Source organism: Bombina bombina, chromosome 3 (assembly GCF_027579735.1).
Source record: "Bombina bombina isolate aBomBom1 chromosome 3, aBomBom1.pri, whole genome shotgun sequence".
Lineage (NCBI taxonomy): Eukaryota > Metazoa > Chordata > Amphibia > Anura > Bombinatoridae > Bombina > Bombina bombina.
The window spans coordinates 1,085,284,982-1,085,569,002 of record NC_069501.1 but is presented as its reverse complement, the minus strand read 5'-3'; the positions used below and the strand labels follow the sequence as shown (position 1 = coordinate 1,085,569,002).

The 284,021-nt window shown below is 37.5% G+C and overlaps 2 protein-coding genes across 5 annotated transcripts; one reads left to right on the top strand and one right to left on the bottom strand.

Annotated features, from left to right (window-relative positions):
* Positions 1 to 40,763: 40,763 nt before the first annotated feature.
* NEK5 (NIMA related kinase 5) lies at positions 40,764 to 162,307 on the top strand. 4 transcript variants are annotated; one of them, XM_053708383.1, is made up of 24 exons: positions 40,764 to 40,852; positions 63,551 to 63,690; positions 78,448 to 78,544; positions 85,283 to 85,380; positions 86,158 to 86,241; positions 86,322 to 86,392; positions 88,259 to 88,345; positions 95,162 to 95,216; positions 96,897 to 97,097; positions 97,172 to 97,250; positions 98,807 to 98,946; positions 114,396 to 114,586; positions 129,531 to 129,597; positions 132,630 to 132,740; positions 141,449 to 141,532; positions 142,224 to 142,322; positions 144,196 to 144,282; positions 145,525 to 145,605; positions 147,757 to 147,825; positions 148,806 to 148,920; positions 149,724 to 149,858; positions 155,761 to 155,874; positions 157,219 to 157,333; positions 159,975 to 162,307. In XM_053708383.1, exons 2-24 carry the CDS (start codon positions 63,574 to 63,576, stop codon positions 160,156 to 160,158), a joined length of 2,481 nt encoding a protein of 826 aa, XP_053564358.1. In that variant the 5' UTR covers positions 40,764 to 40,852; positions 63,551 to 63,573; the 3' UTR covers positions 160,159 to 162,307. The 4 variants fall into 4 exon arrangements, with proteins under 4 accessions (XP_053564358.1, XP_053564360.1, XP_053564357.1 ...); XM_053708385.1 differs by lacking the exon at positions 40,764 to 40,852 and adding an exon at positions 41,260 to 41,368 and having other exon boundaries at positions 114,399 to 114,586; XM_053708382.1 differs by lacking the exon at positions 40,764 to 40,852 and adding an exon at positions 41,260 to 41,368.
* Positions 162,308 to 186,789: 24,482 nt separating this feature from the next.
* Positions 186,790 to 194,207, bottom strand: ALG11 (ALG11 alpha-1,2-mannosyltransferase). The gene is made up of 4 exons (XM_053705032.1): positions 194,105 to 194,207; positions 193,118 to 193,351; positions 188,764 to 189,689; positions 186,790 to 187,313 (listed from the first exon to the last, which is right to left on the bottom strand). Exons 1-4 carry the CDS (start codon positions 194,137 to 194,139, stop codon positions 187,042 to 187,044), a joined length of 1,467 nt encoding a protein of 488 aa, XP_053561007.1. The 5' UTR covers positions 194,140 to 194,207; the 3' UTR covers positions 186,790 to 187,041.
* Between the last annotated feature and the right edge of the window lie 89,814 nt (positions 194,208 to 284,021).

Below are 284,021 nucleotides of genomic sequence, written 5' to 3'. Positions count from 1 at the left end.
TGCTCCGCCCACTAAGTTCTGCAATCAAAACACACCCATTTGAAAGTAATAGTATAATTTAGATTTATCCATAGTTTATTATACAGATTACAGCACCAAACTCTTACACCTACCCAGTCTCTGGAACACATTCTGGGCATATGGTTATTTTTACAACACAGCATCATAATTAGAAAGACAAATATGTGAACCCATTCAATAATAATAACAATATTCCATTAGGAATGAATTATATTTAAATAATACACTATATCTATTTATCATCTATCTGTATATGTGTATATATATATATATATATATATATATATATATATATATATATATATATATATATATATATATATATATATATGTGTATCCAGAGAGGTATAAGCACTCACAGTAACACCCTTTGTAAAAATCAATCCAGTTTGCCCGGGGTGCTTTTAAAGGTATAGCATATTCATCCAGAAGTAAAAAGCACTCACCTGGTCTTTGTGCAAACAAACAAGTTTAATGTCATTAAACTTGTTTGTTTGCACAAAGACCCGGTGAGTGCTTTTTACTTCTGGATGAATATATATATATATATATATATATATATATATATATATATATATATATATATATATATATATATATATATATATATATATATACACACAAATTAGATATGCAAATTGGGTAAGATATGCAAATTAGATATGCAAATTCTTAGTTTTTTCCCATATCTAATTTGCATATCTTACCCACAATTCTCTCGTGCATTGGTAACATTGTATATTAAGAATTTCTGGGGGAAAGCAAGCGGGGATACTTGCCTAGATGTGCTAATTTCCTATGCAAATATTTACATTGATTTAATTTTGAGACATGGAGGATTTTAATTTCAGTTTTTTATCTCCCCCCCATAATTTTAATGAATTTTGGTTTTTTTTTTTATCTATATATATATATATATATATATATATATATATATATATATATATATATATATATATATATATATATATACACATATACACACACACAACAAATGTTGTGCAAAAGAGATTTTCAGGGACATTTCCAGGGACAAAAAAATCCAGGGACCTACAACAAAATCCAGGGACTGTCCCTGGAAATCAGGGACTGTTAGCAACGAGTGTCTGCCTTGATGGGAAGTGAAGAAGTTACAAGCAGGCTCAGAAAAGGGAGGCACAGAGTGGCTGCCTGGCCTACACTGCACTGTCTTCTGCGCACAATGTAGTGCAGCAATACCGCCGCTTCCCACAATTGTAAGGGTTGGGGGGTGGGGGCCGCCCCCTGAAACTGTAATCTGGATGGGGACCAGCGGCAATGTAAAAAGCAGAGGGAGGCATCAGAGCAGCAGGCCACGGAGCTATAAATTATGATAATGTGAGTATAGAAGTAACTAACACTACTTACATGTACAATCTACACACATACACACACACACATATATGGGGTTGAATGTGGCCCCATCTCTTGCCAACTTGTTTATGGCACAACATGAGTCACTGTTGATGAAGGTCTTTGATGATAACCGTATCAGATATTATTGTCGTTACATCGATGACCTGTTCCTAATATGGAGTGAGGGTGAAAACAGTTTATTGGAATGGATTAACCAACTGAACTCACTAGCAAGCCCTATCAAATTCACACATACAGCCAGTAATAACAGTGTGGATTACCTAGATGTTAGAGTGTTCAAAGTAGAAGGTAAATTGGGAACGACCTTATTCCGCAAAGAAACTGACCGCAATTCATTATTACATGCGAAAAGTTGTCATCAACCAAGCCTCATTCGTAACATCCCCAAGGCTCAATATCAACGTGTAATCAGGAACAATACCGATGAAGTTGCATGTGAAGAACAGCTACAGGAGATGTCACAACGGTTTGTCCAAAGGGGATACAAACCAAGAGCGTTACGGGACATGAAAACACAGGCATTACAATCGGTCGCTACACCAACTACTACGCCTTTGAATACCACTAACCAACTCAGTTTCGTGACCACATACTCCCCTGAAATAGTACCATTAACCCGGATGGTTAAAGAAGAATGGAAATTAATAGAAGCTGACCACACTTTACCATTCAAAGATTGGAAACCACCTAGAATTGGCTACAGACGTGGCAGAAATCTCAGGGATTATCTAGTAAAAGCTGATATTAACCCCGAAGGTGGCTTACAAACATGGTTTGTAAACAAAAAAGAAAGGATGTTATCGCTGCATCAGCTGCATGACCTGCAGTGGGATGTTGACAGGCCCTCAGTTTCATCATCCAGAGAGCAACAAAATCTATGACATCAGGTATTTCCTTACCTGCACTACTAAATTTGTAGTGTACCTCTTGAATTGCCCGTGTGGTAAATTTTACGTTGGCAAGACAACGGATGATGCCAAAACCAGGATGGCCAATCATAGATCAAGCATTCGATTGGCAATACGAAACAACAAAGCGGACCAACCAGTGGCGAGGCACTTCCTCGAGGCGGGACATTCAGTTAATGACTTGAGGTTCAGACTTATTGACCATGTGCCAGTTCCTAGAAGAGGAGGCGACAGAAGTAATTTGCTATTACGCAAAGAATCAAGGTGGATTTATGAACTAGGGACTTTATATCCCAGAGGCCTCAACACTCACACCGGATGGCAATGTTTTTTATGATCAGTTTTTGTGATCAATTTTTGATCAATTTTTATGATCACTACAGTTCTTCATGATTCTTATCAGAATCGACATTGAAATGAGAGTCCATGACAGTTCATGAATAACGTGTGAGAGTCCATGAATCCATATGGAGACTAGTGTCCTGATATTCATTTTTTTATTTTTTTATTTTTTATTTTTATTTTTATTTTTTATTTTTAATTTTAATTTTTTCACTAGTGACAGCCATATTAGGTGTCCAATTCCTGGAGATGAATGCACATTTTTTCTCTACTTTTTTTTTTTTCTCTACCTTTTTTCTCTCCATTTTTCTCTACTTTTTTCATTTTTTCATTTTTTATAGTTATTGACATTTGTTATAGTTCTTGACATTTTTATTTCTATTTTTTGTATTTTTTTAATTTTTATTGATTCTACCATTGACAACTTCCTTGGGAGAGATATTTTTTCTGAAGCAGATTCTTCTGAAGCCGTTTCTGAAACCGAGTAGTCTAGTAACACACTAATATATTATATTATATCATTGTATAGTGTTTAGTTCATACTAGAGATAACAAAGATACATTACTATATTTTGAAACATACATTTGTTGTCATGTCCTGAAGGTCTCTGGACATTTAGATATTATTATATTTTTGTCAGCTCCCTATGTGCCAATCATTGTTTTTAATGTATTTATTTTTAATGTATTTGTGAGTACTTTTTGCTTTGTTTATTTCCTTTATGCACTACTCTTATGAGTGCTTAAACAATTTTTGCTGGTTCCTTTTGCTGGTTAGTCATGTCCAACATTGTATATTTTTTAGTTACATATTGTCATTGAATTGAAGCGTAAACGATACTCCAGATCCAGCCTTTAGACCATTCAATATATGGTTGTTTTAGGGATTTTTAGGTTCAAGTGTTTACCGGAATTTGGGTCAGATTGGGCATTGGTGTTTACTGTTTGAAGACAGGATCTATATCTAGTTATTTATTTATTTTATTTTTATTTTATTTTTATGTTATTGTAAACACCGTAGAGTTATAACATAAGGCAGTGATACGAGTTTGTATACATGCCTTTAAATACACGCCTACTCTGACAAGGCTGCTGGCGATTGGAGGGTTTTGGTTTCTTTGTTTTTCTTCGTTTTCCACTTTTTTTGTTTATATTTTACTATGCCGATATTGACAGGGATCATAAGGCAATTTGATTAACATTGGCTATTATGATGTTGTACACACATAGCTAGATTCATGCTATGTCAGTTATATAATAATGGTTTATGATGTATAGGTGTCATGAATAAATACATTGTTTGTTCATTCAAGCCAGTAGAGGTGGGTAACACACGCCTCCACATATACGCCTACAATGACGTGGTACTCTGAGATTGGATGATTTTGGTTTCCTTTGTTTACATTGATATTTGTTAAGGAGTGATCTGATATATATATTATGGCTATGTATGAGTTTTCAAGTGACTGGCAGAGTTTGGCACTTATAGGGTATTTAGGCAACACTATTTGTTTGTTCGTTTGCTGCTATATATATTTTCTGACATTAGACATTTGTATACAGCTGGGATCGAGTGCGGTCCGATGACTGTATTGTGATTGAGCAGTGATGGCGGCATGTAAGCCGACGCTTCTCTGCATTAATAGCTGTTAGCTGTTTGTGGTTTTACAATATGATTAACCCTAGCTTCCAGCTTTGGATGATGTCCGCGTCCTTAGTGACAGGAGGCTGGACTTCAGTGTTGAGGTGGTGACGTATCAGAGTCTGATACAAGTCGGTTGCTGATTGGTTATAAACTTTGGATCAAATTTCAGCTATGTTTTTCCATTTCATCAGTATACTCGACTCAGATATCTCTTAAGGGACATGGCGACCAGCAATAGGATTCCACCTGGGTTTGTTTGTTTGTTTTTAACGATCTTTTTTGACTAATTATATCACTACATTCACTTGCACAATATGTATCATTAATTCTCATTGGCTATCACAGGGGTGTGTTTAATTATTCAGCCGGGATTGGCTGATCTTGAGGGGAGTGTGTTTGGGAGCCTATTTAAAGGCTGATTTTGCTTAGTACTAACTTGTCAGAGGAAGGGACTGTTGCTGTCCCGAAACGTCACATACTGCAATAAAATCACTTTGTCACATTTTGAAGAAAAATCAGTGAGTGCTTCTTTTCTATATCTACAATTCACTGCATAGCACCCTGAGAGCTGTGGAACGTTGGTGAGAGTGCACATACACCTATTTTTGTCTATATATATATATATATATATATATATACACAAAGTGTATTATATATAAAATATATAAACATACATACATACACACATACAAATACCTCACAATTTACAAAATGCAATGCAATGACTGATGGTGTTATTGCATTTTGTAAATTGTCATTGCAAAGTACCTTCTAAAGCCTAAGGAGTCGGCCCTGCCCCTGAAGGGTTCACACATACTGTATGAGGCAGTCATCATCATAAGTTATGTATCAAATAACTAGGGCTGCAACTAACGATTATTTTCACAATCGATTAGTTGGCCGATTATTTTTTCGATTAATCAGATAAAAAAAATTTTTTTAAAGGGACACTCAATCAAAATTAAACTTTCATTATTCAGATAGAGCATGCAATTTTAAACTTTCCAATTTACTTCCATTAACTAAATGTGCACAATATTTTTATATTAAAACTTTTTAAGTCACCAGCTCCTACTGAGCATGTGCAAGAATAAGTGTGTGTCAGTATATTGCCGGGTTATAATACAATATATTTAATAATAATTCTTTAAAATAATCCCCCAATAAAAATGCACATACAAAACAATAAAATTAATGTAAATTCCTAAATTCTTTATATTAGGAATTTACATTAATTTTATTGTTTTGTATATGCATTTTTATTGGGGGATTATTTTAAAGAATAATTATTAAATATATTGTATTATAACCCGGCCATATACTGACATATTATTTGGATGCTGGCTGAACGTTTTGCTGAAACCCTGGACTGATAACTGCTGCGTGGGGACACAGTTATTATAAGCAAGATTGGGCTACTCTTTCTTATCCACATTGCAAATACCATTATTTTCATATGAGGTGAAACAAGTTTTGGAAGGTGAATTATCGATTTGGTCATTTTGGGTGAAGTATACGTGATTGATAAATATATATATATAATATTTAAATCAAGGTTATTTAGTAACTATAACTAAACTGCAGTCAATATATTTAAAAGAACAATTTGTATTTTAAAACTTGTGTTTCATACCCCTGTGTATTTTACAACTAATCATTAATGCTAAGTAATTTATCTTTGCAAACATACAAATATATTTTAGAATTGGTCTTAATTGTAGGTAATTAAGAATTTATTTCAGCTTAGATAAATTGGCATTTAAACTGACTATTTACATTAAGAATATATATACTTCTGGTGTTCTAATTAGAATTGTTTGTGGGTTAAATAACGTAATTGTACCAGTCTGAATGTTAGTGGCTCATATCTTGGTATCTCATTGTGGTATTTTAATGAAATTCAATTGTGAATAAGGTTAATAAATAAGGTAACTTTTATGATCTTTGCATAGCATATTATAATAGTTTAAACGTGTATAGTTTGATTCAGGTCTGGCTTTCTACAAATATATTTCAATGTGTCTATGAATTTTACCTAATATAAAGAATTTAGGAATTTACATTAATTTTATTGTTTTGTATATGCATTTTACTGGGGGTTTATTTTAAAGCATAATTATTAAATACATTGTATTGTAACCTGGTCATATACTGACATGTGTATGCATTTGTGAATGGCTGATGGCTGTCACATGGTACTGTATGCATTTGTGATTGGCTGATGGCTGCCACGTGGTATAGGGGGAGTGGAAAAAGACATAACTTTTAAAATTGTCAGAAAAAAAAATCTACTACTCATTTGAAGTTCAGACTAAGTGCTATTGCATTGTCTTGTTATCTTGCATTTGTTGATTATGTAAATCTACTATGTTGACTGGTCCTTTAAGATTACTTAAGGGATGGTCTACACCAATATTTATTGTTTAAAACGATAGATAATCCCTTACTTAGCTAATGTTAAAAAAATTGTAAAAATAGTTTTAAAATCCCCCCTGAACTTAATAAAACTTGCTGGCTTAGTACGCTATTTCAGTAATTCTCTGGGCTAAGGCTGAATAAGTTCTGTTCACAGACTGGACTTCCTCATTAGTGTGAACATGCATGTTCAAGTCTAAAACAGATTGTGTAATAAAATTGTATATTTCAAAATATCAGTTTTCTTACATTTGTGCAACAGATCAAAATTCCTAAGCACCCCTAACCACTAAATGTGTGAATTGTGATTAAAAACTCACTGTAAAAGCATATATCCCTGGTCTCTGAATCAGAAGGAAATAGGAGTTTTCTACCTTATAATTTATTTTGTCCACTCTTCCTGTAGTTTAACTTTTGTATTATTCTGCTGTCCCCAAAGAGAGACTGAAGTCAAGTGCAAATGCAGACTTAGAGGCACAACTGTAGTCTTATACCAAGTCCCAGATCCTTTAATACAGATTAATTTAGTGTATGTAAAAGGCTCCCATAAGGCAACAGAATTTATGTTAATAAAAAAGCAGCCCTCCACCATACTCGCCAGTGCTTGCTTATTTTATTTTTGCAAAATAACCCCCCAGAAAATAGGACAGAATCTTTATTATACAAGCAGGGACTCTTGTTTTACTTTAATGTGTTACTTTGTGTTACTGTAGTTCCTCGAGCAGTGGCATATCTCATTTTAATCAAGGGATATAAGATAAAATTAAAATAATTTAACAGTGGAGTTTGCTAACAAACTGAAAGTTTATAAATGTTTTTAAAGTTGTATTTTTGCAGTGCAGTGGTGATGTTTTTCCTGATGTAGCTGTGCAGGACTGGATACTAGGAACTATTAGGCTGAACTGTCCAGGGGCGCGATTACATATACTGCGCAGGCTTTGGCGCAAGCGTTGAAACCCACACCGCCCGTAATTTCACCTCGCACATCGGGGTATTACATATACTGCGCCGTTAGATGCTAGACTGGCCTAAGTAGGACAAACTGGCGATTTTCTGAAAGGTGCACAAATACACATTTTAAGCATCGCAAGTAACTTACGCCAGTCTTGTGTCCACGGAAAGTGTCAATAAAGAGTAGTTATATGCAAATTAGATTAACACATGTAAAAACAAACCCGGAATTCAAATAAAAATGCGACACGTAATTATGGTATTCAAATTCATTTATAAACCCATACGCAGCCGCCATTTTCTTCAGTGTGTTTGGATTGTTCGTTGAGCTACAACACACTACACTGGAGTGGAGGATTAGTGAGAGTAGAGAGAGAGGCGCAAACAGAGGAGTTAGTTAGGTCGCATTGTAGTTGAGTACGCTTGTACACTTACACATATTCTTACATATTGCACACATTGCATACATACATATACAAATACACCACACTTTTTTTTCTAACACCTCACACATATTTTATTTGAGTTTTCCAGTGTGATAGGCTGAGTGTTTGGTTGTGATTGTGTGTGATTGAACTGGGAGTGTGAGTGTGTGATTTAGTGTGAGGATGGCGAGTGGGGAGAGGGAGAGCCAGCAGGGATGATGGGAGGGGATGCCCGAAAGCCCCAGAGAGCAGGCACATCCAGGAGAGTGTTAAAGGGTGCACATGGAGACCGAAGGGGGGAGGAGGGAGAGGATAGGGAGGAAATCACACTAGGGACAACACAGGGAAGAAGCCAAGTGGACATGGAGGATGAGAGGCTGAGGTGTCCCAACGTCTCAGTTGCGGAAAATGTTGCCCTTGTCCAGGCCATCATGGACAATAACAGTGAGCTCTTCGGGCAGGAGAAGGGCAAAGGCATTGCCAAAAAGATAAAAACTGCATGGTTGGCGGTAGAGAATGCCGTCAACAGTGTGGCCACGCAGTGGAGGACTGTTGAGCACCTGAAAAAGCTCTGGAATGACTGCAAGAGGCGGGTCAAAGAAAAGAAAAGATGGGGCAGGAAGCTATGCACCAGAAGGGAACAAGTGGTGGTCCGTCCCTGGATATAGAGTATAATATCTGACAGGAGATGATGCGCAGGTCCCTGAGTATCACAGCAGTCCGTGTGACTCAGGGGCTGCAACCACAGCACAGCATGCTGGTAACATCCCACACAACAGTATTACATGTATTTGAGATATAATATCCTTTAATATCACACATTCATGTACACGATGAGGAGCATGGTATTTGGCGTACTAACAAAAACATCTACAATTATACTTGACATTACTGCTACTTAACACAATGCAATTCATGATATGAGGTGGAATAGTGCAATACTAACATGTCTCAGAGTAACACAGGCCACAAGCCACATGTAATTGTATGCCCACATGGACATATATCTGACTGTACTAATCCCTCTCACCCTTTGACTCCTCCACAGAACCTCCTGTCACGAGGATGCAAACATCCATGCCACCACCACCACTACCAGTCTTCAGGCAACCGCAAGAACAGTATGCTCTCAGGCATGAGCATTGTTGGATGGCTTCAGTTGAGGACCCAGGAGTGATTCCACCGCCATTGACATATGACCCCTGGCAAGATTCCTGGCCAGAGGAATATCTTTCCTTTGGCTTTGAGGGGGAGCCAAGACAGCCACAAAGGGTCTATGTATTTATCCCCCCTATTTTACCCACAGACTATCTCACAAGAAGTGCCAATTGGAGAGGCTGAGTGGTCAAACACTGCTCATCAGTGGGACTATCAATCAACCATGAGACCTCCCCCATCCTCATCCATGGGACGAGCTCCACCATCCTCATCCATGGGACGACCTCCCCCATCCTCATCCATCGGGCGAGCTCCACCATCCTCATCCATGGGACAACCTCCCCCATCCTCATCCATTGGACGAGCTCCACCATCTGCAGATGTAAATATATCCGAAACTACAGCTGCACCTCAAGTACCAGTAGATACAGCTGAACCTGCCCCACAAGCACAAGCAGATCATCTGAACCTGCCCCACAAGCACAAGCAGATGCAGCTGAACATGCCCCACAAGCAACTAGAAGCCCTGTTGCTCAAGAGCCTGTGGATGCATTGTATTCTCCCCTGGGTGAGGAATACATTGCACTCCAGAGAAGGCTCATAACAAGCACTGAGAGTATACAAAGAATCCAAGAGAGGTTCTTCAGGAGGCAAGAGAGGATACAACAACGTAGCATAGAGCTGCAGAGGGACATGGCAGCATTGTTAAGTGCAAGTGTTCAGAACCAGTCACAGATGATGCAAATTCTGTCTGATATGCAGATGCAGATGGACAATAGATGGAGAGAACAAAATCAACTCTTGGGTGTGTTGGTTAAGCACTTTACACACCAGCAGGACATTGCCTCCGGTCTATCATCTGTGGCCCGCACCTCAGCAGGAACACCAGAATCTTCTAAAACTAGGAAAACAAGGAAATCCACTACAGGCACCTCAGCTTCCTCATCCAAGAGGCCCAAAAAAGAAATAAATATTATTATAGTTCACCATAAACCTTGTCCTCTGTTATTTACCATGTCATTGTCATACACATTCATGTAAGGTGTGTTTTATTACACTAATATTGTTAAAACATATAATATGACCTGTGTGGAAATGGCATTAACAACAGGTAATATTATTATGTTTATGACATATTCTTGTACTATAACTCACATCCACAATAGTTGTTTATGAAGGGTACATATAGTAATATTCACTTCTAAGATGTAAATCAATGTATCTCACATCCAATATAAATTGACACATTGGTATATAAAATACTGATGTTACTGATAGGTGTGCATTATCAGGTGTTTTAAGGCTACAGGTGAGAGGTTGTGTTGTTTGTGATTTGTTTGACACAATTGCAAAGAGGCGGCCTTCAAGGTCTTAGACATTTTCATATGAGCCATCCTAGGTTTATCTTTCAACTAAAAATACCAAGAGAAAAAAGCAAAATTGGTGTTAGAATTAAATTGGAAAGTTATTTGAAATGACATACCCTATTTGAAACAAGAAGGTTTTCTTTGGCCTTGACTGTCCCATTATATATTGTAGCATCAATGCCAAGCTGTGTTAACAGTAGAATAAATTACACTCCCAATGGGTTCTAAAGAGATAAAGGTAATACAATAATGATTGCCCATTGTTCTCTCCAAGTATTGGTGATTGTTTTAAGAAGAAATATAAAGAAAATAAGCAAGTATATGTACACAATGTGATAAAATAATGAGATATGATTATACCTACAAGCTCCAAGCATTTGATTAGGTTGTGGATTCAAAATACAAAATAAGCTATTTCAAATACACAAATAAAGCTTTAAAAAACAAATCTCATAGTATACTGTCCCTTTAACTATTTGAGATGCTGCTTAAATGTATGTGTTTGTTAAGGCTTCCAGGGAGTTACATTGCTTTTTTAGTCAGTGCAAGGGTTGCTGCACCTGCAATATGTCGCGAGATGAGAATGGAGTAGATTTTCTGAATTCTGCGCATATAAGTCCTTACGCTGTATATTGGATACCAAATTACGCAGCTGTTCTATGTTAATCTATGGGAGAAAAAATACGGCCAACGGGTGAAATATACGCTCGTAACTTGTATGCTACGCCGCATATGTAATACCAAAATCACGTAAAAACCGGCGGCGCAAGCTTTTGCGGGCGACGCTGCATATGTAATGGAGCCCCAGGTAATTAAAGTAAACTTTTTGACTGGTCTGGTGTTACTTTGTCCTGCCTAACAGTGCCTATAGTACCCAGTCCTGCACCATTACATATACCAATCAACCAATAGGATGAGAGTAGATTAATGCATCTAGTTCTGTAAACAGCCTACACGTTGTGGGAGGGGGGAGGAGTAAGGTGGCGCCATTATGCAAAGCAGTCTGCATGCCGTGTGAGAGGGGAGGAGTAAGATGGCCCTGCAGCGCTGAACAGTGTATGAGGCTCAGCATAACAACTATTCGATAACCAACTAATCGATAATGAAAATCGTTGACAACGATTTTTATCGATTTTATTGATTAGTTGTTTCAGTCCTACAAATAACCATTATGTTTTACACAATCTGTTGGTGCTTTATAAATAAAGAATAATAACAATAATAATAAAAAGCGCTATGTGTGTCCAGTAAATATGAATTAAAACATCATGAAACCCCCAATTTTTCTTTGTGATTCAGACAGAGCAATAATTTTAAAAACAAAAAGGTTTGCAAATGACTTCTATTATCAAATTTGCGTCATTGGTATTCTTTTTCTCCACTACCTTCCCACTTGACCCTATTCCTTCACATCTAATACCTTCTCTGTCTCCCACCCTCACTCCGGCTCTTACTCACATATTCAAACTATCCCTTTCTACCGGCTCATTCCCTGCCTCCTTCAAACATGCAAAGGTCACCCCCATTCTCAAAAAAACCCTCCCTTGACCCTAACTCTCCTACAAACTCCTGCCCAATATCACTGCTCCCGCTAGCTTAAAAAATCCCTGAAAAACTAACTCATTGCCAGACCCCCTGTAATCTGGCTTCCGTTCCTAACACTCAACTGAGACTGCTCTCAACAAGGTTACTACTAACGATCTACTTTCTGATAAAAACAAAGGCTACTACTCTATACTCATCTTACTTGACCTCTCTGCTACCTTTGATACTGTTGACCATCCCCTTCTCCTACGGACTCTCAGCTCTCTTGGGCACCGTGACACTGTCCTCTCCTGGATTCACTCTTATCTCTCTAACAGATCCTTCTCCGCTTCTTTTGCTGGTGACTCCTCCTCTCTATTGCCTCTGTCTGTTGGAGTACCTTAAGGCTCTATCCTGGGTCCTCTACTCTTCTCTATTTACACTTCATCACTGGGTAAACTGAGCAACAGCTATGGCTTCAACTATCACCTCTATGCTGATGATACCCAGATCTACATTTCCACCCCTGCACTCTCTCCTTCTGTCAATTCTCACATCAGCGACTGCTTATCTGGCATATCCTCCTGGATGGCCTCTCACCACCTAAAAATAAACATGGCCAAGACCAAACTACTTCTAATCCCCCCCTCAAACTCTACTCCAGCTTCACTTACCTAACAGAGCATACCTAGGTAGATATCAAACACATGTTTGGAGCATTACATGACAGTAGTAGCATTGATAAAAATTATTCTTGAAAACTCCTGCCAATGCCATATGGTTTTCCAAACAGCGACACACTCCCAAACCTAGCTACCTACTTTTCTGCAAAGAATAGCAGAAGAACAAAGAACATTTGATAACAGAAGTGAATTGGAAATTTTTTTAAATGTATATGAATCACAAAAGAAAAAGTTTAGGTTTCAAGTCCCTTTAAAGGGACAGTAGTGTACTATAAATTTCATTATATGCATTATTGCAAAAATAAACATACTGGTAGAAACCCCTTTATCCAACTGCTTGGGAAATGTAAAGGTTTGGTTTTCAGAAAAGTTTGGATTTGGGAATATTTGTATCTTTAATATGGGACAGTTTGGAGAGGGGATGGAACCAAGTATAAACAATATATTATGTAATTTAGGCAATATTTACATGTCATGGTACAACTTATAGATGTAACCTAAAGGTAGTTTTATATCATATATAATACTTTTGAATACATAGTAACATAAGAAACTGTTTTGTTTGTTGATCACTTTATCTTTTAAAAATATTGTGACGAACCAAGGTTATCCAACCCTGCGCCAGTCACTTATTTGGTACAGAAAGGGTTATCAGCCCCCTTTTTCTGTCACCAATAGGTCACAATCTAGCCACACCAGGCAAGCTTGTGATTCAGTTTAGTGGGTGCAAGGGTTAACCACACTCCCTAGTCTGTACTAGACATAAGAGAAATGCCCTAAACTCCCTTTTAATGCCACCCACACTAAACCAACAAACCTATAGCTCCAATACTGTCACCACTTAAAATTTATTAAAGGGAAAATCCTAAGAAAAAACCCAGACTTTACACATTAACCCTCTAAATACAATTTAGCAGAAAATAACCTAAATTATACAGTTCTAATATTCCAGTCTCTTTCAGTAACGTGGTTCAAAGGCCAAACTTAATAAAATAATTATTTATTATGCCAAAAATATTATGCACAATGCATTATTAATAAAAAGTTGTTACAAATAAAATTACACACGCAAACAGTGTTTTAAAATAAAAAGGAGAAAAACAGAATTGAATACTTTCCTAGTCTTCAAGATCTGCGCCAGGGGCTGGCGTGAAAATGATGGCTCCTTACTTCTGTAAAGCAGCTCCCCTTGTAAGAATGAACACCTTATTGTTAAAAACATAAGATTCTTATACCATTTTCCAGAGATTAGGTTGCCTGACCACACCCTCCTGGGCGGGCTAAGAAATCCCCCTGTCTTTATGCCCTTCAATAGAGTAAGTTCTTGCCTGAAATTATATAATCCATTATAATTTCTGCTAGGTAACTATTTCTATATTTACATATCGAGAACCTCTTAGTTTCATTGGGAGAATCGGTTTGATATCAAATATGCCATAGGTGGTCATAATTACCTTCATTTAAGGCTATAACAGTTTTAACACACATAAGTACATAATATACCAATGTCCTTTCAGTGACCTGGTCAGTTTTTGTGATGGAGGCCCTGTTTTGCATCATGCATTCTATTGACAACCTAAGCCATAAACCCTTTCCTGTGTATTTTCTGAAACTAAGAGCTTGAGTGGCTTTATGACTCAATGCATACACAATAACACTTGGTGGGGCTATTTAGGAGGCTCCTGGCACTTCAAAGAAAACACACAATTCTTCTTGAAAAACAAATAACTGTTTTGAGTTCAAGCTACGCAGAATTAACCCCTTCTTAGTTAAAGCCTGAGGTTTTCGTGACTCCTCCCCCAATAAGCCACTCCCAATGCGTATCAAAGGGAGCTTCCCCTTGCGGTGATAACGCCATTGCCAGACAAATTGCACATAGCAGTTTTGCCAGCAGGATGCCCTCCTTTTAAAAGTGACACACTAGTTGCTCTACCCAACTGATTTAATATATTACAGGGCCCCTCCCATGCAGCCTGTAGCTGGTTCTGCCTCATGGGTGTTAGTACCAGAACATTTTGCCCCATCTCATATACTCCCTCTCTGGCAGTAAAATCCTGCAACTGTTTTTGTGGGAATATGGCATCTCTGGGTTTTGCAGGTACCTCCCCCAATAAGGCTTGCATCTTATCCCTGAATAACACATCATCCCCTTGTACAGAGGTGCCTGTGAAACCTAGGGTCTTGCTACCTATGGTGTGCTCTCTGAACATATTGTGTGCTGTCAGTTGCTGCTTAACTACCATGGGCTCTTGCCCTCCCACTGGAGTAGAATTCCTGTACTCCTGCACTCTGTTATGGTTGGTAGGGGGTTGACTAACTGCCCTCCTCCTCTTAACTGTGGGTCCCAGCTGCTGAGCCTGCTGGGGACTTTGAGGCTGCACGCCTGGCACTGTATTTGCTGACTGGCACTGTGGGGCTGTGTAAATACACTTCTCTGTACTCCCCCCCCCCTTGTGCCTGCAGTCTGGGTCAGTCTCTGTCCCCTAGTCTGTGCAGTCTGTTTATAGGTCACAGCTGAGGTTACTGGGGTCTCTGTCATCCACAATCCTTCACACTCACTCTGGGGGTCCCTCAAAGAGTATCCTGTACCCTCCTCACTCACACACTCTGAAATCTGTGGCTCTGCTGCTTCTGTCATAGAGTGGGCTAGCTTGCCCCCCTGCTCTCTCTCACAGTCAGTCTGCCACTTTGCATCCTCACACAGAATCTGGGATCCTTCTGATACTGGTGCAGACAAGCACACAGCTTCCTTCTGCCATTTATCCCAACTATTGTGTCTTCTCACAGGGAATGGAATTGGCCCTGGCACAGACTGGCACACATCATCCAGTGACCCAGTCATCCAGTCATTCTCTCCCCCATCAATCTCACCTCCTTCTATAGAATCCACTGATTCAATCACAGACAGACACACACCCCTCATCTGCCTCCTCTCACAGACAGTTTCTCCCCGTACAGCTAAACTTGGTTCAGGCACAAACAGACCCACACAGTCTATCTGCCTTTCTCCCCCATCAGTCTCACCCTGTACAGCTAACTGTAATTCTGCCGATACTGCTGGTTTAAGTACAGGAAGACACACACCGTCTGTCTGTTGTTCTCCCAAGTCAGTCGCTCCTCTTACAGATTCACCTCTCAGCACAGACACCCCCAGTTCAGGCACAGCCCTGCGCACACATGCACTCTGTCCTCCCTCCTGGTCATAATGTCTCTGAGCATTTTTACACACAGCCCTTTCCACATAAGGGTCTGCAACTAATGTCACTAGGTCACATGTAGCATTGTCAGGCACATAAAGAGATAACAATCTACCCAAATCAGTACCCAGTAAAACATCATTAGGAATATTTTCAGATACCCCCACATTTCTTAAACCTCTCCCCGCTCCCCAATCAAGATATACATGTGCCATAGGCACTGCAAGTTTCATTCCCCCAATCCCTTTAACTGCTAGAGTCTTTCCAGGGATAATGTTCTCAGAGTTCACTAGCTTTGGACGCACAATAGTCACTTCTGCACCCATGTCCCTCAGCCCCAAGGTTACCTTGTCTCCAACAGTCACAGGTTACAAGTTCTCATGGTTGTTTTCCTCTGGACAGGTAACAAACAAAACAGATGCTGGTACTTCTGAGGGATTACCCCCTCAGCTGATTGCTCCAAGTTAATCCTCTCTGGGCAAGTGGAGCTGATGTGGCCCACTTTGCTGCAAGCAAAACATCTGCGGGTATCCCCCTGCCTAGATGCAGCACTCGCCCCTCCTTTCCCAGAGGGAGCAGACACACTAGATAAAGGAACATGCAGATTTTGTGAAGGGGGGTCGTGCAGCAGCTCCCTTAGAAAAGGATTTCCTCCCATCCCCTGGTGACCTGTTGGCTGTGTAAAAATCAGCCAACTCGCCAGCTTCCAATGCTGTTATGGGCTTCCGATCCAAAACCCATTCTTGAACTTCGGCTGGGCACAGCTGCATCAATTGCTCCTTCACAATCAAATCTTCCAGCTCCTCCATAGTGGCAACTTTTAATCCTCTGACCCACTGTTTAAAGGCTGTCATCAAGTTCCCAACAGCTGCAGTATAGCTCTCTGACAAACCTTTCTGCAGAGAACGGAATTTATTTCTGTACACCTCAGGAGTAAGATTATATCTCCTCTGCAGTGCAGCTTTAATGGAATCATAGTCCTGATCAAACTCTGGGGGTAGTTCAGCAAACGCCTCCAGTGCAGGACCTTTCAGGCCAGGAGTAAGGTACTTGGCCCACTGCTCCCTTGGCAACTGGAACTGTCTGCAAACTTTCTCAAAGCTACGCAGGAATACATCCACATCTTCATCTTTCTCCAGAGTGGGAAAATACTCTGCACGCACTCTGGGAGCAGGTGGGTCTCTAGGTTCACTAACAACAGGTGAGACCATCCCTCTCTCCAACCGTGCAAGCTGTAGCTGATACTTTATCTCAGTCTGTCGTTCAGCAGCCTGTCTTTCAGCTGCCAGAGCCTCTCTCTCAGCTTCCCTAGCCGCCTGTCTCTCAGCTGCTTCCGTGGCTGCCTCTCAGCTGCTTCCTCAGGAGTAAGATTATATCTCCTCTGCAGTGCAGCTTTAATGGAATCATAGTCCTGATCAAACTCTGGGGGTAGTTCAGCAAACGCCTCCAGTGCAGGACCTTTCAGGCCAGGAGTAAGGTACTTGGCCCACTGCTCCCTTGGCAACTGGAACTGTCTGCAAACTTTCTCAAAGCTACGCAGGAATACATCCACATCTTCATCTTTCTCCAGAGTGGGAAAATACTCTGCACGCACTCTGGGAGCAGGTGGGTCTCTAGGTTCACTAACAACAGGTGAGACCATCCCTCTCTCCAACCGTGCAAGCTGTAGCTGATACTTTATCTCAGTCTGTCGTTCAGCAGCCTGTCTTTCAGCTGCCAGAGCCTCTCTCTCAGCTTCCCTAGCCGCCTGTCTCTCAGCTGCTTCCGTGACTGCCTCTCAGCTGCTTCCACAGCAGCCTGTCTCTCATAAAATTTTGTAATCAGTTCCATGCGCAAACTTGCATCTACTAAGCCCATATGTTTAAGAACAGTTTGCAAATAACAGTCCAATGGATCCCCAGATCCTGATGAATCACTGCCCATAGCTGCAGAAATCTCTCCTGAGACTTCAACTGGTGTGATTTGGCTGTTATCATATTCAACAATAGCTTGTATTAGTAAATCTTTGTTTTTTGAACGTGTTGGAATATCACGTTCCTGGCATAGAAGCGTCAGTGTCTCTTTAGATTGCTGCTCGTATGATTGCATAGCAAAAATAAAATAGAAAAGAAAAACAGAGAATAGGGAAGGGGACTGTTTGCAATGTGTGACTATATAATGCACTGAGTTTTAGCCTTTGGAAATTGTAAGAAACTATTTATTTTAGTACCGGGATTTTCACACTAGCAAATCCACACGCACTAAAATCTAATAATAAAAAAATTATCTACACCGCTGCCCACCAATTTGTGACGAACCAAGGTTATCCAACCCTGCGCCAGTCACTTATTTGGTACAGAAAGGGTTATCAGCCCCCTTTTTCTGTCACCAATAGGTCACAATCTAGCCACACCAGGCAAGCTTGTGATTCAGTTTAGTGGGTGCAAGGGTTAACCACACTCCCTAGTCTGTACTAGACGTAAGAGAATTGCCCTAAACTCCCTTTTAATGCCACCCACACTAAACCAACAATCCTATAGCTCAAATACTGTCACCACTTAAAATTTATTAAAGGGAAAATCCTAAGAAAAAACCCAGACTTTACACATTAACCCTCTAAATACAATTTAGCAGAAAATAACCTAAATTATACAGTTCTAATATTCCAGTCTCTTTCAGTAACGTGGTTCAAAGGCCAAACTTAATAAAATAATTATTTATTATGCCAAAAATATTATGCACAATGCATTATTAATAAAAAGTTGTTACAAATAAAATTACACACGCAAACAGTGTTTTAAAATAAAAAGGAGAAAAACAGAATTGAATACTTTCCTAGTCTTCAAGATCTGCGCCAGGGGCTGGCATGAAAATGATGGCTCCTTACTTCTGTAAAGCAGCTCCCCTTGTAAGAATGAACACCTTATTGTTAAAAACATAAGATTCTTATACCATTTTCCAGAGATTAGGTTGCCTGACCACACCCTCCTGGGCGGGCTAAGAAATCCCCCTGTCTTTATGCCCTTCAATAGAGTAAGTTCTTGCCTGAAATGATATAATCCATTATAATTTCTGCTAGGTAACTATTTCTATATTTACATATCGAGAACCTCTTAGTTTCATTGGGAGAATCGGTTTGATATCAAATATGCCATAGGTGGTCATAATTACCTTCATTTAAGGCTATAACAGTTTTAACACACATAAGTACATAATATACCAATGTCCTTTCAGTGACCTGGTCAGTTTTTGTGATGGAGGCCCTGTTTTGCATCATGCATTCTATTGACAACCTAAGCCATAAACCCTTTCCTGTGTATTTTCTGAAACTAAGAGCTTGAGTGGCTTTATGACTCAATGCATACACAATAACACTTGATGGGGCTATTTAGGAGGCTCCTGGCACTTCAAAGAAAACACACAATTCTTCTTGGAAAACAAATAACTGTTTTGAGTTCAAGCTACACAGAATTTACCCCTTCTTAGTTAAAGCCTGAGGTTTTCGTGACAAATATTAATTAAAAGTTTGGATTTCAGAATAAGTTTGGATTTTGGAATTCCGGATTTGGGAATATGTAAAAGATTGTAACTGCTGCACAATTCAAAATAAATTTTATGTCCCTTAAAAAATACTTTTTTGATTTTAGAAATTAGATTAAAGGAAACTGAGAAATAAATGTGTGGGGTGGCTGGGGGGGGGGCAGATATGATATGAGGATTTAAATTACTTGGACAGTGATTAAGGAAATTAAGTACAAATTGTATGTACATTGTTAAAGGGACACTGAACCCAATTTTTTTCTTTTGTGAGCATGCAATCTATAGCAACTTTCTAATTTACTCCTATTATCAAATTTTCTTCATTCTCTTGGTATCTTTATTTGAAAAGCAAGAATCTAAGTTTAGATGCCGGCCCATTTTTGGTGAACAACCTGGGTTGTTCTTGTTGATTGGTGGATAAATTCACCCACCAATAAACAAGTGCTGTCCAGAGTTCTGAACCAAAAATTGGCTGGCTCCTTAGCTTAGATGCCTTCTTTTTCAAATAAAGATGGCAGGAGAATGAAGGAAAATTGATAATAGGAGTAAATTAGAAAGTTGCTTAAAATTGCATGCTTTATCTGAATCACAAAATAATAATAATAAAATAATAAACTTTGGGTTCAGTGTCCCTTTAAGGACTAGATCACATTCCGGATGTAAATAAATAGTAACAGCAACATACATCTTTGGTGTGCAGATTACCATTTGCAATTGGAATGAGATCTAGATAAAAACTAGCATTTTGGAATATGATTTTGCACTATGGTAAGTTGTAAGGAGCTGTTGTTCAGTGTTAAAGGTACAGGGAACTCCAACATTTTCTTTCATGATTTGGACAGAACATACAATTTTAAACAACTTTTCAATATTTACTTCTATTAATCAAATTTGCTTCACTATATTGTTATCCTTTGCCAAAGGAATAGTACTGGACTACTCGCAGCTAGCTAAACATATCTAGTTAGCCAATCACAAGACACAAATGTGTGCAACGCCAATCAGCAGCTAGCTCCCACTAGTATAGGATATGTGCGTATTTTTTTTTTTTACAAGGGTTACCTAGAGAATAAAGTACATTTGAAAATAAAAGTTAATTTAAAAGTGCCTTAAAATTCTGAATCATTGACTTTCCTATCGCTTTAAAGGGACAGTATACACCAATCCATTATAAAATCATTTAAAACTTACTTAGAAGCTCCCAGTATAGCTCTGTTTAAAAGGTTACTGGTTTAGCAAGTGGGAAAAACAGACCCCCCCCCCCTTTCCTTTGCATATGAAAAGATCAGAGCAATGTTATTTAAAAATAAGCAAAACTATCAATTTAAAAACAAAATTAAACATAAAAAAAAAGTATGGGCTATATAAGAAAAAATGCAAAGAAAAATCTAGTGTGTAATGTCCCTTTAAGTTGCAATGATAATGCTTTATTGAACAGTACAATGCTTCAAATAATCCAATGTATAGAGTTCCTCACACACATAAAGTGCAGGGGAGACTTTATAGTGCAGGTTACAGGTCCATATTTGTTTTAGGGATTTGTTACTAAACTGGTGGTGGATTTTCTAAAAGTTAAATATTTACTCATATTTGTTCTGTGGGTCAATGAGGCTAATGACACTGATGGACAGAGCTGGCTCATAGATTAATAGGGACTCATTTTCTGCACTACTGTGCTCACTCAAGTAGATGGTTTTACTCAAACATACATATTTTTAGTGATAGAAATGTTTCTAATCCCAATTATTCAGAAGGGGGGCGCAATAAATAACCAGCCATTACAAGTGGCTGGTTATTGCTACCGCAAGCTTGGTAGCAATTAGCGCTCAGAAAATTAACCAGTCCCCCAATTGCCCCCAAATTTAAAGGGATATGAAACCCACATTTTTTCTTTCATGATTCAGATACAGCATGCAATTTTAAGCAACTGTCTAATTTACTTCTATTATAATTTTGTTTTTTAAATCTAGCCACCAATCTGCAAGCGCTACCCAGGTGCTGAATCATGAAAGAAAAAGTTTGGGTTTCATATCTATTTAAGTGTTAGTTTAAAAAAAAAAAAAAAAAAAGTAGCATTAAAAAATAACAAAAAACAAAAAAAACCTGCACAGTTTTGGGAGCTAATTCAGCTAAAGTCGACGGGTGTGGGTTTAGAAAAAAAACGGCACTGAAAAGTGCCTTTACATTGTGGTCTATGGGAACTATATGTTCCCTGTAAATATATATGTATATGCTTATATATACATATACATATATACATTATATACATATTATACATTATATATACATATATATTTGTGTGTTAATTTGTATATATACACATATTAACACATAAACATATACAGTATGTATATTAGCATATATATTTACATTTGCTGCCCATCACTGCGCAGCTTTCCCCCTTCGTTGCGCTAGTTCTCATGCTGTGTCTCACAGGATTAGAACGAGGCCCCCATTTATAGTTTAAATACTCCTTTTTTCTTATTAGATTTATTGCCCTTCTCTAAACTTTTTCCAATTCTACAATGTCCCTTTTTAAAATTGGTCCCTAGAAGTGCACTCCATACTTAAAGGACCAGTAAATAAAGTAGATTTGCATAAACAACAAATGTGTTAAAATTAAAATGCTATAGCACTAAGGGGCCAATTTACCAAAGTGCGAGTGGACAAGATACAATGTAGCGTATGCTATAGCACTAAGGGGCCAATTTACCAAAGTGCGAGTGGACAAGATACAATGTAGCGTATCATGTCCGCTGCACATCGATAAATGCCGAAAAGCAGTTCTGGTGAACTGCTTGTGCAATTCCGCCCCCTGCAGATTCGCGCCCGCTACCAGGGAGTGTCAATCAGTCCGATCGTATAGGATCGGGCAGATTGAAGACCGCAGCCTCAGAGGCAGCGGACAAGTTATGGAGCAGCGGTCTTTAGACCGCTGCTTCATAACTACTCTTTCCAGCTGCTTCATAACTACTGTTTCCAGCGAGCCTGAAGGCTTGCGCAGAAACAGGGGCATCAAGCTCCATTCGGAGCTTGATAATTCGGCCCCTTATTCTGAACTTCAAATGAGTAGTACATTTTTTTCTGAGAGATTTCAAAGTCATGTCTATATCCATTTCTCCTGTATCATGTGACAGCCATCAGCCAATCACAAATGCATATACCTATATTCTGTGAATTGTTGAACATGCTCAGTAGGTGCTGGTTACTCAAAAATGTATATATATAAAGACTGTGCACATTTTAAATTGGAATGTTATTTAAAATCGCATGCTCTATCTGAATCATGAAAGTTTATTTTTGACTTTAGTGTCCCTTTAAAGTGAGGTCTTATTCCCTTGCGTGTCTTGAATTGCACACTAATCTTTAGCTTGTTATTTATAAGTACGCATAAATCCTTTTTTTCGATGTCTTTTATGCAGTTATTCATCCATGAGTTAACATTTTCAGCTATTCCCGGTCCCTTCATTTTGTACAATAATCTCACATGTGGCACTGAATCAAAAGTCTTTGCAAAATCCAGGTTTACCTTTATCTATATTTTTGCTTACCTCCTCATAGAATCGAATTAGAATTGTTTCACATGATCTATTACTCATAAAACCATGCTGATTTCAACTCATAATCTTCTTTTCCGAATCTTGAATATAGTCCCTTGTAATCCCTTACAGTATCTTCCCCACTATTGGTGTCAGGCTTACTGGTCTATAACTCCCTGGATAAACCCTGCTTCCCTTTTCAAAAGTGGCACCACATCAGCTTTATGCCAGTCATGGGGTACTATGCCTGAGAATAACAAGTCTTGAAAAATTAATAGCATAGGTTTGGCAATGACAGTGCTAAGTTCCCTTAGAATCCTTAGGTATATTCCATCTGGACCTGGAGCTTTTTTTACCTTAATATTATCCCGTTTTTTCATAATATCCTCTAGAGATAACCCATTTATTGGTATGGGCTTGTATGTTCTTGTTTGTTTTAATATCTCTACTACTGGTTCCTCTCTTGTTTATACTGGGGGAAAAAAATTGTTAGGACCTCAGTCTTCTCCCTGTCCCTGTTAATCATGCTACCCTTCACACAATTTAATGTACCTACCTTTAATGTATAAAAAGTCTACACACCCCTGTTAAAATGTCAGGTTTCTGTGATGTAAAAAAATGAGGCAAAGATAAATCATTTCAGAACTTTTTCCACCTTTAATGTGACCTATAAACTGTACAACTCAATTGAAAAACAAACTGAAATCTTTTAGGAAAAGGGAAATAAAAATAAAAAACTAAAATAATATGGTTGCATAAGTGTGAACACCCTTAAACTAATACTTTATTGAAGCACCTTTTTATTTTATTACAGCACTTAGTCTTTTTGGGTATGAGTTTTTCAGCATGGCACATCTTGACTTGGCAAGATTTGCCCACTCTTCTTTGCAAAAACACTCTAAATCTGTCAGAATGCGAGGGCATCTCCTATGCACAGCCCTCTTCAGATCACCCCACAGATTTTGAATTGGATTCAGGTCTGGGCTCTGGCTGGGCCATCCCAAAACTTTAATCTTCTTCTGGTGAAGCCATTCCTTTGTTGATTTGGATGTATGCTTTGGGTCATTGTCATGCTGAAAGATGAAGTTCCTCTTCATGTTCAGCTTTCTAGCAGAAGCCTGAAGGTTTTGTGCCAATATTGTCTATTTGGAACTGTTCATTATTCCCTCTACCTTGACTAAGGCCCCAGTTCCAGCTGAAGAAAAACAGCCCCAAAGCATGATGCTGACACCACCATGCTTCACTGTGGGTATGATGTTATTTTGGTGATATGCAGTGTTGTTTTTGCGCCAAACATATCTTTTGGAATTATGGCCAAAAAGTTCAACTTTGGTTTCAGCAGACCAGAACACCTTTTGCAACATGCTTTTGGGAAACTTCAGATGTGTTTTTGCAAAATTTAGCCAGGCTTGGATGTTTTTTTTCGTAAGAAAAGGCTTTCGTCTTGCCACTCTACCCCATAGCCCAGACATATGAAGAATACGGGCAATTGTTGTCACATCTACCACACAGCCAGTACTTGCCAGATATTCCTGCAGCTACTTTAATGTTGCTGTAGGCCTCTTGGCAGCCTCCCAGACCAGTTTTCTTCTCGTCTTTTCATCAATTTTGGAGGGACATCCAGTTCTTGGTAATGTCACTGTTGCACCATATTTTGTTTACTTGAGGATGACTGTCTTCACTGTGTTCCATGGTATATCTAATGCCTTGGAAATTATTTTGTACCATTCTCCTGACTGATACCTTTTAACAATGAGATCCCTCTGATGCTTTAGAAGCTCTCTGCGGACCATGGCTTTTGCTGTAGGATGCGACTAAAAAAATGTCAGGAAAGACCTACTAGAACAGCTGAACTTTATTTGGGGTTAATCAGAGGCACTTTAAATGATGACAGGTGTGTACTGACTCCTATTTAACATGATTTTGAATGTGATTGCTTAATTCCGATTATCCTAGTTATTTGAAGGTATAATCTAGATTTTATTAAAGACACAGAGACGAGTATTTTTGCATTACTCTTTCTTTACTACTCAATGCAGCCTTTTAAAGAACAATAACATTGATAAGATAAATATAACATAATACATAATATAAGAAGCTAACAGAGCTTATTATAGTAAAAGAAAAAACAGCCAATCAGCACAGAGAATAGCCTATAAACTGAGTACACAGCTAACACTCTTCCTCTTTCTAGTTGATGCTCAAAAGAAATAAAATATTAAGCATCATGATAAGTCCAAAAAGTCCGAAACAACAAAGGATAGCAAACGCCAACTTCCTGTAGAATTGATGGAAGGAACTCCATGAAATGTTGAACTTGATAGAAGGCAGACTAGATGTCCAGAATTCAAAGGATGGATGATGAAACCTCTGAGTTGTTGGAAAGAATCCAGAAGATGAAAACGGATTGGAATTACATGGATACTGTTAAAAAATAAAGAATATTAATAACATATAATAGTAAATACAAGGGTGGGAAAAACACAATTATCTATTTGAGGAGGGAAAATACTCGTCTCTGTGTCTTTAATAAAATCTAGATTATACCTTCAAATAACTAGGATAATCGGAATTTTATTACAAGACCAGAGACTCCTATTTTTGCAAGTTTAAAGCATATTAGGAAAATAAATTAAGCGAGGCATGTTGAATGGGTCTGAAATAAAATTGTTTAAAAATGGAATCAGAAGACCAGTCTGCAGCATTTAAAATCTGTTGAAGAGGAGCCGCTTTTAAAAAAGGCTTTTGTAGCAGCAGAGCCTCTGACAGAATGAGCTGTGAAAGAAATGTTGATACCAGCCTCTTTCATGACCCATTTAACCCACCTAGCAATAGAAGTAGAAGTGATAGGAGCATGAGGAGGGACAAAAGAAATTAGAAGTTGATTAAAGTTAGTTTTTCTAAAAATCAAGGTTCTAGATTCATATGACTTTAAGCATTCGACCACACACAGAGAAGGTTCGGAAGGAAAATAAGGATAGAAAATAGAAGTAGACAAAGTTTTAGTTCTGCGAGAAAGGAAAAAGGTAACTCCTTCAGGAGAGAAACGTTTAGAGTTCCAGTCTAAAGCTTTCACATCTGAAAGAAATTAGACAGAGAAGAGTAGCAAGTTTAGCGGAAAGTTGCTTCAGAGATAACAAATTATTGTCTGGCCAAGATTTGAAAAGGGAGAAAATTAAATCTACATCACAGAAAAATTCGTGTTTGGGAACAGGAGGCCGTTTTAATCTAATGGCTTTAAGAATTCTACAAATTAAAGGATGTTTGCCAACAGCTAAATTATTAATTAAATTTTTCTGGCTGAAATAGCTGACCTATGAACATTAATGGTTCTGTAAGCCAAGCCTGAATCAAAAAGATGGGACAGGTAGTTAATAATTTCGGTTAAATCAGAAGAAACGGGATCCAAATCCCTTTGCAAGCACCAGCCAGACCATTTTGACCATGCGGCAAAATAACATCTGCGAGTACCTGGGGCCCAGGAATCCTGAATGAGGGATCTAGCTCCCTCCGAAAGACCTCGGAGAGACCAGGGTCCCCTGATATTGTCCAAGCTATCAGAAGAAGAGAGCCTTGGAGAATTAGACTGTGATAATCGCCCTCCGGATTGACTAACAGGTGAGGAAGCGGAGGAAGAAGAATTGGAAGATTGATGGACATCTCCAGAAGGGAGGGATACCATCATTGGGTTGGCCAAAAGGGAGTCACAATAGTTAGGCATAGAAGATCCCTGTGAACTGTTGAAATTGTCCTCGGGATCATTGAGAATGGAGGGAAAGCATAAGCTTTCTGAGGGGGGCCATGGATGGAGAAAAGCATCTATAGCCGCTGCTTCTGGATCTGGGCGCCAACTGAAGTATGGGCAAATTTGAAAATTGGTCCTGGACGCAAAAAGGTCCAAACAAAAGGGACCTCTGAGAGATTGGAGGGATAGAAACATTTTCTTGTCTAGTCTCCAATCGCTGGAATCTGTCAAATGACGAGATCCCCAGTCTGCAGCTGCGTTCGATTGTCCTGGAATATATTCTGCTTTGATGGAAATATTCCTGTCCAAACAAAGATGAATAAACTCTTTGGTTATGTTGGACAAGTTCCTTGATTTGGTGCCTCCCAAACGATTGAGATATCGTACTGCTGAAATATTGTCCATGCGCAGGAGAATAGAAACTGGAGAAGAAAATTTGGCAAAACTTTTGACTGCAAACGAGCCAGCCAATAATTCCAAACAATTGATGTGGAAACGTTTCTCCTCCAATGTCCATTTGCCACCTGTGATGGAAGGACCACAACGCGCACCCCAGCCTGAAAGAATGGCGTTGGATTCTATAACGAAATCTGGAGTCCTGCCAAAAATGTCTCTCCCATTCCAGGCTTCCAAGTGAGAAAGCCACCAAGAGAGTTCTTCTTTGGCCTCTAGGGACAAAGGAATCAAGTGAGAGTAGGAAAACCCTTTTCTCAAATGAAGAATTTTTTAATCTCTGGAGTTCTCGATAATGTAAAGGGGCGGGAAAGACAGTCTGAATAGAGGATGATAGTAACCCTACTATTCTAGCTATAGTTCTGATAGGGACTGAATCTTTGGATAAAGTTTTGGCAATTTCTTTCTTGATGTTCTTCACTTTGTCTGGAGGAAGACTCAGAGTGGAGAGCACCGAATTGATTTTGAAACCTAAGAAAATTAAGGATTTTGTAGGGTAAAGGACCAACATCTGTTTGTTCACAATGAAACCTAAAGATTCTAGTAAGGAAATTGTGGTAGTTAGATGATTCTGAAGGGAATAAAAATCTTGGTCCATTATTAAAATGTCGTCTAAATAAATTATCAGACAAATCCCTCGGAGTCTCAACCAGGCCACTACAGGTTTGAGTAACTTGGTGAAAATCCAAGGGGCTGAAGACAGGCCGAAAGGAAGACACGTGAAATTCCAAAATTGGTCTTCCCAACGGAATGTAAGGAATTTCCAAAGTTCTTGAGCGATTGGGACAGTTAGATAGGCGTCTGTAAGGTCTAGACAAACCAACCAATCGTCTTCTCTTAAGCATTCTCTTAATAAGTGTATTCCTTCCATTTTGAAATGATGGTATACAACATAGGCATTTAAAGACTTTAGATTTATGACTGGCCTGAACTGGTTGTTTTTCTTTTTTACAAGAAAAAGATTGCTTAGGTAAAAATCTTGGGATTGAATGGCTGGAAGAATTGCTTTTTTGGAAAAGAGAGTAGAAATTTCTTTCTTGACCAAAAGAGAGTCCTCCTGAGAAAATTGAATGGGATGAGGAAGACAGATTTGGATTGGGGGAGATATGAATTCTATGAAAATACCTGACACTGCCTGTAAGACCCAGGGGTCTGAAGTAATTGTAGCCCAATTTTGAGCAAACAGGGCGAGTCTGCCACCAATTTTTTCTGGGAAAGAAGAGACATGGGGAGGAAATAATAAACTTACCTGGAGCTTGTCTAGCTCTGGCTCTGGTCCTAAAGCCTCTCTGAGTCCAGGGTCGACCTCTTGTCGGGAAGAAAGAGGAGGTAGATGGGTCTGAATAACCTTTTTGAAATTGTGTCTGAAATTGATGTTGGTATTGGGATTGTTGAGGATAGTAGTGAGACCTGGATAGAATGGATTGGCGGCCGGGAAAGCGGCCTCTGCCTCTCCCGGCCCTGTCAGAAAAACTCTGGTTAGGGTAGAAAATTTTCTTTACTGATGTCTTTACTTTGTTTAGGTTAGAGAAGGTATTGACATATTGGCTAAGTATGAATCTCCAAACAAAAGACCCTTGTTGTCGGAAGCGGTATTGCTTGAGGAAAAATCAGAAATTTTAGGATCTATTTTCTTTAAAATGTTACGTCGTCTTTCGCCAGACATTGCACAATTAGTATTTCCAATAAAGCAAAGAAGTCTTTGGACCCATTCTCTGACTACGTAGGGGTCCAAGGGACAATTTTCAGCTACACCTTGTTCGGACAGTTCAAACAGTTTAGTGAGGGGCCCGACAGAATCTAAAAGTTTATCCTGGCAAATTTTCCAGGATCTGTCTACTCCTTTTTTCAATTTATAGCCTGGGGTGCCAATAAATTTTAGAATTTTGGGATCAAGCTCTGGGGTGATAGAAGCATTTTTTTTGGTAAAAGGGGGTGAGGACATTCAGCCTTCATTTTGTTGCGGGTTTGTTTTTTCAGGGGTTTACGTAATTGATGATCAATGAATTTGGCTAAATCAATGGGGGGACACCACTCGGCGGACCGGGGATGGTGTAATTCGTCTGGTTTAAATCTAGGATTGCCTAATCAATCAATAAAATCCTCCTCGTCCTCACTGTAATCATAAGATTTTTTGGTTTTCTTTTTCTGTTTTTTGGCTGTCGGGGAGCCATCAGAATTATCAGATTAATTGAAACTATAAGAATTAATATCAGTATATTCGTCACCATCTGAAACCTCTGATTCTGAAGATGGGTTATCAGTAATGTTTTTAGTTTTAAATTTTATTTTTGGCATACGTAAGTATCCCCCGTTTGGTTACCCTCGGGGTGCAGGGTTCTACTGACAGCGGTTTTTCTTCCTTTGCTGTGAGGAAAATTAGGATCAGCTAAAAGCTGTCGAGATTTATCAATAAGTTTTTTACTTGCTTTATAGGCAATAGATGGGTTTTTTCTTTTTAAAGATATCTTTCTCTGTTTCTCTCCCATCAAAGAGGACATTTTGTTAAATAAATTATCCATGGAGGAATCTATCATAGACTGCACAGTTTGTAAAGTTAAGGGAGATGTATCTGCTTGCATTTCAGACATTGCTTATTTAAATATGTTTGAACAGATTGCAATGTATAAGTTAAAATCTTTAAATAACAAGTAATTCCCTTAAGACAATTAAATATATATATGTATATAAATATTAAACTTTCTAATATTTAATGAATTACCAAGAATTTTTTTCAAAACTGAGTAACAGTCATCAATTTTTAAGACTAACACTTAGCTAAAAAGCGTTTGACAAAATATTTTTTTTTAGAACATCTGACAGTATTATTTATATATGGGGCCAGAAGATGGCAATATTGAGCTATAACAGCAAAAAACTAATGGAGGATGTCAGTCGAGTGTAACACGGCAACAATGTTACCACCCGATATGCTTGAAAGGCTCCGGCTGACTGAGGTAAATTTCCGCGTCAGCGAAAATGGGCGGGAATGAAGGGGGGCGGCCCACAAGATGGCGACTGAGCGGCCGAAAGGGAAACAGGAAAAGAGAGAGGAGACCAAACAAAAGTAGGATGAAAAGGTAAGGCCAGGGAACAAAAGACTAAGTTAGATAGGAAACGAGCAAGCAGTGTAAACCAAGGCAGGGGAATAAAAACAACACAAAAGTGAATAAAACAAATAAATGTGAAAAAACGGAAAATAATAAACACACAAAAACGGACAAAAAATAAAATAAATTACTGTATAAGCTGAAAAAATAATAAAGGCTACAAATTAGAAATAAAGAATTATAAATATGCAACAAACAATGACCATGAATTTATTTTAAAACTGCACAACTTATCTGAATTTGAGCAGCAAAAGAAAGAGGAAGAGTGTTAGCTGTGTACTCAGTTTATAGGCTATTCTCTGTGCTGATTGGCTGTTTTTTCTCTTACTATAATAAGCTCTGTTAGCTTCTTATATTATGTATTATGTTATATTTATCTTATCAATGTTATTGTTCTTTAAAAGGCTGCATTGAGTAGTAAAGAAAGAGTAATGCAAAAATAGGAGTCTCTGGTCTTGTAATAAAATTCTGAACACAGCTACATCACCAGTTATAAAAGGGTGTTCACACTTATGCAACCATATTATTTTAGTTTTTTATTTTTATTTCCCTTTTCCTAAAAGATTTCAGTTTATTTTTCAATTGAGTTGTACAGTTTATAGGTCACATTAAAGGTGGAAAAAGTTCTGAAATGATTTATCTTTGTCTCATTTGTTTACATCACAGAAACCTGACATTTTAACAGGGGTGTGTAGACTTTTTATATCCACTGTATATTGTCCTTCTAAGATTTTTTTGCTATTTATGAGCTTAAAGAACCTTTTAGGGTTAGACTTAGAATACTTTGCAATTACTCATTTTTTCATTTTCAATTTTGGCTAATTAGATTGCTCTTTTGCATGCTTTGTTAAATGTCATATATTTGGACTGATTAGTCTGTACTCTTTTCTTTGAATAATTTAAATGCAATACTTTTTTCAAAATTTCTCATAACAAATTTGTATTGAATTGAATTATTTTACTTTTATAACTATGTGGTATGTGTTAATGTGTATAATTATTTAACAAAGTTTTAAATGTTCTCCATTTATTGTCTGTGTTTTTTTTATTATAAATGAATTGTCCCACTTTATGCTATTTAATGATTTTGTTTAATTTTGCTTTCTTAAGATTAAAAGTCTTGATTGAACCCTTGTAACACTGCTTATAGAAAGTTATCTATCCTCAAGATCATTATACAGAGCAGCAAGTATATTATTACTATTGCTTACTATTCGGTTACATGTGGGGTCCCAGAAAAACTTTGCAGTAGAGCCCTCTGTTGAATAGATCCACTAATGAATATAATATATATATTTACACAACATAGGAGAATCATATAACAAAATGGACATTACAATAATATTTTGTTACGTCAAAAAGACGCTAGTGGAGAAGTGTCCCTTCAACAATAGAATAATGGGAGTTAAATATACTTAATGAATTTGTTTTGGGGAAGATCAAAAACCGTGTTAATAGAGCAACAATGTATCAAAGTATTAAAGATGGAGGTTAGGGTAACCCAAGATAGAATTGTACTATAAATCTACTTGCCTGCAAAGAATATTTGACTGTCATTGAAATGGGGCCTCGAAATCTTGGGTCTCTATTGACTCCTATATACTTAGGTCCCCCTCTCCCAGGGTTTTGTGTTGGATCCCAAGAGCAAATTGACCTCTTTGGATAAACTACTTTACACTTTATCACAATGTATGTATTCTATGGGACAGTCTTTTGCAACAAGCCCAGAAAATCTCAATGTTGAGGTCTCCCCTATCCCCTATAAAAGGAAATGTGGAGCTGTTGGGAGGATTTGAAATGGTATAAGAATATAGCATTGCTTTTTGAAACAGGTATACTGTTTTCAATCAGTGTTGGCACATTTGTTTTTAATTGTATGTTATTATATGCATATATATTGTGGTGATTAAGGCGATAGATCAGACGTCTATGAGTATGACTCTGCTGAGCTGAAATGCGTCAGCCCTGATCTATTACCACTGTTTTTTCCATTTTGAGATTATTCATCTTGCTGCTTTTATGAGAAGATAATAAAGTTTCTGTTTTTATTGGAACTATGGCTGGATCCTTTTTACTTTACCTATGATTTGAAATGGTTGCTCACAGCTAAAGTGTTGGCAGCTCGTATATACTGTTTCTCTCACTAATCTACTTTTTAACAGGAAACTCCAAAATAGGCTGGACTTACAAGGAATACTAGGAGGAAATTTTACTAAGTGGCTGAAATACTGCCAGTTACAACATTTTTTAACTACTGTACCATAATTTATTAACCAGGTCTCTTACCCCCTTTTAGCAGATGTTTCTCCTGGAAACTCTGAGCTCTTCCTTTATATACAGATAAATGGCTTACAGAATTGGGAAAAGACCTTGGTGACTCAGATTGGAAACGGATCACTCATCAAGCTCAAAAAGCATCCACTGCAGTTAGGTTTCTGAAGAGGCTGTGGCCGTGTTGGATTAGCCCACGGGGGTACCGGGAGATTTCCTGGTGGGCAGGTAGGATGCTGGCACTGCCAGGCCATATCCCTTGTGCAGAGGGAGCCTCCAGCAAGGTCAAGGAGCGAGCATTGTGCGCCACTCCTGACAGCCACAAGGTAATGGGTCAGGTCGGGGGAGCTGTGCCTGGGCGGCTGAGCCGGTCTTAAAAAATGTGGCCTTAAAAAATGTGGCAGGTCTGGAACCATGATACATATCTGGTGGCATGGCGCCAACATATAGCACCTTTGGGCTCAGTTGGAAGGGTTTATTGATATTCTGTTAGCACCGGGCATAGAAATTCAACTGTATCTTACATTATGGTTTTATTAAACCTGCCACCGATATGCCTGTGCAAACTTTGTCTCCAAATCATAGAACTCTCCTTGAACTAGCAAGATCAATGATTGCACGTCATTGGAAATGACAGATAGTTCCTGCTAGCCTTAGAAGAAAATGATTATTATAGGCTTAAAAGGACAGTCAACACCAGGATTTTCGTTGTTTAAAAAGCTAGATAATCCCTTTATTACCCATTCCCCAGTCAGTTTTGCATAACAAACACAGTTATAATAATACACATTTTACCTCTATAATTACCTTGTATCTAAGCATCTGCAGACTGCCCCCTTATTTCAGTTCATTTGACAGACTTGCATTTTAGCCAATCAGTGCTTACTCCTCGGTAAATTAATGTGCATGAGCTCAATGTTATCTATGTGAAACACATGAACTAATGCAGGATTTACTGTTAATCCAATGAGGGAACATGGTGTAGAAATTGTAGGGACGCTAAGAGAGGTTGAATTGAAGAAGAATCATATTAAACAGTTCTTTCTGAGCTGACTCCCCCCCCCCACACACACCTTTTTTTCTGCCTGCAGCATTTATAAATAATATTGGTCTTTGCCATATGGAATGAGCCTTAGCCTTCAACTCCTACGAACTCAAATTGATAGACCAATTCTATCTCATATTATAGATGTACGGTATAGTTGTTTACTTTTACTTCCTCGTTACTAGTGTTCCGCTCTACTTATGTTGTTCAGATTGTTTATGGAGTACTTTGTAAGATTTTGGAAAGTAGATATGCTGCTGTCCTGAATATCCATTGTACTCTTTGATTTCTTATCAATAAATGCATTAAAAAAAAGAATGGCCCCTAAGGTTAAATTATGTGCAATATATATGCTAGACTTATTTTTTTTTCTAATATCTTTTAATGAGAGTGATGTCAGGATTGGTCATCTGCTGGCTGGATGAGAAAGGTTTTCAGGTGCTATTTTGCTTTTAGACTAAGGGGTCTATTTATCAAGCTGAGTCAGACAGGGGCGCACATACGCACCCCTGTCTGCCGCAGCTCGCCTCTGGCAGGCTGAATTCCGCTGCTGGAATTCAGCATTGCACACAAGCGCTATTTTGTGGACGAGACTGGGGAGATTGAAATTCGCCACCTAAGAGGTGGTGAAAGGGTAGGGAAGCAGCGGTCTGATAACTGTTGCTTGTTAAATATGGAGTGTAGGTTCTCTTGTGAGAACCTGCAGTCGTAGGCAGGCGAAGCCTCATGAAGGGGTTGATAAATTGACTGCTAAGTATGATTGGGCAGCTCAAGATAAGTGTTTAATGTATGAGAGGAATGGTTTAGCAGTGAAACAATTTTACCTCAGTTGAACTGAGTGCTTGGGCATTTTATATTTAGAAAATGGACAGAGATGAGGCAGCATTGTGAAGTGCCTTACTGATGAATGCAAGTAACATTATGTGCCAATATATACCCTAAAGTGAGAAATCTCTCCCCATGTAGGAAATGAACATCACTAAGGGCCAGACTACAAGTGGAGCGGTATTTACCACTTCCACTATAGTGCTAATTGCGCTAGAAGTAAATTTTTAACACACGTTGGATTGTGCTGGTATCATGAGTTGAAACTAAAAAGTTATCGTGCTCCCGCTAACCCGACGCGCACAAACAGGTTACTTCTAGTGCAGTTAGACTGTCATTCAAAAGATAATTTCTTCCCCCATAGAAATCAATGGGGAAAAAAAGTATAAAAAAAACCTAACACCCAACTTGCGCGATAACCCCAACTCGTATTCTCATATGCGCTAAACCCATTCCAATGTTCTGCACATAGCAGAATATGTTCTATTTATTTAAAAATACATATTTCTATATATCTTCTGGTATTTTGGTATAATATAAATATATATATATATATATATATATATATATATATAGTAAAACAGCAATGAATCCCACGGACGGGCTCCGTGTTGCAGCCAGGATCCAAATGAAGCAGGCACACAGGATTTTTCATAAACACTCTGGTTTATTGGCAGTATTTTAACCAAACGTTTCGGCTCAAACACGAGCCTTTGTCAATGGTGTACAAAACCAAATGTGAAGAACTGGACAAACCCACACCTTAAATACCCACACAGCCCAAGTGACAGACCAATCAGTATATGCATCCGTTACACACCCACTCGCACAAGGCAAAAAATTTTTGCCGGGTTCACCATAGGCGCGGCGTGACTTCATCACGCTACCTCCGTCCCAGGTGAATCCATAGTGGCCATACGTGACCATAGCAACCAAACATAAACAATTGTGTTGTGCAGATGCGCAATCGGATGTACCTCTGACAGGTAACAAACTAAATGTCGATCAGTGAGTGATCAGATCAACCCCACATAGAAATATAATAGCAAAAAAGGTATCTAACTATTTGTAATGCAGAACAAACCTTGTATATAACTTTTGGAAAATAAAAACGCTACGAAAACCCATAGTTTAATAACTAATAACACAGCCCTCTATACCCGCAGTATCAAGGCGTGTGGGAAGTAGCTAGGGGGGGGCGGTTAAGCCCCCCAATATGTTTAAATTGGTACAAGATGCATCACGTCTAAGGAGTAGGTAGAAACTAAGTACTGGATGACTCCCAGTTGTTTACAACTCATTTGTGTTTGTACCAACAGCCAAAGTCTATGTTGACATTCAGTCCCCAAGGGGCAACGGTGTCCAAAGTGAAGATCCAGCGGGATTCCATTCTTAATAGGGCTAATCCTCTATCTCCACCACGTCTGTTGTGAGGCACATGATCAATCAGCATCACCCGTAACGAGGAGACAGAATGTCCGGCAGTTGCAAAATGTCGTGCAACTGGTTGCTCTGATCGTCCCTTATCAATCGCCTGACGGATTGCCGTTTTGTGGTTTGCCAAGCGTTCTTTGAAAGGTGTCACCGTTTTGCCTATGTAGAATTTAGAACATGGGCAAATAATGGTGTAAACCACATATTCCGAGGTGCAAGAGAGTCTATGCTTTATTTTATACCTCTTGTTGTTGTGGGGATGTTGGAAGGATGTTCCATCGATAAGATTGTTGCAAGTGACACAATTGCCACACTTGTACGATCCTGGTTTCCCTCTCGTTAGCCATGTCTGTTTCTCATAACAGTGTGTAGGGTCACTGAGTACCAGTAGATCTCTAAGGTTGCTTGCTCATTTGTATACCACCCGGGGTACCGGAGCATCCTCAAAGGGTAGGCTAGTGTCCTTGGAGAGCATCATCCAGTGTTTCTTAATCACATTCTGGAGCATCCCAGATCCCGGAGTGTAAGTGGTTATGAAGTTCATCCGCTTGGGCTGTTAAGTCGTTATCCGTTTTGAGATTGTGCAGTTCTGGGTGAGTTTGCTTGCTTCACTTCTTTGTTGGTGTATTAGGGTCGGTGGATATCCTCTCCCCAGAAATTTTTGGGACATTTCTTCAAGTTGTCTCTCTTTTCTGGAGTCATCCTTGTTGTTCCGGACGACCCGCAGGAGTTGGGAGGAACTGACACCATCTTTCTGAAATCTAGGATGGAAACTCTGATAGTGAAGAATAGAGTTTTTATCTGTGGGTTTTTTAAACAAAGTGGTATGTAGTTTATCACCATTGGGTGTTTCTACCCTGAAGATTTCCAGGTCCAGAAAGTGAATCTGGTTATTGTTATGTTCCATTTTGAATCTGATGGTCGAATCAAGGTCATTCAACCCTTCAACCCATTCAATAAGATTTTCAGGGGTGCCACCCCAAATCAAAAAGACATTGTCTATGTATCTACGATACATTCTGATGGGGTTCTGTCTGGAGAAAATATTGTATTTTTCATACATAGCCATATAGATGTTGGCATACGATGGGGCCATGTTCGACCCCATCGCAGTGCGCATAATTTGTAAGAAGTACTCATTCTCAAATCGAAAGTAATTTTTCTCCAGGCAGAGCTCCATCAGATGCAACAGGAATTCTACAGGCGGACCAGTATATAGTGGATTGTCAATCAGGATTTGTCTCACCATATCTATACCATGACCATGGGGTATCACTGTGTATAAACTCACTACATCCATGGTAACTAGAATGTCAGTAGGAGCTAAGCTGTCAAAGTCCCTCAGTAATTTAATGAGTTCAGAGGAGTCTTTAAGGTGGGACTGAGTATTTTGTACCACCAGTTGTAGGTAAAAATCAATAAATTCTGCTAGAGGCTGCATGAGTGATCCCCTGGCAGATACAATAGGTCTGCCAGGGAGATCTTCAAGTGACTTATGGATCTTGGGCAGTAAATATAGTATTGGGCAGATTGGATAATCAACTGACAGAAACCCCAATACATCATCATCAATTACCCCAGCTTGGTATGCCATACCCAGGAATTCATCAATCTCTCTTTTAAAAGGTTTAGTCGGATTGGACTGTAATTGGCGATAAGTGTTTGGATCATGGAGTTGTTTATAAGCCTCACCTCTATATTGTACATAATCAAGTATTACCGTGGCCCCACCATTGTCCGCTGGCCTTATGACTATGTCTCTATCAGTAGACAAAGACTTAATTGCCCGTCTTTCAGCACTTGTAAGATTATCTCTTGGCAGGGGCATATCCTTGTATAGTTCAGTAAGGGTGGTTGTACAAATATGATGGAATGTTTTTATCGAAGAGTGTGTGTTAATCGGTTCAAAGGTGCTGCTTGCTTTAAATTGTTTTGGAGTCTGATCCCCTTTATCTTTAAAAAAATCTTTAAGCTTCAACTGCCTTTGAAACCTTCCCATATCAACCATCAGGTCAAACAATATACATATGATTATATATAGGTATAGATAGATAGATATACAGTTATATATAGGAATATCTCTTTAAAAAATACATAGAACATATTCTGCCAGGTGCAGAACATTGGAATGTGACATATTTACAGTAAATACAGAGTATTTCTATATATCTTATGGTATTTTGGTATAATATATATTTATAACTATATATATATATATATATATATATATATATATATATACATACATGATTATATATAGGTATAGATATACATAGAATATACATATATACATAGAACATATTTTGCCAGGTGCAGAACATTGGAATGTGAAATATTTATAGTAAATACATAGTATAACACTTTATTAAAAAATGAATATTGCATAAATAATATATGTCTGTAAATACATATATACACATATAAATACATAAATTATGTATACATGTATCTATTTATATATATATATATATATATATATATATATATATATATACTGTATATATATATATATATATATATATATATATATACTGTATATACATACATACATATACATCTTTAAACATCTATATCTGTATGTATCTCTATGTCAGAACCCTTTGCCTGCCTGTTTTTTTTCTAACACCTGAGATCTCATATTTTTGAGCCCTTATAACTTTTTTGCGCAATATTTTATTTTTGTATAATTTTTATTAGACAGTGTTATTATGAGTGTAAGTGTACTGTGTAATGTATTTTTTATGTTTTGTGTAACTTTTTAATTTTGCGAAACAGTTAAAGTGAATGTCAATTTTGATGCTAAAGTGCCCGGTTTTTAAAAATTTGATTAAAAACAGGGGCACTTTAATTAATCAAAATTTACATTTCACTCCTGTTGTGAAAAAAAACTTACCTTTTAAACTTGACAGCCGCTCCAGCTTCCTCCACCCGTCGCAAAGCCTCGTCCCGGGTCTAAAATGAGGAATCCAGCTTCCTCCAATCACAGCGTTGAATCAGACACTGATTCCTCTGGTGGGGAGCAGTGATTGGAGGATGACCTATCCATCATTTCTGACGTCAGAAACGGCTTGCAACGACCGGAGGAAGCTGGAGCTGCTGTCAAGATTAAAAGGTAAGTTTTTTTTCACAACAGGAGTGAAATGTAAATTTTGATGAATTAAAGTGCCCCTGTTTTTAATAAAAAATTTAAAAACCGGGAACTTTAGCATCAAAATTGACATTCACTTTAACCACAGCGCTGAGATCATGGTAATGATTCTAGAGTAAATCGCAATTGCGCTCAACTTGTAATATGAGTGCAATTTAATCGTAAATACACGCGTGAAAACGTTTGCACACCACTTGTAATCCAGCCCTAAATAAGGTACATTCTGGAGTAAAATTAGGTGAAAGCATTTCTCATCTCAGTAGATCTGTTTTAAATACTACGTGTGCTGGTCTCACATTTATTCTGCTCAGCTGTTCTGTACTCAACAAAATGATGTCTTCCTTATCAGTATAAAATGTACTGTTATGTTTATTATATTTCTAATAAATTAAGTTATTAATAGCGGACCTGAAGGGCACCTTAATGATGAAGCAAAGCAAAATACTAGGTGCAGAATACAATAATACAAATGAATATTAATTACATAGAAACTGTATATCTGCATTCACTCTTGATTTTCTTTAGCTATTTGCATAGTTAAAGAGACATTGTACACTAGATTTTTCTTTGCATAAATGTTTTGTAGATGATACATTTATTTGGCCCATCTGGGGTGTTTTTGTACAAATGTATAGTTTTGCTATTTTTAAATAACATTGTGCTGATTTTCAGACTCCTAACCAAGCCCCAAAGATTTAGATGTATACTGATGTATACAGACTTACGATTGCTTCTGTTTGTATAAGGGGTCTTTTTATATGCAGAGGAGGGGGGAGGTCTGCTCTCTGCCCCTCTCAGTGGGTGTCCAAGCCCAATCTCATCAACAGTGCTAAATTAGCATCTTAAATTAGGACATTAATGGTTCAAATAGAGAATACAATTTTAAACAACATTCCAATTTACGTCTATTAACTAATTTGCTTTATTCTTTAGATATCCTTTGTTGAAGAAATAGCAATGCACATGTGTGAGCCAATCACACGAGTCATCTATGTGCAGCCACCAATCAGCAGCTACTGAGCCTATCTAGATAGGCTTTTCAGCAAAGGATATAAAGAGAATTAAGCAAATTAGATAATATAAGTAAATTAGAGAGTTGTTTAAAAGTGCATGCTCTTTCTGAATCATAAAAGAAAAAAATTGGGATTCATGTCCTTTTAAGTAAGTTTTTAAAAGGTTTTATAATGGACTTTTATATCATTATCTGGGCATATTATTCTTTATAATAGTGTCTATTATATGCAGTTAAAGGGACAGTCTAGTCAAAATGAAACTTTCATGATTCAGATAGGGCATGCAATTTTAAACAACTTTCCAATTTACTTCTATTATCTAATTTGCTCAATTCTTTAGATATCCTTTATTGAAGAAATAGCAAGGCACATGTGTGAGCCAATCACACAAAGCCTCTAGGTGCAGCAACCAATCAGCAGCTACTGAGCATATCTAGATATGCTTTTCAGCAAGTGATACCAAGAGAATGAATCAAATTAGATAATAGAAGTAAATTAGAAAGTTGTTTAAAATGACATACTCTTTCTAAATCACGAAAGAAAAAAAAATTGGCTTTCATGTCCCTTTAAATTACAATTGGTGTATACTGTACCTTTAAGCTGCAGGACTACACCTCCCATAGTGCACCTGTCAAGGAGGGGCATCTCTCCTTTATTTACCTTTTCAGTATGTGCAATTACTCAATGCAGGCAGACAGGCAAGCTGGCAGGAGCTCTGAGTAAGTATTCATTGGGCTGTCTGTGCTGTTGTCCTGAGCCTGATATGTGGGGCGATGAGTGACTATAACTGATACAATATGGGGATTGGGGTGATAGAACACATAGGAGGGAAACAAGGGATTTTGACTGTGATGTTTGCGTTCTGTATCCATGGCAACCAGGAGGGGAGAAGCCAATATCTGTGAGTCTTCTTATCAGCAGCTCAGCCTCTTGCTCTGCAGGAGCTAAATATAGGGAGTGTTTGCTTCATTGCTGGAAGTGGGGAAATTGCTTTGAAAACAAATACATCTGTTTTTTACTGACTATATAGTATTACAATCAGATACAGTTACCATACTTTCTGTTTTACTGCCCTTCACTATAAGGTATTTGTTTACCTTACCCAATTTCATGTACTTCTTTTTAGTGGACAGACATTTGATATTTATAGGAGTACAGAGCTTTTCTAAACTGTATTGCAAGAAGAAATGTGTTAGCACATGATTGCTGGCCCAAAGACAGCGCTAGGATACTAAGTAAGTTTTGTGTGTATATTTTAGTCATTAAAACCATCTCTGTTTATCATCATCACAATAATAAGGACATTATGTGTCACGGTATTTCAGTCCTTTGTGTATGACCCTTATATGTATTACTTGTGCATTCCCTTTTAATACTTTGTTTTGTATTAAAAAGTACTTCTTTAAAAAATACACGGCTGTAGTTTTATTTTTTTTGAGAAAACTATTGTAAATGTCTTAAAAAAGTAATTTAACCAGAATAGTTGGATTTAGTGTAAACTTAAAGGGTTGATGTCTGACTTAGTAGAAATGGGCTTGGAGAAATTAAGCTAAAAAAAACACAATTTGTGTAAAAAGAAAGTTTTTAATAATTAAACCCTTAAACATTTTTGTTGTAATTTTAGAGGTGTTATGCTGTTCTAGGCTGGACCAGTTTCCAGTGTTGTAACTGTTACTGTGCCATTCTAATAATATATTAACTTTATTAAATGTGGTCTAGAAATTGAATGAATTATTGAATGCCAAGAAATGTAATGCTAGATTGTTTTAAAGGGGCAATGGCATTAAATTGCTGAGTACAACTACAGTAGAATAGTTACTACTCACAATGCTATTGTTTTCCTTCTGCGCCTGCAGCTCTCTTCAAAGTTATTCTATCATTTTAACCCCTTACAAGTATTAGTTAGTGAAGTTCCACATCTTCATACTAAGCGCAGCCATCTTGGAGTTTATATTCGTTATTTAACTTTTTAAACTGTGGGAAAAAAAACCCCTGCAGAAATGTACCACTTCTGTCCTTCTGTGAGCGAAACTAAAGTGAAAGTAACAGCTGTCAAAAAGCAGATCTGTGAAAGTGCACTGCTTCTGTCACAGTTGTACCCAGCAGTTTAATGTCCCTTTAAGTATTCCCTCAGACAGAATAAGCCATTTAGTTTTTATTTGTGTATGAACTGCTTTTAAAGAGACATCAAAATCAAAGTGAACCCATATATTTCAGTTAGAATGTACAAATAAATAAAATACTTCCAATAACAAATGTACTTTTTCTTGTTGATACAAAGCTCCTTTTCATGAGACCTAGGCACTGGAGTGTGTATGCTTCTATGTATAACATTGTTACAAACACAGCTGCTAATATAGTGGGTATGACACATGCAGGCTTCCTACATTTTTCAAGGTTTGCTGTTGAGTTTTGAAGGATTTTAATTTACATTGTATCTATCTGAATTCTGAAAGTTATTTTTTACTTTAATTAAAGGAACATAAAACTGCTTGGATACACCTTTATCACCCTGTTGTTTATTTCTCATGTGACTGTAGCTCTATTCAGATTTATATACTTATTTTGACCCATTACAGTTGCAAGTTAGTGAAGTGTTACATCTTCATACTGGGTGCCACCATCTTGGAGCGCACATATTCTTGTACCCTGTGACAGAAGATGTTGCTTTCCTTTTGTCTTTTTGTACCTTGTAATTCAGTTTAGCTCACACCAACAGAGTGGAAGCTAAAAGTTACATAACAAATATATAAAAAAGCCCACATGAACTATATAGATTATAGAGAAACTGCAATAATGTATAGCTCATACTCTGTATACACTAAAGTGCACTATATGGTTTGTCAAAAAGACAACAATGTCACTGATCTATAAATGCTCACCCTTTTTGTCACAAGAGAATATTTTAGTTCCACGATGGGAGGTGCCAGTGTGAAGATTTGGAGCCTCACTAAGTGGTACTTGTAAGTGGTTAAAATATGAGAACCACTTTAAAAGAGCTTAGGGTACAGGGAGAAAAACAATTGCTTTCTAACTCAAGAGCATTTTAAAGGGACAGTCTACACCAGAATTTTTATTGTTTAAAAAGATAGATAATCCCTTAATTACCCATTCCCCAGTTTTGCACAACCAACACAGTTATATTAATATACTTTTTACCTCTGTGATTACCTTGTATCTAAGCCTCTGTAGACTGCCCCCTTATCTCAGTGCGTTTGACAGACATGCAGTTTAGCCAATCAGCACAGACTCCTAAATAACTCCATGGAAGTGAGCACAATGTTTATCTATATGACACAAATGAACTAGTACTGTCTAACTGTGAAAACTTTCAAAATGCTCTAAGCTAAGAGGCAGTTTTCAACTGTATAGAAATCAGTTTGAGCCTGCCTAGGTTTAGCTTTTCAAAAATACCGCCAAGGGAACAAAGGAAATTTAATGATAAAAGTGAATTGGAAAGTTGTTTAAAATTGCATGCTCTATCTGAATCATGAAAGTTTAATTTTGACTTTACTGTCCCGTTAAGCTAACCCTAAAATCCACCCTTGTAACATCTAACACCCTGCTGCACCTCAGAACATCAAACATGATTTAAAAATAACCTTGTTCTCCTCATCTTAACCAGGTCTCTAAACTGGATAAATGGATTGTGCAATGCAGTCCTCATGGGAGTGGTCTAAGGATAGATCAGGGAACTCTATGAATAAAAACATTTGTGGGTAAAAATAGAACTTTGTTACATAGCCAAGACCGCTGCTCTATAACCTATCCGCCTGCTCTGAGGTGGCGGATAGAAACCAACCCGATCGAATACGATCGGGTTGGTTGACATCCCCTGCTAGCGGCCGATTGACAGCGAATCTGCAGGGGGCGGCATTGCACCAGCAGTCCACAAGAACTGCTTGTGCAATGATAAATGCCGACAGTGTATGCTGTCAGCATTTATCGATGTGCAGCGGACATGATCCGCAATATCGGATCATGTCCACTCGCACAATAATAAATAGGCCCCATTGTCTTAAACATACAGCAATGTGTTTTGTAGCAGTATTTGCAACAATGTTTGTAGCAATGTTATATATAGTGTATAAGAGACATGCATATTACTGAGCCTACCCCAGTATGCTCTCATGGAAAGAATTTAAGTTTCAACCAATTCCAACACAAATGAGGGGCACTAGCTCCCAAACATAATGTCTGGCCCCTCCATGTGCTCCCTTGCTTTCCTACCCCATCACTACCCACAGCACACCCACCCGCAAATTACTGGTGAGCCTTCTGGAAGTGCCCCCCCCCCCATTTAATTTCTAGAGACACCACTGGTTTCAACAATGGAAATCATGAGAAAGAAAGAATTACCGTATATTTGATAACAGAAGTAAATTAAAAAGTTTTATAAAATTGTATCTTCTCTTTTGAATTGTGAAAATTTAATTTTGAATTTCATGTCCTTTTATCTTCATTGCATCAGTTTTATTCCTGTAGTGTAAGTAGCAATTACTGAAATGTCCTACTAGAAACTCCGCCCTCCCCCCCCTGTTATCAGTGTTTAGACACAGGCATTGTATTTCAACTGAGCTCACATCTTCTAGGCAAGCTCCAGCAGATAATCCCTGTGAACTTTTGCATTCTACCAAAACAACAATAGATATAGATACAGCCATAGAAGGAAATGTGTGGGGGAGTTAGAGCTTTACAATTCGGAAACTTAAATGAAAGGGTTAATGGTGAGGCACTGCAGTATACATTTGCAGGTAAAGTTATTAAAGTACATATTATTATAATATTTTGTCTCTATCCCAACTTGTTTTATGTCCCTTTAAGTATTGCCCCTTTAAATGGGTTTAATCTATCGACATCTATAGAGCATCTGTCAAGTCTATAGAACATCAAAAACACCTGGCAGAAAACAGCTGTGTGCGATCAGACATCAAAGTAAAATGTTCAAACTGTTGTTTTAAAATACTTATACATGTCCCTTATGAACATGTTACACATATTACATGTCTCCAGCTATTGTGATTACAGTTACATTACATGGACATAACTGCCAGGGGCGCAAGTCTCAAATGTTGCCCATTGTAATGAATGCTGCCCTGCATTATGCATTTTTCAGCAGCTTTTTCATCTAAAAGGGATGTATGGTAATCCTAAACCTGCCACTTCTTGTTCTTCTCAGAGCCTCAGCCAGCTGAAGGCAGGAAATGTATATTCACAGCAGGGCCGGGCATTTTATTAAGGCAGTGCAGCCCACTCTCTTCCCTGCATTCTGTTGTTCAACCAACCCCAAAACTAACATGTATAATGTACTGGTTTCATTTACAAAAACATTTAAAGGGACAGTCTACCATAGAATTGTTATTGTTTTAAAAGATAGATAATCCCTTTATTACCCATTCCCCAGTTTTGCATAACCAACACAGTTATATTAATATACTTTTTACCTCTGTGATTACCTTGTATCTAGGAACCTTCTTCCAGCCCCCTGATCACATGACTGTGACTGTTTATTATCTATTGTCTTAAATTTAGCATTGTATTGTGCTAGATCTTAAATAACTTTCTGTGCCTGAACACAGTGTTATCTATATGGCCCACGTGTACTTTCTGTCTCTTTGTGTTGAAAAGAGATTTAAAAAGCATGTGATAAGAGGCAGCCCTCAAAGGCTTAGAAATTAGCATATGAGCCTACCTATGTTTAGTTTAAACTAAGAATACCAAGAGAAAAAAACAAATTTGATGATAAAAGTAAATTGGAAAGTTGATTACAATTAAAAGTCCTATCTGAATAATGAAAGTTTAATTTATGCTAGACTGTCCCTTTAAAGGGATATTAAACCAAAAATGTTCTTTAGTAATTCAGACAGAGCATAACATTTAAAAAAAAGTTTTCAATTTACATCTTTTATAAAATCTGCTTTGTTCCCATGATATTCTGTGTTGGAGAGATACCTAGGTAGGCATCTGGAGCACTACATGGCAGGAAATAGTGCTGTTGTCTAGTGCTCTTTCAAATGGATAACATTTTTGCAAAACTGCTGCCATATAATGCGCCAGAAATGGTCAGGCTCCTAAGCATGCATCCCTGCGTTTCAAAAGAAGATACCAAGGGAACAAAGAAAAATTAATAATAGCAGTAAATTAGAACATTGTTTGTAATCACATGCTCTATCTGAATCTTGAAAGAAACATTTGGAGTTTTATATACCTTTAAAGTTTGTAACAGCCTTCTGACACTGTATTTTGTTTATTGGTTGTCATTAAATTGTAAACTGAAGTGCAATAAAAAAGAAAACCCAAGAAACAGAAGTTATTGAATTTCACATTTAAAGGAATAATTGCTTAATGCTCTTCAGCCTGTGTAGTTACAGTCTCTCAAAAAAGGGATAGTTAGCTGGTTCACAGGCATAGCAAGTCAGTGAAACCAGGACAGGGCTGGCCCTACCTCTTTCACAAATAATAATGCTGGTGACTGGGTGAGGCAATACCAACTGGCCCACCGGGCAAATGCCCTGCATGCCCTATGTTCAGTCTGGGCCATTTTCACAGCAAAAACTGTGTAGAGTAGGGTTCATCAGAGGATAAGTCCAAAACAATTACTTATTCTGGCATTCATGGACTTCCAACATTTTTAATATGATTATTCAACAAGCCAATGCAAAGGTCATTTAGTCCTCAGTCTTTCATCCTATTCAGGTTCATACATTATACTACTACGGGTTAATACTTAAACATTTCATAATGTACTAGTATTGTTAAGTTGGTTAGTTATGAGAACTAGAATTTTTCAGACAATAAAGAGAAGCACCAAACAATTCCTCATTAGATATTTGCTTATATCTCTTTCCTGTGCGCATAAAGAAGATGGGAAAAAAAACAACAAAATCAAATTCCCAATATGATTCACAGTCCCTACAATTAGGAAGTCCATCACCAAACATTACAAAGAGAAGATGAGTAGCTAAATATTGTTATATGCAAATAAAAAAAGCAAAACAATTAATGATGCACAAATTGGCTGTAAATAAATGTGTATTTATTTGAACGTTATCTATTTCCGAAATGTGAGACTGCAAATAACAATAGATAAATATATTGCAGAAACTATTAAATCAAAACTGAAAATCCATTTATACTATAATAAGTGTTCTTGTTTTCTTTTTAATATTTATTGGCTATAACTAATCAGATAAATCTGTGCCGTGTGCTAAAAGCAATATAGTCCCTTTATGGGGAAAGACACTGCATTCTTTTATCTGATCGATAAGAAATTCAGGAAGGCTTCTGACATTTAGTCCTATGTCAGTACTGATTGGTTAATTATTAAACCCTTGTTAAAGTAGAGGCCTCTTCTTTGCTGTTAATGGAGGTTTTGAAGGTAGATAACACCGGAAATACTAGGATTACAGTACTCACTCATCAGGGGCAATAAGGTTGTATATTTGGATTGTGTCCCATAGCTGCCAGTGATGTGCAATAGTATTGGGGGATGTTTGCTTTGGGGATCATGTATAGACTCCCATAAGTTTAGTTTCACTTAATGGCGTCATGAAAAGGAGGCTCATGGATGTTAGTAGAGGTTGCATTGTAAGCGCAAGTAATGAGCTCACCCAGAAGTATTCATTATAATGGCTCATGTGTGTATCAGCGATTGTATTCTAACCCATAGAATATTCATCTGTTGCAGACTATTAGCAAGTAACTCAAATAAGCAAATATAAGAATATATGCAATTATTTTTGGAATAGTGATTGTCTTCTACACAGTAACTGGCATTCTTGACATCTAAAGCACAGTAGGCAAGGAGTTGATTTTTGGTTGCCACATCACCTATAGGAAGTCAGAATCCCCAATCGCCATATTAACCGCACAATAATAAAACTACATTCAAAGCAAAAACACTAAAGCCAAAACATTCATGATCCAGATAGATAATGTAATTAAAAAAAAATATATAAGTCTGTTATTCACTGATGGCTATATCTCCATTTGACTTAGGTCATAAAGGCTGATATGAAGGCCTGGGGTTAGCTGTTAATATACTTCTTTCAGATGAGAACTGACTGGTATTTTTGGTCTGGATTGTCTTCCTGCTTAAGAGGTGATTTAAAGGGACATGAAACACAAAAGTTTTCTTTCATGATTCAGATAGAACATACAATTTTTAACAACTTTATAGTTTACTTCTATTATCTAATTTGCTTGTTTCTCTCGATATCTTTTGTTGAAAACAATATCTAGGTAGATCTGGGAGCTATCAGCTGATTGGTGGCTGCACTTATATGCCACTTGTCATTGGCTTACAGATGTGTTGTTCAGCTAGCTCACAGGAGTCAATTGCCGCTCCTTCAATAAAGGATATCAAGAGAATGAAGCAAAATTGATAATATAAGTAAATTTGAAAGTTGATTAAAATGGAATGTTCTATCTGAATCATGAAAGATGAATTTTGGGTTTTAAGTCCCTTTAAAGGGATAGAAACGTCAAAATTTAAATGTGCATTTTTGCAATATACTTCCTTTAGCAAAAGAGTTTCTAGTAAAAGTTTTGTTTTTCAATGGCATACACACATATCCTGTGAGGGCTCATGCACCAGTATTCTAACATCACACCTTCTCAGGGAGTCAGCAGTGGCTTGTATAAGACAAATTAAGTCTTCACAGAGGCAATAAACTCCCCGCCAGCTTTTTTAGAAGGTGCAGTGTTGGAATACTTATGTACAGGCCCTTGCAGGATATGTGCATATGTCTCTGAAAAACAGTAATAACTTTTAATTGAAGCATTTTTGCTAATAGAAGTATGTTGCTAAAATGCTTCTACTTAAAATTTAAATGAATTAATGCACATTTAAATTTTGATCTTTCTATCACTTTAAAGGGACACTCAATCAAAATGAAACTTTAATTATTCAGATAGAGCATGCCATTTTAAACAACTTTCCAATTTACTCCCATTAACAAAATGTATACAGTCTTTTTATATTTAAACTTTTTGAGTCACCAGCTCCTACTGAGCATGTGCAAGAATAAGTGTGTATTAATTTGTGATTGGCTGATGGCTGTCACATGGTACAAGGGGAGTGGAAAAAGACAACTTTTAAAATTGTCAGAAATAAAATCTACTACTCATTTGAAGTTCAGAATAAGTGCTATTGCATTGTCTTGTTATCTTGCATTTGTTGATTATGCAAATCTACTGTGTTGACTGGTCCTTAATATGCTACAAAAATCTTCTACTCTATGGCCTAGATTTGGAGTTTGGCGTTAGCCGTGAAAACCAGCGTTAGAGGCTCCTAACGCTGGTTTTAGGCTACCTCCGGTATTTGGAGTCACTCAAAATAGGGTCTAACGCTCACTTTTCAGCCGCGACTTTTCCATACCGCAGATCCCCTTACGTCAATTGCGTATCCTATCTTTTCAATGGGATTTTTCTAACTCCGGTATTTAGAGTCGTGTCTGAAGTGAGCGTTAGACATCTAACGACAAAACTCCAGCCGCAGGAAAAAAGTCAGTAGTTAAGAGCTTTCTGGGCTAACGCCGGTTCATAAAGCTCTTAACTACTGTACTCTAAAGTACACTAACACCCATAAACTACCTATGTACCCCTAAACCGAGGTCCCCCCACATCGCCGCCACTCGATTAAATTTTTTTAACCCCTAATCTGCCGACCGCCACCTACATTATACTTATGTACCCCTAATCTGCTGCCCCTAACCCCGCCGACCCCTATATTATATTTATTAACCCCTAACCTGCCCCCCACAACGTCGCAGCCAGCTACCTACAATAATTAACCCCTAATCTGCCGACCGCAAAGCGCCGCCACCTACGTTATACTTATGTACCCCTAATCTGCTGCCCCTAACACCGCCGACCCCTATATTATATATATTAACCCCTAATCTGCCCCCCTCAACGTCGCCTCCACCTGCCTACACTTATTAACCCCTAATCTGCCGAGCGGACCGCACCGCTACTATAATAAAGTTATTAACCCCTAATCCGCCTCACTAACCCTATAATAAATAGTATTAACCCCTAATCTGCCCTCCCTAACATCGCCGACACCTAACTTCAATTATTAAGCCCTAATCTGCTAACCGGAGTTCACCGCTATTCTAATAAATGTATTAACCCCTAAAGCTAAGTCTAACCCTAACACTAACACCCCCCTAAATTAAATATAATTTTAATCTAACGAAATTAATTAACTCTTATTAAATAAATTATTCCTATTTAAAGCTAAATACTTACCTGTAAAATAAATCCTAATATAGCTACAATATAAATTATAATTACATTGTAGCTATTTTAGGATTAATATTTATTTTACAGGTAACTTTGTATTTATTTTAACCAGGTACAATAGCTATTTAATAGCTAAAATAGTTAAAATAATTACAAATTTACCTGTAAAATAAATCCTAACCTAAGTTACAATTAAACCTACCACTACACTATCAATAAATAAATTAAATACAATACCTACAAATAACTACAATGAAATAAACTATCTAAAGTACAAAAAATAAAAAAGAACTGTTACAAAAATAAAAAAATATTTACAAACATAAGAAAAATATTACAACAATTTTAAACTAATTACACCTACTCTAAGCCCCCTAATAAAATAACAAAGCCCCCAAAATAAAAAAAATGCCCTACCCTATTCTAAATTACTAAAGTTCAAAGCTCTTTTACCTTACCAGCCCTGAACAGGGCCCTTTGCGGGGCATGCCCCAAGAAGTTCAGCTCTTTTGCCTGTAAAAAAAAACATACAATACCCCCCCCCAACATTACAACCCACCACCCACATACCCCTAATCTAACCCAAACCCCCCTTAAATAAACCTAACACTAAGCCCCTGAAGATCTTCCTACCTTGTCTTCACCCTGCCAGGTTCAGCGATCGGTCCAGAAGAGCTCCTCCGATGTCCTGATCCAAGCCCAAGCGGGGGGCTGAAGAGGTCCATGATCCGGCTGAAGTCATCATCCAAGCGGGAGCTGAAGAGGTCCATGATCCGGCTGAAGTCTTCATCCAAGCGGGGCAGAAGAGGTCTTCCATCCGATTGAAGTCTTCATCCAAGCGGGATCTTCTATGGTCATCCATCCGGAGCGGAGCGGCAGGATCCTGAAGACCTCCGACGCGAAACATCCATCCTGGCCGACGACTGAACGACGAATGACGGTTCCTTTAAATGACGTCATCCAAGATGGCGTCCCTCGAATTCCGATTGGCTGATAGGATTCTATCAGCCAATCGGAATTAAGGTAGGAATATTCTGATTGGCTGATGGAATCAGCCAATCAGAATCAAGTTCAATCCGATTGGCTGATAACTTTATAATAATAGCGGTGCGGTCCGGTCGGCAGATTAGGGGTTAATAAATGTAGGCAGGTGGAGGCGACGTTGTGGGGGGCAGATTAGGGGTTAATAAATATAATATAGGGGTCGGCGGTGTTAGGGGCAGCAGATTAGGGGTACATAAGGATAATGTAAGTAGCGGCGGTTTACGGAGCGGCAGATTAGGGGTTAAAAATAAAATGCAGGTGTCAGCGATAGCGGGGATGACAGATTAGGGGTTAATAAGTGTAAGGTTAGGGGTGTTTAGACTCGGGGTACATGTTAGGGTGTTAGGTGCAGACTTAGGAGGTGTTTCCGCATAGCAAACAATGGGGCTGCGTTAAGAGCTGAACGCGGCTTTTTTGCAGGTGTTAGGTTTTTTTTCAGCTCAAACAGCCCCATTGTTTTCTATGGGGGAATCGTGCACGAGCACGTTTTTGAGGCTGGCCGCTTGCGTAAGCAACTCTGGTATTGAGTTGAAGCTGCGTTAAAAATGCTCTACGCTCCTTTTTTGGAGCCTAACGCAGCCTTTATGTGGACTCTCAATACCAGAGTTATTTTTATGGTGCAGCCAGAAAAAAGCCGGCGTTAGCTACGCGGGTCCTTACCGACAAAACTCCAAATCTAGGCCTAAGAAAGAAACAAGTGGGCTAAAAGAGGCTGCACCTTGAATGAGCACCGTCATCTATGACAAACCATTATATTCATTCAATGTTAAGTGCTTCTTTCTTATTGTTTTGTATGTATGCATCTCACCCAGGAGAATAAGTGTATTAAATAAGTTTGTTTGGTCCTTAAACTTTTATAGCAATCATCTACCTCAGATGATGAAAATCTTGTTTAAAGAGGAGAGGCCCCTATTTCAAATGAGGGTACCAGATGATCACCATGACAACACTAATTAAGCACATAACATTAATTATATGAAACAAAATCAAAGGGGGTAGAGTGACTGTTCTCTTGCACCCAAAAATATATAGAGACAATCCTTTTCTTGGAAATTTCCAATTTTGCAAAAGCGATATTAGCGATACACTGAGTAATACCAGTTAAGCGCAATGCGAACGCGACCTCACTTTCACATTGCTAGGGAGCCTTGTTGTCATGCTGTCAAATGGATGAGAAGTTTGTGCAGCGAAGGTGGTAAGTAGCGCAGCGTTGGCAGCAAATTGTAAATATATATATATGTATATGAGTATATACATATATATTTATGTGTTAATATGTGCATATAAGTATAGACATATGTATTTACAGGGAACACACAGATCATATAGACTGTAATGTAAAGGCACTTTTCAGTGACGTTTTTTTTCTAACATCCCACACCCGCTCCCTCTCCCTTTAGACCCCAAACGGCTTTTTGCCATTATTTTATTAAAAAATAAAGATGCTACTATCTTTGTTTTTGAATAAAGTATATTACAATTGATTTTGTGGGCATTTGGTGGACATTTATCAAATTAACCAGATATCTGATCTCTGGTTGATTATATAAGCGCTAATTGCTACCACGAGCTTGCAGTAGCAATAACCAGCCACTTGTAATGGCTGGTTATGTATTGCACGTCCGCAAACGGGCAAATGATAAATTAGCACTCCATTTGTAATCTAGCCCCATGTATGCTGGAAAATGACACAAACATGGGGTTGCCAGGTGTCCAGTATTCAACCGGACAGTCCAGTATTTTAGCAGGCTGCTAAGTAAAATCTTTTACATTTAGCTAACAATCATAAACTTAACAAAAATCTATTTTTGTTAAGTTTATGATTGTTAGCGAAATGTAAAAGGCCTTAAATACCTAAAAGAATTACAAATATGGAGCAGAAAGAATTGAGGGGCAATCAAGAGGATCAAATCACCTCTGTTTATGTTTGTTATTGTCAGCCAAAGAGGTAAAATGATTGATTTGAATGTTACTGGCAGCCAAGGGTTAAAATGACTGCTTAAGTAAGCACAACACTACACTTAGCTGTGAAAAATATCCATTGTTGGGGCTTAGGTAGAGGTTTTGGGTGGCAACTTGTGACCTCCATTTACCATTGTGCCCAGTCAGCGACAGGTTGTCCAGTATTTTTGTGTAGGTTAGCTGGCATTTGTCATTTTAGGGTGTTTCTGTAGTCTGAAGCTATTTTGTGAAAATATAGTATCTGTTAAAAACAAGGTATGGTTAACTCACAAAAACTCCACTGTGATTTATGTTTAAATGCAATGAGCACAGAAGACTAAAAATGCTTCAGCACAGAGGTCTGAAATAGCTCAGGAGTGAAAGTGTAAATTTATGTCACTTTTGGTTACTAATATTCATTATCCCCCACACAAACTCACACACACACACACGTATTTACACATACACACACACACATATACATACATACATAAATAAATACATACATACATACATACATACATACATACATACATACATACATGCGCACACACACATACATAAATACATACATACACGTGCGCACATACATACATACATACATACATGGGCACACACACACACATACATACATGTGCACACACATAAATACACAGTCATAGTCATTGAATTTCATAGTCATTGACATAACATTATGTCACTAGCGACAGCAGTGTTTATACCTAAGTAATTATCCTGTGTTGTTGATATAAACTAATATTCAGACTGAGTTTAAATATTATTATTATTATTATTATTCTCCTTTATTTATAAAGCGCCAGCAGATTCTGCAGCCCTGTCCATGGGTACAAACATAAAAGTATAACGGTGAGACATTACAATCTAAGACAAAATTTAACAGACAAATACAGAGGGAATTGAGGGCCCTATTCCCGTAGGAACTTACAATCTAGATGGGTAGGAGGATGGGAAACAGGAGGTGGGGACTGCAAAGGTGAGACTGATGTTAGTGAGGAGTTAGCTGAGGGCAATCCTTGGTTAAGTGAAATTAATTTGTTAGTGAGTTGGGTGATAAACTTCCTTGAACAAAAAGGTCTTTAGGGAGCGTTTAAAGGAGAACATTTTAGGGAAGAGTCTGACAGCTCTAGCAAGTGCGTTCCAGAGGATTGGTGGCGCACAAGAGAAGTCCTGTAGTCTAGCATGGGAGGAGGCGATGGTAGAGGACGCAAGGAGCAGGTCATTGTTGGATCTTAGGGGGCGGGCTGGAGTATATTTGTTGATGAATGAGGACAGGTAGGGTGGGGCAACATTAGTGAGGGCTTTGTAGGTCAGGGTGAGAATTTTGAATGTAACTCTGCTGTGAATGGGGAGCCAGTTAAGGGACTCGCAGAGAGGTACAGCAGATACAGAGTGTCGGGAGAGGTGGATTAGCCTGGTAGAGGCATTTAGGATGGATTGAAGGGGGGAGAGGCAGGAAAGAGGGAGGCCAGTTAGTAGGTAATTACAGTAGTCAAGTCGGGAAATTACCAGGGAGTGGATTAGCTGTTTAGTAGTTTCAGCGCTCAGATATAACTTATTTTTGGAAAAATATTACTCAACGTTTGTCTGTTAATTAAGCAAGGTTTATAGCAGTTCTAGTTTCAGTTTTATTTTCACATTTTAATAACCTTCTATAATAGTTTAATCAGTGGCCTAGTTACAAAATACATCAGTACATTAATGGTTTAGTGGGAAAAGTGATTTTGTCAGTGACTGAAAGGGACATTAAAGGGACACTGAACCCAAATTTTTTCTTTCGTGATTCAGATAGAGCATGCAATTTTAAGCAACTTTCTAATTTACTCCTATTATCAAATTTTATTCATTCTCTTGGTATCTTTATTTGAAATGCAAGAATGTAAGTTTAGATGCCGGCCCATTTTTGGTGAACAACCTGGGTTGTCCTTGCTGATTGGTGGATAAATTCATCCACCAATAAAAAATGCTGTCCAGAGTTCTGAATAAAAAAAAAGGCTTAGATGCCTTCTTTTTCAAATAAAGATAGCAAGAGAATGAAGAAAAATTGATAATAGGAGTAAATTAGAAAGTTACTTAAAATTGCATGCTCTATCTGAATCACGAAAAAAAAAAAAAAAAATGGGTTTAGTGTCCCTTTAACCTTAATTGTAATTCATAAGGTTTAGAGGGACACGGAAGTCAAAATTAAACATTTGTGATTCAGAAAGATCATGCAGTTTTAAGACATTTCAATTTACGTCAGTTATCAAATTTACTTTGTTTTCCAAAACTGAAAAAGCATACCTAGGTAGGCTCAGGAGCTTTACAAAGTTAACTGGTGATTGGTTGCTACACTCATATGCCTATTGTCAATGGCTCGCCAGATGTGTTTAGCTAGGTCCCAGTAGTGCATTTCTGCTCTGGAGTTGACTTTAACTATGTGTTTAACCTATTTTCAGTGGTTAAACACATAGGGGTCCATTACAATCCATTAGAAAACTTTTTTTTACCTACTTAAGTCCCCATAGACTAAAGGATTGTGATCAACCCCATAGTTATATGTAAAGTTCAATAATAAATGCTCTAACACATTATAGCGGGTATTTAGTAGGAGGAGCTACAACCAGAGGGGTGTGTCATGGGGGTGCCTAGGACTGCACATAGATGGGATTATGCATGATGTGGGCAGAACGGGGCAACCTTTGGAAATTAGAACATTTGCCCTGACAGACGAAGCTGCAGGAAGGACAGCAAGCAGACAACCCTGCACAGTCCGTTATGGCTGCAAGGTATCTTTTAACAATGGTAGTTTCAAATGACTTGAGTGGGTGGTTATACTAAGATAAACAGAATTAAATGCCAGGGGGGGGGGTATTTGCTCATCTTGCTTTGGACAACCATGAACATTTTAAAATAATTTTTTATAAAAATATTTTGTTTGTTGGAAAGCCGGTTTTCCTACACTGGAAAATAAACCCTTTTATATATGGGGGTTTGCTGCAGTCCAGCAGTAGAGCCATAGGAATCTTTCTTATCAGTCAGTGAGTTTCTATCCCATGGAACAGTACTGCACATAAATGAAATAAATGGCCATTTCAGCGTTAAAACAGTAACCCAGCCATTACGAGTCTTGTTGGTATAGCTGTACCATAACCATTTTAACCTGTAACGCAACGTTAGTCCCGCACTAAAAAAAAAATGACGTTTTTGCATGGGATTTCCATAGCGCTGACATTACAACTTTTGCGGTGAGGCTAAAAAGCTTGCGTTTCAGCCTATACTGACACGATCCGTTCCGCCATCTGAGAGCAGTAGTTATGAGTTTTACGCAACAAAACTGTCACACAATACTCATAACTAAAGTGTTACAAAGTACACTAACACCCATAAACTACCTATTAACCCCTAAACTGAGGCCCTCCTGCATCGCAAACACTATATTCAAGTTATTAACCCCTAATCTGCTGCCCACCCACATCGCCGCCACTAATAAAATTTATTAACCCCTATTCCCCTGCACCCCATCGCCCACACTATAATAAAGATATTAACCCCTATTCCAACGCTCCCCGACATCGCCACCACTAAATAAAGTTATTAACCCCTAAACCTCTGGCCTCCCACATTACCGCCACTAAATAAACCTATTAACCCCTAAACCGACAGCCACCCACATCGCAAAAAACAAAATTAAACTATTAACCCCTAAACCTAACAACTCCCTAACTTTAAATTAAAATTACAATTTCCCTATCTTAAAATAAATAAAACTTACCTGGAAAATTAAAAAAACCTAAGTTTAAACTAACATTACTATTATACTAAAATTAAAATAACTATCAATTAAATAAATTAAATTACACATTTTAAAAAAATCTTATATTACTAAAAAAATGTAAATCTACAATTACAAAAAATAAAAAATACTAAATTACAAAAAATAAAAAATATGAAATTATAAAAAATACTAAATTACAAAAAAATAACAAACACTAAATTACTAAAATAACAAACGAAATTATCCAAAATTAAAAACAATTACACCTAATCTAATGGCCATAAAAAAATAAAAAAGCACACCCAGGGCCTTTTGTAGGGCATTGCCCTAAAGAAATCAGATCCTTTACCTGAAAAAAAATACAAAGAAACCCCAACAGTAAAACCCACCATCCAACCAACCCCCCAAAATAAAAAAACCTAACTCTTTTCAGGGCATTCAGCTCTTTTTCTTGCCCTGAAAAGGGCATTTAGCTCTTTAAAAGGTTGCCCAACCCCTAATCTGAAAAAAAAACCCCACCCAAAAAATGTTTTAAAAACCTAACACTATCCCCCGACGATCCACTTACAGTTTCTGAAGTCCAGACATCTAGGCGGCGAAGTCTTCATCCAGGCGGCGTCTTCTATCTTCATCCAGGCGGCATCTTCTATCTTCATCCCAGCGTTGCGGAGCGGGTCCATCCTGAAGACTTCCGGCGCGGAGCATCCTCTTCATACGGTCGCTGCCGTATACTGAATCTTCAATGCAAGGGAGCCTTTTCAAAATAGCGTTCCTTGCATTCCTATTGGCCGATTTGATTTTTGAAATTCAAATCAGCCAATAGGATGAGAGCTACTGAAATCCTATTGGCTGTTCAAATCAGCCAATAGGATGTGAGCTACTGAAATTCTATTGGCTATTCAAATCAGCCAATAGGATGAGAGCTACTGAAATTCTATTGGCTATTCAAATAAGCCAATAGGATTTCAGTAGCTCTCATCCTATTGGCTGATTTGAATTTCAAAAATCAAATCAGCCAATAGGAATGCAAGGGATGCCATTTTGAAAAGGCTCCCTTGCATTGAAGATTCAGTATATGGTGGCGACCGTATGAAGAGGATGCTCCGCGCCAGATGTCTTCAGGATGGAACTGCTCCACGCCGCCTGGATGAAGACTTCGCCACCTGGATGTCCGGACTTCAGAAACTGTAAGTGGATCGTCAGGGGTTAGTGTTAAGTTTTTTTTTTTAAACTTTTTTTGGGTGGGTTTTTTTTTTTTAGATTATTGGTTGGGCGTTCTTAAAAGAGCTAAATGCCCTTTTGAGGGCAAGAAAAAGAGCTGAATGCCCTTTTAAGGGCAATGCCCAAACAAATGCCCTTTTCAGGGCAATAGGTAGCTTAGGTTTTTGTTAGAGTTTGCGGGGTTGGTTGGGTGGTGGGTTTTACTGTTGGGGGGTCTTTGTATTTTTTTCAGGTAAAAGAGTTGATTTCTTTAGGGCAATGCCCTACAAAAGGCCCCTTTAAGAGCTATTCAGGGCCGTCTTTAACACAGGGCAAAAGGGGCAGCTGCCCAGGGCCCAGTTTCTGTTGAGGGGCCCAAGAGTCCTAAAATATATATATATATATATATATATATATATATATTTTTTTTTTTTTTTTTAAATGGTTCATACCATGTGACATGGGGAACACACACATTCAGTCCTAATACTGTCACAGTCAAAAGTACTCTGTTTATATTTATTTTTTTTAAAAACTGTGCCAGACCGTGCCGGTGTCATGTGACATGCCAAGCTATTGCCATGTGCTGTTTTAGATGTGCACTGTGCAGCACTGAATGCAAAGCCCTAACTCGGCATCCAGCCATTCCCACTTCATCAGAAAAGGTCCTACTGGGGTTACCACTGTTACCAGGTCACTGCTCTGGTGGTGGGGATTTTTTCTGGGTAGGGCTGACTGTAGGCGCATTCAGCAGAAAGCTGGAGCGGCAAGGATGTGAGGATTTGAGCATCTGTGCAGCTGCATACACTGCTCTCTTCAGTCTTGAGGCTGTGTGACTCATCTCACACTGTATCCATGCAGCCTTGGACAGACAGCATCCAGTCTACTGGTCCCCTTAGCCCTGCTCTTTCCGCTGTGGCCCTAAGATCAACTAACTGAAGTTTGTTAGGGGAACAGTGCTTTGTAGAAAGGTGTCAGTGGGAAGAATAAGTGAGTGCACACACACCCCTCCCCATGCAGCATTGTCTAGTGCAGGGTGAGAGGGAACTTGTTCCTAGCAAAGAAGTGACATGTACTGCTGTGGCTGATGTATAGTGTCATGCTGATAGTTCACACATTAATGTAAGGTTTATTTTTATAGTTTTTGTTTTCTCTCTGTCTCAGATTTTACAGCTTCCCATAGTAGTTCTGCTGTTCCAGTCACTAAACTTATATTTGTCTGCACCTCTATGCTTCCTCCTCAGTCTTTACCTTGCTTTGCTCCTGTTGGCTGCCCTAAATCTCTTTAACCAGCTAACCTCACACCAGATTCACATTCAAAAGAATATTAAATTAATCCACAGTGGAGGAATTTATATATTTATTTACTTATTAGTACTGCTTAGGTCCAGTTTCACATATTGCAATTTATTTCAAAAATGATTAGCCCAGCAGTGGATGATCCACTGCTGGGCTAATAATTAAAAAAAAAAATAGATTTAGTTGTTTTTTTGGGATGTTGGGTTGGAGAGGCCAAGAAAATGTTTGCCCAGGGTCCAGTCAATATTAAAGACGGCTATTGGTAGTTTATTGTAGGCTAGGGTTTTTTTTTTTATTTTGGGGGGGCTTTTTTATTTTTAAAGGGCTATTAGATTAGGTGTAATTGTTTTTATTTTTGATAATTTCGTTTGTTATTTTTCTTAATTTAGTGTTTGCTATTTTTTGTAATTTAGTATTTTTTATTTTTTTTGTAATTGTAGATTTCAAATTTGTTTAGTAGTGTTAGGTTTTTTTTAATGTGTAATTTAATTTATTTAATTGATAGTTATTTTAATTTTAGTATAATAGTAATGTTAGTTTAATTTATAGTTTAAACTTTTTTTTTTTTTAAATTCCCAGGTAAGTTTTTATTTATTTTAAGATAGGGATCTTGTAATTTTAATTTAAAGTTAGAGGGTTGTTAGTTTTAGGGGTTAATAGTTTAATTTAGTTTTTTGTGATGTGGGGGGCTGTCGGTTTAGGGGTTAATAGGTTTATTTAGTGGCAGTGATGTGGGAGGCCAGAGGTTTAGGGGTTAATAACTTTAATTAATGGTGGTGATGTCGGGTAGCAGCGGAATAGGGGTTGATATCTTTATTATAGTGTGGGCGATGTTGGGGTGCAGGGAAATATGGGGTTAATAACTTTATTATAGCGGTGACGATGTTGGGGAGCGGCGAAATAGGGGTTAATAACTTTTATTAGTGGCGGCGATGTCGGGAGCGACAGATTAGGGGTGTTTAGACTTAGGGTTTATGTTTGGATGTTTTTTTTCCCCATAGACATCAATGGGGTTGCGTTACGGAGCTTTTCATTCCGCGATCGCAGGTGTTAGTTTTTTTTTTCTAACACTCTCTCCCCATTGATGTCTATGGGGCAAGCGTGCACGAGCACATCAAAGCAGCACTTGGATTTTGTGGGGTATGGAGCTCATCGCCACCATATCGCACACACAAGGCGACTTTTCAAAAGCTTGTAATGACAGCGCTATGGACGGTGAAATAACGCAACTTTTGGTGCATTCGTTTCGCACCCTCTATAGCGCAAAACTTGTAATCTAGGTGTTTGTTAGTTATCAAATATACAGCTTTAACTCAACCTTTTACATAGAAATACTTTTATCTTATTTAAATAATGTTTTTATATACAGGCGTACCTCGGAGATATTGCGGGTTTGGTTCCAGACCACCGCAATAAAGCGAATATAGCAATAAAGTGAGTCACACTATTTTGTTATCCAGTGCATATAAAAGTTATATTTACACTATACTATAGTCTATTAAGTGTGCAATAGCATTATGTCTAAAAACATGTACGTATCTTAGTTAAAAATTACTTTATTGCTAAAAAATGCTAATCATCATCTGAGTCTTTAGTGAGTCATAATCTTTTTGCTGTTGGCGTGTATATATGTGTAATGATGTGTATTCATGTGTTTATATGTGTATATATGTGTAATGATGTGTTTATATGTGTATATATGTGTAATGGTATGTTTATATGTGTATTTATGTGTATATGTGTGTATTTGTGTGTGTATATATGTGTATTTATGTGTTTATATGTGTATATATGTGTAATGATATGTTTATATGTGTATTTATGTGTACATGTGTGTGTATATATGTGTATTTATGTGTTTATATGTGTATATATGTGTAATGATATGTTTATATGTGTATTTATGTGTACATGTGTGTATATATGTGTATTTATGTGTTTATATGTGTATATATGTGTAATGATGTGTTTATATGTGTAATGGTATGTTTATATGTGTATATGTGTGTATTTGTGTATGTATATATGTTTATTCATGTGTATTTATGTGTTTATATGTGTATATATGTTGGAAAATTGTAGCAATAGACTTGCTCGACACAGGATTGATACAACCCTTTAATTTGTAAAAAGAGCAATATCTGCGAAGTGCAATAAAGCGAAGTGCAATAAAACGAGGTATACCTGTACATGATAGAAATGAGTCGAGTTTAACATTTCTTGAAGTTAAAGGGACAGGAAACCCCAAAAATGTATTTAATGATTTGGATAGAACATACAATCTCAAACAACTTTCCAATTTACTTTTGTTATCAAATTTGCTTCATCATCTTGTTATCCTTTGCTGAAGGAACAGTATTGTGCTACTAACAGCTAGCTCAACCCATTATAGTTAGCCAATCACAAGAGACAAATGTATGCAGGCACCAATCGGCAGCTAGCTCCCACTAGTGTAGGATATGTGCATATTCTTTTTCAACAAGGGATAACAAGAGAGCGAAACACATTTGAATATAGAAGTGAATTTAAAAGTGTCATAAAATGATATACTCTATCTGAATCATGCAAGCTTAATTTTGACTTTCCTATCCCTTTAAAGCATTTTATTCTGGTTTTGAAACAAACAGGAAATTAAAAACTCTGTGTGTGTTTGGGTATGTGTGTGTACAGTGTGTGTCTGTGTATATGTGTGCGTACAGTGTGTGTGTGTGTGTTTTTGCGTGTGTTTGTGCATGTCTGTGTGTATATGTGTGTTTGTTCATGTGTGTGTATGTACAGTGTGTGTATGTGTGTGTTTATGCGTGTATATGTGTGTGTTTGTGCGTGTACAGTATGTGTGTACAGTATGTGTGTGTTTGTGCATGTATGTGTGTGTTTGAGTGTCTCTGTGTGTGTACAGTATGTGTGAGTTTGTGCGTCTCTTTGTGTATATTTGTGTGTTTGTGTGTACAGTATGTGTGTTTTTGTGTCTGTGTTTATGTGTGTGTACAGTATGTGTGTGTGTATATGTGTGTGTTTGTGCGTGTCTGTGTGTATATGTGTATGTACAGTATGTGTGTGTTTGTGCGTGTCTGTGTGTATATTTGTGTTTACAGTGTGTTTGGGTGTATGTACAGTATGTGTGTGTTTGTGCGTGTCTGTGTGTATATTTGTGTTTACAGTGTGTTTGTTTGTGGGTGTATGTACAGTATGTGTGTGTTTGTGCGTGTCTGTGTGTATATTTGTGTTTACAGTGTGTTTGTGTGGGTGTATGTACAGTATGTGTGTGTTTGTGCGTGTCTGTGTGTATATTTGTGTTTACAGTGTGTTTGTGTGGGTGTATGTACAGTATGTGTGTGTTTGTGCGTGTCTGTGTGTATATTTGTGTTTACAGTGTGTTTGTTTGTGGGTGTATGTACAGTATGTGTGTGTTTGTGCGTGTCTGTGTGTATGTGAGTGTGTGTGTACAGTATATGTAATACAAACTGATTAGCTAATAAGGAAAACTTCAACAGCTATATTGGTGGACAATGAAACATCCCACAAGCATAAGAACAAACGACCTATTACTAGGACAGTGGTTTGTCTGTATTTGGAATATGATTAGGTATTAACATGACATGTTACATAGTTTTAGGTAAGTAGACAATTTTAGGCAATGTTTTATGTTAACTCCTTATAAGGAAGGATTGTTAATTTCATATGGACACTTTTAATAATTCTAATGGTTAGTATTTTCTTTGTTATATCTAATAGAGGGTATTTACATTGATTTTGGTATTTGAACAATGGATGTTCCTGTCTTGAATAAAAGAACATTGTATATGCTTTTGAAGGATTGTCCTAATTCACCAATAGAGTTATAGTAGATAAGTGGCAAGGTGTGTGCATTTTTTGTAATATCCTAATTGCTTTTTCTTCTTCTTTATAGACATTACTAAATAAGTATCTACAATGGACAAATATGAAATAATTCAGCAAATTGGAGCAGGAGCTTTTGGAAAAGCGCTTCTTGCAAGAGTAAAAACGGATAATATGAGATGTGTAATCAAAGAGATCAACTTAGCTAAGGTAAGGCTTATCTTCCTGTTATTACAGTAGAATATGCTACTTACCTTCTGGGGTATCCAGCTCATATTAAATGATATGTGGTATGCAAATAAAGTTTAGGGATAAGGCCCTATTAGCATAGGTTATGGGTTGCCAGACTACAGACCATCTGTGTTTTCTATTTACCTTGTTACATTTTAATATGTTAAATTATATTAGTCTGGTTGAAGTGAGCTGCAGGGCATAGTTTCTGCAACTAAGAGACTTGTAAATTCATCAGTCTGTGGGGAAGGAGGGTGTGGTCCAGAGAGTGCCTCATTTAATAAATAAACCCTTTGCCAATACCATGCCCATGGGAAGAGTACCTCTGTCAAGCGGCATGTTCTACAAAAATCCCAGAATGAATTTACAAGGTTTTTTGGGCTAATATTGATCTGCTAGGCTGGGGTGGTTCTAAACCTTACAAATTGTTTGACCTAACACAGGTTATCACAAAAATGGTTCGGGGGGGGGGGAGGGGAGGGTCATAATATTTTGCTAAGCGCAATAAGTAAATGTCTGTGCAAGGTATAACCATGAATGTGGTGATCACCATCAAGTTAAACATGTGATCCCTCATTCAAAAAGGAGAATTACGCTTTTTCAACTGAGTGGTCTCACACCTCTTGGAGAAGTGCAGAGAAGGCGTAGGGGCTCTGTCAAAATGTAAAACAACCTTTGTTCTCTAGTGTTGCTAAGATTCACATTAAATGGACTAGTAACTTTTTCCTCTGGGCTAGTAACATTTAATCCCTGACTAGTAAACTGTAGTGATATTTTTTCACCCCCCTTGCACACAGATGAAGTCTGCTCCAGTACAGCAGTGCACCACTGGGAGTTAGCTGAGCAGCTGCTCTGTCTATTGGTTTGTGCACTTGTCTGACGGAAGCTTAGCAGCTGAAGCAGAGCTTTGCATTGGTTACTTTTTATGGGGCAGGCAGCAGGCATCGGATTGTGCATATACTGTATGTGTACATGTAACCGCTCTCACCTCTTGGGGCTGGATCACATCCTCCTGGCTACCCATATTCTGAGGCAATTTTTTTCTAGATAGCGTCTGCAGGAAGCACAACCAATAAGATATCTTGCCATGGGGCAAAAAGCAGAGCACACTCATTGCTTTAGTAGCTTTGTAAAGGGAATGACTGGTGGCAGTGCATGTTCTCAACCTTACTGAATGAGCTGCACAACATCACAATTAATATGATAATCTGGCAACAGTAGGGAAATTTAAATGGATATGAAACCCAAAAAGTTTCTTTTAGCATTCAGATAGAGTATACCATTTTAAACAACTATTCCCAATTATCAAATGTGCTTTGTTTTCTTAGTATCCTTTGTTGAAGGAGCATCAATACATTACTGGGCTAAGTGAACACATTGAATTTCAGCTTTAGGAACCATATTCACTGAAATTTTGCATAAAGTGAAAGTGTTGTTTAAAATGGGCTGTGTTTCATTTTTTGGGAAAGCAGTGCAGTATTTAGTGATTTCTGTAAAAGGGACAGTCAAGTCCAAAAAAACTTTCATGATTCAAATAGGACATGAAATTTTAAACAACTTTCCAATTTACTTTTATTACCAATTTTGCTTTGTTCTTTTAGTATTCTTAGTTGAAAGCTAAACCTAGGAGGTTCATATGCTAATTTCTCAGACCTTGAAGGCCGCCTCTAATCTAAATGCATTTTGATAGTTTTTCACCACTAGAGGGCATTAGTTCACGTGTTTCATATAGATAACATTGAGCTCATGCTCGTGAATTTATCATGGAGACAGCTCTGATTGGCTAAAATGCAAGTCTGTCAAAAGAACTGAAATAAGGGGGCAGTCTGCTGAGGCTTAGATACAAGGTAATTACAGAGGTAAAACGTGTATAATTATAACTGTGTTGGTTATGCAAAACTGGGGAAATGGTAATTAAGGGATTATCTATCTTTTAAAACAACAACAATGGTGTTAACTGTCCCTTTAATGATGTGTTGTCTAATCCTTGTCTGTATATCATTATTAATTAATTATTTGTAAAGGTAGCTTTGCCTGAACATGAACATTTCCCAGAAATGACAGACAGTGAAGTTAATGAATAAACAGTGTATAGGACTGGTTCTCAGACTCTTCACTAGCAAATACCTGCACAACAGCTAATATCATTGAGTTCACACAAGTTTTTGTGCAGTGGAATTTGAGGATGTTCCCCTTCTTTGGACAGCAGACTGTTTTCAAGTAGCATTGTACCTTGTAAGCTTGACAGATACCTTCTATTAAATGTCCTCAGCAGCAGTGTTCCAAGTCAGCAGAAAATATCTAATTTCTATATTTATGTTTTAACAAACTTATAGGAACATACAAGTGAACAAATAAAATGATCTAATTTGATGCCACATGTTAAACACATAGTTAAAGTCCGCTCCAGGGCAGCAATGTAACACTGGGAACTAGCTGAACACTTTTGGTGAGCCAATGACAAGAGACATATGTGTGCAGCCACCAATCACCATATAACACTCTGTAGTTTATTGCTACTGTTGAGGAAAAATATATATGCTTTTCAACAAAGATTACCATGAGAACAATGTAATTTTAATAATGTAAATTTAATAACAGACATGAATTCAAAAGTGTGTTAAAATGAGTTTCTCTATCTGAATCATTAACGTTTTCCTTTCACTTCTTGAAAACTGGTTTTGGTAGAATTTCTTTATGCCTGCCCTTTATTTTAATGCTTGCTTTTTTCAAATATTAATAAACAAGATTGTTCCCTGGTATAATAAAAAGTTAAATGTTGCTGAAATCAAACTTTAAGACTATGAACATTATGCAAGACTGAAATACAATAATAAAAATGTTTTCATTTATGATTATGATAAAAGGAACATAAAAGTCAAATAAAAAGTTTGATTATTTAAATAACGAACAGCTTAAATCGGTTCCTTCCCAATCTAATACACAACTACCAAGTGGGCTTTGTCCCAGGCCGTGAGGCGAGGGACAATACGGTTCGTAATGTCCACCTCATTTGGCACATTACAAATAAACATATCCCATCAGTAATAATATCAACAGATGCCGAAAAGGCCTTCAACCGTGTCAACTGGTCATTCTTGAGGACATCCCTGGAGGCCTTCGGCTTCAGTTCAATCACCTTAAACCGCATATTCGCTTTATATACGTCCCCTAATGCCCGGATATTAGTAAACGGTTCTCTCTCTCCCTCCCTAGAAATTAAAAATGGTACTCGCCAGGGCTGCCCTCTTTCACCTTTGCTTTTTGCATTATTAATTGAAACATTAGCAACCAAGATCAGAAATAAAAGGCATCGCAATAGGGCAGGATATCTACAAGTTTTCCTTATTTGCGGACGATATCCTCCTCACTCTAACTGACCCTGACAAATCAATTCCTCCGCTATTAGCAGAATTTAACACCTTCCATAAACTATCTAATTTCCTGATAAACCAAAATAAATCTGAAATCCTAGGCTTTAATTTATCGGATGACACCAAAGAGTCAATTAGAAACAGCTGCCCATATAAGTGGAGCCAGGGAAAAATGAAATATTTGGGAATATATCTGCCTGACTCCTTTGATAAAATATACCAAGAAAACTATCTCCCAATTAAAAAAACAATTATGTGCGACTTATCTTCCTGGAGCTCTAAGAGATTATCCTGGTGGGGTCGCATAAATACCATAAAAATGAATATATTTCCCAGGCTCCTATACATTATGGAAACATTGCCAATCCCCTTGCTGCCCAAATACCTTCCCCAGGTTCAAAATTTGTTTACCACATTTGTGTGGCGAAAGAAGCCACCAAGAATTAATAAAATAACCATGTCCATGCCAAACACGCAGGGGGGCCTAGGCTTGCCCAACCTGGAAGCGTATAGAACATCTATATTTCTACAGAGGATCCTGGACTGGAGGGTAGGAGCGGTGCAAAGGAGATGGGTCCGTATGGAGGAGTATTTGTCCCCCAATCTCCCATTAGCTAACATGTGTTGGAGACCTGACTTCCATGATACGATTAAATCACTTGTTAACCCAATTACAAAAGAAACTGCTTTACAATGGGACTCAGCATCTAGACATCTTCCTCATCTATCTTCCAACCCAGGCCCGTTGACTTCTCTAATTCATAACATGGACTTCTCAATATCTTTCCTAGAGAACCCACACTCTTTAGATATCTCAGACAATGACATATTAGTGTATCATGTAACTGCGAATGACACAATAAACACTCAGGACCAATTAGTGGAGAGAGGGCATGAATGGGCTAAAAACTGGTATTCATATAGGAGACTACACCACTATATTTCTACCCATGACCATAGAAATAACTTGGTCAGAGGGCCCACAAATTTGGAGAAACTATACCTAACCAGATCCCCAACTAGACATTCCCTCTCCCTCATTCACAAAATTATTACCCAACCTCTACCAGGTAACCTACCACATTCAATTGAAATGTGGGAGAGAGAACTGGGAACAATCATTCTCCCACAAACAGCAGCCAATATCTTTATAAATACTAAAAAATCTTCCACCTCTGCCTCTGTCCTAGAAACTAATTACAAGGTGCTGCATTGCTGGTACCTCACCCCCAGAAGGCTACACCGCCTATATCCTAAGGTTAGTAACAAATGCTGGCGCTGTGGCCATGTTGGCAGCGGGGTGGGGCATATGTGGTGGTGGTGCTCTAGCATATGCCATTTCTGGCATGAAATAATGAATGAGGTAGAGAGCATATTACATGTCACATTGCCACACGACCCACAGATATGGTTACTAAATAAGTCTATCAAACTGCCCTCCAAGTACCTTGTCCCACTATTTCGAATCTTTACCAACAGTGCCAAACTGCTTATAGCAAAGGTATGGAAAATGAAAGAGGCTCCTTCTCTAGAAATGTGGAGGGACAAGGTTTCCGAACTACTTGAACTAGAGGAATACTCTGTATTTAAGAAAGGCAACACAGATTGTTTCACTTTGCTACAAGGGATATGGGATGATTATGTTAGAGATAATGTTTAACAAATATTGGTATAGGGAGAACCACTATGAATGAATGCAAATTACACTAAAAATGCACATTTGGTAAATAATAATCTAGATTTTATGCCATCGTACTCCGAAATAGGAGATTGAAAGGATATTCAGAGAATTTTTTTTTTTAATTGTTTATAAGCTAACATTCTTAGCTATACCCTGTTAATTTTCCATATAATGTTAGAGTCTGTAGCATTGCTTTACTGTTTTTAAGCTGATGTTGCAGCTTTGTACGCTGTGTAATGTATGCAGATTCTCTTCAATAAAATAATTCAACTAAAAAGTTTGATTATTTAGATAGAGCACCTCATTTGAATAAACTCTTTATATATTCACTTCATTCTGTTTGTATCTTTTTTTTAAAAGCATACCTAGGTAGGCTCAGGAGCTGCAATGCACTAGTGGGAGGTAGGTGGCGACTTATGACTGCACATATATGGCTCCTGTCAGTGGAGCACCAGATGTATTCAGCTAAATCCCAGTAGTACAATGCTGTACGGGTGCTGGCTTTATCTATGTGTTTAATCAATTTTAAGTTATTTGCAAGCAACAGTGCAATAATAAAATGCTGTAACATAATAGATCATTTTTTACTTTTATGTCAATTTGCTTTATAAAGTTGTTAATGTCAAACGTTATGAATTCATAATGCTTGTTTAGTGACAAAACCTACTTTTAAACCCACTAGGCAGTCATAGTAGTAAACCAATTAACCAGCACATTATACTTTTACATATGTTGCTGCTGTGTGTATTTCCAAAAAAAAAAAATAATTTTAAAGGGACAGTAAACCTCTTTATCAAGCTCCGTATGGAAATTGAGGCCCCTTGTTTCCAGCGAGCCTTCAGGCTCGTCGGAAACAGCAGTTATGAAGCAGCGGTCTAAAGACTGCTGCTCCATAACTTGTCCGCCTGCTCTGAGGCGGCGGACAGAAATCAACCCGATCGAAAACGATCGGATTGATTGACACCCCCTGCTAGTGGCCGATTGGCCACGAATCTGTAGGGGGCGGCATTGCATCAGCAGTTCACAAGAACTACTCGAGCAATGATAAATGCCGACACATTTATCAATCTGCAGCGGACATGATACGTTACTTCGTATCATGTCTGTTCGCACATTGATAAATATACCCCTATGTGTGACATCTCTGTTGTGTTGCTATATAATAACATATCAGCCAAGTCTAAACATTTTAAAAACAAATTAACATCATCTTTATTGCAATTGTTTTTCAATCCAATTAGGAAAATATATGTAGCATGGTTAGCCTTGAAGTCTTCCATTTTCAGAGCTAAATGACATGAAATGGGAACAAAATATACAAGGGACATATATTGCAAAGTTGTTTCATTATACATAAACAAACATTTTATATAAAAATTGCAGGGTGTCCCTTTAACCCCTTGTGCCAAATGGATGTAGGTACCACGTCACACAGTACTTTGCTCAGTGTTCTGTGCTGACGTAGAACCTACAACCAACCTTCGGGCGCATGTTGTGGTCCCCACTCTCAACTTTGACAGAGGGGGCTGCAGCTGGGGGCAGAACTCCACTGAAAGCTCTTTCTATGCAAACATAAATAAATATATATTTCTCATTAATAATTAAAAAAGGCTCTATTTCTGTTTAAATTGAGTGATAGCAAAAATGCTAAAAACAAATTCTGGTTTTTCTATGAAATTCCCGGTAGAGAAGGGAGTTAACTAAGAATAAAAAGGGATTTTCCGGTTATATCACATTCAGTATAAAGACAACACAACCTCTGATAGATTTGAGTGTTATAGAAAACATCAAAGCTGAATACAGAGGTTTCACTTTATAAACAAGAGGAATGGAACGAGGCCGTTAGTTTAAATATTATAAATTTAAAACAATCGGAAATTGTAACCAGTTAGATTTGGATCTTTGAGCAAAAGCAAAAATATGTAGGAGTCAGTGTTTTTAAAAAAAATATTAAATCTTTATAAATCTTAAACCATAAAATGGTGACTTTATAAATTTTTACGTATGCTGCGATTGATGACGATTCAAGACAGTAAAAGTTTAAAAGTATACAAGTTGAAACACTATACAGGCTGCCTACCTTTTGTATTTCTGTGTAATACAAGACAATAGTGCATTGTTTTTAGCTGTTCAAAGCTTTTTTTTTCTGGGAACAGCTCGTGTTCTTGGCAATATTGATGCGAATAAGCACCTGGCGGTCACATTTTCCTCCTGAATTCATCTAATTTGTAGTTGTATAAATCTGGGCTATAATATTTGCCTTAACAAAAATAACCCTTCAATTTGAATATATAAGGGAAATTATATTAATAATATTGTCTTTTTATGTCTGTTTTTATAGTTTTATCTGGCTTAAAGGAACAGTAAAGTAAAAATGAAACATTTTATGATTCAGGCAGAACATGCCATTTTAAACAACTGTCCAATTTACTTATATTATCAACTTTGCTGTGCTCTCTTGGGGGTCGATTTATGAAAGTGCGAGCGGACATGATACGTTGTAACGTATAATGTCCGCCGAACATCGATAAATGCCGACAGCATATGCTGTCGGCATTTATCATTGCACAAGCAGTATTGTGAACTGCTTGTGCAATGATATCCCCTGCAGATTCGGCTGTCAATCAGTGCGATCGTATAGATCGGGGGCGGATTAATGTGCGCAGCCTCAGAGCAGGCAGACAAGTTAATGAGCAGTGGTCTTTAGACCACTGCTTCATAACTGCTGTTTCCGGCGAGCTTGATAATTCGGCCCCTTGGTATCCTTTGTTGGAGAGAGAGGAACAATGTACTACTGGGAGCTAGCTGAACATGCCCCCAGTAGTTTAAAATTCAATGCTCTATCTAAAATCAGATAGCACAGTTTATGTTAAATTTCACAGTATGGTTACCTGTACATGCCAAATTTCATTAGGCTACTTTTTAACATATCTGTTGGTACTTTGTCATTGTTCACAATTTCACTTTTTTACAGTAATACTTCCCCTGTCACATTTCATTGTCCAATTATCTAATATTTTTCCTATTACAAATAAACTGAGATATGTTTCTATCTGGGATATACCAGATCTCCCACCCATCTCTGATCTGTGGGCGGGAATTGTCATGGGATATCTCACTTTCCACCCGAAGCTTCGCTGCATCAGAGTTTCAAGCGCTGCCCCAGCCTTGGACTGGACACACCATGTCCTGCCCACAACATGTCCAGCCACACCTATAACTCTCCTTGGCCCCATCCACAAAACTATGGTGGGTCACCTACCTCAAATTTTTCCCTGTCCCAGAAAGCATAAGGGAAATATTCGAATATATAATATAGCGATCATTTTACCTTAGCAAAATTCTCATTAGGGATATTTATTTTTAAACCATAGGGCAAGCCCCAGAGCAGGGGCATAACTAGATTTAATTGTGCCCCAGGGCAAAGGCTTTGATGGGGCCCCCCATTTCTAAAGTGGCCTTTATGTCTGTTTGCAATCAGCATAAGCTGAGCCAGCAGCTACATAAGAGCAAGACAAGCTGCTTCTCTGCGACTGTGAATCATCCTTCCCATTGAAGTCCGTATCAGAGGTTATGAACTTGCACAGCCTTCCTGTGCAAATATGGGGGCAAGTTTTTCCCTATATTGCCCTCCCTGTAGTGACGCCACTACTGACTGCAGGGCCAGATGGACCTCCTAGAGGTGTGTGCCCAGTCTCAATTGAGACATCTTAGACCCCTGTAGTTACGCACCTGTCCCAGAACATTTCTTGACTGCTGCCTGAAGACCCCCAGATTAAGAAACTAGGAATGGAAGAACATTACTTTGAGGAACTAGTAAGGGGAAATGTCTACTGAATATTATATATAACAAGCAACCTTATTTCTTGTTTGTCTGCTAGAACCTGTTTATTTTGAGCTAATAAGGATTTCCAGAATGTGTGTGTATATATAAGTAACCCTGTTCTCCTGGCTTGACTGGAAGGGAATCTGTTTTGGAAACATTTGTGTTGAGAATCCATAAAACAACATGCTAATTCTTGTTTTGAAACATTAACCCGAAACAAATATCTTGTATAAGTCAGCATTGTCTGAGCTTGTCCTTATCTATGCCCCTAGGCTCAGACAGTTATGGCATGAGTGTAGTGTGATAATTGTGAGGCTACATGCCCTCTTAGGACAGATATAGCATTATCCCTGTGCTTCAGTAGCAGCCAGACAGTATCTCCTTACAGATTCCAGCACTCCGCCAGCCAGCTCCAATACATCACAGTGATGGAAATCCCCTTATATTTCAGATTGCAACGCTACAAAAAATACCTGGTTGATGACAGGAAATACTGATCCTCCTGCTGTTAGCATGAGTCTTAAAGGGGTAGAAAGGTCAAAATGGAAATGTGCATTTCAATATGAAATATAACCATTTTTGCATCTTACTTACACTAGCAAATATGCTTCTATTTAAGTTAATAATGCAGCATATGCACATATCTTTCTCAGAGAGCCTGGCATTGGTGTGTATTGCTTCTGAAAATGTGGTTGTGTTATGCAAAATAATGCTGTCGGGAAAGGTGTTTTTTGTGTGTGTTTTTTTAAATACTAGTACACGGGCTCTCACAGGATATGTGTGTATGCTGCAGAAAGAAAGCATGCTATTGGAATTATATTGCAAAAATGCTTATAATTCAAAATGAAGTGCACCTTTTATTTTTTTAACTTTTTTTTAAAATAATTAAGCAAGTGTGACAAATTGTTATGGTGACATCATTTTAGAAGTTACAACCCAAATGTCAAAAGTAATTTACTATTATAGAATTTATTAAAATTGTACACATTTTTATTCCATATAAAATAAGAAGTCTAAAAATAGTATTGCTTGGTGCCAGCCATTGACTAAGAGTTGGAAACGTCATCTCACAGAAAAACAGCATTCTGCCGTGGGCTGCCTGAGGAGCTCAGTGAGGCGAACACTTCAAACAAATAAAGGAACTTTCAGCATGAAGTATTTTATACTTTATGACTAAAAGTCCCCTTTATTTGTTCCACTGGTAAATCCTAGTGTTTCACAAATCCTATGATTTACACTTTAATAATGAAAAATAGGTTTTATCTGAAAAAGTACTGGACTGGAAGTGTGTGTATGTGTCTATGTATGCTAGTGTATGTGTGAGTGTGTGCATCTGTCTATGTATTCTAGTGTGTGTGTCTATGAGTGTGTGTATGTGTTTATGTATATACTGTAAGTGTATGTGTGTCTATGTATGCAAGTGTTGGTGTATATGTATGCTGGTGTAGGTGTCCATGTATGCAAGTGTAAATGTCTATGTATGCAAGTGTATGAGTGTGTGTGTGTCTACAAAAATATGCTAGTGTATGAGAGTGTGTGTATGTGTCTATTTATGCTAGTGTATGAGTGTGTTTGTGTATGTGTCTATGTATGCTGGTGTATGAGTGTGTGTGTCTATGAATGAGAGTGTGTGTGTGTGTATGTGTCTATGTATGCTAGTGTATGTGTGAGTGTGTGCATCTGTCTATGTATTCTAGTGTGTGTGTCTATGTATGCAAGTGTATGAGTGTGTGTATGTGTGTATGTATGCTAGTGTATGAGTGTGTCTATGTATGCTAGTGTATGGCCCCAATTTATCAAGGCCTGTCGGACCTGATCCGACAGTGCGGATCAGGTCCGACAGACCTCGCTGAATACGGCGATCAATACGCTCACCTTATTCAGTATTGCACCAGCAGCTCACAAGAGCTGCTGGTGCAACGCCTCCCCCTGCAGACTCGCAGCCAATAGGCCGCCAGCAGGGGTTATCAATCAACCCGATTGTACTCAATCGGGTTGATTTATGGCAATGTCTTTCCGCCTGCTCAGAGCAGGCGGACAGGTTATGGAGCAGCGGTCTTTGTGACCGCTGCTTCATAACTGCTGTTTCTGGTGAGCCTGCAGGCTCGCCAGAAACACGGGGAATCAAGCTCCATACGGAGCTTGATAAATATGCGCCTATGGCCTCTATGTATGAAGCCGTCTACTTAGCTGCATTCGCCGGCCCAATACGCTCGCCTACCATCGCCGCCGCGGACCTGAATACGTTCACCAAAGTTATCAAAAAATCTGTCAAGAAGCCGCGCACCAAGTACGGAGCAATGAGCAGCGGACTGTTGTTAACTGACAGTCATCGATCTCGCTGCTCATCGGCTTCTTCGCAGCTTTTTTGATAGCCTGTCACTAAGCACCTACACTAAACTACACTGTTTTACCCCCTAAACCGCCGCTCCCGGAGCCCCCCACAACTAAATAAAGTTATTACCCCCTAAACCGCCGCTCCTGGACCCCGCTGCAACTATAATAAATGTATTAACCCCTAAACCGCCGCACCCGGAGCCCACCGCCACCTATATTAAAGTTATTACCCCTATCCTGCCCCCCACTACACCGCCGCAACCTATATTCAAGTTATTAACCCCTATCCTGCGGATCCCGGACCCCGCTGCAACTAAATAAATTGTTTAACCCCTAAACCACCGCTCCCGGACCCCGCTGCAACTAAATTAAATGTTTAACCCCTAAACCGCCGCTCCCAGACCCCGCCGCCACCTATATTAAACTTATTAACCCCTAAACCTAAGTCTAACACTAACACCCCCTAACTTTAATATTATTTTAATAAATCTAAATAAAACTTACTATTATTAACTAAATTATTCCTATTTAAAACTAAATACTTACCTGTAAAATAAACCCTAAGATAGCTACAATATAACTAATAATTATATTGTAGCTATTTTAGGATTTATATTTATTTTACAGGCAACTCTGTATTTATTTTAACTAGGTACAATAGCTATTAAATAATTAATAACTATTTAATAGCTACCTAGCTAAAATACTTACAAAATTATCTGTAAAATAAATCCTAACCTAAGTTACAATTAAACCTAACACTACACTATCATTAAATAAATTAAATAAATTACCTACAATTACCTAAAATTAAATAAAAAAAACTAAACTATAGTACAAAAAAACAAACACTAAATTACAGAAAATAAAAAAAGAATTACAAGAATTTTAAACTAATTACACCTAACCTAAGCCCCCTAATAAAATAATAAAGCCCCCCAAAATAAAAAAAATGCCCTACCCTATTCTAAATTACCAAGTAACCAGCTCTTTTAGCAGCCCTTAAAAGGGCTTTTTGTGGGGCATTGCCCCAAAGTAATCAGCTCTTTTACCTGTAAAAAAATTACAACCCCCCCAACATTAAAACCCACCACCCACATACCCCTACTCTAACTCACCCAAACCCCCCTTAAAAAAACCTAACGCTAACCCCCTGAAGATCACCCTACCTGGAGCCGTCTTCACCCAACCGGGCCGAAATCTTCATCCAAGGTGCGCAGAGGAGGTCCTCCAGCCGATTGAAGTCTTCATCCAGGCGGCGTCTTCAATCTTCATCCATGCAGAGCGGAGCCATCTTCAAAGGAGCCAACACGGAGCCATCCTCTTCAACTGACGACTGAACGACAAATGAAGGTTCCTTTAAGGGATGTCATCCAAGACGGCGTCCCTCGAATTCCGATTGGCTGATAGGTTTCTATCAGCCAATCGGAATTAAGGTAGGAAAAATCTGATTGGCTGATTGATTCAGCCAATCAGATTGAAGTTCAATCCGATTGGCTGATCCAATCAGCCAATCGGATTGAGCTCGCATTCTATTGGCTGTTCCGATCAGCCAATAGAATGCGAGCTCAATCCGATTGGCTGATTGTATGTGTTTATGTATCCAAGTGTATATGTTTATGTATGCAGATAACTACCAAAAGAAGTCGGATTTTGCCGAACTTGCGTTCGGAACATCTGTAGTGACGTAACCATCGATCTGTGTCGGACTGAGTCCGGCGGATCGTATGTTACGTCACTATATTCTACTTTTGCCGGGCAGTAGGGGTTGATAACTATGGCGAATCAGCCTCGCCACAAATACGCTGCGGAATTCCAGCGTATTTGTGGTTGACGGCTTGATAACTAGAGGCCTATGTGTCTATTTATGCTAGTGTATGTGTCTATGTATGCTTGTGTATCAGTGTGTGTATGTGTCTATGTATGCTTGTGTATCAGTGTGTGTATGTGTCTATGTATGCAAGTGTATGAGAGTATGTGTATGTGACTGTGTCTATGTAAGCTAGTGTATGAGTGTGTTTATTTGTCTATATATGCAAGTGTATGAGAGTATGTGTATGTGTCTATGTATGCAAGTGTATGAGTGTATGTGGATGGGTGTAGGTGTCCATGTATGCAAGTGTATATGTCTATGTATGCAAGTGTATGAGTGTCTGTGTATATGAATATGTATGCTAATGTATGTGTCTGGGTGTGTGTATGTGTCTATGTATGCTAGTGTATGAGTGTCTGTGTATATATCTATGTATGCTAATGTATGTGTCTGGGTGTGTGTATGTGTCTATGTATGCTAGTGTATGAGTGTATGTGTCCATGTATGCAAGTGTATGAGTGTATGTGTTTATGTATGCAAGTGTATGTGTTTATGTATGCAATTGTATGAGTATGTCTGTGTATGCTAATGTATGTGTCTATGTATGCAAGTGTATGAGTGTGTGTGTATGTGTCTATATATGCAAGTGTATGATTGTGTGTATGTTTCTATGTATGCAAGTGACTTTCTGCTCCATATTTGTAATGCATGTAGGTATACAATGTATTTTATATTTAAATAACATTCAGGGACTTTATAAAACAGAACATTTCAGGGACCAGTATTTTTGTGATGATTTTACTGTACATATTGGTAAAATACTGGACTGTCTGGGTGAATAATAAACAACTTGCAACAATATTTCCAAGAGGAATGGCTTAATCCATTTTGCAATGTATGTATGTTCCTATGCCTCTCCAAACTCGCCAAGCATAGCAAATTATAGTGGTTAATCATGTGAGAGTTATTATCAGTATGTGTGTTATATTCTGTCTTTAGGCCTTTGGAGCCACTGCCCCTATACATCAGTTATATTAGGTAGGTGATAGAGATTCTTACATAGCCCCCCACCCCCTAGAAATGACCTGGCTTCTAATGGTGCACTAATAACCATTTTTAGGTTATCAGCTGCATCTTAGGGAGACAAGTGACCTCTCATTTTAAATAGGATATCCTGTCACTTCTAATGATGGGTCACTGTTAAAGTACCGTAAACAGCATGTTTAGTCCTGCTACAGGTTAATGTCATATTTATGGCAATCACATGTATCTCACAGTGGCTCCTCAATTGAAAGGACTTCTCTTTCAAATAAGGAGTCTCATGTCTATGTAAGTGGTCTGGAGCTGTGATGGTTTTTAAAGCTTGAAAAATGGAATTCCAGGCTTCTGCAGGCACTTTCTTATTACCTGTGATGTCATCATACTTGTATATGATGACATCATGGGGACTTCTCACTGCAGCCTGCTGTGGAAAAGGAGAAGATTATAAAAATACTAAAGTATTGCATTTTTTCTTATCACACAGTGATACACGGTATGCTTAGAATGCAAGTTTCACAGTAAGGTTTAGTGTCCCTTTGTAACATCACTATCTACAACCAGTGTATTTTCCATTTGAATGTCTGTTAGTTTAGCCTGTCCTACACACAAGTGGAAATACAATTTACTACAATTAATTTGTATTTCTTAACTCTTTTTGCTTTAGATGCCCCTTAAAGAAAAAGAAGCCTCTCACAAGGAAGTGCTCTTGCTGGCCAAGATGAACCACCCAAACATTGTGAAATTTTTTGGATCAATAGAAGGTTTGTTGTTGACAAATTCAAAAAGTGCAATTTTAATATGTATATAGCACACCCACTTATTATTATTATTATTATCATCATTTATTTGTATAGTGCTGCAAAATTCTGTATGTTTTTCAACTTTGACAGCAACAGCTCACTAAATAATATTGGACTAGATTGCTTTGGAACTGTTAACAAATTAATCCATCCAATGCTACTACAAGCACATGGCAGCTCTCATCTGGCAGGCCGGTGGCCAGACAATGATGTCACCAGTGGTGATTGTGTGTATTGGCAAGGTGCGAAATCACAAAATTGGGCACCACCCTGTATAATCCATGGAGAAAAGTTTAAAAAAAAAATATTAATAAACAGACATGGGCATATAGTCTTACGTATTTCGCGCCTCCTAGTTGGGCTTAATCATATATATATATATATATATATATATATATATATATATATATATATATATATATATATATATATATATATATATATATATCTAAAGAATGAAGCAAATTAGGTAATAGAAGTAAATTGGAATGTTGTTTAAAATTGTATTCTCTATCTGAATCATGAAAGAAAATGTTTGGGTATAGTGTCCCTTTAATAGTGAAATTTGCAACATTTGTGAAATGAACATAATTGAAATGTCTTGCTACAGTAGAGTATTTTTTTTTACTTTTTTTAATGTTGGACATCATTAGTGTTTTCACGTGCTCGGGTATTGACCTCCCTATTCGTTTTGCAAACATATTAAATATGGCGTAATTTGCATTTCAATAGTAATACTGAAAATACCATTTTATATTTAGCATAAAAAGGGGATCTCATAAACCCTATAACCTGTGATCCTAGCTTTCAAGGTTTTCTTGATACAAACCTGCACTGGACAATGACACCTTTTAAGACATCTGGCGAGGAGCATCCTCTTCTGTCGACTGCTCTTCAAGAATGAAGGTTCCTTTAAGGGACGTTATCCAAGATGGCGTCCCTTTAATTCCAATTGGCTGATAGAATTCTATCAGCCAATCAGAATTCAAGGGACGCCATCTTGGATGACGTCCCTTAAAGGAACCTTCATTCTTGAGGAGCTGTCGACAGAGGATGCTCCGCGCTGGATGTCTTGAAGATGGAGCTGCTCCGCGTCGGAAGGATGAAGATAGAAGATGCCGTCTGGATGAAGACTTCTGCCCGTCTGGAGGACCACTTCTTGCCGTTTGGATGAAGACTTCTCCCGGCTTCGTTGAGGATGGATGTCCGGTCTTCAAAAACTGTAAGTGGATCTTCGGGGGTTAGTGTTAGGTTTTTTTAAGGGTTTATTGGGTGGATTTTATTTTTAGCTTAGGGTTTGGGCTGAAAAAGAGCTAAATGCCCTTTTAAGGGTAATGCCCATCCAAATTCCCTTTTCAGGGCAATGGGAAGTTTAGGATTTTAAATAGGATTTTATTTGGGGGGGTTTGGTTGTGTGGGTGGTGGGTTTTACTGTTGGGGGTTTGTTTGTAATTTTTTTTACAGGTAAAAGAGCTGATTTCTTTGGGGCAATGCCCCGCAAAAGGCCCTTTTAAGGACTATTGTCAGTTTAGTTTAGGCTAGGGTTTTTTTTATTTGGGGGGGGGGTCATTTTTATAGGACTATTAGATTAGGTGTAATTAGTTTAAATATTTGATTTCTTTTTATTTTGTGTAATTTAGTGTTGTTGTTTTTTTGCAATTTAGTTAATTGTATTTAATTAATTTAATTTATTTAATTGTAGTGTAAGGTTAGGTGTTAGTGTAAGACAGGTTAGGTTTTATTTCACTGGTAAGTTTGTATTTATTTTAACTAGGTAGCTAGTAAATAGTTAATAACTATTTAGTAACTAGTCTACCTAGTTAAAATAAATACAAACTTAGCTGTGAAATAAAAATAAAACCTAAGATATATACAATGTAACTATTAGTTATATTGTAGCTAGCTTAGGGTTTATTTGACAGGTAAGTATATAGTTTTAAATAGGAATTATTTAGGTATTGTAATTTTTTATTATGATTTATTTTAATTATGTTCAAGTTAGAGGGTGTTAGTGTTAGACTTAGGGTTAGGGGTTAATAACTTTAGTATAGTGGCGGCGACGTTGGCGGTGGAAGATTAGGGGTTAATAAGTGTAATGTAGGTTGCGGCGATGTTAGGGGCGGCAGATTAGGGGTTAATAAGTATAATGTAGGTGGCGGCGATGTCGGGGCGGCAGATTAGGGGTTAATAAGTGTAGGTAGGTGTCAGCGATGTCGGGGGCGGCAGATTAGGGGTTAATAAGTGTAGGTAGGTGTCAGCGATGTCGGGGGCAGCAGATTAGGGGTTAATAAGTGTAATGTAGGTGGCGGTGATGTCGGGGCGGCAGATTATGGGTTAATAAGTGTAGGTAGGAGTCGGCGATGTTGGGGGCGGTTAGGGGTGTTTAGACTCAGGGTTTATGTTAGGGTGTTAGGTGTAAACATACATTTTGTTTCCCCATAGGAATCAATGGGGCTGCGTTACAGAGCTTTACGTTCCTTTATTGCAGGTGTTAGGCTTTTTTTTTAGCCGGCTCTCCCCATTAATGTCTATGGGGAAATTGTGCACGAGCATGTAAAACCAGCTCAAAGCAGAGCTGGTATTTGAGTGCGGTATGGAGCTCAATTTAGTTCAACGCTGCAATATTGCCTGCTAATGCCGGGCTTATGAAAACCTGTAATAGCAGCGCTATAGGGAGGTGAGCGGTGGAAATAACTTGCAAGTTAGCACCGAGCCACTTATAACGCAAAACTCGTAATCTAGTTGTTATATAATACAATTTCATTGATGTATGGATTACAGGAGATTCTATAATGTATGTTTAATCTGTCGACAACCAATATACAAATTTGCAAATGATGGAGCATATTTCGCCCCCTATTGCCATTGCAAGTAATATTGACTGTCAAACATAAAAAAATATTTGATAACAAAAATCTTAATACTAAACATATAAACGCCATAACCCCTTAATGACCACAATGTACCATGTACATTGCTGGCCATTAATGGTTTTTCATGCCATAATAGTGTGGGTCTCGCCGGCAGCGGCAAGACCACACTATTATGACCTCCCTCCAGCAGGCCTCCCAGAATAGCGTGGTCTGAAGCCCCATAGAATGACCAGCTTAAGGTAGCTATGAAGATTTCTCACCAAAGGCTGTAAGAGATCATCTATCCACTCAGATAATGTTTCCAAAAGGGAACCAATACCGTATACAACTGGCCTTCCAGGTGGTCTTACTGGGTTCTTGTGGATCTTTGGCAAATTATTAATTATAGGGACAATCAGAAATTCTGCTATCAAATGTTGTACATCATCTGTAGAAAAAAATGCTAACTATACTCCATCAAGAATATCTCTTGGCTCTTTTAAACACAAAACTCAAATTACATGGAAAAAGTTTGTAGTTCAAGGAATCAGGTTAAGGTAAAACATAATACCAAATGATGATATTGTCTATCAAGAGCGATCATTGGAGCTCAAAGATAGGCTAATTGCATGAGGATATGATCCAACAGAATTAGACCAAACAAGAAATAAGTTTAAAATGGTATAGACAACACACTGTACAGCACGGTAAAGATTTCCATTCTAATATATAGTTAGAATTTTACAGAAAAATCTTTCTGTGCTTTCCCTGTGACTTAAAATGTGTCATTGACCAGTGCAGGTTTGTATCAAGAAAAACTTGAAAGCTAGGGTCACAGGCTATTCCCAGTTTAGTTAGGAGAAGCAAAGATTCCAAAAATACATGGTTGAATAAAAAGGGTAACTTTAGGTGTGGGGCAAAAACTTGCTTGAAATGTGAGATGATGGAGGTCACTAGTGTATTTAAATGCACAGCTGACAATAGGGTTTATGAGATCCCCTGTAAAATGGTATTTGCAGTATACCTATTGGAATGCAAATTATGCCACATTCAGTATGTTGGCAAAACGACTAGGGAGGTCAATACCCGAGCATGTAAACATGCTAATGATGTAAAATATATATATAAAAAAAAAGATTATATGCTGTAGGAAGACGTTTCAATTACATTAATTTCACAAATGTTGCAAATATTAAGGTCATTGATGTAGCGAGGTTGCCACCTAGAGGAAGCAATCTGTATAAGATACTGTACAGAAAAGAACTTTATTGGATTTATAAATTAAAAATAAGGGTCCCAACTAGATTAAATTTGGAATGGAACATAATGTATTTTGTCTAGTATCTTATTATTTATCTGATTTGAATTTGTGGCAAAATCTTTTTGTACATTACCTTCTTTACATTCACTGTAATGTTTTTATAGGGTTTGTGTGTTTTTAGATTAGTGTTGTACTTACTTGATGATTGTATGCCCTATAAATGGGATGTGAACATAACTGATTGTGCTCCATTACCATATTAAGGCCTTGTTCTGAAACCTATCAGAAATCCCTGGGAAATTATATTCAGAACCCAGGGATCTGGAACAGACTGAAACCAAGCTTCCTCAAAAAGGCATAACCTGGCCCTACGAGAACCTCTGGATCGGTTGCCACATGTTCATGCAGATTTGGTAGCAGGGATAGATTTCTTGTTCCAGTTAGCACTAGGCCTTAATACTGGGCCAGAGGTGCCTTGCTTCTGAGCAGAGGAGTCAACCGTTTGTTCCTTATTCTGACGAAAGGAACAAAAATGATTAGAAGCTTTAGATTCCACTTTAGACTTCTTGTCTTGAGGAAGAAAAGCCCCTTTACCGCCAAAACAGTAGATATTATAGAATATAAATCAGAACCAAATTGTTTCTGTCCCTGAAAAGAAAGAGACAATAGTCTGGATTTTGACAACATGTCAGCAGACCAGGACTTAAGCCATAACGCTTTCCTAGCATTCTAGCAAGAACGGCCAAATGCATGCTTTTGACATTGATCTTCATAATATCGTGCACAGCATCACAAATAAAAGAATTGGCATTTTTGAGTAAACCCAAAAGATATTCACTAGCAGAGTAATCAGAACACTGTTCTGAAACTAGATAACCAGTAAGTTGAATCAGAAACCATGTCAGAGACAGCATCGGGGATAGGAAATACCTCAAGGAGCTTAACAGTCTTACAAACTGAATTTAAACAATTACCAGGGTTATCCTTAAAATCCTTAGAATCTTTAACCCCTAAAGTAAGTTAACCTTCTTTCAAAAGAGTACAAATATGTTCAATTTTAAACAAAAAAACAGGAGGTATCGGGTTCAACATTAGAAGAAGACTCCTAATCACCATAGGAAAATTTCACCTTCTGAAAACATAAAATTATCCCTGACATCGGGAGACATAGTACTAGTAGAAAGTAAAATCTAAACTGACCTTTTACATTTAATTGAAGGCGTGAGAGCAGTCAGCGCCTCACAAACAGCAGCTTTTATGCGATTTTCCACACTAGGTGATAAAACGGTAGCATTCTCCTGTAATGAACAAACAGAAAGAGCAGTAATACCCATAAAGGCTGCATTAGGTGGGTCTCAATGCATAAACATTTTTAAACATGAGCCACATAAATAAGCTGGAGGAGGGACCTCAGATATTTAAGAATAAACACACTTGATCTTTGTAGGAAGGTGTTCAGGAGACTCGACTTCTAAGGTAGATTTAGGGACAGAATCAGACAGCTCCACTATAGCATTGATAAAGCAAAGCAATAAACACTATAACCCCTTAAAAAGCTCTTGAGGAATGGAAATAACTTACCCCTCTCCTAAAGTAGCTTTAAAAAATGATACAATGCATGCTTAGCCAAACTGCAAAACAAAGTAGGAGACATGTAAACTTCACATCCGAAGCATAGATAATGCTCAGCAGTGTGAAATAATGCTTGCAAAAAAACATGGCAGTTCTAAGTAAATTTAGAGCACCAAAACCCGATGTGCGCAAGGCCGAGAACATATGTACACTAACCCGATGTGCGTAATCCAGTCAAAGCGTGAAAATAGTATAACAAATCTAAAAAAGACGTGCTCTACCCTGACAAGCTTAAAACCAACATGCGCTATCCCAAGGCGTGCAGACCCAAAGTCCGACGCACAAAATTTAAACTGTGTCAAAAAATTTGACTTGCGCCAAACAGCAAGGGGGAAAAATGTATAGATTCTGTCCCAGGGTTGTATGTATAAAATGACACTAGTAATAGACACTTGTCCACCAATAAACAACCTGTCGACAGCCAAATCAGTACCCAAACAATAGCAGAATGTATGGAATAGGAGTATTTTGTAGATCCATAAAAGGAGGAAAAAGACAAGTCCCTGCGACCAATTATAGAGGGTCTGTGACAGATTTCTTATGAGACAAAAAAGGAGCCACAAACCATACCCCATATACATCCCTCTGACAAACACTGTACTGTGAAGGGGAACCGTGCCTCAATATAGACTGAGAACCCCTCTCTCTAAAGAATCAAATGCACATGTTCATTCTTTGACCAAGTGCCTCCTCCTAGGGGTAAGGAAGAATAATTCCCAGGGATTGTTGGGCTCTCACCACCTGTATGGAAGAAAAAAATACATTTTTTTAATGAATAACCGAAAATGTGAAATACTTTCAAAGACATTTTATGTTCATCTGGCGTAGAGCTTTGTCCTTCAGAAAAATTTCATGTGCAATAAATGTATTTAGTTTTTTCAAGAACTGGGATCATTTACTGCATCAATTACTACAAAAATAGTCTATAATAAAACTTTTTTTATATTTTTACAGAGAACAACAAGCTTTATATTGTGATGGAATATTGTGACTATGGCGATCTGATGAAGAGAATAAACAGGCAGAGAGGGACACTGTTTGAGGAGGATCAGGTAACGTCCCATTCAAATGTTTGGGAATATTTTAGATCCCCTTAAAGCAGAAACTGAAATAAAGACCAGGATATCATCAATTTGCACTTTCAGTGAAATAAGTATCATACTAATAAGTGCATTCTAGGGGGTCGATTTTATTAATAAGATAGTTTAGAAAATATAAAGGAAGGCGCATTTATTAATGCCTGGCAGACATGATACACTGCAGTGTATCATGTATGCCAGACATCGCTGCTTGTGCAACGCCGCCCCCTGCAGATTCGCGGACAATCGGCCACTAGCAGGGGGTGTCAATCAACCAGATTTTATGAGATTCAGTTAAGGATCAGCGGTCTTAAGACCGCTGCTTCTTAACTCCTGTTTCCGGCGAACCTAAAGGCTCGCACGGAAACAGGGTGAGTTGGCCCCATTTGGGGCATAGTAAATCGACCCCTAGAGCTTCACAGTGCCTTCCATGTTTGTGGACTTCTAAAGCTTTTTCAATAAATATTTGATTTGATTTTTTTTCACATATCGTAGAATGTGACTATTATTGTATGTTTTGGGGTTTGTACGCTTTTTGATCATTGCAGTAGCACCCTGGGGTTTGTAGTCTCCAATCATATCTCCCGCACTTATTTGTGAATCATGGTAGCAGCCTGGAGCACAGGACTGCAGTGGTCAATACTTCAACATTTTTGGCACATCTGGCATATTAAATGCACATTCTAATAATGTGGTGAGGAGCATTACTGGACATAAGTCATACATTGCATGTTGCCAATTTCCTTGCAGATCCTGAGTTGGTTTGTGCAGATTTCCTTGGGATTGAAACATATTCATGACCGGAAAGTTCTACACAGAGACATAAAGGCACAGGTAGAATACAAGTTTCACTTCTGATTACTAATACTAACCTACTGCAGTAAAGTGTAATTCATGGGATTCGTCCTTTACAGAATATATTTCTTGCCAATAATGGAACAATAGCCAAGCTTGGGGACTTTGGGATAGCAAGAATTCTCAACAGGTAAGCATTAATTATGGTCCATTATAGTATTTATTTTCAGTAAGAAATCCAGCAGCACTGTAGTTATGTTCGCTACCCAGTCCACACTATCTCATGTGTCCCATTTATTTTCAAATATAATGTATGTTTTATGGGTATTCAAGGTACTTGGTGTTTGTGGCACTGTGTGGGGAACCATGTTTCAAATTTTGTTTCCCAGGGTCCAGAGAATTACCAGGCATTCATCCTCTGAATAAGAGAAAGCAATAAACCCCAGACAAATGTTTTGGCTTCTCTAAACCTCAACAATGAGGCAAGTTGCAATTCTCAAGGACATGTGAGCAAGGAGACCATATGTCTGGTTTCCTTTTCTTACCCTTATGGAGACCCAAGAGTAATTTACATACAAAAAAAGAAAGTAGACACACTCAACTGAGAATGAATATAAGCTGAAAAAACTTCCTTACTTGTACGACAGGCCAGTGCCACTAAGTTTACAATCTCAAACAAACAAGAAAGTTTTTCCAGCTCATGTTCCTTCTGAGTTGATGAAGGATAAAGACAGCATATATTTGTGGTATATAATTTATAAAATTCACTTTATAAAAGCTAAATAATACTGACAGATAATGTGGATTAAAATGAATGACTTTACAAATCAAGAATGGGTGATAGAATTTATTTTAAATATTTTACATTCTAAATTGAAAATTAGAGATATAGGCAATTCCAGACTTACATTTTTTGATTGCTAGACATAATCAATGATGTGCAGCTGTGTCATGCACCCACATTTAATTTTTGACTATCTGTTTCTGTTTGTCAACCTAAGGTAGGTAATTAGGGAATCCAGATATGGAATACAAGAAGTCTAAAATAAAGACTAGCAATAATAAAGTGTCTTCCTTAAAGTACTTCTTTCATTTCTGGCCTTAACTACTGCATATCCAAACTTCATACAAATATCCCTCCTGTCCATCCCAAATTCAGTACATGTTATTGTCATACACATTGACCTATGGCATTTGCACCCTTAATGTACCACAGGCACTTGAAAGAATATTTTTAGATTATCATCCATTTGGGCACACTTACTCTCAAAAAGGTTTGCCACCCCTGACCTGTGCTGTTCTACTGTGAATAGTCCTCACTGGCAAATACATCTTCTTATGTATAGGGATCTCTCTTATTAACAGAGCATAGTCTATAAACAGATATTTTAGGTTAAAAAAATTGAAAACTGTAATTCAAACATTCAACAAATGAATATCAAGGAAAACATTATTTCTAGTATTTGAATTTCTAACAATGACTATTTGATCATTCCTAAAAACAGCCTTGCTCTCTTTTCCCCTGTCCCTACTTGTCGTTACATGACATGTGAGTCACACGTCATGTGAGAGAGAACTGCAGCAGAATATTTAAGGCTCAGGTTGCTCAGGGCATATTTCTGATCTGACGTTTTGGGAATATAACTTTTACAAAGGGGCAATAAGAACAGGCGTTTGATCAGAGGTCTCATATTAGAGGGTTGCTTGAAACATTCATTTGATTTGAGGTTGTATTTTATTAACTATAGAGGATCTCCTTATCTAGACTAATGAGGCATTCATTTAGCTTACCTACTACCTTATTTTATACTACATTAGGCATTATTACACTAAGCAGGAATATGCTTGTAAGTGTTTGTGATATTTCCCTCAGCCATGGGAAGATCTTTGAAGAAAACAGCATTATTGAGTCCCTTACTGTCTCTGTCTCTATTGCAACAATAGTAATCCACAGCCAAATAGATTTGTATTCCTTTGCATATATAGCATTTGTTGAATGGACTTATTTAATAAACATGCTAAAGTAGAATTACTCACAATTCTCTTCTATTTTTAGCACAATGGAACTAGCCCGCACTTGTGTTGGAACTCCATATTATCTTTCTCCAGAAATCTGTGAGAATAAACCTTATAATAATAAAACGTAAGTCTCTTGTTGTCAGTAAATCAAACGCCTCTTAAAGGGATACTAAACCCAAATGTTTTCTTTCATGATTCAGATAGAGCATGCAATTTTAAGCAACTTTCTAATTTACTCCTATTATCTTTTGTTCTTCGTTCTCTTGCTATCTTTATTTAAAAAGCAGGAATCTAAAGCTTAGGTGCTGGCCCATTTTAGGTTCAGAACCCTGGATAGCGCTTGCTTATTGTCTGGTACATTTAGCCAACAATAAGCAAGAATAACCCACGATTTTAAGAATGAAATTATAAGAAAAGAGGACAAAAAAGACAATGAAAGAATATTACAAAGATTTTTTATTACATATAATAAATCATTGTATATTATAATCCCAAAGTGTTTAATGTCCCTTTTAATATGCAGACTTAGTAGACTGAAATATTCTTAACTTAGTGTAAAATGTGCAATATATTTGTTGTGTTATATATTTTATATATTGTTTATTCTATAACTTCTGATTTGTTTCTGTTATTTCAAGAGATACTTATTTGTTCCCCTTATTTATTGATTGTTGATAAAATTAAATATCATAGAGCACATGAAAAATAAAACAGTAACATAACATCTTATTGATTTTCTTAATACAGACATTGTTTTAAAACTGAATAATTCAATAACTTTCCATAATATTCATAACAAAGCCACAACATATACAGTATACAACAGAAGTGAGTAGACCCCAGTGTAATATCACTTAAATGTCAAATGATTCAAAATTGTATAACCTAACAGTAACTGCATTACTTCTAAGTTTTACAGTAGGGTATTTGCTCTTATGTAAAATAAAAACTAACCGTTTAGATTTCTTTCATGTAAGTGGCAAGAGTCCATGAGCTAGTGACGTATGGGATATACATTCCTACCAGGAGGGGGCAAAGTTTCCCAAACCTCAAAATGCCTATAATAAATACACCTCACACCTCACTCATACCTTAGTTTACAAACTTTGCCTCTCATGGAGGCGGTGAAGCAAGTTGTGCTTGATTTTTCTTCTGCGATAGGCGCTTCTAAGCATATTGAAGCCCAGTTCCTCTCAAAGTACAGTGTTTGTCTGAGGGATGTGAAGGGAGTATTGCCTGACACCATGTTTTCACCTATGAGAAATCTATTCTAAGGCTCTATGTAATCGGTTGCAGGGATTCATCTGCTGCCTCCCTTTACAGATCGACATTATACTCCTCTACCATTACCTCTGCTGATATGTTTCAGTACTGGTTTGGCTGTCTGCTATATGTGGATGGGTGTCTTCTGGTAAGTATATATAAAAAAATTTAAGACACTCTCAACTATGTTTGGCACTTTATCTTATAAAGTTTTAAATGTATATATTTGCCATGAGTCAGGTCTGTGTATTTCCCTTTGCAATATAACAGTTTCAGCATGGAAATTATGTTTATGGGAGTTTTTTACCTGGGGTTCCAGTTAGTTGTAACTTGGAGTCTTTTTCTTTCAACATTTTTGTAATGACGCAGAATGTTACTTTTTATTGCAAAGTCGGGCCTGCCGTGACGTGAGTCGCGACAAGAAAGTTGCAAGAAATGACGCAAGTATTTTTTGGCGCAAAGTCACGCCTGTTATGACGCGAGTCGAGTCATTTCACTTGTTAAAGCTTTGGCGGCAAAAGTTTTTTCTGCATTTGCGCCTTTCTTGGCGCCAAAATTTGTTATATTAAGTCTCTCCTTCTTTACTCTCTGCTCTCATTTGTTCATAGAGGGCTAGGTTGCTCGCTTTAGGTTATTACCTTAATTTTATCATAAGCATTTTTTCCCATTCCTGAAACTGCTACTTTGAGGAAATCGGATATTTTGTTTAAATTTTATTTTTTATTTTTTTGTTACATTTTGCAAGATGTCTCAGACTGATCCTGCCTCTGATGTTATTGTAGGAACTAAGCTGCCTGAACACAATTCTGCCAAAGCTAAGTGTGTATGTTGTAAATTAGCTGAACTTACTTCTTCAGCTCAAATATGTGGCACTTGTTATGAAAAATTATTACATGCTGATAATGTTTCTACAAATACATCTACTGTTAAACCTTCACAGACTAATGTACATCATATTCCTGTAGATATAAAAGATTATATTGCTACAGTCATTTAGAAGGCTATGACTTCTATTCCGCCTTCAAATAAACATAAAAAGTCTCTCCTAAATTCTCCTAAATCTAATTAACTTTGCATTGATCAACAGCATACTGAAGTATCTGAAGTAGCAAACATTTGAATTCTGTTTTTAAAACTTCTGAGGTTACTCCTGAAGTTTTTCTTATTCCAGATGCTATCTGTCATATGCTTACTAAGGAATGGTCTAAACTTGGTGCTTCTTTTAACCATTCTTCTAGGTTTAAAAAACTATATCCTTTACCTGTGGCTAATTTAGAGTTTTGCGAAAAAGTCCCTAATTTTGATGGGGCTATTTCTACTCTTGCCAAACGTACTACTATTCCTATGGAAGCTAGTACTTCTTTTAAGAATCCTTTCGATAGGATTCAATCTTCCTATTTTAGAAAAGCATATTTACATACTGGCTATATTCTTAGACCTGCCATTTTTATGGCTGATGTTGCTGCTGCTTCAACTTGTTGGTTGGACAGTTAAGCTCAACAGTTAATAGATCCTGAATTGTCTAGCATTTTTCTTTTACTTCAACATGCTAATCATTTTATCTGTGATGCTATATTTGATGTCATTAAGATTGATACTAAATCTATGTCTTTAGCTATTCTTACTAGAAGAGCTTTATGGCTTAAATCTTGGCATGCTCATATGGTGTCTAAATCTAGATTACTATCTTTGTGATCCCCTTTGCTCGTTTTCATATGATACCTCTACAGCTTTGCATGTTGCACCAATGGTGCAGGGATTATATTCAGATATCACATCTGATTTACTTAAATCCCAACACTCAACTCTCTCTAAATTGGTGGTTAGACCATCACCTTATTGTTCAAGGGGCCTCATTTGTTCGTTCTACCTGGACTGTGATCACAACAGATGCAAGTCTTACAGGTTGGGGAGCTGTCTGGGGGTCTCTGACAGCACAAGGGGTTTGGAAACCTCAAGAGGCGAGGTTACCAATCAATATTTTAGAGCTCTGTTCTATTTTCAGAGCTCTTCATCTCGGATACTTTCTTGGTGCTTGGGCGGAATCCAGCTTTTGTCAAATATCTGCTATTTATATCCCAGATGTAGACAATTGGGAAGCGGATTATCTCAGCCATCAGACTTTACATCCAGATGTGTTTTTTCATCTTGTACAGATGTGGGGTCTTCCAGAAATAGATCTGATGGCCTCTCATCTAAACAAGAAGCTTCCAGATACCTTGCCAGGTCCAGGGATCCTCAGGCAGAGATAGTAGATGCCTTAGCAGTTCCTTGGTTTTACCAACCTGCTTATATTTTACCACCTCTGGATCTCCAAGATCATAATGGAACAATCTCATGTGTTTCTGATAGCACCAGCATGGCCTCACAGGTGTTGGTATGCATATCTTGTCCGGATGTCCAGTTGCCAGCTTTGGAAACTTCCTTTAAGGCTAGATCTTCTGTCTCTCAGGGGCCATTTTTCCATCAGGATCTCAAATCTCTAAATTTGATGGCATGGAAATTGAACGCTTGGTGCCTAGTCATAAAGGTTTCTCTGACTCAGTTATTAGCATTATAATACAGGCTTGTAAGTCTGTTTCAAGGAAAATATATCATCAGGTTTGGAAAACCTATATTTTATGGTGTTCCACTCATAATTATTCTTGGCATTCTTTCAGAATTACAAGGATGTTACAGTTTATTAAGGATGGTTTGGATAAGGGTTTGTCTGCAAATACGTTGAAAGGACAAAATTCTGCTCTTTCTGTCTTATTTCATAGAAAGATTGCTACGCTTCCTGACAGTCACTGTTTTGTTCAGGCTTTGATTTGTATCAAACCTGTTATTAAATCTATTTCTCCTCATTGGAGTCTCAATTTGGTTTTGAAGATTTTACAGGCTCCTCCTTTTGAGCCTATGCATTCTCTGGATATTAAATTGCTTTCTTGGAAAGTGTTATTTCTTTTGGCTATCTCTTCTGCTAGAACAGTTTCCGAATTGTCTGCTCTCTCTTGTGAGTCTCCTTATCTGATTTTCCATCAAGCTAAAGCTGTTTTGCAGACTTCATTTACATTTTTGCCTTAAGTTGTGTATTCTAACAACATCAAAGGGAAATTATTGTTCCTTGTTTGTGTCCTACCCCTAAGAATACTCTTGAAAGATCTTTACATTCTTTGGATGTGGTAAGAGCTTTAAAATATTATGTTAAGGCTACTAAATATTTCAGAAAGACTTTTAGTTTATTTGTTCTGGCTCCAGGAAAGGTCAGAAAGCCTCTACCATTTCTTTGGCATCTTGGTTGAAACTTTTGATTCACAAAGCTTATTTGGAGACAGGGCAGTCTCCGCCTCAGAGATTTACAGCTCATTCTACTAGATCAGTTGCCGTTTCTTGGGCTTTTAAGAATGTAGCTTCAGTTGATTAAATTTGTAAAGTAGCAACTTGGTCTTCTTTGCATACTTTTACTTAAGTTTACCATTTTGATGTGTTAGCTTCCTCGGAAGCAGCCTCTGGTAGAAAGGTTCTTCAGGCAGTTGTCTCAGTTTGATTCTAGTGCCTTTGATTTGAGTTGGTTTTTTTTTTTAATTTTTAAAGAAAACTTAATTATTTTTTTCTATTTAATTTCTCAGCGGATTTAGCTGTTGTTATTTTATCCCTCCCTCTCTAGTGACTTGTGGATTTCCACATCTTGGGTATTATATCCCATATTTCACTAGCTCATGGACTCTTGCCACTTACATGAAAGATAATTTATGTAAGAACTTACCTGATAAATTCATTTCTTTCAAAGTGGCAAGAGTCCATGAGACCCACCCTATTTTTAGTGGTTATGATTTTTTGTATAAAGCACTTTTATTTTTTCTAGTTCCTCTCTTTGTATGCTTTTTACTCCTTCTTTTACACCTCACTTCTTGGCTACACGTTAAACTAAGGTATGAGTGCGGTAGGCGGTGTATTTATAGGCATTTTGAGGTTTGGAAAACTTTTTCCCCTCCTGGTAGGAATGTATATCCCATACGTCACTAGTTCATGGACTCTTGTCACTATGAAATAAATCATTTTATCAGGTAAGTTATAACATAAATAATGTTTTACTATATTAAAAATACAGGCCCCACAGCAGGAACTCAATGCAACTAAAGTCAGTTCGCCTTTCATTACTGAGATTCAATTTTTTTATTTTTTCAATACTTTGTATAGCCACCTTTATTTTTGATGACTGACTCAATCCTCCTCGCATAGAGGATACCAGTAATGCACAAATTTCTGGAGAGATGTTCTGCCATTCTTCAGATAAGTTTTTTCAGATGCTCTTTGCTGGAGGGGTTGTGTTCCTTTACCTTTCTCTTTAAAATACCCTAAAGGTGTTCTATTGGATTCAAGTCAGGTGACATACTTGGCCAGGTGATAGTTTTCACTTTTTTCTCCTTTAGAAACGCCTTTGTGATTTTGGCAGTGTGCTTTGGATCGTTATCATGCTGGAATATTCGTCCTCTGCCAAACTTCTGGAGACTGGAAGTCATCTTGTCAGCTAGTATTTTGGTATATCCCAGGCATTCATGGTGCCATCTATAAATGTCATCTCCCCAACACCTTTTATAGTCATGCAGCCCCATATCGTCACACTCCCACCTCCATGCTTCACTGTTGGGACTATGCATTCACTGTAATAATCCTGACCAAGTTCACACCAAACATGCTGGACCCCATCTGAGCTGAAAAATTGTATCTTGATCTTGGTCATCTTACCAAAGAATGTGCTCCCAGTATTCATTAGGCTTTTCATGTTGTTTAGCAAAGTTTAATCTTGCAGTTTTGTGCCGGTGAGCAAGCAAGGTTTTCTTCCTTGAATGCTGTCCATAGAAGTTGACATTATGCAATGTCCATAGCACTGTCTGAGCTCCAAATTCTATCAATAATCCCTGAGCCAAATCTGAAGCACTTGCCTTGATCCAAATCTGAAGCACTTGCCTGTTTTTCAGAGCTAGATTGTGCAAGTAGCACACTATCCATGGCGTCATTTTAGGAGGCACTGTGTATCATTCTATAACCCCTGATTACTGCTCCAACTGCATGTTGACTGATTTTTAGTTGATCACCAATCTTCCTGTATCCTATTCAATCTTTGTGAAGTCTCATTGGTCCAAAAATGAGAATGTTCTGGTAACTATGTCCTCCATGCAATTAGGCTAATTGGAAATTGCAGGTGTACTCAATTTTGTTTCAAGGACCTAACTTGTGTGTCAGTGACCATGGATGCATTCACTTTTGTTGCATTAAGTTTCTACTTTTGGGCCTGTATTTTCAATATAATCTTTCTAACGTATTAGTTTTTGATTGTTTATAATAGGAAATACTCTACTTATCAACTTAGAAATAATACAATTATTGAGAGGGGATACATTTTTGAATAATTTGATATTAAAGGATATTGCCCAGGGGTATACTCACTTCTGTTGTATACTGTATATGCATCATTGATGCCACAACGTCATCCAGTAATAAATAACTTGCAGTATTACATTTGTATATACTTCATTAGGAGATTCTTGTATTTAGAATTGATAGTAATTAGTTTCAATATCATTTTGACTAATACTTTTTTTTTAAATAGTATATTATAATTGACAAGACTTTCAGTAGTAGCGGTGTGCCAGGTATTGTTAAATGTAACTTACATATTACTCTGTTTCAGAGACCTCTGGTCCTTGGGCTGTGTACTATATGAATTGTGTGCATTGAAGCACCCGGTAAGTAACTGTATACAATAAATTACATAAAACAGTGATAGGACATAAAACAGTTTGCTAGTTCCTATATCCACAGATGACCCTGTTTCAATAGTAGAGATTCTAAGACCAACAATCACCCAAGTAAAACAAGCAATGTGTTTGACCCTTCCTCTTAAATGGTAATACAAGCATTGTATTCCAATCCATTAGAATATATGTGTGAGTTTTCATGCATGTTTAGTTTACTGGCTGTACCAGAGGCAGAACTAGTTCTCACATTCTGCAATGAGATTTTTTTTTAGTGAAAATTTTTCTGCAGGTCATTTTGAAATTAAATTTTAAATTAGGCAGTTACACTAAAGCACCAGCTCAAACGCAATATGTTGATTAACTGTTGAATAAAGCAGGAGAAAAAATGTTAAAGGGACATTGTACACTAGATTTTTCTTTGCATAAATGTTTTGTAGATGATCCATTTATATAGCCCATCTGGCAGTGTTTTTATAAAAATGTATAGTTTTGCTTATTTTTTAAGAACATTATGCTGACCATGCCCCACAGTGTCAGATGTATACACACGTTTACAGACTCCAGCTTGCTCCTGTTTAGGTTATCTGTCTTTTTGTATGCAGGGAAGGGGGGAGGTGGGGGAGAGTTTGCTCTTTTTTATTACCCAGCCCCTTTCAGTGGATGTCCCAGTCTCCCTCATCAACAGAGCTAAACTGGGAGTAAGTAAGTTTTAAAAAGGTTTTATACTGAATTTTTATATCAGTATCTGTGCATATTCTTCTTTATAGTAGTGTCTATTAAATGCAGTTATATGAAAATGGGTGTATACTGTCCCTTTAAGTTATTAAAATGTCTATTGAATACATTTGTTTACTTTACTCTTGTTCTAACATTACATAATTATAACGTAAAAATGTAGTAATAAAAAATGTGCATTGCTCAAAAGAACATCTTACATTCAAGAGTCACAGCTTTATAAACTGTGAAAAACTAGGGGAGGGCCAGTCATCAATCAATGCAATGCCACTTTCCAGAGCTGCTCTGTATTAACCAGCACTTTACTCTGGCTACACTGTGTTAAGGAAAACTTACACAGTACAGCCAGAGCACAGCACTGTTTGAAGAGAACAGCCTGATGTTGAGTAACGCTGCAAAGTAAAAGTGCTAACAGTTCCAGAACGTGTCCTGTTCTTTCTGCAGACATGTTACATTTTCTGAGATAACATCTCAGATCACAGCATATTCTGCATTGGAGCTGGCTATGGACCAAGCAGCACAAAGCTGGTGACTGGCAGGTTCATGTGACTGCTGCTCCTGTTTGCCTGACCAGAAGTGTCCTTACAGATTCTGACTTTACCTCCGTGTTTAACTAATTTGCACTGGTTAAACTTATAGTTACCAAGGGTCTGTAATGCAAAATTGACACCCATTTTTTTAATTAAAATGTCACACAATGAAGCAGGGACATTTCTGGTTTCAACTCTCTCTTTATGGGAATTCAGCACATAAACGATGTGCTCCCTTTAAACTCTGTTATTATAAATGATATAATAAAGTACATTTTATAACCAAGGGAATTACTGTATGTAAGTTGCCTAGAAGTCAGAAGAAATATATTTCTACGTATCTACTCAGATGTAACAAGTTCTGTAGATTTTCATGTGTTTATTTTTTTTAATTTCCTTTAAGTTTGAAGCAGATGGTCTACGCCAGCTGGTGCTGAAGATCTGCAGAGGTCGTTATGAGCCACTATCTCCAAAATATTCTTATAACCTTAGATCATTAATATCCCAGCTCTTTAAAATATCTCCACGGGACCGACCATCTATCAATACCATATTAAAGAAGCCTTTTCTTGAGAAGCTTATTAATCGGCACCTGAGCCCAGATGTGGGTATGATCCTGTCTGAAATATTACACCATGTGAAAATGCCATATATTTATATTTATGCTTTTTTTGTCAGTTAATGAGGGAGGAGTTCAGTCACACTGTCATCCACAGGAAGAAGTCACCATCTCCTCCAAAATGGAAACCATCACAAGGTAATACATTAAATGAAGCACCTACATATTCAATGAACATGCAATTTTAAACAAATTTCAAGTTTACTTCTATTATCAAATATGTTCTGTTCTCTTAGTATACGTTTGTTGAAGAACATACCTAGGTAGGCTCAGCAGCAGCAATGCTAGCTGCTGATTGGTGGTTGCAGCCATATGCCTTTTTGTAATTGACACACCAAATCTGTTCAGCTAGCTCCCATTAGTGCTTTGTTAATCCTCAGGCCTACTTTTCAACAAAGGTTGCAAAAAACAAAGCAAAATAATATTTACCAAGACACTCATAGTGTGTGTATATATATATATATATATATATATATATATATATATATATATATATATATATATATATATATATATATATATATATATATAACGTGACAGACATTTTGAAATGCAAGATTTTAACAAAAGTGACAAAACACAATTGCTTCTATTAGATTCAAAATAATAACCTAATAAAACATGTTTCTTACATTGTGGAACACATCATTTTATACATCATTATTCTTTAGTTTATCTGACCAACTACATGCTTTCACAGTGATTGTTTAGACCAATACATGAGCCTGTTTTATATATGGATCTAATTGGTCAAATCAAAATGCAAATACAAAGAACATTTTCTAATGTGAGGAGAACATTGGCATGTAAAATGTTTAGAGTAAATAGACAGTAAAATACATTCTAAAAAAATTAAAATTGAATAAAAATTATTTTTCTTGTTTTAAGGTATTTGACTGGAAAGGGCTCCAAAGTGTGTGTGTGTTTGTGCGCGTGTGTTTATATGTGTATATAAATTTAGATTGCGCTTAAGCGAACGCATTTACCTTCAACTTGTAATATGTGCGCAAGTTACTGTGGGTGCGATATTGTGACCTTATGTGTATATGTGAGTGTGTGAGTCTGCGATTAAAAACTTTCCATTGTAAGCTCAGGAATGAACAACTGAACTTCTTTGCCCAGTCCGCATTAAGAAATAATGACCCAACTACAACTGAAGCTGGACCAACCAAAATAACACAGTGGACAAAAGTAAATTTAAAAAGGCAATAGAAATTTATTTAAAAACAATGACAAAAATCAGTGGGGCTGTTTTCATTCTCCTGAGTTAGTGGGGTCAAATACCTCTCCGACTAATAGTTACAGTAAGGCTAACGTTACTAGTGTGACACCTGGAGGTCATGTGATGTCTCTGCTTGATTAGTATTTACTGCATATCATTGCTATACACTAATAAGTCAATTTCAACCTGCACAAATACATTATAGAATGTTTTTATGATATATCTGTTTTGCTTTGGAAGATGTTTTATTGTAAATCAGAGCTCATAATATTTTACATTAATATTCATAATAAATTAGCACTTTGGCCACGGCTAAATTTATTTTCCAAAATCAAACACTTGCTCAGGATTTATAATAGGCCACCAATTCTAGTACTAATGCATTTCCTTTTACAGACTACACTGTAGAGTGTTTGAAAAGTCTCTCACAGTAACTGTTCTACAGTTCAAAATGTATCATCTGCTTTTTAAGTTCCAGTTTATGAAAGACACAAAGTGCAGGAAGTGGCTCCTCCTCCCAGACCTAAGAATTTACCTCCCCGGGGAAGAGGGGACCAACAGAGGAGGAATGAGTGGAAACCTCCATCGCGTGTCCAGCACAACATGATTAAGGTGACCAATTACAGTCAGACTTTAAGAATTTATTATAAAAACACTGTGCAATATTTCAATTCATAAATGTGAACATATGCTTAAATGATTCCCTGATTATGCATTTTACATTCATTCTTTAATGAAACACTTTGAGGAGTGTCCAACATAAAAGCTTAAAGGGACACTAAACCCAATTTTTTTCTTTAATGATTCAGATAGAGCATACAATTTTAAGTAACTTTTTAATATACTCCTATTATCAATTTTTCTTAATTCTCTTGCAATCTTTATTTAAAAAGCAGGAATGTAAAGCTTAAGAGCCAGACCATTTTTGGTTGACAGCCTGGGTTATGCTTGCTTATTGATTTGCTAAATGTAGCCACCAATAAGCAAGTACTATCCAGGGTGCTGAACCTTAAAATGGGCATTGGTAAGGATGTAGATTGCAATATCACTGAGACTGGTAAGTCATTATCATGAGGTGACTATATCAATAGATAATAATAAATATATGAAAGTAATGGTAACATGAATTAACATTAGATTAAACAGCATCATCCTGGGCCTTTTAAAGGAACAGCACTCTGCTCCCTGCCTTAATACATTTAAAGGAACAGCACTCTGCTCCCTGCCTTTATACAACATTGTATCTTGAGTTATCTGAGTAGATATCTTGCATAAGTACCTTGTGTTCTTAACTTATTACAAATTTTTTTAAAATAGCCTCAATAAAAGTTATATTTTTATTTCTACTCTGCCTTCTATATAACTGTTGCTCTAATTCAAGCCACTTGGAAATTTGAGTGCTTGAAGTTGTACATTTTTATCAGTCTTGTACTGATTCAGTTCTTACAGCTGCCATATAATGCTACAATGTATAACATTGCTATAAACATTGTTTCAAACACTGCTGCCAGATGGCTAAAGACACCTGCATGATCTTGAGCTCATCTATGATTTCAAGCCCTGACAAAGCCGTAATGGTGAAACGATCATTGGCTCATCATTACATCTCCCTAGTCCTGACTGCTAGTTGTGGGAGGGGGAAATCACTGAGGACGTATCCACGCAGAATTTACACGTGCACTACCGGCTTGTTTGCTACCCGCTTCACCAGTATACCGCGATTGACAGCCCGGAGTATTTGTGTGGTAGAGCGCACTGGAAGCATCCCAGCTTCTTTGGACTGTGGCGGCTCATCCCGCTACTGCAGCAGCGTTTTTGAGAAGAGCTCACACTATCTTATACGAGCCGGAGCTAGCGGTGGTATGCCAAGGTTAGTTGATAGCCCTTTGAGGTGTTTGTCATAATATTGACAGCTCCTGCACGTCGATTTATAGCGTGTGTTTATTCCCTCACATTTACCACAGTTTGGAATTATCTTCAGTGCTCTAACGGACATTGTATTCGGCTGGATCAGCATAATTGCCTTGTTTTACTGTGGAGTTTATATCGCTGGGACATCATCTGGAACATATCTTTTTACTAACTTGTGATGATCAGTGGTAATTGAATAATCTCCTTATTCACCTGGACTTTTGTATACTTTGTTAGGATATATGGGGTTATGTTATTATGTTATTTTGTTTGATCCTTGGCACTATAAATAAATATCAGTAATGATATTGTACCTATAAGCATTATCTTTATCAGTGTGAGTGGTTAATTCGTTTTTGTCCACTATTGGTGATAATACACATTTATTTTTTGAGGCAAGAGTGCTAATTATAAGTATCTTTTTTTCCTTCCTTTTATCTAATTTGTCATCTATAATTACTGTTTACCAAAGGATACCAAGAGAACTAAGGAAAATTGGTAATAGAAGTATATTGGAAAGCTGTTTTAAATGTTATGCTCTATCCAATCCATATAAGTTTAATTTGGACTTTACTGTCCCTTTAAGATGCTCTAATGTATTAGATCATAATATTGTAGTATTATTTGCTTATGCCTATGTGTTTATACCCTGCAAAGGTGTTATATATACAGTAAAATGCAGTTCCAGAGCAGCAGTGTACTAATGGGAGCTAGCTGAACACAGGTGAGCCAATGACAAGAGGCACCAATAACCAACTAGCTCCCAGTAGTCCATTGTTGCTCATGAACCTACCTAGGTATGCTTTTTAACAAAGGATACCAAGATAACAAAGGAAATTTGATAATATAAGTAGATTTAAAAATGTCTTAAATTGTTGTCTGTCTGAATCATGAAAGTTTTATATTTTTATGTCCCTTTTAATCACCAATAATTTATTACAGGTATATAAAAAGCAGAGCTCAAAATTTCAAGTACTAAGCTACAAGCCAGGACAAAATGTTACTTGCCACTGATCCCACCTATCACCTGCCCACACCACACCCATGACCTCACACCTTTTTTGCATATGTTTTGAAACACCTTATTGTTTAGTAATTTTTAATATTTATTTTAAACTAAAAGTAATTTTAATACAATTATTAAGAACATATACATTTGCTGTCCATTTGGCAGTGTAGAGAGGCTGATTTAACATTCACTCACTATCTTTCACTACTCGCCAATGGCTAGAATTTTTGAGCCCTATAAAATTATATGTGAAAGTAGCATCCTCATTTATAAAATATCTTGTCTGATATTGTTGTACACTGAAATGTCAATGGCAGACAAAATAGAGCATAGGGTTAAAATTAGCTATAGTATAACAGGTTTACAATATTGCAAATGTAGCCATTGGCCTACCAGGACACCAGGACATTTCCCAGTGGGCTGCAGCAGCTGGGGCTGGCCAGGTACAATTTAAGGGAGTGTTGCTGCTTGATAGATCATGTCTCTTCTTTTCTCCTCTGAGCCATATATATTAATGTCACAAAGTATTTCCTTGTAAGTTTTATCGATCCCTTTTTTTTTTTTCTTTTTTTTTTATTACAAACTAATACCATTTAGTTCTAAAAAAATGTTGGGGTAGGATTATCCCAGTAAACTCCTTGAGAAAAATGTGGTGTGTGCATGCTGCGGACTCAACAGAAAATAGGGCTGGTCTTCAAATTTTTCCAGGGCTGCTTTTAATCCCCAGTACGGCCCTGAATGTAGCAAACCTTTGTTATCTCCTGCCAGAGAAGGCTGCAAGTCATGAGGTAACCCTAATTCTAGGTGCACAATCTTATTGTATATAGAAATACAATTAAAAAAAGGGTGTGCCGCAAATCTAATTCCAAATAAAGATAAAAATAAAAAAATAAAACTGAAGATGAAAATACAGAATACTAAAAGACTGCAGGTGGTATATTGCTAGCGTGCCAAACACCTATAGGTAGAAAGATACTTTGAAAATAGCAATTGTGTGGACATTGTGTCGAATAAAACAATGTAAAATAGAATATTGCAATTAAAAATTAAATGTAAATAAAATGTATCATTAAAAGACTCTAAAAAGTAATAAATGATTAATAAAAAAGAGTCCCAAAAAAGGTACCAATAAAAAAAAAAAATGTTAAAGGTTACACCCAGACAAGCCACTTATAGAATCAGGTATAGGAGAAATCCTCCTAGAAAGAAAACACATAGAAGGGGCTCAACATAGTGTGATCCTGGATATACACAAATGTGTGAAGTGTGTCAGAAGAATACAATTTGCAATATTGTTGGCACTGGGAAATGGGTGAACGAGTGAAATGTAAATTTTGATTAATTAAAGTGCCCTTGTTTCTAATAGGTTTATTAAAAACCAGGCACCGATTCATCTAAATTGACCTTCACCTTAAATATTATTGTAGGTCTACCACCAATTAGATCCTCCAGAATTGAATCCTTCTTGAAAATATACCAATAGTTATTTAATATACGTCTAATATTAGTATGTTGTTTGTTATATTTGGTCACAAAGGATAAAGAGCAATTTTATTTAGATTTTTGTTTATATTATTCTTGCTATCATTCATCTGCTTGGTAGTGTTTTTTAAAAAAAAATCTCATCCCTATTTTTATTCCTAGCTTTATTCAAGCTTTGATTGAGAAGGTCCATAGGATAACCCTTATCTTTAAATCTTTGTAAAATTAACTTTTGATTGTTTATCAAATTGTTCTGTCTGAAAATTTCCAGCGAATTCACTTGAACTGACTGTAGGGGACATTCACCTTACAACTTTGATAATGGTGACTAGCAAAATCAAGAAAGCTATTACTATCCACCTTTTTGAAGAAGGTTCCAGATGAAATAAGGTCTAAAATTCCTTCATCTAGATATTGTCTGTAAAGCAAAGGCCCATATGGCATTGCCATTGAGATGGCTTACAAAGCCGCTTACAGAATCCACACTTCCATCCCAAATAAAAATAAGACCATCTATATAACGGCTTGCAGAATATATTTACTTGTTTTCAAATATTCACGTGTATAAATTAACTAAACTAGGAGCGAGCCTGATGCCCATGGCCGTACCCTTGACTTGTAAGATAAAAAGAATATTGAAACATAATTATGCCTCAGTACAAAATCAATTGACCCCAATGAAAAAGCTTTTTGTTTATTGGGCATATAAATATCTTTCTGTATTATCTCATGTATGGACTTGATGCCCAAATTATGAGGTATGTTCGAATAGAGAGAATTTATATTGTTTGTAATTTGTATAATAAGTCAGTACTGTCTTTATTATATGACGGTGTAACAAAATATTTTTGTAAACAATACAAACAATCTTTTAAATTGAGACATCCTTTCTTCACTCATTTATTTTTTCAGCATTTATTCATCATATGATGTTGCAACTAATCACGTTATTGTGGCATATATTGCATTTCAGGGCTTTCCTTTATATATATATTTCCTTTCAACTATCTTCATTACCTCTTGTTGACATTTTGTATATCTATTCTTCCCCTTTAATTAGCCGAGTACTGTGCTGCACAATACACATGCACATTTTTCTTGGTAACAATTTTTCTTTATATCATGGCGACGTATTTGCAATTAATAAAATACCTTCTTTTTTATGTGTCCACTTCTTGCAATTTTAAATTGCTTCTTTGATATGTTAAAATATTTCTATTTCCAGTTTCACATATGGGCATTGTGTTTTAGCCCTATGTGAGAGCGTTGCACGCTCATTTTAATAAGCCTGAAGAAACGGCTTTTGTACAGTTGAGAAACGCGTAGAAATAAAGTGTAGAAAGGAAACAGAGGCGCCACAATGGCCTAGTACCACTAAACCAAATGATAATAAAAGTAAGACAAATGGTTTCTCTCAGACTTGATGCACCCAATGGTGCTATTGGGGCAGGCTGGAACGTCACAGTAGTCCAGCTCACTGGGAGAAGCCAACTGTAGTCCAAAGTAAGGAAGTTCCAGAAAGATCACCATCAACACCTATGTGGGGATGAAAAGAAAACCACCCTAGCCCAGTACAGTCTGACAAAGCAAAGTTGTAAGGTATAGTTGCACTTACAAGAAAGAAAGCACCTCCAGTTGCAATATAGGCAGACTGGGACTTTGCAGCCGCCCAGCAGACTGAACTCCACTGCAAAGCTGGTAATGCTCCAAATCCCCAAGATTAGGGTAATAAAATCCACAGCAGCAGCAAGTGTATATATAAAAACAATATCTTTATTAAAAAGCAACACGTTTCTCAGCCTCTGTAGGGCAGTTTCCTCAGGCTATTCTATTACAACTTTGCTTTGTCAGACTGTACTGGGCTATGGTGGTTTTCTTTTCATCCCCACATAGGTGTTGATGGTGATCTTTCTGGAACTTCCTAACTTTGGACTATAGTTGGCTTCTCCCAGTGAGCTGAACTACTGTGAAGTTCCAGCCTGCGCCAACAGCACCATTGGGTGCATCACGTCTGTGAGGAACCATTTGTCTTACTTTTATTATCATTTGGTTTGGTGGTACTAGGCCATTGTGGCGCCTCTGTTTGTTTCCTTTCTACAGATTACCGTTCAGCAGGACCTTTGACAGAGAGCTGCCTATATATGGGATTTCAAGGACTTTTGTTTGCCTTGCATTTGTGTTTGTTTTTGTTTTTTATGCTTATTTGAATATTTTAGAATTGTTCAGGAAGCGCCCCCATGGGAGATTTTGTAGTAGTACAATTTTCTAATTTTTTATCTGTAGCAATAAAGTGTACTATTTTATATTTTTACTCACTCTGATCATTTACATTTCTTGAGTGAGTTTTTGCAATCGGAAAATCATCTCCAGAAACGCTAATGCAAGCATCTGGATTGTAAAGGAGTTTTGAGACACAACCGGCCAATTACAGAGATAGAGTAACCAGCACCTCCAAAGTTTTGGCCAGCTGACCGCTTTAAAAGTCAGCCTGCCTTTCTCGCACTGATTTCTAGTGCCAACAATATTGTGACTTATATTCTTCTTACACACTTCACACATGTGTGTATCTCCAGGATCACGCTATGTTGTGTCCCTTCTATGTGTTTTCTTTGGGGGGTTTTCAATCCTAATTCTAGCCCTACTAGGGGGGACTGTCAGCCTTTAGCCTTCCAAATTTAAAAACAAAACAAGGGAAGATAAACATATGGGAAATCACAAAGCGAAAATGTGTAAAATAACATTTCCGTGAAAAGCAGAGCTTATAAAATTCTAGTATCTGATGGGGCTGTGGCGGTTTAGGGGTATTATATAGCACAGGGGATTTTGGGATGGGGTTGTGTCTATTCAGGGATTAATAGCAAATATTTTTTTTTCCAATGGAGAGTTGTGGCTTCGGGGGTTATTATAGTAAGGTTAACAGATTGGGTTAGGGGCGGGGCTGCAAGGCATTTCATTTTGTACTTAACTTGTTTTGTCCAAAAAGAATGAACACCTTAACAAAATTCTGCTGTAATGAATGTCTTGAAAATGTCATCAGTATGAATTATTTGTCCAAAATGAGTTATTCCCAAGTGCATGTGTGTGTGTGTGTGTGTGTGTATATATATATATATATATATATATATATATATATATATATATATATATATATATATATATATATATATATATATATATATATTGTGACAGAAAGCAAGGCCTGGTTATAAATGGAAGATATTTAAGACCAAGCATTGTACATGCTATTTCTCCTTTCAGTTAAAACCCCAGGGAGAAAGTGTGTGTATTTGATTATCCCAGACAGCTGGGAAGCTGTCCAGCAGCTAATCACAGGTGTGGCTAATTAGACGTTGTGAGGGTTTAAATAGCAGCCTCACTTAGGCCTTGAGAGAGAGATATACAGCTACAGAAGCTGGTGTGTGTGTGTTTGTTACACTGTGTAAAAGACTTTTGTTCCTGTGAACTGTAAAAGGACATTATTTTTACAAAGCACTTGTGGAATGCTGTGAAGTGCTGGGACACATTTAAAAGCATTTAGCTTTGCTGCAGAGGAAGGATTTCCCTCTGTTGAAAATGAACTGCCTGTTTGTTATTGCTGTGAAAAATAAAGCCTTTTGAACTACAGTGACTGTCCTGTGCTGCATTTGTGCCCTAGAAGACCGTGGTTAAAAGTGGTTCCTGTTACACTTGGTGGAGAATGCGGGCATCCACGTTGTAAGTCTGTGGGCATAATAATCTGCAAGCCATATCAGAAAGACTGAACTCTGAATATGATGGTGACAGCAGCTGATGATGTTGAGGCGTACCTTTTGGCATTTGAACGCACAGCAGAAAGAGAAAAATGGCCGACAGTTGAGTGGGCAAGTATACTTGCGCCATTTCTTAGTGGTGAACCTCAGAAGGCCTACTTTGATTTAGAGCCAGCACAAGCCAGTGACTATGAGAAATTGAAAGCAGAAATCCTTGCACGCCTGGGGGTGACTTCGGCAGTCCGTGCACAAAGATTCCATTCCTGGATGTTTTCATCTCATAATGCTGCAAGATCCCAGATGTTCGACCTTATACACCTTGCCAGGAAGTGGCTGCAACCAGAGGTTAATTCGGCTACCAAAATAGTGGAACTACTGGTGATGGACTGGTTTCAGCGTGGATTACCTGCTTCCCTGCGGCGGTGGGTTAATCAAGGTGATCTTCAAACAGCGGATCAGTTGATTGTATTGGTCGAAAGATTTATAGCTTCAGGAGAAGTTTTGCAACAATCTTCAATGGATCAGCCCCACAATCCCAAGTCCCAGAGCTCTACAAGAACTGGTAAGACTGTTCAGGGGATAAAAGGGATAAGAGAGCAGCAGGTGTATAGGCAAAACACCAGAGACATTTCCCCAGGAATTAAGGAAACATTTAAATATAACCAACCTGTAAGATGTTTTAAATGTAATGAGGTTGGGCATATTGCTAGATACTGTGATAAAGATGAATTTATGGACTGTAATGTTGCACATTCACTATTGTCTAATAGCAACAGCTCTGTTAATAATGATTCCCATTGGTGTACTGTGACGGTTAATGGTAAAGTGTCTAGGGCTTTGCTTGATTCAGGAAGTATGGTCACACTAGTGGCTAAATCTTTAGTACCAGATGCAGTATTAGATTATGGGGAAAAAATGGGAATTATCTGTGTTCATGGAGATAAACGGGAATATCCTACAGCTGAGGTGGAGATTGAGACTCAGTGTGGTAAATTAAAATATTGTGTTGGTGTAGTACCAAATTTAGCCCATGAGGTGGTGATAGGGAGAAATTTTCCAAAATTTCTGGAGTTATGGGAATCTCCAGAAATATGTCAAACTTCTGATATTTATGTATTTCCTTTCTCTGAAACTGATTTTGAAGGGGGTTCCATTGAAAAGGAGAAAAATAAGATTTATTGCCCTATGCCTGTATTAGTAGGTCATCAACCTTCTCAGAGTAATGAAGTACCAAGTACTAGCTTGGAAAATATTGATGATTTGATAGATCTGGTTGGTGGCCCTGGTAATTTTAAAAAAGCCCAATGGGAGGATCCAACATTGGTAGAGGCAAGAAATAATATCAGGGTTATAAATGATGTTAATTACAAAGTAAGTCAGCCAGGGAGAAGGAAACCTGAGCAAATATATCATATAAATCTGGTAAAACCTACAGAACTCCCTGTCACTGAACCAGAGGTGAATATATCGGAAACCATATCTGTACATCAGAAGAGAGAGGTCAAGGATTTTATTAGAATGAACAAAGAGGTATTTTCTGTGGTACCGGGAAAAACTAATGTTATTAAGCATGACATAATAACAGAACCAGGGAAGAAGGTCTGCCTTAAACCCTATAGGGTCCCTGAGGCTCGTAGAAAGGCTATTAAACTGGAGGTAGAAAAAATGTTAAAGCTTGGGGTAATTGAGGAATCACAAAGGCCTAGATTTGGAGTTCGGCGGTAGCCGTCAAAACCAGCGTTAGAGGCTCCTAACGCTGGTTTTGGGCGCCCGCTGGTATTTGGAGTCAGTGATTAAAGGGTCTAACGCTCACTTTTCAGCCGCGACTTTTCCATACCGCAGATCCCCCTACGCCATTTGCGTAGCCTATCTTTTCAATGGGATCTTTCTAACGCTGGTATTTAGAGTCGTTTCTGAAGTGAGCGTTAGAGCTCTAACGACAAGATTCCAGCCGCCTGAAAATAGCAGGAGTTAAGAGCTTTCTGGCTAACGCCGGTTTATAAAGCTCTTAACTACTGTACCCTAAAGTACACTAACACCCATAAACTACCTATGTACCCCTAAACCGAGGTCCCCCCACACCGCCGCCACTCGATTAAAATTTTTAACCCCTAATCTGCCGACCGCCACCTACGTTATACTTATGTACCCCTAATCTGCTGCCCCTAACCCCGCCGACCCCTGTATTACATTTATTAACCCCTAACTTGCCCCCCACAATGTCGCCGCCAGCTACTTAAAATAATTAACCCCTAATCTTCCGACCGCAAATCGCCGCCACCTACGTTATCCCTATGTACCCCTAATCTGCTACCCCTAACACCGCCGACCCCTATATTATATTTATTAACCCCTAATCTGCCCCCCTCAACGTCGCCGACACCTGCTTACACTTATTAACCCCTAATCTGCCGAGCGGACCTGAGCGCTACTATAATAAAGTTATTAACCCCTAATCCGCCTCACTAACCCTATCATAAATAGTATTAACCCCTAATCTGCCCTCCCTAACATCGCCGACACCTAACTTCAATTATTAACCCCTAATCTGCCGACCGGAGATCACCGCTATTCTAATAAATGTATTAACCCCTAAAGCTAAGTCTAACCCTAACACTAACACCCCCCTAAGTTAAATATAATTTTTATCTAACGAAATAAATTAACTCTTATTAAATAAATGATTCCTATTTAAAGCTAAATACTTACCTGTAAAATAAATCCTAATATAGCTACAATATAAATTATAATTATATTATAGCTATTTTAGGATTAATATTTATTTTACAGGCAACTTTGTAATTATTTTAACCAGGTAAAATAGCTATTAAATAGTTAAGAACTATTTAATAGTTACCTAGTTAAAATAATAACAAATTTACCTGTAAAATAAATCCTAACCTAAGATATAATTAAACCTAACACTACCCTATCAATAAAATAATTAAATAAACTACCTACAATTACCTACAATTAACCTAACACTACACTATCAATAAATTAATTAAACACAATTCCTACAAATAAATACAATTAAATAAACTAGCTAAAGTACAAAAAATAAAAAAGAGCTAAGTTACAGAAAATAAAAAAATATTTACAAACATAAGAAAATTATTACAACAATTTTAAACTAATTACACCTACTCTAAGCCCCCTAATAAAATAACAAAGCCCCCCAAAATAAAAAATTCCCTACCCTATTCTAAATTAAAAAAGTTACAAGCTCTTTTACCTTACCAGCCCTGAACAGGGCCCTTTGCGGGGCATGCCCCAAGAAGTTCAGCTCTTTTGCCTGTAAAAAAAAACATACAATACCCCCCCCCCAACATTACAACCCACCACCCACATACCCCTAATCTAACCCAAACCCCCCTTAAATAAACCTAACACTAAGCCCCTGAAGATCTTCCTACCTTGTCTTCACCATCCAGGTATCACCGATCCGTCCTGGCTCCAAGATCTTCATCCAACCCAAGCGGGGGTTGGCGATCCATAATCCGGTGCTGAAGAGGTCCAGAAGAGGCTCCAAAGTCTTCCTCCTATCCGGCAAGAAGAGGACATCCGGACCGGCAAACATCTTCTCCAAGCGGCATCTTCGATCTTCTTCCATCCGGAGCGAAGCGGCAGGATCCTGAAGACCTCCAGCGCGGAACATCCATCCGGACCGACGACTGAACGACGAATGACTGTTCCTTTAAGGGACGTCATCCAAGATGGCGTCCCTCGAATTCCGATTGGCTGATAGGATTCTATCAGCCAATAGGAATTAAGGTAGGAATTTTCTGATTGGCTGATGGAATCAGCCAATCAGAATCTAGTTCAATCCGATTGGCCGATCCAATCAGCCAATCAGATTGAGCTCGCATTCTATTGGCTGATCGGTATTGTATGGTTTTTTTTACAGGCAAAAGAGCTGAACTTCTTGGGGCATGCCCCGCAAAGGGCCCTGTTCAGGGCTGGTAAGGTAAAAGAGCTTGTAACTTTTTTAATTTAGAATAGGGTAGGGAATTTTTTATTTTGGGGGGCTTTGTTATTTTATTAGGGGGCTTAGAGTAGGTGTAATTAGTTTAAAATTGTTGTAATAATTTTCTTATGTTTGTAAATATTTTTTTATTTTCTGTAACTTAGTTCTTTTTTATTTTTTGTACTTTAGCTAGTTTATTTAATTGTATTTATTTGTAGGAATTGTGTTTAATTAATTTATTGATAGTGTAGTGTTAGGTTAATTGTAGGTAATTGTAGGTAGTTTATTTAATTATTTTATTGATAGGGTAGTGTTAGGTTTAATTATATCTTAGGTTAGGATTTATTTTACAGGTAAATTTGTTATTATTTTAACTAGGTAACTATTAAATAGTTCTTAACTATTTAATAGCTATTGTACCTGGTTAAAATAATTACAAAGTTGCCTGTAAAATAAATATTAATGCTAAAATAGCTATAATATAATTATAATTTATATTGTAGCTATATTAGGGTTTATTTTACAGGTAAGTATTTAGCTTTAAATAGGAATCATTTATTTAATAATAGTTAATTTATTTCGTTAGATAAAAATTATATTTAACTTAGGGGGGTGTTAGTGTTAGGGTTAGACTTAGCTTTAGGGGTTAATCCATTTATTAGAATAGCGGTGAGCTCCGGTCGGCAGATTAGGGGTTAATAATTGAAGGTAGGTGTCGGCGATGTTAGGGAGGGCAGATTAGGGGTTAATACTATTTATGATAGGGTTAGTGAGGCGGATTAGGGGTTAATAACTTTATTATAGTAGCGCTCAGGTCCGCTCGGCAGATTAGGGGTTAATAAGTGTAGGCAGGTGTCGGCGACGTTGAGGGGGGCAGATTAGGGGTTAATAAATATAATATAGGGGTCGGCGATGTTAGGGCAGCAGATTAGGGGTACATAGGGATAACGTAGGTTGCGGCGGTTTACGGAGCGGAAGATTAGGGGTTAATAATATAATGCAGGGGTCAGCGATAGCGGGGGCGGCAGATTAGGGGTTAATAAGTGTAAGGTTAGGGGTGTTTAGACTCGGGGTACATGTTAGAGTGTTAGGTGCAGACGTAGGAAGTGTTTCCCCATAGCAAACAATGGGGCTGCGTTAGGAGCTGAACGCTGCTTTTTTGCAGGTGTTAGGTTTTTTTTCAGCTCAAACAGCCCCATTGTTTCCTATGGGGGAATCGTGCACGAGCACGTTTTTGAGGCCGGCCGCGTCCGTAAGCAACTCTGGTATCGAGAGTTGCATTTGCGGTAAAAATGCTCTACGCTCCTTTTTTGGAGCCTAACGCAGCATTTGTTTGAACTCTCGATACCAGAGTTAATTTTATGGTGCGGCCAGAAAAAAGCCCGCGGAGCGTTAACAGCCCTTTTACCGCCGAACTCCAAATCTAGGCCAAGGTGAGTGGAACAGTCCAATCGTGCTTGTTCCAAAGCCGGATGGTTCATTAAGGTTCTGTAATGACTTTCGTAAGCTTAATTGTGTTTCCAAATTTGACACCTACCCAATGCCTAGGGTAGATGAGTTGATAGAAAGGCTAGAAAAAGCACGTTATCTCACTACAATTGATTTAGCGAAAGGGTATTGGCAGGTGCCTCTCACTAGTCAAGCAAAGGAAAAGACAGCTTTTTCAACCCCAGAGGGCTTATTTCAGTATACGGTGTTGCCATTTGGTTTACATGGGGCCCCGGCAACATTCCAGAGGATGATGGATAGAATTCTGAAACCCCATGTTCGTTATGCGGCAGCATATTTGGATGATGTTATAATTTATAGTACAGATTGGGAATCCCATCTTCCAAAAGTTCAAGCAGTAATTGATGCAATACGGTCCGCTGGGTTAACTGCCAATCCTGCAAAATGTACCGTTAGTTTACAGGAAGCTAAGTACTTGGGTTATACTATTGGTAGAGGATTAGTTAAACCTCAGACAACAAAAGTAGAGGCCATACAGAACTGGCCACAGCCTCTAACTAAAAAACAAGTAAGAGCATTTATTGGGATAACTAGTTATTATAAAAGGTTTATCCTGAATTTCGCTACAATTGCGGCACCCTTGACAGATCTCACAAAAGCAAGGGCCCCAATTATGATAAAATGGTACCCAGAAGCAGAACAAGCTTTTAAGCATTTGAAAGATGCCCTTTGTGCCCATCCAGTTTTGGTAACCCCCAATTTCGGTAAAGATTTTATTGTACAGACAGATGCCTCTGATGTTGGTTTAGGAGCAGTTCTCTCGCAGGAGTGTCAGGGAGAAGAGCATCCTGTCCTTTTCCTAAGCAGAAAACTTATTCCACAGGAAAAGAACTATTCTATAGTGGAGAAAGAATGCCTTGCCATTAAGTGGGCTTTAGAGACCCTTAGGTACTATCTGTTGGGAAGAAAATTTAAATTAATAACAGATCATGCTCCTCTCACATGGATGAGTCAGAATAAGGAAACGAATTCAAGGGTTACTAGGTGGTTTCTTAGCTTGCAACCCTTCAATTTTACTGTTGAGCACGGGGCCGGTCTTTTGCAGGGCAATGCTGATGGTTTGTCTCGGGTACATTCATTGATATCCATGGTCGCTCAACCCACTGGGTGTGAGCTGGGGGGGAGGATATGTGACAGAAAGCAAGGCCTGGTTATAAATGGAAGATATTTAAGACCAAGCATTGTACATGCTATTTCTCCTTTCAGTTAAAACCCCAGGGAGAAAGTGTGTGTATTTGATTATCCCAGACAGCTGGGAAGCTGTCCAGCAGCTAATCACAGGTGTGGCTAATTAGAAGTTGTGAGGGTTTAAATAGCAGCCTCACTTAGGCCTTGAGAGAGAGATATACAGCTACAGAAGCTGGTGTGTGTGTTTGTTACACTGTGTAAAAGACTTTTGTTCCTGTGAACTGTAAAAGGACATTATTTTTACAAAGCACTTGTGGAATGCTGTGAAGTGCTGGGACACATTTAAAAGCATTTAGCTTTGCTGCAGAGGAAGGATTTCCCTCTGTTGAAAATGAACTGCCTGTTTGTTATTGCTGTGAAAAATAAAGCCTTTTGAACTACAGTGACTGTCCTGTGCTGCATTTGTGCCCTAGAAGACCGTGGTTAAAAGTGGTTCCTGTTACAATATATATACACAGTATATATATATATATATATATATATATATATATATATATATATATATATATATATATATATATACTGAGCACTATTCACTATTTTGATTAGTGCTAATGCTAAAAATATTTATCTGTTTCCAAAATAACACCATTTTGCACATGAGCTTAAAGGGATAGTCTAGTCAAAATTAAACTTTCATGATTCAGATAGAGCATGCAATTTTAAGCAACTTTCTTATTTACTCCTATTATCAATTTTTCTTTGTTGTCTTGCTATATTTATTTGAAAAAAGTAAGCATGTAAGCTCAGGAGCCGGCTCATTTTTGGTTCAGGACCTGGGTAGAACTTTCTAATTGGTGTCTAAAAGTAGCCACCAATAAGCAAGCGCTACCCAGGTGCTGAACCAAAAATGGGCCAGCTCCTATGCTTACATTCAAATAAAGATAGCAAGAGAACAAATAAAAATTGATTATAGGAGTAATTTAGAACGTTGCTTAAAATTGCATGCTCTATCTGAATCCTAATAGTTTAATTTTGTCTAGACTATTCCTTTAATAAAAAGCAGAACATAAGCTGGCTGATGCATCCAGAAAGTAAAATGTATATAAGTTAAGGAAAAAAGATATCTCCTTATATTTGTTAAACTTTCATCATATATCATGGACATTTTGAGTAACAAAACTAACATTTTAGCAAAAATGCTTAAGTATTAAAAATAACGTTTTGACATAATATGTAGTTCATAGAGATCTATTGCCACCTCTGAATAAAATGATGTTGTTTTTTTCACTACTTTCTACTGTAGCAGATGGACCAACAATTGAATATCGGTAACAAACCGGCTGCTCCCCACATGTACGGACATTATGGGCATTACCATGCGCAACTGAACAACATACAGAATAGAGCCTATGAGCATAAGAACTATCCTGTTGTTCCCCAGGTTAACGAAAGAGTGAATGAATATTACAGACACAAACAAGGTCCAAATCAGTGGTAAGAAATGCATTAACATGCTAATATTTTACACCAATTAAAATATTAGGGGGGGGATTAATCTATAAATGTCATTCCCCGTAAAGTGCCAGATTAAGAGTGGCGCACTAACAGTTGCGTGCAAGAGAAAGGGGGTTTATTGCGGATGTTTGCATGCTTCGGATGTAGCGCTCGTATTACAAGTTGAAAGTAAACGCGATTGCTTGAGCGCAATTAAAGCTACGTGTGTCGGGATAGTGCGTCCTCAGAGCTCTGGTTAACTGTTTCGCAAAACAAAAGTGTCACAAAACACATCAAAAATACATTACAAAGTACAGCTACACTCATAATAACATAACACATAAATTCATATGTACACACATATAGACATACTGTGTATGTATGTATGTGTGTGTATGTGTGTGTGTATATATATATATATATATATATATATACATTGTATAAGTGCATTGGATTCCTTTGCAATTAAGTAGATGAAAACATGAAAAAGCATATTTATACAATATTCATTTTTAATGTGTATTTACTGTAAATATTTCACATTCCAGTGTTACTGTATATATACTGTGTGTATGTATATATATATATATATCTATCTATATATATATATATATATATATATATATATATATATATATATATATATATACTGTGTATGTATGTATATGTATATATACTGTATATATATATATATATATATATGTATATATATATATATATATATATATATATATATATATATATATATATATATGTATATATATATATATATATGTATATATATATTCTATTAGCAGGTGTCCCAGCACTCCAGCCTAGGCAACGTGTCAACCACCTGGGTGCAATCCTCAAAGAGTCATGTATACATTTGTTTGGAAAAGAAGGGCACTCTCAGGTTTTATAGAGAAGCATTAAATGTTTTTATTTTGAACATCAACGTGTCATCAAGGACAGAGTCGACGTTTCGGCTCACATCAGAGCCTTCTTCAAGACAAAGAACATCTGTAAAACATATAAAAAGAAAGAAAAAAATACTAACACAATTTGCAATATACAGTGATAACAAATACCCAACACCATTACTACACTAAATTAAAAACTTTTAAAGGATAAACTTTAACTCTTAACCAACAGAGAGGCTTTACAATCCACCCAATCACACTACTAGCAATCCAACCACCAGAACCAAACTGATATAAAGCCAATTTACTAAGGGGAATCACCCCGAATACAAAACAAATGATATAGCACATATACACTGTGATACAGTGGCCAGATTTGTACGCAAAAGGGGTATGAACCCACATTACTAGATTCAACTTTCAGAAATCCAAGCCGAATCCGGAACACAACTAAATAATTCATTAATATTCAATTGCAAGTTACATACAGGTTTAGCAGTTAGATATCCGCATGTATTTAAATAACGGGCAGTACGCATAATACAGTGTGACTATTCAGTACATATAATGAGATCCAACAATACAGAAGCGGGAAAAATGTATTGAATATATTGTTATCCACCAGTATGACCACAGCTGGGTCTGAGTTATGCTATAAGAGCTGTTGTCAAAATTAGAACATCACAAGCCTTTTACTAAGTCAGTAATCAGTTGTGTTACACATAGTAGCATACATCCAACAATACTTGAGCTGTCGACACATCAGAACAAAACCGGTAGTTTTTACCCAATGCATATATTGATATAGAAATGCAACTAGCTACTTGTACAGCATGTTTAAAACCTAACCTACGAATCCCAAATACAACACAAATAGTTAACATAATAGAGAATAATAAATAATAAAGCAGAAAAAGTCAAAAACAATACTCAAATTAAGAAAGACACAGCCACAGCGCTTATATATCCAGGCTAAATTTGCAAGCGGTTACCACATTGCTGAACCATTAAACCCTCATTATGTAAAAAACACAGTACCGGAACCGGGCTGATCATTAAACAGCTGAGCTTGAATCAGTCTATTACCAGCACATAACAAACCGTGCCTGATAACATCAGGGTACTGCACACCGAAATAAATAACCAACTAACAAAGGCCTCGCTTCCATTGAGTCGTAATTCAGTTTGCGTGCACTCGCAAACCGTTAAATATGCTGTCGAAAGCAATAGCGTTTAACGACTGTTTCCAATGGCGCGTTATACCTCAATATCGGCTGCCGGACTTCGGCTGCCGAAAAGATTTTCGCGTCCCATAGAAAGTAATAGAAGCCGTTAATCGATAAATTATACCAGGTTTCCATTGAAAGCGCTAACCGTTAATACACTGTCGGAGGCTGTCGATACATTGAGACATATTACCCCCAGCTCAACTAGGTGTAAAGGAGGAAAAAGAGCTTTTTTGAGGCCTGTTTCTCATTGAAATTGCAAATCCAAAAGAAATTATGAGTGTTTCAATGTACAAATAACATTATATATGCTACATTTATTGGTCCTATGTATAGGAATATTTGCACCCATGTTGTCATAGAAATATCAAAATGTATGTACATATAAAAATATATGCAAGCACCACAATTATGGAGCGACCTCCCGCACACTTTCAAACCTTCCCCATGCCTAAAATTCTTTAAGAGATCCCTCTCTACATATCTCAAAACAGAATGCACCTGTCATTGTTGATTATATATTTCCTACCTGTTCTATGTTAAATTTTTGTGCATATGTATTATTATTTTTTTTTATTTTATTGTACCCATTGTATCAATGCAATGTTTTGTGTACCCAGGACATACTTGAAAACTATAGAAAGCTCAATGTATCTTTCCTGGTAAAATATTATAAAAATAAATAAAATATCTACCTATTCAAAATGAAACCTTTGCCCAGGGATGCTATATATAATCTCAATACATATAGAAAAATAATTCAAAGGAAATAAGTTGTTTATAATGAAGATGAGTTTTATTATTACAGAATTACCCTCATTCAAATGTAATTTTCAATGTGAAAATCATATTTATTCAATACAAAACGATGACACATTAAAGTTATGTGTCATAGTACTAATATTTATAAAATATATGTAATGTCATGTCTGCTAAAGCAGATAATACATTTGCAATATTTAGACTATTAACCAAAATACATAAGTGCTTAATATTCCATACTTCAAGAGATATGAAGTATTGTCTTTAACATGGAATTATTGAAACAATTTAAAAGTGCATTGTGCATTGGTCCCAGGGAGAGTCTGTGTCTGTTCATATGATGTCAATTAAAATGTATTAATCACCTCTATATCATGGCAATCACATATATGTTGTGTATACATCATTGCTTAAATATCATAAAGATACATTTATCTAATTATTCTAAATATTGAATAATAATCTTGACAAAAAGGAGTGCATTAGTCATGATAGGTATTAGTCATGATAGGTATATATTTCAGATATTACATTCCACATAGGACTAGAATGAATGCAAGGTGTTTGGTCATATCAACAGGAAGGAATATTTACTTTTCAACTCTTCTATAACTGTATAAGCCTTATTAGCTTCATCTGAAGGAGCAAACAACATATGCTTGTGGAATATAAATCATAACATTTACACATGTCACGTTGACCAATGTTAGATAGCATATACTGTATAAATTTCAGACACGTATCCCCAAGTATTCTTAAACGGCATAATATCCTCAATAAAAGGACACATACATTTATCAACAATGTACACCTGCATATTAATTGACATCATGTGAAATAAAAATGAATAAAGCTGTTAATGTTTTGAAAATAAACAGCTATTAAAACAATTTTGAAATATATATTCTAATTTTGATTAGAAAAATATATGCATATTTATGAGATGGAAATCACACTTAAGAAAGTGCTTCATACAAAAAAATTAGATATTATATATCTGGAAATAATTTAAAAAGAAAAATACTTATTAATGCTTGCGGCGGGATTTGGCCTTTGGAGGAGAGGTACTTGGGATGGAAGTGTGGCGTCTTGGGCGACGCACACCAGCTGACTGGGAGGCTAAAACATGCGATTCAGGGTCCTGCAGGGAGATAACGGAGGATGCGAGTGAGGAGGGAGTTTGCGGCCTATCTGCAAGCCTCTCCACTGCCTCTGCCAGGCGGACGAGTGCGGCATTATGTATGTCCATCTGGCTCTGTAGCCTCCTGAAATCATGCTGCTGCTGGAGCCTAGTAAGTCTAAGCTCCCTGTGAATGAGCCTCAGTAGAGCATCCTGCTGGGACTGTGCGGGGATATTGGATTCCATGGGGGGCACTTGTGGCTGTATAGGTGTCTCCAGCACATATTCCTGGCTCTGTGTGAGGTTGTCGTCACTCAGTCTTGGGGACTGTGTGGGTGGCTCAATATCCAATTGAGGACAGACATTGGTGGGGGGGGGTGGTGATTGTTGTTGTGGTGGTAGTGGTGGCGGCATTTGTTGTGCCATGGGAGGGTGCTGAATCTGTTGTTGAGGTGGCATATAGTACATATGCTGCGGTGGAGGATGCATCTGCTGATGCTGTGGTGATGAAGGATGCATCTGCTGATGCTGTGGTGATGAAGGATGCATCTGCTGATGCTGTGGTGATGAAGGAGGCATCTGCCGATGCTGTGGTGGTGGAGGATGCATCTGATAATGCTGTGGTGGTGGAGGATGCATCTGATAATGCTGTGGTGGTGGAGGATGCATCTGATAATGCTGTGGTGGTGGAGGCTGCATCTGATGATATGTCCTCCCAGATGAATATGGGGATGGGCCAGGAACATTTTCAACCTCATAGGCCAGTGGCTGTTGCTCATCTCCTTCAAGTATGCTGAGGTAGGAGTATCCAGCTTCAATAACATCCCCCTCCTCCTCCTCACTGAATTCCGGAACATCACTGGCCTCAGGTCTTGTTGAGGACTCATACTCATGTTCCAATTCTGAAAAATAAATTGTAATTATAAATTAATCTGATGAAACATCTAACATTTGAAAATCAAATTTATAGATATAGATATAGTTTTATATATATATATATATATATATATATATATATATATATATATATATATTATTATTTCTGTATGAACTTAAACATATTTAACCAGAGGTGTATATTTAAAGATTGTGCCTCCAAGCGACTCTTTGTATTACACATAGTCCATATATATGATATAGATAGAAAGAATTTAAATCTATACCCTTGCTTGTTTGAGCAGATAGCCACTCCAGAAATCAGGATGAATATATCCACTACAACTATGTTAAGATGCCATTAAAGGGGCAATGAAGTACAAATTAAACTTTCATGATTCAGACAGAGCATGCAAATTTAGTCAACATTTTATATTTTACTCCTATTATCATATTTTCTTCCTTCTCTTGGTATCTTTATTTGAGAAGCAAGAATGTAAAGCTTAAGAGCCAGACAATTTTTGTTTCAGAACCTGGGTTGCTGTTGCTTATTGGGTGGCTAAATGTAGCCACCAATCACGAGCGCTAGCCAGGGTTCTGAACCAAAAATGCAAAGTCTCCATAGCTTACATTCCTACTTTTTCAAATAAAGATACCAAGAGAACAAAGAAATATTGATAATAGTAGTACATTAGAGAGTTGCTTAAAATTGCTGCTCTATCTGAATCATGAAATAAAAACATTGGGTTTACTATCACTTTAAGTTACTGTGCAAATTAGACTTTGAACCATGTAAAACATTACTTGTACTAATCCTACCTAGGTATGTTTTCCACTGATGCTTGAACACAATTGATTACTAAACATATATAATATATGAACATTCTATATTCTGTATTACACATGTGTATGATTACATTTATATTTTAAAAAACAAAGCCGATATATATTTCTGATGTTAACATATATTTGTTAGAAATAAAACATTTATTACATATGATATTTAATATTCACCTTCATGGACCTCTTCAGCTGGCACTGATGTGTCCATTGTCCCCTTACATCCTAGGACAGATTCATCTGAGATGACATTGGCCATCATCTCCTCCCATGACCTTAGGTGTATCCTCTTGCTAGGACCACCACCTGTCCCACGTGCATATTTGGCCTGCTGTGCCAGCTTAGCTTTGGTTTCCCTCCTGCAGTCATGATAGCGGTGTTTAATGCTGGCAGTAGAACGATTACGTCCTAAGCAGCTGACTGCCACTCGAATCTCCTCCCACAGCTTATTCCGGACAGCCGGCCTCAGGTTAGGGTTCTCCAGCTGAGCTGCCCTCTCCAAGTATGCCTCAACAAGAGCCTCCTTCTCCTCCTCAGAGTACCTCTCCTCTCTAAGCCTGCCCTTCACACCTGAAGGGCCAGCAGACACAGACTCTCCCTCCTGTGACTGGGGACCAGCCCTCTCTACCTCCTCTGTCCCTGCAGGCTGTGACAGGCTACCACCAGCCCCACCCCCAGTTGCCACAGTCTGCCCCACTTTCCCTTTTCTTTTTGTGCCTAACTGAGGCTGACTCCTCCTCACTCCTCCCACCTCCATTCCTCTTCCACCCTCTCTCCTTCCCTCCTCTGCCAGGGTTTGAGGAAGGACAAATCCTCCACCCAAACCTCGGCCCCTATTCCTGCCCATACTACTCCCTACTTCCCCCCTCCCCCTCCCTCTATCCACCCTCACCACTGCCCTCCCCCTAGCCACCCCCTTCCCAACTCCACTAGGCCTATCCATCCCTTTCTCCTTCCTCCCTAACTCTAACCTAACACTAAAGTCCCTAGCTTACCTAACTACACTAATTCACCTAACTAAACCCTAAATTAAATAGCCCCAAAACTAACTACCTAACCTATCTAGACCCTAACTATCTCTATTCTATATCCCTCAAAATAAAAATAAAATGTGGGGGTGAAAATAAACAAAGGGATGTAAATGAAAAAGGAAAAACTAAGGAGGATTAGAACAAAATTATAGAAAAATAATAAGGGATGCAAATTAAGAAAGGGGTGAGCTATATAGTCAAATGAAACAAAAAATATGGGATGTTAAAAAAAAAAAAATAGGATGGGCAAAATGTATATATAAAAAAACAAGTTATATAGTGAGGAAGGGAAGGGTAGTCAAAGGGGGGATGGGAAGTGGAATAAGGGGATTAATGAAAGGAGTAATAAAGGAAGATAGGGATATGGGGGTTAATGAAAAAAAAAAAATGTGAATGTGTTTGTATCAAATAAAAGTGTGTATGTGTGTGTGTGTGTATTTGTGTGTATAAACTAATGTGTGTTAATTAACTAATGTATGGATGTGTGTGTGTGTTCCTAATATTATATGAGGCCTACAATAAGAATATATGAAAATCAAATATCAAACTCTCCACTAACTCTCAAACAACTCTCAAAAACCCAAAACTCCTACCAACGCAACTAGCTCCCGTGTCTTTCTCTCTAGAGGCGATCACAGGTAAAGAGCGCAGGCGCAAACCGTTATTCTTATAGACAGAGGTCGGGTTACCATGGCAATGCACTTGTTATGGCGCGCTTTTCGACAAATCCGACATCGGTTGGCAACGCAAACTTACGTACGGCCGAAAAGAGCGACTGCGCGCAACACGCTAATCTTTTCAATGGAAACGTGGTACTAAAATGGAGCCGTAAATTACTTTTAGCTGTCGTCCGCTTCGGTAGCTTACGGCTCCATTTTTAACGACTTAATGGAAGCGAGGCCAAGGTCGTCTGTAGTGTATCAAATGAAAAACATATGTCCTAACAACCTCATTACTTCGTAGCACATTAGAGAACAACTCAGATTAAGTAAACAGTGTTATGGTGCCGTGACAAACCGCAGCTCCTACCTTAAGTCGGCGTGTAGCCGTGCTCCCAGGACAGGAAAAGTGCTCATAGAGATTGTACCACTTGTGCAGACTAATAAAGCATAGGAAACACGTCCATTGGTCAAGACTCAGCGGTTGTAAGTACGTGGCAGAAACAGCTGATCAATCAAGGAGAACCGCAAACTTGTTAATCACACTTTGATATTTACAGGCTTTCACTGCTCATCGTAAAAACAAAACTACTGCATATACCTCAAAGTGAGGGGCACCCAAATATTGAAGCAAAACACCCAATGTGTCCACATGCTAAACCAACAGAACCATAAATACAGAGAACCGTACTAAGCCAATTATCACATGAATCAGCTAAGGATCACATAGACATCACAATCAGGATGCAGTAGGTACCCTAAGATTATAATATAAATCAGACCGGGGCCCACAGATAATGCCTTAAAAATAACAATGTGGTCCAAAAGGATTCAGGAAATATGCAAGCATCAATAATCCAGCACTCACATATTGGTAAGCCAAACCGCCAGAAATGAGAAATATTTAGTAGCTTGGAACTAACAACTTAATAAGAACCAAAGCTAACTTTAAGACTAACCACAGTAGTGTGGTGCAGGTGTTTCACAACTAGTATATACTGTAACACAGGGCACAGAAAAATAGCATAGTATTTACAAAAATTATCAATCAACATAACTATTAAGCATATGGTTTAAAAATATCAATAAATCTGGTTTGGTCTAATAATGTGGCTGGTTGGTAATAAGTTGTATACAGGGATTTAATAGAACAGTGAGTAATCCAGATGGACATTCAACCCATGTGGACTGAGAGTGTTCAACCTGTAGATCCATCTGCTCTCACACCGAAGCAGTTCCTTGTGCCTATCACCACCCCTCCTCAGGGGGACCACCATGTCTATGAGCATCGCCCATAAAGTGGATATTGGATGTTTAAATTCCAGAAAGTGGCGGGCAACCGGTTGGTCAGACTGTCCTTCTTTGAGGGCAGCCCTAATGGCACTCTTATGATTGGCCAGTCTTTCTCGGAAGGTTGTACTTGTCTTTCCTACATAATATCTACCACACGGGCATGTAAGAAAGTATACCACAAATTGGGACGTGCATGTTAGTCTATGCCTGATCAAAAATGTTTTTGTAGAATGTGTATGGTGAAACTTTGGGCCTGTCAGTAAAGAATTGTACGTAACACAGCTGCTGCATTTAAAGCAGCCAGTCTTAGTCTTGGCTAACCAGGGGTCAGTCTTCATCAAAAGTGTTCTTAAGCTGCATCCGCTCCTGTGTACCACTCTAGGTGGAGGTGCTTCATTGAATGGTAACGTTAGATCCCCTTTGATTAGATGCCAATTCTTCTTAAGTATATTCCCAATTCGTTTGGTAGCAGGACTATAGCTGGTGATGAAATTGATGCATACACCACTTTTTCATTTTCAGTCATCAGTTTTCTTTGAATTAGAGCAGTCTGGTCTAAATGAATCACCTCATTCATTATTTTGGTCACCATATTTTGGCTGTAACCTCTTTCCAGAAATTTGGTTTTCATTTCATGCAATTGTGTTAATTTTTGTAAAGGGTCTGAGTTGTTCCGAATAACCCTCAGAAATTGAGATTTAATGATGCCCTTCTTTAACCGTACAGGATGGAAACTGTTACTTTGGAGGAGGGTGTTGCGGGTCAGTCGGTTTGGAGAAGAGGGTGGTTTTGAGGACACACCCTTCATCAGTGTCAGATTTAAAGATGCACAAATCAAGAAAGTGTATCTTAGAATTATCACTTTCACTTTTTAGTGTTATTGATTCTTCTGCATTATTAAGATAAGGATCCATTCTGATAGTTCATGTTGAGTGCCACCCCAAATCACAAACAAATCATCAATGTACCTACGATAAAGTAGGACATTGGGGTTCCGTTCTAAAAAGATGTATGACCAACGGGTTGCCCGTCACTTTCTGGAAATTAAACATCCCATATCCACTTTAAGGGTAATGCTCATAGACATGGTGGTCCCCCTGAGGAGGGGTGGTGATAGGCACAAGGAACTGCTTCGCTGTGAGAGCAGATGGCTCTACAGGTTGAACACTCTCAGTCCACATGGGTTGAATCTCCATCTGGATTACTCACTGTTCTATTAAATCCCTGTATACAACTTATTACCAACGAGCCACATTATTAGACCAAACCAGATTTATTGATATATTTAAACCGTATGCTTAATAGTTATGTTGATTGATAATTTTTGTAAATACTATGCTATTTTTCTGTGCCCTGTGTTACAGTATATACTAGTTGTGAAACACCCGCACCACACTACTGTGGTTAGTCTTAAAGTTAGCTTTGGTTCTTATTAAGTTGTTAGTTCCAAGCTACTAACTATTTCTCATTTCTGGCGGTTTGGCTTACCAATATGTGAGTGCTGGATTATTGATGCTTACATATTTCCTGAATCCTTTTGGACCACATTGTTATTTTTAAGGCATTATCAGTGGGCCCCGGTCTGATTTATATTATAATCTTAGGGTACCTACTGCATCCTGATTGTGATGTCTATGTGATCCTTAGCTGATTCATGTGATAATTGGCTTAGTACGGTTCTCTGTATTTATGGTTCTGTTGGTTTAGCATGTGGACACATTGGGTGTTTTGCTTCAATATTTGGGTGCCCCTCACTTTTGAGGTATATGCAGTAGTTTTGTTTTTACGATGAGCAGTGGAAGCCTGTAAATATCAAAGTGTAATTAACAAGTTTGCGGTTCTCCTTGATCAGCTGTTTCTACCACGTACTTACAACCGCTGAATCTTGACCAATGGACGTGTTTCCTATGCTTTATTAGTCTGCACAGGTGGTACAATCTCTATGAGCACATTTCCTGTTCTGATAGCACGGCTACACACCGACTTAAGGTAGGAGCTGCGGTTTGTCACGGCACCATAACACTGTTTACTTAATCTGAGTTGTTCTCTAATGTGCTACAAAGTAATGAGGTTGTTAGGACATATGTTTTTCATTTGATACACTACAGACGATTTCGTTAGTTGGTTAGTTGGTTATTTGTTTCGGTGTGCAGTACCCTGATGTAATCAGGCACGGTTTGTTATGTGCCGGTAATAGACTGATTCAAGCTCAGCTGTTTAATGATCAGCACGGTTCCGGTACTGTGTTTTTTACATAATGAGGGTTTAATGGTTCAGCAATGTGGTAACCGCTTCCAAATTTAGCCTGGATATATAAGCGCTGTGGCTGTGTCTTTCTTAATTTGAGTATTGTTTTTTTCTTCTTTATTATTTATTATTCCCTATTATGTTAACTATTTGTGTTTTTTTGGGGATTCGTAGGTTAGGTTTTAAACATGCTGTACAAGTAGCTAGTTGCATTTCTATATCAATATATGCATTGGGTAAAAACTACGGGTTTTGTTCTGATGTGTCGACAGCTCACGTATTGTTGGATGTATGCTACTATGTGTAACACAACTGATTACTGACTTAGTAAAAGGCTTGTGGTTTTCTAATTTTAACGACAGCTCTTATAGCATACCTCAGACCCAGCTGTGGTCATACTGGTGGATAACAATATATTCAATACCTTTTTCCCTCTTCTGTATTGTTGGATCTCATTATATGTACTGAATAGTCACACTGTATTATGCGTACTGCCTGTTATTTAAATACATGCGGATATCTAACTGCTAAACCTGTATGTCACTTGCAATTGAATATTAGTGAAATATTTAGTTGTGTTCCGGATTTGGCTTGGATTTCTGAAAGTTGAATCTTGTAATGTGGGTTCATACCCCTTTTGCGTACAAATCTGGCCACTGTATCACAGTGTATATGTGCTATATCATTTGTTTTGTATTTGGGGTGATTCCCCTTAGTAAATTGGCTTTATATCAGTTTGGTTCTGGTGGTTGGATTGCTAGTAGTGTGATTGGGTGGATTGTACAGCCTTTCTGTTGGTTAAGAGTTAAAGTTTATCCTTTAAAAGTTTTTAATTTAGTGTAGTAATGGTGTTGGGTGTTTGTTATCACTGTATATTGCATATTGTGTTAGTATTTTTTTCTTTCTTTTTATATGTTTTACAGATTTTCTTTGTCTTGAAGAAGGCTCTGATGTGAGCCGAAATGTTGACTCTGTCCTTGATGGCACGTTGTTGTTCAAAATAAAAACATTATGTATCTCTATAAAACCTGAGAGTGCCCTTCTTTTCCAAACAAATGTGTGTGTGTGTGTGTGTGTATGTATGTATATATATATATATATATATATATATATACCTATATATAATAATCTCTATATATAGGTATAGGCATAGATTGTACCAACAGATACATGTAGAAATATGTATTCATGTGCTCAGGATTGCGCGAGAGTAGGGTGTTTTTCCCCCATTTTTTTTTGGCACCATTGACTTCTATGGGGGAATACATTAACGTGATTGCAATACTCTAAGTTTGGTGCGTAAAAACCTTACTTCTGGCGGAGTTAGTTCCCAAGAGCATGAGTTCTAAATACCAATCCACTTGTAATCTGGCCCAAATGTCTCTATAGCTGTTCTATATAGAAATTTATGATTTGCTATTAAAATAGAAAAAGAACAATTCTAACCTTAATTTATGCATATACATTCTAGATTAAAATCCAATATACAGCAAGCTCTGTATCACTATCTAACACTTGTGAAGAAAAGGTAGTAATAATCCAATTTCGAGCCCATTAGAGTTGGTAATGGAAACTGTATTGTTTTCCATAGGGGTACTGATCCTTTTAAAGAGGTTTCATTTTATTTAGCTAAAATGCCCAAACTATTATATTATAAATTACAGAAAATGTGCGTTTTTTATATACATTTAGATTTGAAAAATACAAAAATATGTTATCTGATTGCTTATACAAGTTTAGATTGTAATAATAATAATTAAAATTAGTTATTAATTTATAGATTGATTCATTAATGTTACAATGTTGGTAAAAACCTATATATCTGCTGTTACATATACTCAAGATATTAGGCTTGACTTTAATTTTAAAGGGACATTGTACTCTAAATCTTTTTTTCATGCATTTGGAAGAGCAGCGTTTACACATGTTGGAAATATTATTTTACCTTGCAAAATATATGTATAATTTTTGTACAAGGAAATTATTGTTTTTATTGACCGAAGCAGGCACAAGAACCAGCCAACAACTGAGTTTTCTAATAATTTCTTAAAGGGAAAGTAAAGCTAAAAGTAAACTTATTTCCAAAATAATTCTATAATCAATTTTGCTTAATTCTCTTGGTATCATTTGTTAAAGAGTAATCCTAATTGATCTCAGGAACCGGCACATGCCTTTACTGGCAGCAGTGTTTGCAACAAGGTTTATAACAATGTTTTACATACAAAAACTGCTGCCGTAAAATAGTACCGACACTCTATGGCCCAATGATTGAAAGTGCCATGAGGCAGCAAGATATTCAAAAAGTATCTGATGTGATGTCAAGAAATCTAGCAAAATATTAAAAAGCATTACTGTTTTAAAGGCAGCATCGCCAAGAGGTGTTTTACTTTGCAAGATAATTGGGTGGCAATGTTGGCAAGATATTCCAAGCAACATCACCTCCTACATTGGCGATGTAAAGTAAAGGATCCCTTTTAAATATATCACCAAACCTAATAAACATACCTATTAACACATAAACCGACATAACCCCCCACCATAACCGTACACACTACTTAACCCCTATACCGCCACAACCCCCCAACACAATAACACCTATACTACTTAACCCCTATACCGCCACAACCCCCCAACGCAATAACACCTATACTGCTTAACCCTTATACTGCCACAACCCCCCACCCCAAACTAACCCTAACCTGTTAACCCCTAACCTCTAATACCCCACTGCAAACTACCCCTACACTACTTAACTCCCTAACAGATAACCTTCCCCTAAAGACCTCTAACTAACACCCACTAAGTTACAAAAAATAAAAAAATCCTAGCATTACAAAAAATAAAAAACACTACCAAAATAAAAAAACAAGCAGTAAGGCCTACCCTAAAACTAAAAAAAAACAAAACAAAACAAAAAAAATAATTTACTGAAACTAAAACCCGGCTCTAAAAAATTGCCCTTAAAAGGGCATTTGTCAGGCAGTGTCTTAGTTGAAGCTCTTTTGCATTAAAAACAACTATACTAAAAACAAAATAACCCCCCCACCAAAAAAAGTATATCTTTAAAAAAAAAACACACTAAAAATTGTAGGGCCGGATTAAAGTTGGTGAGTATTAATCGCTGATGCCCCTTTCATGGAATCTTTTTTAAGATAGGGTTTTTTGGGGTGTTTACAGGCAAAAGTGCAGATCACTTTATGACAATGCCCTACAAAATATCAATTAGTGACATAAACGGCTCTCAAGCTAAAATCTGCGTTTCTAAACTGTTTAGGGAAACGTTGCACTGGTGAGAGACTTTGGGGCCGATTTACCATGCCCCAAATGGTGCCTAATGCACCTGTTTCCGCGCAAGCCTTCAGGCTCACCGAAAACGGTAGTTAAGAAGCAGCGGTCTTAAGACCGCTGCTCCTTAATTCGTCCACTGCCTCTGAGGCTACAGACATCAATCCGCCTGATCTCATAAGATCGGGTTGATTGACACCCCCTGCTAGCAGACTATTGGCCATGAATCTGAAGGGGGCGGCATAGCACAAGCAGTTCACCAGAACACCAGAACTGCTTGTGCAATGTTAAATGCCAACAGCGTATGTTGTCGGCATTTAGCGATGCAGGGCGGACATAATTCGCTATAGCGAATCATGTCCGTCCAGGGTATGATAAATCTACCCCTTCTTCTTAGGTAATCTCGCCAAACCAGAGAGCTTTAGAGAATCAGGCCCTTAGTCTTTATACAGTCTAAAATACCAGTATCCTATATTACTTTATTTTACAAAAAATAAATTAACTTCTTTAAGCTTCCAAATACTCCTAACATTTTAAAGATTATACTATGTTTTTCCAGCCCTATTAATTAAGCATTATATCACATTATTTTAACTTAAATGCATCTTATGAAAACAATTACAATTATTTGTATGTGCTATGTACCTGCCTTGTTATACAGGTGGAAATAAATACATTGTTATCTTTATATAATGTGTAATAGGTCTGCTGATTATGCACAGAGACGGTTGGAAGCCCAGCAGTACAAGATAAATGCAGAGAAGCAAATGGTGAGTATATAGAATGAGTATTACTGTTGAACAGCTATATATCACCTTATACATCAACATGTTTTTATTATAATCGGTTATTTGTAGAGGGCCAACAGATTCCACAGCGCTAATCTTCATGTTTGGTCAGCTGATCATGTTTTATCATTCACCATTTTAATTGTCTAATTTACAGCATTACAGAATATTTTCATGTTTTAAATAAAATAATAATTAATAATAAGAGATTGTAGTTGGGATTTATACATATTTAAAGGGACACTGAACCCAATTTTTTTCCCATGATTCAGATAGAGAATGTAATTTTAAGCAGCTTTTTAATTTACTCCTATTATCAATTTTTCTTCATTCTCTTGCTATCTTTATTTGAAAAAGAAGGCATCTAAACTAAGGAGCCGGACAATTTTGGTTCAGTACCCTGGACAGCAATTGTTTATTGGAGGGTAAATTTATCCACAAATCGGCAAAACAACCCAGGTTGTTCACCAAAAATGGGCCGGCATCTAAACTTACATTCTTGCTTTTTTAAATAAAGATAATAAGAGCAGACGAGCGTCACACTCCCATTGACTTCTATGGGAGAGACATCACCTCTCGCTGGCATTGCTTGGACTTCCCCCTTTTATTACAATATCTCGGGGGCTTCAGAGAGAGGATGTGAATCAGGTATTTACTGGTTGAATGTGGACAGGAAACTTAATAAATTACTTTTAAAAAAAAACAACGTTTGTATATAAATAAATAAAATTAGATAAGGAGAATTATAAAATAAGTTGAATTACAAGTAAAATGCAGTATTGAAGAAAAATAAAATAAATGTGAAATATATTTAATGGAATGTTGACACATATATATGAAATAAAAACTGGAATTCAGCTGTGGGTTCCAGCTGTTATTCACTGATAACAGACGCGCTGCACTATGAATAGATGAAGGCGAGATATACAGCAATGCTGTGCTTAAAGCATCACTGTTTAGAGCGGTTTCAATTTCTGAGTGGTTATTACTGCATAATCACTAATATCAACTGTCTCATTTTCTTAAATTCAAGCTAAATAGCAAATGCAGCTGCTGTGTACAGTGTACATTGAAGACTGGCCTTTTCAGGGCAATGGGTAGTTTAGGGTTTTTAGTGTTAGGTTATTTTATTTGGTGGGCTTTGGTGCGTGGGGAGTTTTAATGTTGGGTCTTTGTGTATTTTCTTGTAAAAGAGCTGATTATCTTGGGGCAATGCCCTGCAAAAAGCCCTTTTAAGGGCTACTGGTAGTTTATTAGAGTAGAGGGTGTTTTTATTTTAGGGGGACTTTTTTATTTTCATAGGGATTAGGTATAATTTTTTAAATTTGGTAATTTTCTTTTTTATTTTCTGTAATCTTAGATTTTTTTTTATTTTCTGTAATTGTAGCTTAAAGGGACAGTGTACTCCAGAATTTTGATTAGACTGTCCCTTTAATTTATACTTAGTTTATTTGTATTTTTAAAGTAGCGTTAGGTTTTTTAAATTTAATAGTAACTTTAGTATATTGTAAATTAGGTAATTTGGGTTTATTTACTGGGTGTTAGGTTGGGGTTGGTTACGTTAAGGGGGGTTAGGTTAGGAGTTAGGTTTCTTGCATTGTGGGCTTTTGCAGTTTAGAGGTTAATAGTTTTAATAAGTTTATTGCGTTGTGGGCTTTTGTGGTTTAGGGGTTAACAGTTTTAATGGGTTTATTGTGTTGTGGGCTTTTGCGGGTTTAGGGGTTATTAGTTTTAATGAGTTTATTGCGTTTGTGGGCTTTGGCGGTTTAAGGGTTAATAGTTTTAATGGGTTTATTGTGTTTGTGGGCTTTGGCGGTTTAAGGGTTAATAGTTTTAATGGGTTTATTGCGTTGTGGGTTAATGGCGGTTTAGGGGTTAATAGTTTTAATGGGTTTATTGCGTTGTGAGTTAATGGTGGTTTAGGGGTTAATAGTTTTAATGGGTTTATTACGTTGTGGGTTAATGGCGGATTAGGGGTTAATAGTTTTAATAGGTAGTTTTCAATGTTGGCGGATTTAGGGGTTAATAATTTAGTTATTACTTGCGGTGCGGGTTTGATGATGGATATAGGCGTTAAAAACACTTTATTAGTTATTGCGATGGGGGATTGCGGTTGACAGGTAAGACATTGCGCATGCGTTAGGTGTTAGTTTATTTTTGCAGGCATTTGTCAGGAGTTATGGTGCTCCCATACTCAGCGAAGGCCTGCTATGGATGCCTTTTATGGCGAGGTAAAAATGGAGTAAGATTTCTCCATTTTTGCCATGTTAGTCCTTGCGCTGTATATTGGATACCGATTTGCGACGCGGTCCCATGTTAGTCTATAGGAGTAAAAAATGCGGGCGATGGGTGAAATATACATGCAGCATTTATATGCGGCGCTGTATATAGGATACCAAAACTGTGCAAAAACCGGCATCCCCGGATTTTGCGGGCGATGCCGCATATGTAATGCGGCCCCTGTATTTTTATTTTCATTTGTGTAATAAAATACAGTGACATGTTTCACTTTAGATCCACAGCAATAAGCGAGGCCTTACGGTACACTGATAACATGCACAAGTATTAAAGGACCAGTAAATACAGTAGATTTGCATAATTAACAAATGCACAATAAAAAGATAATGCAATTGCACTTGGTCTGAACTTCAAATGAGTAGTAGATTTTTTTCTGACAACTTTAAAAGTTATGTCTATTTCCACTCCGCTTGTATCATGTGACAGCCATCAGCCAATCACAAATGCATATACGTATATTCTGTGCATTCCTGCACATGCTCAGTAGGAGCTGGTAACTCAAAAAGTGTAAATATAAAAATACTGTGCACATTTTGTTAGTGGAAGTAAATTGGAAAGTTGTTCAAAATTGCTGCTCTATCTGAATATATATAATTTAATATATAATTCAAAATATTTTCTTTACTTTTTTACTTTTATTTATTCATATCTTTATCTCCCTAAAGATGTTTTTATTTTTTTTATGATTTTTAAAAAAATCTTAACTATAATTCCAGGGTCTGCGCCCAGCCTCTGCTTATTACTTGTATAGACAGTTACCAGACCCAAAGCTGGACAACCAACATGAGCTTGACGGACTTCAACTAAACGCTGTTGATAAGGAGCAGGTATTGTAAAAGACTGATGCTCAAGTCATCATTATTGGTAATGTTTCTAGTTGTAATAAATTCCATTTTTAAATATGATTATGTAATATATTAATTATCACTACCACACCCTGCAGTTCCTTAATTAACTGTTTCACTGCTGAGCTGCTCACAAAATGTGGTCTTAGAGGGAACACTTACTAGTGACCTAGATTCCAATTGGTTAGAATCGGCATGCAAAGTTATGGGGCTAGATTACAAGCCAAGTACAATTTTTTTTAGCACTGTTGAACACTAACTGCTCTCAAGGGGAATCAATAGCGTTGTATGTTTGCACTAGTATTACAACTTAAAAATACAAAATGATCGCGCAAGCGAAAGACTCAGATACACTAACATCTGGAGGTTGGATAATGCAACCATGTTATATCCCTTCCCCCATAGATTTATATGGGATGCAATAAAAAAACATTTTCTTTTTTCCCCAAGCACTAACCCGAAGGTGCACTAGGACAAGTGCGCTAAAGCCGAATGTGAATTATGAATACGATAAATACCTATGTTCTTCGCTTGGAAGAAAATGTTCTTTTTATTTAAAAATGTTTAAATTTATTTATACATACATATACAGTATGTATGTTTGTGCACGCACGCGTGTTTGTGTATATGTGTGTGTGTATATCTCTCTCTCTCTCTCTCTCTCTCTATATATATATATATATATATATATATATATATATATATATATATATATATATATATATATAGTGTGTGTGTGTGTAAAATATAATTATAATCCACACTACAAGATTTAATAATACAAAAGCCTAATAAGGGATGATGTTTCAAAAATATAAATTACACGGGGAGTGTAGAACAAATATATGGAAGAAGAAAAAAAAAAAGTAGAAAAAACAGAAAACCCCTATCCAGCAACAGGTTTTTAATACAAAATGTCAAAAAATATAACCAGTGAGGAGAATATCATATAAAATACATCAAACCTATCACAATTCATAGTAGGCAACATAAGTATAAAACCAGCATGGAAAGATAAAGATCTAGGATGGTCACCGTGATTGACCTGGCTGTGTGGCATAGAGCATTGTCCTGCTAGAAAAAACAATCCTCACAGTTTGGGAACATTTTCAGAGCAGAGAGAAGTAAGTTTTCATCCAGCATAACTTTTTATTTGGCTTGATTCATGTGTCCTTCACAAAGATTAAATCTGCCCGATTCCAGCCTTGCTGAAGCACCCCCAGATCATCACGAATCCTCCACCAAATTTCACAGTGGGTGCGTGACACTGTGGCTTGTAGGCCTCTCCAGGACTTCATCAAACCATTAGACGACCAGGTGTTGGACAAAGCTGAAAATTGCACTCATCAGAGAAGATGACCTTACTCCAGTCCTCTGCGGTCCAATCCTTATGCAAGGCTATCCACAAAGAAATCTTGCTTTCTTCTGCTCTGACACTGCTCCCCAACAAAAAGGATTTTTTTTCCAACAGTACAATGCTCCATGTTCCACAGCCAGGTCAATCAAGGTGTGAATGGAGGACCACCAGATCAAGACCCTGTCCATGGCCAGCCCAATCTCCAGACCTAACCCCCATTGAAAACCTGTGGAATGAGATCAAAAGGACGATGGATGGTCACAATGCATCAAACAAAGCTGAGCTGCTTGCATTTTTGCGCCAGGAGTGGTATAATGTCACCCAACAGCAATGTGAAAAACTGGTGGAGAGCATGCCAAGACGGCATGAAAATTGTGATTGAAAATCAGGGTTATTCCACCAAATATTTATTTCTGAACTATTGCGAAGTTAATAAAATTAGTATTGTGTTGTTTTAAAATGAATATGAACTTTTCTTTGCATTATTCAAAAACACTGAATTTCTATTTGGAATTTTGGAGAAATGTTAGTACAAAAGTTTATAGAATAAAACATTTTCTTAATTTTCTTCTACGTGAAGAACATAGGACTTTCAAGTATTTCTATTAATAACAAACAAAAAAATGATATATTGCATATTTCAAAGTATTTGACTGAAAAAGGGCTTAAAAGTGTATATATTTTTCAAATTCACACATTTTATTTGTGCAGCTTGTGACATGTCGGGGATATCACCTGGTCTGAGTGAGTGCCTGCGATATAGATATATACATACACTTCTGAGCCCTTCCCAGTAAAACACCTTGATTATATATATCATATCCATTTTAAACCCTTTGTTAAACATTTTTTTAAATAATAAACTTATACTTTTATTCTAGCCCTAACACTTTACTTTAGGTCACACTAATTCTTCTAGCACTATTTTGACTTGTGCTTCAAGGCAGACCATAACTTGGGTGATATTTAGCGAGGTTGCGATATCCATTGAAAGTATAGGGCGTGCTAAAGGGATGTCGGTTGTCCTTAACCTTTACTCCCTGTGCTATCAATAGTGCTCCACTTGGCCATTGTATGGAAACTTGTGTTGTTTTTTTCCTTCTTTTTCTAAGGCATTTTAATCTATAACAAGAGCATGAAAATGTAATTAAAGACACAAAAAAACTAAAACTGCAAAAATCTCAAGGGCATTGTAAACTTTTCAGAAGTTGACAGAAGCAAAAAATATGATTCAAAGTGAACATAAACCACAACTACAAATACATTTCATATAGATCATGAGGACTTCCTGACAATATTTGAAGGCAGGTTTTTAAATTCCGGATATGTGCACAATTATTTCATATTGTTTTCAGTATTTTAATAACCAACATATTTAAAAGTCCAAACACTTTATTACAATCCTAAATTAACTTTCTGTTTTTTTGTATTTACTTTGTTTCCAAGTTTAAAAGTTTAAAGAAACATTAACACTTCTTGCTTTTGTGTAAAATTGTTCGTTGTTTCATGCTTCCTAGAGAGGCCAAAAAGCAAAATCTGTAAACTAGGTTTTCAAAATGCTGCCAATTGACTAAACCATCTAGGTGCTAGCGACAAATTGAAACCATTATCCGATTGGTTGTGTATCCGGTGACCTCACAGAGACACGGAACAATCAGATCATGCTTTAACGGCCGAGGGCAGATATGCTCCAGAGAGTTCTGTTCTAATCAGAGCCTCGGGGACCGCAACCGCCTCTGGGAACCTAACCATGGGTCCCACCCCCACAACGTGCTTTTAGTCATAATGTGTGTGCAACGGATAATAATCTGACAGACAAATGTCCGTTGGATAACAGTCCGGTCTGTCCAAGAACCTTTAAAAATGCGCTGTGGGGGGTGGGACCCATGGTTAGGTTCCTAGAGGTGGTTGCGGCGGCCAAGGCTCTGATAAGAACAGAACTCTCTGGAGGGTATCTGCCCTCGGCCGTTAATGCATTATCTGGTTGGTCTGTGTCTCCGTGAGGACAACCAATCAGATAATGGTTTCAATTTGTCAGCACCTAGTAACCATCTATTTGATTTGCAGCATTTGCAGGCAACAGAATTTGCTTTTTGGCCTCTCTAGGGAGCATGGATGAAGCACAATTTTTATTCCAAAGCAAAAGGAGTTTAATGTCCTTTTAAAAGTACAATTTGAACTGTAGTATACCATTACTATAGCAATATACTAGAGCATTTAGCACATTAATATAGTATACATAGAAGTGAAGCATAGGGCAATATACACAACGTGCTTATAGATGCTCTGGGGACCGGCTGCACCGAGTATAGGCACCGCCTCCGCCGCAAACCATAGCCTGGGACTCCCATCTCAACATGTTCTCCTGTGCTTGCAATGCGACCAATTGTTTAGTAATTATATTCTCCACCCACCAGAAGCTCCTGCGCTCATTTAGTTTGAAGTAAACAAAATATAAAATAATGAAAAAAAATAAAAAAATAAAAATAAACTTGCCTTAATCTGAAGTGTGCAATTTTAAATGAGCTGTGTGCTAGTTTTAAAACAGGTGTGTGCACACCTTAGAGGGAATGGTGGTCTCATGGTAAATACATTAATAGTTGATGTTGGCAGTTAGACACTGAGTTAAGATTCAGCTAAGTTACGGTCAATGTCCGATACTGCTTGGCACCATCAGGTAGTATTGTATCTCACAAAAAATATTTATACAGTGTATATATAGCTTTTTACAAGGGCAATAAACAAGAGTTTTAAGCACAAAACGTTTTAAAATAAATTGTGTCAAGTGAAAGTGTCTAATGTTTCCTGCTTTATGATTCATATCCAGAATTCACTGTTATTATAATTTACAAAATTATATCAAATTCAGGAACGAAATTAGTAACTTCAAGGACCTTACGTATGTATGTATACATGTCTATATACGTTTATATATAAGTATACATGTGCATTTATATGTTTATATGTGTAAATATATATGTGCAAAGTGCAAACATACATATAAACATACATAAATATATCCATATACATATACCCTTCCCATTCAAATTCCTGGAAACATGCAATATATTTTTTATCATTTTCAATGTTTTAATGCTTTTTTAATAGAAATACTTGAAATTAGAAGCTATTATTAATAAAGTTCAGATTGTACTGACTAGTTGTAGGCATAATAGCTCTACGTGCTGGTATTGATAATCTACAAGATAAGCTCCAAGATTTTGCTCAGTGGAACTACTTAATTCCAACAGAACCAAGGGTTCAAAATATTAGTAACATAGTATATAGTATTGTATCAATGTATGGATTGATAATGTTGTCCAAATTTAGACTTAATTGATACTAAGAAACTGGTTTACGTTTAGACAGGAGGGTTAATGTCCAAAAAATATCAAAATCTACCATCCCAAACTACAATAAATTATTTTAGGACTAGGTCCACTACCTTCTATAATTTACACCTCTAAAAATCAACCTGATGGGTCTGAATATATGTAATGGATTCTATATACATTCAGCGGTTCACAATTTTTTGTATCTATTAGTCTGGTAGCATATTTGGCTTACCACTTGTAACAAAATTATACTCTGCTTGTGTATTGATATTATAAATAAACCAACCCTAGGTATATATTGTGGAGTATGTTTTAAACAACAAGTATAATTAACATTGTATACTCGATAGCACAATTAGATGGTTAACAGAATAGAATTAATAGCACAATTTGCATACCAACGGTTAATGCTGTGGATGCATATAGGTTATGAATGCTAAATAACTTCAGCGGTTCAACATTTCTATGTATCAGTCTGGTAGCCCAACCCGCTTACCACTAGTGAGTAAATTGTACACCGCTGTCTACTAATTCATAAAGTGAGCAGCTCCAAGTATATATCATAGAGTTTTTTAACCAACAAGCATCCATCTAATTGCGCTATTGAGTATACAATGTTAATTATACTTGTTGTTTAAAACATACTCCACAATATATATCTATGGGGGCTGGTTTATTTATAATATCAATACACAAGCGGAGTATAATTTTGTTACAAGTGGTAACCCAATTATGCTACCAGATTAATAGATACAAAAAATTGTGAAGCGCTGAATGTATATAGAATCCATTACATATATTCAGACCCAGCAGGTTGATTTTTAGAGGAGTAAATTATAGAAGGTAGCGGACCTAGTCCTAAAATAATTTATTGTAGTTTGGGATGGTAGATTTTGATATTTTTTGGACATTAACCCTCCTGTCTAAATGTAAACCAGTTTCTTAGTAACAATTTAAGTCTAAATTTGGACAACACTATCAATCCATACATTGATACAATACTATATACTGTACTATGTTACTAATATTTTGAACACCTGGTTCTGTTGGAAATAAGTAGTTCCACTGAGCAAAATCTTGGAGCTTATTTTGTAGATTGTCAATACCAGCACGTAGAGCTATTATGCCTACAACTAGTGAGTACAATCTGAAACTTTTTTTAATAATAGCTTCTCTCTCTAAGATCAATCTGATACAGCAAGTTATTAGGCATTTGGGCTCAACAGGGGGGACTTATTGAACTAAGTATACACCAAGCACTCTCCCACATATATTATATGATAAGTTAAACATATAAATTTGGATTCTAGCATATAGAATCTCACCAGAATTAAAGTGTTTTTAATATTTATGTGTGGGGGCAGCTAACTAGGTATCTAACTACATGTGGCTGTCTTTTTATACGTTTACATTAAAAGTTATATTTTAACACCAATCTCCCATTATTCTACATATATATTTTTGTGTTTAGAGGCATCTCTTTCCTATTATCCCAACCTAGGGATGTTTCTCTATTAAAAAATTGATATTAGATTCCTATACACAACCATTTGGGCTAGCCCATAAACAAGTGTTTTCTCTTGACAAGGCACCCTTGTTGCAATTTATAACTACTAGCTATACTTTAGTGTATATAAACTTTCACTCACCTGATAACTTTTTAGTTGTAACTTGTATTACCAGAGCTAACCTGGGAGCTATCATTTTTACTGTAAGCGCAGTAAGAAATGATGAGCAATAATAATGTATAACTCCACTTGTAATCTAGGCCTATGTTTTAAAATGGTACATAGTATATACTAGCCAACTGTTGAAAGATCATAATTGGTAACAGGGCGCTTACAGCTAAAAGTCAAACATATACCATTTAACCATGAAACAATTACCTTTGGCTTGAACATAGAATAAAAATCTCATATATATATATATATATATATATATATATATATATATATATATATATATATATATATAATACGATTTGCATATGGGACGTCTCCCTTATACTAAACAACTAGCAGTATATATTGAAAATACAATTCATATAATATCAGTTAAAATTACTGTGCGTAAAAACTTTAGCGACTAAAAGACCATGGCCCCTATTTATCATCAGTCTTGCGGACCTGATCCGACAGTGCGGATCAGGTCCGCAAGACCTCGCTGAATGCGGAGAGCAATATGCTCTCCGTATTCAGCATTGCACCAGCCGCTCACAAGAGCTGCTGGTGCAACGCCGCCCCCTGCTGACTCGCGGCCAATGGGCCGCCAGCAGGGAGCTGTCAATCAACCCGATTGTACTCGCGATTCCTTCTTTAGACCGCTGCTTCATAACTTGTGTTTCTGGCAAGTCAGAAACACTGACCCACAAGCTCCGTACGGAGCTTGATAACTGGGCCCCCATATAGCAGAGTCCTAGCCACTCAGAATCTTATTTGTGCATGATAAACTTAGCCGTATAGCCGAATCTATCCACTCTGTGATGGCTAAAATGGATTATGAAGCTTAGATCGTTCTTTATTTAATACCGATCACTTCAGCATAAGTTCCACTTAAAGAGACATTAAACCCCATTTTTTTTCTTTTATTTTTCAGATAGAGAATACAATTTCAAACAACATTCCTATTTACTTCTATTATTTAATTTGCTTAATTCTTCAGATATTCTTTGTTGAAGAAATAGCAATGCACATGGGTGAGCCAATCACATGAGGCATCTATGTGCAGCCACCAATCAGCAGCTACTGAGCCTATCTACATATGCTTTTCAACAAAAGATATCAAGAGAATGAACCAAATTGGATAATAGAAGTAAATTGGAAAGTTGTTTAAAATTGCATACTCTTTCTATATCCTGAATGAAAGAAATTTGGGTTTCATGTCCCTTTTTAAATTAAAATAGATAGTAATATACAGTAGATTTTATAACCGGTACAAATACCTGGTAACCATTCAGATGATAGAATTTTCTTTAGCTATATCTTGTATCCTTACCAGTTTTCCCTCTAAGACCAGTTTTGTGAGCAGTCCAGCAGTGAAACAGTTAATTAGAGCAATTAGCAAACACTACACAATGCTGACTGCACAGTGTGGTTTCCTTATTAACTGTTTCACTGCTGGGCCACTCCCAAAACTGGCCTTAGAGGGAACACTGATCCTTACGGCGTTATGTTGGTCCTGAGTGTATGATCACATGACTTGTCATAACAATGACGTAAGATGTCTTCAGAATACCGGCATTATCTTTTTCTCAGTGAAAACCAAACATAAGCCACAATATTAGTCCCGCACTTATGTGCTAATGCACGCCGGACTTAAAAGTAGCAATTCTGAATGTTCAAATACCGCGCACTGTTTAGGTCTTTCGGGCTCTGTTAAGCCACTACCACTGAACACCTTTCAATGCATTTCACCCGCTCAAGTAAAAAGTAATTGGAAAGTTGTTTAAAAGGCCACGGTCTATCCAATCCATATACTTTAATTTTAACTTTACCCTCCCTTTAAAGGGACACTGAACCCACATTTTTTCTTTCATGGTTCAGATAGAGCATGCAATTTTAAGCAACTTTCTAATTTACTCCTATTATCAATTTTTCTTCATTCTCTTGCTATCTTTATTTGAAAAAGAAGACATCTAAGCTTTTTTTTGGTTCAGAATTCTGGACAGCACTTGTTTAATTGGTGGGTGCATTTATCCACCAATCAGCAAAAATAACCCAGGTTATTAACCAAAAATGGGCCGGCATCTAAACTTACATTCTTGCATTTCAAATAAAGATACCAAGAGAATGAAGAAAAATTGATAATAGGAGTAAATTAGAAAGTTGCTTAAAATTTCATGCTCTATCTGAATCACGAAAGAAAACAATTTGGGTTCAGTGTCCCTTTAAGAAGCAGTTAACTGAATTAAAATAATGATTTCTTTAATTAGTTTTAAAATCCTGCCAGATAAAATTAACCACAATCCTTTCTTTTCTCTTGGCTTGTTTTCATGACAGGAGTACTTAAAAGAGCTGGAGATCATTCGCCAGCAGTACCACAACAAAGTTAAAGAAAACAAAGCAAAAATAGTTGGAAGCCAAGTAAGTTACATTTGTCTTCATCAAGTTTTATGTAAATCTGTTTTAAAATACATACTTGACTTCCTAGCATGCTTTACATATTAAAGTGCAGTAAGTGCATTTAATACGCATAGGAATGCAGATAATGTCTAAATATGTTCAGTGCACCAGCATTTTAAACACCAGATTGAACTTTATTGCTTAAAGGGATAGTCTAGTCAAAATTAAGCTTTCATGAGTCAGATAGAGCCTGCAATTTTAAGCAACTTTGTAATTTACTCCTATTATCAATTTTCTTTGTTCTCTTGGTATCTTTATTTGAAAAAGCAAGAATGTAAGCTTAGGAGCCAGCCCATTTTTGGTTTAGCACCTGGGTAGCGCTTGCTGATTGAGGCTGTATTTAGACACCAATCAGAAAGTGCTACTCAAGACTGAACCAAAAATGCGCCGGCTCCTATGCTTACATTCTTGCTTTTTCAAATAAAGATACCAAAAGAACAAAGAAAAATTGATAATAGTAAATTAGGAAGTTGCTTAAAATTGCATGCTCTATCTGAATCATGAAAGTTTAATTTTGACTAGACTATTCCTTTAACAACATACAAAACCATGGCATGGGTTAATTTCCCTGCATGCAAACAAATCATTTTTATCCAGATATGGTTAACTTTTTTTTTTAAGTTTGATCTGTTTCTGTGAAATTCGTTTGCAGGAGGTCCCTAAGGGTAAAGAAGGTACATACCTTGTGAGGCCAGGAAAGGGTGCAGAAGAATTATCTCCCAAAGACCAACCTGACCATGAAGAATTTGAGGTACATTTGTAGTCAACACCAAAAATACAGTAGGGTCCAAAAGTCTAAGTCCACTGCCACAATTTCCTTTTATTTCAACATTTCTGAACAATTATCTCCTTCAAAATTATAGATTAAATAGGGAAGGTAAAAAAAAGCAACAAGTAATTTTATAGAAATGTCCAAACAATGTCCTGCCGCATTAAGGAACACAGTAGCAAAGTTTAAAATAGTGCAGACCCTTTTTTTTATATATCATGTAACAAAAAAGAGACTATGGTGGTCAGCATGTTAAGGCACTGTGGCTGAGCTCTGTAGCAACCCAAGGGTTGCAGGTTCGATCCCCGCCGAGGTCCACTCAGCATTTCATCCTTCCGAGGTCAATAAAATGAGCAGCGCCTTGAGACCCTTACGGGTGATTAGCCGCACTTTACAAGTACCCAATACAATACAAAATACACCCATCCTAGAGAAGGGGAATACAGCACTCTTAATTTATACAAATATAATTATAAAAAGTAGAAAAAGTTTACACTGTCACTGCTACATAACAATCAAAGGGTCACTAAAGTCAAAATTAAACTTGCATGATTTAGAGCATAACATTTTAAGAGACTTTCAAATGTACTTCTATTATCAAATTTTGCACATTCTTTTTATATCCACACTTTGTAAGGTACCAGCCCCTACTGAGCATGTGCACAAGTTTACAGGGTATATGTATACTAGTCTGTGATTGGCTGATGACTGTCAATTGATACAGGGGGGCGGCAAATGTGTGTGTGGGGGGGAATTTGTCAGAAAAAAATCTGCTACTTATTTGAGATTCAGAGTAAGGGTTATTGCATTGTCTTTTTATTATGTGCTTGTTAATTATGCAATTCGACTGTATTTAGTGGTAGGGATTCCCTGTCAAATACACATATTAACACACATGGGGCACATTTTTTTCATTAACCAGTGGTCTTAGCTTTGGTTAATTGCGCAAAGTGAAACAGTGAGCTTGCGGGAGCATTAACCAGACACTTGTAATGGCTGGTTATTTAATGTGCGCCTGTAAACAGGCAAATTAGCCCCTTTACGGGTACTCGTTAAGATAGTGCTCCACTCGTAATATGACCCACTATGTGTGTTTTTCCCCCTAAACTCTATAGTAAAAAGAGTGGTTATCCACTTATAAAGTCCTTTTGGTATAGTTATGTAACTTTATTCTGCACATAGGGGCTCCCATAAGTCTCTATGCAAATAAATGGACATTTATTCACACCGGGTGATCACTATTACCACAACGATCACCTGGCTATTAACACTTATACAGGTTCTTCATTTTTAAGGGCTTTAAAACAAGGAGTCTTGAGACCTATTTGATGGCCTGGTATATTCATATATTCATATTAACTTTAGTAAACTTTATTAAAAACAGTGTATTTTTTTTTTTTAATGTGCTTAAACATTAACCCCACGTTAAATGCAAGGGGGGCCGTGAAGATCTCTGAAAATACACAACCCTCCCCCGACCCCCGCTATATTTGCCTTTAAAGTGTTAACAATAATATTCTAAAGAATTACTCGGTTCATAATACATTTTTTTTTTTTTTTTAAAGAATCTAAAGGGACCTTAAACGTTATAATTATTTTTTCTTTGAAATCCATAACATATAAAAAATTAATGACAGATATATAATGTGAATTGATAAAAAAAAAAAAGAAAAATATAATTATTAAGCACTACAATTGCAGCCAATGAAATCAAACTGGTATGTTTGTAGATCAGAAGCAACATCACCATCTAGGGCACTCATGGGTACTCATGCTATAGGATATTATTCTCTCTGTAAAGCACATGTGTATTGCATCGCTTTACTACAATGACTAATCATATAATCCCTTGCAGAAAGCCCCAGTTTCTTTGGACCCAGAGGACTTTGTGAGGCCAGAGAAACACGTAGAAGGAAATCAGCCTTTCAATCAAGCCCTTGAGGTATATCCTGTGCAGCAACAGTTTAAGTTCAAATTGGGCATTGTTCTGTATTAAAGGGATATAAAACCCAACATTTTTCTTTCATAATTCAGATAGAGCACACAATTTTAAGCAACTTTCCAATTTACTTCTATGATCAAATTTGCTTTGTTCATATGTTATTCTTTGTTGAATAGATACCTAGGTAGACAGCATGCACATGCCTGAAGCACTAGATGATTTCCTGTTGCATAGTGCTTAATGCTTGTGCACGCTAACTACCTAGGTATCTCTTCAACAAAGAATAACATGAGAACGAAGCAAATTTGATAATAGAAGTAAACTGGAAACTTTTTTTTAAAATTGTATTATCCATCTGAATAAGGAAAAAAATGGTGTGGTTGTGTGGCCCTTTAAGTACTTTAATGGTTTAATTGATTTGTAAAAAAAAAAATATTTGTAAAAATAGAAACAAATTAAAAAAAAATAGTTAGAGTTCTTTACCTATGACTGATGGTCACTACAACCTTGAAAATGTATTTGAAGGGACATGAAATCCTTTTTTTTTTCTATTGTGTCCCAGATCGTACAATTTTAAAACACCTTTCCAATTTAAATCGATTATCAAATTTGCCAAATTCTCTTGGTATCATTTGTTGAAGAAGCAGCTATGCACAAATGGAGGTGGCAAAACACCAGGGGTGAACCAATGACAATAGGCATGTATGTGCGGCCACCTATCAGCAGCTAGCTTCCAGTAGTGCATTGCTGTTCCAGAGGCTACATATATATACTTTCAACAAAGGATACCAAAAGAATGAAGAAAATGAGATAATGGAAGTAAACTGAAAGGTTGTTTAAAATTTAATGTTCTATCTGAATCATGAAAGAACAATTTTAGGTTTCATGTCCCTTTTAAGGGACAAATTGTTTTCCATATACAATATGAGGATTTATAGTCTATTACTTAGGAAACAGCAGAACCGGAACTTTTTGTAGTTCACAGCTCAGCTAAATAACACAGGCTTGTGCACTTTATTAATGTGAGGCCTTCACAGTGTGCATGAGCAACTTGAATACCAGTGCATATATGCGTACGGTACTGCTTATTGGAGCATTACCGAAATATTTTGGAGGTCAGAGGAATTTGATAAAAAAAATAAATAGGTTAAAATTCAGAAAACTTAGTAAACATTTTAATCAATATGTACAGCAAATGATGTCCTTTAAAATAAATTATAATTATGCTATTGTTTTTTATAGGAGTATGAACGATGTTCAAAAGAAATATACAGGCAAAATAGGAATGAACAGAGACTACTGAAAGAGAAGTATAATATAAAGGTATAGTGCATGAAATTAAAATGACATTTGGTGCAGTAAACCATCTTGATATTTCTTGACAAAGACAAGAAGTAGTAAAGGACAAACCAGGGTAAATAGGTGCAAACTAAATCTGCCGCCATGAAAGAAATGAATTTAGTAGGTAAGCATACATTTTGTTTTCTTTCATAAAGTGGTTAGAGTGCACAATCCATTCCTTCTGGGATCTAATACCTAAGCAGTGGAGTCTGAGTAAGTAGATGAGAAAACTTTAAGACAGGCACCATCAGTCACTAAGACTGCAGGAGTTTCAACAGCCCCCTTATCGCATTACTTTTTATTTATTACCTATTGACTTGCATTTTAGCCAATTAGTGCTGTGTTGTACACAACTTCACGGGTGTGAACACAAAGTTATCTATATGGTCCACATGAACTAGCAGTCCCTGTTGTTAAAGGGGCATGAAACCCATATTTTTTTTTTCCGTGATTTAGAAAGAGCATGCAATTTTAAACAACTTTCCAATTTACATCTATAATCTAATTTGCTTCATTTTCTTAATATCCTCTGCTGAAAAGCATATCTAGAAAGGCTTAGTAGCTGCTGATTGGTGGCTGCACATAGATACCTTGTGTGATTGACTCACCCATGTGCATTGTTATTTCTTAAACACAGGATATTTAAAAAAGGAAGCAAATTAGATAATAGAAGTAAATTGGAATGTTGTTTAAAATTGTATTCTCTATCTGAATCATGAAAGACAAATTTTGGGTTTAGTGTCCCTTTAAAAGCTAATAAAAAAGAATGCGATAAGAGGCTGTCTTTAGTGGCTTAGAAACAGGCAGAAATTTAGAGGTTTAAATGTTATAAAGTATATTAATATAACAATGTTGGTTGTGCAAAGCTGGGGAATGGGTAGTAAAGGCCTTATCTATCTTTTTAAACAATAACAATATTGGTGTTGACTGTCCCTTTAATGACTGCTTTAACCAAGAAGCTAAAGCAATAACTGTAGTCTTCTGACTCATACTTGGACAAAAGAAATTAACCATAAACTAAAGATTATTTAAATTCTATGTATAATGAGAATACATTTGAAATGCTCTTTAAAAATTGAAATAATTGAAAAAAAGCAAAGAAAGGGAACTACAATGTCCTGACTGAAAAAAATCAAAGAAAAAAACGTATCCTAATAGAAAATAAGATAAGGAATCTCACAAGAAAAGGCAAATAAACCAGAAACTCTGCTGGGGAAAATATTACAAAAATAAGCTGAATGTTTAAACCATTCATAGGAAGAAAAGAAGAGTTTGCAAAGCTCATAAAACCAATACGGTTCTAAGAAAAGAAAATGGGCTGAAATGAAAGTAAAAAAAAAGTGATTTTAAGACCGTTTCTCCTTAACCTCTCCGCCACCTAATAGGTGACAACCCCTGATAGGCTGCCAGTGATTTGCTTTGTTCTCTTTGTTTCCTTTGTTTGAAAAGCATACCTAGGTAAGCCCAAGAGCTAAGTGCTAGATGGCGATTGGTGGCTGCACATTTATGCCTCTTGTGATTGGCTTACCAATGTGTTCAGCTAGCTCCCAGTTATTTGCCATTGTATGGTCTGAATCATAAAAGAAAAAAAATGTGTTTCATGTCCCTTTAAGCTCTGGCATATTACAATGTAATATTTTTTTAACTTGTTAGAGAACTAGCTACTGCTACTGACAAATTCTGAACATTTTTCTGCTTTTACGTGAAAGGCCCCTGAACTGTCCCTTACAACTCAAGTATAAAATGTAAAAAATATAAGTAACTTCATACACTCTGTTTTATGCTGTTATAAGTTGCCTGTAATTAGTTACTCTTAATGCTCATAAGGAAACAGATTACATTTTATTTTTCTCAAAAATACTACACTAGACCAAGAGGTTATGATCTCAAGTTGGAGTGTAGAAAGTCCAGAAGTGATCTGCAGAAGCCCTTCTTCACACAAGTGGTTTATTCATGGCATAAAGTTCTGTTAGACGTGGTAAAGACAAACACTGTGGGAGCAGAATGCCTGGGATACACATAAGGCTATCCTGCAAATTAAATAAGCTCATAGGAAATATGGGCAGACTTGTTGGGCCTACAGTTCATATCTGCCGTCAAAATCTGTTTCTGAGGATTATTTCTCTTTTTTAGGGTGGAGTAAAGTTTGAGATTGATTTGGATGAACTTGTTGCAGAGGAAGATAGCAAACAAGATGAAAAGGTATTTGCTGTTTCCTCTTGGATTTGTCTAGCAACTATAAAGGAACAAAGTATGTTGACAGCATGCGTTTAAGCAACTTTCTAATTTACTCCTATTATCAATTTTTCCTCATTCTCTTAGTATCTTTATTTGAAAAAGCAAGAATGAAAGTTTAGGAGCCGGCCCGTTTTTGGTTCAGCACCTGTGTAGTGATTGCTGATTGGTGTCTAAATGTAGCCACCAATCAGCAAGTGCCACTCAGGTACTGAACCAAAAATGGTCCGGCTGCTATGCTTACATTCTTGCTTTTTCAAATAAAGATACCAAGAGAACATTTTTTTTATGTGTAAATTAGAAAGTTGCTTAAAATTGCGTGTTCTATCTGAATCATGAAATTTTAATTTTCACTAGATTATCCCTTTAAGACTTTTTTTTTTTTTTTTTTTTAAAGTTAGATTTAATTTTTTCAAACTTGAGTGGCTGCTAACAATATAAATGTATATTGTATTTGTCCACATTGATGTCATTTTGGTTGCAACATAATATTGTTTTCTGCCTCCCACCAAAAACAAGGCCTTCAGCTGCTCCAATGAAAGCCATTCTAACAATATGTTTTGCTATGTTTTATTGTAAATGCCTTTAATAAAATATCAGCTCAACTTTTTCTTTTTTGCCAGTGAATCAATTTAAAGGGCCACTAAACCCAAAATCTTTCTTTCATGATTAAGATAGAACATACAAATTTAAACAACATTACAATTTATTTGAAGAAAAAGCAATGCACATGGGTGAGCCAATCACATGAAGCTTCTATGTGCAGCAACCAATCAGCAGCTACTGAGCATATCTAGATATGCTTTTCAGCAACGAATGTCAAGAGAATAAAACAAATTAGATAATAGAAGTAAATTAGAAAGATGTTTAAAATTGCATTCTCTTTCTAAATCATGAAAGAAAAAATGTGGGTTTCATGTCCCTTTAAGAATATATATTTTTTACAGGAATTTGATCTATTAAATGATACATTGACGTTTGAACATGGAAAGAAATTGGAGGCTGCCAACTGGCTCAAAGTGTGCATGGATCAGAGGCAAACAGCTTCCCAGCCTAAGTCAGGTACATTATAAGGCACATTATTGTTCCATGCTAACATGGTTGTTTCCTATAGGATATCATATTAAGTCATTGGTACCTAAGTCCTCTTATCCCTCCCCACACCCTGAAAAATACAATATTTACATTCTCTTCAATATATGTTCTAAAAACATTCTGACCTCCTACCTCTAAACAAGTTGATAAACATTACATAATTAGAGTTTTTTTCAGGACAGAAAGTGCAAATTCTTTTGAAAACTGTAAAATAACAGACATAGGGCTAGTTTACTACATTTAGTTGTAAGAAACATCAGATACTTCCATTGGTCTATGGATATTTCTAGAGGTGAATTAGCCCCAATTTTTGTTTAACCTGATCCTGATGAACATTTAGATTTGCCCAGATTATGTGGGGGATTATTAGAAACAGTTTTCATTCTACAGACATAGGAAATAATGATTAATTAGAGAAAAAAAAACAGGCATATAGGAAATATATATCAAGCATAAATATAATAGCATATTCATCAGACATATGTCAATATACCATTAGTAGCATGAAACTCATAGCAGCTAAGACTAATAAACTACATATTCACATGATTCATATAACATTACAATTTAAAGCTAAATGATAATGATTTAGACTGGAATTAATTACTGTATTTTATAGCTTATTGGAAGTTGTTAAATTTGTTTTTTTCACTTATGTTTATGGATGTAGATGCATGCTTGACATAAGGAATTCATTGTGCAAACAGAAATTATTTTTGGACGTCCTTGCTTAGAGGACTATTAAAGGGTCCTGTATTTTGGTCTTCTAGATAACTGCAGCTTGGAAAATGAGTCAGTGGAAAGCAGGAAACATTGGTCACCAAGAAAACCAGAAACACTTCTAAATTTCTTCTGTGCTGCAGACCTCACATCTGTACAGAATACCATTGCAGACTTAGAATCAGGTGAGCTATTAATATATCAATACATTTAAGACACTATGGATCCCACCTAACAAGGTCAGTCCAGCCACAAAATACCAGGCAAGCCCTCTCTGAACAAAGAACATGGCAATCCCAGTTGATCCTGAAAAACTTGTTCCAGGTTTTGACATACTGAATAGGCCTGAATGTTCCCTCTTTCTTAGGAACAAATAAAAGACTGAAATAACTCCCTTTACCCCATTCCAGTATTGGTATAGGAACTATCACATTCATAAGTTCTAAATCAAAAAAGCTTGAAAAAAGGCATTTGCCTTCACTGGATCTGTCAGTACACGGGACAGAAGAAACCTTTCAAGAGGTGATCTTGACTTGAAGCCAATTCTATAACCTTAAGAAATCATGTTTAAATCTCAGGGAACTTGGACAGATAAAGACCAAACCTTCTGAAAAAGATACAAAGATGCTCCATCTTAAACATGAAAGAATTGGATTCTGTGTCTTTATCAGTATTCAAATCCCGATCATCTGCGGGGGGAAAAATACCTTCAGAGTACATATCTGAGGTGACTGAGTCTGACTCTTTCAGAAAAAGGACCAGATAAATTAACATTAGGTTGAATATCAGACAAAGTGTGTCTGCTCTTACTTGGAGGAGGCATAGTCGCCAAAATGTCAGTAATTATAGAATGCACAAAATCTGTAAAACTCCCTTGTACAGTACACAAGGAAGGACAGAATCTCTCAGAGGAGTAAACTGATTTAATTTGATTAAATGCATTAATTGAGCCCTATGAAAAGAATAGCAAAGTTTGTAAAATATAAACTTTGAGAGAACAAACAGAGGATCTACCTTCTAAAGGATATACAAGAATCAAAATGGGGACAGTACCAGAACGCTTCAGATAATTATACAGAACCCCAGACAAATAAATATAAGAACCAAATTTTTTTTTTACTGTGTAGACATAAGCAAAAAACTGATTATATAAAGCAAATAAACATTTATGAAATAATGCAACTGGGAGTTTAACATAAAATCCAAGGTTCTGAAGACAAATAACATTGATAGTAAATTAAAGATCCGGCTCTAATGATATAATAGAGTCTTACCCCCTAACTAGCGAATACCGCAGTAATCATCGGGCAGGAAATAGCATGGTAGAAATAAATAAACCACCAGCCGAAACATATATAAAAATAAAATTAAAAAAGCAAGCACGCTAATTGCAATCAAGGGCGCGGCATACTAACAGAAGCTGTAACGATAAAAGTTAGAAACAGTGTATAATAAAAAACACAAAGAGTGTCCCCAAAATAAACAAACTGTATGATTTATGAGAATTACAGTGGGGCAAAAAAGTATTTAGTCAGCTACCAATTGTGCAAGTTCTCCCACTTAAGAAGATGAGAGAGGCCTGTAATTTTCATCACAGGTATATCTCAACTATGAGAGACAAAATGTGGAAACAAATCCAGACAATCATATTGTCTGATTTGGAAATAATTTATTTGCATATTATGGTGGAAAATAAGTATTTGGTCACCTACAAACAAGCAAGATTTCTGGCTTTCACAGACCTGTATCTTCTTCTTTAAGAGGCTCCTCTGTCCTCCACTCATTACCTGTATTAATGGCACCTGTTTGAACTTGTTATCAGTATAAAAGAGACCTGTCCACAACCTCAAACAGTCACACTCCAAACTCCACTATGGTGAAGACCAAAGAGCTGTCGAAGGACACCAGAAACAAAATTGTAGACCTGCACCAGGCTGTGAAGACTGAATCTGCAATAGGCAAGCAGCTTGGTGTGAAGAAATCAACTGTGGGAGCAATAATTAGAAAATGGAAGACATACAAGACCACTGATAATCTCCCTCGATCTGGGGCTCCACGCAAGATCTCACCCCATGGGGTCAAAATGATCACAAGAACGGTGAGCAAACATCCCAGAACCACATGGGGGGACCTAGTGAATGACCTGCAGAGAGCTGGGACCAACGTAACAAAGGCTACCATCAGTAACACACTACCCCGCCAGGGACCAAATACTTATTTTCCACCATAATTTGCAAATAAATTCTTTCCAAATCAGACAATGTGATTGTCTGGATTTGTTTCCACATTTTGTCTTTCATAGTTGAGGTATACCTATGATGAAAATTACAGGCCTCTCTCATCTTCTTAAGTGGGAGAACTTGCACAATTGGTGGCTGACTAAATACTTTTTTTCCCCACTGTATGTTTGTGTGTATGATATTGTGCTTAATATGAAGTCTCACTAATTTATATTAGTATCTATCAGCAGCTAGATCCCCACAATACAGTGTTTCTTCATTCTTAGACTATAAATTAATAAAAAAAAAGCCTCAAGTAATAGTGGTGGCAAAGTAAATGTGTCCCCTGGTTTAAACTGTACCTTCTAATAGTCTGTGGGCTATGTGAGTGTACCAGAAATGCACCCACTCTACCATGCTTACCAGCTGTAGAAAAAACTGATTCCAGTAGAGAGCCCATCCAGTGTGTTGTATACATCAGCAGAGGATATGCTAGTGGAGTACAACTACGACCCAGGAGGAGGCTAAGGGATAAGTCTCCCCATAGGGTATAATTTAGTCACTACTTAATACTCCATATTCCCTTCTGTCCTGATAGCAGGGTGGATACAAATCTGACACAGCATGAGACCCTAGCACAGCGAAGGGGGTAAGTCACACAGGGATGGGCAGCAAATTTAAATAGACAGTTGTAATCAACATGATTCAACCCACTTTTCAAATCAGGTTTATTGTCAAAATTTACAGGCTTTCAGCTGTTTGCAACGAACAAATCAAACAATAGCAATTGAAATAGCTCAACACAGCAAGTGCTTCAAGTGGTTTCCCCAGATTCAACTGAAAATGCAACTTTTAATGAATTCTGCAGTCTCAAAATTATTCAACCCTTCATGGCAAGCATCTTTAGTACTTAGTAGAGCACCCTTTTGTTGTTATGACCTGCTGCAAACGAGATACATAGCCAGACACCAGCTTCTGGCAGCGTTCCTGAGGAATCTTAGCCCATTCTTCATGAGCAATGGCCTCCAGTTCAGTAATATTCTTGAGTTTGCATGCTGCAACCACCTTCTTCAAATCCCACCAGAGATTTTCTTTGGGGTTCAAGTCAGGTGATTTTGATGGTCACTGTAGAATCTTCCAGGACTACTTCTGCAACCAAGACTTGGTGGAATTTAAGGTATTCTTGGGATCATTGTCCTGTTTGGATGTCTAATGACGCTTAAGCCTCCTCACAGACATCATGACGTTTTCTCCTAGGATTTCCTGATACTTAAATTAATCCAACTTGCCTTCCACACGCTGCATGTTTCCAGTGCCAGAGGATGCAGAGCAGCCCCAGAGCATCACCGAGCCACCACCATGCTTAACTGTAGGCAAAGTGTTCTTTTCAGCGTATGCTTTATTCTTCTTCCAGGCATACTGCTGATCAGTAGGGCCGAAAAGTTCCAGTTTTGTTTCATCGCTCAACAGAACATAATCCCAAAACTTCTATGGCTTATTCATATGATTTTGAGCATATTTTAGCCAACTTTTCTTGTGATTTTGGGTCAGTAATGGTGTACGTCTTGGAGTTCTGGCATAGAAACCTTCTGCGTTTAGTACGCGCCTTACTGTGCAAACTGAAATCTTTGCAGTCACTCAAAGATTTTTATCAACCTGCGTTCTCAGAAATCTGGTTGCAGCTGTTGATAGATTACTTTTTCTGCCCCGTCCAGGTAGTGTAACAACTGTTTCGTTAAACGGGAGAAACGCGTTGAGGTTGAAATACACACCGTATAGGTGAAATTTTGAATATACCTGTTATAACCGTTTGCTGTGGGGGTCCAGCTACCACTTGGAGGGCTTGTGGCTATTGGTCCGGTCAGCATCGAGTTGCACATCTTTTTATCTGCCTTTTAAATTTGGAATCTTGTAAGTGTTATCCTATTTGTGTGTCAATTGTTTTTTTGTTAAATAAACACACTTGAATCCGGATGCGCTCTTTGTTTTTTCTTCTATGATATTTCCGTTCCTGGTGGAGTGCCTAAGATCTCCACATCTGCAGAGCTGCATCGGATTGTGCCGCACACAGCGAGTTTGTGACGTCATCAATAGGCGCAATAGAGGAACACGCCAGGCGAGGACGCCAACATCGGAGCAGAGCCTCACGGAGTCTACAGCAGGAATAGACCTGGCCGCCTTTTGGAAAACCGTCAGTAACAGTCATCGGATTTGGTCGAACACACACCTCTGAGACTAGTGACTGTAAACGGAGGTATCTGAGTATCAATATAGACTTTGCATATAACTATACTGTGACTGTACCGCTACAGGCGGCTTTGATACACAAAGACTGCTGTTTATTGTTTATTAGTTGGGGGTAACATATTAATAGCGCGGGGTGTTTTCTTTTGTTTTTGTAATTGTTTCTTTAACTTTGAACTTGCAAACTATGCTTCCAACGGTGTCTCCAGGAACATTCAGTGCCTTCGCTATCCTTTTGTATACTGTTCCTTGTTTGTGAAGGGCGATGATCTCTTGTCTTAACTTTTTGGACCATTCTTTTGAATATATTCTAACATGCAGTCAAATGTGACACTCAACAAACCCCTAGCCAGTTCAGGTATGGTGCAACTATTGAAAGCCTTTGATTATTCAGGGGATTGAATCATTTTGAAACTGCAGAATTCATTAAAAGTTGCATTTTCAGTTGAATTTTGGCAAACCACTTGAAGCATTCGTTGTGTTGAGCTATTTCAGTTGCTTTTGTTTGATTTGTTCATTGCAAACAGCTGAATGTCTAACTTTTGAAAATAAACCTGATTTGCAATACGGGTTGAATAATTTTGATTACAACTGTATATGTACTGTATATGAATATATACATATACAGTATATTTATGTGTTAATATGTGTATATACACATATTAACACATAAATATATATGTATATAAGCATATACATATATATTTACAGGGATAACATAGTCTCCAAAGACCACAATGTAAAAGCACTTTTCAGTGCGTTTTTTTTTCTTCTAACACCCCACATCCGCCAACTTTAACCCCTAAAAACTGCTTAGCGCATTTTTTTTTTCATTTTTTTTATTTTTTAAAAAGATACTACATTTTTTTTTATCTTCAAAAAGGAATCTCAGATTTTTTTTGGGGGGACAATTGGAGGACATTTTAAAAATTAACTAGAGATCTGACCACTGGTTAATTTTTTGAGTGCTAATTGCTACCGTGCCATCGGGCACACAATAAATAAGTGCTGCACTTGTAATATGGCCCATAATTGGAAAATAATCTGAAAAGGTATTACTTTAAAAATGAAACCTTTATAAAACCATGATATAAATTGATTTAAATTGAGTCTTACGACTAGTTATTTAAATGATAATTGAAATCAGTTTGATTTAAATCAAATACAATCTACCTTTATAGTAACTAGGTCTTTTCAACGAAATATTTGGAGCACTTCAATTCTTTACCTTCTCCTGTGGAGGCAAAGATATGACTGATATACTAGATCTCTTGGAATGTTGGGTATCTTTGTCTCCTTCTAATGGTCTGGAGTTAAATCCCAGGTGTAATGGCTAGTGGACTCTCACCCTCTTATGAAAGGAAAGTATAATGTAATATAAACTTGGCACTTTTTTCACAAAATGTAATCTTTCTTTTTTCTTTAATTAATAGAACAAAACATGTGACCTCTCAAATGCAGTAAGAATGTGACTACAATTGATAGTTAAATATGTTTATTTTATATACTTATCACAGTGATTTTTGAAAGAAAAACATTTACAGCAAGCAAAGTATAGTTCTGCCATATTAGTACCCATGGGCAAAACACTGATTTATGTACTCAATGCTTTATGAACTAACAGACATGCCAGGAAACAGGAAGCAATGGAACTGTGTGGCACCTGGAACACTGCTAAAGGCCTTGGCAGAGGCAGACTTAGCCAATGATACCATGATGACTGCTGAAGAGGTTTGTGGTAAGAATATATATTTATTTAATCTACATAAGCTGCTGGGGAAAAAAAAACAGCACGCAACAATTGTTTTTAGGTGATGGCTTTGCTTGGGCAAATATTATTATGATATTCTGGCAGCTCACACACTGTTCATAAACATTGTTCATATGGTCACAATTTTCAGGTTAGTAGAGCAGGGATTTATTATTAAAGGGACACTCAATCAAAATTAAACTTTTATTATTCAGATAGAGCATGCCATTTTAAACAACTTTCCAATTTACTTCAATTAACTAAATGTGCACAGTCTTTTTATATTTAAACTTTTTGAGTGACCAGCTCCTACTGAGCATGTGCAAGAATAAGTGTGTCTGCATTTGTGAATGGCTGATGGCTGTCACATGGTACGTGTATCCATATGTGATTGGCTGATGGCTGTCACATGGTACAGGGGGATTGGAAAAAGACATAACTTAAAATTGTCAGAAAAAAAAACTACTACTCATTTGAAATTCAGACTAAGTGCTATTGCATTGACTTGTTATCTTGCATTTGTTGATTATGCAAATCTACTTTGTTGACTGGTCCTTTAATGATAAAAGGGCCATAATAGTTGAAAAATTACATGCTCTAACAAATTAGCCACTCTAAACACACATTAGAAGTACCGCTCAGTACCCCGCAGAGCATTGTTTGTTCAGAGGGAAAAACTGCTGCTGATCCAATCATGTACACAGCTCTGCGGGTCCCGAGCAGTATTTCCAATGTGCGCTGTAGTACAGGGACGCTAGTCTTCAAATTACAATTAGAACATTTAATTTCTCAACATTAAAAGTATCAACCACAATATCTGTGCTGGGCTATATTGAATTGAAGTTGATGTTATTTATCTTATTTTGACTATTGATGTTTTTTGACATCTAGCTTTTTGCTGTATTAATGATATGACATTTTATAATTCCCTTTTAAGACAATGACATTTTAAAAACGTTGTACTTTATAATAGTCTTATTATTTATATAGTGCTTTTGTTCTCAAAGGGGTCACACAGAAGTTAATAAATAGTAGCTATTACCCCTATTAGTGTTGGAAGAAAAGGAAGGCTCAGTTGGCCCTGCTGGGTTTATAAAGGTACATCAATTGGTCGAATTTGCCATGTTACCATCTTGTCTTAATCAAAACATTACAGTCTGCTTATAACTTAATTGTTCATGATTGTCTCTACTCCTCTATTAGACATCTCATGTTTAGTGTATGTCAGACTTTCATTACAAGTCATCTAATCACCCTCTATTAATGACCTATTATCAGAACTAGCAGCAAAATATATTAGCAAGTTAAATTCTACTTCTTTCTTTTGTTTAGATAAGACACTGAAACAGTGGTCACCGAGAAGGAAAGACAAAGAAGAATCAGACATATCATCAGATGATGACCTGGATGAAGATAGACTTGAACCGAGATCCGATGATGATGATACGTAAGATACATAGAATACACACATATATGGAAATTATGTAAATAAATAAGAAAAAAAAAACAGGACTACAGGTACAAATCCCCAAACCCGGAATTCTTCCAAAATTCAGACTTTTTCATTTCTTTTTTTTGTTAATAAAATTATTACAAATGTAACATTATTCCCCACCAGTAAGTCACAATCTCCTCTGCCTGCATCTTTGGTTTGGTGATTGTGATCTTTAATGCAAATTATAGTCTATGTTTATTTAAAACAACAACAATTACATTTACCTTTCTGATTACAGTACTGCACAATTTTCATTATTATTATTATTATTTTTTTAAATAAACTTTTATTTCTTTATATGAGAACATTACATAGTTTGTTATTCCAAATCTTACAAAGTTCTCTGCAAAGCGAACATATTGTTTTTACATCAAGTTGTCCTTAATATGTTCTACAAGTTACATAATAAATCTCTCACAGTTTAACATATAAACAGCTAAGGCTATTAAATAAAGAAAATGAAGAAGTTAAAGACATTATTATCCATCTCTCTACATCTGTCTCATCCCGTCCAGCCCCCCACCTCAGGAATGTACTCCACCTCCCAGATTTAGAGAGCGGAGGATACTTCATATGAGTACTGTACTATTTTTTGATGGTACTATGTTTACATTAAAATTCACTTGTCATTGTGTATCCATATGTTACATATGGATACACACTGACAAATTAATTTCAATTTTGTACTCTGAGCCACTAGGTGGCAGTGTATAACCACAATTGTGATTTTTATGAATAGTATATGGTCTGGAACTTTATTTGTATTGTTGGTAAATGGGTGTATATTTAAGCACTGAATTTGGTGTTAAATATTATGGCATGATTAAGGGTGTTCAGAATATGTGAGCAGCATAACATTGCAGAAGCAAATGTCTAGTGCGGCCTTTACCCCTGTTCTTTTGAAATAAACCACACAGGTTGTCAATCATCCAAGAAAAATCAGAGCCTAGGAATCCTTGGTCTTATGCTGTTGAACCCCCTTCCCCTGCCTATTTAAGCCAAGCTATCCATTTATATTATTATGCATTAGTCACCTCATATTCCCTGTAACACATTTTAAACAAAGCTTAAAATATATTTTACACATAGGTAAAAAGGACTGGGGCAGAGCATACTTTACTGTTGGTAATATTAGGCATTATTATTTTTTATTATTATCAGGTATTTGTAGAGCGCCAACAGATTCCGCAGCGCTGTAAACATAGTCGGTGTACAGGATAGCTTTTGTAGGGGTCAGGTGGGTAGAGGGCCCTGCCGAGAGTTTCACTGTTGTAGTCGGCTCTTATGAAGCGATCTGTAAACAGCTGGGCCCATAGGCTTACATTCTAAGGGGTTCAGGGGAAAGCAATGGAGTTAGGAAAGGTTAGTGTTGGATGTATGCATCCCTGAATAGTAGAGTTTTTAGGGAGTGCTTGAAGCTGTTAAAACTAGGGGAGAGTCTTAGGCATAGGGTTAACCCATTGGATGACTTAGACGTCTGCATAGTATAACATGTTGCAGCGCCAGCTATCTCAGGCAGTGCTAACAACATTTTCCACCACTTCCAAAAGTTCACACTTGGGGTTAGATTTATTAAGTGTCGAATGTCCACATTTATCATCACACAAGCATTTCTGGTAAATTGTTTGTGCAATGCCTTCCCCTGCTTACTGGCTGCCAATCGGCCGCTAGTAGGGGCTGTTAAGCATCCCAATCAGATCGGGATGATTTCAATCCACCACCTAAAAGGTGGTGGACAGGTTAAGGAGCAGCGGTCTTATGACTGCTGCTTCTTAAAGGGACATAATACTCATATGCTAAATGACTTGAAAGTGATGCATTATAACTGTAAAAAGCTGACAGGAAAATATCACCTGAGCATCTCTATGTAAAAAAGGAAGATATTTTACCTCACAATTTCCTCAGCTCAGCAGAGTAAGTTCTGTGTAAAAAGTTATACTCAGCTGCAGCCCAGCTGCAGGTAAAAAAAAAGAAATGAACAGCAGCCAATCAGCATCAACAGTGCTGAGGTCATGAACTCTTTTACTGTGATCTCATGAGATTTCACTTAACTCTCATAAGATTTCATTGTAAACTTCCTTACACTGAATAGGGAAATAAGATGAGTGTGCATGAAAGCTAGCTCATTCTGCTGTCCCGGGACAGACATACTGATTTGCTGCTTAGAAGTTCTTTACAATGGGATGTGGCTACTGAGAAACTTTTGAGGTAAAATATCTTTCTTTTTTACATAGAGATGTTCAGGTGATATTTTCTAGTCAGCTTTTTACAGCTATACTGCATCACTTTCAAGTGTTTAAACATTTGGGTATTATGGCCCTTTAACTTCCGTTTCCGGTCGATGACAATTCTGCCTTAGATGGTGTTGCAGTTCAATACTGTTGCAGAGATATTTTCACTGTCTTTTAGTTGAGGTTCCAGAGAAAATGTGTAAAAGGAATAAAGTGCATCTAAACAGTAGTATTAGATAGTATTACATATTAATACAAATATTAATAAATGCTGAAATTGTAAAATTTAAAATGGAAAACAAATGTGGTGGGTTTGGTAGGCAAAGATTACAATTGTAATTGTATTTTATCGTTTACAATAGGAATTTTGAGGAGTCTGAAGATGAGCTTAGAGAGGAGGTTATGCATTCAATGCAGAAGGTATTAACGCCAAGAGATGAGGACCCAACAGATTCTACTGAAACCAACACACAGCAGGTTCCTGGGGAACACAATACTTCAGCAGAGGTCTCTGTAACAGAGGTGCAGGCCACCCCCCAGTTATAAATAAGTTGCTCACAAAAGAAGACTGATACCAATTCAGGATTTTGCAATAAATCCAAAAGTGAATTTAAAGTCAGAAAAAAGCTGACATGGAAAAGGGATATTTTGTTTATTGTAGAGACTTATTTAAATATTTATTTGACAGGTCTCTTACGAGCAGGGTGTACTGCCAACTCACCCAATGTCTTTGATGTCAAAGGAATGGTAACTGTTTTTACTGCTAATGCAAACGTATCCATTATAGCTTCTATATTTTTCTTTCCAATACCAAAAATACAGCAACAAAACCTCAATGATTAAACATGTAGACATTTAAAAAACCCTAAGTGACATTAAAGTCACGATTGTATAAATACATAAGATATATCAGCAATTAAAAACTGTTGTGCAATAGATCTGCTTACAAAATAAATGTTTTATAAGTATTTATTTAAAATTGTCAGGACTTTGCAAAAGCAGAGCAGTCTAGGGATACACCGCTTGTAAACCCACTTGAGTATTTTAACTGATCTCCTTTGCAGAGGCCAGACTTAAATGACAAAACATTCAAAAGTCAATTACTTTATAGCACGTAGCAGGATCAGTAAAGCTGAAAGGGTAAACTCAAGCCTCTCTAGAATACACAAGAGTACTGTTTTTTTTTTTTTAAATCAGGTAAAATAATGAATGTACAATGTATTTTTTTACTGTGCTTACCTTAAAGGAATAGTCTAGTCAAAATTAGCTTTCATGATTTAGAGAGAGTATGCAATTTTAAGCAACTTTGTAATTTATTTCTTTGTTTTCTTGGTATCTTTATTTGAATGTAAGCTTAGGAACCTGCCCATTTTTGGTTCATCACCTTGGTAGCTCTTGCTGATTGGTAGCTACATTTAGACACCAATCAGAAAGTGCTTCTCAGGTTCTGAACCAAAAATGGGCTGGCTCCTAAGCTTACATTCTTGGTTTTTTTTTTAAATAAAGATACCATGAGAACAAAGAAAAATTGATAATAGGAGTAAATTAGAAAGTTGCTTAAAAATGCATGCTCTATCTGAATCATGAAAGTTTAATTTTGACTAGACTATTCCTTTAAATAAACACTTTATTTCCCCCTCCCTCCCCAAACACTACCTTAGAACAAATTATACTGACACCTGGTAGAAACAAAAAAATGATCACAAGACTATACCTGGCTATCCAAGAGGCTAAAAACATCACAAAACAAAAGCTGCACAATAGATGGGAACAAGATCTAGATATAACATATAATGAAGAGGAATGGAGACAAATATTTTTTTCACTAGGCAAAAGCCTAGTAGGGGCTGATCTTATTGAAAACTCGATAAAAACTGCATATCGTTGGTACCTCACACCACTAAAAACCTCACATTTTGACCCCCAGAGTAATAGATTATGTTATTGAGGCTGCACAGGGGTGGGTACTTACTTACACATGTGGTGGGGATGCCCATTGATACAGCCTATATGGGATAAATTATCGCAGCTGATTAAGAATACACTAGATGACTCAATTACACTCTCAGCCGCAAAGGCCCTGCTCCACATCCCTCTAGACTCACTAAACTCGGCCACTAATAAGTGGATTAATATAGTATGCACAGCCACCAGAATATGCATAGCTAGGAAGTGGAAGGTGGGAGCGCCGGACTGGTGCGAAGTACTTGACAAAATTGAAAATATCTACATTATGTCTGAGTCAGCAGCATGGTTGCAGGGTAATTCAGAAAGCTTCCAAAATATTTGGATCCATTGGATTCTGAGTAGACATAGTTAGATGAGATTGGCTGGTACAAACATAGGAACTCAGGGAGCCTCTGGTGGTTTATATAAGCCAAGAATTACAAAAATCCACATAATCACGGAAGAAGTTTATTCAAAGATTTCTAAAAATAGCGGCACTGCTCGATGAGAAAGGTTCTTAGTTAAAAGTTAGACCTAGTTAAGTAATTTTTTGTTAGAGAGGGGGGGGGAGAGAGATGAGAGTTGGGGGAAAAATGATAATTATTGGAAAAACAGAGAATTGTACAGTGTGTAGAATATATCCATATACCTAAATGTATAGGAATGTTTATTATTGTACGGATACATACTGAAATGCTACGATGTACTTGTTGTGAAACATTAATAAAAAATATTTCAACTAAATAAACACTTTATTAGGAGTTTTATTTTAGAGTTTAAAGGAGCCTTAAACTCTACAAATTCCTATTGTGTATAAAAAAAGCACTGCTAAAACATGTTAAAATTTGTTTTGCATGAAAAGGTTAAGTTAAAGCTGTTTATTTTGAAACTAACAGGAAGTGCATAATTGGTCTGTGTGACAGGAGCACACTAGCGGATAAGGAAGTCTCCCACTACTGTATTTGTGGGACATCAGTTTAAAAAAACTGTACTACAAATTAAACAGCAATCTTTTGGTTGAACCAAAAAAAAATATATAGAGATGATTTTAACCACTAAATAAATGCTAGATGGAAAGCAAAGATAGGTCTGGGAAAATATGTAGATGTATTTTTAAAAAGTTATCGGTTGCTTAAATACTGAGTGTAAAGAATGGCAATAAAGTAATGGGTACCACCTTGTTGTAACCTAGGTTTCTTTCTCTGTTAAGGCCAATTAGGGACAGCTTTAAAGGGTTACTTTAGCGTGCAAACTATTATTGTGTGGAATATCGCAGTTTTAAGTCTGGAATTTTTAATTCCACTTTTAAAAGGAAATGGAAAAGCCATAAAAAGGACAAAATAAATAAACTATAGTGCAAAATTTATTTTGTCTATTGTTTTTTTTAACCATAATTAATTGTATAATTAATTAATTGTATATCCTGATAGCATCGCTACATAATTCATGTTTATTTGGTGGATACTCTATCCTGAGATAAGTATTTTGATTTTAATTTAAAATTCATTAAAATTATGGGGGGAGATAAAAAAAATGAAATTAAAATCCTCCATGTCTCAAAATTAAATCAATGTTTTATTATATTTACATTGATTTAATTTTGAGACATGGAGGATTTTAATTTCAGTTTTTTATCTCCCCCCATAATTTTAATGAATTTTGGTATAACCTTGAAAATAGCTTTACCAATTACCAATGCAGCAACCAGAAATCTATCTCCTACTGATGAGTTCCAAAAAGAACGAAACAGGCTGTCTAGTGAGTGATTTCTGGTTTGCTGCAATAATCCTGTTAAAAGGATAGCTGTGTTAAAACAGTATTTTGAAGCAAAAAAACTGAGAATTTGCATATTTAATTTGCATATCTTACCCAGAATTCTCTTGTGCATTGGTAACATTGTATATGAGGTATTTCTGGGAAAAAGCAAGCGGGGAATCTTGCCTAGATGTGCTAATTTCCTATGCAAATATTTACATTGATTTTAATTTAAAAACAGATGGCAAATAATTTGACTTTTCCACCACAAAATTTTGAAACTTATCAAATGGAAACTTTGAACTAGAAGTACCAATGTACATTTAGTTTAGAACGTGACTAGTTTTAGATTATGTTAAAGGTTGAAACAGCTATTTAATTAAATTGATGAGTGCAACAATCTAACATGTTATGTTATCTGTGCATTAATTATAAACTCAGATATTACAGCTGAATTATGATCTTTTTTGTTATTTTTCACAATTTAAGAATGAAAAAAATGTTAATGCAGGGCGCAACTGGCGCCTAAAGATTAGCCCCATGTGCTCTGGATTGTAGCCCCAAAGACACCCATGGTTGCCCCCAAATATACCCATCGATCATTACTTAAAACTACCAGCCGCACCCTAAAATTTAGGTCTGTTTGGTTGGAACTTTTACAAGGCCCGTGAAGTGTGGCTGGGGACTTCTAGTCCCAGAATGCTTTGCGGGGAAAGAGAGAGAGGTTCGGTCTAGTAAAATACTCTGCCTCCTCTCTCTGAGCTTCATGTCATTCTTAGCCTCCTCCTGCTCTAAGCTCTACCATCCTTCCCTTCTACATCTTTTTGCGCCCCTCCTTACTGCCATGACACTCTTCTAGCCTTATACCTAAGACGTGGTATCTTCACAGCCACTTCCACCTCTCTACCTCTTCCTAGCTCCACACCCTCCTGTCACAGGCTTCTGTCATCATGCTGCTTCTCTACACAGGGCCCCACATCTCTTCAGGTATAAGGATTTAGAGCAGAGCTTGATTATCCTACTCTCACACCCCTCCCAGGACATTTCCCCGCACCAGGGCATGTTTTCTTGATGCCACTTGTGTCCTGGTGTGGGACTATGTCCGGCACATGGCTGGGAGAGGTGTGAGAGTTATATCCGCAGTTTAGCCAGGGCCCAAAGTTGCTTCTGCAGTGTGCTATCTCCCCTGCCTGTTGCTTCTGTGTGTGCATTTCTCTCCCCAGCCAGGTCAGTGAAGTGTAACAGGATCTGGCCTTCCAACGCTGAACTCAGCAACACAGTGAGAGTTCTGCTATAGCTTAAAGGAATAGTCTAGTCAAAATTAAATTAGAGCATGCAATTTTAAGCAACTTTCTAATTCACTCCTATTATAAATTTTTCTTCGTTATCTTGGTATCTTTATTTGAATGTAAGCTTAGGAGCCAGCCCATTTTTGGTTCAGCACCTGGGTAGCACTTGGCTGCATTTAGACACCAATCAGAAAGTACTACCCAGGTGCTGAACCAAAAATAGGCCGGCTCCTATGCTTACATTTTTGCTTTTTCAAATAAAGATACCAAGAGAATGAAGAAAATTTGACAATAGGAATAAATGAGAAAGTTGATTAAATTTGCATGCTCTATCTGAATTGTGAAAGTTTAATTTTGACTAGACTATTCCTTTAAAGGGACAGTCTAGCATAAATTAAACTTTCATTATTCAAATAGAACTTTTAATTTTAATCAACTTTCAAATTTACTTTTATCATCAAATTTGCTTTTTTCTCTTGGTATTCTTAGTTTAAACTAAACATAGGTAGGCTCATATGCTAATTTCTAAGCCTTTGAGGGCTGCCTCTTATCACAGGCTTTTTTTTTTATAATCAAAGTTTTTTATTGAGGCAATATCAAAGATACAAAACATCAGACAGTATACAATCAGCAGCTTGCTATAAGACATAACAGATGTTATTAATAAGACATTGGCTGTAAATGCGATGTACAACTTTTACATTCTGAGTTTACCTCTTTTCTATTTCGTTTCCTATGTCATAACATAAAGATAATAATGAAAGAATTTAAACAACCCTAGTAAATTATACTTCCTATAGGGTGATACGTTTATTATAATAGAGGTGTATTTATTTTTGAAAGATTGACAAATTATAGGGAATCAAAACAAGTTGCTCCTATTAGATACACGTAAACAGGGGGCAAAAAGCCTCATCTTCATGGTAAACAAAAGACTAAGAGCAACTTATGACAAAATGATGTTTGTAGCGGGTTAATACCGCATATTTATCCACCTAGCATAAGAGTGGATTATAGCTATGAGGGCGGGGGGGGGGGGGGGGGGGACGGAGCTATAGATTCTATTAGAGTTTACAGACTTCCCGGGCTGTCATCATTATAGCTGAACTCTATATATACGCTTACGTAGAGACCTGTTCAAATACCCTGGGTTTTGTGTATGATACGGGTCAGTTTACATTCTGGAACAATTATTCTCATAGCAGAGTATCAGGATGTATGTAACATGAGATATAAGGTAGATAATATGAAACATAGTATAATACAAGATATAAAGGGCTTCTAGAGGAGCTCCTCTCCTGGGGAGGTGCCATCTACCGGCGACAAGGGAAAATGGAGTAGGGGTATGACCCGCAGGCATCAAGTACCGACGGGAAAGGGAGGAGAGGAGTCTCTTCTGTATCATTTACGTATAATGCCAATTCCACTGGACCGGCCGCAACCAGCGGAACAAGCCTAGATTGGTATACCGAACCCTTCTAAGTAAACATACATTATCCATGTACACTGTAACATCCTGACTCACAATTAGGGTCTCTAAAGCAAACTTACCAACTTAGAATGATTAGAAAGTATAACCTTAACAAATGCCAATAATATACTAAGAAAAGGTTACCTATCTGGAGCAAGCTTATGTTATGGAATAGTAGCCCTATTGAAGTGCGTTTAAATGTAATCTTTAAATTGGGCTTATTGGGCATATTATGCTGACTCCCTGCGTGGGTTCTACATGACTTTAGTAAGCTGCAACTCTGCTAGTTAAAGTATGCAAGGTGTGTATCAGAGTCTAGTACATAACCCTTATTCCACTGTTAAAAGAGAGACTCATATAAGGGTGAAGTAAGAGTGTAAAGCAATTGTTTAACATATGGATTTGTGCACATATACAGAGCATCCATTCTGCCAGTAAGATAAACATGTGGGACACATATAACATGCATATGACTCAAATGCATGAAAGCTGCACCTATCTTTCAACTCTGACTATATAATGCAGATAAATTCACCTCAGCTTATCTATGTGCTAATGTAATATTTGTAAACGTTAAACCTGATCTATAAGGGATAGACACTCCAGATAATACAATAATAAAATAAATGTATCTCAACCTTAGTTCATGAGACTGAAACATATCAAAAGAACAAACTATTTTCAATAAATCTTACATAATTATAAGCAATATCACGGCCTGTTACAGGAATCAAGTAGTACAAAAGTAAAACAACAAAACAGCATATTATAACAGCGCACATTACATAGTTCTCAAGTAAACAATATGGGCCTGTGGCAAGTCACCTCGGCCGCAAGCAGATCCCAGAACACATTGCTAAAGTCCCATAACAGGAGAGAGGTTAAAGTATCATTTGGGCAACATAAAGTCAAAGGGGATATTAATATATAAACATAGGGTACATAAAAGCACAGTTGATATATATTGTAAACCTCTAATATCACATCACCCTAATCGCCAACGCCAATGTAGCTAACTAATATATCGTTAAACTGGACAATATATTTCTGTAAATAATAAGGTAATACAAGCATATAAGTTAGCAAGAGAGCATAAAACAGAAGTCTAAACGACATGACTAGCCCAGTAAATATATTAAATATTTTAAACTTATCTTAAAATGGATACATCTGGGAAAGCCATGAAGATCAGATTTGAACACTTAAGACTTGCTGATAATGGTACAGTTTTACCTTTCAGACATGCCCCGTTGCATCTTATCTACAAGTTCCCCCACGACATCGCTAAGTATGCCCTTTAGTATAGCAAGGGAAAACATAAAACCCCAGCCCTGACACTAATCTTAACATGTGCAGTACATTTATATGGAAACATTCTATGAGGATGTATATAACGATGCATAAGTGGCTTGTGAGCAGATCAGGTAATATTTATACAAAACAAAGTTGTATTTAAACTGAAAAACCATAGTTCCAGTGTCCTGGCAGTTCTGTATAGGGAAGTAATACAGCTAGGGATTCGACTCTCCTTCTGGATCAAAAGGCCCCCCTATCAGTCAAAAAAAACGCCACAGAAACCAGAACTCCGGATCTCTGCAACAGTCCCGAACTCAGTGCCTCAAGATTCTCATTTCTAGATCTTCTCAGCCTGTTGAGAACCTGTCCTAATTTAGGTAGAGCCATACCTTCTCTTTGAATATAACGATCCTCCGTATACTGTATATTTACTCATAGCCAGGAATCATTACCGACCAGTGAGCTGAACCACTTTGGGAGTACATACAGAGAGTCTGTCCCACGTGCACATTAGAATCGCAACCGCCAGGGTCCCATACTGCAGGCTGACCCATCTTGCCACGTTTGGCAAATGCCCCCGAAAGTGTAATCACTGTACCCTTATGGAGCGTCATACTAACAAGCCAGATGTATGCTGGTTCCAGGGAGAAACTTCTCTTGTTGTTCTCAGGAGTGGCAGAAATTGGCAGATAGTGAGTCTTATGTCTAAGGTGCTGTATAGCCGTTAGTCGCTCAGGAGCCGGTGACACATGTGAATGTTCAGCTGAACCTCCAGACCCTGTCAGCAGTTTTGGACCGTTCTGTTCCCCGGTTGTGACATCTGTGGGATCCGACTGCTCAGGAGCGTTAGAGCCAAGGGTAGCAGTCTCCGCATATATCGCAGTCCCCTGTCCCTTTGGGTTGAACGCACTGCTTATGCGTAGTGACTGAAGTAGGTCTTCAAAACACTTATCTATGTTGTGCTCCAGGTCTTTCAATAGGGCGTTAATGGCTGTGGCATCCATATTGAGGTGATGGTACATCCACTTATATTACATAGGTGAACAGAGGTAGATAAACAGCTCACGGTCAAGAGATACTAGTATGATTGGAGTGTAAAGATGGCGTCTTCCTCGTGTTCACCACAGTGTTCTGCACACACATAGAAAGCGAAATGTACCTCCAACCTAATCATTTTCACCGTTAGGGCTGCACTGTGAGATTCAGCTATCAGTCAACCACCACTTTCTATTAAAAGTTTGCTGAATTGAGTGGTCAAAAATGCTTAATTAGTATGAATGCAGCCGGAGCTGCTGAGTTATGCGACCTCTCCGATGCTGAGCTAGCTCCGCTCCCCATCACAGGCTTTTTAAATCTCTTTTCAACACAAAGAGACAGAAAGTACACGTGGGCCATATAGATAACACTGTGTTCAGGCACAGGGTTTTTTTAATTAGCACAAACCAATGCTAAATGCAAGACAATAGATAATAAAAAGTCACAGTCATGTGATCAGGGGGCTGGAAGAAGGTTCCTAGATAAAAGGTAATCACAAAGGTAAAAAGTATATTAATATAACTGTGTTGGTTATGCAAAACCGGGGAATGGGTAATAAAGGGATTATCTATCTTTTAAAACAACAATTCTATGGTAGACTGTCCCTTTAAATGTAATTTCTTTGAATTTAGTGTTTTTGTATCTCTTACTAAGTAATATGACAGGGAGCCGGTATTTTGACCGCCCCTTAACTATTTCTGCATAAGATGTTTGGAGACTATATTCAGATAAATGTGCACCCATAATTTGTATTAAAAAAAATGACTGTGTTGCTCTATTTTCAGAGAAGTTTTTGTTCCAACTTTACTAAAACTATTTTCATTCAAAGGCAAAGGCATGCTCCAAAATCAGACAGCTTGTGATATATTCATTTCTGTTACACTTTCCATGCAGGGGTTAAAGCTTATGAGGAAACCACTTCTGGTCTGGATTTGTCCCAGTAATATGTAAAGAAATAAACTGAAAAATAAACAAATACAACATATATATATATATAAACTGAGCTGTCTCATGTGATTACCATGCAGGGGTAAATAGAAATTTAAACAAGGAGAAAAAAAGCAACTTTGGGGTAAATTGAGCACACCCTTTTATGTATGAGATATTTTCTATTCTAATGGTTTGTGTATTTGAATATTTGCCTGTTTGTGTGTATATATAAACATCCTTTAAAACAACAGACACCCTCAAACGGCCCTCGAGAGGTTTTGGAACTACATTTCCTATAATGCTCAGCCAGCATATCAGCTGGTTACCTCTGGAGGGCCAAGTTTGAGGATATCTGCTTAAAAATATACAAATCTTCAATGTTTCGGCTTTTAAATTGAAGCCTTTTTCAAGACATTACATTCTCTGATTACCTAATAAAAAATTACGTCAGTGTCACACTCCCACTTTAAAAAGAAACATTTAATTACCCAAAATATACAAACCAGTGCAACAACAAACACATAGGGCTAGATTTATCAAGCCCTTGCGGCAGCAAGTTCTCACAAGAACTTGCTCGCCGCGATTTATCAAGCAGCGGTCACCAGACCGCTGCTTCCCTAACATCTTCGCCACCTCTATTGTGGCGAAATGAAATCTCCTCGGTCGGACAGCTCCTGCCCGCGCGTGATTGGCTGTGCGCGGGCAGGGGGCGGGATTGCACGCGAGCGCAAAATTGCGCTCGTGTGCAATATTAATTACCTGCTGGTAATTTCGCCCCGCCACAGGCGAGCTGAGGCGTACAGGGGCGCGTATACGCGCCCCTGTACGCCTCAGCATTGATAAATCTAGCCCTTAGTGTATTGTTCATTCTATTCAGTTGAATATAAAGCAAACGTATTTATTTATATCTATATATACTGTATATCTATCTATCTATCTATCTATCTATCTATCTATATATTTTTATCTTTAAACCTACGATTTCAATTATACATGCCTCTGTTGCACGCTATGTATTTATCGGTAGCCACTCCTTTATCCTTAGCATTTGTTTTTAGATCTTAGATTTTGTGTTGCCCCTACAAATCTTAAATCTTTGGTATGTGTGAAAGGACACAATCCATTTTAACCCTGCATAACACAATATAGCTGCCTTTTGCCCGTACAAATCATAAATCTTTGGTATGTGTTTATTATCTTAAAAACTTTCTTTTCTCTGTCTTCCATTTTGATAAGAAAGGTGTCATCTGCATTCATGTTTGTTTAGGCCTTGTTTGATCCTGCTGTAATTTATGACCTGTGCTAATTAGGATCATGTGACTGTTATTACCTTTAAATTGTATACCCTTAGCTTGTTACATCAAGCTTGCTTGTGACATCAGTGCAGCACGTGTAGTTCTCTAACAGATAGATTACAAGTCTGTGCGTTCATCTTTTTAACGCTGAAAATGTTTTTTTTCAGCGTTAAAACAGCAACACAGCCATTACGAGTCTTGTCGGTATAGGTGTACCACAAGCCTTTTAGCCTGTAACCCAACGTCAGTACCGCACTCTTAAAAATGATGTTTTTAATGGGATTCCCATAGCGCTAGTATTACGAGTTTTGCGTTCTGGCTAAAAAAAACGGCGTTACAGCCTAAAACGACAAGATCCATAACACCATCTAAAAGCAGTAGTTATGAGTTTTATGCTACAAATCTGTTACATAAAACTCATAACTAAACTGCTACAAAGTACACTAACACCCATAAACTACCTATTAACCCCTAAATCGAGGCCCTCCCGCATCGCAAATACTATATTAAATTTATTAACCCCTAATCTGTCGCTCCCGACATCACCGCCACTAAAAATAATTATTAACCCCCGTATTCCACCGCTTCCCGACATCGTCACCAATATCATAAAGTTATTAACCCCTAAACCGCCACCCTCCCGCATCGCAAACACTATTTAAATATTATTAACCCCTAATCTGCCGTCTGACCCCCACTATACTTAAGTTATTAAGCCCTAAACTGCCGCCACTATAATAAACATATTAAACCCTAAACCGCAAGCCCCCCTCACAACGAAATATATTAAAATAAACTATTAACCCCTAAACTGAAAGCCCCCCACATCGCAATAAACTAAATTAAACTAGTAACCCCTAAACCTAATGCCCCCCTAACTTTAGATTAAAATTACAATTTCCCTAGCTTAAATTAAAATTTACCTGTCAAATTAAAAAAACTAAGTTTAAACTAATATAAGTATTAAACTAAAATTAAACTAAACTACACATTAAAAAAATCCTAACACTACCTAAATTACAAAGTATCTAAATACAAAAAATACTAAATTACAAAAAATAACAAAGGAAATTTTCCAAAATAAAAAAGAATGACACCTAATCTAATAGCCCTATCAAAATAAAAAAGCCCGCCCAAATAAAAAAAAAAAAACCTAGCCTACAATAAACTACCAATAGCCCTTAAAAGGGCCTTTTGTAGGGCATTGCCCTAAATTAAACAGCTCTTTTACCTGTAAAAATAAAATACAAAGACCCCCCAACAGTAAAACCCACCACCCAACCAAACCTCCAAAATAAAAAACCTAACTCTAAAAAAAAACTAAGCTACCCATTGCCCTTAAAAGGACATTTGGATGGGCATTGCCCTTAAAAGGGCATTTAGCTCTTTTACATGCCCAAACCCTAATCTAAAATAAAAACCCACCCAAAAAAAAACTTTAAAAAAGCCTAACACTAACCCCTGACGATCCGCTTACAGTTTTTGAAGTCCCGCTTGAACGATCTTCATCCAGGCGGCGAGAAGTCTTCATCCAGGCGGCCTCTTTAATCTACCTCCCGGCGGCGAAGTCCTCATCCAAGCGGCCAGAAGTCTTCATCCAGGCGGCCTCTTCAATCTTCATCCAGGTGGCATCTTCTATCTTGATCTCGGTGGCATGGAGCGGGTCTATCTTGATCCCGGCGGGGTGGAGCAGGTCCATCCAATAGAATGAGAGCTGCTTAAATCCTATTGGCTGATTTAAACAGCCAATAGGATTTTAGCAGCTCTAATTCCTATAGGCTGATTCCAATTTTTTAGCCAATAGGAATGCAAGGGACGCCATCTTGAATCGCATACCTTGCATTAAAGAGTCAGTGTACTGCGGCTACCGTATGAAGAGGATGCTCCGCGCCGGATGTGTTCAGGATGGACCCGCTCTGCGCCGCCGGGATCAAGATAGAAGATGCTGCCTGGATGAAGATTGAAGAGGCCACCTGGATGAAGATTGAAGAGGCCGTCTGGATGAAGATTGAAGAGGCCGCCTGGTGAAGACTTCTCGCCGCTTGGATGAGGACTTCGCCGCCGGGATGAAGATTGAAGAGGCCGTCTGGATGAAGACTTCTTGCCACCTGGATGAAGATCGTTCAAGCGGGACTTCAAAAACTGTAAGTGGATCGTCGGGGCGTTAGTGTTAGGCTTTTTTTAAGGGTTTTTTGGGTGGGTTTTTATTTTAGATTAGGGTTTGGGCATGTAAAAGAGATAAATGCCCTTTTCAGGGCAATGGGTAGCTTTGGTTTTTTAGATAGTGTTTATGTTTTTTTATTGTGTGGGTTTGGGGGGGTGGGGGTTTGTAATGTTAGTGGGTCTTTGTATTTTTTTTTCAGGTAAAAGAGCTGTTTAACTTAGGGCAATGCCCTACAAAAGGCCCTTTTAAGGGCTATTTGTAGTTTATTCTAGATTAGGTTTTTATTTTAGGGTGTTTTTTTTTTTTTTTTTTTTTTAAATTAGAATAGGAATAATTTGTATTATTATTTATAAGGGTGGGTTTTTATTTTTAGATTAGGGCTTGGGCAGCAAAAAAGCTAAATGTCATTTTAAGGGCAGTGCCCATACAAATGCCCTTTTCAGGGCAATGGGTAGATTAGGTTTTACTTTATTTTTATTTTGTGGGTTTGGGGGGTGGGGGTTTGTATACTGTTAGTGGGTGTTTGGGTTTTTTGTAGCAAAAGAGCTGTTTAACTTAGGGCAATGCCCTACAAAGGCTCTTTTAAGGGCCCCCAAAAGTCCCTTTTAAGGGCCCTTGGTAGTTGAGGGGTGGGGGTTTTAACTGTTAGGGGTGTTTGGTTTCTTTTGTAGCAAAAGAGCTGTTTAACTTAGGGCAATGCCCTACAAAGGCCCTTTTAAGGGCCCCCAAAAGTCCCTTTTAAGGGCCCTTGGTAGTTTATTATAGATTAGGGTTTTTTATTTTGGAGTGGTTTTTTTTTTATTTTTAAAAGGGTATTAGAATATGAATAATTTTTATTGTTTTGGATAATGTTTGTTATTTTTTGTAATGGTAGGTTTTAGTGTAAGGCAGCTTAGGTTTTATTTCACAGGTAAAGTTTGTATTTATTTTAACTAGGTAGTTAGTAAATAGTTGATAACTATTTACTAACTAGTCTACTAGTCTAATAGGTATTATTTAGTTAATAATTGTAACTTTAATTTAGCTCTGTTTAAATTATGTTAAAGTTAGGGGGTGTTAGGGTTAGGGTTACGTTAGGTTTAGGGTTAAGTTTAGGGGTTAATATAGTTTAATTTAGGTTGTTGCAATGTGGGGGGCTGGCGGGTTTAGGGGTTAATAGGTTTATTTAGTGGTAGTGAGGTTTAGGGGTTAATAACTTTATTTAGTTGCGGCAATGTCGGGGAGCGGCAGAATAGGGGTTAATAACTTTAATATAGTGGCGGCGATGTAGGGGTGCGGCGGAATAGGGGTTAATAACTTTAGCATAGTGGCGGCAACATCGGGAGTGGCAGATTAGGGGTTAATAGTTTTATTTGGGTGGCGGCGATGTAGAGAGCGGCAGATTAGGGGTTAATAACATTATGTAGGTGTCGGTGGGGGCAGATTAGGGGTGTTTATGTTAGTTTTAAACATAACTTTTCTTTTCCCCGTAGACATCAGTGGGGCTGCGTTATGGAGCTTTTCTTTCCGCGATCGCAGTTGTTAGACTATTTTCTGACCCGCTCTCCCCATTAATGTAGGGAGTTATAACAAAGAGTGTGTTAGTTCATAAGTGTAGTGGAGTTATAACAAGGAGTGTGTTAGTTCATAAGTGTAGGGAGTTATAACAAGGAGTGTGTTAGTTCATAAGTGTAGGAAGTTATAACAAGGAGTGTGTTAGTTCATAAGTGTAGGGAGTTATAACAAGGAGTGTGTTAGTTCATAAGTGTAGGGAGTTATAACAAGGAGTGAGTTAGCTCATAAGTGTAGGGAGTTATAACAAGGAGTGTGTTAGTTCACAAGTGTAGGGAGTTATAACAAGGAGTGAGTTAGCTCATAAGTGTAGGAAGTTATAACAAGGAGTGTGTTAGTTCATAAGTGTAGGGAGTTATAACAAGGAGTGTGTTAGTTCATAAGTGTAGGGAGTTGTAACCAGGAGTTAGACAAAGGAGTGGACAACACAGAAACAAGTGCATTTAAATCTCCCTAAATTAACTGCAAACATGCAACACTTTCTAATGTCTGCATTAACCTTTTCCTCCATTCTCCTTAAAGTCACAGTTCTTCCTTTCACAAACAGCACTCAGACAATTCATATTTCTCCTTCTCTTCTACCTCCCCCCTCTACAACACACATGAACTCTATTCCTATTTCACATCCTTCATCCAGCCATGCTTCACTGATTCTAAACGTAAACACTAGCATAAGACACATTCTCATCTCCATTCGCTCACCATATTTCTTCTTCTTGCAGCTGGGGATGTCTCACCTAACCCAGGTCCACCCTCTGCTTCCCTTAATTCACTACCCCAAATGACACCTCATACACCCTGGCCACGTAACCCTCTAAACCTCCTTAACCGCACCTCTGTTAGTACACCTCAATTATCTTGTGCTCTATGGAGTGCACGCTCTGTATGCAATAAGCTTACATCTATTCACAATCTATTTATTTCATGTTCACTTAACCTGTTAGCCCTCACTGAAACTTGGCTTTCCTCCTCTAATACAACTGCTGTAGCCTCTCTGTCCTATGGTGGCCTGCACTTCAGTCACACTCCCAGACCAGGGGACAAACAAGGAGGGGGAATATGAATTCTCCTGTCTCCACACAGTACCTTTCACTGCATTCCTTCACCCCCCTCTCTTTCCTTCTCATCTTTTGAAGTTCATGCTATCCGCCTCTTCTCCCCTGTAGCTCTTCGTGTTGCAGTTATCTATCGCCCCCTGGTCCAGCATCACAATTTCTGGACCACTTTGAAGCCTGGCTTCCACATTTTCTCTCTTGTAATGTCCCTTTTCTCATCTTAGGGGACTTCAACATACTCGTTGATCCTAACATGCCTGCTGCCCCTAAACTTATATCCCTTACCACCTCTTTTGGCCTGTCCCAGTGGACAACATCTCCAACCCACTGTGAAGGCAACTCCATAGACCTAGTCTTCACTAATCTCTGTGCCATTTCCAACTTCCTTAACTTCCCCTTTCCTCTCTCTGACCACCATCTACTAACTTTCTCTCTTACTCTAGCTACTACATCTTTGCAAGCCCCCCAAAAACTGCTACCTTGCAGGAATTTAAATAACTTGGGTCTCACAGACTTTTCCACTCAACTGAATCCTCTGCTCTCCTACATTTCATCCCTCTCTTGCCCACACCTTGTGGCTTTACAGTATAATTCGGCACTAAAATCAACACTTGACAAAGCTGCACCCTCCACACTTTGATGTACATCAATCACTCGACGGCAACAGTGGCACACCAAAGAGACCAGATATCTTCAGCGATGTTTACGGGCTGCTGAACGGCAGTGAAGGAAATCACACACCTGTGCTGATTTCCGGCATTATAAATTCATCCTTAAGTCCTACAACTCTGCGCTCAGCCTGGCCAAACAAGTCTATTTCTCCTCCCTTGTGTCATCTCACGCACCCAACCCCAGAAAGCTGTTCTCAACCTTTAACTCCCTTCTACGTCCACCTGCACCCCCGCCCACTATCAACTTCACTGCTCAGATTATTGCTGATCACTTCAAAAATAAAATTGACACAATAAGAAAAGATATCTGCACCTCACACCCAACAATCCTACCCACCCCTTCTATTAACAAAACTCTATGCTACTTCCCTCCTGTAACAGAGGAAGAAGTCTCTGTACTCCTATCCTTGTCTCATCTCACAACCTGCCCACTTGACCCTATTCCTTCACAACTTCTTTCCTCTCTCTGTGCTTCACTAACCCCTACCCTAACTCATCTCTTTAACCAAACTCTCACCGCTGGCACATTTTCTGATACCTTCAAGCATGTGTCAATCATACCAATCCTAAAAAAGTCCTCGCTTGACCCCTCCACCACTTCTAACTATCAATCGGTCTCCTTACTTCCCTTTGCTTCAAAATTATTGGAGCAACTGGTCTATAATCGGGTAACTCAATTTATCACAACTAACTCCTTACTTGATCCATTACAATCTAGTTTCCGCCCTAAACACTCAACAGAAACCGCTCTTACTAAAGTAACAAATGACCTGTTATCAGCTAAAGCAAAAGGCCACTACTCCTTACTAATTCTTCTTGACCTGTCCGCTGCCTTTGACACAGATGACCATCCTCTCCTCCTAAAAATACTACATTCATTTGGCATCCGAGACACAGCCCTCTCCTGGTTTGCCTCACATCTCTCAAAATGCTCTTTTTCAGTTTCCTTTAACAACATATCTTGTGATCCTATGCCTCTCTCATTTGGAGTACCGCAAGGCTCTGTCTTGGGTCCCTTGCTTTTCTCTCTCTATACATCCTCCTTTGGAAAACTTATAGCCTCCTTTGGATTCCAGTACCACTTATATGCTGATGATACCCAACTCTATCTTTCCTCTCCTGATATCTCTCCCTCTTTACTCAACCAGATTTCAAACTGCCTCTCTGCAATTTCTTCTTGGATGTCTTCACACTACCTCCAACTCAATCTGTCCAAAACTGAGCTGCTTCTTATCCCCCCCCCCCCCTCTTCGAGACATCCAACACCTGACATTTCTCTGACGGTTGGAGACTCTATTCTCAACACCTCACCCCAGGTCCGCTGTCTTGGGATTACACTTGACTCAGAACTCACATATACAAGCACTTACCAAATCCTGCCTTTTACACCTACGCAACATTTCCAGAATTCGTCCCTTCCATACTCAAAAAACTACAAAAATACTTATTCATTCCTTCATTTTGTCATGCATTGATTATTGCAATCTACTTCTAAATGGCCTTCCAAAACACTGCCTCTCCTCCCTCCCTCCAATCTATTATGAATGCTTCTGCTAGACTCATCCACCTAAGTCACCGATCTAAATCAGCTGCTCCACTCTGCCAGTCTCTACACTGGCTCCCCATACACTCCAGAATACAATTTAAAGTATTAACCCTAACTTACAAAGCACTAAACAGTCTAACTCCCAACTATATTTCCTCTCTCATCGTGAAATATTCCCCATCCCGTCCTCTTCGATCAACCTCTGACCTACATCCCACTCCCGTCTCCAAGACTTCGCACGTGCTGCTCCTGTCCTCTGGAACTCTCTACCCCGCTCCAAAAGACTGTCTCCAACCTTGTATAGCTTAGACGCTCCTTGAAAACCCACCTATTCAGAGAGGCTTACCATCTCTCATACTAACCAAACTAATACATGAACTGCCTGACTCACTGCTGCAACTACAACCGATGTGACAAGCTACCCCTAACCTTATATCTCTTCACCCTAAACCTGAAGATTTATTTAGTTTTGTATTTTATCACAAATCCTTGTCGTATACCCCTATCACTGTACCCAGCGCTACGGAATTTGGCGGTGCTATACAGATAAATGATAATAATAATATATATAGGTGATAACATAAACAAATGCTAAAGATAAAGGAGTGGCTACCTATAGATACACACAGCGTGTTTTAGACATGCATCTGGTCAATATAATTTTGTAAAGGCATAAGCAGATGAACACAGTTTCTTTTAAATGACTAGCAAAGCCATACACAGTAACTCATGTATTTAATGGTGTAATATTATGGGGGATAGCAAACAAATATATTTATGTAACAAAATGTTGATATTTATGCAACATAGGCACGTATCACTAAAATTGCAGGTTTAAAGAGGTGTGTGTGTGTATATATATATATATATATATATATATACACACACACACACATTTGCTTTACATTGATTAACTGTTTGTTTAGAATGAGCAATACACTATTGTGTTTGTTGTTGCACTGGTTTGTTTATATTGGGTAATTAAATGTTTTTTTTAAAGTTGGGTTTGACACTGATGTAATTTTTTTATTAAGTAATTAGTGAATGTAGTTGGGTTTGACACTGATGTAATTTTTTTTATTAAGTAATTAGTGAATGTAATGTCTTGAAAAAACGCTTAAAAAAGTTAATGTATCTCACAATATCAGAAATCAATTTTTTTTTCTCAAGCCGAAAATTCATTGTTAGCACAGTAATATCACAATGTAAAAGAATTAAAGGAACACTAAAGTCAAATTTAAACTTTCATGATTCGGATATAGAGCAGGCAATTTTAAGCAACTTTCTAATTTACTCCTATTTTTCTTCCTTCCCTTGGTATCTTTATTTGAAAAGCAGGAATGAAAGCTTAAAGGGACAGTATACACCAATTTTCATATAACTGCATGTAATACTATAATATGAATCTACTATAAAGATTAATATGCACAGATACTGATATGAAAATCCAGTATAAAACCGTTTAAAAACACTCTTAAAAGCTTCCAGTTTAGCTCTATTTAAAAGGTTAATGGAACACCCACTGCAAGTGGGAAATAGCAGACACTCCCCCCTCCCTTCCTTTGCATATGAAAAGACCCTTTACACAAATAGAAGCAAGCTGGAGTAGGTATACGTCGGTATTCTCCTAAAACATTGAGGCTTGGTTAGGAGTCTGAAAATCAGAGCAATGTTATTTAAAAATAAGCAAAACTATCCATTTCAAAACAAAAAAAGGGTGTGGGCTATATAAATAGATGATCTACAAAATAGTTATGCAAAGAAAAATCTAGTGTATTATGTCCCTTTAAGAGCCGGACCATTTTTGGTTCAGAACCTGGGTTGCGCTTGCTTATTGGTGGCGAAATTTAGTCACCAATCAGCAAGCACTAGACAGGGTGCTGAACTAAAAATTAGCCAGCTTCTAAGCTTGCATTCCTACTTTTTAAAATAAAGACACCAAGAGAAAAATTAAAGGGACCCCGAACCCAATTTTTTTCTATCGTGATTCAGATAGAGCATGTGATTTTAAGCAACTTTCTAATTTACTCCTATTATCAAATTCTTTTCATTCTCTTGGTATCTTTATTTGAAATGCAAGAATGTAAGTTTAGATGCCGACCAATTTTTGGTGAACACACTGTGTTGTTGTTGCTGATTGGTGGGTAAATTCACCTACCAATAAACAAGTGCTTTCCATGGTTCTGAACCAAAAATAGCTTAAATGCCTTCTTTTTCAAATAAAGAAAGCAAGAGAAGAAAGAAAAATTGATAATAGGAGTAAATTAGAAAGTTGTTTAAAATTGCATGCTCTATCTGAATCACGAAAGAAAAAATTTGGGTTCAGTGTCCCTTTAAACAAAGAAAAATTAATAGGAATACATTAGAAAGTTGCTTAAAATTGCATGCTCTATCTGAATCATGAAAGAAAAAAATGGGTTTAATATCCCTTTAACTCCAGAGTTTCTGTCTGATTGGCAAGCAGCTGTCACCTTTTGTCCATGTCATGACACTGAACCCAACTTTTTTTCTTTCGTGATTCAGATAGAGCATGAAATTTTAAGCAACTTTCTAATTTACTCCTATTATCAAATTTTCTTCATTCTCTTGGTATCTTTATTTGAAATGCAAGAATGTAAGTTTAGATGCCGGCCCATTTTTGGTGAACAACCTGGGTTGTTCTTGCTGATTGGTGTATAAATTCATCCACCAATAAAAAAAAGTGCTGTCCCTGTACTGACCCCCCCCCCCCCCAAAAAAAAAAAGCTTAGATGCCTTCTTCTTCAAGATAGCAAGAGAATGATGAAAAATTGATAATAGGAGTAAATTAGAAAGTCGCATGCTCTATCTTAATCACAAAAGAAAAAATCTGGCTTCAGTGTCCCTTTAAGTAAAAACACCCACTTAATTCACAAACACACTTTGTAATGTTGTGAAAGAGAGCTCAAAACCCCAAATGTTTTATCAAAGCAATGTGAGATTTGAAAGAATACTCTGAGCATGCTTTACACATTTTAAATGTTTGTATCTCTGGTAATATCCATTTACAATAATTAAAAAATGAGTCACAAATAAGGCTCCCCCTGCTTCTCTATTTATTTATTTTTTTATATTTTATTTCTTTATTTGAAATATTGACAAACATATAGCATAACAACAGTGTCTGTTCCGATGTACAGCAATTTCACGAGAAGAGTAAATCTATATATTACAATAATCTGGATGTACAACATATAAGGATGACTTCAAGCAGAAAAAAATTGCAAGATTCTCTTTCGTATAAATTATAAGTCTAATTCCTGCTCAACATATGAGCAAATGTCCATCAAAGTTCTAAGAGTACAGACCAGAAGAATATATTATTTTTCGGCAGACACTTTACCATTTTGTCAATATGTTAAGCAACGAAACATTTCAAAACATGAAACAAACAGCTAACCAAAACCGCAGGGTGTGCCCACAGCCTTGAATCTATACAAAATTAGACATATTGTGTGCCAATATTATCTGTAATATAATCTGCACTCACCTTTAAGAATGACATTCATCTGTACATTGTGCAAAATCGACTCAGATGTATAGCTCCCCTTTACCCATTCCCAGCATACTTATATTGCTCCCACAAAAACACTATATCGTAATAAAAATGTAATCTCCCCGTAGAGAGGTAAAAATATCTTTCCATAGCAATAACATGATCAACCTGTTGTCTCCACCTACTCAAGGTGGGAACCTCTATGGATTTCCAGAATGTGGGGATCAGCTTTTTTGCTGCATTGAACATAATATGAGTAATACTGCGTCTTATCTTACAAGGGATGCTGGATAAATCATTAAACAGGGGGAGCGTTGGGGAGTATTTCAAATCCATCCCTGTGGCCACTCTAACTGCATCGAATATATCTCTCCAAAAGGGGGCAAGGTGCGGACAATCCCACCATATATGAGTTAATGTACCCACCTGCCCACAGCCCCTCCAGCATTTATTTCTAGCACTCTTGAACATAAATTTTAAATTATGAGGTGTAAGATACCACCTTGTAAGTACCTTCATATTCGTCTCCATATAAAGAGATGAACGCGCGGATCTAGCTGTATAAACAGCCCACTTTTTCCATTGTTGAGATGTGATCCATACATTCAACTCATCCTCCCACTTCTGTACATACGTCAGTTTAGCCGGAAGACATAACATCAAAAGCAGCTGATATATAGAGGACATGATGCCTTTTTTGTTGTTTTACCCTTAAAACATAAGTTCAAAAACTGTTAGATTACGTAAAAAATCACCCCTGTGTCTATGAGTTAAAATATAGTGTCTAACTTGGTGTAATGCAAACCAATTGGATAAGCCATCATACCCTCGATCTAACATTTTCTGTCTGTCATGGATCTTTCCCCCTTCCACCAAGGCACAAATAGGGATCAAGTCATGAAGCTCAACCAATTTTCCAGAAAGAAGCCTACCCTGAAGCCAGCCTGCACCAATCTCTTTGTTATCTGTCAATGTAGTCAGTGGTGAGTAAGCAGTAGACAGTTTAGGACTCTTATCCCTGAGAGACTTCCAAGTATTCCAGGTTTCACTAAATATAGTGTAGGGTTTACCTTCTTTAAGTTTAACCAACTCTGTGGGCGTCCAACACATACCTCCCATATGGACCACCTTTAATAGTTGTGATTCTAGAAGTGTTACTTTTTTAAATGAATGTTTACCTTGACCACACCAATCTACTACTCTACCCAGAGAGATGGCCGATGTATACCAATTCAAATTAGGAACTCCCAAACCCCCCCCTTCTCTAGGAGTATATATAGTATATTGTGACAACCTAGGTTTTCTCCCTTGCCAAATATAAGAATGTAGTACTTTTTGTAATCTTTGAATATATCTGGATACTCCAGGTATTGGAAGGGCCTGCGTTATATAAAGTGCCTTGGGTAAAAGAGTCATTTTTGCTGCTGCAACCCTCCAAAGCCACGATATGGTCTGTTTAGGCATCCATTTGGATGTTAAAAGCTGAAACTCATCTAGTAGCTTCCCGTAATTTAAGCTGCGCAGTTGTTCATCATCTGAAGTCAAATATACCCCAAGGTATTTTAAGGCTTTAAGGTTAATTTTAAAGGGACACTGCTCTTTTATCACATCTAGTGTATCAGTAGGAATGTTTATTGGATACAGTTCTGATTTAGAAGGATTAACTAAAAAGTTTGATACTTCACCGTAAGCTTGAAGTTATTTCTGGACATAATGTAGAGAATCCACAGGGGACGATAAAGTTAATAAAACATCGTCCGCGAACATAGCCAATTTATACTAGTGATCTAGGACTTCTATCCCTCTTATATTGGGATTACATCGCAGCCTAGCTGCTAGAGGTTCCAAAGACAAAACAAACAACAAGGGCGACAGCGGGCATCCCTTCCTAGACCCATTGCGAATCTCAAACGCTTCAGACAAAAGTCCATTCACTCTAATCTGAGCTGAGGGTCCAGAATAAAGGGCGAAAATTTGGGAAATAAATTTAGACGGAAGGCCGAATTTGGTCTAAAGTGGAATGTAGAAAGGTCCAATCTAATCTGTCGAATGCTTTCTCAGCATCCGTCGACAGAAAGACTGACGGCACCCCTACAGATTTAATATAGTCTATGAGAGTAATGACTTTACTTATATTGTCTCTAGCTTCTCCATTTTGTACAAAACCCACCTGATCACCATTAAGCAGACTAGATAATAACTTATTCAATCTACTAGCTAGAATTTTAGCATAGATTTTGATATCTACATTTAGTAGAGAAATTGGCCTAAAATTCGCAGGCGTAGAGGCAGGTTTCCCGGGTTTCGGAAGTATCGTTATATGTGCCTGGAGCATACTATCAGGGAATACATGACCGCTAGCTATGTAAGAAAATAGAGACGCTAGGGGTGGGCTTAACAGGGATTTAAAAGTTTTGTAGTACAGTCGTAAAGCCGTCTGGGCCAGGTGCTTTGTTTGGCTTAATGTCTACTATAGCTGCCATAACCTCCTCTACACTTATAGGTGATTCTAATAAGGTCGCTTCCTCATCTGAAATGTGTGGGAGGTCTATGTTTTGCTGGTAATTGTCACATGCAACTTTATGTGAATTAGATGGTCTATCAGGGTGAATATTATAGAGTCTATGGTAAAAGTCGTGAAAAAGCTTGGGTATGCCCAGTGTCTTCTACCCGGTTACCCAAAGTGGAATCTAGTGAATGTATATAGGACTTCAACTGTTGTTTCCTCAAGGCTTTCGCTAAAAATGTCCCTGTTTTGTTACCTTCACCATAATACCTCTGTTTTAAAAACAATTGCTTTCTTTGAGTTTCAATGTGTAGAAGCTAATTTAATTTACTTCTTTTTTCATTAAGTAAATGTTGTTGATGGATGTTCTCAGGATCCAATTTTACCAAATAGTCTAATTCTGAAATTTCTCTAGCCAGAATCGAGTATGCTTTCCTACTTTCCCTTTGCCTAACCGCCCTAGTTTTTTATAAATTCCCCTCTTATGTACGCCTTATGCGCCTCCCATAACATATCTGGATTAGTGTATTTTGTATTATTTATTTTAAAATATGTGTCCAAGTGTTCAATGTAATTTTCTAGGTTTTTGGGATCTAGTAATAATGCATCTTCCAATCTCCAGCAAAATGGTCTTACGGGAATAGATGGCCACCTCAACAGGCAATCCACCATAGAATGGTCAGACCAAGTTGTGTGCTTTATATGACACTGTGTAACATAAAAGAGGGCACTATGTTCTACCAAAATGTAATCTAACTGCATCTCTATTTTAATCCATTTGTCTATGGCCATTTAAAGGCACAATAAAAGGTAATTTTCTATGTATTGCAAAAGAATAAAAAGAGAAGGCGCTCCAATGGTATAGTATCACTTTCTCCCTCGTGTATTAGAAGCTGTGTGTGGTGGAGTGGAGCAGTGAAATACTTTACCATTGGAGCGCCTTCTCTTTTTATTCTTTTGCAGTATTGTGGATTTACATTTGGAGAGGAGCTGATCCTTGATGTGGTTTTAACCTTTTGATGGAAGCCTGAACTGGTACCTTTTGTATGTGAACGTCTTTACAGTGGGACACATTTTTCTATGTATAACATACAGTGATGCACGCAGACGTTCTCTATCCTTAGAATGTTCTAATGAATTTGCAAGTTAATGCCTAGCACCTGCAAACTTGGGTAATTTCCTAACACACCCTGTAAGCCTCTCTAAAGGCAATTTGTTTTTACTTCTGAGTCACTAAGTAGTAATAACAATCAGATGTCATACTGTCTGCCCCATTGAAAGAAACCAGAGCACTCAACCACATTTCTGATTCTGCTGCTCTGCCTGTGTCAGAGGGGTTGTAGAGAAGCAGACACAGGACAGCACTTTAAAATTTCTTTCAATAACATGAGACAAACAGCATCTGAATGGCTGTACTCAGGATTATATCAAAGGATTTTTTTTTTTTTATATATAGCTCATGTTATTAATTCAGTGATAAACATGTAGGTTTCTGCTAAATATATGTAGTGCTTACCATGTTACTTAAAAAGACTACAGGTGCTACTGGCATAAGATGAAAGCATATGGCTATAAATCATGTGCACACCATTTCCTGTGCATGCTTCAAGTGATTATCATGAAGCTTATCATGTTACTGCAGGAAGTGCAAAAATAATTGTAACGAGTGCGCTCCTATCTCAGGTCTAGTTTCCATTGAGGTGGTAACGTTTGGAAACTGTTGGTAAAAAAACATTTCTCTCTATTAAAGTCTATGGAGAATTTTTATGTTACCACCAGTTTCCAAACATTACCACCTCAATGGAAACTAGGCCTGAGTTGTTATGTAAATATCTAAAATTCCTTAAAACACTTTATAGTTGTAAGAATTGAGTACTCTTGACCTCTTCCTTAAAAATAAACTGAAATTCGGGATGTTTCCCCAAGATAAAAAGTTTATAAAATTAACTCTGTATCAAATAAAATAGAAAGTGAATGTCCACCCTCTGTTTTATAAAACAAAGTACCTTATTTACACTGACCATTGTGTACTTTCATATAGAGTTGTTGCTTGAGAACTGCGTTCCTCCTTGATGTAAGCCCATGTCCGTGTGACAAAATTTGTTTTTACAAAAAGTTACAAATTTGTCATTTACAAATGGAGAATTGTAGATACTCTGTGGGTTGTGTATTCCTTCTCCATAATTTTCTGCCACCGTTCGGTAACGCTCCCCCCTTTGTGAATAGAATACAAAGTGGCTTGCGGTGTTCGCAGCTTTCAATATCACCTTAAATGACTCACCTCCCTCTGCCTTATATCCAGACTCCCCAGGGTAGGTGACGTAGGCAATTTTATAAGCTATACTAGTAGTATTACACTTCTTTTTAGGAGGGCAAGACCCATTGTGAGTCTGTGATATTCACCAGAAGTGGGTTAAATCAAGTTGGAAGATACCACATTATTAGTATCGATCTCCACACATAAGATCTCTCTCTCCACAGGGTGGGTGGGATGGGTTTCAAAGTGCAGTAAGTCAGTTAACGCGTTTCACCCAATGAGGGATTTGTCAAGACATACTGAATGCACGGGCTCACATTGAGGAATGCAGTTCTCAAGCAACAACTCTATATGAAAGTACACAACGGTCAGTGTACATAAAGGTACCTTGTTTTATAAAATAGAGGGTGGACATTCGATTTGTATTTTTAGTTTATTGGATACAGACTTAGTTTTTTAAACTTTATCTTGGGGAGATGCCCCTAATTTCAGTTTATTTTTAAAGGAAGAGGTCAAAGAAGTACTCAGTTATTAAAACTATAAAATGGGTGCAGGAAATGCACTCAACCTATGACCATATGCTTTTGCCAAATACAAGTGACATCACTACAGCAATAAGAAGTTATGTTAGAATCTATTTTGCAAAACTAGTATACTACAAAATGCAATGCTTACTATGCATTTTCATTTGTACGAGAATAAACCTCTTTAATACAATAAACAAATTGCATTCTGATTTTCACCTTTTTGATAATAATGTGTCAAAAATGTTTTACTAAATGCTGTTTTTCTTTAACTCTACTATAGTTGCCAATAGGAAACAAAGGAGGTGGTTAATTTAGAAAATGAACAATTCAATTTTAAAATATAAAATTGTTATAATAAAAACAAATAATTTGAAATTTAAAATATTTTCATTTATCTAGATGGCAAAACACAAGTAAAACATAAAAAAGGATCTAATAAAATATTTTAACTGATACAGCATTTATGTTTAGATGCAGCAACATTTAATGGTTTCCTATATATTACATTTTGTATTTACAATATAACAGTATATACAAAATAAAAATATCAAGTACAATACAAAAATATTTGACATGCCTGCCCGAGACCCTTCCCCCAACATAAATAAGACCAAATGTAATCATTTAAACAGCTGTTCTGTAGCAGAAAGGAAATTTGCTTCAAACTCTTGATCTGAAAATCTGACGACAGAATGTCGTGCATTTTGCCTGATAAGCAGCCTCTTTTCTGGTGACAGAGAGAGGATGTGTTCCATGGCAGAGGCATAGGTGTCTTCATTATCTGCCAGAAATCCAGTTTCATGTCCTTCATAAGGAACCACTATGTCCAGCTTGGGGCCTCCTGAGTTGTGAGCTAGGATTATTGTTCCAGCTGCCATGCATTCAACTACTCCTGAGGGGCAAAAAAAGAAAATAACATTAAAAACAAAATTAAACTTTCATGGTTCAGATAGAGAATGTAATTTGATCAGACCTGTAAAATTTACTTCTAATATAAAATGTACTTTGTATCTTGGTATCCTACTGTATGTAGAAAAGTCACCAGTTATAATGGTCTCTTCTGCTTGGGCGCATATGGTATCACAAATAAAAACTCCAGTGCGAAAGCTGAGAAGTCCTTAAAAATATTATGCCAATCACACAGAGATCTAAAAGTTCCATTAGAATAGCAAGTGATTACATACATACTTATGGAAGAGAGGAAAAATAGAAGGTGCAATAGAAAATTTCATGATCATACTGGTGAAATCCAGGTTCATTAAATGCTTGCATAGACCTGGTTTTGCTATTCCAGATCTGCATCATGTATAAAACACTAGTATGCCAGTAGGGAGGTGGAATCCTGCACAAAGGATACTTTACTTCAATTTTAACCCTTTCAAGACACAGACGTACCCTTTACGCTGTATGTCCTGAAGGCATTTTTAGCCCTGCAATAGTGTGGGTCTTGCCATAAGCGAGCTATTACTACATGCCTCCCTCTAGGAGGAATTTGTTAATAGCAAGGTCTCACCTTGGTCAGCGAGAGCCATGCTATTTAATCCCTTACATTAAAAATGACAGCAGATGTATAGGTTAAGAGGTTAAAGGGACATATAAGTCAAAATTAAAAATGTTCATGATTCAGATAAAGCATAGAATCCTGATTTTTTATTTTTTACAATATTCTTCTATTCAATTGTATTTACACAACTGACATATAGTACTTAAAGGAATAGTCTAGTCTAATTAAACTTTCATGATTCACATAGAGCAGCAATTTTAATCAACTTTCGAATTTCCTCCTATTTTATCTTCGTTCTCTTGGTATCTTTATTTTAAAAAGCAGGAATGTAAGCAAAGGAGTCGGCCCATTTTTGGTTCAGAACCTGGGTAGCGCTTTCTGATTGGTGTCTAAATGTAGCCACAAATCAACAAGTGCTACCCAGGTTGTGAACCAAAAATGGGCCGGCTCCTAAGCTTACATTCAAATAAAGATACCAAGAGAACGAAGAAAAGTTGGTAATAGGAGTAAAATAGAAAGTTGCTTAAAATTGCATGCTCTATGTGAATCATGGAAATTTAATCTTGACTAGACTATACCTTTAAGATCAGCGCATGCTGTTGAATACAAGTTAAAATCTTTTAAAATGACATGCTCTGTCTGAATCATAAAAGTTTAATTTTGTCTCCCTTATCCCTTTTACGAAATGCAGAAAAAGCATTTTCTCATTTAGTATTCAGTAAAGTGCATTTTATTAGACTTGCCATTATCCATTAAAAGTTAATGCATCACAGGGCAGGTCTAGGCTATGTATTTTTTTTTTTTTTTACCAGTTACAGATAAAAGAAAGTTGACTCACCAATTCCAAAGTGTTCGTTCCACATAGTGTGCAGTCCTATTGTGGCATCATTTAGATGTCTTTTTAACTCTTCAAAAGAAATGTTAACTTTAAAGTCAACAGGAACAGCAAGCTCTGAGCTAAGCTTTTTCAACTCTGCCACACGAAGTTCATCTTCTTTGTTACGACATCCACCAATGAGAATGAGTTTCAACTTTGATTTTTGTTCAGGGCTCTTCTTTGCCAATAAAGCACAGAAAGCTCGAATCTGAAGTGGGTGGTCCTTTTCTGGACGGAACTGTCCAACTGATACAATTGTATAAGTCACCCTTCCATCTTCTTGATTTAGATTTAGATCCAAAAATGTCTGGACATCACAGGGTGGATAGACTATGCTGGTGCGGTCACCACATTTCCATAAAACAAGAATGTGATTAAATGTCCATGAAGAATTAACCATAATGATGTCACTACACGAACCAACCCTTCCATACAAAGCAGCAAACAAGTAGTAATAGATCAATTTAAGTCGGCTTAGCACAGGATTGTTAGAGATAAAAGCAGCATTGTTAAATCTAGCATGCTGGCTACGAACCACAGAGAGCATATCTGTGCTAATTGTTGGATAGTGGACATAACAACCCACTTTGCAGCCTCCCACGTACTTGAAGAGAGGAAGCGTAAATGCATATCCCATTGAGTCAATGTAAATATCTGGCACACACTTCACGAGAGCCTCCCACCCTAAAATAATAGAACCAAGGCTCTGGCCTAGCAAGGTAAAATGAGGGTAGAGACTAGCTTCTACAAAACATCGTCTTTCCAAAAATATGAACTTCACAGGATGAGATAACTTGATGTTAAATCTTCCAGCAGCTCCATTAAGAATCTGTTCCCCAGTGACATCTTTATCTCCAGTGTATACAATGTAGATTGCATCTTTGTACCTGATCAACAGAAAAAAAAGGTTAGAATTTATCAATGTCAGCTACACATTTAAACAATTACAAAACAGAAGCTGAAAGCAGAAACATTAGGAATTTGCTAAATGACAAGCTTTTGGTTTTAAAAGGGACACTGAACCCAAATTTTTTCTTTCATGATTCAGATAGAGCGTGCAATTTTAAGCAACTTTCTAATTTACTCATATTATAATTTTTTCTTCATTCTCTTGCTATCTTTATTTGAAAAAGAAGGCATTTAAGCTTTTATTGGGTTTAAAACTCTGGACAGCACTTTATTGGTGGATGAATGTATCCACCAATCAGCAAGGACAACCCAGGTTGTTCACCAAAAATGGGCCAGCATCTAAACTTACATTCTTGCATTTCAAATAAAGATACCAAGAGAATGAAGAAAATTTGATAATAGGAGAAAATTAGAAAGTTGCTTAGAATTTCATGCTCTATCTGAATCACGAAAGAAAAAAAAATGTGGGTTCAGTGTCCCTTTAAGAAATGGTTGCATGATAGAAGACAAAGTTGAAATCTGCAGCTTAATAATTTCTCTACTCAATGATAAATCCAAAACGTATAAAAATGCTAGGATTTACCATCTCTAAAAATAAAGTGGAGTTTAAGTGATAAGATATTTAAAAAAGGGTGCTAAACTCACCCTGAATGTGCCGTTGCACATCGTTAAACTCAGTGGCTCCGGCACATCGCTCTCTTTCAATGAGGTGACGTTTGCACCTCTAAACAAATAGCTGTGCGTGTCAGCTGAGAGTGTTCTGTATGCACGCACGACTATTGGTTTAGAGGTGCAAGCATCACCTCATTGGTAGAATAGCGATGTGCCGTGGGTGGCCAGAGCTGCTGAGTTTAGGGATGAGCGGCAGCACATTCAGGGTGAGTTTAGCACCCTTTTTAAAATATCTGATCACTTAAACTCAACTTTATTTTTAGTGATAGTAAATTCTAGCGTTTGTTAAATGCTCGGATTGGCCATTACTTTAATTTATATTATTTTTCAAGAAATGCAAATGTGGACAATACTGCTTAAAGTTATGGTAAATTCTAGCATTTGTGAAATGCTAGGATTTACCAATGGAACAAAAAAAGGGGATTTTCAGTCAAAGTATAAAATACTTCATGCTGAAAGTTCCATTATTTGTTTGAAGCATTTACCGCACTGAGCTCCTCATGCAGCCCATGGCAGAACGCTGTTTTGCGGAGAGGTGACGTTCCCACCTCTAAGCCAATAGCCGTGTGGACTATCCAGCTTGGTGCTAGCTGCCCCGCACAGCTATTGGCTAAGAGGTGGAAACTTTACCTCACAGCAAAATAGCATTCTGCCATGGGCTGCTTGAGGAGCTCAGTGCGGCAAACCTTTCAAACAAATAAAGGAACTTTCAGCATGAAGTATTTTATACTTAATGACTGAAAATCCCCTTTAGTTGTTGCAATGGTAAATCCTAGCGTTTCACAAATGCTAGGATTTTCCATCACTTTAAAGACGAAATCCATATATTCAGCAACATTTCTATTATATTTTATTACTGTTATTTTATACTACTATTATGTTTATATTACTAGTACATTTATATTATAATACTGTTACTATTATGTTTATATTTGTATTCTTTTCAATGATAAAAGTTACCTGATCATAGGGCTTTTACATATTTATTGAGAGGAGTTATTTAACAAAATATATTTTACTTTATTCACAAGGATCCATATTCCATTATACATATTCACCTTACTTGTGACAATATTTCATTAAGGGATTCTATATGCCAAACTCTATAGAACGGCTAGAAACAGTTTGGTGCTTGATGACCCAGAGGCAGAACTTTATTTTACTTTCTGCAATAAGATATTTTTTTTTTTAGTGAAAATATTTCTGCAGGCGATTTTGAAATTGAATTTAATTTTGCGATAGGCAGTTACACTAAAGTACCAGCTCAATTATAATATGTTGATTAACTGGAGAATAAAGCATTTTTTTAAAGTTGTATAATATATTGCAGCAGTTGAAATTGCATTGCAAATTAGCTACCCAAAGAAAAAAAAATTGTTACATTTTTAAAATGTCTAGAATAAATTTGTTTCCTTTGCTCTTGGTCTAATAAAAGATAATTATACGGTAAAAATGTCATGAAAATTGTGAATTGCTCACAAAGGGTCTTACAGCTTTGCAGACCAGGAAAGGCTACGGGCAGAGTTGAAAAAAAAATAATCCCTGAGAGACAGTCATCAATGTGTTGCCGCTTTGCAGGACTGCTCTGTATTTGACTGTTCTCTTCTAACAGCACTTTGCTCTGGCAGCCCTGTGTTAAAAGGACATAATACCCAATTACCCATATGCTAAATCACTTGAAAGTAATGCAGCATAACTGTAAAAAGCTGACAGGAAAATATTACCTGAACATCTCTATGTAAAAAGGAAGATACTTTACGCTCAAAATGTCTTCAGCTTACAAGAAGAGTAAGTGCTCTGGTAACAGTTATATATTTCAGCTACTGTCCAACTACAAGTTTGAAAAAACAAAACACAATAGCCAATCAGCATCAGCAGTGCTGAGGTTATGAATTTGCTTTGCTGTGATCTCATAAGATTTCACACAAAACTGAAAATTTTTAAAATTTCTTAAACTGTGCCTGCACATGCCATATGCATGCTACCTTGCCAGTCCCGGGAATAAAGTCTCTTTACAGTGGGTGTGAATACTTAGTAAATTTGGAGGTAAAATATCTTCCTTTTTTACATAAAGATATTCAGGTTATATGTTCTAGTCAGCTTTTTACAGATGCATCACTTTCAAGAGCTTCAACATTTGGGTATCATGTCCCTTTAAGGAAAACTTACACAGTGCAGCCAGAGCACAGCTCCTTTTTGAAGAGAACAGCCTGACAAGGAGTAGTGCTGCAAAGTGAAATAGTTAACCATGCCTGTCTGTGCCCTATTCTTTCAGCAGATATGCGGAATTTTCTGCACTCACATCTTAGATCACAACATGCCCTGCATTGGAGTTGGATAAAGTCTACTGCTACTGCCTGAAACTGAACCTCACATCAGAAAAAAAATGTGCATGGGCTATAAAGCATAGGTAAGATGTTGGTAGGGAGGAGATCAACATAGAACATGTAACAACTCCTAGAGGATCTCTAAGTGCAAAGTATAATTTTGTGGTACACTACAGACCACAAATTCTCTAGGTGATTTTCTATAGTTGAGACCTTTGAAATACAGAATGTCATGCAGAATACCGGCTCACTCAAGATAACAATGTCTCTTCAAGGAACCTAACAAGGTTTATAAAATTCATCCTAAAACTAGAGAAGATAGGGAGAACCGAATAACTTTTTAAAGTAAAATGGTCCAGGGCATTTTTTTTTTTAAAAGAAGAGAAAAGTGACCACAATCAACATACCGTTTCTGTAGGGCTCTCAGAGCACACCAAAGAACTCGCTCTCCTCCTCCACCTGCATTGCAGTATGGGTGAAAAAAAGCCACTACTTTGTGTTGCTTGCCATCCTTGTCTAACTGCACAGCCTGCTTCTTCTTTTGCTTTATCCAAACCCGGACACAAACAAACAGTATAACCAAAAAGAGGCAAAGAACAACACTAATGAAAAGCCCAGGAATGAACAAGGATGTCAGAAGTCTAGAAAGATAAAAATAGAATTAATAATTATAACAAACATACAACTTGATACATACGTAGGTAATGTGCATAGAATGACTGATTATGTGCCCTTTTGAAATGGTCTATTTGACTTTGTCAGCCAAGACACAAGATAAGTTAAATTATATAATTTATCTAATGTGCTGCAAGAATAAGATTTCCTGAGCAGTCTCCTATTAGTTGCTACATACAGTATATTTATACAAATTCAGCTTTCTAGCTCAATAAAAAGTTGTATATTGTTCTTGATGGTTACTACCACTAACTACAAATTGATGTATTTATCATTTTCCTCAGCAGGTCCTTCTTACTGAAATCAGAAATCAACAAAGTACATGAAAAACACTATCAATTCACCTAAAATGCTTGATTTATTTTAGTATAGTAAAAACAACTAGTGTTATTGATCATAAATCAATAAATAACTCACTTTTGAAGGATACTAAAATAACCAAGAATAAAAGCCACGAGGGGAAATGAAATAAAGCAGTCCTCATTATTAACTAGAGCAAGTTTTCGTATATTAATGCGGGCTAGCTCCATGAGCTTTAGTTTGTCAAATTACACTGAAATATAATAAAATGTGTAGGTTTGTAAACTTTGCTGAAAGTATATTAACACGTTACTAGAAAACAACAGTGCCTTGTGTACATGACGTTATAGTAAGTTTAGCAAGTGTCCTGAAAAAAATAAAACGTGACACAAATAAGTTTAATGTTAGCAAGCGCTCACCTCAGCAACCCACACATACACAACACACCCGCCATTGCTGACAGAGGCTCAGCAGACACATTAACACGTCACTATTGTCAACCTGGCTACAGCGTCACCTTCCACACACTGATTGGCTACAATTGTGTTGCGTGATTACGTAGGCATATGCGTGCGACGGCAGCAAGCGATCGAAACATTCTGCACTCGGTATTCATCTCGCTACAGTGAAACTACAGCACGGTGCTATAACTTGCTGCTAATGCCTTAATGCTAAAACTACAAATATGCAGCTATGTCAATAACCTCCGAAATCAACAAAGAAAGAAATATAAAATATAACGTGTCAATTGATATCCGCCACATTCAATATGGCGACGGAGTCTTTTAATGACGTCAAAAGACGAGAAGTTCCGTGAAGCTGTCCAATAGGGATACGGTTACACAAAACGGGTGCGGTTTTATTCTGTGACGCCCATACCTAGTTTACCAACTCACCTGAATCATAAAGTTTTTATTTAGAAGTTTTATAATAACGTGCTACTAAATATATGGGTTTTATGAATGAGTCACACCATGTATTTACTAGTTGTTAAAGCGATAAATGAATGCTCCATATAATGAAAGTCACAGTTGCATGTATTGAATACAGAGATTTATGAGTCCATAGGTCACTCTCACTGCATTGTGCATACATCCCAGTGCTTGACACTTGTATACCTTGTCCTGGGAGACAGCGCGAGAGGGACACCCTAGCGACTAGGTAACTTAAAAGCATAAATAGTACACAATATCGGTGGTGGTCTCATAAACTCACAGCTACCACTTGCTCATTTGTTGGCAATACATGGAGTACAATTCTTTTTTACTTTAGATAACCCTGTGCTTGTCTTAAACTTTTAAATACGTTCATTATATTGTATTTAATATTTTAAAAATCACTGGATCAACTTAATATAATATACTTTCAAATGTTCATTTTACTGTAGCTTTCATTGTAGCCTGTTTTTGAGTGAAATTACCAGGATTTGAATTAAATTTTACAGTGCCAGAAAAAAAGTTTACAAACTATCACACGCCCAGAAAGGTTTCTTACTAATCAGAGCTATAAAGTCAAGTTATGAGTGTGACAATATGTTGAGGTCTTTTCTCTAGATCACAGGATGCAGCAGTAAAATCACAATATGGAAATGAAAAGAATTGGTACTTTTTGGGACATTACAAGATATGCAAATTAAGGAACATTATAAACTATTTCCCCCCCCCCCCCCCAAAGTTCTATTGTTTGCTAGTTTTGAGGTTAGTAAATCTTTTATGTTTTGTAAAACCATCAGACATGCTCAACATGTGAATACATTTCAGAAATCAAATATATTTCAGTTTGCTTTAATTCTGACCTGTATGTTTCACAATTACGGTAAAGCAAACATTTCTGAAAATCCTTTCTATTTTGTAACTTCTTTGCTGGCAGTTGCTCAAGTAAATATAGAATTTGAACACCACAAATGTACCAGAAGTGTAACTATTTGCACAAGACTTGCTAGTGTAACTATATGTATTAAATCACTGATGTATATTACATTTTGAATGCAGCATTAGTACTAGGTATGTTGGATCTCCCCATCAGTTTCTGTCTATAACATTCAAGTTTGAATTTGTTTATTATTAAAATTTAAAAATAAAACCATAAACAAAGGAGAAGACCGAAAACATATTATTATGCAAAAGATACCACAAGCCTTTTCTTTAAATTTGGCATTAAAAAAGTAGCCTGTATTAAACTATTCTGTTTTAGGTGCATGCACACATTAAAATTGTAAGTTGATTTTTAATGATTTGAAAATTATTACTGTCACAACACTCTTTTTCCAAAAAACAAATATGAATATTGACTCCTGTAAAGTGCGATCTGGTGCCAAACTTAGAGCCATAGTTGGCAATTAAAAAAACAAATTCCAGGCACACTTTGCAGCAAAGCAAGCAAGCAGGTTACCAGAGTATTGACAACCTACTGTTCAACATTATTTTTTTTTGTTTACTGTCACTTTAATACCACAACAATACAAAATATATCTATATATAGCATTTTAATTAGAGGTAAAGCTTCCTAGACAGAACAGTATTGCAAATACAGACATCTCCCAACCATAGAAAGCCCAATCCTGCCAACCTTGAATTTCATCATTTTAAGTAATTTTTTCATAGTCAGTGACATCACAGTAAGATACATCATAGGAAGATATGTCACATGAAGTAAAGCAATGTGCAAAAACAGAATGTTGAAGAATACAAATATTTATTTTACTTTAGAATTTCTATCAGTAAACAGAAAACAATCTGCACCACTAGACGACATTTATTAAAGTGTTTAATTTAAACATATAATACATGTGCACATATATTTACAAAACTTTTACTCTTAACAGTCATTAATTCTTCCAAAAGAACATAAAACTAGACGTATTCTTGCACTATTGCAGTGAAGTTATAATGAAACATAAACCATCTCCTAATTATTTTTAACTGTCCAGCTCTTATATGTTATCACTTCCCTATATATTACAGTATAGCAAAGCTCAGCTGAGTGCTTAAAGACAAACAGAACTAAAGTGACACAAAACTACATTAGATCCACTCTCCTAATAGCCAACAGCAATGCTTCCTAAGTTATCCTGGACTCCTAATGATACTCTGAGAGCAGAGGTGCAGGGAAGGAGCTAGGCTGTAGTGTGTCAAATTACTATAAACAGGAGGAGAGACACAGGAAACACTCAGCGCAGCTGATATTACTGTATGATTATGCAAAGCACTGGACTGGGGGAGCTGTTGGGGCAAATTGATTTTTGTATTATTTAGTCTGACAGTAATTTTCATATTGTTGCACTGTGTGTAGGAAGTGGTGTATGTTTAAAACTAATGCTAAAATCAGTAAGCTGCAGACGATACAGAGTGCTAAAATATGAAGATTAATGCAAAAAATAAATTATCTACAGTAGTAGCCATTAATCCCCCATCTTTTACAACAAATCCCTTACTTAGTTTGGATGAGCTGTTTGTAAGTGTTTTTTTCTTCTGACTTGTGGCAGTTTAAACATTGATTACCCAGAGAAGGTGCAGCAAGGAGTCCCTACCTAGGCGTGCTCTGAGTGATCAAGCAGAGTACTTGCTGCATGCACAGCCTCACCGGCAGCTCCTCCGTATTAACTTGTGTCACACATGCCCCAGCTCATCTGCAGCCCTCCAAATCTCCTGGAGGGGACATTTCCAGGGACAAAAAAAAACATACAACAAAATCCAGGGACTGTCCCTGGAAATCAGGGACTGTTTGCAACTATGTAGAGCATACTTAGCCGCTGTTTGGTGCATACACCATTGTTCACAAGCTTGAATGGCAGGCAAGCTGGTCCATTGTGCTTGTGGCACTATACACACCAGCCAGTACCTGTGCAGAGACTAGGCAGGATCCTAAGGAAACATTTTAACATGCTTTGTATAAGGGCTGTGCAATATGAAGGGGAAAAAAAATCACAATTTTATTGAAAAATAATTATTATTTTTTTAAACATACTTTTTGCATTAGAAAATGCATCACACTGTTCAAAACAGTGGCTTGTGTTTTTGCAACTTGCACTGCTGACTGAATAAGCCTGAGAAAAGAGCCTGCCACCTTCCATGTGTGTGCACACCCCAGAAATGGAGCAACAAACCATGAGGGAAGTAAAATGTCAGCGGTAGCTTTACGTGCTGTGACATTGATGTGACGCTTACTGCCGGAGTGATCAGTGCTGCTGCTGGGCTGGAGAGCATTTGTGTGACGGACATGACATGTTAAAGGGATATGAAATCCAACATTTTTATTTTATGATTCAGACAGAGCATGCAATTTTAAACAACCTAATTTAATTATTTTATTAAGTTTTCTTCATCCTCTTGATATCTTTTGTTGAAAAGCAGGGACATATGCTTAGGATCCAGCCCATTTCTGAAGCACTATATCACATCAGTTTTGCAAGAAAGTTTTCCATTTGCAAGAGCACTAGATGGCAACATGCCTACCTAGGTATCTCTTCAACACAGAAAATCATGGGAATAAAGCAAATCTGATAATAGAAGTAAATTGGAAGTTTTTTTTAAACTGTATGCTCTGTCTAAATCACAAAAGAAAATGTTTCCGTTTCATATACCTTTAAGGAAGCCTTTTCTGTCTTTTTTTGTTTAAATTGTATCCTAATGTGATTTAGATAGCCTTATATTGCGATTAATTGCACAGCCCCAAAAGTTTACTCTTCAACAAAGTTTACCTAGAAAACAAAGACATTTGATAATAAAAGTGAATTTGAAAGTTGTTTGCAATTATATGCCCCCCCCCCCCTGAATCATGAAAATTTAATTTTTTACTTTACTGTCTGTTTATTTAAAACAATATATGGTTAATTCAGATGATTTTGTAAATTACTTAAAGGAAGATTATACACTAGCTTTTTCTTTGCATACATGTTTTGTAGATGATCCATTTATATAGCCCATCTGGTTGTGTCTTTGTAAAAATGTATAGTTTTGCTTATTTAAATAACATTGTGCTGATTTTCAGGCTCCTAACCAAGTACCACAATTTTGGATGTATACTGATGTATACAGACTTTAGACTGCTTCTGTTTGTATAATGGGTCTTTTCATATGCAGGGGAGGGGGGGAGGCTCTGCTATCAGCCCCTTTTGTTAAATTTGGGTGCTTCTAAGTAAGTTTTTAAACGGTTTTATACTGGATTTTTATCAATCAATCAATATCTGTGCATCTTATTATTATACTTTATTTATGAAGCGCCAACATATTCCGCAGCGCTGTCCATGGATACAATTCATTTAGATAAAACAATTATAAAAAAAACTTGTAGGAGACAGGACAAAATTTACAAACACATACAGGAGGAATTGAGGGCCCTATTCCCGTGGGAACTTACAATATATATATATACACACATACACATATATAGCAGGGAACAATGTTGCTTATTTCATATAGCTATAATTCCTTATGCTGCTTGACACTTTGCTCTATATTATATGCACTAACTGCATACTTGCCAACAGCCCTGATTTTTCCAGGGCAGGCACAGTTTTTTTTATTTTATTTTGCTTGGTACAGTTGTCTGAGGAGTCTATCCCACATTGTATATTTCTGCCCCAAGGCTTGGCATAGATTTCAGACTATGGCAATGAGACCTGAGATATTTTGTGTTCTTTTATATTTATACTTGTTTGCTAATAGAGACATCCGAGTCTCCTGCACTGTACATTACAAAAGCAGAATAATACATATCTAGTTTGGTAAATTGGCAATGTGAATTTCCTGAGGTTTACATTAGATTGAATAGTACAGTATTGACTATTTTATGTATATTGTGTGAAATATATATATATTTTTGTTTGCAAATCTGTGGCAACTGTTTTTTTTTGTGTACTCCCATAGCCTGCTTACTTGTTCCATTTAAAAGGGATATGAAACCCAATTTTTTTTCATGATTCAGATAGAACATGCAATTTTAAGCAACTTTCTAATTTACTCCTATTATCAATTTTTCTTCATTCTCTTGGTATCTTTATTTGAAAAGCAGAAATATAAGCTTAGGAGCCGGCCTATGTTTGATTCAGCACCTGGGTAGCACTTGCTGATTGTTGGATAAATGTATAATAATAGGTGTAAATTAGAAAGTTGCTTAAAATTGCACGCAATGAGGCCTATTTACTAAAGGTCTTGCGGACCTGATCCGACAGTGCGGATCAGGTCCGCAAGACCTCGATGAATGCAGAGAGCAATACGCTCTCCATATTCAGCATTGCACCAACATCTCACAAGAGCTGCTGGTGCAACACCGCCCCCTGCAGACTCGCGGTCAATGGGCCGCCAGCAGGGGGTGTCAATCAACCCGATCGTACACGATCGGGTTGAATTTCAGCAATTCCTGTCCCCCTGCTCAGAGCAGGCAGACAGGGTTATGGAGCAGCGGTCTTTGTGACCGCTGCTTCATAACTGCTGTTTCTGGCGAGTCTGAAGACTCGCCAGAAACACGGTCCCACAATCTCCTTATGGAGATTGATAAATGGGCCCCATTATCTGAATCATGAAAGAAAATAAAATGTGTTTCATACCCCTTTAAATTGTTTCTGGATTTTTTTTCCAGATGTTGGCAGCTATGTAAGTGTTCAGACCTGTTTTAAACTCAAATTAACATTAAGCACTAAGTGGTTCATTTATGAAGTTGTATTTGCAGCGTTGAATCTCTTTTATTATTAGTATCATTTACTTATAGAGAGCTAGCAGATTTCACTGTAAACATAGGTCTGATATACAAAGATAGCATTTAAGAGGCAAATTATGTCCCCGATGAGTGGGTAGAGGGACCTGTTAGAGCTCACCTTTCAAGAAGGGCATCTACAGTAAGACTGGACTTGTAAGCTTACATGTTAAAGGGGTGAAAGGGAATGATAAAAGGAGAGGAACTGGGATAAGAAAGGTTAGTGTCAATTGTATTCATCCATGAAATGTAGAGTCTTTAGAGGGTGCTTGAAACTTTGAAAACTTAAAGAGATTCTTGTGGAGGGAGGCAGAGATTTTTACATCACTAAAGGGATTTGGACTCAAAGGGTGCACTATATAGCACTTCTAATACCCCTTGAATAAAAGGCATCATACAAGTGAATCTTAATTCAGTATCCTGTTACTCTAATGCTTATCTACTATAATGAAATAATGAGCAAAAGTGCAGATACTGTTATAATTACAGTTACATTCAAACAATAATAAACTATTAAAGACTACCAATAAGAGCATTCAGCGCTCTGTGTTCTCTACCTTGGTTTGCATGATTTGCAATTTACCAAACTACTACGTTTAGTTGCCACTACAATTCCACTGTACACTGCACACTCACTTCCAAAACACCGGGAACGCTTAGCACACAGTGAATCACAATAACACATGATACTCAAAATTATTCCAATGTGGGTGTGATATTTTTTCCTCTTGGATACTATTAATTGGATCCATAATATTGGTATCCCTATATCTATTCCCACCTACTTTATCATAACATAATAAATAGCTGTGTACTGTTTATAGATAATTGGAATTTGTCAGTATAACACATATCCACCTCAATAAGATAAATGTGATCATTCAGTGGATCCACTAAATTATCAATCTGTCCTGTGCTGATATTGGAGGAACCATTAGAATAACTTTCAGTGTATGCTATCTACTCTAATCAGTGGAAACGTAGATCGACTGAATATTGAATTAGTCTCATATTGATAATAGAGGAATTACTTGAATGTATGCTATTTACCTCAAAATATCATACACAAGGCAGTTTTTGCCCAATATCTACAGTCATCAGTGCTTAATTTTCATAATACCAATGCCATTTCGAGTCCCTGTGTGATTTTAATCACACTCACTCACACACTGATTTTATATCATTTTTTAACTCATTAAAAGTTATGTTTTAATAAAATATGAATCCATCCTTTTGTTTTTTCCCCGGTTAGTATGATGCCTTTTATTTAAGGGGTATTAGAAGTGCTATATAGTGCACCCTTCGAGTCCAAATCCCTTTAGTGATTTTGACCATTTGTGCAATTTGTCCCCGTGCACTAGCACTCTAGCTCACAAGATATACCTATAATAAAACCAGACTGAGCATCCCCATGTTACATGTGTAGTGCTATTGCTATTTTTTCTCTTGTTCATATTAGAGATTTTTACATGTTTGAGGCCAATCTGAAAAAATCCTGTATAAGGAAATGTGAGGAGGTAACAAGAGAGGAGGAGACAAGGTGGTCATTGGTGGATTTAAGGGGGCGGGAGAGAGCAGTGTTTTTGTGGGCTTTGAATGTAAGGGTCAGGATTTTATCTTTTAATCTGGAGTCTAGAGGAAGCCAGTGAAAGGACTGGCAGAGAGGATCAGCAAATGAGAAGGGGATAGACAGCAGTTAGGGAGACCAGGGAGTATGGAGCTGCACTAGTCAAGGCGCAAAAATGACGAGAGGGTGGATTCAAATATTAGTTTTGTGTTGTGTGAGGAAGTGGCAAAGTTTGGAGATGTTTTTAAGGTGGAAACCACAGGAATTAGCCAAGGACTGAATGTAGCGAGTGGATAAGAAATGTCTTAAATGTATTCAAACCTGTTGATAGAACCAATAAAAAAAATCTAGATAGAGATACATTTTCTACTCATCTTTGATATCTACCATAAAGGAGTTTAACAAAATCCTTTGAAAATTACTTCTGCCAATTTTTGTTTATCATTTTAAAAATGTAGTTAGTGGGAATTATTCCTCTTTAATTTAACCAGCTTTGTAGTAGGCTTAAGGAAATCTTGTACAGTGCTAAATAGGATTTGATAAACTTCCTGTAGGCTTTGAAGGATTACATCATAACTCCTTTTATGCAGTCTTGGGAATATGACATTTATCACTTGATAAGTGGTCTGTTTTGTTGTTAGAGAGATCTGAAAGCTTATATCAATATGCATTTGAATATTATAACAACCACCTTTCATAAATACCTCCAAGTGTTTTATCTAATGTGCTTTGTTTTCTTGGTATCATTTTTTGAAAAATTAATCTAGGAAGGCTCATGGGAGTTCATGAGCGTGAACATGTCTTAAGCGTTTGATGGCAACAGTGTTTGTAATAATTTATAACACATGCACACTCCTGAGACTACCTAGGTTTACTTTTCAATAAAAAGTAAACATTTAACAAAGCAAATTTGATAATAGAAGTAAATTGAAAAGTTTCTCAAAAATGCATTCATCTTTCTAAACCATGAAATTTTAATTTTGACTTTACTATCCCCTTAAAGAGGCCTTAGGGGCCGATTTACTAAAGTGCGGACGGACATGATACAATGTAGCGTATCATGTCCCCCTCACATTGATAAATGCCAACAGCATACACTGTTGGCATTTATCATTGCACAAGCAGTTCTTGTGAACTGCCTGTGCAATGCCACCCCCTGCAGATTTGCGGCATTACAAAGTAATGTCTTTATATCTGTTCATCTGTATTTATGTATTTATATGTGTATATATGTATTTACAGACATACAGTATATACACATATAAACACATAAATACATATGTACACACATATAGACATATATAAGTGCATTGGGGCCCTTTGCAGTTAAAGGGATAGTAATGTCCAAATTAAACTTTCATGATTCATATTGGGCATGTAATTTTAAACAACTTTCTAATTTACTTTTATCATCAAATTTGCTTTGTTCTCTTGCTATTCTTAGTTGAAAGCTAAACCTAGGTAGTCTCATATGCTAATTTCTAAGCCCTTGAAGGCCGCCTCTCATCTAAATGTATTTTACAGTTTTTCACAACTAGAGGGTGTTAGTTCATGTGTTTCATATAGATAACACTTTGCTCATGCACGTGAAGTTATTTAAGAGTCAGCACTAATTGCCTAAAATGCAAGTCTGTCAAAAGATCTCAGATAAGGAGGCAGTCAGCAGAAGCTTAGATACAAGGTAATTACAGAGGTATCAAGTATATTTCTGTAACAGTGTTGGTTATGCAAAACTGTGGAATGGTAAATAAAGGGATTATCTATCTTTTTAAACAATAACAATTTTGGTGTTTAGTATCCCTTTAAGTAGATGAAAACATGAAAAAACATATTTATGCAATATTCATATTTAATAAAGGTTTTAACTATATATTTACTGTAAATATTTCACATTTCAATGTTCTGCACATAGCAGAATATGTTCTAAGTATTTATAAAAATATATTCGTATATATATATATGTATATATCTATACCTATACGCTTACTTCTAGCAGAGTTGACGCTCGAGTGGGTTCGCTAAATAGCGCTCCACTTGTAATCTGGCCCTGTGTGTTTTAGGAGTATAATAAAAATAAAAATACATACTGTTATACACAGTTAACACATAAATGCATTTAGAACAGGCCATCCAAAACGTATGGAAACCCAAAAGACCCCTTGTTTTAAACCCCAGAAGCCCCTTTTTAAAATAAAGCTCATATATATGTTTTAATAGCCAGGTGATTACTGTAGTAAAACAATATATTATGTGTGTGGCTTCCACCCTCATTGCAGGGGTAGAAATGGCTTGGCAGTTAAAGGGTTAGTGTCGGTTAAACCAGTTTTATAGGCTTGTGCTGCTTAACAATATGATTGTTTGGTTTACATAATCACTACAAAACTAGAATTTCAAGTGAACCCAAGGACGAAATAAACAGTAGAATTCTGAATAATGTTTTGTAATTTTTATGATTTTTATGCTAACAGTGTGCAATAAATGATGTCCAATTAAGTGTCATTCATTCACCACAGACTCTAAATAAAACAATCTTTTTTGTTTGTTTTATAAATTTGGTTTAAAAGCCTGAAGTCCTCGTGTGGCGATTGGTGGCACTAAATCTGATCTCTCTAGTCTGTTTTCTCTAAAGCCGAAATGAATGTCCCATTTTTATTCCAGAAAACACAGATTATATTCCCCCCCCACACAATACAAACTCCTGGTATACTTTAATTTTATGCTATTTTTATCAGCTCTGTTCCACGCACTTAGGCACCGATAATCGAAAGTGCTGCAAGACGGCGATATATTCAAAAGCAATTCGACGCAATGTCAAGAAAGTATTACTATGTTTTTATTTTTTTTTATTTTATCTTTTGAGAGTTTACCTAGGTCACTTTCCCCCATTTGCTTTCCATGTAGTGGTTAAAAAGAAGAAATAAATCTCAAGAAAAAAAGTTTAAGCAGTTCATAGGACATGGGGGACTGAATTATGACATTGATTTCACGTACAATAACTAAATACAAATCTTAAAATTAACATTATTGTGAAGAACATAGGAATGAAAAATACGTGTTTTGTGCATTGTGTTTCTCAATTTAGGCCAGGTTAGTGCACATGAAAGCTTAGTAATCTTGTGCGTTATATTAAATATAACATTAGAAGACTTCCGGTGGGAGGCTTAGCAAGATGGTCGCAAGTGGGAACTGCTCCGCTTGAGACCAGGTTGTTTTTTTCCTATTCTAGGATTAAATCTCCGCCATCCTGCTAGCCCTTAGCAGTTTTAGCTGCTCGGGCATCTAAGGATCAAGTTTTACATCTCTTGGCCCCCGGAACGACGGAAAATGATAGAAGAGGAGAGAGCTGTGATACGCAAGGTACACAGCGCAGCTGGGGACAAAGGAATAAGCATGGAAATTTCCCCAGTCGTAACAGACTTTCACAACCAAGACATTTTACTTGCCATACAGGGCTTGCTCCTGCCAGCGTTAACCAAGCTGGAAACTACCCTGCAGATACTACTGGCCGAAACTCAGGTCGTGGATTTCTCGCCTGCGAGTCCAAAATGGCGCCGCCTCTCAGCAGAACCCATTTGTAACCATGTCTGCATGAATCCTGAGGCACATCAGAGACGGCACAAGGAAGGATCGACGGGACAGCCACTGATGTTAAAGGGCTTGGGTCCCATAATCAGAAATAGCAAAGAAGCAAGTCTCCCCGCAGTTATTAAAGAGGGGGCGATGGAAGCCGCGGGACCGGACTCCAAACTGCAGCGCGACCCAGACACTCATTCTCCTCCTCACCAGCCATTAATGGTAGCACGTTACCAGGCTGTATGCCGATCACATGAAGAAATGGCAATTGGAGATCCGCTGCTGTCAAGGACCCAGCTACAGTTGGTATTTGGAATTAAGCCGGCTGCAGACTTATCAGCTCAACATCCCCTGAATGCCTGGATCTTTTTGCCGCAGGGAACCATTCTACAGATTGCCTCGGGGTCGGAATGGAGAGGTGACGGCTACTCTACTGCCACGCTACTGTACCCGCTTCTCACTGCGGAGCAGCCCCTCTCTCAGCCGCAAAAGAACTGCACCCTCCTGAGGCATGAGTGCCATACTCCTTCTCGTGCTGGGGTCGGGTGATCCGCTCAAGACAACAGCTCTATATTCCAGCCGACTGGCTCATGTATAATGGTGGACTAACAGATATATTCTAATATTTGACTGTGTGTGTGCTTTAGTATCTTTGCATTTTGTTCTCAGTTATACACCGCTTCTTGTATGTTAAAAGAATTGAGTCTACTGTACCCATTAGAAGACATAATTTCGTATCAGGATTTACCGGGGCTGAAAACATTTAGGAATAGCGGCTACACTAATCTATTGTCATGTATATCAATCACTTTGTGCTGCTTTGATGCTGTTAGCCTGATTTGCCGGACAATGTTATCCAGTCTACTAATAGTACTTTGCTTGGCTGGCAACTAACAATAAAATCTTGCTAACACTTTTCTTATCAGATGTATCTTGGTGAATCAAAACGCTACTGCACACTGAGATCTCACCATATATATATATATATATATATATATATATATATATATATATAAACTCTTGCTTGGGGCCATAGTCAGTTGTATCTAATCATTCTGAGTTGCTTAGGAATGCGCACATCCCACCCATGACCACCAAGAAACTATCAAGTATTCACGTGCATGCAATATTAAGGCGGTCACACTGTTTACACTGGGCGATTAGCACAGTCAGTCACTAATCCGTTGTATAATATAAGATACCTACCGGGCAGTATACTCTGTTAATTAATTGAAGCTGAGTAAATGGCGCCCTTACACATACCTAGCTGGGGACCGCTTAACTTAGATTTCTTTTTTCCTATTGCAGTTGCTGCCCACATACCTGCTGAACCCATTTAAAACCTGTCTTGTTTTAGTTAAACCTATATTTATAGCTTAGAGGCTTTATTTCACTATTTTATCATGTAAAATGTGTTGTATTGTTAGTTGCGATTCTGAACTGCTGAACAATCATAGTGCTGTCTGCTGAGGATTGCAGTGCTTTATAACTCTCACAATATGTCAACAACTCTAGCCACGCTGCTTTCTTATAAGGGCCGCATTTCCACTGTAACTCCACAGTTTGATTATTGTGTTTTATTTTGTTTTGTTTTGTTTATTAATGTTTTCATCCTGTTTAGTATTTTAAACTCTATTTAACTAGCGCTCATCACCCTGAAACATAGTAACTCCTCCAACCAGTTCAATTTCCTCAAATTAATGGATCCCCCATTTTATTGTGGACTAGGCGATTTCGCTATATGCTTCTCTTTACACATTTTTGGCCGAATGTCACTTAATCTGACAAAGATGTCTGTTGGTTTGGATTTGGTTTGATTACTGCAGCATAACATCGATGCCCCATAATACTTAATACTGCTAGTCATCATTTTCTCTACATAATTCATACTAACTCAGTATTGGCTATCAGCACATGCAGCTTTTCCTTTCCTGTAAGCAGCCTGAATATAGTCATCTTGCAGCAGCCCCTGGATTGAGACTGGCATCCTATTTCCAGGCCCCAGGCTAAGAATCAACTACATAAATGCCTGCTGGTCCCCTATATTAGTAAACTGGTCTTTCCACTCTGCGTACCCGAAAATCTGGTAACATATAGTCTTGGTCCGGGGCACAGCATAACTCAATATCACTCCCACGATAGTGCCAATTCTATATATGAAACTCACATTTCTACCGGGCTATAGGATTGAGATACAATAGCTATCCCCCATATTGTTTCAATTTCCCTTATGTACTCATTATAGATCAGATCTTATAAGTATGGTTAGAATCTCTTTATGTAGGGACAAGACTAACATTAGGGGAACATTCATGCAGAAACGCCCACAAAAATAGCTGGGATAACCCCACAACTTTGCTCTGGCTCCTGTGATCTGAGTACAACATATCTGGGTTATGGAGCATCAAGGGAGAATTGAAAGTATGTACTAGTTTTAGTTTTGTTATGTCTGTGTTTATAGATGTTTAGGTATGTTAGGTTATAAAATAATAAAACCCCAGTAGTGAGGTACACTTGCGCAAAAACTAGATTGCTCTCTCTTTTGTAGAGGATTTCGGCAGTCTTTATTGTAACTGTGAACATTGAGCTCTTTTCCTTTTTGTTTCTTAATGTACCGGATATATATACATTTGGTATCCACATTGTACTGTTTTATCTACTTTGTAAACGTTTATCTCACCCTGCGTGGTGTTTCACAGATACACAGTTTATTCTTGTACCTCATGCTGGTTATAAATAAAATAAAAAAAAATAAAAAAATATAACATTAGAAATAAAATAATACAAATTATTAAACATACCGTAAAATATAGATATATTCTATGGATTATTTAGACTAATTTACAGTATGTTTAATAACCTTGAAATACTCATGTGGTTTATAATGGATCTATACATATATAGATTAAAAATATAACAATTTATTCAGAATGTGAAAACAGATAAAAATAAATACAAATAAAAATAACAATAACTTTATGGATTTTTGGTACAGAAAAAAAAGTTAATAATTTGGGAAATTTTACTCTTAAAAATTCCACTTCCTTTTTATTAAGTAAGCCTCGATCTTTGCCCTCCCCAATCAATTTTTCTAATTCATCCTTATATATTTCTGTTGGATTAATTTTAAGAATCCTGTATTGCTTTCTATCCAAAAGTTGTTTAGAGCATTCTTTTATTTTTACATAATCTGTAGTTCTTAGTACTACTACATTGCCGCCCTTGTCGGCTGGCTTTATAGTAATTGTTTTATCATTTGACAAGGATTTTAATGTTTTTCTTTGTTCCTGTGTTAAATTATCATTAAATGCTGTTTTTATGTTTAATTCATTAATATCAGCCTCAACTAACTTTACAAAATTATTCACACAAGCCACCTGTGAGAGTGCTGGCATGTGAGAAGAATTATTTCTAAGAGTGGTGTGTCCAATTTTTTGTTGCTCAGGGTTCATTTCCTCTGCTAATTCTTCTAACTGTGCTAAAGTTGCTCTATCATGAATATCTAACATTTCAGTAGTATTTGTATTCTTAGTGCTAAAGACCTTTTTCAGAATTATTTTTCTGGCAAACATATGGACATCTTTTACTATTTCAAATTTATTACATTTGTTTGTCAGTACAAAGTTTAGTCCTTTTTCTAATACTTTAATTTCACTTGCTGTTAAAATTCTATCGGATAGATTTATTATGTCTATATTTATTTCTGCACTTGCTGGTTCCTCAATGGGTATCTCTGTTGTTTTTCTGTAGAATCCTCTCTTATGTTTTTGTCCCCCTCTCCTTGTCTTGTTCTTCTTCTCCTGAATAAAAAACCTCTTCTATTATAATTCCCTCTTTTCCTAGAGTTATCTGTTGGTGTACCTGAAGTATCTGATTCTGAACTACTTGATTGTAAATTGGTATACTCATATACTTTTCCTTCCTGGTAATCCCCCCAATCTCTTTGGATTTTTCTTTTTTTCCTATACTTTATTTCTTCATGGATTTTTCTAACTTCCATTTGGACTAAGTCCAACTGTCTACGATATTCTTCTAGACTTTCCCATTTCTTTAATTTTAATTCTAATTCTTTTATTTCAATTTTTAGTTTCCTTAATTCATTTTCACCCAGCATTAATTTCATCCAATTCAATGAACATTCATTTGCATATTCCTCCCATTTTTGTTTAAAATTCTCTGTTAGAGGATCATTTAGATTAGTTCCTGGTCTTTTTCTAATTCTGAGACCTCTTGGTATCATTTTTGCTTCTGTATATTTTGTCAAACTTGAAATTTCCCATCTTAGTTTCTGTTCTTTTAACAGTTTCTGTTTATACTCTTTAAATGATTTATATATGTTATCTGTAGCATTTAAATCCCTATTTCCAGTGGATATATCTGATGTAGAAAATGTTTCTGCCATATCATATTCCCATTCTTGTTCGTTAAAGAATGCCATCTTGATTTGATCACTCCCTTTTTAATATGGATGACTATATTTTAGAAGTGTGCAATCTAGATTTGAAAGATCCCTTAAGGGGATCAAAAGAAATAAGTTTTGAAATTATCCGGTTCGCACTACCTCTTGTTATTAATACTCTAAATCATTCGAGTGGTCTGACTTATAAGTTAATATCAGAGCCACCCTGTGCACGGAGGGAAAAGGAATATTAATTGTTTTACTTAAACAAGAATTGTGTGGAAAACCTTTTCCACATTTAGTTCCCTATATCCAGCACCAGATTATAGGTTATAAATCAACAAACTAGTATAACGATATTGGGACTATGTCTATTGGAATTATCTCACAATTATATATACAAGTCGTAATAAATAACAACAAAGCGAAAGAACATTTTTTAACTTTTGCAATATGTTTACTGAAATATCCGTAAGAAAGACACCAGATAACAAATTATTAATATACGAACGTGGGCCCACTTGTATATTTAAATATTGCCCAATATTTCAAATGTCCATTTAATAGACTTTATCCTTATATATTCAAGGTAGCAATATTTATTGTAAATGTTCTTGACATATGTTATGGTTTGCTTTAAGCATTTCAATAATTGAGCCGTATAGCGGGCTTATCCTTCGCTCGCATAGATAAAAAGTTCTCAGCGATATTTTATGAGAAGGTTTTTCAACACTCTAGGGGTGGAATAATATTTGTAACAATTTGCAAAGTTCATCAAAGTTAGCATTTGTTGTTGTGTTTCCAATTGTATCACAGAGTGGCGCCTCAAGGGATTATGGCTTCAGAGATTTTTATATATACACACCTCCTGCTCACCTTGCTAGGCAGCCTATCGCAGCTTAAGTAACACCACAAAGTTTATTTTACCTTGATTGCAGTTTGTCTCCGGTCTCCGTATATAAAGAAAGTTACTCACTTGTCTTCTTTGCTTATGAAATTCCGACCCTCAGCGAGTGGACCTTACTCAAAGTCGCTATTGTTTTTCCGGTCTTTGCTTTCGGTTAATTCAGCTTGATCATGAGGGCTCAGCTGTAGCCCTCAGTTTGAATTTCTTGCAGCTACACGCATTTCACCCTTACTGGTTATTCGCATAGGGCTTCATCTGGCTTCAATTCTTTCTGGTCCTAGTGCCGACCTTTTATTTGATTTTGAATCTGTTCCGCCCATAAGGTGAAATAAATATATTTACATATTGCTTCAATTTGTAACATTGTATCTTACTATTGCGAGGATTCCTATATACATCTTTGTTGTTGTAACAACCTTTAATAAACCATTTTCCTAATTACATAAATTATTAATTTTTCATATGTGTGACTGGCAGAATACTTTCATTTTTATATACTGTAATCTCATATATAACATAATCGATGAAGAATTTATTCTCAATTCCATGTATTTTATAACCTTTGGGAAATGCAAACATAAATTCTTTAAATAACTCCTTTTGTTCTTATTTTTGATAAATTACTGAAAAGTTGGGTTAAAGATAGAATTTTTCCTTTTTATTTATTTGTCTAGACAGTAATAATAAAAGGACTTATTCCATTTGTATTAAGTAGTGGGGGTTAATCCTTATTGTTATGATTTAATTTTCTTGAAAAAAGGGAGCATAATTTATTTCTTCATTTAATCCATACTGTTTTAAAGCTTTAAGATCATATATCCACTTACATTCTTTTTGAAGCAATATATTATCTAGGTTTCCACCCCTTGCTGATATATCTACTTTTTCCAACCCCAGAAATTTCAAGATTTCCTCATCACTGTTGTGAAATAGCTTAAAGTGTCTTGCTACACTACTGGTTTTTACTTTGTTGGAAATATCTCTCTTATGTTCCTTGATTCTTTCTTTCAATTTGCAATAGGTTTTACCTACGTAATATAGGGGGCAGCAACAATAGACTAAATATATAATTCCTTCACTTCTACAATTGATTCTTCCTTTTATTCTATAGCTTTAACCGCTTTTATCTACAAAGTAAGTGCCTTGTTGCATATTGCTGCAAACTGAACATTTATTACATCTGAAATTTCCTTCCCTTGTTTGATGCTTCCCTAACCAACTACTTTTGACTGTATCTATATAGTGGCTTTGAACCAGTTTATCCTTAGACATTAGAGGTCTATCTCCCACATAATTAATAATTTCCTTCTCTAGAGTCAAAATTGGCCAATGTTTTTTTAATATGGCTCTAATGTCCTGCCATTTGTTATTATACGTTGAAATAAATCTGATCTTAATATCTTGATTTATTTCTTTAGTCTTGTATAACAATTCCTCTCTATTTCTTTTAATGGCTGACACATATGCTTTTTTAAGTATATTATTTGAATATCCTCTATTTCTAAATCTCTCTCTTAGGGAGCCAGCTTCTTCTTTAAATTTAGTTACATCTGAGCAATTCCTACAATGTCTCAAATATTGTCCTTTTGGAATATTATTTATTAAGGAGGGTGGATGGTGGCTCTTGGCCATTAGTAAAGTATTTCCTGCCGTTTTTTTCCTGTAAGTACTGGTACATATTTTATTGTTTTGTATGTTAATCCTTAAATCCAAGAAGATTATTTCTGTCTTGTTAGATTCATAAGTGAATTTAAGATTATAATTGTTTATGTTAATTTCTTTCATGAAATTTTTTAACATTACTTCTGTTCCTGACCAGAATAGTAGGATGTCATCTATGAAGCGAAGCCAGAGCTTGATATTATCCCCCTGGCTTTCCCCATAGATGACATCCTTCTCCCATTTGCCTAAATATAGGCAGGCATAGGTGGGGGCACAGCAAGTACCCATTGCCGTGCCCCTCACCTGTTGATAGAATTTACCTCCAAATGTGAAGAAATTTCTTTCCAATACAAAACTCAAAAGTTTACTCACATATTTGGTGTGTTTTGAGAACAGGTGGCCTCTTTGATCTAAGAAGTATTCACATGCAGCTATACCTTTCTTATGTGGTATTGAAGAATAAAGTGACTCAACGTCTATTGCCACTAATATCCACTCATTCTCAAAACACATACCTTCAATAATTTTCAATACATCCTGAGTATCCTTCACATATGAAGGCAGATTTAGGAGACTGGGTCTAAGTATATAGTCAATATATTGTGATGCTTTTTCTGTCAAAAAAAATAAATATATATATATATATATATATATATATATATATATATATATGTAGGGGGAGGTAGAAAAGTGTATAAAGTGTCCTATAATGTCCAATATATTCCCAAAAATCAGGTAAAAAATAGTGGAAGATCCTCTTTTCTGTTTATTCCAAAAGGAATAATAACCACCCCACACCAGTCTTAACTGACATATTTTTTTGCTTTGAGTGAATTTGTTACTTAAACTTAAAAGATAACTTAGTTGCAATAATACAAGTACTTTGTAACTCTATAAAGGTTACAATAAAGTGATATTAAACTTTACATGTTTCAAAGGGACAGTCAACTCCAAAAATGTTATTGTTTAAAAAGGTAGACAATCCCTTTATTTCCCATTCCCCAGTTTTTCATAACCAACACAGTTATATTAATATATTATTATTATTATATCTAAGCATCTTCTGACAGCCTCCTGATCACATGACTTTTTTTTATTATCTATTGACTTGCATTATAACCAATTAGTGCTGTGTTGTGCACAACTCCGGGAGTGAGCACAATGCTATCTATATGGCCCCCATAACCTAGCAGTCTCTTGTTGCGAAAAGCTAATAAAAAAGCATGTGATAAGAGGCTGTCTATAGTGGCTTAGAAACAGGCAGACATTTAGAGGTTTAAATGTTATAAAGTAGATTAATATAAAATGTTGGTTGTACAAAGTTGGGGGAATGGGTAGTAAAGGCATTATCTATCTTTTAAAACAATAAAAAATTCGACTGTCCCTTTAAAATCAGGTCTGTATTTTAAGCAATATTTTAAGTTACAGCGCATATTCATTAGAAGTGATGAATTAAAGCCCATCTAAAATCGTGTTTAATTTTTTAATCCTGATTTTAAAACGTAAAGTTTACCATCACTTGTACACAATGATTGCTAGATTTCAATGTAAATAATAATGAATATATTCACCATAAGGGTTTTCTCTAATTGTATTTATATACAATTTTTAGAAAAAAATGTCACCTAAAAGAATATCACTAGATGTGGAGGAAGAAGAAAAACTTTTGTGTGAAAATAAATTGGATATTGAAGACCAGTTTGTAAAACCTCTATGCTCTGGGGAGAAGGTAAGTTGTTATATATAATTGAAATACACTGGCTTAAAGGTACAGTCTAGTCAAAATTAAATTTTCATGATTCAGATAGGCTATGCAATTTTAAACAACTGTCCAATCTACTTTTATCATCAAATTTGCTTTGTTCTCTTGTTATTCTTTGTTGAAAGCTAAACCTAGATAGGCTCATACGCTAATTTCTAAGCCCTTTAACGGGACAGTCTAGTCAAAGTTAAGACTAGAGGGCTGCCTCTTATCACATGTTTTTTTAAATTGCTTTTAGCAACAAGAGACTGTGGGCCATATAGATAACACTGTCTTCAGGCACAGGGAGTTATTTAAGAGTTTGCACAACACAATGCTAAATGCAACTCAATAGATTTTATATAGTCACAGTCATGTGATCAGGGGGCTGTCAGAAGGTTCTTAGATACAAGGTAATCACAGAGGTAAAAAGTTTATTAATACTGTATAACAGTTTTGGTTATGCAAAACTGGGGGGATGGGTAATAAAGGGATTATCTGTCTTTTAAACAATAACAATTCTATTGTAGACTGTCCCATTAAGGCTGCCCCTTATATAGGTCTTGACAGTTTTCACAGCTAAAGAGTGCTAGTTCATGTGCCCCATTTAGATAACATTGTGCTCACTCCTGTGGAGTTATTTATCAGCACTGATTGGCTACAATACAAGTCTGTCAAAAGAACTGAAATAAAAAGTATTTAATATGTAATGTGCCTTTACATTTGCAAAAGAAGTAAGACATTTGAGGACCTCCAAATAGGAATACAAATATTTTAAATGTGTAATGCAAACAGACATCAATAAACTTATAAATATATGTGAGGATTCTAGAACTGCTTGTCTTTTAAGGTCTCTACAAAACAAGTGGAAACTGTCACATTAAAAAAAAGTTATACAGTACTCTAATAAAAGTGATGAGGTCAAAGGGCCAGATTCTCTAAAGGTCTCTCTGCTGATGAGATCCCTCACAAGATTCTTAAATAGGCAAATTTTGCTGTATCATTACAAAGGGCGTTTCCTGTATTTCTGTGTTAAGAGGCGGCAAGATATTCAAAAGGATCCATCACAATGTTGAGAAAGCCGGCGAAATATTCAAAAGGGCAGACATTACTGTTTAAAGGCAATAGTGAATTAAACATATCAATATTACACCTAGAGGAGCTGGTGGATTGTGGGTATATGATATATGTATATACATTGTTTAATTGTATAGAATAATGTTAGAATATGTATGTAAACTGTATATAGATATATATTAATAAAGAACATGTTTTCTATAGTGCAATCACAATATTATAAGTAAAACACAATCGCACAATCGCGATCGCCATACTTTGTGTTCTCAATATTCATATATTTACATTATATTGAGAATGTGCAATCGCAATTGCAATCTTAATATTTCTCAATATTGCAATCACATTTTTGCGCTCACAATATTCAAATTCAAAAGAAGGCTGAAGGGGATTTATGGTGTACGAGGGTAGATCTGTATCTGAGGTTTGTAAATTTCTATGGAGTGTATTTGAAGGGTTAGGTGGTGGATGTGAAGTGGGTGTAGTGATACTGCATATTAAGAGATGGTGGTCAGAGTTGGAATGGGGAGTTAATTAAGTGAGAGACTGAACAACGATGGCTGCAGATTAGGTCAATTGAATGGCCATCTTTGTGGGTGGGAGAATTTGTCCATTGTGAGAAGCCAAAGAAAGAAGTGAGCTTGGGAATCTTCGAGGAGCATTTGGGTTATCAATTTGAATATTAAAGTTACCAACAATGTGGGCAGGTGTGTTACAGTAGAGGAAGTAAGGTAGCCATGAGGTAAAGTAGTCAACAAAAAAGATGGGTGACCCAGGGAGGTGATAAATGACAGCAACTTGTAGAGACTTTGGGTGAGTATAAAATAATTATAAGGGCTTCAAAGGAAGAGAATGTGAGGGAATACATGGGGGGGGTTATGTGTTGAAAACTACAGTGGTGAGAGAGGATTCCAATACCACCTTCTTGCTTGTTGCCATACCTGGGCGTCTGGCTGTAGTGAAGACCCCCATATTAAAGAGCAGCATGGGAGGCTGTTTTTGGTAAAGGCCAGGAGCTTAAGGCTGTGGAAGATGAAGAGGTGATGGGTAGAGGTAAGTTTCTTGCAAAAATCAGGAGGGCGCTGTAAAGTTACAGTAATTTATGGTCAGAAATTTATTACACATATATAGAAAGACCAAAATAGTATCTGTAATTGGCTTTTAAAGTAGTTATAATAGGGACATCTCCACTAAACATACACATGAAAGAAATTAATACATAAAATAAATAGATGCAAAAAAAAAATTAATGCATACAATTTCCAATAAAAACATCTAAAAGATCTTAAAAGTTCATATGTTGAATTACAGATCAGATCAATTGTGGACCTACACATCACCTCAAAATATACTAGACATGTCCATGTTACTGATATTAATACACAACAATTAGTATGTTCATTTAATGGTTTCAATTTAGAGACTGTCTCTCAACAGAGGAAGCCGATAGGACTTGTATAAAAATTGCCTCAAGCTCCGGTGTCGGCCACTTGTTATTCTGATTTAGGCAATCCCGGTACAGCTCACCCCTCTCCAGTGTCTCACCTCGGCCATATTGCTGAGTCACATGATGACTATGTCACGCTTGAATTGTGTCAGCTCAGTAGATATTCAACAATGCTGTTGTTTTCTTACATATGTGGTTACAGAGGGTAGTACCTGAACTTATATCCTTAGGCACATAAATTTCCCAGGACACCTTTTGTTTTTCAATGTAGTAGCCTCAGTAGCATAGGTAATTTATGTTTATGTGCTCCTCGGTTGCAATTAGGGTTGCCACCTCAGCCATGTTTTCCTGGACACATATGAGTTACACATGCTGCAGGGTGTGCAGGGAGGAACATGTATTGTGTTTCTGGACAGCTCTATTCATATTCCTCCCTGCACACCCTGCAGCAAGTGTAACTCATAAGTGTCCAGGAAAACATGGCTGAGGTGGCAACCCTAGTCTCAATGTCATGCAAATGCCAGTAACTTCAAGGATTCAATTTCGCCTGCACTTAGTGCCCTTCAGCACTCAGGTTCCACCAAAGCGTTTATAAATTCACTCACAGCACATGCAATGTACAGACAGTAAAGTGTATCCATACAATTTGGTTATAGATATTTAAACAGCACTGCTTATACGTTTCCTGTGTTCTCTTGGTATCCTTTGTTGAAAAGCATGCTAAATAAGCTAGAGTGTAGCAATGCACTGCTGGGAACTAGCTGATGATTGGTGGCTACACACATATCCCTCTTTTCATTGGCTCACCAAATGTGTAGCTAGCTCTCAGAAGTGCATTGCTGCTCTAGAGCTCATTTTAATGGGACATTCTGTTTAAATTTTTTATTGTTAAAAATGATAGATAATCCTTTTATAACCCATTCTCCAGTTTTGCATAACCAACACTTTTATATTAATGCACGTTTTACCTCTGTGTTTACCTTGTATCTAAGCCTCTGCAGACTGCGCCCTTATCTCAGTACTTTAAACAAACTTGCAATTCAGCCAAATAGCTGGTTCATGCATAACTCCACGGGAGTGAGCACTCTGTTATCTGTATGGCACACATGAACTAGCACTGTCTGGCTGTGAAAAGTTAATAAAATACACTGAGATAAGAGGTGGCCTGCAGGGGCTTAGGAACAGGCAGATGTTTAGAAGCTATAAAGTATATTAACCCCTTAAGGACCAGCGACGTACCCTGTATGTCACTGGCCTTTTTTTGGGACTTGATTGTTTTAAAGCGCGGTCTTGCCACCAGCGTTGAGACTGCTCTATTCCACAAAGCCTGCTGGAGGGGTGGCATTAATAGTGTGTTCTTGCTAGACTTGTGCTATTATGTCCTGAAAAAACCCTTAATGACCAGTGACATACAGGGTACATTGTGGTCATTAAGGGGTTAATATAACAATGTTGGTTGTGCTAGGGAATGGGTAGTAAAGGTGTTATCTATCTTTTTATGCAATAAAAAAAACAAGTTGAGTGTCCCTTTAACAATGTGTTAAAACACTATCACCTAGATTACGAGTCTTGCGTTAGGGTTAAAAAGTCTTGAAGGTACAGGCTTACCGCTCACTTTTTTGGCCAGAGTCGTTAATACCGCAAATCCACTTACGTAAATTGCGTATCCTATATTTTCAATGGGACTTGCATAACGCCGGTATTACGAGTCTGCAAAAAAGTGAGCGGTACAGCCTCTCCTGTCAAGACTGGTACCGCATTTAAAAGTCAGTAGCTAAGAGTTTTATGGGCTAACGCCGTAACATAAAACTCTTAACTAAAGTGCTAAAAAGTACACTAACACCCATAAACTACCTATTAACCCATAAACCGAGGCCCCCCCACATCGCAAACACTTAAAAAAATTTTTAACCCCTAATCTGCCGAACCGGACATCGCTGCCACTATAAAACTAGTTAAACTTTATTAACCCCTAATCTGCCATCCCTAACATCATCGACACCTACCTACATTTATTAACCCCTAATCTGCCGCCCACAATGTCGCTGCCCACAAATTTATTAAGCCCTAAATCTAAGTCTAACCCTAACCCTAACACCCCCCTAACTTAAATATAATTTAAATAAATCTAAATAAAATAACTACAATTAAATAAATTATTCCTATTTAAAACTAAATACTTACCTATAAAATAAACCCTAAAATAGCTACAATATAACTAATAGTTACATTGTATGTAGCTTAGGGTTTATTTTTATTTTACAGGAAACTTTGTATTTATTTTAACTAGGTACAATAGTTATTAAATAGTTATTAACTATTTAATAGCTACCTAGTTAAAATAAATTCAAATTTACCTGTAAAATAAATCCTAACCTAAGTTACAATTACACCTAACACTACAATTAAATTAATTACCTAAGCTAACTACAATTAAATACAATTGAAAAAAATCATCTAAAGTACGAAAAAAAACAACACTAAATTACAGAAAATAATAAAATAATTACACGTTTTTTAAACTAATTACACCTTATCTAATCCCCCTAATAAAATAAAAAGCCCCCCAAAATAATAAAAAGCCCTACCCTATACTCAATTACAAATAGCCCTTAAAAGGGCCTTTTGCGGGCCATTGCCCCAAAGTAATCAGCTCTATTACCTGTAAAAAAAAATACAATACCCCCCCCAACATTAAAACCCACCACCCACACACCCAACCCTACTCTAAAACCCACCCAATACCCCCTTAATAAAACCTAACATTAACCCCTTGAAGATCACCCTACCTTGAGAAGCCTTCACCCAGTCGGGCCGAAGTCCTCAATGAAGCCGGACGAAGTGGTCCTCCAGACGGGCAGAAGTCTTCATCGAAGCCGGCCAGAAGAAGTCCTCCAGACGGGCAGAAGTCTTCATCCAGGCGGCATCTTCTATCTTCATCCATCCAGCGTGGAGCGGCTCCATCTTCCAGACATCCGACGAGGAGCATCCTCTTCTGGCGACGTCTTCAAACAGAATGAATGTTCCTTTAAATGACGTCATCCAAGATGGCGTCCCTTGAATTCCGATTGGCTGATAGAATTCTATCAGACAATCGGAATTAAGGTAAAAAAATCCTATTGGCTGATCCAATCAGCCAATAGGATTGAACTTCAATCCTATTGGCTGATGCAATTAGCCACTATGATTGAACTTCAATCCTATTGGCTGATCCAATCAGCCAATAGGATTGAACTTCAATCCTATTGACTGATTGCATCAGCCAATAGGATTTTTTCTACCTTAATTCTGATTGACTGATAGAATTCTATCAGCCAATCGGAATTCAAGGGACGCCATCTTGGATGACGTCATTTAAAGGAACATTCATTCTGTTTGAAGACGTCGCCAGAAGAGGATGCTCCGCGTCGGATGTCTGGAAGATGGAGCCGCTCCGCGCCGGATAGATGAAGATAGAAGATGCCGACTGGATGAAGACTTCTGCCCATCTGGAGGACTTCTTCTGGCCGGCTTCGATGAAGACTTCTGCCCGTCTGGAGGACCACTTCGCCCGGCTTCGTTGAGGACTTCGGCCCGGCTGGGTGAAGACTTCTCAAGGTAGGGTTGGGTGTGTGGGTGGTGGGTTTTAATGTTGGGGGGGCATTGTATTTTTTTTTTACAGGTAATAGAGCTGATTACTTTGGGGCAATGCCCCGCAAAAGGCCCTTTTAAGGGCTATTTGTAATTTAGTATAGTGTAGGGCTTTTTATTATTTTGGGGGGCTTTTTTATTTTATTAGGGGATTAGATTAGGTGTAATTAGTTTAAAAAACGTGTAATTATTTTATTATTTTCTGTAATTTAGTGTTTGTTTTTTTCGTACTTTAGATATTTTTTTCAATTGTATTTAATTGTAGTTAGTTTAGGTAATTAATTTAATTATAGTGAAGTGTTAGGTGTAATTGTAACTTAGGTTAGGATTAATTTTACAGGTAAATTTGAATTTATTTTAACTAGGTAGCTATTAAATAGTTAATAACTATTTAATAACTATTGTACCTAGTTAAAATAAATACAAAGTTGCCTGTAAAATAAAAATATACCCTAAGCTACATACAATGTAACTATTAGTTATATTGTAGCTATCTTAGGGTTTATTTTATAGGTATATATTTAGATTTAAATAGGAATAATTTAGTGAATGATAGGAATATTTATTTAAATTATATTTAAGTTAGGGGGGTTAGGGTTAGACTTAGATTTAGGGGTTAATAACTTTAGTATAGTGGCGGCGACGTTGGGGACGGCAGATTAGGGGTTAATAAATGTAGATAGGTGGCGGCGACATTGGGGGCGGCAGATTAGGAGTTAATAAATATAATGTAGGGTTCGGCGATGTTGGGGGCAGCAGATTATGGGTTCATAAGTATAATGTAGGTGGCGGCGGTGTCCGGAGCGGCTGTCAGGGTTTTTTCCCTGTTGTGTTTGCCATGTGCTGCTGGCAGCCATTTTACTCACCTCTCTTCCTGACTATGGTGCATTGTGGGGGATGCTGCTCATTTCCTACACTTCCTTTTATGGCCAGACTGGTGTGCATCATCCATGTGAGACAGGATGCAGTCTCAGAATTGTGATGTCATCACTTATTATTTAAAGGGCCTCTGTTCAGTATGCTTTGCCTTTGCGTTGTCTCAGACCTGTTTATGAGAGTTCCTGTGTATTACCTGGCTGCCTGACGTCCTTCCTGGTTCCTGATCCCTGGCTTGTTCCTGACTCTGCTGTTTTCCTTGTTCCTGATTCCGGCTCGTCTGACTATTCGCTTTGGCTCCTGACTCGGCTCGTCTGACTACCAGCTCTGGTTTTGACTCCTGGCTTGTTATTTGACTTGTGGACTTTTTATTATTTTTTGCTATTAATAAAGGTGTGATTATTTTTGCACTTCTCGTCTCAGTCTAATTCCTGGCACCCTGACATTACGTAAAGGCCATGAATCCTGATGGTGCTAATAATCCACATTTACCTGCCATCATTTCCAGGATGGATGAACAGGATCACCGCTTGGATCAATTTGCACTAGCCCTGCAAACCCTGCTGACTCGCACTGCACATTTGGACCAAAGTGTCCCACAAGTTATGGCTGCTCCTGTTTCCGCTGCTGCACCTATGCCTACCAGGAGCATGTCCGGTTCTGCACCTCTACCTCAGCGATATGGAGGCGATCCTATTCAGTGCAGAGGGTTTTTGAACCAGGTGGGCATTTACTTTGAGATGTTACCTCAGGCGTTTCCCTCTGACAAAGCTAAGGTGGGATTTCTCATCTCGTTACTCTCTGACATAGCTCTTTCCTGGGCTAATCCCTTGTGAGAGACTAATAAACCTGTGATTTCAAATTACCCTGAATTTGTGGCCTCCTTTCGAAGGGTATTTGATGTTCCGACTCGCTCCTCCTCTGCTGCTAAACGACTCATGTCCATTCAGCAAGGTACAAGATCTGTTGCTCAGTATGCTATTGAGTTCCGTACGCTTGCCGCAAGGGTAGGTTGAAACAATGAAACCCTTGTTGCCGCCTTCTTTCATGGGCTCTCTGATGCGATTAAAGACGAAGTTGCTGCCAGAGATTTACCAGAGGATCTCGAGGCATTGGTGTCTTTTTTGATCCTAATTGACATCAGACTCAGAGAGAGGCCCTCTTTCAAGGAGCGCTTGCGGAAGCCTCCTGTTCCGTTGTCTCCTACGTGTTCATTCCCACCCATGCCTCCCTCTCCTCCCATGCCTCCTGGTCCAGAGTCACCAGGTACTGCTGAGCCTATGCAGTTGGGATTCACGCGTCTCTCCGCGGCGGAGAGGGCCTTTAGGAGGAGGGAGGGGCTCTGCCTCTATTGTGGGTTACAGGGCCACCTTTTGAAGTCTTGTCCTACACGGCCGGAAACGCTCACACCTAAGGTCCTGTCGGGGGCAGACCTTGGGTGGTTTATCCTCATCCCCGGAACCGCTTAAGGAGAAACCTTTTGTCATGGTTGTCCTTTCCTGGGTGGACTCCTCCATAGTCACTCAGGCTCTTGTTGACTCCGGTGCTGCGGGTTATTTCATTGACAGTGCTTTTGTATCAAAGCACTCCATTCCTGTATTGCCTCGGTCCGTTCCGCTTGCTATTGAGGCCATTGATGGCAGGTCCCTTCAGCCCGGACTCGTTACTCATGAAACTGCTCCCTTGTCCATGGCTGTTGGGGCTCTCCATTTTGAAACCCTCCAGTTCCAGGTGATAAACTCTCCGCATTTTCTGGTTGTTCTGGGTTATCCCTGGCTCCAAAAGCACAATCCCAGTCTCGACTGGCGCAGGTTCGAAATTTTGTCATGGTCCCTGCAATGTATTTCCACTTGTCTTCGGAGACCAGTTAAAGTCTTCGGTATCTCAATTGCCAGAGGAGTACCGAGAGTTCCTAGACGTGTTTGACAAGGTGCGTGCCGGTACGTTGCCTCCTCACCGGTCTTACGATTGTGCCATAGACCTGCAACCCGGAGCCATTCCTCCTCGGGGCCGGGTGTACCCTCTGTCTGTTGCAGAGAATTGTGCTATGGAGGAGTATGTTGCCGATGCTCTGTCGCGGGGAATCATCCGCAAATCCTGCTCTCCTGCAGGGGCTGGCTTCTTCTTTGTGAAGAAAAAGGGTGGTGAGTTAAGACCATGTATCGATTATAGGGGTCTTAATCGTCTTACCATTAAGAATGCTTACCCTATTCCGCTCATTACGGAACTCTTTGACTGCCTCAAGGGAGCTACGGTCTTTACTAAACTTGATTTGAGAGGAGCGAACAATCTTGTTAGGATTAAGGAGGGTCACGAATGGAAAACAGCATTTAACACCAGAAGCGGGCATTATGAGTATCTTGTAATGCCCTTTGGCCTATGTAATGCTCCTGCTTTTTTTCAGGAATTTATTAATGATGTCCTACGAGATATGTTGCAACAGTGTGTTGTGGTGTACTTAGACGACATCCTCATACACTCACCCACACTTGAGGCTCATCGTTCTGATGTTACACAGGTTCTTCAGAGACTACGTGAGAACGGCCTGTTTTGTAAACTCGAGAAATGCGAGTTCCATCAGACTCAAGTAACCTTCCTAGGTTATGTTATCTCCGTTGCAGGGTTCTCCATGGATCCTGACAAGTTATCTGCAGTTCTGCAGTGGCCTCACCCAGTTGGTCTTCGATCTATTCAACGTTTTTTGGGGTTCGCCAATTACTATAGAAAGTTTATTAAAAACTTTTCTTCCTTGGTCAAACCTATCACAGACATGACCCGTAAAGAGAATTATCCACTCCATTGGTCACCTACAGCCATTAAGGCCTTTGATAGTCTTAAGACTGCCTTTGCTGCCGCTCCAGTTCTGGCTCATCCTAAACCTGTCCTGCCTTTCGTTCTTGAGGTCGATGCGTCTGAGACTGGAGTAGGTGCCCTCTTGTCTCAACATCCTACGCCTGATGGTTCCTTGCATCTGTGTGGTTTCTTCTCTAAGAAATTGTCTCCAGCGGAGTGCAATTATAAAATTGGCGACAGGGAATTACTGGCCAAAATTTTGGCACTCAAGGAATGGTGGCATCTTCTCGAGGGTACTAGCATGCCAGTGCTCATTCTTACTGACCACAAGAATTTAACTTATCTATCTGAAGCAAAACGTTTGTCGCCCCGACAGGCCAGATGGGCGCTATTTTTGTCTCGGTTTAATTATGTGGTCTCCTACCTGCCTGGTAGTAAGAATGTTAGGGCTGATGCCTACTCTCGACAATTTTCGCCTCTGTCCAAGGAGGAGTCTGTACCTACTCCTGTTATACCTGCTGACCATATTTTTGCTACCATACGTACTAATTTGACTTCTCCCTTGGGGGAGGAGATCCTGGCTGCACAAACCAATGCACCTCCTGAGAAACCTAGTGGTAAGTGTTTTGTTCCTGAGAATCTTCGAACTCAACTTTTGCACACTTACCACTATCCTAAAGCCGCAGGTCACCCAGGCAAGAACCAAATGATTTGGTCTGTCACTCGACAGTTCTGGTGGCCAGGTCTTCGTTCTGATATTGCTGCGTATGTTGCCTCCTGCTCAGTTTGTGCACAGAATAAGACTCCTCGACGTCTTCATGTGGGTCTTCTTCAACCTATTGCTAATGGTGAGCGTCCTTGGACACATCTTTCCATGGACTTTATTGTCGAGCTCCCTGTTTCCAATGGCAATACTGTTATCCTTATGGTGGTTGACCGTTTTTCTAAAATGTCACATTGCATTCCATTGATGAAGCTGCCTACCTCTCAGGAGCTTGCTTCGATTTTTGCCCGGGAGGTCTTCCGTTTACATGGGTTACCCAAGGAGATAGTGTCGGACCGGGGTAGCCAGTTTGTCTCCAGATTTTGGTGTTCCTTTTGTGCTCAAATGGGGATCCAGCTTTCCTTCTCCTCGGCATATCACCCTCAATCCAATGGGGCTGCGTAACGGTCTAATCAAGCTCTGGAACAGTTCCTCCATTGCTATGTCTCAGATCACCACAATAATTGGTCTGAACTGTTACCTTGGGCATAGTTTGCTATTAATGCTTCCTCCAAGTTATCCCCGTTCTTGGCGAATTATGGGTTTCAACCATCCTTGTTGCCCGATTAATTCATGTCTCAGGGTATTCCGGCATTGGAGGAGCATCTCCGGAAACTCCGTTCCACGTGGGTGCAGATTCAGGATTGCCTTCATCGTTCTATGTAGCGCCAAAAGTTCCAGGCTGATCATAGGCGTCTGCCCGCACCTTCCTACCAGGTTGGTGAGAGAGTTTGGCTGTCCTCCCGCAACTTGAACCTTCATGCGCCTTCAAATAAATTGGCTCCCCGTTATGTTGGTCCTTTTTGAATACTCCGACGGGTTAATCCTGTGGCCTACGCTCGTGACCTTCCTCCTGCTATGCGCATCTCCAATGTTTTTCATGTCTCCCTCTTGAAACCATTGGTTTGTAATCGGTTTACCACTGTGTTGCCTCGTCCCCATCCTATCTTTGTTGACAACCATGAGGAGTATGAGGTCAGCAGCATTATTGACTCTCGTATGTCCAGGGGCCATGTACAGTATTTGGTTCACTGGAGGGGCTACGGTCCGGAGGAGTGTTCTTGGGTTCCCTCCTCTGATGTTCATGCTCCCTCCCACCTCCGTGCCTTCCATGCCCGTTTCCCCAATAAGCCTTTTGTCCTCCCGCGGGGGTTTTTTCCCTGTTGTGTTTGCCATGTGCTGCTGGCAGCCATTTTACTCACCTCTCTTCCTGACTATGGTGCATTGTGGGGGATGCTGCTCATTTCCTACACTTCCTTTTATGGCCAGACTGGTGTGCATCATCCATGTGAGACAGGATGCAGTCTCAGAATTGTGATGTCATCACTTATTATTTAAAGGGCCTCTGTTCAGTATGCTTTGCCTTTGCGTTGTCTCAGACCTGTTTGTGAGAGTTCCTGTGTATTACCTGGCTGCCTGACGTCCTTCCTGGTTCCTGATCCCTGGCTTGTTCCTGACTCTGCTGTTTTCCTTGTTCCTGATTCAGGCTCGTCTGACTATTCGCTTTGGCTCCTGACTCGGCTCGTCTGACTATCAGCTCTGGTTTTGACTCCTGGCTTGTTATTTGACTTGTGGACTTTTTATTATTTTTTGCTATTAATAAAGGTGTGATTATTTTTGCACTTCTCGTCTCAGTCTAATGATTCCTGGCACCCTGACAGCGGCAGATTAGGGGTTAATAATATAATGCAGGTGTCGGCGATGTCGGGGACGGCAGATTAGGTGTTAATAAGTGTAAGATTAGGGGTGTTTAGACTCGGAGTTCATGTTAGCGTGTTAGGTGTAGACATAAAAAGTATTTCCCCATAGGAATCAATGGGGCTGCGTTAGGAGCTTTACGCTGCTGTTTTGCAAGTGTTAGGTTTTTTTTCAGCCAGCTCTCCCCCATTGATTCCTATGGGGAAATCGTGCACAAGCACATTTTGCCAGCTTACCGCTACCGTAAGCAGCGCTGGTATTGAGGTGAGATGTGGAGCTAAATTTTGCTCTACGCTCACTTTTTTGCGGCTAACGCCAGGTTTCTAAAGACCCGTAATACCAGCGTTACTGTAGGTGAGCGGTAAGGAAAAACTGCTCGTTGGCAACGCACAGCCTTACCGACAAAAATCGTAATTTAGGCGTATCATAGTACTATTGTTTGCATATTAAACAAATATTTTCTTTTTGCACTTTTATTTCTTTTTCAACTGTCTACTATGTTTCCTCTTTCATACAAAATGCACAGTCAAGGCACAGCTTGTTAGAAGGCAGCCTGTTCGGCTTGTAAGAAAACAGAGAGCCTGTTGGGCTTGTAATAAGACAGACAGCCTGTTCGGCTTGTTAGAAGACGGACAGCCTGTTCGGCTTGTTAGAAGACAGACAGCCCGTTTGGCTCGTTAGAAGAAAGACAGCCTGTTCAGCTTGTTAGAAGACAGACAGCTTGTTCAGCTTGTTAGAAAACAGGCAGCCTGTTCGGCTTGTTAGAAGACAGTCAGCCTGTTTGGCTTGTTAGAAGACAGACAGCCTGTTCAGCTTGTTAGAAAACTGACAGCCCGTTCGGCTCGTTAGAAGAAAGACAGCCTGTTCGGCTTGTTAGAAGACAGGCAGCCTGTTCAGCATGTTAGAAGACAGGCAGCCTGTTCGGCTTGTTAGAAGACAAACAGCCTGTTCGGCTTGTTAGAAGACAGATAGCCTGTTCAGCTTGTTAGAAGACAGACAGTCTGTTCAGCTTGTTAGAAGACAGACAGCCTGTTCGGCTTTTTAGAAGACCGACAGCCTGTTCGGCTTGTTAGAAGACAGATAGCCTGTTCAGCTTGTTAGAAGACAGATAGCCTGTTCAGCTTGTTAGAAGACAGATAGCCTGTTCAGCTTGTTAGAAGACAGACAGCCTGTTCGGCTTGTTAGAAGACAGACAGCCTGTTCGGCTTGTTAGAAGACAGACAGCCTGTCCGGCTTGTTAGAAGACAGGCAGCCTGTTCAGCTTGTTAGAAGACAGACAGCCTGTTCAGCTTGTTAGAAGACAGGCAGCCTGTTCAGCTTGTTAGAAGACAGACAGCCTGTTCGGCTTGTTAGTAGACAGACAGCCTGTTCAGCTTGTTAGAAAACTGACAGCCCGTTCGGCTCGTTAGAAGAAAGACAGCCTTTTCGGCTTGTTAGAAGACAAACAGCCTGTTCAGCTTGTTACAAGACAGACAGCCTGTTCAGCTTGTTAGAAGACAGACAGCCTGTTCGGCTTGTTAGAAGACAGACAGCCTGTTCGGCTTGTTAGAAGACAGTCTGTTCGGCTTGTTAGAAGACAGACAGCCTGTTCAGCTTGTTAGAAGACAGATAGCCTGTTCAGCTTGTTAGAAGACAGACAGCCTGTTCAGCTTGTTAGAAGACAGCCTGTTCAGCTTGTTAGAAGACAGACAGCCTGTTCGGCTTGTTAGAAGACAGACAGCCTGTTCGGCTTGTTAGAAGACAGCCTGTTCAGCTTGTTAGAAGACAGACAGCCTGTTCAGCTTGTTAGAAGACAGATAGCCTGTTCAGCTTGTTAGAAGACAGACAGCCTGTTCGGCTTGTTAGAAGACAGACAGCCTGTTCGGCTTGTTAGAAGACAGCCTGTTCAGCTTGTTAGAAGACAGACAGCCTGTTCAGCTTGTTAGAAGACAGATAGCCTGTTCAGCTTGTTAGAAGACAGACAGCCTGTTCGGCTTGTTAGAAGACAGACAGCCTGTTCGGCTTGTTAGAAGACAGACAGCCTGTTCAGCTTGTTAGAAGACAGATAGCCTGTTCAGCTTGTTAGAAGACAGACAGCCTGTTCAGCTTGTTAGAAGACAGCCTGTTCAGCTTGTTAGAAGACAGACAGCCTGTTCGGCTTGTTAGAAGACAGACAGCCTGTTCAGCTTGTTAGAAGACAGCCTGTTCGGCTTGTTAGAAGACAGACAGCCTGTTTGGCTTGTTAGAAGACAGACAGCCTGTTCAGCTTGTTAGAAGACAGACAGCCTGTTCAGCTTGTTAGAAGACAGACAGCCTGTTCAGCTTGTTAGAAGACAGACAGCCTGTTCAGCTTGTTAGAAGACAGACAGCCTGTTCAGCTTGTTAGAAGACAGACAGCCTGTTCGGCTTGTTAGAAGACAGCCTGTTCGGCTTGTTAGAAGACAGTCTGTTCGGCTTGTTAGAAGACAGATAGCCTGTTCAGCTTGTTAGAAGACAGACAGCCTGTTCAGCTTGTTAGAAGACAGACAGCCTGTTCAGCTTGTTAGAAGACAGACAGACTGTTCAACTTGTTAGAAGACAGACAGCCTGTTCGGCTTGTTAGAAGACAGACAGCCTGTTCGGCTTGTTAGAAGACAGTCTGCTCGGCTTGTTAGAAGACAGACAGCCTGTTCAGCTTGTTAGAAGACAGACAGCCTGTTCGGCTTGTTAGAAGACAGACAGCCTGTTCAGCTTGTTAAAAGACAGACAGCCTGTTCAGCTTGTTAGAAGACAGACAGCCTGTTCTGCTTGTTAGAAGACAGACAGCCTGTTCAGCTTGTTGAAATGTTGTCTCATGAACTTGAATAATAACAGATAAATGCCTACCCACTGATCGCACCTCTCACAAAGTGCGATCCGGAAAAAATCAGTATAGGTGAGGGTGTGGGTGGCGCCTCTAGGCTATCTGTACTGCAAATGGACTAGCCCAAATAATATATACTATTACTTCTCTATTAAAAAATAATTAAGATGCATTCGTTACTAGTCTATGTATACACATTCAATTAGCATTGGGAGCCCTACTGATCATCACACACTGGCTACGCAATCTGATATTCAATTAAAACACCTTCTACTGAGTTAAAAAATATATATTAAAATTAAAAAAATTTTTAAAATACAACTTAGTGCATATATATAACTTTAAAAACAATAGTGCTGACACCGGTGTCTAGGTTTTAACACTTGATATGCATAGTACATTTCAATAATACATTTGAAAAAGCATTTATAACATATGCTACAGCATATAAATTCCAATGGATATAAAAACGAATTAATTAAGCTGGATGTTATATACTAGTCAAGAATATCTAAATGGCCATATCTAAACTCCAAATTAGGAGCGGTCATTGAAATTGTTCAGGAAACTTTTAGGCTTCTCAAGTTTATTAAGCCTAATCCTTGCTTGTACTTAAAGAAAGTTCCTTTGTTTTTTTCAAAAAACACGTTCTCGTGTGATATAGCTTGTATAATATAGAAAGTCCTTATACAGAGATTTTCAATATATGATTGAATCCTTTACTGTGCAGTTTGCAAGAAGCAATATAGAAGATGCAATTCAGCAAAGATAGCTACAATGTCAGTATAACGTGATATTAGATATGTTAAGCCACAAATGTTAAAAAAATCAAAAACACCACGAGAGAGGAGCTGGACTGGGTGATTACTGTGTGTGGCTTGTGATAAAATAACAATACTGTTCCCATGAATATATAAATATTGGACTCAAGTGTAAATGTCCAGCACTTTTCAAACTTATTTGCCACTGATGTAGCGTCACGGCAACTAGTGCATTAGTAAACAGAATTACCTGTCACAGGAAGAAAGTCCAGACTCAATTACACTTGAAATAAGCAGCAGTCCTTGCTAACTTGGTACTGTGTCTGTGTCTCCAAACCCTCCAGTCGTACTTCCATTAGCAGAGTATCCGGTATTTGCGAGTAGCGGTTTGTGTCAACTGAATCAGGAACCACTTTATACGGGGATATGAGCCGTCTCAAATAGAGAAGAGAGTGAAAACTTGCACTCTTACGTGGCCTCTTAACCTGACACCTCTGTGTGTTTGTCTCGAGGTGCTCCGATCATGTGGTATCCCTGACCTCACTCTCGGTCCGTTCCTCCGCTCAGCTCCCAACCAGACAGGTAGGTAGGTAGGTAGGAATACACTCACGGACCTCCTCCAATATGGAACAGCGCCACAGATGCAGAGGGAATGCTGCTACCAAACAGGCCAAAGCAATAATAATCCAAAACAGAAAGGAGCGGTAGCAGCATATAAAATAAAAAGTTCAATCTTTATTTTCCATTTAAAATACAACCTCCATACAAGAGTGGTTAAGCATAAGAGAAAAATACGCTATGAAATGATAAACCCATTTAGCAGTAGATATTCTGATAGAGGAGAGGGTTTGAATGCGGATGGATGGACTATTGATATGTTTCAAACATCTGTATTCTAATAGAGATGAGAATGTAATGATAAAAGTACTTTTTTTTTCTTTGTATGTATACTGCAAAAATCTCCAATAAAAAAGCACTTTAAAATAAAATACAACCTCCATGGAGGAAAGCTTGCATAGAAACAGATGCAGGAATGAAAACGTGTTTCGGCGTGAGCCGTAATTGCTACTGGTAAAAAAGGTACATTCAGTATAAGTTTAAAAATGGTGTACTAAATCCCTATTGGATAGAACCAAGGATTGGTCCAACCAATAAACATGCATCTGATCGTGCTAATGAGAGACAGGTAAGCACAATATAAATTGTTTACAATACTAACCACAATTCTATGATATATAACATAATAAAAGTACACATTAATTACTATAATATTCTCTAAACAAAGAAAATTGCAATCCATAATCATATCGTAAGCAGTATGTTAAACTAGGTCTAAAAGAAGCACCAGATATAGCGTAATTTCTAAAGTGCAATATGGCTGTAACATAAATGCCAATACACTAAAAAGAGAAATATTTTCCATAAAGTAATGTTGCGATACACTGGGATCTGCTGGTTACTGCATAACAAAGTATATACAGTATATTATGCTATATGTACAGAGAGCCACAAGAAAAGGATACATTGTAGCTTCATATACAAGTGTATGATAATACATTGTAGATAAAATTGCAATGAAGAAAGACAAAAGGTATCTACTCATACAATAAATGTAACGTTATAGTATAAATGTTATCTCAAAAACTTAGTGAAACCTTGTTTAAAATAATAGGTAGAATAAGACCCCTATGGCCTAAATTGAAGAATATTCAATAAGGGGAAAGGGGGGTAATTATTCCCAATAGTTGATAACATCATACTCTGCATTCAAGCCTAACGGGACTTTAGTGGATAATTTGAAAATCCATAACATTTCACATCTTTCTAAAAGTTTCTGTCTATCACCACCTCTTGTTGGGGGAGTGACCGTATCAATGGCTAGCCACTTGAAGCTAGAAACATTTTTACCATGTGTGATTACAAAGTGTTAGACAATGGGCGATGTGGATTTGCCTACATTGACAGATGTTCTCTGATCCTGGATCTGATGTCACGGGTCGTGAGCCCGACATATTGAATATTACATATAGTACATGTGATGAGATATATCACAAAATTTGATGTACATTTCAAACAGTAATTAATGTCGAACGACCGACCCGTGACAGCAGATGTGAAAGTATCTGAAATATCAATATAGTCACATGTTTTGCATCTATTGCTACCATATCTATACATGCCTCTACTCATAAGCCATGAGCTAGTGATAGACGTTTTTTTAGGTAGTACTGTGGGCGAAAGATAATTACCAAGAGATTTGTTTCTCCTATAGGAGCACCTAATACCATCTTTCACACAATCAACCAATTTGACATCAGCTACTAAAAGCTTGAAATGTTTCTTTACCACATCACAAATTTGATGGTACTGTAGTCTTTGACAAAATTGACTTGATTGGGTTTTACAGTTTGTGGAATAGTATCTTTATCCAATAAAAGGGTAGATCTATTGATATCCATAACCTCTTTGATGGCTCTTTTAATAATTTTACCTGAGTAACCTCTGGTTTGTAAACGATCAAACAAATCTTTTTGGTGTTGCTGGAAACCCTTCTCACTAGAACAATTCCTTTTAGTCCTAATAAGTTGTCCTTTGGCAATAGAGTAAGACACATTTTTGGGATGGCAACTGTTTGCATGTAACACGGAATTACCTGATATAGGTTTTCTGTACATGCTGGTTTCAATGTGGCCACTAGGAGTGCCACTTAGTGTGATATCCAAGTAGTTGATGGATATTGGGGACGCTTCAAAAGTAAATGAGAGATTCACATTGTTGGTGTTGATGTACTCAATGAAATGCGTCAATTCCTCATGTTCTCCTTGCCAAATAAACAGGAGATCATCAATAAATCGGCCATAGTATCTAATATTGTTACGAAAGGGGTTCAAATCTCCAAAGATGGGGGAAAGCTCCCACCAACCCATGTACAGTTTGGCATAGGAAGGGGCAAATTTTGCCCCCATAGCTGTCCCACATATTTGGAGATAAAAAAAACCCTCAAACTCAAAATATTTATGGCATAAGAGGAATTGTGTTACATCAACCACAAATTTGCGAAAATCCTCACCCACATTAGAGTATGACATTAGTATAGTATTTAATGCTCCTAGGCCTTTAGCATGGGGAATGAAGGAATATAAAGCAGTGACGTCCACTGCCAGCCAGCAATAGGTAGAATCCAATAGCATTTCATTCATTACCCTCAATACATGTTTTGTATCACGTAAATAGCTGGGTAATATTTGTACCAGTGGGTAGAGTATCGCATACACCCATTCAGAAACATGCTCAAATAGGGACCCTATGCCACTGACTATAGGGCATCCTTTGACAGATGTAAGTGACTTGTGCACCTTTGGGAGATAGTGAAAAACAGGAATGACAGGGTAAGAGACACATAAATAATCAAAGGTGTTACGATCTATAAACCCCTGTTCAAGGCTATCATCCAAAAGGTGCACAAGTTCTAGCTGATATTTCCTAGTGGGATCAGCTAGTAATATAGAGTATTGGCTACAGTCAGTAAGTTGGCGTAGGGCCTCATCTCTATAAGCTTGTTTATCCATAACAACTACCGAGCCCCCCTTGTCCGCTGCTCTTATCACAATCTGATTGTTCTTCTGTAACTCTACATGCTTTTCTCTCCATTTTAGATAGATTATCAGTAGCCTTAGTGTTGCTGCTGAGAGTTAGATTTCTGAGATCTTTTTCCACTCTATTATAGAATTTCTCTATTAAAGGGCCTCGACTGTGAATAGGATAGAATGTAGAAGCATTTTTGTACCCCACAAGTTTTTCAACACTAGTTTGTGTGGAATCCACAGGTGTTTCACCTGCCAACTTATCTAAAGACATTACATCACAAGTTTCTGCAAAGCTGAGATTAGTATTAAGATTTATTCTAACTACTTTCTCACATGACTTCCTTTTGTTCAAAGCCATGGTGGGCAATGGTTCACTCCCAGAGAAATATTTCTTCAATGCTAAATTGTGAACCAAGCTGTTAACATCTAACATGGTTTTGAACAAATTGAATCCAGTATTGGATACAAAGCCCAAACCCAGGCTAAGCAATTTAATTTGTGGTTCAGTAAGAACAATCGTAGATAAGTTTATTACACTGATGGTTTGTATTTGTTCGTTGGTTTCACTCCCCTGAAGTACCTGTTCTGCTGTTCTGTAGTATTCCTTCCCCCCGTGGGGTTCCTCGGGATGACAGAAAAAACCTGATCAATTTGACTAGAACTTAATTGTAAATTATCTGCTGTTACTCTATCCCCTATACTAGAGGATGCTGTCTGCAGTGGATGATTGACAGAAGGTTGAAATTTACCCTTATCTTTAGGTCTTGTTGACTGTTTAGCATCAGAACTTGATCTATACATGTTATGTGACACTATTTCTTTGTTCTCTTTAAGTATACCTGGTCTGTCTGTCATAAGGGAGGTTGATATTGGGGGGTTGCGATCCTCACCTGAATCTCCATCACTATCAGAGAATGTAACCCTATTACTACTAGATTATCTAGAACCCTGGTTTCTATTTTGTGACCTCCCACATCTTCTGTTCCTATTGGAATATCTGCGGTTTTGAAACCTCTGAGTTTTATTCCAAACATGCACTGGGTTACTGTCATAATCAGCCTGGTCCCTAAGATACTTAGTATGTTTCACATTGATTACATTAGATTTAGTATTGGCCACAGATTTCCTAAGGATATCATCAAATCTAGGGTAATCTACTTCATGTTTGCACAAATTTAATTTGACCTATATGGCCTGAATCGCCACCCTAATAACAGACAGTTGTTCTATTTTATAGGTAACTAATAGGGCCATTAATCTAATTGAACATTCATTCAATATATCATTCCACGTATTCCTGGAATTAGAATCCTCCACCTCAAAGGTGGGATACTTGGTAATACGTAAACCCCTGGGCACTAATTTAAGAGCTATATACTTATTAATGGCTAGATTTAGAGTTTTGCGGCCAAAGGGGTGCATTAGCTACGTGTGTTCCCCCCCCCCCCCGCACCTTTTAAATAACGCTGGTATTGAGAGTTCTCTGAAGGGCTGCGTTAGGCTCCAAAAAGGGAGCGTAGAGCATTATTTACCGCCACTTCAACTCTCAATACCAGCGTTGCTTACGGTAGCGGCCAGCTTGAAAAACGTGCTCGTGCACGATTTCCCCATAGGAAACAATGGGGCAATTTGAGCTGAATAAAAACCTAACACCTGCAAAAAAGCAGCGTTCAGCTCCTAACGCAGCCCCATTGTTTCCTACGGGGAAACACTTCCTAAGTCTGCACCTAACACCCTAACATGAACCCCGAGTCTAAACACCCCTAACCTTACACTTATTAACCCCTAATCTGCCGCCCCCGCTATCGCTGACACCTGCATTTTATTATTAACCCCTAATCTGCCGCTCCGTACACCGCCGCCACCTACATTATCCCTATGTACCCCTAATCTGCTGCCCCTAACATCGCCGACACCTATATTATATTTATTAACCCCTAATCTGCCCCCCCAACGTCGCTGCTACCTTACCTACACTTATTAACCCCTAATCTGCCGACCGGACCTTGCCGCTATTATAATAAATGTATTAACCCCTAAAGCTAAGTCTAACCCTAACACCCCCCTAAGTTAAATATAATTTAAATCTAACGAAATAAATTATTTCTTATTAAATAAATTAATCCTATTTAAAGCTAAATACTTACCTGTAAAATAAACCCTTATATAGCTACAATATAACGAATAATTATATTGTAGCTATTTTAGGATTTATATTTATTTTACAGGCAACTTTGCATTTATTTTAACTAGGTACAATAGCTATTAAATAGTTATTAACTATTTAATAGCTACCTAGTTAAAATAATTACCAAATTACCTGTAAAATAAATCCTAACCTAAGTTACAATTAAACCTAACACTACACTATCAATAAATTAATTAAATAAACTACCTACAATTACCTACAATTAAATCAACTAAACTAAATTACAAAAAAAACCAAACACTAAATTACAAAAAATAAAAAAAGATTACAAGAATTTTAAACTAATTACACATACTCTAAGCCCCCTAAAAAAATAACAAAGCCCCACAAAATAAAAAAATGCCCTACCCTATTCTAAAATAAAAAGTTAACAGCTCTATTACCTTACCAGCCCTTAAAAGGGCCTTTTGCGGGGCATGCCCCAAAGACATCAGCTCTTTTGCCTTAAAAAAAACATACAATACCCCCCCAACATTACAACCCACCACCCACATACCCCTAATCAAACCCACCCAAACACCCTTTAAAAAACCTAACACTAAGCCCCTGAAGATCTCCCTACCTTGTATTCACCCACCCGGGTATCACCGATCCGTCCAGAAGAGGGTCCGAAGTCTTCATCCAATCCGGCAAGAAGAGGTCCTCCAGAGGGTCCAAAGTCTTCATCCTATCCGGCAAGAAGAGGTCCTCCAGAGGGTCCAAAGTCTTCATCCAGGCGGCATCTTCCATCTGGAGCGGAGCGGGTCCATCTTGAAGCAGCCGACGCGGAGCCATCCTTCCTCACCGGCGGACTAACGACGAATGAAGGTTCCTTTAAATGACGTAATCCAAGATGGCGTCCCTCGAATTCCGATTGGCTGATAGGATTCTATCAGCCAATCAGAATTAAGGTAGGAAAAATATGATTGGCTGATTGAATCAGCCAGATTCAAGTTCAATCTGATTGGCTGCATCAGTAATAAAAGACTATATATAAAAAATGTAAAAAGCACATATAAATAAAATTACAAATACAGGAATATCTTACAGAAGCGGCTCAAAGGGCCAAAGCTGATAATTACAATAAAAACAGAGGTAATAACAGGTGATCAGTGTGAGTGGTACACCAGAATAAGAGTGTATACTAATAAAACAGAATTAGCCTAAGTACAACTGTAGCAAGTGCATCAAGCAAAAAACTAATAAACAATAATACAAACAATAGTGTTCAAAATTAGTGTTACAAAAATAGTGTTCCAAAAAATAGAAAAATGCACTGCAGTGCAAAAAAAGGGGGGTAGCAAAATAATTGTATAGATACAATCAAATAGTGAGTGAGTGCAAATGGATATAAAAATGCTAGCTACTTAATCCAGTGAGGTTAAGATATAATTAAATAAAATACACAATATGCAATAACATAAAAAATAAAATACACAATATGCAATAACATAAAAAATAAAAAATAAAATATAAAATATAATCCAAAAAAGTGTTCAAAAAGTTGATCAACAAATGTTAGTGAAGAACAAAAATAAGTCAATCAAAACTAAAAAATGGAAAAAATGGGTGATGAAAAGCAAGGTGAAAGTGAGGAAATTGATTCCTTCCAATGTTAGTTACTTTAACAGATCCAAATTCCTGAGTGTGGTTGCTGAAGTAGCTGATTGGATCCTAGCACCTGTCGGCTGCTCCTATGGTATCCTAAAAAGTGTCCCTGTAAAAAAAGAAATTCACAACATAGTGTATCCAATATGAGAATGAAGTAAAGATTAAAGTAATGCTTACCAATATGTCAACGCGTTTCTGCCCTCAAAAAAGGGCCTTTCTCAAGACTAGCCAATAGAATGCAAGCTCAATCTGATTGGCTGATTGGATCAGCCAATCGGATTTAACTTGAATCTGATTGGCTGATTCAATCAGCCAATCAGATTTTTCCTACCTTAAAGGGACACTAAACCCAAAAATTTTCTTTCATGATTCAGATAGAAAATACAATTTTAAACAACATTCTAATTTACTTCTATTATCTAATTTGCTTCATTCTTTAGATATCTTTTGTTGAAGAAATAGCATTGCACATGGGTGAGCCAATCAGACGAGGCATTTATGTGCAGCAACCAATCAACTGCTACTTAGCCTATCTAGATATGCTTTTCAGCAAAGTATATCAAGAGAATGAAGCAAATTAGACAATAGAAGTAAATTAGAAAAATGTTTAAAATGGCATGCTCTTTCTAAATCATGAAAGAAAAAATTGGGGTTTAATGTCCCTTTAATTCATATTGGCTGATAGAATCCTATCAGCCAATTGGAATTTGAGGGACGCCATCTTGGATGACGTCATTTAAAGGAACCTTCATTCATCGTTAGTCCGTCGGTGAGGAAGGATGGCTCCGCGTCGGCTGCTTCAAGATGGACCCGCTCCGCTCCGGATGGAAGAAGATAGAAGATGCCGCCTGGATGAAGACTTTGGACCCTCTGGAGGACCTCTTCTTGCCGGATAGGATGAAGACTTTGGACCCTCTGGAGGACCTCTTCTGGATGGATAGGATGATGACTTCGGACCCTCTTCTGGATGGATCGGTGATACCCGGCTGGGTGAATACAAGGTAGGGAGATCTTCAGGGGCTTAGTGTTAGGTTTTTTAAGGGGGGTTTGGGTGGGTTAGATTAGGGGTATGTGGGTGGTGGGTTGTAATGTTGGGGGGGTATTGTATGTTTTTTTTAAGGCAAAAGAGCTGATTTCTTTGGGGCATGCCCCGCAAAAGGCCCTTTTAAGGGCTGGTAAGGTAATAGAGCTGTTAACTTTTTATTTTAGAATAAAGTAGGGCATTTTTTTATTTTGGGGGGCTTTGTTATTTTTTTAGGGGGCTTCGAGTAGGTGTAATTAGTTTAAAATTCTTGTAATCTTTTTTTATTTTTTGTAATTTAGTGTTTGTTTGTTTTTGTAATTTAGTTTAGTTGATTTAATTGTAGGTAATTGTAGGTAGTTTATTTAATTAATTTATTGATAGTGTAGTGTTAGGTTTAATTGTAACTTAGGTTAGGATTTATTTTACAGGTAATTTGGTAATTATTTTAACTAGGTAGCTATTAAATAGTTAATAACTATTTAATAGCTATTGTACCTAGTTAAAATAAATACAAAGTTGCCTGTAAAATAAATATAAATCCTAAAATAGCTACAATATAATTATTTGTTATATTGTAGCTATATTAGGGTTTATTTTACAGGTAAGTATTTAGCTTTAAATAGGATTAATTTATTTAATAAGAAATAATGTATTTCATTAGATTTAAATTATATTTAACTTAGGGGGATGTTAGGGTTAGACTTAGCTTTAGGGGTTAATACATTAATTATAGTAGCGGTGAGGTCCGGTCGGCAGATTAGGGGTTAATAAGTGTAGGTAAGGTTGGGGGGGGCAGATTAGGGGTTAATAAATATTATGTAGGTGTCGACGATGTTAGGGGCAGCAGATTAGGGGTACATAGGGATAATGTAGGTGGAGGCGGTGTACGGTCGGCAGATTAGGGGTTAAAAAATTTAATTAGAGTGGCGGCGATGTGGGGGGGCCTCGGTTTAGGGGTACATAGGTAGTTTATGGGTGTTAGTGTACTTTAGAGCACAGTAGTTAAGAGCTTTATAAACCGGCGTTAGCCCATAAAGCTCTTAACTCCTGACTTTTTTCTGCGGCTGGAGTTTTGTTGTTAGAGTTCTAACGCTCACTTCAGCCAAGACTCTAAATACCAGCGTTAGGAGGATCCCATTGAAAAGATAGGATACGCAATTGGCGTAAGGGGATCTGCGGTATGGAAAAGTCGCAGCTGGAAAGTGAGCGTTAGACCCTTTCCTGACTGACTCTACAGCGGGCGGCCAAAAGCAGCGTTAGGAGCCCTTAACGCTGCTTTTGACGGCTACCGCAGAACTCTAAATCTAGGCGTAAGTGTCCAAATTTCCCATTGTAATTTTGTTTCTTTAATGCATAATTTATCGATATCTTCAAATAAATCACTAAGAGTAAAGTCTGATTTGCTAGTAGAAAACACTTTATCCAATTCTGTATTTGTCTCATCCTGTTGGATCGCTGGTATGAGAGAGTAAAACTGTGTACCCTCCATGGAGTGATAACCCTCAGACAGTAAAAAACTCAGTCCTGCAGTGCTGCCTGTAGCAATTAATAAACACAAAAACACCACGAGAGAGGAGCTGGACTGGGTGATTACTGTGTGTGGCTTGTGATAAAATAACAATACTGTTCCCATGAATATATAAATATTGGACTGAGGTGTAAATGTCCAGCACTTTTCAAACTTATTTGCCACTGTAGCTTCAAAGCAACTAGTGCGTTAGTAAACAGAATTACCTGTCACAGGAAGAAAGTCCAGACTCAATTACACTTGAAATAAGCAGCAGTCCTTGCTAACTTGGTACCGTGTCTGTGTCTCCAAACCCTTCACTCGTACTTTCATTAGCAGAGTATCTGGTATTTGCGAGTAGCGGTTTGTGTCAACCGAATCAGGAACCACTTTATACAGGGATATGAGCCGTCTCAAATAGAGAAGAGAGTGAAAACTTGCACTCTTACGTGGCCTCTTAGCCCGAAACCTCTGTGTGTTTGTCTCGAGGTGCTCCGATCACGTGGTATCCCTGGCATCACTCTCGGTCCGATCCTCCACTCAGCTCCCAACCAAACAGGTAGGTAGGTAGGAATACACTCACGGACCTCCTCCAATATGGAACAGCGCAACAAATGTTCCTATATTCTTGCAGCAACTGTTTCACCTTTTAGGTCAGTAACGTTTACAGTGATTTGAGTGTACTCACTGTTTCTTCGGCGTCCTCCGCCAGCCTACACGCTTCTGTGCTCAGATGATGCGTGTTTGTTGCAACCAATTGTTGGTGCTTTCTAAGAGCGTGTACTCTTTTCAAATATATTTGTTTTCTTCAAACTGCTACCTCTTCGTTCTTAAAGGATTACTTTCTGTTATAATTTTTAAGCTAAACAACTAACATATTAAAGTTAATAAACATTAATTAAAACCTACTGACCTATATTTTCTCCAAAACGAAGTTTCATAACGTTCTAAAAGTTATATCTTTTATTCGCCGATGATGTCACGTTATCCTGCCCATTATTTTCAGCACTGCGTGTTCAAAATACTTAAACCAATAACTTTGTGTTTAAAGCGCCATTTTGAAACCTAGGTATTGTAAACGGATTGGTACAGAGCAAAGGATACCCACGGAGTGGGTGTGGAAAACAATTAAATTTGCAGACAAGATTTCTGATATACGGTAGAGATATGTTAATGAAATGCTATTGATAAAAAGCGTATTTGGGGTAGTTAGTTAGTAACAGGCATAGAAAATATTTACTTACAGTGGCCCTTTAAGTAAATTTTCAACGCTGCGGTTATGGGAGTTAATCCAGGATCTCGGTCCGGTGAATCAGGAGCTTGTTTTGTTGAAACGTGACCATTTTCTATGACAGTATACTGAAGTAGGCTTAGGAGTGTGGACGTTTCTTGAGTACTATATTAGAAGACAGCATGTTCGGCTTGTTAGAAGACAGACAGCCTGTTCAGCTTTTTAGAAGACAGACAGTCTGTTCAGCTTGTTAGGAGACAGTCTGTTCGGCTTGTTAGAAGACAGACAGCCTGTTCGGCTTGTTAGAAGACAGACAGTCTGTTCAGCTTGTTAGAAGACAGACAGCCTGTTCTGCTTGTTAGAAGACAGACAGCCTGTTCAGCTTGTTAGAAGACAGACAGCCTGTTCAGCTTGTTAGAAGACAGACAGCCTGTTCTGCTTGTTAGAAGACAGACAGCCTGTTCTGCTTGTTAGAAGACAGACAGTCTGTTCTGCTTGTTAAAAGACAGACAGCCTGTTCAGCTTGTTAGAAGACAGACTGCCTGTTCAGCTTGTTAGAAGACAGACAGCCTGTTCAACTTGTTAGAAGACAGACAGTCTGTTCAGCTTGTTAGAAGACAGACAGCCTGTTCAGCTTGTTAGAAGACAGACATCCTGTTCAGCTTGTTAGAAGACAGACAGCCTGTTCAGCTTGTTAGAAGACAGACAGCCTGTTCAGCTTGTTAGAAGACAGACAGCCTGTTCAGCTTGTTAGAAGACAGACAGCCTGTTCAACTTGTTAGAAGACAGACAGTCTGTTCAGCTTGTTAGAAGACAGACAGCCTGTTCAGCTTGTTAGAAGACAGACATCCTGTTCAGCTTGTTAGAAGACAGACAGCCTGTTCAGCTTGTTAGGAGACAGTCTGTTCGGCTTGTTAGAAGACAGACAGCCTGTTCGGCTTGTTAGAAGACAGACAGTCTGTTCAGCTTGTTAGAAGACAGACAGCCTGTTCAGCTTGTTAGAAGACAGACAGTCTGTTCAGCTTGTTAGAAGACAGACAGTCTGTTCAGCTTGTTAGAAGACAGACAGCCTGTTCGGCTTGTTAGAAGACCGACAGTCTGTTCAGCTTGTTAGAAGACAGACAGCCTGTTCGGCTTGTTAGAAGACAGACAGCCTGTTCGGCTTGTTAGAAGACAGACAGCCTGTTCGGCTTGTTAGAAGACAGACAGTCTGTTCAGCTTGTTAGAAGACAGACAGCCTGTTCAGCTTTTTAGAAGACAGACAGTCTGTTCAGCTTGTTAGAAGACAGACAGCCTGTTCAGCTTGTTAGGAGACAGTCTGTTCGGCTTGTTAGAAGACAGACAGCCTGTTCGGCTTGTTAGAAGACAGACAGTCTGTTCAGCTTGTTAGAAGACAGACAGCCTGTTCAACTTGTTATAAGACAGACAGTCTGTTCAGCTTGTTAGAAGACAGACAGCCTGTTCAGCTTGTTAGAAGACAGACAGTCTGTTCAGCTTTTTAGAAGACAGACAGTCTGTTCAGCTTGTTAGAAGACAGACAGCCTGTTCAGCTTGTTAGGAGACAGTCTGTTCGGCTTGTTAGAAGACAGACAGCCTGTTCGGCTTGTTAGAAGACAGACAGTCTGTTCAGCTTGTTAGAAGACAGACAGCCTGTTCAACTTGTTAGAAGACAGACAGTCTGTTCAGCTTGTTAGAAGACAGACAGCCTGTTCGGCTTGTTAGAAGACAGACAGTCTGTTCAGCTTGTTAGAAGACAGACAGCCTGTTCGGCTTGTTAGAAGACAGACAGCCTGTTCGGCTTGTTAGAAGACAGACAGCCTGTTCGGCTTGTTAGAAGACAGACAGTCTGTTCAGCTTGTTAGAAGACAGACAGCCTGTTCAGCTTATTAGAAGACAGACAGCCTGTTCAGCTTGTTAGAAAACAGACAGCCTGTTCGGCTTGTTAGAAGACAGACAGCCTGTTGACAGACAGCCTGTTCGGCTTGTTAGGAGACAGACAGCCTGTACGGCTTGTTAGAAGACAGACAGTCTGTTCAGCTTGTTAGAAGACAGACAGCCTGTTCAGCTTGTTAGAAGACAGACAGTCTGTTCAGCTTATTAGAAGACAGACAGCCTGTTCAGCTTGTTAGAAGACAGACCGTCTGTTCAGCTTGTTAGAAGACAGACAGCCTGTTCAGCTTGTTAGAAGACAGACAGCCTGTTCAGCTTGTTAGAAGACAGACAGTCTGTTCAGCTTATTAGAAGACAGCAAGCCTGTTCAGCTTATTAGAAGACAGACAGCATGTTCAGCTTGTTAGAAGACAGACAGTCTGTTCGGCTTGTTAGAAGGCAGACAGCCTGTTCGGCTTATTAGAAGACAGACAGCCTGTTCAGCTTGTTAGAAGACAGACAGCCTGTTCTGCTTGTTAGAAGACAGACAGCCTGTTCTGCTTGTTAGAAGACAGACAGCCTGTTCTGCTTGTTAGAAGACAGGCATCCTGTTCGGCTTGTTAGAAGACAGGCATCCTGTTCAGCTTGTTAGAAGACAGACAGCCTGTTCAGCTTGTTAGAAGACAGACAGCCTGTTCAGCTTGTTAGAAGACAGACAGCCTGTTCAACTTGTTAGAAGACAGACAGTCTGTTCAGCTTGTTAGAAGACAGACAGCCTGTTCAGCTTGTTAGAAGACAGACATCCTGTTCAGCTTGTTAGAAGACAGACAGCCTGTTCAGCTTGTTAGAAGACAGACAGCCTGTTCAGCTTGTTAGGAGACAGTCTGTTCGGCTTGTTAGAAGACAGACAGCCTGTTCGGCTTGTTAGAAGACAGACAGTCTGTTCAGCTTGTTAGAAGACAGACAGCCTGTTCAACTTGTTAGAAGACAGACAGTCTGTTCAGCTTGTTAGAAGACAGACAGCCTGTTCAGCTTGTTAGAAGACAGACAGTCTGTTCAGCTTTTTAGAAGACAGACAGTCTGTTCAGCTTGTTAGAAGACAGACAGCCTGTTCAGCTTGTTAGGAGACAGTCTGTTCGGCTTGTTAGAAGACAGACAGCCTGTTCGGCTTGTTAGAAGACAGACAGCCTGTTCAACTTGTTAGAAGACAGACAGTCTGTTCAGCTTGTTAGAAGACAGACAGCCTGTTCGGCTTGTTAGAAGACAGACAGTCTGTTCGGCTTGTTAGAAGACAGACAGCCTGTTCGGCTTGTTAGAAGACAGACAGCCTGTTCGGCTTGTTAGAAGACAGACAGCCTGTTCGGCTTGTTAGAAGACAGACAGTCTGTTCAGCTTGTTAGAAGACAGACAGCCTGTTTGGATTGTTAGAAGACAGACAGCCTGTTCGGCTTGTTAGAAGACAGACAGCCTGTTCGTCTTGTTAGAAGACAGACAGCCTGTACGGCTTGTTAGAAGACAGACAGCCTGTTCGGCTTGTTAGAAGACAGACAGCCTGTTCGGCTTGTTAGGAGACAGACAGCCTGTACGGCTTGTTAGAAGACAGACAGTCTGTTCAGCTTGTTAGAAGACAGACAGCCTGTTCAGCTTGTTAGAAGACAGACAGTCTGTTCAGCTTATTAGAAGACAGACAGCCTGTTCAGCTTGTTAGAAGACAGACCGTCTGTTCAGCTTGTTAGAAGACAGACAGCCTGTTCAGCTTGTTAGAAGACAGACAGCCTGTTCAGCTTGTTAGAAGACAGACAGTCTGTTCAGCTTATTAGAAGACAGCAAGCCTGTTCAGCTTATTAGAAGACAGACAGCATGTTCAGCTTGTTAGAAGACAGACAGTCTGTTCGGCTTGTTAGAAGGCAGACAGCCTGTTCGGCTTATTAGAAGACAGACAGCCTGTTCAGCTTGTTAGAAGACAGACAGCCTGTTCTGCTTGTTAGAAGACAGGCATCCTGTTCGGCTTGTTAGAAGACAGGCATCCTGTTCAGCTTGTTAGAAGACAGACAGCCTGTTCAGCTTGTTAGAAGACAGGCATCCTGTTCAGCTTGTTAGAAGACAGGTAGACTGATTCTTATATACACTGTAAGTTATAGAAATGTAACCAATTCAATGGCTGGGAGCAAACTAATCACTTCCTTATTACAGTCACTCACAATTGTACTGAAGCTGAACTAATAGCTGCTATGCTCATGACAGTCATGTGGCTTCAGCTTTTTGCATTGGTGAAATATTTGGTCACTGAAATGCTAAACCTTTTTTGAACTTATGAGTAATTCTGAAAAATGCCTGTCAGTTGATTTGATAAGACACATAGTGGTTCATCAAGATACAAAGTAAGTTAATATTTCTCTATTTTTATTTTACTTTGGTTTTATACTCACTGTAGCTCCTTTTATTGCATGTAAAGCTAAGTACAATAAATGCACTTTTTAACTTTGATTTGCATGAACACAAGATAATGTTTGCAGTAACATAGACCCTGAAACAACTACTGCCCTAATTATACTATATCTGTTTGAAAGACAATTCAATTACAGTAGTGTGTTAACATTGTAACAGAAGCCAAAACCCACAATGTCTAACTAATTTATCTTTTAATTTTATTGCATGTTTTATATTTTTTAAGTGAGATCAGACTGTAGACACCCATGTGGTGAAACTATTTGAGCTAGAGAATGAAAATACAGAATCCAATATATGCAAATGATTTGTATATTTTATACAGTGAAAGATTCCCAGAACTTTATATAAATATTTTTATAGCATTAAAGGGACAGTAAACACAATATAAAATGTTTAGTCATTCGTAGTAAAGTAATTTGCAATATAGTTTCATTATTTCATGCAATTTAGCTAGGAAAAGTGTGAATTTTCTAATCCCAGAGCTGTAAATGCTAACAACAGATTTCTTAAAGCTATTACTGGTAACAACTGCAAAATAATGCGCTTTATACTAACATAATGATAGTGGCTACTAGCAGTCTGTAGACTTACGCTGGGTTTGCTCCTCCAAATAAGGCAAATGGTGGAGTTTAGCTATTAAAAAGACAGAAATCAGGATGTTAATTTGTTTTTAAAATGCTTAGACTTGGCTTATATGTTATTCTATAGCAAGACAACTTAAAAATGTTTATTGTCCCTTTTAGTGACAGTTTGAAATGGGAAAGTAAAGACAAAAGTTAAAGGTCATTTGTACTTTGATACACTTATAAATTTAAAGGGGCAATGCTTCCATTAAACATCTACACTGCATCAAAGATACTTTTTAATTGACATGTAACCCACTGAAAAAGTACATACAGTGGTATTTTAAATAAACAGTTCAGATAACACTAGCATCTTAAAGTGATTGTAAAGTTTATGCAATTAAAACCCAGTATCTAAAAATACTCTTAAAAACAGGGGCACTTTAATTCATTAAACTTTACAAACATGCTTTTAAAAAAAAAAAAAAACTTTTTCGTTACGGTAAACAGACCACCGTTCCTCCGCGCAAATCTCAGACTGTAGTTTTCATATTGATGACAAATCCGGCTCCCTCCAATCATTGCAACGCCAATGGGGGCACGCAACAATTGGAGGAAGCTGGATTTGTCATTGATCTGCAGGCGGAGGAATGGTGGTCTGTTTACAGTAACAAAAAGTTAAGTATTTTTTTTTAAAAAGCATGTTTGTAAAGTTTAATGAATTTTAGTGCCCCTGTTTTTAAGAGTATTTTTAGATACTGGGCTTTAATTCCTTAAACTTTACAGTCACTTTAAAGGCTTATACATGGCACTCATTATTTTTATCTTTCACATAAAAGAGGGTATTTTAATTTTGTATGATCTTGTGCTCGAAAAATAAATACTATGGTTCTTAAATGGATGTTAAACAGTAAATACATGTTAAACACGATGATGTATTCCAATCAAAGATTAGCCTTAGAATAATATGTAGATATATTTTTACAATTATATTAGTTTCAAATGTGAAAATGTAAGTGTAAAAGTTTTATTTTTTATAAAGAAATGGACACCACCATGTTTGAACTAATTTTCTATTTACCTCTCCTTGTGCAAACAAAGCTGTGTGGAATCCATTCCTTTATTGCCTGTTTTGGGCCATATTATGAGAGACCGCAAAAAAAGTGCCTTTTTTTTTTTATAACGCCCCACACCCGCTCACTTTATCCCCTAAAAACTGCTTTGTGCATTTTTTTTAATAAAAAAATAAACTACACTGAAATTTGAGGGCAATTGGGGCTCTTTTGGAAAATTAACCAGAGGTCTGATCCCTGGTTAATTTTTGGAGTGCTAATTGCTACCGCGAGCTTGCAGGAGAAATAACCAGCCACTTGTAATGGCATGTTATTTATTGTGCGACCATAAACTGGTGAATTTGCCCATTTCCAGGCGTGTGATAAATAAGCGCTCCACTTGTAATCTAGCCCTTTATATCTGTCCCTAATTGTCTTCAGCAGGGGAAAAAGATAAGGGGCAGCTTAAAGGGACAGTCTACGCCAATTTTTTTATTGATTAAAAAGATAGATAATCCCTTTATTACCCAGTTTTGCATAACCAACACGGTTATATTTAAGGGACATAACATTTTTTTATTTCTTGGGTCAAATAGAGCATACAATTTTAAACAACTTTTTAATTTACTTCTATTATCTAATTTGCTTCATTCTCTTGGTATCTTTTATTGAAAAAGCAGCAATTTACTACTGGGAGCTAGTTAACACACTGGATGAGCCAATTACAGGAGACATATACGTGCAGCCACCAGTCAGCAGCTTCTGAGCCTACCTAGCTATCTTTTTCAACAAGGGAGATCAAGATAACTAAACAAATTAGACAATAGAAGTAAATTGACAAGTTGTTTAAAATCACATGCTCTATATATCATGAAAGGAAAAAAAATGTGTTTCATGTCCCTTTAATATACAGTTTACATTTGTGATTACCTTGTATCTAAGCCTCTGAAGACAGCCCCTTATCTCATGGCTATTTATAGACTTGCATTTTAGCCAATTAGTGCTGGGTCCTGCAGAACTCCACAGGGGTAAGCACAATGTTATCTATATGGCACACATGAAATATCAGTGTCTTACTGTGAAAAGCTAATAAAAATGCATGAGATAAGAGGCAGTTTGTAGTGGCTTAGAAACAGGCAGATATTAAGAGGTTTAAACATTATAAAGTATATTAATATAACAATGTTGGTTGTGCAAAGCTGGGAAATGGGTAGTAAAGGCGTTATCTATCTTTTTGGAGTAGACTGTCCCTTTAAAGTGATGGTAAACTTCCCCCTTTATAAAAACAGATCCAGATTGTTAGTGGTATTTTTGATGGAGTTTAATTTATCAGTTGTAATGAAGATGTGCTATAACTTACTTTTTAATGTGGTGCTGACATTCAAATATCCCGCGCTCCGCCGCCCACTTCAAAAGTCAATTTTTCTGCTAACGGTCTGAATTGTTATCCAATCAGCGCTCTAGCAACAACAAAACTGCCTTAAGGGGACAGCACTGATTGGAGAACAGTTCAAACCTTTAGCTCACAGAAACATCGACTTTTTAAGATGGTGGCGCAGGGTATTTGAATTTCATATCTATATTAAAAAGTAAGTTGCAGCTGATCTTCATTACAACTAATGAATTAAACTCCATCTAAAATATTGCTAACATTCCGGATCTGTTTTAATAAAGGAGAGAATTAACCATCACTTTAAGTTCAAATATAGTGGTGCCCATTACCTTATAGAAACAGTAGAATTTAGAAAACCAACAACAGTCTAGTCAAAATTAAACTTTCATGATTCAGATAGGGCATGTCATTTTAAACTTTCCAATTTACTTTTATCAAATTTGCTTTGTCCTCTTGGTATTCTTAGTTGAAAGCTAAATCTAGGTAGACTTATATGCTAATTTATAAGCCCTTGAAGGCCACCTCTTATTTGATGGTATGTGACAGTTTTCACAGCAAGAGGCAGTTAGTTTATGTGTGCTATTTAGATAGCATTGTGCTCACGCCTGTGGAGTTACTTATAAGAGGGCACTGATTGGCTAAAATGAAAGTCTGTCAAAATAACTGAAATAAGGGGGCAGTCTGTAGAGGCTTAGATACAAGATAATCACAGAGGTAAAAAGTATATTAATATGACGTGTTGGTTATGCAAAACTGGGGAACAGGTAATAAAGGGATATTCTATCTTTTTAAATAATAACAATTTTGAATTAGATTGTCCATTTAATTTACAGGGAAAGAAAAGAAAATAAATAATGTAAGTATATTGCAAAGTTTTTTTTTAACTACGCATAATTAAGCATTTTTTATTGCAATTGCATACTGTTTAAAAACCCTTTAAGGCTTGTTCCTCTGTACCAGGAGAGGATATTATTATAATATTTTACATGGACTTGAATAGTACACACACTGGCCTAGATTCAGCAAAATCCATTAGGGAAACAAATATCATAACCCCCCCCAAAAAAAACTAATGCAAATTTGTCCTAAAAATCGAATATTCGTTTAGTTTTATTGAAGCAAATATCCGAATGGATGGACCAACAAAATTTAAAGAAAACAAAAAAATACTGTTGAATTTTATCAATATTTATTTGTTTTCTTTAAATTATATTTGAGGGGTTAAATACATACCTTTAGCATGCAAGAGAGTAGACTTGTGCACGATCGAAAAAATTCAGTTTACTTTGTTTCGGGCCGTAAAAAAATTTGGTTCGAGACATTCGTAATAATTTGGTATGTGTCGGTAATTCCGTTTCGGGATTTATTTGTGTTGTTCCAAATTTTGAAATTCGGATGCATTCGAAACCGTTACCGAATTGTTATTAATGTCGGACCGAATCTTTATTACAGACCGAATCGTTATTTCTAGCTAATGAAACATTGCCAACACGAACTAAACCTATTAACCCCTAAACTGCACCCCCACATCGCCGACACACACTAAACCTATTAACCCCTAAACCGCACCCCCCATTAACCGACATGCACTAAACCTATTAACCCCTAAACCGCACCCCCCATCGCCGACATGCACTAAACCTATTAACCCCTAAACCGCACCCCCCCCACATCGCCGACACAAACTAAACCTATTAACCCCTAAACCACCCCCCCACATTGGCAACACAAAACAAACCTATTAACCCCTAAACCACACCCCCCCACATCGCCAACACTAACTAAAGCTATTAACTCCTAAACCGCCATTCAAAAACATTGCCAATACAAACTATACCTATTAACCCCTAAACCGCCATTCACAAACATCGCCAATACTAACTAAATCTATTAACCCCTAAACCGACGGCCCCCACATCGCAACAACCTAATTTAAACTATTTTAACTCCTAAACCTAACACCCCCTAACCCTAAACCTAACACCCCCTAACTTTAACATAATTAAATTATAACTAAATTAAAGTTACAATTATTAACTAATAATACCTATTTAAATCTAAATACAAAGTAACTTACATATATTAACCCCTAAACCTAACCCCCCTAAACCTAACCCTAAACCTAACACCCCCAACTTTAACATAATTAAAATATAACTAAATTAAAGTTACAATTATTAACTAATAATACCTATTTAAATCTAAATACAAAGTAACTTACCTATACTAACCCCTAAACCTAACCCTAAACCTAACACCCCCAACTTTAACATAATTAAAATATAACTAAATTAAAGTTACAATTATTAACTAATAATACTATTTAAAATAAATACAAAGTAAGTTACCTATATTAGCCCCTAAATCTAACACCCCCTAACCCTAAACCTAACGCTAAACCTAACACCCCCTAACTTTAACATAATCAAAATATAACTAAATTACAGTTACAATTATTAACTAATAATACCTATTTAAATCTAAATACAAAGTAACTTCCCTATATTAACCCCTAAACCTAACACCCCCTAACCCTAAACCTAACACCCCCTAACTTTAACATAATAAAAATATAACTAAATTAAAGTTACAATAATTAACTAAATACAAAATATTGTACCTGTGAAATACAACCTAAGCTAGCTACAATATAACTAATAGTTATATTGTAGCTAGCTTATGTTTTATTTTTATTTCACAGGTAATTTTGTATTTATTTTAACTAGGTAGTTAGTAAATAGTTAATAACAATTTACTAACTAGTCTACCTAGTTCATAAATACAAACGTACCTGTGAAATAAAAATAAAACCTAAGCTGCCTTACATTAAATCATACCATTACAGAAAATAAAAAACACTAAAATTACAAAAAATAACAAACGAAATTATCCAAAACAATAAAAATAATTCCTATTCTAATACCCTTTAAAACAAACAAAAAAAAACCAAAATAACCCCCCCCTAATCTATAATAAACTACCAAGGGCCCTTAAAAGGGCCTTTTGCAGGGCATTGCCCTAAAGTTAACAGCTCTTTTGCTACAAAACAAAACAAACACCCCCTAACAGTATACAAATCCCCACCCCCAAACCCACAAGATGAAAATAAAGTAAAACCTAATATACCCATTGCCCTGAAAAGGGCATTTGTATGGGCATTGCTCTTAAAAGGGCAGTTAGCTCTTTTGCTGCCCAAGCCCTAATCTAAAAATAAAAACCCACCCCAAAACGAAAAAAAAAACCATTACACAAACAAATTATCAAAAATGATAAAAATTATTCCTATTCTAATACCCATTTAAAAAAAAAAAAAATCCCACCCCAAAATAAAAAACCTAATCTAGAATAAACTACCAATGGCCCTTAAAAGGGCCTTTTGTAGGGCATTGCCCTAAAGATATCAGCTCTTTTTCTGAAAAAAAAATTACAAATACCCACTAACATTACAACCCCCCCCAACCCACAAATTAAAAAAAAACTATCTAAAAAACCTAATCTACCCATTGCCCTGAAAAGGGAATTTGGATTGTCATTTAGCTCTTTTACTGCCCAAATCCTAATCTAAAAAAAACACACCCAAAAAACCTTTTAAAAAACACTAACCCCCAACTTACAGTTTTTGAAGTCCCGCTTGAACGATCTTCATCCCGGTGGTGAGAAGTCTTCATCCAGGCAGCCTCTTCTATCTTCATCCAGGCGGCATCTTCTATCCTGATCCCAGCAGCGCGGAGCGGGTCCATCCTGAAGATATCTGGTGCGGAGCATCCTCTTCATAGGGTCGCCGCCGTACACTGAATCTTCAATGCAAGGTACGCGATTTAAGATGGCGTCCCTAGCATTCCTATTTGCTGAAAATTTTGAATCAGCCAATAGGAATTAGAGCTGCTAAAATCCTATTGGCTGTTCAAATCAGCCAATAGAATTTAAGCAGCCAATAGGATCCTCAGTGTGCGGCAGACGATTGCATGAGGAGGACCTCCACGTCGGATTGATGGACATCTGCCTGGACCTCCGCCTTGGACCTTCACCTGGACCTCCGCTTTGGACCTTCGCCTGGACCTCCGACTCCACGCATCGCCGCTCCGCCTCCGCAGAGATGAAGAAGATGCCGGTCCCACGATGGATGAAGATGGAGCCGCCAGGATGAAGATCGTTCAAGCGGGACTTCAACAACTGTGAGTACCTAAAGAGGGGTTAGGGTTTTTTGGGGTGGGTTTTTATTTTTTAGATTAGGCTTTGGGAAGTAAAAGAGCTAAATGCCCTTTTCAGGGCAATGGGTAGATTAGGTTTTTTAGATAGTTTTTATTTTTATTGTGTGGGTTTGGGGGGGTGGGGGTTTGTAATGTTAGTGGGTCTTTGTAAAAATTTTTTCAGAAAAAGAGCTGATATCTTTAGGGCAATGACCTACAAAAGGTCCTTTTAAGCGTCATTGGTAGTTTATTCTAGATTAGGTTTTTTATTTTGGAGTGTTTTTTTTTTTAAATGGGTATTAGAATAGGAATACTTTTTTATAATTTTTGATAATTTGTTTGTTATTTTGTGTAATGTTTATTTTTCGTTTTGGGGTGGGTTTTTATTTTTAGATTAGACCTAACTGCCCTTTTAAGGGCAATGCCCATACAAATGCCCTTTTCAGGGCAATGGGTAGATTAGGTTTTACTTTATTTTTATTTTGTGGGTTTTGGGGTGGGGGTTTGTATACTGTTAGGGGGTGTTTGTTTTGTTTTGTAGCAAAAGAGCTGTTAACTTTAGGGCAATGCCCTACAAAAGGCTATTTTAAGGGCCACCAAAAGGCCCTTTTAAGGGCCCTTGGTAGTGTATTATAGATTAGGGTTTTTTTTATTTTGGGGTGTTTTTTTTTTTAAAGGGTATTAGAATAGGAATCATTTTTATTGTTTTGGATAATGTCGTTTGTTATATTTTGTAATGGTAGATTTTTTTTATTTTTTGTAATTTTAGTGTTTTTTATTTTTTGTAATGGTAGGTTTTTTATTTTATAATAGTATGATTTAGTGTAAGGCAGCTTAGGTTTTATTTTTATTTCACAGGTAAATTTGTATTTATTTTAAATAGGTAGACTAGTTAGTAAAAAGTTATTAACTATTTATAACTACCTAGTTAAAATAAATACAAATTTACCTGTGAAATAAAAATAAAACCTAAGGTAGGTACAATATAACTATTAGTTATATTGTAGCTAGCTTAGGTATTATTTCACAGGTAAGTTACTTTGTATTTAGATTTAAATTGGTATTGCTAGTTAATAATTATAACTTTAATTTAGTTATATTTTAATTATGTTAAAGTTAGGGGGTGTTAGGTTTAGGGTGTGTTAGGTTTAGGGGTTAATATATGTAAATTACTTTGTATTTAGATTTAAATAGGTATTATTAGTTAATAATTGTAACTTTAATTTAGTTATATTTTTATTATGTTAAAGTTAGGGGGTGTTAGGGTTAGGGTTAGGTGGTGTTAGGTTTAGGGGTTAATATAGGTAAGTTACTTTGTATTTAAATATGTATTATTAGTTAATAATTGTAACTTTAATTTAGTTATATTTTAATTATGTTAAAGTTAGGGGGTGTTAGGTTTAGGGTTAGGGTTAGGTTTAGGGTGTGTTAGGTTTAAGGGTTAATATAGGTAAGTTACTTTGTATTTAGATTTAAATAGGTATTATTAGTTAATAATTGTAACTTTAATTTAGTTATATTTTAATTATGTTAAAGTTAGGGGGTGTTAGGGTTAGGTTTAGGGTTACGGTTAGGTTTAGGGGTCAATATAGGTAAGTTACTTTGTATTTAGATTTAAATAGCTATTATTAGTTAATAATTGTAACTTTAATTTAGTAATATTTTAATTATGTTAAAGTTAGAGGGGGTTAGGGTTAGGGGGTGTTAGGTTTAGGGGTTAATATAGTTTAAACTAGGTTGTTGCAATGTAGGGGCCGGTGGTTTAGGGGTTAATAGGTTTAGTTAGTATTGGCGATGTTTCTGAACGGCGGTTTAGGGGTTAATAGGTCTAGTTAGTAGTATTGGCGATGTTTGTGAACGGCGGTTTAGGGGTTAATAGCTTTAGTTAGTGTTGGCGATGTGGGGGATGCGGTTTAGGGGTTAATAGGTTTAGTTTGTGTCTGCTATGTGGGGGGGTGCGGTTTAGAGGTTAATAGGTTTAGTTTGTGTTGGCGATGTGGGGAGTGTGTGGTTTAGGGGTTAATAGGTTTAGTTTGTGACGACGATGTTTCAGAACGGCGGTTTAGGGGTTAATAGGTTTAGTTAGTGTCGGCAATCTGGGGGGGGTGCGGATTAGGGGTTAATAGGTTTAGTTAGTTTCAGCGATGTCGGGGAAAGGTGGTTTAGGGGTCATACTTAGTGTCGGGGAACTGCAGTTTATCAAGAACCATTTAAAAATTCTGAATATGAATAATGGTTCCAAAAATTCGGAAACATATTTATTCATTTTTGGAATTTTTCGGGAAGTGCTGATTCGGTCAAAATTTGTCAGAATTCTGAATTCATCCAAAATGCACATGTCTACTAGAGAGGCGCGCTAACCCACTCTTCACAGAGCCTGGCCGCACTAATAGTAGTCTTAGTGCACCAGCCACAACAGCTGAGATAAGACAAAAAACACTGAAACGGCTTTTCTAGGAGTATTTCCCTGGACTATAAACCTATGCACATTTTGTTAATTATGTTAAAGTTAGGGGGTGTTAGGGTTAGTTTTAGGGTTAGGGGGTGTTAGGTTTAGGGGTTAATATAGGTAAGTTACTTTGTATTTAGATTTAAATAGGTATTATTAGTTAATAATTGTAACTTTAATTTAGTTATATAGAAACATAGAAACATAGATATTGACGGCAGATAAGAGCCATAGGCCCAGCAAGTCTGCCCGACCTTACCTAACAGTATAAACTTATCTAGTTCGTAGGATAGCCCTATGCTTGTCCCATGCATTTTTAAAGTCCCCCACAGTGTTTGTTGCTACTACCTCTTGAGGAAGTTTATTCCATAAATCAATCACTCTTTCTGTAAAGAAGTGCTTCCTCAAATTACTTCTGAATCTACTACCCTTTAGCTTGAGCTCATGACCCCTTGTTCTTGAATTTTCCATTTTATGTAAAATACCCACAGCCTCAGTTTTACTAAACCCTTTAATGTACTTGAAAGTTGCTATCATATCACCTCTTTCCCTTCTCTCCTCTAAGCTATACATATTTAGGTCATTGAGCCTATCCTGGTAAGTTTTATTTTTTAGACCATGTACCATTTTGGTAGCCCTCCTTTGCACAGATTCAAGTTTGTTAATATCCTTCTGAAGATATGGTCTCCAGAACTGCACACAATACTCAAGATGAGGCCTAACTAATGATCTATAAAGTGGCATAAGAACCTTACTATTTCTGCTGCAAATACCTCTACCAATACATCCAAGCATTCTGCTAGCCTTACTCGCTGCATTACTACATTGTTTACTAAGTTTTAAATCATCTGAAATAATAATTCCCAAGTCCTGTTCCTCGTCTGTAACAGTCAGTAAAGTGTCATTGAGTCTGTAATTAACATTTGGATTTTTCTTCCCTAAATGCATTATTTTACACTTTGCTGTGTTAAACTTTAGACCCCAGTCATTTGTCCAATCCTCCAATTGTTGTATATCACTTCTCATTTTGTCTACCCCCCCTGGAACATCCACTCTGTTGCAAATTTTTGTATCATCTGCAAAGAGACATACTTTCCCCTGTAGCCCTTTGCTGATATCGCAGATAAATATGTTAAACAAAACAGGCCCCAGAACTGACCCCTGAGGAACACCACTAGTAACAGCCCCCTCTGCTGAATGAACTCCATTTACTAAGACACTTTGTTTTCTGTCCTTAAGCCAGCATTCCACCCAGTTCACAATTTTTGAATCTAGACCAAGGAGAGTTTGTGAATAAGTTTATTGTGTGGGACGGTGTCAAATGCTTTGCTGAAATCTAGATATGCTACATCAACTGCTCCTCCCTTGTCTAATACTTTTGTTACATAATCAAAGAAGTCAATTAGATTAGTCTGACATGATCTCCCTGAAGTAAAACCATGCTGATTTTGGTCCTCTAAATTGTTTGTCTTTATGCAAGTCATAATTCTTTCTTTTAAGAGGCTTTCCATTAATTTCCCTACTACTGAAGTTAAACTAATTGGCCTGTAGTTGCCAGATTCTTCTCTACTGCCCTTTTTATGAAGGGGTATTACATTTGCTATTCTCCAATCATCTGGGACAGCTCCTGTTAATAGTGACTGATTAAACAGATCAGTTAATGGGACAGTTAGCACTGATCGAAGTTCTTTTAAAACCCTTGGATGAATATTATCAGGACCCACTGCCTTTGTAACATTTATTTTTGATAATGCTAACAAAACCTCATCCTCTGTAAAAAGATTACTGTTAAGCTTGTTTCTATTTTGCGTTGCATCCCTTAATGTAGACATTGTATCTTCACAATCTTTAGTGAAAACAGAACAGAAGTAATCATTGAGACAGTCTGCAATCTGCTTATCTCCTTCTATTATTCTACCATCAACTGATTTCAATTTTACTATTCCTACCTTATTTTTTCTTCTTTCACTGATATATCTAAAGAATGTTTTGTCCCCATGTTTTACTGACTGTGCTATCTTCTCTTCTGCATGAGCTTTAACCTTCCTAATTAACTGCTTAGTCTTTTTTTGTTGGAGTCTCCATATTTTAATTATGTTAAAGTTAGGGGGTGTTAGGTTTAGGGTTATGGTTAGGGGGTGTTAGGTTTAGGGGTTAATATAGTTTAAATTAGGTTGTTGCAATGTGGGGGCCGGCGGTTTAGGGGTTAATAGGTTTAGTTAGTATTGGTGATGTTTGTGAACGGCGATTTAGGGGTTATTAGGTTTAGTTAGTATTGGCGATGTTTGTGAACGGCGGTTTAGGGGTAAATAGCTTTAGTTAGTGTTGGCGATGTGGGGGGTGGTGCAGTTTAGGGGTTAATAGGTTTAGATTGTGTCTACGATGTGGGGGTGTGCGGTTTAGAGGTTAATAGGTTTAGTTTGTGTCGGCAATGTGGGGGGGTGCGGTTTAGGGGTTAATAGGTTTAGTTTATGTCAGCGATGTTTCGGAACAGCGGTTTAGGGGTTAATAGGCTTAGTTAGTGTCGGCGATGTGGGGGGGTGCGGTTTAGGGGTTAATAGGTTTAGTTAGTTTCAGCTATGTCGGGGAAAGGTGGTTTAGGGGTTATACTTAGTGTCGGGGAACTGCGGTTTAGCAAGAAACATTTAAAAATTCTGAATATGAATACTGGATCAGAAAATTCGGAAATATATTTATTCATTTTTTGAATTTTTCGGGATGTGCGGATTCGGCAATTCGATGCATCCGAATCGCCGAATCGGCCAAAATTTGTCCGAATTCTGAATTCGTCCGAAATGCACATGTCTACTAGAGAGGCGTTCTAACCCACCCTTCACAGAGCCTGGCCGCACTAATAGTAGTCTTAGTGCACCAGCCACAACAGTTGAGATAAGACAAATAACACTGAACCGGCTTTTCTAGGTGTATTTCCCTGGACTATAAACCTATGCACATTTTGTTAATTAAGTTAGGGGGTGTTAGGTTTAGGGTTAGGGTTAGTTTTAGAGTTAGGTTTAGGGTTAGGGGGTGTTAGGTTTAGGGGTTAATATAGGTTAATTACTTTGTATTTAGATTTAAATAGGTATTATTAGTTAATAATTGTAACTTTAATTTAGTTATATTTTAATTATGTTAAAGTTGGGGGTGTTAGGTTTAGGGTTAGGGGGTGTTAGGTTTAGGGGTAATATAGTTTAAATTAGGTTGTTGCAATGTGGGGGCCGGCGGTTTAGGGATTTATAGGTTTAGTTAGTATCGGTGATGTGGGGGGGGGTGCAGTTTAGGGGTTAATAGGTTTAGTTTGTGTCTGCGATGTGGGGCGGTGCGGTTTAGAGGTTAATAGGTTTAGTTCGTGTTGGCGATGTTGGGGGGTGCGGTTTAGGTGTTAATAGGTTTAGTTAGTGTCGGCGATGTTTCAGAATGGAGGTTTAGGGGTTAATAGGTTTAGTTAGTGTCGGCGATGTGGGGGGGTGCGGTTTAGGGGTTAATAGGTTTAGTTAGTTTCAGCAATGTCGGGGAACGGTGGTTTAGGGGTTATACTTAGTGTTGGGGGAACTGCGGTTTAGGAAGAAACATTTAAAAATTCTGAATATGAATAATAGATCAGAAAATAATGGATCAGAAAAACATATTTATTCATTTTCAGAATTTTTCAGAATTTTTCGGGATGTGCCGATTCGGCAATTCAGATGCATCCGAATCAGCCAAAATTCAACCGAATTCGTCCGAAATGCACGTCTACTAGAGAGGCGCGCTAACCCACTCTTCACAGAGCCTGGTCGCACTAATAGTAGTCTTATTGCACCAGCCACAACAGCTGAGATAAGACAAAAAACACTGAACAGGCTTTTCTAGGTGTATTTCCCTGGACTATAAACCTATGCACATTTTGCTAACAAAATGACAGTTTGAAATGATTTTAAAACATTTATTTTGTATGCAGATGTTTTTCAATGCAGTTATTATTTTATAATGCATCTCTACAACTAATTTAATGTCCCTTTACATGAAACAAAAATATAATCTCTTGATTATAAAAACATTTTTATCACATACCAGATTCCATTTTAATATCTGTTTGAAGTAAGTGTGTTAGCCCACATTTTCCTATTCATGCCTCAAGCAATACTGGCAAGATGAATGAGACTTTCAAGTCTGGCTTGTTTGGGGGATGAAAAAAACATCAGATAACAAATTAAAACAGGCTGAGTTATATACAATGGCCTAGATTCTATAGATTTATTTCATGAAACTACAAACTTGCTGAAAAGAACTTAGAAATTACCTTTGAACCTCCTCTTGTCAGGGATGGGCAAACTATGGCCTGCAGGACAAATTAGTCCAGCTGCCTGTTTTTTGTTTGGTCCACAAGCTAAGAATGGTTTATACATTTTTAAATGGTTGGGAAAAAAATCAACAGGAGTAATATTTTGTTACATGAAAATTATATGAAATTAACATTTCGTTGTCCCTATATGATGTTTTATTGGAACATTTTCTTAAAAAATGAAAATGAGGCTGCAACCAAAGTAAATCTGTCATCAATTTGAAAGTTTATCAATACAAAATGTGTGGAAATTTGGTTTCTCTCTTGTTATAGAAGTAATATCCTTGATTTTGCCTTTTGGCCCACAAAGCCTGAATTACTTATTATCTGGCCCTATACAGGAAAAGTTTGCAGACCCCTGGGCTATATAATTTTAATCCTATAAGCAATTAAACTTTATTTTTGTTGCAATCTATTAAATTATATGAAAAAGTATTAACATCATGAAGTGCAGATACGCTGAACTTGCCTGGATTACATCAGTGACGTGCAGTGAGGTCAGAGGCTGGTGAGGCACTAGATATGATACGCAGAAGAAACACATGTACAGAGGGCAAGTAGCCCCAACAGGGCAGGTTTAAATGATAGCTGAATCAGTGCACAGGTGACATAATCAGGTGATGGGTGAGAGCAAGTTAGTAACCACTGAGTTACTGATCAGCTGATTACTTCACCTGTGCACTGATTCAGCTATAATGAAAACCTGGCCTGTTGGGGGTACTTGAGGACCATTGTTGAGAAACACTGCACTAAAGCACCAGCTCATCGGAAATGTATTGATTACCTGGAGAATAAAGCACACATACTCGGCTCACTGACACCCACACACACTCTGCTCACATACACACTCACACAATTCTGTGGCACAGTGTCAGTTACTAAGCAATTAGAATGATACACAATCTCTTCTCTACTCACTACTGTATTGTAAAAATAGAAATAATTTACCATACAAGTTTTACACAAAGGACAAGTTATCAATACTGCCAACACAGCTGCTGCAATATGGTGTTCAAGAAACGCACGTGCACATCCCACTTAGGTATGCTCTTCAACAAAGGACACCAAATGATACCAAAAGAATGAAGTACATAATAATAAAAGTAAAATAGAAAGTTTTTTTTTTTTTTTTTGTGTGCAATTTCTATCTGAATGATGGAAATGCAATTATGACTTTCATGTTCCTTTCAAAAACTAATTTGATTTGCTGGGGACAGTAACAGTTGATGCTAATTCTCAAAATATAAATAACTAGAAAAGTCTATTAAAATAGCATGCTCTACCTCAATCATGAAAGTTTAATTTTATATGTCTCCCTTTGACTATGTGTTTAACCAGTTACTTTACAGTGGCATTATTTCTAAAACATTTAACTGCAATAATTACATATATTTTTTAAATGACTCATCTCATTTCTATTAATATAAACTTGTATAAAAGCAGCACATATTAAAAACACAATGCAACAGCTTTCAATTGATTTGTAAATTACAAGTTAACAGCAGTCTTTAAATAAATGGAGACACAGAGAAAAATAAAAATAGATACTGCATCCTCTTACTGAACAGACATAACATATATGGAGTTTGTACCTAATTAAATCAAATAACCATGAAAAAGGGAGGCTTAGCAATATTCAATGTCAAAAACTTTAATTTAAATAAGGTGGACACTGCACACTTAACTTCAAACTCTGGGTTTTAAATTATGGATTTAAATTTGAATTGACCCTTTGACTTCCTGTCAGTATTGGGTTATGCTCACTTACTGTCCAGCTGTTAATGAGCTGCATCTGAACACAATTTGTGAATCGCAAGAGATGTAGAATACTACTTTACTCTTCTGCTTGGTGTCATCTGTTCTTAGGTTACCTCAGCTTCCAGTTGTGTCACATGACCCTGCTCACTGCATCCTCCTTCTGATTAATCTATATATCCTTCACTTGCTAGGAGGCATCAAGAGGGGTGCCTCCTATTTATCCCAATTTTTGCTGCAAATATATTGACAGAACACAGGTGGCGCTGCAGCACAGCTTTTCCTTTGACCCATGTACTGCAATGGAGAAAAGCGTACCTGTACCTGCCTCTCCATAGCATTACATGGGGAGAAAATATTATTTTTTTTTAACTTTTATTTTGTTTTAATTAAAATTTAATTAAGCTTTGGCCACATATGGCAGGGTAGGCACTGCCTCCTATGAGTGCACGCCCCTGGATTACATCTGCAATTTAATACAAATATTTATTTGCAAACTACTTCACTAAGCAAAAATTCTTCTTCATTGTTCAGTGCACATTACCTGCAAAGCATATGTCAATAGGTAGAAAGCACTCACATTCACTATTTGCATCTGCTCACGATGCTGTCGGCAGTGGGATTTGCGTCAATGCTAATTTGTCACATATAACTCCCCGGCATCATGAGTAAGCAAAATCTGAGAATGCAAGTGCTTGCAACATACAGCTGTATGCACTTACAAACTAAGAACTATATATAAAAAAAACATTGACAGCTTTTATTACAATTCTTTTTCAAAATAAAGTATTTTGCAAAAATGCTTGTAATCAAGATAAAAATTCAGTTGTGAATTTCAAGAGAGAGAGTTACATTTATATAGTAAGTACTGTTTAAAGTATGATAAAGGACTATGTGGACTGGCACGCTCACCAGTCTGAGATTAAAATGAAATCTAGTATTTGATGTGTTTATAATTAACAAATACATTTATAAATATGATGTATTAATATTGTAATTTTGTTTCAGTATATGTGTCCCAATTTGCAAAATATATTCCACACATACACAAGGGGATGAAGGTGATCAGGAAGTGACACGTGTGAAAGGAGCAACTTCACTAGTTGCCCACTAGTTTACTAGAAAAAACAAGGTGCAATTGTGTCCTTTTCACTAGGTGTTAACAGTTATACAACAGGTTACATTTCACAATCATACCTATAATACAGGTCTGGTTTAAAGGGACACTGAACCCAAATTTTTTATTTTGTGATTCAGATAGAGCATGCAATTTTAAACAACTTTCTAATTTACTCCTATTATCAATTTTTCTTCATTCTCTTGGTATCTTTATTTGAAAAGCAAGAATGTAAGTTTAGATGCCGGACCATTTTTGGTGAACAACCTGGGTTGTCCTTGCTGATTGGACAGTACCAATAAACAAGTGCTGTCCATTGTCCTGGACCAAAAAATTGCTGGCTCCTTAGCAAGAGAACAAAGAAAAATTGATAATAGGAGTAAATTAGAAAGTTGCTTAAAATTACATGCTCTATCTGAATCACATCTGAATCACAAAAATTGGGTTTAGTGTCCCTTTAAGATATTGTGCTGCTTGGGTCCGAGAATTAAATGTCGCCCCCAGTAGTAACAATACTGATTAACATATCAACCTACTATGCAATAAGTGGGAAGGCAGTTAGGTAAGCGATGCACTTGTCCCACCTTGAATGTTGCCCCTAACTGGTTCTGTGTCTTTGTGCATAATGAGGTTATGCTGCTCAGAGCCTGTGACTTTCCCCCGGGGAGGACAGGAGAGGTCTGGGTCTCAAAGTAACTGACTCAGTCACTGAAGTGCTGCCCCTTGTCAAGTGCTGCCTGGTCCCATGGTTGAGCCGGCGCTGCTAAAATAATTCTAAGTGGTCCTTCTTGCCCTTTAACAGAAATATCTTTCTAAGATTTAGGAAATAGTCATAGCCATATCTAGAACAAAACAGTCCTGGGTGCTTGTCACCAGACCAGCCAAATTAGGGCATACAGGGGCATATTTTGGCCTAGGCAAAGAAGGCACTTGCCAAGGGCAGCAGATTTGGAGGGGGCAGCAATTTTTGTGGCTATATTTGTAAGAAGCTTATAGTTATTTTAGAAGTATTATACAGATATTTAATGGGAGATTTTGCCCAAAGAGCTTATATTCTAGGGGGTATAATAAGAGGCTGGCTTACAGTTTAGCTGTAGCTCTGAACCTTTCATTTATTCATCTAGTTATTATTGCCTTTAGTTCTGTTGGCTTTCAGCACTTAGTATTCTGTTTGGGAAAGTATTATTTAAAGAAATCTGTATTCGTTTGATTTTGATGTATATTTAATTGCAGCAATAGATAGATTTGTGTGTGTGTGTATATATGTGTGTGTGTGTCTGTTACTGTGTGTATGTGACTATATGTGTGTGTGTGTTTTTAACTGTGTGTGCACATTTATTTTGGAAATTCACATTACTCCCTGCCCAAAAAATATTATTGCTAAAAAAGGCCTAAAACTTTTTTTGGGGGGCTGCAGAATTTTTCAGTGCCTAGGGCAGCACAAACCCTAAATACGCCACTGAGGGCATATGTTCTTCTTGTTAACTAGCCAATCAACTATCTGTATAATCGGATTATTTCATTTATATGTGGCTTTTTTTTTTAATTGCAGTTTTCAGTTCAGACTCTAGCTGTTTTTGGTGGTATGATTTTAACTTAATTATTTTCTAACTCTTTGTTTGTCAAGAAGCATATCACATATAAAAAATGAATTATATATGATACTATGCACATTATTCTAAAACATTATAGCTAAAAAAATAACAATAGAATGTATTTAATTATTACATATGAACATTAAAAGTTAATTAACAGACATACAAAAAAATTGTTAATTAAATATATAATCTGAAATAAGATATTATGCAAGTATAGCCGGATGCCTAATAAACTCTAAAGTATGTAAGTCCATATTTATAAATTGGGAAAAATATTCAGTTCATGAGAGGACCTGTTGCAGCTTATGTTAAAATGGCAGTAAACACGGGGGGCGTGTCTGGGTACTCACGGCATGCAGTCGCATTTTTAGGAGCTCCTGGTGAACTTGAGCGAATTAGCCTCTTTATACCAGATAAAGGAAGCAAAATTTTAGGAAGAATCACAGTGGTTAAGAACGCTGACCTTTAAATATCAGAAGGATAATCTAACTGGCTGTATTTATGAGCTAGGAGCTCTAAACGGACCTGATGAGGCCCTGAGCAGCGGCCATCTTGCATCCCTTATGGAGATAATAATCACATCTATACATCACGCCTCACGATCGTATTATGGAGATTCCATATATAGACATGTTGACTCTGCTTAAGACCCTTGAATCCAAGATGGACCGAGGATTCGCTGACCTCACTGCTATATGTCGATCTGTGAGGAGAGACCAGGCACTACTACCTAACAGGGAGGAGACATAAAGCAACGGAGGGGACATACGACGACATCGAGGAGCTTCCCCATGCCTTCCCGACACAATGCCACGAGAATATCATATACCCCCTCCTGATCCGCCACAATATGGAATAACTAGAAGAGCAAAGATCACACTACCTCTGCAGAGTGAGGCCGTTGCCGGGTCTGATGTCGACCGGGTATCGTTCTAGCAGAAAGAGCTCTGACTATACAGGGAGTGCAGAATTATTAGGCAAGTTGTATTTTTGAGGATTAATTTTATTATTGAACAACAACCATGTTCTCAATGAACCCAAAAAACTCATTAATATCAAAGCTGAATAGTTTTGAAAGTAGTTTTTAGTTTGTTTTTAGTTATAGCTATTTTAGAGGGATATCTGTGTGTGCAGGTGACTATTACTGTGCATAATTATTAGGCAACTTAACAAAAAACAAATATATACCCATTTCAATTATTTATTTTTACCAGTGAAACCAATATAACATCTCAACATTCACAAATATACATTTCTGACATTCAAAAACAAAACAAAAACAAATCAGTGACCAATATAGCCACCTTTCTTTGCAAGGACACTCAAAAGCCTGCCATCCATGGATTCTGTCAGTGTTTTGATCTGTTCACCATCAACATTGCGTGCAGCAGCAACCACAGCCTCCCAGACATTGTTCAGAGAGGTGTACTGTTTTCCCTCCTTGTAAATCTCACATTTGATGATGGACCACAGGTTCTCAATGGGGTTCAGATCAGGTGAACAAGGAGGCCATGTCATTAGATTTTCTTCTTTTATACCCTTTCTTGCCAACCACGCTGTGGAGTACTTGGACGCGTGTGATGGAGCATTGTCCTGCATGAAAATCATGTTTTTCTTGAAGGATGCAGACTTCTTCCTGTACCACTGCTTGAAGAAGGTGTCTTACAGAAACTGGCAGTAGGACTGAGAGTTGAGCTTGACTCCATCCTCAACCCGAAAAGCCCCACAAGCTCATCTTTGATGATACCAGCCCAAACCAGTACTCCACCTCCACCTTGCTGGCGTCCGAGTCGGACTGGAGCTCTCTGCCCTTTACCAATCCAGCCACGGGCCCATCCATCTGGCCCATCAAGACTCACTCTCATTTCATCAGTCCATAAAACCTTAGAAAAATCAGTCTTGAGATATTTCTTGGCCCAGTCTTGACGTTTCAGCTTGTGTGTTTTGTTCAGTGGTGGTCGTCTTTCAGCCTTTCTTACCTTGGCCATGTCTCTGAGTATTGCACACCTTGTGCTTTTGGGCACTCCAGTGATGTTGCAGCTCTGAAATATGGCCAAACTGGTGGCAAGTGGCATCTTGGCAGCTGCACGCTTGACTTTTCTCAGTTCATGGGCAGTTATTTTGCGCCTTGGTTTTTCCACACGCTTCTTGCGACCCTGTTGACTATTTTGAATGAAACGCTTGATTGTTCGATGATCACGCTTCAGAAGCTTTGCAATTTTAAGAGTGCTGCATCCCTCTGCAAGATATCTCACTATTTTTGACTTTTCTGAGCCTGTCAAGTCCTTCTTTTGACCCATTTTGCCAAAGGAAAGGAAGTTGCCTAATAATTATGCACACCTGATATAGGGTGTTGATGTCATTAGACCACACCCCTTCTCATTACAGAGATGCACATCACCTAATATGCTTAATTGGTAGTAGGCTTTTGAGCCTATACAGCTTGGAGTAAGACAACATGCATAAAGAGGATGATGTGGTCAAAATACTCATTTGCCTAATAATTCTGCACACAGTGTAGATCCCGCATGGGCGACAAAACACTCCTTAATTCCGGTTTCTCTGGCACTATCTACAAGAGTCTTCTTACTCGACACCCTCGATTCCTATCTTCTGCCCTTGCTCCAGAAACTTGGAAATACCAGCTCCTTGGTCTCAGCACACAGTCACTCAGCACGCAGTCATGGTCCCCTGTGTAGGTCTATGCTTGTGGGGATATCGCTCTTCAGAAGTGGTATCGGCTGAAGCTGGTAACTACGAAGCCAGAGTTAGGTCTCATCTGATCAGACTAGTCTCAGTCTAGGATGTTTTCACAACCCGACATGGTTAAAAGACTGTTAACTTAATGTACTTTATATTGGTATTCACATGCAGGGGCTGCAGGTATATGAAGACGTTTAGTCTGAAAATGTATGTATCTCTGAGATGCCTAGCTGGGTGTACTTAATATAGTTTATAGTTTTATCATTCCCACAGTTCATTGTTGGAGAAACTCCATTGACATTCACTCGCCTGTGTAGTGCTGTTCACACTAACTTCACTTTGAGAAATGTCTTTGCACCCCACTCCTTGCTATAAGAGTAAATGTTTTTTGTTTTGTTTTCTCTGAGGTGGGGGAGATGCTTATTTAATGGTGGCTCATCTTTACTGTTATCTATTTAACTCCTACAAGCTCAGAGTTAATCATTCTCCTTGCAGACGGTTTCCTGTGCTGGTAGGTTTTTAACAATACAGACCTGTTTGATGTATACTATGCCTCACTCACAATTATCAAAGTCTCAAAGTAGTTTATTTGCTAGTTGTGAGTCCTGTCTTGCTCTATTAGGATGGATCACCTACTGTGCAGACTATATCAATAGTGCACTTTAATACTTTAGCTTACTCTTTAGCCTTATTCAAGAGAGCCATCTAAGATCGTGAGGCCAAGTCTTAATGTTTGCATGTTACAGATGGTAGCTGGGTTGTCTCAATGTCCCATACACCATGAAAGGGGAATGACTTACCATAGGGGCCATTGCCGTACTCATTTTACATAATGGTCCTAGTTGTACAGTCACATACTGAACAAACATCAAACTCTAGCTTATATATTCTTCTAATCTTATTAAGGGTGTAGAGACACATACATTACACAGGTAGTAGCCTCTAAGTTCTAACGAGTAAGTTAGATAGATGGAGTCTATCACTTATTTATTTAAAGTATCTATTACTAGGTATATTGCAGCCTGATAGGGTGTGCTTCACTCCTTCAACTAAACTTGTCAGCAGTACTTCACACAACGCATACTAATTCTCTTGTCAAATTATTGAGATGTGATCAGCTCTTTATTATTATCTCTACATGTGACATAAGCGTTGTGTTAATTACTCAGTCAACTGGTAATCTTAGATACTCCTAGTGGTTTTGAATGAATGTACTTCTACAGCCATAGCCCACGCTTTTGATGAGTCTTTGGGTTACTCCCATTTATAGGAAACTCCTACTTAGACTCCCCTAATAGTTAGCTATCCTCCATCCACCTATTTCAAATATTTAGTTAATGAAAGGAACCTTTATTCTTGGTAGCCTTACACACCTAACCATTAGGATGCCCTTGAATGAGCAACCCATTTCCATGCTACTCTCGGGTCCTCTATATCACCTACTAGGTCCATACTTATAATCTAGATAACCTACAGCAGAATTTGCGCTCTATACCCCACTCCCAGAATTAGTGCCCCCCCTAACAACTAGAGTTCCATATCTCTTCTCCACGCTACTTTGTGATGCTCAAATTATAGCTCCTTTTGCCTATGACAATAGTTTAGCAGGGTCTGAGAGGCTATTCAAAACTTTACTTACCCCTTCAGGGACATATATTGAGGAAAAAACAAGGTTTTGTTTATGTATATTTTATTACTATGTTAATATTATATTTGTACACACTCATTAGGATCTAGATTTCTAGTTGTTCTTGTATCTATCCACTGTACCATGCCAAAATTCATGCCTCTGGCATCCCTCAGGCAAAAATTCACATCACTTTTCCCTGATGATTTATGAATAATATTTTGATTAGCAGAATACGGTTATATATATCAGGAGGTATCCCTTTCAGCCCTCTACTTACACATTACATCAGCTCTATATGAATCTCCCCTATGGATGTAATAGCAGAGTTGGTGTAGGCTAGTTATGATACATATGTACTGCGAGATGTTATGCTGTCAAATACCCACGGCTTTGTAACATTTCATATATCCTTCTGAGGACACTTTAATAGAGACAGTATTACTTTATGATGTGGGCTGACAGCCTGAAATATACCCTCATTCTTGTTATAAGCTAACTTGTTTATATGTTATCCTACTCAACCATATCATCCTGATAACACTATACCCCCCCAAGCACCCGGACACGCTCCTTCTTTTCCCCCTTGTTTTTTAACCAGAGCGGCTCTGGCCCTCTGATTCCCCCCCCCAAAATAAAACCAAGACACTAACCCCCATCTTACCACAATACACTCTGAATGGATAACCTACACTATGGTTTACGCAGTAGGACGGGGACCATTCTTTATTGCATTAACTTAAAGGTTTTTAAAAAAAAAAAAAAAAAAAAAAAAAATGAGGCTTTTGTAACATATGTTCCGGTTAGTTACCTTTATCATTCGCAAGTCTTTTCTTTTTACTTTTAACCATATATATCATACATCTTATATTGCACACCCCAGACACACTTTTATAATCTCAGCCAGAACCTATATTCTCATTGCTAGAATTGCTGTTTTGTTACTCTATACAGTCCAAGCTCCCATTCGCAAATATTTAGTATAGTTGTTGGATTGACATGGCAATTATGACTATTTCACTAGCACCTAATTGTTTTAGACTAAGCCTATTTCCTATGGTAGAATGGTAAAGATGTTTATTCCAAACTTGTTTTGTATCTGGACATATGTATTGTTGCTATGTTATTGTACATCACCTCAATAAAAAAAAAAAATATGGCAGTAAACACTGTACCCTGATAAGCTTAAGAGCTCACATATGCCTTAAATACTATATGGGAGCAATGTTATGTACATTGGGCTACATAATAAGGGAACGCAATATTGTGCTTACACAAATGCGATATTTGCGCTCCACTCAGTAATAACAGCCACAGAAATGTGCCCTGGTATTACAGGTGCAGCGCAATGTGACTGCGACCATGCATTCGCATTGCCTGTAAGCCATACCGGGACTGAGTCAATATTATTTCTTTGAGAACTCTTTAGTTAGTTCCTTGTGCACAAGAAGAGACTGAATAGTGGTCACTATATACCTTGTATGAGTCTTCATGTGGGCTATATATACATTTTGTTTCTAGAGGGATTTGTGATGCATATTATTATTATGTATACATGTGATTATTAGTAAACTTATACTATTTATGTTCTTCACTTTTGAGGGAGTGTCTTCTGTTCACCTTGACCTTATATTTATGATATAAGTTTGTGCTGGTAAGGATAGTCTTTTTTTCTGGTTGGACCTAGGTCTATCTGGAATTTTTTCTCCTAAGATATTATTCAATTATTACTGCCCCCGTGCACCACCTCCCTGAAACAAATTTGAATTACAGGGAGTTGATACTTGATACATTTTTTGGTAATACTGTAAAGTGCTGATAACCGATATTTTAAAAAAAATATATATATATGTATATAAGAAAGGGAAAAAGACTTCAAACTGTTAGAAAGCCTTTTAAAATGACAGGGAATACAGCACTCTTTATATTATTTTAAAGCACATTTTAATTTTTAGTTTTAGCACAGTTCAAACATTATTATATTAAAGTAATGTAATACTGCTAATTATTTTGAAATTCGGGGCATTTAATATCTGTTATACATGCATTTACACATGTTTCACATTTTACAATTTCATTTTCTGCATATATGAATTGATGCCTGCAAAAGAAATGGAAATAATTGTTAGAAATTATTTAAGCATTCATATGTCTATTTGCAACATTATTAATGTAGTTAGTATTCAATACAACAATTATTTATTTAATATAATGTGTTTCAGTTCAACATATATATACAAATATGGGTTATTTGAATTATTTCAAACATACTTGAAACTAGCATTGTTCCCTTTGCAAAAATGTATTTATTTTTATCTGTGTTACACAGGGGTTGTAAATGTTAATTCTTCAACCCACACTGCTCCTCCCCATTCATTGTATGGGGTCATCTTATCTGACAATCTAGCTCTGAGATGTTCTGTTAATAAAGAAAGGGATGTTTGGAAATGGCTCAATGGTTTTTATCCTATCTCAAGTCATAAACCCTGTTCTTTCTCAAAGTCACTTTTACAAGTTCCTTTAAGTGATTGTTTGAAGCTAATTAGAGCAAATGTTTCTTCTAAGGTCATTTGGAAACACTTCTCTGTTCTACAAACAATCCACTTGATGAGAGAGGGGCTTGTTTTCTATCCAGTGTCCATTTTCAGCTTATAGAAGTTAAATGAATTGTTTGATGTGCACATCCAAAGACTTATTAAGTAAAAACAAACATACCTGTATATATTATTTAATAATATTTCAAATACCTTGACATAAATCCCCCTTTCAAATTCAAATATATGTAGGACACATGCATTTGAATTTGATCAAAGTTAGTGGTATTTGGTGAGGATGTTGACCATACACATCATAGACAGTCTTCTATGTAGAAAATCTGTCATTTTTGAGCCTTCATATTCATCAGCTAGGCATCTTTAAACTACAGTATGTCTTTAGTGCATTTGGGGATATGACACTTCATTCTCCTTCTATGACTTGTAGTTGGGACCTAGGATGACATGCTCGCAGCTGATTGATATGGACCCATTTATCTATGAAACTTTCATTTTTGGGGATCCGTATCTTATAGGCTACTGGGGATATTTTGCCGGTAATGACAAAAGGACCCTTCCACGAGGGAAGAAATTTCTTCTCCCTAACCTGATCTCTTCCAAAGTTATAAAGATAAACTTTATCATTTATTTCATATTCCTTTTTGGATGTTTTGAGATCATAATAGGTTTTAGTGGTAGTTGCAGCTTTCTCTAAGTTCCTTTGAGCAAATGCAAAGGCATATTGCAGGTGCTTTCTTAGGTTCTCCACATATTGATGTGAATTGGCAGCGTTTATCAAGTTTTGGTCTGAGGTACGGTATAGCAGATGCTGAGGTAGAACCATTCTTCTACCAGTCATCAGTTCAAAAGGTGACATTTTGGTAGCACCACTTGGAGTTGCCCTTAATGCCATTAGGATTAGAGGTAGTTTTACATCCCAGTCTTTACCCGTTTCACTCACAAACTTTTTGAGGATTTTCACAATGGACTGGTTGTAATGCTCTACACCACCACTTGAGGCAGCTCTATATGCAATATGGAGCTTTCTTTTTACCCCTAGTATTTTCCACATTTTGGTCATCACTTCGCTAGTGAAGTGGGTTCCCCGATCTGACTCGATTCTTTGGGGCAAACCAAATCTGGAAAATACGTGGTTGATGAGCAAAGCTGTGCATGTTTCAGCACTATTGTTAGGTGCACTAAGGCACTCTACCCATTTAGTGAACAGGCATGTCACTGTTAACATGTATTTGTTACCTCTTGATGACCTAGTTACAGGACCAATAAAATCAATTTGTATATCTGACCATGGCATTACCATCCCCCTTTTCTGCAATGGCGCTCTATGCGTTGGTGCAGTGGGTTGGAACTGTGGACAGATTCTGTGGACAGATTAAACACCCTTCACAGTAGGTTTGAACATCTTTCAACATGTGTGGCCAAAAAGCGTAGTCACGCAATATTTCATACGTGAGTTTGGCACCACGATGACCAGATGTGGGAGCATCATGGGCATGTTGAAGCATTAGACCTCTGAACTTGGTGGGTACTACCCATTGCTGGATGCCAGTTTTGGGGGTTCTAATTAATAAACCATCCTGTAACTTGAATTGTGTTCTGGATTTCATTAAGATTCTAAGATCTTCTTTGCCAATACAATCATCTTTTGAGATGGGGTTGCTTTCAGGATCTTCTATGTGTTTATAGAAGATGCCTACAATGGGGTGTTCTTTTTGACTAGTGATCAGGTCTTCACTAGGAGAATCCTGACTCCATTGTACCAGGTTAGGCTCATTCTGTTGTTTGGCCTGGTTTCTGGTAATGGCTTCTACCTGAATGGCACCCATTAAGTGGTCAATATTAAGGAGTTCTCCAGATATGGCTCCTTGTTTGGCTAATGAATACGCAAGGTCATTACCTTCCTTATCCAGACCTAGAACCCTGGAATGACCCTTGGTCTTTTTCCAGTGTATGGTTCAATCATTGGATACCACTAGATTATCAATTTCGCAGAACAACTTGCCATGCTTGACTGGTTTGTTATTGCTTTTCTGCATGCCATTTCTTTTCCAAGTTGGCAGGTATTCAACAAAACTGTCACGCACATAATTTGAGTCAGTTATGATCACAAATTCATGAATACCATGTTCAATAGCCATTTCAATGGTTTTTAGAATAGCAGTTAGTTCTGCAACTTGACTGGATCTTGGTCCAATGTTGAAACCTACAGATATATTTGGTGAGCCATTTGCCCAAGTTATACCAATGCCAGAGACTAATCTGCGCTCATTATCAATAGTGGCATGGTAAGAACAACCATCAACATATACCCAAGGTAATGTTTGACAATGGTCCTCATTGTACATTTTATATGGGGAAAGCAATTGTTCCTCCAGAAAATCATCTTCTGATAATTCTTCCCCAGGATCTCTAGCAGCACAATCGTGGAGCTCAGCAAGCCCCTGTGCGACTGGATTCTTTTTATTCTGTTTGTAGCGAATTTCTAATGGCCAGCTTTGTAAGGAAAGAGTCCACGCTGTTATGCGGCTATTTGACAAATTCCCATCTCTTATTCTCTCACTTTGCAAATATAGCAAAGGCTGGTGGGCCGTTTCTACAATAATTTTCTCGCCCTGTATATAGCTGCGGAAATTTTGTAGAGCCCATACAGGAGATAAGAGGGCTTTTTCGCAATCGCTAAACTTTATTTCTACTGGGGATAGATTTTTGCTCGCATAAGCAATGACCTTGTTTAAATTATCATGCTTTTGGTATAAAACAGCACTCATGCTTACATCTGTGTACCCTGTTTCTAAGTAGAAAGGTTTACCACCTTCAGGGTATGCAAAGCAAGGTGCTTGTGTGAGTTTTCTCTTCAGCTCTTTGATGGCTGTCTCTTGAGACTCACTCCAGTGCCATTTCACATCCTTCTTTAGAAGAAGTAGTAGTGGTTTAGCTAATTCTGCATAATTATCAATGAATTTGCGAGAATAATTTGTCATACCCAGGAAGGATCTCAATTCCTTTAAGTTAGTTGGGTTTTTAGAATTCACTATAGCTTCCACCTTTTTCTTCTGAGGATTTAGTCCTTCAGAAGTAACTTCATGTCCCAAGAAGTTTACACGAGTGCGGCACGATTGAGCTTTTTGTAGGGATAATTTGACACCTGCCCTTTTAAGTTGGCTGAAGACGTGTTTAAGCTCTGCGATGTGTTTTTCAAAGTCTGTGCTTTTGATTAAAACATCATCAACATAAGATAAGGTCCCCCTTTCCAGTGCATCAGGCATAGCCTTATGCATGAATACAGCAAATTCATGTCCAGAATTTATGTATCCAAATGGAAGTCTCTGGAATGCATATTGGACCTTTTGGAATGAGAATGCCAGCTTATACTGGTCCTCCTCATGTACCTTTATGGTCCAATATCCCTGTGCACAATCAATGGCAGTGAATATTTTGGATCTCTGCATTTGCACTAGGCATTGGTCAATATATGGCACAGGCCAGCCAGACATGTACACTCGTTTGTTTAGCTGCCTTAAGTCAGCACACAAACGCCATTGTCCATTGGGCTTAAGGACACCTAGGATAGGATTGTTGTAAGAGCTGTGCACCTGTCTGATAATACCTCTTTCTTCCAAGTTCCTTATGATTTCTGCAAGAGAATCATATGAGGCTAAAGGAAGTCTGTAAAGACAGGTGGTGCATTGGGATCTGTTTGTATTCTTGCAATGTGCAAGTCTGTAGTTCCACAGTCATAAGAATCCCTAGCAAACATATCCTTGTACTCCATCAGGAGTTCTCGCAGTAGTTGGCGTTCCTCATCGTTGGAACAGCCATTAGCTAAGTATACTTGCTCTTCGACTATTTGCTGAAATCCTGGAAAGATTTCAGGCTGTCCTATTTCATAGGCTTCTTCCAACCTAGAGGTGAGATCCCCTCGATTATAGTTTGCATTGCCCCCATGACTCTGGGTATTGGGGTAATCTGGCTGTTCGATCGGCTGATCAAATACTAGAGAGGCTTCTTCAACTTTACAGATGCCTTCCTCTGAGCTGAAGGGATAAATAGACTGAATGGTAAATAGACCCTCTGGCGTAGATGCAAAGGATTGTTCTATTAATTGTTCTTCAGTTAAGTTTCCTTCAGGTATTAGCCCAATTACATTATTCTGGAATCCAAAAGTGTAATAACTTGATTCCAGTGCATATCCTATCGTAATTCCCTTGGATAATGTTATATCCTGTGGGGTCATCTTATGTACAATAACATGTATTGGCATAGTTCCAATATTCACCAAAGGAGTGTGGGCCATAGTAACACCCAGATTTTGTATTCTATGGGAGAGGCAAATTAGTGTTTCAGAAGTTTTTAATTTCTGACCGCTCTTTACCTGTAATGGTAAAAGAAATTTATCAGCTCCCGCAGGTATTATAACATCGCTAGACACCTGCATATTCACAGCATATGGCAATTGCTGGTTTGATTTCAGGGCTGCATGTTCATCCTGAAATACTTCAGGGTCCCCCTTTAACCTGCTCCAGAGGCAAGAGTTAATCAAATCTATTTGTATGGCATATCTATGTAAGATATCATTGCTAATGTATATTTGATTGTGGGGAGTATTTAAAACTAAAAACAGGTGCTTCATTTACTTATTACCTATAGATACAGATAATAAGCACTTAGCTGTGATGTTAGAGCTTTCAAACCTGTTATCCAGGTTGTGGACCCAGTGGTCTTGGGGAGAAAGATATTTAATCACTTTAGGTTCAGCTATCTGTGCTAATAAACCTTTGCTTATATAGCTAGCTTCCTGTTTTAAGTTTAATTTAGCATACTTGGTTTTACCAAGGTCATGCACTTGTATAGGGATAAATAGATCCTCTTTAACTCTCTCAATTCCTGTGAGGTATTGAGCGTGGCCCCCCTTTAGGGATTCTATGATCCCCCTTGTGGAGAGATATGGTTAATACATCGCTGTCAAAGGAAATATTCGCTATCTTTCCAGTCTGATCATCTATCTGTAGAATGGTGATTTCAGGTACAGAGTTATTCCTGAAATGAATCTCCACAGCATCTGGTTTCTCCTCCACTATGTGACAGGTATGTCGGGGGCGAGATATACCAGATTTCTCATAATTGATAGGCCTTTTAACTTGTGACCAAATTACATTATTTATGCAATCAATTATGGTGCTTAATCGCTTCAGGAGATCACTACCAATAATTAAACGATCAGTTGGCAGATCCACTATAATGACAGGGTGTCTTATGACCCTGTTCCCCAATTTAAATTTTAACCAGGCCGTACCGTAGACTTTTAGAGAATCACCCCCAACTCCTATTAGAGAACCATCAAATTCTTTTATTTTAGGTTTGTGGGGTGTTAGCTCATTTAGCTGTGTGTAGTACCTGTGGGATAAAATAGTTGCCTGAGACCCAGTATTGACTAATCCCATGATAGGGTTGGAGACTGAATCTTGTAGTTCAGCCAATAAATAATATCTCCCTGCAGTTTCTATCATTTCACACATAAAATTGGCATTTTCATACATCTGTGGGCTTCGCCACGTGTTACCTGAATTCGCCATGTTTTCCGATGCAGAAGAAACTTCATACCTACCGGTCCCCTCTTTGACAGTGTCGGACGGATTCTTGAGTTCTGCATCTGTGGAAATAAGGTTTAGAGAACGCTGTAAAGGAAGGATTTGGTTAATTTTTCCCGGCTGAGGTTGCTCGTCATCACAGCTAAACCGTCCGTTTCCGGTCTGTGGGGAGAGAACATGATTAGTACCATTATTGATATTTACCATTACATTTTGTATATCTCTCCCCTCCCTTTCAGGTGATACCGCAGTGTCTATGACTCCGCCTGTGGCCCACTGCTGACCACTGGCTGTACCCCTAAAAAAGTATTGTTGGTTGCTGAGCCGTAAGTTTTTGACTCATATTAGCGACTTGTTCGCTCAACCGAATTAGGCCTCGCTTCCATTGAGTCGTAATTCAGTTTGCGTGCACTCTCAAACCGTTAAATATGCTGTCGAAAGCAATAGCGTTTAACGACTGTTTCCAATGGCGCGTTATACCTCAATATCGGCTGCCGGACTTCGGCTGCCGAAAAGATTTTCGCGTCCCATAGAAAGTAATAGAAGCCGTTAATCGATAAATTATACCAGGTTTCCATTGAAAGCGCTAACCGTTAATACATTGTCGGAGGCTGTCGATACATTGAGATATATTACCCCCAGCTCAACTAGGTGTAAAAGAGGAAAATTGTGCTTTTTGAGACCTATTTTCTATTGAAATTATAAAACTTGCAAATAATGCAAGTGTTTTAATGTATAAATAAATTGTTATAAGTAATATTTATTGTTGTCTTATGTATAGAAATAGTTGAACTTATATTCTAATAGAAATATCAGTATATATTTAAATATAATAATATATGCAAGAACATATCTACAGAATGCAAACTAGACCTATGCCTAGGGCAGCAAGAAATATTACTTATATTTATGAAGTGTTAAATATAATTATATTAGAAAATAGTATTTGATTATTAAAAATATGGATAAGTGTTTTTTTATTTTTCTTGAGAGGCGATCACAGGTAAGAAGCACGGACGTTAAACGTAAATTCTATAGCGTAAGGTCGGGTTACCTTAGCAACTAATTGATTTTCAAGAAATCCGACGTCAGATGGAAGCGTTAACACAACGTTAACTTACAGCTACACGAAAAGAGCGACTGCGCGCAACACGCTAATCTTTTCAATGGAAACCTGGTACTAAAATGGAGCCGTAAATTACTTTTAGCTGTCGTCCGCTTCGGTAGCTTACGGCTCCATTTTTAACGACTCAATGGAAGCGAGGCCATAGCTGGGTACTAAGCTGATCTACTTGATTGTACAAGTTACCCCTACTCTTGATGCCCCATAATAATGATTCCTGGACCGTTGGGTTCCTTCAGAATCAGGGCCGCTATTTCTATCCTGGCGTGGTTGCCCCTGCGGTTCAATTTGTTCAGCATTATTATTTTGGGGAGTATTATTTACTTGGGGTGTCTGGTTATCCTGAGAATACCTTTGCCGTCTATTGTATCTACCTTTGCGGGGGTACCCATTATTCTGTGGGTATTCTCTTTGGGCGTAATTATTCGCCTGAGTATGTCCCCCGCTTTGGCTATAGTCTCTCTGTGCCTCATCCCGTGTTGGGGGAGGGGTAGAGTTAAACCTCTGTGGAGATGGTCTGTTTTTACTGGCCACTTCCGCATATGTTTTCTTTTTAGACTCCAAATTTAGGGGGCTAGGTGACACCCTAGTTTCGGACACTATTTTAGGACTGGGCTTTTTCTCCCTTTTATCCCCCTGTTCACTGGACTGCTGAATAGAGTATAACTTTGTACTCTCTTTGATCAGCCATTCCAATGAGCAGTTCTCATCAAAATCTCTAGCTAAGTTGATTTTGAAGGGTGCGGGCAGCGCTGCAAAAAATAGATTCACAAACTCTGAGCCTTCAAATATGGGATCATCTTCAGCCATGCTGTACGCATTCTTCAATACAGAAAGGAATTCGATTGGACTTTGATTCGCACTACATTTTAAACCGTATACAGCTATTCTCGCTGCCGTTTTAGTGCGATGTTGCCCGAATTCCTTTTTGCACTGTCGTCTCGTTTCACTCCAGGAATGAATATTCATATCCTTTAGTGAAGCAAAGAATTTGTGATGTTTACTTTCAAATACCCAGGGTAGAAATTCAATTTTTAACTGCTCACTTGTAACACTCATTATAGATAAAGCGTTTTCAAAAGCCTCTAAGTGGTCAATTATGGAAGTGACCCCCCCTTTAGAAAATAGGCGTACTGTATTCTTTAGGAATTTAATTATTGTGGGGGTGTCATACACTTTATTTGGTATATCACTAGATCTTACTGGGGACTTATTGTTTGAGCTAGAGTGCCTTTCATCTGAGGCGTAATAATTTTCTGGTCCCCCAGAGTTATGTAATTGCCTAGGGGAAAAAGTTACCTCTGGGCCTGAATTAGGGCTATAGTTTGGGTATCTTTGTCTATCCTCCCGCCTGGTATCTTGAAACTCATTTCTGTCCCAGTTCTTATAACTGCTAATTTGTCTCTGTAATTTATTTATTGCTTGTTCATATGCTTTTTCAGCCTCATGATATCTAGCTTTTAAAGTTTTATTTTCATCTTGGCATTTTTCATATTCTTCTTCGAAAGCTTTAAAATCAGCTAATAATTCCTGATTATATTTATTTAAGTCAGAAACCTTTTGGCTAGCGTGGAAAACTTCTACCTTTGCCTGAATAAAGGCTTCTTGAAACTCTTTTAATGAATAATTTTCAACCCTTAGCCATCCTAATTGTCTGTCTTGTCCTGCCATTTGGTTAGACATCTCACAGCTCAAATACATTAGGATCGGCCAAGTTTCGAAAATTAATTCATCACGCCCCCTAGATTCTGTGCATTTATTAAGTTGCAGTAACATTTGGTATAAATCCCCATCTTCAAACCACATATCTCTAACTAAAACTTTGGCCTTATCTTTACACTCATTAATATACCTGGAGACATCGTCCCCAATATCAAGTCTAGTCATGATGTGATTCATGGCTTCTAATTTGAGCATTTTTTTCTGAATCACTTCATTGACGGAGGACCTTGGGGAGGGCACAATTTCATCTTGTACAGAAACGCTAGCATTACTTTTTGCTGAAGACATCGTTATTTTAGTGTTGTACTTAATAAGATAAAACGCTAATACAATTTTGACCAATAAGAGAGAGAGAAAAAAAAATTATTTATATTTTCAAAATATCAATTTTGAAATATGACAAAATTAATATTTTTATGAATTTTGAAATATGCAAAACTAATATTTTTATGAATTTTGAAATATGAAAAATTTATATTTTTAATTAATTTTGAAATATGAAAAATTAATATTTTTATCAATTTTGAAATATGAAAAATTTATATTTTTATCAATTTTGAAATATGAAAAATTTATATTTTTATCAATTTTGAAATATGAAAAATTTATATTTTTATCAATTTTTCAAAAATTAATTTTTAATAATATTTCAAAAATATTAATATCAATCTTGAACATGAAAATCAATATTTCAATTTAAAAAAAAAATCTTTTATATTTTCAAAATATCAATTCGAAATATGAAAAATTTTCTCTCTTCTATAATAATTTCTATTTACCACAAATATACTATATCAATATGATAACTATTTATAATATCTCATACAGTGCCTCCAAATAATATGTCAGTATATTTATGAAAATCTTCAGTAGTGCTATCCAAATAATATATCAGTCTATCTCAGGGTTATAATACAATACATTTAATAATTACCCTTTTAAAATAGAAACCCTTAATTAATATGCATCTACTAGAAACCACAAAATTAATATAAATACCTGAATTCTTTATTATTAGTAAATATTTATGAACATATTGAAATGTGTATATTTGTAAGAATCAGAATAAGAGTCAATATTATATGCGTTAAAACAAAAACTATTTAAAATATGCTATGCAAAGCTTATGCAAATTTACCTTTATAAACCAGCTTTTCCTTCAGAGCTGCATTTAAAATATTACAATGAGACTTAAAATAACAGCTACTAATATTCAGCAATACAATTAACAGTGCTAATGAACAATAGGACAATAGATATATATTCAGCTATTTAGCTGCAATTTGTTCTAATACAATTTTAAACCAACCCTTAGTTACTTATAATTAAAATCAATTCTAAGATATATATAAATGTTCTATATTTTGCACAGATAAAACAATTTAGCATTAAGGAGATATGCTCAACAATACATAGGCTATGGAATGCTAGCTTAAAATACAAACTGCTCTTTAAATCTCTCAACTATACTTTAAACTACCGCTATTATGCATATATCTGTTTAAATATTAATTGCAACCCTCTTTCTTTTTATATATATACGCTACCAAAATGACCAAAATTGATAGTTCAGTTACCAAGGATTCCTTGTTTCATCTCAGAAAATAAATAAGTAAATTTTGCAATCAATGAGAAAAAGGTAGATCAGCTTGCTCAGAATCAATGTATTTCGAAACGCCCAGCAGTAGATCATTCAAGTCAGCAAAATCTCTCTGTTCTCCCTCCTGCATTCACTTAAATAAGTTTTTCACTCATTTATGAAACCATGGGAGTGGCTCTACGAGATCTGACCATCCCATTGGTTAGGTGGGATGTCTATTTGGATTGGCCCTCGGTCACCATGGAAATGCCCAAAACGGAAGCTTGTCTTGGATTGGATATCTTTAATATCTTATTTTTAACAGCCTAAAAAACCTTCTGGCTGTAGTTCTCGCATCATAACACCGGGTAGCAGTGTGACAAACAAACCCAGTAATACATTTACTATCCAACATTTTTAACAGTGAAAGAAAATATTTCTTTAAAATATGTAATAACTACCATAATTGTCTTACATTAATAAGTTATATGTTTATATGTACTGTATTATATCACATTAGTTATTCTGATCAATTTGACATGAAACACAGTATGCCCTTAAAATTATTATATTAAAGCAATGTAATACTGCTAATTATTTTGAAATTAGGGGCATTTAATATCTGTTATACATGCATTTACACATGTTTCACATTTTACAATTTCTGCATATATGAATTGATGCCTGCAAAAGAAATGGAAATAATTGTTAGAAATTATTTAAGCATTCATATGTCTATTTGCAACATTATTAATGTAGTTGGTATTCAATACAACAATTATTTATTTAATATAATGTGTTTCAGTTCAACATATATATACAAATATGGGTTATTTGAATTATTTCAAACATACTTGAAACTAGCATTGTTCCCTTTGCAAAAATGTATTTATTTTTATCTGTGTTACACAGGGGTTGTAAATGTTAATTCTTCAACCCACACTGCTCCTCCCCATTCATTGTATGGGGTCATCTTATCTGACAATCTAGCTCTGAGATGTTCTCTTAATAAAGAAAGGGATGTTTGGAAATGGCTCAATGATTTTTATCCTATCTCAAGTCATAAACCCTGTTCTTTCTCAAAGTCACTTTTACAAATTCCTTTAAGTGATTGTTTGAAGCTAATTAGAGCAAATGTTTCTTCTAAGGCCATTTGGAAACACTTCTCTGTTCTACAAACAATCCATTTGATGAGAGAGGGGGTTGTTTTCTATCCAGTGTCCATTTTCAGCTTATAGAAGTTAAATGAATTGTTTGATGTGCACATCCACAGACTTATTAAATAAAAACAAACATACCTGTATATATTTTTTAATAATATTTCAAATACCTTGACAATATTCTAGAGGGCTATGAGAAAAAAGAAGAGAGGCGCACAAATGTGTGTATCAATCGGTACAGTTCGGCATGAACTCCAAATATTGTATGCACAGGGTACTCACACTTTGGCACAGCACACCAGTGTGCTTGTGGAAGCGGGCTGGCACTCAGAGCTGACCAGCTGGCTCTCTCCGGCTCTTTTCTGGAAACAGCGGCTTTCCTGTATGTTGGGCTGTCTGGTAGTGGTGTGCTTGTATTGAAACTCCAGGCTCAAGTTGTATTAAAATATTTTAAAAACTTTTATTGCACAGAGTTAACAAGCACATATTAAAAAGAATACAAATAAAATATTGCTACGCGTTTCTCGGCCCTCCTGGCCGTTTCATCAGGCTCCATGAAACGGCCAGGAGGGCCGAGAAATGCGTAGCAATATTTTATTTGTATTCTTTTTAATATGTGCTTGTTAACTCTGTGCAATAAAAGTTTTTAAAATATTTTAATACAACTTGAGCCTGGAGTTTCAATACAAGCACACCACTACCAGACAGCCCAACATACAGGAAAGCCGCTGTTTCCAGAAAAGAGCCGGAGAGAGCCAGCTGGTCAGCTCTGAGTGCCAGCCCGCTTCCACAAGCACACTGGTGTGCTGTGCCAAAGTGTGAGTACCCTGTGCATACAATATTTGGAGTTCATGCCGAACTGTACCGATTGATACACACATTTGTGCGCCTCTCTTCTTTTTCTCATCACCTTTCAGCAAACACGTTTTCCATTCCGGGATCGTTGTGGAGAGTGCAGCCGCGGAAAAGTGTTCCTAATCTTGAGACCAATTGGGACTTCCAGGATTTCAAGGATTCTACATTCAATATCAACCTATTACGGACATTGAACCCAACGCCATTTAATGAGGTTCCACTTTACATTATAAATAATTGTGATTATACATTATGTTTGGTGATTTAATAGTGTTTTAGACATTGCTGTTATTGGTTTAGGTTATCTTTTGTTCATTTTTTCTCATACGTTGTGTACAAAGAGCGCCCTCTGGTGACCTAGGTCATTTATTCTAGAGGGCTATGCTGTTTTCTTTTCTGCCTATTTAGCATATGCATTTTTTCCCATTCCTGAAACTGCTATATGAGAAAATTGGATATTTTGTTTAAATGTTATTTTTTCTTTTACATTTTGCAAGATGTCTCAGTCTGATCCTGTCTCAGAAGCTACTGTAGGAACCATGCTGCCTGAACACAGTTCTACCAAAGCTAAGTGTATCTGTTGTAAGCTTGATAAGCTTTTTGCATGTCGATAACATTTCTATTAGTACTAGTACAGTGTCTGTTGTTCCTTCAACATCCAATGTACATGATATCCCTGAAAAATTATATTGCTGATGCAATACAGAAGGCTATGTCTGCTATTCCTCCTTCTAATAAACTTAAAAAGGTCTTTTAAAACTTCTTATAAAACTGATGAAATTTGTAAGGACCGACAACATACTGAAATATCCTCCTCTAAAGAGGATCTCTCTGGTTCAGAAGATCCTACTTTAGACATTGAAATTAATAAATCTTCTTATCTTTTTAAGATTGAATATATTCGGTCTTTGTTGAAAGAAGTATTGGTTACTTTGGGTATTGAGGAGTCTGGTCCTCTTCATAGCAAAACCAGTAAACGTTTAAATTCTGTTTTTAAACCTCCTGTAATTACTCCTGAGGTTTTTCCTGTCCCAGATGCGGTTTCTGATGTGATTGCTAAGGAATGGTCTAAACCTGGTGCTTCTTTTAATCCTTCTTCTAGGTTTA

What these genes read in the sequence shown, in the direction of transcription:
- NEK5 (XM_053708383.1), top strand. Translation starts at nt 63,574, where the DNA reads ATGGACAAATATGAAATAATTCAGCAAATTGGAGCAGGAGCTTTTGGA. An exon ending in TGTGTGCATTGAAGCACCCG is followed by an intron (nt 95,217 to 96,896) that starts GTAAGTAACTGT and finishes ATTTCCTTTAAG; the next exon opens with TTTGAAGCAGATGGTCTACG. An exon ending in ATAGCAAACAAGATGAAAAG is followed by an intron (nt 147,826 to 148,805) that starts GTATTTGCTGTT and finishes TATTTTTTACAG; the next exon opens with GAATTTGATCTATTAAATGA.
- ALG11 (XM_053705032.1), bottom strand. Translation starts at nt 194,139, where the DNA reads ATGGCGGGTGTGTTGTGTATGTGTGGGTTGCTGAG. An exon ending in TGTATGTGTGGGTTGCTGAG is followed by an intron (nt 193,352 to 194,104) that starts GTGAGCGCTTGC and finishes TTATCTTTCTAG; the next exon opens with ACTTCTGACATCCTTGTTCA. An exon ending in GAACGAACACTTTGGAATTG is followed by an intron (nt 187,314 to 188,763) that starts GTGAGTCAACTT and finishes TTTGCCCCTCAG; the next exon opens with GAGTAGTTGAATGCATGGCA.